Consider the following 256,683-nt stretch of genomic DNA (forward strand, 5'->3'; position numbering starts at 1 on the left):
ACAGGTTTCTTATGAGCCACCTGGTGGCTCTGTCTGAAATACCCTGTAAGCTGGATTCTGTGCACAGAATATCCATCTTTGAGCAGTCAGAAGTAAATGTGTCCCTCTAGAGAGGGTGCAGGCTGTGCTGCAAAACAGAGACCGGCAAGTGGTGACTCCGGGAGGGGCACAGTGGGTTTTGGTGGAAGAGTAATCCCTGCACAATCCTGCAGCAAAAAAGGGCTAATGTGTCCTTGACTTCTTGCTGCACATGAGGGAATAAATCAAGCATCAGAAGAAAGATATTTTTTACACTTTGTGTGCACGATTGGTATGATAAATAACCCTCATTCTGAAAAAGCTGATGAAAAACTGGGGAGGGTAGAGAACCGCAAAAATGACAAGGGAAAATTGCTTTTCAGTCACAGATGTAGAGTTCCAGCTGTTCAGCTTGTCAACAAGAAAAGTGAGAGGTGACTTGATTACAGCATTCAAGTGCTTTCCCAGGCAGAAAATGCTAGGCAGTCATCACTTCTCTCAGCTTGCGGAGAAAGACAACAACAGGATCCAGTGGCTGGAAGCTGGACACAGGCAAATTAAATCAGAAATTCAGTCCAGTTTTATAACCGTGCAGGCAACTGGTCATTACAACACATCACCAAGGAGAGATGGTTCTGTAGAGCAAGACAGGATGCTCTGCAGGAAGGTATGCTTCAGCCAGACCTGGGACGTTTCATACAGCCCTGAGAAAATAAAGCAAGTGAGTCATTTCCAGGGGCAGAGACTGAATGATCACTTTGTTTAAACAAAACAAAACAAAAAAGGCACACAGCCACTGGCAGAGTCTGATGTGGGAAGCAAAGGGTGGCACGAAAGCCCTTGGCTGTGGATAGGGGGAGTTGGCTGTGAGGCAGCACACAGACCCCCAGCCTGTGCAGCGAGGCAGCACAGCAGAGGAGCTGCCTTGAGCAGGAGGGCAGGTGGACGTCAGCATGCAGGAAACTGGAGGGAAGCTGGAAAGGTGCACGGAGCCACCTCAGAGCAATGGCACACCAGCTCGTCTACTGCTCTGAGGGAAGCAAAACAGCTGTAGCTTTCCCCTGCTTTCCTCTCAGAAGTGACTACAAGCACAAATGTGTGTGCTGCCAGCCCCCCGCGGCCTGCTACAGCCATCCTGCAGGAGCGGTGTGTCCTGCTGGGGGACAAGGTGCACCGAGAGGCTGCTCCTGGCGGCCACCAGCCATGGCTGCAGTGCTCTCAGCCACTCCTCCAGCAATCCAGCACAGCAACTGAGAAGCTTTTCAGTGCTCTTCACAGTTTCGCTGAAACATAGGCGCAAAACATTTATGTTCCCCCCAGGCTTCAGCTCTCTTGACCCACTGTGGCATGTTTTTTGGGGGGAAGTGGAGATGCAGGCAATGTTGGAGGTGAGACTGGGTCCCCTGTAGATGAAACGTATAGCTACCAAAAGACAATTACAGGCTCAAGCAGCTCAGGGGATAAGCACACGCATTCCATGTGTACATAAAGGCATGCGTGTTTATTGATCTCTGTTTAGGAGGTCGGTCTCTTCCAGGAGAGTTTGTGCATGTTTTTGTAATTGAGGCACAGGGGAAGGGCAGAAAGGGCACAGCAGAAAGGAGGGCAGGATGGTGGCACAAATTCACTCACAGCTCCCTGTTAGTACTGGCAAGCTGCCTGAGGAACAATATTGCCTAGATGCTTGTGAAGCATCATCCTCCCTGAAAGACCTATAGGAATTATAATGTGCAACTGCTAATGTGCAGCAGCTCTTACATGGCTGGCTCTAGGCAGCATATGGTGGGTGATAAAAGTTGTTTGTTTCCTTGATGTATTCCTGTATCAAGATGCTATTTTGATAATTGCAGCGCATGAAGGTAATTATACTGTATGATTACGTGTTGTGACATGAGGGCACGAGTAGCTGTGCATCATTTTGCTCAGTGTGGAGTTAGACAAGTGGGCAGAAGACCCGTCACAGCAATCAGGCCTGGGCTGGCACGCTGGCACCTACGACTTGTGTCTTCCTATTGCTCAGTACCAACAGCAATTACAATCCCCTTAATAGGAGCTACAAAAACAGGTAAGATCCCGCTTGGCTTTTAGAAGAAACAAAAGCTTACTCAATGTAATCTGACAACTGCTATAGTGCACATTAATTACTGCGCACCGCTCTGCTTTTGTAGGTACACAGTTGCGCTCACAGCTTGGATTTGGAGAATCCGGTCTGTGCTTGGCCACGAGGGAGACGTGGCTGTTTCCACGTTCATTTTCTGGAACCAGCTTGTGTTGGGTGATAGGGGCACCGCCAGCAGTCACGGCCCCACGCCCGGCACCGGCCAAAGCGAGCTTGTGATGTGTGGGACAGCACGGAGCTGAAAAGGGCAGGAATTCATCCAGTGCCAAATTATGTCTTGCTGCTACCAATTAGCAGAAATGACTGAAGAACTAAATTAATCATGGATTCTTTTTTCAGTGTTTGAAGTGGTTCTGACAGCATGCATTTGCCTCTGCTGCTGGTTTTCAAATGTAAACTGCAATGGCCAAACCGCGCTTTAAAACCCAAAGACCAACAGATGGTAAGACATTATTTTGAAGAAAAAATAATCAGAAAATATCCATCAGAAATCATTTGAAGTTCACCATTTGAAGTCCCTCAGAAATCATCTGAAGATCATAAAAGCCAAATTACCGTTCCCTGATAGCATTTACAGCAACAGCACAGCAGGCCGGAGAGCCCCAGACTGAAACTGCTCATTTACAGTGATGAAACCAGATCCTGCTGGAGGAGGATGCAAGCTAAACAAGAATTATAGGAAAGCCAAATAGTTCTCAATCTGATAGTTTGTTGTTAGTGTTGTGTTTTTTTTTTTTTTTTTAAATAGTATGAGCACCTTCAGGCTGAGCTCTTTCAGATAGGCTAAGATTGGGTCCTGTCCCGCAGCCCACGGCTTTTATCTCATCTCTGTGTCTGAGCTGGTATCACCTCCCTATGAATCTCCCAGGTCAGGGCTTTAACTCTCATGGCTGAGACTGTCAGCTCAGAAAGCTTTCTCTAAGGCAGCAGAAATAAAGCCAGATATTTCCCTTACTCTTCCTCTTTTAAATGTGTAAATGCTCTGAGTTTTTCACACCCCAATGTAAGAAATCTAAATCTTGCTTCACTTTTCGTGATTTAATTTCTTGCTATCTAAATACACAAACATCACTTTATCCCTCGATGTATATGCTCCCTCTGGGCAATCTGTAGCTCTGTAGCAGGCTTATTTTAGAGGATGTGGGTTTTTCTCCCTTTTAATAGCTATTCACAGCAAATAGAGAATTTTTGAATGGAGCAAATTGTTCTCTGACTGCCTGGCCAGGCTCCAGCTGGAGAGACTTCTGAAGCCACCACGGCTCCCAGATGCCGGGCAGAGCTCTTGGTGTCACCTCACGCTCATGACCTTGGAGATAGCACCACTCCCTTGTTGAATTTTCTATTTTCAGAATTGCTCTTCTGAATAGATTCACGTTGTTAATGGACTTTCTGGGCACAGACGTCCAGAAATTAAGTTCTGATATATGCAGAAGGCCAGGAGGGCTGTTGGCATCCAGCACCTTATTCAGACCCGCACTGATGAGGCTCACTTTGAGGTTTGGAGGTGACCTCCCCCAGCAGAGGCAGAGGGGGCTCTGTCTCAGGGTGGCTTTGTGCCAAGTGGCCAAAGCACCCCTCGGCTGGGGCCCAGAAAGACCTGGAGCTCAGGCTGGAGATGCTCAATGTCAAGTCAAGAGGTGCCACAGAAAAGAAACTTGCTGCTTGTGTCAACCACGGTTGCTTTGTGGACAAGTGACATGTACCTGAGACTCATCCTCTACCACCCTTGCACTTTACTTTCCACAGAAAAAAGCTAAGCAGCCCCATGAACTCCCAAATACCCATGGTAAACAAATGCTCTTTTCTTTTTTAACACAGCTGCCTCAAATTAAAACACATTAGTGTTTTCTTGCTTTCTCTGGACACTGTTTTGCTGCAAGGCATGGGGGAAGCGCCACACAGACAGATATTGCTGAATTTGGTTTTGCCTCATTGAATTTTTATGGATGGTTACCCTCAAAAAACAAACTATTAATAGGCCTGTGTCTGAATGCTCAACCGCATGAGACTTCATCTGTTAAATACAGGCTGTGTTTTGATGGATTGCTGTTCCATCAACTACAAATCCTTCGGGCTATGAAGGAAATAGAACAGCCCCGCAACCACTTTATCTAAAACTAATATTTAAAATATGTATCATAGGTAAAAATGAAGCAGTCCATTAGAGGAACAGAAAATATATATTACCCTGCAGACCAAGAGAAACAAATAGGTACAATATTCTAACAACATAAATCAATGTAAAACAGAAGTCTCTTGATTTACAATTTGCTTAAGTGGTGCTGACGGTACTACAGATCATTTCAATAGATTCTGTATCCATTGTTGTTATTACAGAGATTAGATTACACTAAGTACTTAATGCAGTTGTTTGTGGGTAATTTACATAAAGTAAAAGATAAGCTCCTAAAATTCTAATTTGCTGCATATATTTCTTAATCAGAACAAATTCTAAAACATTTTGGATTTTAGAAACAGTGTGTGAAGTTGCCCCTTAATCATTGCTCCTGATCTAAATACCCACTTAAAAAATTAGCAAGCGCTTCACATAACTCTTATTTTCACTCGTATGAACACAAAAGAAAATTTTCATTGCGGCATCAATGTCTTCTGCCTTACCAGGTTTGTAGTGCAAGATAAACTGATCTAAAACAAGATATATGAGGAGCAACTGGGGTTGTTTAGTCTGGAGAAAAGGAGGGTGAGGGGAGACCTCATCACTGTCTACATGTACCTGAAAGGAGGCAGCAGTGAGGGTGTTGGGCTTTTTTCACAGGTGGCAAGTGATAGGTTGCGAGGCAATGGCCTTAGGTTGCACCAAGGGAGGCTTAGAGATCAGGAGGAATTTCTTCACGGAGATGGTGGTCAAGCAATGAAACGGGCTGCCCAGGGGACTGGGGGAGTCAACATCCCTGAAGGTATTGAAGAGATGTGTGGACATGGCACTAAGGGACGCGGGTTAGCAGTGGACCTGTAGTGTTAGGTGGATGGTTGGACTCAATGATCTTAAAGGCCTTTTCCAACTTAGATGAGACTATAAATTTAAGTGATTCATGTTTTCAATTAACACATAAGAAGCTTTAATTTAAATATCAATTTTTAGCTTGTTTTACATAGACTCATAATTTCATGAAGTTTAGCTTCGTTAGAAACTTTGTAATACATATTTACAAATAAATATCTCCTTTATACTAAATCTGGTATTACTTTTTCATAGTAGAAATATATCTATGCACATTTATGTATACACACATTGCTTAGCACACCTGTAGCTGTGCTCTGATTTTTTTTTTTTTTAGTCTATTGAAATTTAATAGGAGAAAAATCCTGAACCAAAAGCTCTTAGTAAAACTTATATAGGAAAATATAAATGTAAGTCTTACAGGGCTCTTTAAATATATATATATATATATTTCATATATACATTTAAAAAAAAAACACTGCCTTTTTCTCAAAACATGCTTTGGTATTTGTCACATGTGAACAAAGCCAAGAAGTGTTCCTGAGCATTTACAAAACCCATTGTTCTGGGCCATGACATTAGGTGGGTTCAAGCAACTCAAAACCATAGGGGAAGGACATGGCCAGACCTGGCTCTGGTGCCAGCTGTGCAGCATCAGGAAGGCCCCCGGGGACCCCAGCCCCTGCACAGGTTGAGCAGGGCTGAGCAGCAGAGCCCTTCCCTTCCCCAGGCGCTCGCTGAGGCACGTCTGGACACCTGAGCTGCCATTAGCCTCCCTGCTAGTGAAGACATTTTGCCAAACAGGGCTACTGCAGATTCATTAGCTGCTTCCAGCATCAAAGCCCATATCAAGTTCCAAGAGAGCAGTGGGTAGTGTTGTACTCACCTACAGCACAGGACCTCTGTCTGCAAGGCAACCTCCACCTGCTCCAAACCTGCGCAGCCAGGGCGATTTTTGGTCCTTTAGATGAAAATCCAGAGGCCCAGTGAGCAGTGTGCTGCTGATGGATGCTGTTGATGGAGCAACTCTTTAATGGGAAGGCAGTGCTGGCCTGGCCTGGCCTGTTGCACTGCCAGAGCTGTGGGTAACTCCACAGGCAGAGTCACTGCGGTGGAGGGGCCAGGGGACATGGGAGGCTGGCCAGGACTGTAGGGACGCACAAAGGTACTCGTAAGGACACAGCTTCAAAATAAAAGCAAGTTTCGGCACTGCTGCTCCTGGAGGAAGTACTTGTCTTCTTAATGGGACACAGTTTGTGTGTCAGAAAGTTGCCTCTTTTAAAGCCACATTTAGTGTAAGGGGAATGTTCCTGTCATTGCCTCAGTTGCACTTGACTGCAGACACCATCTGCCGCAGCACTCAGCCAGCTTGGCATTTAAAACGTCATTTAAACCAGAAAGCGATTGAGCATCCTCCATCTACTGAGACAGATATCATCAGCAAAGGTGAACTTCCGCAAGTGAAGGAGGTTGCTGATAAAAGGGCTGAATCACAGGAGTGTTTACAGAGAGCCCTGTGAAAGACCGCTATTGTTCCTTCATACGTTCACTCTGTTTCCTGTACATATTTTCTGCAATCTCCCTTGAGGAAGCAATGTTACAGGCACTACCAGTGACATTCTGCTTCTGAAGTCCTGCACGTATGGTCCCTGTGGGTTAATGCAGGACCAGCAGGTTTCTGTGCTCTCCAGAAACGTGACTGATGGCATTTTCCAGACTGAACGGCCAAATCCTAGGTTTGGTTCAGCTCCACGGGGCAGGAGGAAAAGCTGTCTTCCTGCTGTTCCTTTCTGTTGGAGCATTGCTGCACACAAAGCCACATCAAACTATAAAAATTGCGCTCCCTCAACATCTCAGTCCCAGATGACAGCAAAGACCTGTACCACCTCTGAGCCTGTCTCTTCAGAAGAGAAGTTGTAGAAAGCTATTACATTACTGTCTGTTCCCTAAATGCAGGAAAATATTCCCAACTGCACATGCTGGTATGTGTTGAGGTTGCAATCTCAAAAAAGAAAAAACACACAAGAAGAGGAAGAGGCATGAAATAGGTAAAAACGCATTAAAAGAGTAGAGGCTAAAACTATTAAGAGTTAATTGCTCTACCCAGGCATGTGCCTGTAGGACAAATAGAGATGAATGTTGGTAATGAAGGTCTTAAACAACTCTGGGAGAAATTTGGTTCTCGAGGTCAACTAATTTCCCAAGTTGGAAGTATTGAACAAGTCCTTCCTATACATGCTGCTCAGTATGGCGCGATCTGCTTTTTGGTTGTGCTCTGTGCTTTTAACGTAAATTAAGCATTACCCTTTTCAGTTACGTTAGGAGCTCTCAAAGTGCTGTTTCCCGCTGTCAGAAATAGCAGTTTCTACAAAGACCAGGTAGGGCAATAAAAGAAGTTGTCAGGGGGCTGCGGGGCTCCCCTGTGAGGCAAGGCCAGGGTCGCGCTCTGCCGGGGCCACCACAGGGCAGGGCTGGGCCAGGAGCTAAGATGGCGGCACCTCAGTGACGGCGCCTCAGTGATAGCACAGGAAAGAAAGGGAAAACACACTACAGAGAGAGAGGAGAAACAGCAAGAAGCAGCAATGTGAGCAAGGTCAGAAAGCAGGCAAGGAGGTGCTCCAGACACTGGAGGAGATTCCTGCGCAGCCCATGGAGAGCCCACACAGCACGGGGCAAAGCATGAGGAGAAGGTATCATCAGAGGCAAACTTGCAAAATGACCGTAACCAGGCATTCCCAGATGTTCCTCGGGGCAGGAAATGGTGGAGGAATGAAGAAGTGAGGCTGAGCCTATGAAGCAGGGGCAAGAGGGAAGATGTTGTTTTGATATATACATGTATTTTTTGCCACAGTCCCATATCTCTTTAAATTGCAAATTACTTACTTTTTTGAGAATGGGTTCTGGTATACTTTGCTTCTCAATCTCCTGCAGTATGTACTCCGAAACTTCCACAGAACTTTAAGGTCCTGTCACAGCAGGACAAACATCCCATCCCACACCCTTCTAATGAAACCCAATGGCACAGAAGCAACCAATAAAATCTTTGTGACAGGGTCCAATCTCTGTACCTGCTCGAGTCAGCAAGATTGCTGGTTGGGGACCATACAGCAAGAAATTAAACACCCCTACAAGTCTACCTGACAGACAACGTTAACCAAGTTTTCTACTGACAATGCTCACGGGTGTGAGTCTAAAACCAGTACACTGAGTGGTCAGTGATGATGCACAGAAGCAGGGAACAGCTTTTGTGCCTGCTTATGGTTCTTTTCTTGGGGAACAGGATATAATTTGATTAATGTAGCCTTGCATGTTTTATACTACCTATCACACCATATTAAAGTACAGCAACACATACCCATGCGCAAGAAATTTATGAATAAAAACCATAATCCTTGATTGGCCTTAATCTAACTTGACTTGCAAATATTTAAACAGACTGCTTCCTGAAATAGTACAGGAAGTATACATCATATGCCATGCAAAGGATGTAATAGGATAAGGCTAAGATCATGTATTTCAAATTTATATTTGTAGTCTTTTGAGTGGTGAGAACAAACTGCCACAGGAATGATTAGCATGCTAAAAAAAGTTTGAGAACCACTTGTAAAGACAAGAGTCACTGATAATATGACAAAAAGCCCACTATCTTCTTGAAATGAAGACTTGCCATGTATTCTGTCCTCTACATCTTCCCAGTGTTTTCTCATTTGATTCCCGCCCCAGCTCAATAAACTAAACCATAGCAGTTATAGGAGGTTTTTATTTTAAACAAAACCAATGAGATACAATTTACACTGAAAGCCAAAGTTGAGGCAAATGATTTCCTTTTTTTGCTGTTATTTGCTGGCTGTAGTAGGTGGGATCCACTCGTGTATCTTCTTGCGTGTAGTAGAGTAAGGTACATACTGCCCAGGAGTACCACTCAGATTGAATTTATGGTTCTCCCAGATAAATTTACGAGCAACTGGTGGATGAGTAGTTGGAGGGTCATCCGTCATCGAGTGAAGCCAACGATGCCTTAGGAGGAAAAAAAAACATTGTTAAGACACATTAAGGAGCACTACATGATCTATAACAAGCCTTCCACCTGACTCCCAAGGGTCCTCTCCGCTGAAAGAAAGAATTTATTTTGAAGGGAGCCAGACAGAGCTGATTTTATTCTAGTATAACTTTGAATGAGACTACAGGATAATGATGTAAAATAATTTCAGCAATGTAACTGACAAATAAAAGTTCTGCTTCAAAGGAAGTGAAAGTACACCTGAATTTCAATTTCCTGTTCCCTTGTAGGCTTAGATCAAAAGGTCTCTGGGCAGGGAGCATTTTGTTGTTACCTTTGTATAGCCTTAACAATCCAGCTAGTTCAAGGCAAGCACTACAGAGGGCAAAACCAAGTGTTTGGGTTTTTTTTTGTTTGTTTTAAGCAGAAGACTATTCTGTACAACAGTTTCTATACCCATCTCCAAAGCCGTCACGACGCTGCCACTTGGGAAATACAGACTAATGATGCAAATTCACCTAGAACAATCATGTAAATGTTTACTGACTCCACAATGAATTTGTGTAATACCAGTCAGTAACGGGGTAATTACCAAGTCATTACAGCCATTATCCTTTACCTATGAACTAAAGGTCAACCCGCCCCTGTGCAAATAACATTAATGATCAAGCAAAGTACTTTCCATAATAATTTACTGAAACAAAACAGCAAGAATTGATTTCACCTCATTTCTATTTCAGTGACCAAAGCAACTTTCAAACCTGAATCACTTTTATTATATGCCAATTAACTATGCACGCAGCATGAAGTACATATAATGACAGAAGTGAGTTTTTTGCAAGCCTATCTATATTTTTACTGAAACAGACTTAAAAAGAAGCTTCTGCTAATCAGCTTTTGCCAAAGACTTCACCTAAAAATAAAAAAAACCCTCTAACTCCAGGTATCAGAAAGCATAAAAATTGTATCTTCAGCCTTTAGCAACCATTCCTGCAAACTTCATTGATACATCAATACAAAACCACAATAAAAGTAGTATGAAATAGATGCATGTGCTTGACTGACAAGTATATTTTTAATCCGAAGGGCTCTACAGAAGGCTGAATAATTTTCAGTCAAGTAGCTTCTAGACATTTATTTAGAAAAAAATCCCAACTTTGGATATAACTTTAGAACAAAATTTCATGTAAAAAATATGTCAGCCATATGTTCATTCTACAAGAAAAAAGAAAAATAAACAAAAGCCTCAAATGAAAGCCACACATTGTAGGACTAACAACTGCCAGGAAACTGACTTGAATACAAAACTGGATGGAAGCATAAGAACTTTTGAAAATAAGAAAAAGCTTGTTCAGCGGTAAAGAACCTCCTCTCATGAGAAAAAAATAATCCACTGATGAGTTTGAAGATTATACACAATTTCAGATTGACACAATGCAACATGGATAGGAGGAGGATCCCTCTCTTCCCCAACTCCCCTTTGTAAGTCTGCTATCACTTGAACTACACTTCTACTACTTTTATTAAAATAAAGATTGGGGGCAATGATTTCTGTCTGGAAGGAGGAGGCCCCACAGCACCTCCATCAGTCATGCTATGGCCCGAGGATATAGGATCAGGCCTTGCTTGATTTCAGATCTGGTATTACATGCCTCTGACGGTGCCCTGGCCACCTTACACAAAGCTCTGACCTTCTGTAAAGGCACCGTACCAGATCAAAGCCATTAAAAGGATTCTGCATGCTAGCAGGCTTCCCATTATGCAGGACATCACTTGTCCCATGAGGGCTTGCACCAAGGTCAGCAAAAGCACTGTAAAACAGCTGATTTGACAGAGGTGAGATCATAGACCCTATAAGCCAGCTCTCCAATGGTAATACAAAGAAACAGACCTGTGGCACAGGATGTAGGGACAAGATCCAAGTATCCATACGCATCCTGCCAGCACTGACTATTGACTGCATATCAAAATGCTTTGCATCACTCCACTCAGCTCTTCAAACTCGCTCACCGTAACATGCGGAGACAACTTAACCACGTACACCTTCACCTACTGACATTTCTGGTAATAGCAGATAGGAATCCTGCAAGCAAAATCCTATTTTTGCACCTGTCACCAAGCCTCACCATCCTCCCAAGCCTCCCACTCCCTTGAGAGCCATACAAATCACCAGGACAAAAAAGAAAATTGTTTTCTTGGCTAGAAATGCAGTTACAAAGGCCCTGAAAGACAGGCTGGGGCAGGTGGAGCACAAACATGTATGAAAGCTTAGTTTAAATTGACTACATTTCAAGCTTACTTGATGCCCAGCACTTCTTTCATTTCAAGGGTATATACAGCATACATGCACTCCTTGAAATGGGAAAGTAATTATGTTAACACTGAGTTTATTTGCCCATTTAAACCGGATGACAACACAGGATAGTATTATTCTGTAATTTAAACTTTGCAGTTTTTCTAAGACTAAATCGATGAGGTCTCTTAACACGCAGTATTTTGGAGTAGTCCAAGTATTACGTCATTAGTTTTCAGGATTTTCTGACACTAAAACATCAACATGAAATTGAGCTCAAGTTTAAAAGGATCTGCAGAAGAAGCCCCCTTAAAATTCCACTTTCTCACTGAGAAGTAGAAACAAAATTGCCTACCTGTGAGAAATGGCAGTACAGTCACAGGTACTGAAACACTCATCTCCAGAAGAGATTTTGTTGTAATCCACTCCCCATTTAAGCAAAACAAGAACTGAAAACTTTATTTTGGGAAGACTTTCCCCTTGACAACTTCCCTGAAAGAGTCCTTTGAAGCCCTGATGTCTCATAGGCTCTCCTCCCAGATGCTCAAGAAAAGCTTTTCATGCACTCGACAGAACAGCATGAATAAAGAGATCTGACATCTTGCAGATGGCCAGATTTCTATACAAACTTTACCCATAAATCCACGCATGGAAGAATAGGATTCAAAAGCAACTAATGACTTAAAACCTACAAAAGCAGCAGATGACTTACAGCAAAGAAAATAAGAAAGATAAAACTCTGGAGAGGCTGGAGCAGCTTCCTGAGCCTCAGAGCAAAGTAACTACCAAGCAGTCTGAGGAGAGTAAAGCCTCTCTCTGGTCTTTTGCTTGGGTGAACAGATGAGACACCCATCAACATACCTTCAAATGCTCTCTGCAGAACCTTCTCCCAAGTCTTAGACAAATATTTAAAAGCAAGGAGATTTCAAACTTAAGCTACAAGGGACCGGAGCCAATTGTATGATGTACAAGCTGTCAAACAAGCACCGATGCCATACAAACTGTGTAGCTACTACCATATGTGCATCTGCAAAGTTCGGGCACTGTCTACGTAAGTTCAGGAAGGCTGCCAGCTTGATAGCATCTCCTCCTTCTCCAGCAAGTTAACTCTGTTGTGTTAAGACAAAAGATAAGCAAAGATGTGTGTTATGGTCAAACGGCAGAACTATTTTGGTGCTTTCCCAAGTACTTCAAGTGAGCAAGAAACCAGGGGTTTAACATCAAGAGATCCTCTTAAGATGCTAGTCAAACTATTTTAAAGATGGTCCTCACTTATTTTTCCAGGTTAGTGTGTTGGAAGGGAAGTTAAAAAGGACAAGAAACATCTTTATTTGTATATATATGGGAGATACCCAATTTCTCAGGCAAGCTACCCTAAGATACCATTGTACAATGTGACTAACCCATTTACCTAAAAGCATTACACCAGCATTAAATCTAGTTAGAAAGCCCACAAGTTTATTGTAAATCTACTGAAGGGATGAAAATCTTATTTCCTCTCTCCCTCTCCTTCCTTTCCTGATCAATCTTTTTGTTCTCCTTGCAGGTACTCTTGAACAGCAGCGGTTTTACAGGAGAGTAGCACATTCTTTTACATTTCTTGGTGTGCTAGCACTGAGATGCCACATTCCTCCCTCCTTCAGCTGTCAGATCAGCTAACAAAGAGGATGTAGATTACTGAAATGAAGTTAAATTTGAAATTTTATTGTACGAAGTTAGCACTCCTATAGCTCCTTCCAAAGATGTCAGGTTTGCACTACGAGGAAACAAACACTGAAGTGCTGGACAAACACTGCACACACAGCGAACGATGCTGGCAAAACAAAGCGCTCCCAAGAAAGGAGAAAACTACTCTGCAATTACTGTGCTGCTTTCTCCACGGCACATAATGTATATTGAGCAAATCCAACACAATTCAAATTGCATTAACCAGGAAAATGGTTAAGAAAAGGTATGCAGCCAGTCACGAAAGGCTTTGAATGTGATACAAAGGAATCAAGCCTCCAGCATCCAGCAGGATATCAGGCCTCAGCTTGCATGGACCTTATGGACCTTACTCCTACGAAGCAGCCTTATTTGACAGCACAGCCCTGCTGAAACTGGAAAACTGGGTTCTAAGCTGCCCCTCCGCGGGCTCAGTCTGAGCCTCTCAGAATTCCCCAAATGCAAACTTGTGCTCTTCCAAATTCCAGCCAGAGCTTCAGGATGAGCTGATTGCCGAACAGTTAATTGCTATCCACGACAGGAACAGGCAGACGTGCAGGGAACTTCTGCATGAGAAATGAACACAGCCTGAAAATCAGGACTGATATAGAGAATTTGGGGAGCGGAAGAATAATGGTACTCTCTTTGATCCCAAACAGATTAAGGACAGTGAGATGCTTAGTCCTCTCCCCTCACCTCGTTTCTTTGGAAATAATGGAAAATGTCTTATCTGTGAGAAGCAAAGAACCAAGAAGTACAAGCCTGGAAGGGATTTAAACACTGTGCACAAGCTCTAGATCCAAGGAAGTATCAGCTGCATCCACATTGCTCCCAGCAGACACCTACTGAAGTTGTTACAAAACTGATGTGACGCTGGTTTAGTAATCTTCCCAAACCAAGTTACACCACTGAAGATGAGCAGAAGTTTTTAGTGGTAAGGATAGTTATGTCCAATCTGGACCTCCTTTTCTGCAACCTAAACCTACTACTTCCTACTCTACCCATCTATCTTTGGAAGACAGCCTGTGCCTTTCCCCTCTGCAAAAGATTAATTGCTTAAGGGTTATATCCATGGTCATTTCTCTACTTCTTAAGCAAACAATTCTTTTCAACCGTCCTTGGAGGTCTGATGGTCCTCGCTGCTCTTCCCTAAGCTTCTTCCACTGGTCCAGTTTGCTATGTAATCACATCCATGAAATAGCAGCACTGAGCTCTTTGACTCATTCACCTGTATTTTACAGCCCTGCTATTTCACCTCTCTGTGCAGCCCTTGATTAAGGGAGAAAGAGAAAAGCTAACGCTGCTTTAAGCACGCCTCCTTACTAACAGCTCTTCCCAGCACATTTCACCCAGGCCTCAGCTCGCCCCTGATCCAAACCAGCTTCTGCAGGGGGGTGGATAGAATTAGCAGAGATGATAACCCTTGCCTTAGAAAAGAGCAAGCTGGATTATTATCACAAAGAACACATTCAAGATAGCCTTTTTTTCCCCTCTCTTTTTACTACAAAAACTGTTTTGCCTGTGAAAATAGTTTTGGTACCCTGACTGGTGTTTACTACCTGTTCAGAGATTCATAAAGGGTCACATTAGGAAAGGTTCCTCTTGATCGTAACTATAGGATTTTCTTCCCTGAATACTTTCAAAAGCTTTTCTACAGAGGCAAAAGTACAAAATACTAAAACCTGAAAGTCATTTATCCTTACCAGCTTCTCGCTTTTCTTTTTTTTGAGCCAATAGAAGAAAGCTTTGCTTGTAATGAGTGAATCCATATGCCAAGTTAAGACAGCAAGTGAATGCCAGCACATGCCAGTTGTGCAAAAGAGCATCACCTGAAGGCTCCTGGAGACAATTTGCTAACCTTAATTCTTTTAGGTTGGGAGACAAATGAATGAAGAACCAAAAGGGATACAGACCTTCCTAAAGTAGCAATAAAATGGCAATGAGCTCAATACACAGGACAACAATTAGAGCAATTCTTAACGGCAACGTCTATGGAAGCACTAAATACAGAGCTCCTGTGCACTGGTATGAGCAGATACAACTTTATCACTGTATGTTCACACAATCAGCGTGTTAAAAAAATGGAGTTCCACCAAAATACACGCCCTGTATATTAGGAGATGAAACAAAGGTTTTGGCTTTCAAAGCTAACAGCATAAAAGACATCTTTATCCAGGGAAAAAAAGCCCCATATCCATATGCTGCACAGCACTACAAGAAGTTTCATACTAATCATTCCACAAGTATTGAAAGGATTTAAAAAAAAAAAAAAATCTAATTAACTTGTCTTGAACAAAGTAGATATAGTCATCTTGATTTTGATAAGAAAACCCAGAGTGAAAGAGGCTAAACAAGATAAATTAAATCAAAATAAACCGCAAGGCAACTTCAGAACAGCTGCATTCCCAATTCCCTGTATAGAAATCATGTCAAAACAACTCCTGATTTCCTTCACACTGTGATTTCAATGCATCCATTGTCAAAAATCTTACATCAATTATTTCAGAATACTGAACGCATTCAGTAGTTCACAAAAATGGTGCTACACTACATTACATATGAGATGTTTCTTCTTGCTGCTTTTTTCCTTTTCTCCAATACCTGATGGAATGTAAATGCTGGCTTAATTAACTCCTATTTTAATTTTTTTCCAAGACAGCTGTTCTCACAGTTTTCCAATATACCAATGTTTGTTTTTTTCTTTCCTTCCCAACTCATCATGCATTAAATGCAAGGTTCATCTGGCTGTATCTCAGCAGTTGTTCATATTCCACAATCCCGAAGGCACATCGCTGACCACAAAATCACCCTTCAGGATGGCACGGTGTCTTCAACAACCAGAAACATGGAGAAAACCTACCTGTAGTATGACTTACATTGAATAAAAGAAGAAAACGTTTTTCCTGCATATCTGCTGTGCTCTCTATTCTTCCCAATTAAAATAGTATGGCTATACATAGGCATACAGTAGGATTTTTATAAGAATTCTGCAAAATCATTATAAACTAGCTAGCATTATCACTAAAAAAAGGAAAATCTGAAATCTCTAAGTTAGTCTTGGTCTTAAACCAGGATTTTGTTAGAAGTGCCATCTTTAGTCATGACAATTGCAAAATATTTTCTGAAAGTAACACTGGCATAAACAACGCGATAAAACCTGCTTCCACCTGCAGAGGGTATGACAGCAAACCCATGCAACGCTCCACCAAGATGAATTAACTAAAACCCAGAGTCAAAAACCAGTGTTTAGAAGCAGCATTCAGATCACAGCCCAACTGTTATGATCGTACTTGATATACGTCTTCACTGACCCAAGGGTGACAAATGTTCAGTTTTCCATCTGTTGAAGGAAAGTGCTAATGCTTGAAGAAACATTTTTAAAAGTGGCAGGCCAGATATTAGTATACTATGGAACAACTGAAACTATTAAAAGAAGCAATTTTACACAGTTCAATCTCCAACAAAACTGGGGGTTCAAAAAAGTCAGTTTCTTGTGTGGTTGTACAACACCAGAGCTCCGTGCACAGCAACTCCTACAATGAATTAAGTCTCAAATTAGACATCTGTGCCATGTTAACAGTCTGTGATAGTATACTATCAGATGGAAAAAAAAATCACAATTTAAAAGATGTTTATTACGAGTCAAAATACTTCAATTTTGAAAAACTTATCTAAAAAGTGTAGAATTACAGCTCAATGATTTACATGCACCACAAAGCCAGGATTCCTACATAAGAATTAATAAATATCCAAGGTTGCCATGGGATATATGAATTTATCAGCAATTTTTTATGAAGTACTGCAGAACCTGACAAAAATATCTTGGAATGCAGGACTGCTTACCCTAGAAACCTGACTGATACTCAGGAAGAAATTATTTGTTGTGGTTTGTAAGGACACAACACATAAACACAAGAAAGAACAAAAACTAACAGCACGTCAAGATTAGGAGAAACTTGAGAACAGGCATAGTCTTACAGCTCGAAGGATAAAAAGTAGATCCTAAAAGCAGTTATTATGCAGTCAGTATGGACCAGCATGGACTGGAATGAATGTGCTAGTGGTGAAGATTTTAAATTTTAATATCATCTTTAAAAAAAAAAAAAAAAAAAAGGCCATCAAACTCTCATTGGAGATGAAAGAGAAAGTGTTAACTGCATTAACCTGCAAGAACAGGCACCTCACACCTGCACAGAGCACTCCTGGACACAGTAGCTAATAGCACCCTAGGTTTTAGATCAGCTTTGTCCTATTGCTCATTAACCAATAAACGGTTTAATCACAGAATGTCTTCACCAATATTTGTTTTAATTGAGGAAGAACCTCTTCATCTATGGAAGCACCCTATTGAACAGTACCTTCCTTCCACAACGTAAACCTCCAACAAAATCCCTTCTACATTAAAATTAACCAGTCTGCAGCCTTCTTGTCATACACAATGATAACGGCATCCACAAAAACTTATTACCAAATAATGGTATTTTCTTTTCTTCTGCTATGTAATACAAGAAAACGTACAGGCAATTACACAATTTGCCCACATTAAGTTAAAAGGCTTACCACTCAGGGGGCACCATGCTTCCATCAACTTCCCAAAACGTATTTTTGCCATTCATTTCAGTAGTATATATGACCCATCTGTGTCGACCTTAATTAAACAAAAAAATGCTGTATTAGCTTAAGAAAATAAATTATTTTCATATAAAGCAGAGAATTCATGAAAATGCAAAACAAAGTATTTTGCCTAAAAGAATCTACCATTATGGGCACTCATTTCAAGAGTACCACAGTTATGACCATGAAGCAGATCAGGTTTTTGTTTTTCTGAGTTCTCTGTATTTCTACTGTCACAGCATTTCTACATTTTTACATTTTACAGAACTTAATGCTCACACAACAAAGCAAATATAGCTATTATGTAAGTAAAACGAAATAGGAACTTCTAAGATTTTCAGACAGATTTTTTATTTTTTGTCCCATTAGAAGCCTTTTCCAAAAGGACATTGCCATTAGTACCCTAAGATTAAACTAAGTTTCAGCCATACAAGCATACTTTTATTGTTATTTTTAATCAACAAGTTTACCAGCAGCTCTGCTTTCCCCAGTGACCCCTGCAGCAGGTAGGGCTGTGCCTAACCAGTATCAATTGCTTACATGCCACCTTACTTGTTGCAGTTGCCAACTTTTGAAGAACCCTTCAGATATTATTTAAGAACCCCTTGCTTAAGGTAATAGGAAGATCAAGGTAACCTGTGCTTCTTTGCCCTGAAGTGATCATCCAAGTAGGCCCAGCTGTGAGGTGTTTTTTAAAGGCAGTTCTCTTTCTTCCCCCACCTGGTAAGCTTCCAGCTTTTGGGTCTGGGATCAAATCCAGCTCTCGGTCACGTTATCATAAAGACATACCTACATGTAAAGTACCTGACCAGCTTAGATGTATCCCACAGTTATCAAGTCAGAGTTTGCAAAGGAGTTGAGGGAAACAGCAGAGAAACAGAGGATGTCAAGGCATTTCTACAAGCTCCCTCTCTAAGGACTTACACAAGTGCAAGGAAGCTGGGCAGGCAATAAATCCTAATTCACTAGCCACCCATACAAAGGTGGGCAGCCAGTCAGGAGGTGTTCACATTACCACACATACCAAAGAAGTTTCTTTTGTCTTCATAGTATTTGTTTCCGTATTTGTCAACTCCTACCAGCGTACCAGTCTTCAAGTCATTGACCCTGTGAATTCCCAAAACAACAGTTTTAATTGACTTTGTCCTAGAATGAAATTGGATTTTTTTTTTTTATTATTATTTTTTACCAAGAGGTCCCAGACAGGATTATCCTCTGACACTGCTCTCCTCTGCCAAGGAAAAACTCAGTTACCTCTACATTATTCAAGCCCGAGCTCTTACCTTCATAAAAAGAATGGACATTTTGCTGCTGCTCTCCCTTCCTTCGTCCCTTCTCTAACTTGGAAGAGTTGTTATGCCCTTGTCCCAACTTCATGCCCTCAATACCGTTACCAAGCACTAAGCAGTATTTATGGCTTCCAGAGCAGGAGATGGCTTTCCCAGACAATTGCACTGAGCCCTGAGCAAGGAGAGTATTTCCAGGCATGCAAACCCTTAATAACTTGACTTCTACTGCATACAATTCGATCTACCTTCCTCAGTGGGACACCTATAAAGAAAAGCAAGGAAATTTGGCATAAAACCCTTGCAAAGAAAAATTCTTCTGACTTGGGTAAATCATTTTCCCAGTTACCAGTTGCTACTTCTTAAGTACAGTAATTGTTGCAAGAAAGATGTCTCTTGATCACTCCTCCAGTAAGCATCAACTCTATTCCTTGAGCTAGGATTGAGGATTAAATGGTTTGAAAGGAGATGGAGAGGCAGCAAGAACATTTGTAGCTGGTGCAGCCGTGAGGAACAGGTATGACTGTGCACCCTGCACACCTCTCTTCTGTCTTCATTCTTCCAAAAGAAAAAGGAAGAGCGCTGCCTCCAGCACTGCCTACCCCCTTTCTGCTTAGCGGATAGATCGCAGGCTGTGCTGGCACCTTTCATTCACAAACGCTCCCTGACAAGGCATTAAGATGTGTTTAGGAGAGGCACTCAGTTGAAACCTAATACTCCAACTTGCAAATATTTCTCTTTCTTTTGCCACCAGAAGGAAATTCAATGGCATGACGGTCACACGAGGTCATGGCACCTGGAGACTAATAAGACCGGCAGCACCGTGACTGTAAGGACAAGAAGAGCACCTGGGTGTCACAGAGCAGGAACGAGCTGCTAACTAAGTGACATGTGGAGGAAAATAAAACCCACACGCTGCTGCTAGGATTTATCAGGTGAGGCCCCTCCAGCGAGCAAAGCAAGCACGTACGAAAGCCGCTGCACCAAAACACTGCTGAGGCCTAACCAGAAATTGCAGAAACAGCTCAGAACAAACGGATTAAGCCACAAGAAACACCAGAGAAGGCGCTGTTACGATGACTGGGGGAGGCCCATAAAGCTCGGCTTATCCTAGCGCGAGTCCTTGAGGTGCAGCAGGGAACTCTGCAGCCCCTCGGCCCTGCACTGCCGTGCCCGCTGCTGGCAAGGAAGCAGCAGCAGCAGCAGCAGCAGCAGCACCAGCCCTCTGGCCGTGCAGTTTCACCTCTCGCACCTCTCCCACCCGCTCCGCTCCGTGCCCCGCTACAGAGCCGGCCCCGTCCCCCCCCACCCCGCGGGCACGGCGCCCCGGGGCCCGTCCCTCCCGTCAAGGTGACCCCGCAGGGGGCGGCGGGGCAGGAGCGGGGAGCGGGGAGCCGGGAGCCGCCCCCGCCGGGCGCCGCGGCCCCGCCGTTACCTCAGCAGCTGCCAAATGGCGCCGCGGACGCCACCGTGGCCGCTGAGGTGCTTCAGGGCCCGCTTCGCCACCTGCACGTACTCCGCCATCTTGGGGCGGTGCCGGCCCCGGGCCCGCCCCGGCAGGGCGGGGAAGGGAAGGGAATGGCGGCTCGGGGAGGCGCCGGGTGTGGGTGGGCCGGGGGTGAGGGCTTCAGGGCGTGATGTGGGTAGAAGGGGCGCAAATATCGCCTGGTCCCAGCCCCCTGCCGTGGGTGTGATAAATTAGTGGGGGGTTTGTTCATTGTCTTTGAGGAATTTGGAGAAACTGCTGAAGAGATAAGGTTGTACAAATTAACGGCCTTGGTAAAGGGGAGGATTAAAGCAAGCAGATAACAGGAGGGAGTATTGGATACACATCCTTGAGTGAAACCAGACATCCTGTCTGCCGCTTCATTACCCCCACCTGAATACGAGCACAACGTGTGAACACCAGCAGAGGAACAACGACCCCCCCTCTCAACAATAAACTGCGCAGCCTCAGCCAGTTCAATAGGTCTCGATAAGCTGGAACTCGACTGCTATAAAATAGCTACCCTGGAAAGGGAAGGTGCGTGCTGTTGCGGAGCGGAGACTCCCCAGCCGCCCAGCGCTGTTTTGCTTGTGTCTGCTTACTTGATTAATAAAATAATTACAATAGACCTGTAAATTGTGTGGTCTAACTTATAACAGTGGGCACGGACGCCTCCCAGCAGAGCGGGCTGGCTGTGTAACAAGTAAGACAAATAAGTAAGGCCAGACCATGTAGATTTTGCAAATCTGCCCCACAATCTGCCTGTAACTCTTTAAGATTGTTTTAAATGAAGTTTCAACTCAATCTGAATTTAGTAATATTTATGAAAGGAATATTTGTAAAAGGTATAAAAGGAAAGTAAACAGCGCTGGGTGCGCGGGGAGTCTACGCTCCACCAACATGCACACACCAACATCAAACATTCTAAATACACAGAACATTGCTTTACATACTAAACCCGAGTATGCCTATACAATCAGAAAAGGTAACAAACAATCCTTTAAGTTCTGTGACTTAACAGTCTCCATTTTCCATTCCTTTTCTTGACTACAAACAAGTCTCCGTTTTCTGTTCCTTTTGAACAATATGTCTTGCTTTAAGTTGTCAAGCAACTCGGCCTTCGGGCCTTATGTATCCCGTTCTTCCCAGATCGAAGAAAAGCATATCCATCTCCTTTTCAAGGCCAATAGGCCTGGGTCAAAAGGCAGGTCCAGGTCACCAGAGGGGCGTAACAGCAAAACCCTTCGATGGCAGTAGTGGTGGGGGGGCCGATGATGTAGCAGTCGGATCAGTAAAGGAGCCCGCAGCTCCCTCACTCTCTGGCAAACCACACGTGTCTGACTGTGGCCCCACACGGCTCTTTAAGGCCTCAGAGACTGCTCGCCAGGTGCTGAGCAATCCCACTGCAACCTTGTCGGTTTTAGTTACAGAGTCCCACACCTTGACCTCAATTTGATCCCATGTTTCAGGCTTATAAACTGTCAGATTGTTAATAAGGAGAATAAGCTGTAAGGTTACCAGGACAGTCTTTGTTCCTAAGGACGTACGATTCCCCATAATGCGCAGCTGCTTACCAACGAGGGGCAGCTGTGTGCGCGGCTCCACTTCTCTCAGCTTGAGCTTCTTCCCAGCTCTGGTGCGCCCATTTCCAGCAACTTTCTGTACGAGCTTCTCTGAGCAGTTTGCTGAGTCTGGCCAAACCCATCTTCATGAGGCGATCAGTGTGCCTGTTCCCGTCCTGGTCTCCGTCCTGCTAGCCTGTTCCTTTTAATTCCTTCTTTCTGCTTCTTTATTGATGACATAACTTCATCGTGTTGCCTTTTTTTATCTTGAGGGCAGGCTCCCCTCTTATACCCTTCTCCCTACTGCAGTCCTTTTCAAAAACAACTTTTCATTGGACAAACAACTTTGCATATAACAGCAATGGCAAACACCCAGAAACTTCCATGCCTTAACGGCTGGAGAGCAAGCAACCCGAGACTGCATGGAGTCTCCTGAATCACCCTTCTTAACCATGGGGCTTGCCAACCCCCATGGCCACACTCCCACATCTCCCCCTTCTTTGTTAATATCAACCATCTTCTGGACATAAATTACCACTCCATATAGAACAAGATGAAGCAGGTCATCTGTAGCTGCAGGTCAGCCTCCTGCCAACTAACTTCTGTGTTTAGCAACCTGGTGTTACCTGGAGGCTCAGCACGTGGCAGTTTGGTGCTCTGGGTGTGCAGTGAACGGTTCTGCTGAGTGAAGGGCGCCGTGTTAATGCAGGAGAGCCCGTGGGGGAGCAGGCCTGTCTGGTTTCTCTGTTATCATGGGCACTCCACCACACAAGTTTAGATAAGGGTGCCCTGAGCATTGTTCCTGTGCTGTACGCTTTTCCACCATCACTCCAACCAAGCCACAAAACACTCTTCTCTCCTTATTAGCACCTCATCCATCTTCCCCAGACCTCAGCCTAATTCATTTGAAAATGTTTTTGAGCAAGCATTGCTACAAGATCCGATTGCTATAAATAAATAAATAAATAGATCAGGAAATGCATCAACAGACACAAAAACCTTACGTGTCCAGAGGTAATGATATTGAACACGGTGGTGCTCTGGTGGTCCACATGACCTGCCTCCAACTCCACTGCAGTGACATGGGGACACACTCAGGTCCTACGCTCAAGCCAAAACACACAGCTCTGATTTCCCATGAAAGATGAATGTAATAGAAGATGGTATTACATGTTAGCAGTCACATATCAGAGTGAGGGTGGCACTTGAGAGCTCAGAGGGTAAAAGGGAGACTGAGGTGGCTGAACGGGGCTGTTCCATGTGTTAACATGACTTTGTATATTTACGAGAAAAACGGAGGAGCTCAGGAGAGAAGCATTCATATGATGAAGTACAAATGTTCTTTGGGATTATTTCGTACAGAAGAGAAGGAAAGGCAGGACTGGGATTTTTTTAGGGATGTTTGTTAAGCAGGGAGAAGAGAAGAAGGTACCCCAGAGTAACCAAGCTGGAGAGTTCCCAGTCTGTGTGTTATTTACCCAAAGAGCACTTGTCACTAGAGAGCTCTTCCTTTTTCCATCACAGGTGACCAAAAGGCTGTGGGAAGTTACTGGTATGAGGAGGAGGGAATACTTATTAGCAGCAGTCTGACTGGAGAACAGGGTACTGTAGGAGTGCTGAGAAAGGTAAGTTTTTGAACAGAAGCAAGAGAGATCCTGGAGTAAATGCTAATGCGGAAGACAGTCTAAATGTTTACTTCTTGTAAGTCATCTGTTCCCTGCATTATCCAAGCTTTATCTTTTATCTGTATCAGTGGGTAATTCATTTTCTCCATGATACTCCATTTACTGCATGATAAAGACATTTCAGAATTGAAACATGGAAAGAGTGGTAGCTCCTTTCTCATTTGGAATGCACTTATAGGTTGTCTGCATATTTATGTAAGTAGCACAATCATTTATAAAAGAAGACTGAAACAAATCACACTTTTTCAATTATCACTGAGAAATCAATTCTGGAATGAACCAAAACTTGTGATATTTTCACAAATTTGAACAAGAATAAATTCACTATTTATCCAGTAATATTTAAAACTGAGGTAATTCAACCTGAAGTCTGTATTTATATAAAAAGAAAAATGTATTCAGCCATATTTTAACTTTCAACCTAAAACCGATCCATAATGAACTGAGTAAACATTTGCAAATATAGATTATTGCGTTGTATGGCACAAAGACCTGTGATCAGAATTCATTATAGCAAATTTGTATGTAGTGTTTTAAAGGCAAAAAATGATGGTGAATTAAATTTTATAATAAATTATTACATTTCCAAATACTCAATTGCATTGAGCAGAAAATAGTAAGCACAGAAACAGAGTTAATAGCAACAAGGGCTAGAAAACGGCAAGATATTGCAGCTATCACAAATCCCAGAGACTGAAGGTAATTGACACTACTACATAGTAAAACAGAAGTGAAATATCCACAAAGTTTTTGTAATCATATACACTGCTTCAGGTCTATAGGACAGTCGGTATAAAACACTAACAAAGTGATAGGTTATTACAATTGTTTTCTATAATAGAAAGTTACAATTTATTTTAAAAAATACACCCAAAATAGAATTTTCAAAATTTAGTCAGTTTTCAATACATTTACAGTGATTTTGTTACACCACAGCAGACAATTACGTTCTAATGCTTACAATGAAACTGATGTGCTAGGAACCATAGAAGCTGAACAAAATAACAGACCAGTGGCTGACTTTTGATGACCCTGATGACCACAGAAGAGGCAAAATGTATGGACAGGTTAAGTTTGTAACTGCGGAAGGTATTGCAATTAAAGTACTTTTGGAGAAAAAAAATAAAAATAAAAAATAAAAAAAAAAAGTTAAAATATAACAATGATTTGTACCAGAAACGCCACCAGTATGGAATAAATAACCCAAGCCCATGTATACATGTACAACACACATTTTCAAGGAAAATGTTTCAAACTAGTCAATTCATTATGTGTAACGTTGCTCCCGTCTGAAGTGACAGGATTCTAAAATGTATAAAATAGTTTTTCAATTCATGTGATTTATATTAAAATGAATCTTCTTGCTCTTAACATTGAACATTTTAAAGCTATTGAAACTAAACTTGTTCTTTCATTGGCAAAGAAATTTTTTATTTTTTGGCTAGAAAACGCCACAGTTTGGTTGAATCCTGAATAGGTATGAAAATTGTCAGAATGCTGAAGATCAAAAGTTTAATAAAAATTTAAAGGAGAAAGGAGAATGTCACAAAAATAATGAGATATTTTAACATCCATGGTTAAGTGAGATTCACTGTGTACATTTTTGTTAGCAGAACAACAGTCTTACTAACAGCATGAAAAAACAGTAATATTTGTAATATTTGCCAGCTTTTCGTTCAGCAAAGAACATTTATTCACAGGACTAAAAATAATAAATCACACAGGTGGTAATGTGAGATCCTGTCACCATAAAAAATAGCTGTTCAAAACGTTCACAGCCTGAGCTGAAGGTAACTTAATATGCTCCATTTAACCGAGCAACAGTTATCTTCAGACAAACCAAACCAAACAAGAACTTCATTGTTTAGACCTTCCGTAAGATGCCACATTATTCTCAAAGAAAACTGCAATGGTCAAGAGCCAGAAATAAGAAAAATGCATCTTCATCCTTGTATTAATTTACCTGTTTTATAGCTCCTATTTCTGAGAAATCCCAGTTATGTAGCATTCCTTATCAAGAGCATGAACTCATCGTTTAAGAATCCAAAAGGATTAAAGAAAAAATCTTGATAAGAAAAGTGAATAAACTGAAGGAATAACCAGCACCATCTGGCTTCTTGATCATTGCAAAGAAAGGAGAGATTACTTGCTAAGCAGCACAGACCAGCCTGCACCTTATGTTTAAACCAGTACTGAACTTACAATGAAAAAATGTAATAAACTTTGGGGAAAAAAAGTTACTTACCAGTAGCCAGAGCTCTTTGCAATGCATTGCATATGTGCACATTATCTCTACAGAGGTCCAAATATCAGATCAGGTACCCAAGATCATAAAATGTTTTTTTGGGCCCTCACAATACTGCAGGTGTGCGCTCAAATCTCCCCTTTTGTTTCACTTGGCAGTGAGTGCAGTGCTTACGTATTTTGTTGGCTACACATAGAAAGGGAGAGGGTGTATGGTTATCGCACACGTGGACAACAAAAGCAACTGGAATCTCTTCAATATAAGAAGTTTTTCTTTATGTGCATATACATGGGGCCACACAACCCGTAATTAGCTGTCCCCACATGCTCAGAACAAGGTGGCTGGCAGACACGTCTTGGCAATTTGAAGATTTCTTGAACTCACTGTCCTTTTGGCAATGATGCGTACAGGTGTTATTCAGCAAAGCCCCTAATGTAGTTTGAGATATCCCGATTGCTGATGGTGACATGACCCTATTGTTCTCACACAGAAGTAATAATGTCTGTTACCGGGCTTGGAGATGGCTGTCCTGGTTGGTCTCTCACCTGGTCAAGATAACTAGATTCAAGATACCTGACAGTCTCTCGTCATGTGCAAGCAAGATGACTGACGATAATCCCTTGCTACCCAACATGTGAAGGAAGGGTAGACTCCGATCTGGAGACAGGATTTAAGAAGAAAAACATAAAGGGGTTGAATTCCTGATTTAAGTTACTTATAAAAAATCCCAGATGAAGCCCTGGAATTTGCCAGGAATACAGCAATAAGAGATGTGGGAGGGGAAAAAGTCAGCCACTGGGATCTGGATCTGCTGCTGCCAGCCAGAGGTGACAGGCATCAAAAAAGAGCAGCAAGGGCACGCGTAAAACACCTGAAAGTCTGATGTAAAACATGACTGGGGTTCTGGTGCTTTTGAGGTAAGACAGCCTAAGGAACCAGTAATCAGTGGTGCTGGCAGTCCACGTTTTGGTGAAGTTGGCTAACTTGTCTACGAGGCCACACTGGGCCACGAAGAGGAAGCAATAAAGGAAATCCAGAGAAAATAGGGTTCTGTGGCCATGTTCTCCAAAACACTGCTCTGTTAAAAATATACACGATGAGGAATTCAATCCCTTAAGATTTACACCTGTATGAACACTGGTGTTTTCTCAGCTGTTTCTGCAGCTAGACAGTATCATGGAAGAAGCCACATCAGCCAAATCTTTTGGGCAGCGGTAAACAAGAAACTGCTTATCATGCCTGAGGCTCAAGCTCTGGAGTAAAAAAAACCTGCAAAGATGTGAGAGATATTTGCACAGTCTGCTGCATTTAGAAGGAAAACAAGCTTTTATTTCCATCTTGCTGTTATCTGGGTTACACAAAGCTGGAGAAAACTGGCATAGAATGCTTCCAAGATTTGGGATGCCCAGGAAAACACCTCCAAAATGTTCAGGAGTAAACTCCTGTCAGCTTCCTTAAAAGGTTTAACAGAGGAAAATCTCCAGGAGTGGGTTAGGGATAACATGGGGCTGGAAAACAGGGTCCAAATTTCTACGAGCTGAACTGAAGAATGATGTATGTCCCATTTGCACCTTGGTCCTACAGATGGCAAGGTGAGCCCGTTACCACTGGGATGAGAACAAGCGCAGCACATTGGCAGCAATTGTTCACACAGACAGTGAGGCAGGTTTCCTGGGATACAGAGAAGACGTCTTCCTTCTTCATGAACTCCAGGGAACACGAATGAAGAGCCTAATCCTGCGCCTGCGACGGGTGAAATGTGGGAAGGGTGAGGCACCACAGCCAGCTCCAGCACTCAAGGCTGTCCCCCAGGAAGTCCTTCCGTGCCAAGTTAGAGCAGGGGAGATGGTTCCACCCCATCGGGGGTCCTCAGCACCAAGCGTTAGGGTCTGTGGTACTGTATATGGCTGATCCTGTAGAACAGCCTCTGGTTATAGAGCTTGGGCAGAGGAAGAGCCAAACAAACTGGTTAGTGGAATTAAAAAAAACACAATAATTCAGTGTCAGTGACTGTTCTCTGATGCTTTTTGGATGGTTGAGATCCTCAGGTGCTGAGAAAAAACACAGAACTCACCCAAGCCTCATCTAGTAGTCCTTCAATGGAGTGGCCTTGGAGCGGCTGGTACAGGCTGGGCAAAGGCCTCCCTTTAAGGGGATCTTTTGGCTAAGCAACTGGGTGAGGCTCTTCTTCACCCAGTGCTGCCAGAGAAAGAAAAGTCCTGGGTAAAGAGAACTGGGCCTTGATCCAAGCTTTAGATAATCCCGAGTGTCAGCAGTAGACCATCACTTTCACTAGGATCCTTCTCTAATTTTAAGCAACGGCTACTAAATGTGCTAGGGATGTACAGCTTCCTGCAGCAAAAGGAAGCAAGGAGCAACCATACGTTAGAGCATTACGTGGCAATGAGGCACATGCCTCGAGAGAGAAAAGCATTTGAATCCACCCTTAGATGGAGCCAGATTCACTCAACATACATGTATATAAAGCATCTAGACCCATTTCTACCAAGGAAAGGAAAAGCAGCAGAGGCCAGGCTCCTACGAGGAGGGAGCCTGTTATATTTGAATTTGTCTAATTCAAATTTAAAAAATAATCATATGAGACTGGTTGGAAAAAGATAGCTAGACAGCTAAAGGCTAACAACAAAAAATAATTTCCAAATCCTATGCAAGAATAATGACATGAACACATGCACAGAACTCTAAACACAATTCGTTTCTTAGAGTGATGGCTGAAATAAAATTAAGAGGCATCTTGAATGCCTCCATCCTCGTGTGCTGAGTATGGGCTAGTGTGAAAAAGCTTCAGCTTGTGAGACCAGTAAAAGCAGGAGGCTGCTTTTTGAATACCTGCAGTAAACACTTCATAGTTTTTCATACTATAAAACAGCTGATATCTACCAATACATAATACTACAGCACAGTATTCCTCGCATCTACACAGCAGTCAGTACTGACCCTTTGCAGCTTCACTTTCAATCAACTGCATCAAAATGTCAGCAGAGTATTTTTAAAATTTGAAATTCCTCTACCTTCCCTTCACTTGTAATAGTATACACTGTTTCATTCAACAAGAAATTGATTTTTCTTCAAAACAACAGCAAAACTCTAAGTTTGGTTATAAGGGTCTCATTTCCATGGAGATACTGGCCTTTTCGAGATGTTTGATCATGTATTTTCCATTTATTCATTGAGAAAGAACTAGCAGCAAAACACTGAAAACACAGCTCAGAGAGGAAAGTTAATTTATTTGTCTAAAACATCAAACTAAGTTGAGATACCTTAGTTCAGTCAAAGCTTCTTCAATTTCTTCACAAGCCTGGACTTCATAAACAAATATTCCAAGTTCATCTATCTACAAAAATAGGAGGGACAATTCTTGACTTTCTTCAGATATCAAGTTAATTTACAAGTCCTTGAAGATCAGATGAAAAATAGGAAGCGATCCTATATTCCTTAAGACACTCCACCACATTTCCCAAGTGTACTGGAAAGGAGGAATATTCGCCTTCTTTGGATAGGTGCATGTGAAGGCTTATTGCCATCTCTTGGAGACAGGGTATGCATTTACATCACCATGACTGCCATGGTGCAGAATCCTTGATTGCTACTTTTATACGGCGTGACCAATTATTTGAGAGTTATAGTCCGCTGTCTCCATGCGCAGGATATATGGGATGATGCTATCAATCTGAACGTTTCCGATTAGTCCTGCAAAGAACAGCTCCTCAGTGATGGCAGCACTCATCAGCCTAAGAGCAGGCAATCGGAGAAGGAGTCTAGACAGTCTGGAAAGTAAGTTTAGTAGAAAGTGTTACTTGGTCACACAGTTCGGTGTTGTTCAAGTATCAGTAACAGAAAAAAATAACAAGGAACAATACTGGTCAAAATTTGCTATATCTAGTTCATGAAAGGCTTAGATATGTAAGTCAGTGGAGTATATAGTTAGTCATGCCTTCAGTAGTACAAGAAATGCAAATATGTAAGTCTATGTGCATGGACTCTACAATGTTTGGACTTAGACTAAATGAGGAAATACTCTACACAGGTGCAATTCAAAATGAAAAAAAATACTTCATTAATTTTATTTCCAATATTTCATTTTGGAAATTAGTAATGATTAAGTAGATAAATTACATTCATAATATGTATGAATATATACATAGTATTTTAAGTGCTCTAAAGGTAATTTCTTATCTTTAAGAAGGTAAGAATAAAATGCACATATTTGTAACAAGAAATACTGTACGTATCAGTATCATTGGTGCTCTGAAAAGAGAATCAATCAAGTAAGCATGTGAGTTTACACACCTGTACGTATCATCTGGATATGCTTTTGTTACATAGTCTTGGAACTCCATGTAAGCCTTTTCTTGAAATTTCTCAATCTGTACCACATTTTCTAGACCTGGATGATCTGAAAGACACCCTATATTGTTATATCTGTTCTATATAAGGTGCATTAAAATCCCTGCAGATTATCTACTTGTAAGCATGCTGAAATGATTATTTGATAGCTGTAGCAACTTCAAGCTTTCCAACAGTTTTAATGAAGGATGCTGCTTTACCTCTTTTTTTTTTTTTTTTTTTCCTCTACATTGGTGTTTTCCTTCATTGTTTATAATACAACCAGACATTCCAAAGAGTTCAAATAAATGCAGTACTTTACATCATTCCTGTATCCTCCACATACCTCTGTTCTCTGTGTTGCATGGAACAGTATTGTTCCAATACACTGATATTTATTGGAATATTGTATGCATAAATAGCATTCGTGGAAAAAGAAAATAATAGCATCAGTCAAAAAAGCAAATTAAAAACTACGAACTATTTGTTTCCTAAACCTGTAGAATCATAGAATGGCCTGGGTTGGAAGGGACCTCAAAGATCATCCAGTTTCAACCCCCCTGACATAGCTTACCTAAAATATACCCTTGCGGAAAACACAGAAAATTCTTTTAAAGGTTGGATCAGATGATCTTAGAGGTCTTTTCCAACTGAAATGATTCTATGAATTTTTAAACTAACTTTTAACACCTTAAGTCTCTATAGTTGTAGAAAAAGAATAAATGTTTACATTAAGAATAATTACATACCAGGACTGAAGAGTACGATTGCTTTCAAATATGCATATTCATATCCATCCAGGCAAAGCTTAACCATGCTGTTACAGAACTCTTGCAATTTGAAGATATGTTCCATTACTAGTTTTCCTCTGTCTGTTGGCAGCTTATCTGAGTTGACACATACATAAAGTATAAAAACCCTAACGTCAACACACGTGCAAAAATGTAGTCACACTGGATTTTTAAAAACATTAATCATTTGTATTAGATCAAATAGTGGGGAATCTGTGCCATCTATAAACTCATGTACTAGATCTGAATAATCTTTACACCAACAGTTCCTGTCACTAAAGTTTCCAATAATCAGAGGTGGACTCAAGGTTGGAATATTCAAGGAAAGACTACTTATAACTAAAGACAACATTGCTATTGCAGATCTACACTGTATATCTAAGAGTCAGGTGCAGTATTTATATTTACTGATGGGTTACTTTAGTCAGTCAAAGACCATGCCACTGCATCTAGGGGAATGTGGTTGGTGCAGAGCTATTCCCCTTCGGTAACTGGAAGACATTGGATATAAATTTCTGATCTGTACACTCAAACTGAATTCCCAAATTAATAAGAATATACATTTGTAGTAATGATAAAACCATCATTAATTATTAAAGTTTTTGGTGAACACGCTTATAAATTATGTAGATTGATGTAAGTCCCCAGTCCGTTTCCCTCCTAAAGATATTCACAATTTGTTCATATTTATCTGATCCGTTATGTTTAGTGGTTTAATCAATTTGTTTTTATTACAAACTATTGTTTATTTTAATCAGGATCTCGCAGATATTTTTTTAAACCTGAAAACCCCTAAGAATGAACTCTTTAATCTCTTCATCATAAAAGGAGAAGAAAAACTTATAATTTAGAGAGCTATTTTTCTATGGCTTACCAATCTCTTTTTGCATTGCATTAAAGAGAGTAACAGCAAATAATCCTAACTCTAGTTAAACCTGAAAATGCTAACATTTTTGTATGTACATCTAACTTAAAAAATGTGCTAAACTATGAACAGATAAAGATTTTTTATGTTTATTTTAACTGAAAGACTCCCTTACTTCAGTTTGAGTATCACTCAGAAGAACATTTCCTTCACTGTAGAGTAAATGAAAGAGAAGGCCAACTTCATTTAATGTAAAACATGCAAAAGATGCAGGACATAGGATAAAAAGGAAGGAAGCATACTTATTGCAAATCTGCTTGGAAGACTTGTATGGAGTCTAAAACTAATATACAAGCCAAATTATGTACAGGAAGTACATCACGAAGGTGGCATTCGGCTGCTTTGTTTCACAGCTATGAACAGCAAGACCAGTTGGGTTCTTCTTTACACCCTTGATAGAGAGGAATCATATTCACAGTATACTTGTGTTCTTAAAGTTGAGGCTGCCTGAAATATTCCTATTTTGAGCTGAGGTACACCAACAGAACAGCAGAACACTATTAGAGTTCACACAGATATCAAACACGATTTAAAAACAAAACAAACAGTAAAAGCTAACCTGCATCAGAAAGATGGGCAAATTTTTATATTTATTTATTTATTTATTTATTTTTCTTTCTTTCTTTTCATTTTGGGGAAAGGAAGCATTAGCATAGCTGACAGCTGACTTCAGAAAAATTGCCCTAAATTTCCATCCTGTTAACTGTAGTTTCTAGTATTATTTTGTGTCAATACCAATTGTTAAATTCTATGAACAGTAATTTTTCATTAACAATTGTCAAAACTTTAAAACCATGATGTAATTCCCCAAGTCTGCAAACGTGCACAATATTCACCTTACCTTGCTGTAAACTGCTGTGAAGGTGATTAACGAACGCAGTTAACATAGTCGCCACATTCATAACTTGTGAACACTGTGCAAGACCAAGCGTAAAAAGTTCATTCCAGCAGGCTTTTACTAATGATATGCTGTTATCCTGTCTATTAAAGAAAAAAAACAACAACAACAACAACAACAAAACACATTAATTGCACTCAATAAAACCAGCCACTTGGCTTTACATTTTTTTAATTTGAAGAACACTTCATAAAACATCATCTAACTCAATCACTGCAGCCAGTACCAGAATAAATTAAAACACTAAAATAATTAAAACGCTAGGATTAAAACACATTTTAAAGTGACATTTGTGAAGAAATCATTTTTGATTTATTGATCAAAAAGGCAACAGATCTCTAACAGAAAAACAAGCTGAAGTTACAGTAAATGACAACTGTCTAGGTATATTCTATCATTTCCATCATGCTAGTTTTCCTAGGATTCACACTCATTTTTAGGTAAGATTTATATGCATGGGCAAAATCAAAGTTTGCATTGTTGCTGTATTCTGGTTGTAGAATAGACTCAAAAGTCTTTTTATTTATTTATTTATTTATTTATTTTTATTTTTAACTTGAAATCTGACAGCTTGGTGCAATTTCTAAGTTAAAAGTACATATGAAATGGAACATGTGAGACCAAGTTCCTGAGCTTCCTGACTTACATTTTTTGTATCCTTTTCATGTTTGGAATCAAGTTTAAAATACAGACTTCAAAGTATAAACAGAAGTCACGAGGATTTGTTTCTTGTAAGAATTAGTCCTCATATTAAGTTTAATTTTTAGTCATTTTAATATATTTTTAAATGCTGAAGCTTAAAATTAGGCCTATTAATATTCAGCCCTAATTAATAGGTTAATTAGTTAGGTTACTAATTAATATTAGTAACCTAACTTTCAGCGATGCCAAGCATCTCTAGCTTGTAGAACTCAACAGGAGCTCAGTACCTTATAAAAAGGAAATCCTACCACTGAGGAGTCAAATTCAGGTACCAGTTTTAGCCAGTAAATATAAATAATGCAAAGTTAAAAGAACCACATGACCACATGAAAGTTAACCATAGGATTTTCAAAGAAAACCATATTAAAGCTAATCCATTACTTTATGGATGATCAAACTTATACCAGAATTACCTGATCACACTTAAGTAGCCTCAAAAAACTAAGTGGCTGTAACCAGCCTGATTAGCATTTCAGTAGGAATCCTTGTGCACAAAAATGTACTAAGCAACATCTTGATTAAATTAGTATGTCTGAGCCAACTATCTTGCCGAGACTAAGGAGAACAGTGCTTGGGGAGGAAACCGCTTGGATACAATTATCTTACAAAACAATTAGCGCTTTGCTTTGGCTCATCAACTCCTCTCAACTGCTAATACCATGAATTTCTCTTTATTTTAAAATTGAAATATGAGTCACCCTTCTAAAAGTTAAAATTACACAGCACACAATGTTCTCAACTTTAAAAAGCTTCATTAATATATCAAATAAGCCTGATTAATATATCAAATAAGCCCGTGATCTTGACTGGGACTGCAAATGTTAGCACAGGTGAGTATTAACAACATTCAGAAAGCCTACTCCTCCATTTTCTTACTCAAACTGACAAATATATCGGGAAGTAACATATTTCCAAAAAAAATGCAGATTTTTTATACATATGTCTTGTTAAATCTTTTTAGATAGGCAGGTCTTTTGTAGATTTTATTTTAAGAAAACAATTCCCATTTGTTGTTATAACACTACTTTGCATTGTCTCTCTGTTGCAAAAACTTTTTAAATGTACAATGACACAGTTCACTGTTAATTCGCTAAGTATTTTGAAATCCTGCAGGACAACAATTTCTACTAAAATATCACATTTACCCACTTTCCCCTCCTTGCCATTTAACAGTGTTTATTCACAACATGAGCAAATAAGAGTAATTGAACACTTACCCTAAAGCTTGGAAACACGGAATGGAACGCGCCCAGTGCATGGACAAGAACAGCAGCCTGGAGGCAGACTCGCAGATATAGTGAACGTTAAGATATTCAGGCATAGGAGAAGGCATGGTGAGCTACCAGAAAATAAAATAAATAAAAAATAAATGCAAGTCAATTATTTTACTTTTTCCGTATAAAACATAATATGAAGAATAACTTTCAAGGCTTAAGAGAAGCAAGTAACATTATTTTTAAACTAAACTTGAGATAAGCCTGAAATAAAATTGAATGACTGTTTTTTGGCTTACTAGCCACACTGTGTATATCCCACAGTGACTACAAAGCAACAAAAACAATAAAAATTTTGAATCTAAGTTTAGATAAAGATTTATGTCTGGGAACCCTGGGGATGAAAAGTCCCAAATAAAACTCATCTTTGGAGGCATTATGTAAGGAATATAAGTTTTGGAAGAACCACTGTAATTAGAATGATGTTGCTTGCGCTTACATATAGATAAATACGTAACTTTCACCTGTGTATGTAAAGAAATTGGGAACTGACACGAAATTCCTAATTACAGCATATTACTTTTATCCTCAGAAATCAAAATTTTGTAATAAAATGGTTTGGCTAAGATAATTTAAAACAAAACTGACATTTACATTAGAAATATGTGCCATTGAGTGCGGCAACATTTAATGAAAACTAAAAGATAAGCAAGACATTCAATTTGTCCATGAATAATATATGATATTATATATGATATATAATAATATGATGAAAAAAAAAAAAAAGGTAATTCTTACATGCTCATAAAAGGAGAAATGAAGTGAGAAAATATTTGCCTCTCTAAAAAAGCAACCATATATTTCCCTTAGCTGTTAAAGTTTTCCATGTATATCCCTTTGCTCTGATTACCTACTACTTCTAAGGTAAAAAACAGTAAAATAAACAGTGTAAATAAACAACTGAGAGCTGTTAATTTTCCCAAGCAAACGGCTACCGGTGGATGGTGGACGAAAGCAGTGCATTCATCAGAAATGAATGCTGATACCTGAATAATTACTCTTCAAAGAGATTCAAAAGACAACGTAATCAGATCATTAATTATGTTGTACCACCAAATTAAAATGTTTATATAGCCAACAATAAAGAGTATTAAGTACCCTGAATGCTACATGGGCATCACTGAGCAGTGGCCCCTCTATTTCAACGAGATTCATGCTTGTTTCTCCCCCGATCAGCTGGACGCTGCCTTCAACACTGTCAGAGTTCTGGCACGCTGCGCTCTCTCCTGGATTTAATGCTTTTGCAAGGGTATCAAAGGCCCTGTGTGAAAAAATAATAAAAAAAATCATCTTAAGAGACTATTTCATTTTAGGAGGAATCTGCACATGTCTGAAACCTGTATTCTGATGTCTGTTTCAAATAACAAAAGAAAAAAAAAAAAAGAAAAAAAAAAAAAAGACTTGAAAAACAAAAGTCATTAACATGCTTTTTCTGCCACTCTACAAAATAAAATCCCTGACAACTGAAACTTACAGTGTCTCTGAAGCAAAAAATTAGCAGCAGATCCTGTTCGCACTAGTTGCCAACAGATTCACAGTTTTGACATACTGACTGTGCTGCTGAATCACAGTTTGCCTTTCAAGATCTCTTTAGTGATGTTTACTGAGAGTGCTGGCATAAGCATTTTGAGCACATGATCATCAGGCTGCTGTTAAAACAACTTACTGCACGTGTAAATTTTACAGATTTTTGCTGCTAAAAAGCACAAACAGAAGGAATAAGCTTCTGTAAGCCATAAAGTGTGGTTAGTTTATTCAACTTAATTTGAGAAGAGAGCTTCTAAATATGTAAGAGAAAGCACTCACATGCTTTCAATACCATCCTTAGTGTCCCTTGAGGTGGGGCAGCGACTCCTGTGAAGACCAAGGCATGCGCACTAACATTACTGGGGAGATGCCAGGAGGAGCACAGATGTATTACTCTTTATTTTCCTGCTTGATAACACATCCATTGTGTGCACGAACACACCTGAGAACCAAAACTGATACATCTACAGTCACAAATATACAGACTCGATTACTGCCTACAGACAGATGACATATCCTGAGAGCAGTATCATTTGTACAGTCACATGAAAAACTCACGCAGAGATCTGAAAATTTTACAGAAGCTGATTATGTGGACATGATTCTCTATTTGTTCAGATGTTTACTGCCATGATATCTAAAATTACTGATTTAATATCCAAGTCTGAAGTAGAACTCTGCCTACCTTTTCTTCCATACTCCTTTGCTACCTACATATATTAATATACTAAAAAAAAAAAAACACTACCCTAAGTGCATACTGTGTACAACATAAACATTTACAACCAAAAGAAACAACACAATAAACTAGCTGCTTACACTGCCTTAGGCTTCAGATGGTGAATTAGCTAGAACAGTTTTTGATCCTAGCCTAGGATCTAGCCTGCACACCTTTTTGTGCACACAGGAGGGTGACTGGGGAGTGCACAAGTGGACTACACAGATGTACCTGGCAAGTTTTCTGTCTCGCATGTATGGAAAGTGAGCAGAAACACAGTGCGCTCATGGGCAAGTTCTGAAGTTATCTTATCCTTCTCCTGCTAGGAAATCTGAGTTTCAGGCCCTATGTGGCTTCCTCTTAGTCATCTTAGGTATAATAAGGCAAAATCGGTAGCTCAATAGCAGCTGCTTAGGAAAATAGGATCTTTTCAGAGCTCTTGCATGTAGCAGGGACAGAAATGTAAGCCAGGAACAAGATCTCTCTCCAGCAGGTAAGGCTATATGCCTCTGCTATAACTCTGTTTTTATTCTAGCTTAGGTTGCAGCGTCCTTTTCACATAATGTTGGGCAGGTACCCTGCAAACCATGTCTGCCCATGGTACTTTGTTTCCAACTTATTCTTGGATGTATGCTTTCAAATAAATCTTCTGCCTCCTATATTATAAATTTGCAGAAGAAAGCTTGCAAAAGTAAGCAGAAGGTTTGCTTTTTAATGGCTCTACACTGTAGGTACTTTTCATGTATTGTGTCTCAACATGAGCAATGGTTGCAAGTTAAAACACTATGGAAAAGAGAATCCAGACCAGAGCTTGACTTGAAGTTACAAAAACCAGCTCACAAAGTAAGAAAAAATGTATTATCGACATTAAATACATCGTATTGATACCCTTTGTTAGAAACAACTTTGGTTCTCTTTTCGTCGAGCTCAGCCACTAACAGATATATAACAGGACTCCTGATTAGCTGTAAAATATGAACATAGATAATGAAGCCATTAGAGGACAAAGCATGTAACATTACAATATAAAAGCAGTGGAATACTAGCAACAAAGTTATACGCTAAGCCGGTGTCAGCAAAATTGAAAGCTTAACTACTGTAGCTGCAAGCAAGGGAATATAACAAAATACATGAAAAACACTGATAGATAAAACCTGCTCCTTGACACCTCTTAAGATCATTTTCTTCAGTGAACAACTGTGTCCATACGATCAAGCTGGCACAAGGTTTGGCACGGAAATCAAAGATTTCAACAGAAATGTTAGTTTTCTGTTTGAGTAACAACTTCCCTTTCACAGGAATATTTTCTGTGAAACTCCTTGCTGGGGATCTGTTAGGTGACCTACTAGACACGGGTACACGTTAACCTGAGCCAGAGCTCTTTCAAGCTCACTGGCTGAGAACTTGATGGATTTCTGTAGACAGATTTTAAAACTGAGCAGAAGCACTGAAGTTGGCAAAAGCAAGCATTTGAAAGTGCCAGGAAATAAACAAACAGGTAATCATGCAACCTTATTACTGCATCTTATTGAACAGCCGTATTACTGACTGATGTTTATCAGCACGTACAACAACACTCCTTACACTTCGGGTTCTTTACCTAGGAGAACACGGCAGAGGTCCAAATCAGCACCTATATTAAAGGTCACACTGACTTTCTAAGTAGCACATATGAAGAAACGCAGAACAAATGCATTCTGCTTGCAATTATACTGAGTAGTAGAGTGGAGTATTGGGGAAATCATGTATTTGAGTCAGTACAAACTACTTTACTATATACCAATCTTTTTTTCTTGATCAATTTACTCTACGTATGTATTTTCAAAACAGCGTGTATAATATAGATGGAGTGTAAAGAAATATTGTTGGGACAATTGTCAGAAGCCTGCATGGAATGACAATCAAGGAAGAATGTGATTCTGACTGAAGGAGTAACTAAGTACTACAGAGAATACCTCACATGTATGCTCACCAAAATGGCCCAGTTAAAACCAGTGCAGGACACAAGTTCATAAGATATATAACGAATGCATTTGTACTGACAGTGAGCATTCTTTGAGTTCTCCCATCTGGAAAGAAAATCCTTTTCAAGCTTTTAAGGCAATCAGCAGCTATGGGCATTAAACTACTTACACAGATGAAATCTTTAAGAAACAGTTTTCCAGGATGATACAAAGTACTATGAATATAGTAGAAGATCTAACACACATTGTTAAGGACAAACAAAAAGTATGAAAAACAGCTGATTTACACTGAAATTAATTCCAAGAACAGACAACTGTGAATATTTATTTCTCAAACCAAACTTATGATTTAATTTGGAATAATCTTACAAGATTGCTCTTCAACATGAGCTCATGCTCTTACTACTACTATTTTAGATGCAGATAAATTACTCACATTGTGATGACTTAATTAATGCTCTGAATGAACAGAGACATTCTTGAGAAGTACAATATTTTCAAGCATAATGTGCCTTACCTTGTAACATCACTACTAGCTTGTTCTTCTTGCTGGAGTTCAGATAATGACGCATCTCCATTACTTAAACTCTCAATCATAGATAGCTCTGTACTGCTTTGTGACATGTCTTTGGATTTACCGAGGTTTGCTAATGATGTCACCACGTTTGCCAGTGTACTTAAATCTCCCTGACAGGCTTCAACCTAAGGGAAAATTATAGCTTTTAATTCTTTCATATTGGCAGCAGATAACTTGTAATATAAGAATCTAACTTCTACAGTAATGAACTGAGCTTGTGAATAGACCTGTAAGAAAATTATTGTATTCATTAAATGCATAATCATAATGTAGTAATTAGACCCTGCACTGCTTCTAAAATATGAAATATTTGGACATTTACTTTTACAAGTAATAGCTATCTATTTCTTTCAGAAGGAATGCTACAGATGGCAAGCAAGTGCAGGCAGAAGTTTCAGCATATCCACTCACTAGTCACTAACTGGGACTGTAAGACTAAACTAGATAGCATTTTTATCATCTTTCTTTCTTCCTTCCTTCCTTCCTTCCTCATGTAAATGATAGCATAGTAATAGGAGAAAGTTTGAAGAGGAGGAACATACAAAAAGTCACCTTTAAGCAAGCAAGAAAATAACTCTGCTGCAGCCTTTTTGTTAGAACTTTATTTAATTGCAAGGGAACAAGCTGTTTCAGTAGTTACCAGTACTTCAAGAAGGCAGTTAAGTCATATTTCCCACCCTACTCCACAATAAATAAATAAATAAAAAGGAAAACGCACGTTCACAGGCAAGTAAGCTGCTACTAAAACCAACATGCTACATGTCACTTAACTCAGTCATACAGGTAGTGTCGGAAAAATGAAATGGAAGAAACATTTGATGAGGCCTTTTGCAGACAGAGTGAGGAAAAATGCACATAAACAGTGTGAGGCAATTTAATATCAGCTAGAAAAATACAGAAGCTTCCCACTGTGCATGTGTAGGGACATTATCACATCAATTTAGTGGATTAGTATGCGTAACAAAATGGAAACAAATGAAAACCAGCTCATAAACATATCAGAAACCAAAACTGTTTCTCAGACAGCGCTTATTAGATTTGAAAAAATATTAACAATAAAGGGGAAAAAAAATACAACTAAGTGTTTTTGAAATGCACTGTGATAACACCATAGCCATATAAGGTTTTACAAACACCTCACTGTACTGGAACAAAAGCAATCTCTAAGTGTCAGGATTACCACAGACAAAGTAAAATAAGGTGGCCTTCAAGGCTCTCCAAGAATGGGGGAGGAAGGCATTTACTTTGCAGTTTTTAGCATTTTTACTATGCAGGGCTAAAAGAATTCTCCTGAAGAGAAGGCATCTACAACACTGGGCAATATTGTAAATGAATGTTTTAAACATGAATTTATTAAAACAAAGGTACAACAAAACAGAACAACCTTTCATCCCTACATACACCATTATAGCAAACAAAAAGTATATGAATCAGCACTTTATATAGCAGTCATATCATTATATACCTTATCTGGAGTCATCAACACAGTAGGCTCACTTTTTATCCCAGACTGATGAATGTTAACAAACATTCCTGATTCCAGCAGACCTGTCGACCTGACACAAAACAGCACACATTTTAGTTTTGGGGTGATTTCCAGAAACAGAGACAGCTGCTTTTGGAGTAGAATATACGTACCTTGCTGTTTCATTGTCTGTTACAAAAGTTGGAGTTGCAGCTAATGGACTGCGAAGATCTTTCCGAATGTAGATCTTTTCTGTAGAAGCTGCACAGTTTGAAGACTTTTCTCTTGACACTTCAATAGGTTTCCTCTCACACTGCACAGCTAATAAAACAGTATGAAACTATTATGTCACATCACAAATCACCGTCTAAGAAACAATCCTTTTTTTCTTGACTTACTCTTCAATTTTAATAACGATTCTGAGTATGTACAGAGATTGTAACTTAGAATATATATATAACCAGTAAACTAATAGCTTGAGTAAAAAACAACAAACACACTTGTTTTGTTCTTAATGACATGATGTAGTAGTCGAAGTCTGAGATCAAATGTACACAATCTGAATAATTTTTCAAGTTACAGTTAAGACAGAAATCCCCTTATACCTTGTTTAGTTTGGGTCTTTAAGGGGAGGCTTACTGTTCCTCTCTCAATTTCACTAGCCACACTCTCAGTTCATTTTTAAAGGACAGCAGGTCATTGAACCACATGACTTCATACACTTAAGGAAGCTTCCCAAGTTAGGAGCTTAGAAAATAGAGGGGGAAAGGGACATTTGCCAAGCTCAGTTCAGACCATTCAAGATCTGGGTGAGATCTTTACCCAAAATCAATTATGTAATAAAACAAGCAGATTTTTAATTTGAATAGCTCAGTGAAATTAGGTGTAATGAATCTGTGTTTTATCCCATAGAAACATCACCTTGTCTTGGATGAATTAGAGAATATTAAAGTGGAATTTAAAGTATAATACCCCATGGTGATTTATCCAGCTCTCAGGAATAAAGCCAAAGAAAAACTTGTAAAATCAAACTGTAAACTCAATAAAAGGAAAACCAAATTTCTGGAAAAATAACAAACAGTAATGCAATGTTGTTACTGTAAAATTTAATTAATAAAAGGTATTTCCAAAGTAACTATTTAAAAAAAAAAAAAAGATTTTTTCTTCTACAATTTTAAAATTGTACAAGTCATTTTATAGAATGGATTATGATCCTGGAACAGTTATAAACCCAATCTGCACATAATTTAAAATGTGCATCAATTCACCAACTTCATAAGCACTGGCTACTGACTAGCAGAGCCTCTTTAACATTGTATTGCACACAGAAACAGTTTAAGCCTATGGAGAGAACCCTGAATGTTGATTATTTTTTAAAACAAAGGAAAAAAAAAAAACTTTCTTCTGTTACGCTGTTATGGAAAATGTATAATGAAGAAAAAAAAACCTTTTAAGATAGTAGTAGACTATGATACTATTTCAATTTTTGTAGTGATAATTATTACACAAACAACGATCACAGTATCATCAAGTATTGAAGTATTGTCAATGCCATTAAACCTACCCTGTAATACACAAATGGTGCTTTGAAAGGGTGGGCAAAAATCTTGCTCTTCCTTTGCTACCCCTGTACTCCCTACCTGGATCCAAGTTTGCTGAAAAGGGGCCAAGACTTCTTCAAGGGACAAAAAAACACTCTGAGGAAGCTCCAGCTCCAGACAGTACAGAGTTTTCTTTCCTAGAGTTTTCTTTCCTCTCCCTATTCCACTGAGAAATGAAACTTCTTGTCCCAGAACAATCCTTTCCTCCATGCAGTCTTCCCCCAGGACCCAGAGTTCCCTTTTGTGCCTTCTGACCCCTAGCCCCAGCTATTTTGTGCTGTGGAGGGACAAAGTCCTGCCAGCTGAACTCAAGTGTAACGGGAAGATCCACTTCATGCCCTCAGCTTTTCCTCCCTTTCTGAATTAATTTCCCCTGTGCTGGAAAAACATTACTGGCTTCTGCTGGCAGATGGGGGGCTGGAAGGACAACGTCCACAGAGGTTCAGAAGGGTCAGCAAAATACAGCCAGATAGCACAGAGCAGAGAACAGCACTAATACCATGAGTACAGCAGCAGTGTGGCAGTATTTGCACTGAAGTATTCTTGTATTGCTTCACTTCTGGTGTTTTTAGTATTCTGATACTACTGTGGTGTTAAGGTATCACTATGTCCAGTGTAAGGAAACCTAAAAAGTAACTTGAAATCTGTAGGAATTGGTAAGAACTGCACTCTGTATCACTATGGATCTCTGCCTTATGAGTAAGGGTCTCTGCAGAGCTTTGCCAGTAACCTAAGTTGTGGCAAAAGTGACAAGAAGGTAGAGGGATTTAAGAAGTTCAGTAGCTTAAAATACAGATAGAAAAGTTGAATTGCATGTGCAAAAAAAAGGTGGAGACATGCTTGACATTTGCAGCCTAGAAGCAATGAGTCATTCTCTTTTACCACATGCAACGGGTTTAAGTTTGTCAAGCAATAGACGTGCTTGAAGCATTTCAGGCTTCTGATCACACCAAACTTGCATAATTCTTTGAAGGAAAAATATATGATATAAAAATATAAAATTGAGATAACAATCTGTTGTAATATTATAAAGTATATATTTTGTAGCACAAACCTTAACACAGCTGCCAGCTAAAATGATTTACACTTATTCAGACTTACAATCTTGTTTCATTCCAAACGCTATGCATCTCTGCAGCCTACAGTACTGACATCGATTCCGGTGGTGTTTGTTGATAACACAGTCTTTTGTTCCTCGGCATGAATAAACCAAATTCTTGCGTATACTCCTTTTAAAAAATCCTTTGCACCCCTCACAAGTTACTGCTCCGTAGTGACGCCCTATTTACAAAACAACAGGAATCATGACATTAGTTTTACATTGTAATACCTCTTCTTTACATTTTTTCTTTACTCTTATTTTTCCCCATAGGTTACAGATCTTAAAATACAACTTGTGGCTATAGAAGAACACAAAAATGTAAGTGAAACACATTTTTGGTTTAGAGCACTTCAACAGGATACATTTTTCAAACAGGCAAATAACCAAGAGCTTATTAATTTCTTGCTGAATCTGTTGACGGCAGTGTTAAAAAAGCTAACAAAAGAGGTTATCAAGAATGCAGAAGAAACTCTTAAGTTATACATGCTTTAGCAACTTAAAAAAAAAATTACTTGACTTGTAATGAGGCAAGTCCTGTTATTACTGATTACAAATTCAGCTGTAGAAATTCTATGCGTTGTGTCTAATGGAAACACGGAAACTGCAAATATCACATTTGTCAGCAGTACGTATCGCTTCAAAGCCCTACTTTCACCTTTCATTTTCCTAAAAGAGTAATGCTACATCATTAGTTCTTTCAGTAAAAATCTTAAATGAGAGAACTAAAATAGAAAAGATTTTTAAAAATCTGTTCTGTGAAATTTCTAATACTAACACATAAAAATTGCTTGGATGTACTACAGAAAGAAGTTTAAGAAGTAAATTGTTTTGATTATTCTATAGCACAAATTAAAAATATTACTAAAAAGTACTCCTCTGATTAAGTTATACTTGGCAATTCCAACAGTTACAATTCTGTGATGAAAAAAAAATTAAAACCAAGATCACCGACAAACACTCAGCATACATACTGCAGAGACACCAAGGCTCCTCTTTGAACTTAGTAGGGCTTATTACAAAAATAAATCTCAAATATGAACTAATTGAAGGGAAAATATATTTTTAGATTCTTTCCTCATTCTTCTCAAACTTTTTTTTGGATACATCAATCTTGTCTGCCTGAAATTTCTGGAAATTCTGATCTCTAGGTTTTCTAGACTCCATTATCACAACCATGTTGCCACACTCCTGAATGTGAAATTTACACAGCATCGTACATATTAAGTATCACTAAGTATAACATTTTAATAGCAGCTGGGCTTATGAGTACTTCATCTGGCAAAGCACTCGGGCTGCTTCTTCACCTGCTCTTTGATGCAGCTTCTTGCACTTCAGTTTGGAGGTGTCAGAAAGCAGTTGGCACTCCACTTCTTGCCACATGGGAGGCTCCCCAGCACCTACAGCTGCACAGGGAAATATGGCACTGTCCCCACATTCACTGCCAGGGCTCAGTGTCCATGGGAAGGCCAGGATGAGCAGCACCTGGGATCACCAGCCTCTCAAGGTATGCTCCAGTCCTCCACTGGGGACCCAGAGCTGTCCTCCCAGCTGGAGCAGGCCAACCAGATCACCTTACATTTGTTTGGCATAAATTTCCCTTGATGTGGGTGAAATCTGACATACATTTAGAGTTCTAGGAACTATAATTCTTATGCTAAGTTTGGCTGCAGTAGAAATGTTAGGCGATTTCATTTTCTAGGCAGTTTGCTCTACATCCTACTACCTTTCATGATGAAATCCTACTGTTAACTACTTCCCTCCTCTGCCCTGCATTTTCATACACTCTATTTCTGTCACTTTCAAAAAAGAGTATTTAATTGCAGTTCCCATATGTTGATGTTATTGGAGGTCCATTACACAGATTTCAATCAGACTAACCACAAGAATCTTCTGAAGGAGCCATCATTTCCCTACTTAGTCTAATTTTAGCTAACTAACTACACTGTTCTTAAGCTGATTTTTAACTGGAACTATAGTGCATTTGTGCAGTTTTAATCATGGTTCTTCAAGTAACTAACTGTCCCACATAAACCTAAGGTCAGCAGGTTTGTTTTTTCAGATACCTACAGTGTCCTCCTTACCTACTGGTTTCATATTTTAAATAACAAACAGTTTTCTCATCTATTTTAAGAGAATCTGACAACAATAACATAGTCAGTTCACTGCATGACCTTCTTTTAAGAAAAAAAAATCTTACGAGCAAGTCACTTAAGTTATTCTGTCAGTCAATTTTTATAATCCAAATTAAAATGCATTAGCCTAAGAAAGAAGGGCAAAAATTATCTAGTAGGAAACATATTTAATTTTTGATGTAAAACAGCAATAAACAAGTCCCGCCCACAGACCCCAGAGTAAAATTTAGTGTAACTATCTGCTACAAAAAAAAGAGTGTATCTTTCCTGTTTGTGTATAATATACGCAAAGCATTACGTAGCTTGAGAAGAATTTTATACTGCTTTTATAAAATTGTACTACCTTAAAAAAAGTTAAATACCTGATGCCTTGTCTCCACATACAACACACAGATCAAACACTTTATTTAGGGCCTGTTCATTGGGAGAGTTGTCTGTTAAAATCTGGAAGAAAATAGGAAAGAATTTCATTTTTCTTTTTCTTACCATCAAGAAAGATTAAAATAAATCTCATGCTTGTGGATTTCTTCTAAGATAAAGGACTAAATCTACAAATTATGAACTTTTCTTGAGTATATTTTACAGTCCTCAGACAAAAAGGAGCTGAGCTACCTGCCATGTCACTGAGCTCCTAATCAGGACACAATGAAGTATTACTTGTAATACTTCCAGTAAGATTTCAAGATTTTGTTTTATCTAAGTATTACCTCTGCAGAATAGACTGATGTTTTGAAAAACATTTATCATCTGTATACTCATTTTGTTGAATACATACCTTTTGTTGAATTTTGGATTTACAGTGTAATGACTTGATCATAGTACAAAAGAGGTAAAAGCATTAAACAGAAAAAAAAAGCCTTGAAAGGGCTATTATTTCTACTTTCGTAATTGTTGATTCATTTTTACAATACACATTTTTAACAATAAATTGGTGGACCAATAGAAAACATACTCTGACCAGTATCATTAATTATCAAGTGGATAGTTTAGCTTTCAGTAACAGCTTGGCATTATCTCTGTATTTGTGTCTTGTCTTATTAATTTATTTCTGGAACCTGTAAAGTTTCATTAAGCACATGTTAGAACCACAGCACTACAGTGCAGGCACTACAGCCTTCTATTTGATCTTCTATAAAGATCTATTTGATCTTTAAGAACTGTAATCCACTGAGATAAATAACATACATTAAAATAAACAAAGAAATAATCCAAATGATCATGTAAGTAACAACCAAACACCATCTTGACAATAATGTAAAGAAGAAAAGAGAAAATTATTCTTTCCACTAAAAAGTGATATAATTTAGAAGTTTTACAAGTTTCTGACTTCCACAGTGTCTTAATAGGAATTCAGACACTCTCATTCTTGCTTTGCATATTCAAAAAAGGACCTCTGATAAGATGAAAGATTACTTAATGAAAGAAGAAAGTACCCTATCTTCTACAGAGAAAATTTAAAAATCACATTTTCAAAGTTTGGAAACTATTAGATTTACATATGGGAATGTGTAAGAAGTCTATTTCCTTCTAGTCAGTCTCTGTTAACAGCACTGTCTCAGAGACTTGCCTATTAAGTTTTCTTTTAATATAGCATCTTTTTAAGAAAAATAATCATGACAGGTTAAAAGAATGTTAACTTTTCGTTCCTTCCTGATTTCCATCATCACCATTATGCATATTCATGACATGATATAAAATATATACAAACAAATTTTAAGTCCTTCCATAGATGAAACCTTCACTGAAACTGGAAGTTCCAGATAAGGAAGGACGACAGAATTTGGCCCAGGAGGAGATTAAAATCCCAGACTCAGAGACCTCATCAACTGACCTTGAATATGTAGAATAAAAATCGATTATTAGAACAAAGAAGAGCCACTGAAGGTGAAGCACATGATCGGAGAAAGGATTTTGCAAAATGTGTCAACGTAAAAATGAGATGTAATAAAGGAGAGATTTTCTGTGTAGCAAATGAACAGGCATTTCAAGTGAAGGCTACAGAAGAACGACAAAAAAGACAAAACTGGAGATGAAAGATCATTTAGGAGAGAAAACATGAAAGGGGCCAAAGAATATGAAGTCAAACAACAAATGAATGGTACTCTATATTTCACTGACTCTCAGTGGAGAACAAAAACAATCTCTGCCACTACATACTAGCTGACAACAGAACAGCCTAACTCAACTAAGAGAATATTTTGTTGCCTCTCAAACTCAGCTACGTTGCCAAAATTGCCTAAGCACAACTAGAGCTTTTAATTGTCTGTCCACACTTCCCCTATACCCGAATCTTGTTCTTTAAACCAGTGTGGCACTCTTCTTACCTTTTAAACTTTCTTCTGAAAAAATCTTTCTATTAGGATTACTTCAAATCATATCCCACTGCTTTATATGTCTGTTGAGGACTACCTAAAATAGGGAATGTATGATACCACCACACATGCTGGAATTCCTCTCAGTTGGATTGACTTTTGATACTGCTTGCACATGTGGGTAGTGAATCGGAGCAGTGGCCTGGCTCCTAGAAAAGCAGAAACTAAAAAGATCAGGAGTGTTCACTTGGGAAAACAGATTACTTGAAGAAGGATATGATAGTGATTTGTTAAAAAAAAAAAAATCAATTGTTACTACTTTTACTGTATAGTTTTTACTGCCATAGGATATTATACTGACCAGAACAGAAATGGTCTATCATAAATAACAAGAAACGTTATTAACTTTAGTGGTAGCTATCAAGTAAGGTCTCACTGCATTCTCCAGATCAGGAGGTCCCTCTAAATCATGAAGTAATGGAAGTGAAAGGGTACACTCAGAAGAATCATTATTTATGTGTTCAGTTTTTAATACATTTACTCAAGCACCTGTTTCTGGCCATTTTTTAGGTGTGAGATACTGGACTAAATGGACTGTAGCTCTCCTAATGTTGCTTGGCCTGCCAGACTGGTGTAATATAATGGCAGAATAAATGTACATGGGTAAATCAACACTTGATAACTGTGCTTTAGCTGAAGTGCAGTAATCTTCTACTTCATGTAGAAGGATCTTGTATCTCCCAGGTCTTCTGGGCATGCTCTTCTCCCTCTTGGAATCAGTGCTATCACATGCTCGTCTGTTGAGGATATGGGGCAGAAGGCTTGAAAGTTGGAGCATAAGGACTAAGGAAGCAGCACATACAATGTATGGTGGAGTAAAGAGCACTGGGGACCAGTTTAGGGAGTTACAACCCTGACTAGTAACAATCTCACATCATTTTGGGTTTTGTAAATGCAGAATCTGTAGTGCTACTTTCCCACTGTCACTCCCTACTAATAGTCTCCCTGAGAAATTGCCTTGGAGTACAATTCACACAGCAGTGAACAGTAGTTACGACAGTGTATGAAAAGGAAAACAAGGAGAAGGAAATGTTAAGTGATGAGGACGAGAGAAAAGATTATTTTTTCAACAATATATGAAAACGGAGAATCAATGAAGTAGCAATAAAGAAGGACTGTTGGTACATCTAGAAATGACAAAAAAGTAACACTTCTTTCTAATCTCATGAGCCAGGATATAAATGGATATAAATCTTGAAAGCAGTAAGTTCACAAAAAAAATGTGTTCTTCATAATTTCTAAGTATCCACAATGCATCCTAATGCAAGAAAAAGTATAGCATTAAAAAAAAAAAATTGAAAAAGGAGAACCCAGACAGACATACTTGGAAATAAAAACATCTCTTCGTATCCCATTTGAACCAAAAGTATGAAATAAAGTGCATTATCTACCTGGATGTGTTGTGCAGATATATCAGGGGATGCAAAAAACAGTTGGTTGACACCTGCAGCATCTGGAGTTGCTAGGATTACTTTTCCTGGAGTGGAATCTTGTCTGGCAAGGATCACCTTGCTTGGGGTAGAGCCATCATGATTTGTTAAGATGAACTGCTTGCCTGCTGAGCTCTGATCAAGTGCTGTAACAATCTGAATCTTCTGGCCCGTCTGCTGATCTGTGACAATCTAATAATACATTTATCTCAAATTGTTATGGTAATGTAATCACCCTTGGGGCCCATCTGGGCTCTCGAAGAAAACGGGAATTTTGCCTTTGACAACTGTGAAGTAGGATTGTCCTCCCCTCTGTCACACAAGAGTTAAGTAAACTCAGGCAAAAACTTGGATTTTCACTTTCTTTTAAATGCACTTGAGTCACCTTTGTGTTTGAAGTCAAAACCTGAATTCTCTCTTTTTTTTTTTTTTTTTTTTTTTTTTTACAAAGGGCCCATGCTTTTACAAAACTACCAAAAACCCCTGACAATTCTAGCATCCAGAATTTGAGGTGTCTGTAACTCAGCCCTAGGGCCCATAAGCTTCTGTTAAATCTTTAACCTTTGAATTAGCTGCACACCATGCAAAGTGCTTAGCACCTCCTGTATTTGTATGCTTAAAAAGAAACATCCTAAAACAACAACCATAGACTTCAAAGTGAAAAAAGAAAGCATCAAACAGCAAGAAAAGCAATATTTTCACACCACTGTACAAACATTTTATGCTTCATTTTTTTGGGGTCTGTTTTTTACATGTATGTTCCTAAATAAAATAAGTTAAAATTCTGTTTTCTCTGCCATTTTTTCTTTCTTTTTTTTTTTTTTTTTAAGGAAAAAAAGATTTTCATGTTTCATTACTTACTCAAAATGAGACCTACAGGTTGTTTTTTCCATTTTTTTTTTCTTATTTTCAAGCACAAATACAGCAGACTTTTATTAAAAAGCCCCAGTAAATTCATTTTTTGCCAACTTTGTAAGAAGATTATAATTCTTTCAGAAAATAATCAAGATTCCATCTATCTTCCACTATAACACTTTTAGTCACTTCTTGCCTTTCTTTCCAAAAGCTTATACCAAGAACTGCCTGGTTTATTCTAGTGATTAAAGAGCACCATTATACAATGACTATTTCCTGCAAACTGTTTTTGAATTACAGATCAATCAAATTTGCTGTTAACATTTCAGGCATCTAACTTTTTTTTTTCTTTTTTCTTTTTTTTTTTCTCTGCAAAGCACAATTAAGACCTATTCAGGCCAGAAGGCCAGGTAATTATAGAATATCAGAGACTAAAAATACAAAGCAAACATCAACTACCATGAGAGCTGGGGGGCAGGATAGGAAGATAGGACAAAAACCCCACAGAAGTTACCAAGATGATAAATACAGTGTTTTCCGTTCAATTTTCTAAGATATACACATACCCAGGACCACAAATGACTACAGCAGTCCTTTATTTCTTCTTTCAGTACCTTTATAATTCCTTAAAAGGCAAAACTTCCTTGCCATTTTACATCCCTTCTTCCCTTAACTTTCTCTTTAGATTCCATTTGTCTTCATTTTACAATCTTTATTTTTCTTGTGTCCTTTCTGGCTATTTCCAAAGTAGCTGATGTTCCCTTCCCCTCTCCAAGCACCTCTACTTCACTGGGATTAGAAGAAATCCAATGCATGTGATCCTCAACTGCGTGCATAAAGACACAAAAGCCAAACACAGAATATTGTGCTGTTTCTTGAATACCCAGATGTATTCTTTAAAAGATACGCATCTAAAATCTGTGTCATTATCAAAACCTAAAAGTGCAACTGTATACATCAAAAGAAGGCATATACTTTATCTAGTTGGGTTTATATGAAGTATAATATAAAGCTAGCTCAAAACCTGAGATTTTCCAGACAGTGAAGATACAAATTTGAGCTAAGGCTGAAATTATTTTTTTGGATATGTATGCTAAACTATCTACTTAGTATTATAGTCCAGACCCTTATGTTTAAAAGGTAGGTATTTTCACTGAGTGATATAGTGCGTACAGTGTAATGTTCATGTCCATACAAAGCTATTCAATTTGCGCAAATGTTCTCTGCAGCTCTCAGGCGTTTGACAACACACAGGCGTAACAGAAAGCAGTTCAAACAATTAAGAGTAGTCTGTCTGCAATAAATCCTTATGGGCAGATAGCTGCAAAAACTCCACCTAAATCTCAAAGGGACTTTGGAAGTGGAGCGTTCCACCCAAGTACAACAACTTTGTAACAACTTCCAGTACCAAAATATTGAGATAAGAGAAAATAATCAGAGGGAAAGAGAAAACTACTTATCTTCTCAAGAAAATACATCAGGGCTCAAAGACAACAAATTGTGTTTCTCAATAATCTGAAATTCAGTGTTGCCAAAGAGATCATGCCATAAAGCAGGAATATATTACTTCAGGATTGTCTGCCTAAAAATATATTTCTCCCATGTACTTAAGTGTCCTGACGATAACAGAGGATAGCATTTTCTTTCATTTTGTTTATTGACTAGTCTGTTAACAAGTTTTGACTTTAATTTCAATATCATTTCAATAAATAATAATTCTCGGTTCCTCTTTTAGGAAAAAAAGGCATGTTTAAACATAAAAGGATGTGTCTACCTGCTGGTTTTGAACAGAAATGTCATTTAACAATGTGGCATTCAACTTTTATTCTATAGAAACTGTACTGGCTTTAGGTGGCAGGGTTTTGGTAGCGTGGAGGGTTTTGGAGGTGTGGGGCTGCAGGGGTTGCCTCTGTGAGCAGAGCCCAGCAGCTGCCCCATGTCACTTAAGAGCCAGCTCCAGATGGCTCCAAAATGGAACCACTAATGGCCAAAGCTGAGCCAGTGAGCCATGCTGGTTGCATCTCTGACAGTAGATTTAAGAAAAGGGAAAAATTGCTGTGCTACAGCAGTGGGGACAGAGAGGAGTGAGAACCAGCCCTGCAGACACCAAGGTCAGCACAGAAGGAGGGCAGGAGATGCTGCAGGCAGGCAGCAGCAGTTCCCCTGCGGCCTGTGCAGGGAGAGGCCCCTGGTGGAGCAGGCTGTCCCCCTGCAGCCCATGGGTCCCACACGGAGCAGATCTCCACGCTGCAGCCCCCCCATGTGTGGAGGAGCCCCCGGTGGAGCAGGTGGATGTGGCCTGGAGGAGGCTGCGGCCCATGGAGAGCCCCCACAGGAGCAGGCCCCGGGCCAGAGCTGCAGCCCGTGGAGAGGAGCCCACGCAGGAGCAGAGGTCTGGGGGGAGATGCCGCCCATGGGGGACCCGTGCTGGAGCAGTTTGCTCCTGGGGGGTGGACCCCGTGGTACGGAGCCATATTGAAGGATCCATATTGTCTTTGGGCAGCCCCTGCAGGATCAGTTTGTGAAGGACGGCATCCTGTGGGAGGGACCCCACGGGGAGCAGGGCAGAGAGTGACTGTGAAGGAGCGGCAGAGATGAAGTGCTAGGGACTGACCGCAGCCCCTACTCCCCTGCGCTGTTTGGGCGAAGGAGGCAGAAGATGGTGGATGGGTAGGAAGGTGTTTTTAGTTTGCTTTTAGCTTCCTTCTGCTCTAGTCTGCTCGTGATAGGCAATAAATTACATTAAACTCCCTTATGATGAGTCTGTTTTACCTGTGATGATAACTGTGGAGAGATCTCCCAGTCCTTATCACAACCCATGAGCTTTTTTTCATCTTATTTTCTCCCCCTGACCTTTTGAGGACAGGGGAGTGAAAGCACAGTGTGGTAGTCCTGAGCTGCCTACCAGCATGAAACCACCACTGAGACAAAATGTTAAATTTCCCTAAAAAGGGTGATTAATGAAACATGTTTTAAAGAACAGTTTAAATTTAACATTTACAATTTTTAATGAGGATTTTGTATTTCAAGATTTCAGATAATTCTCTATGTGAAAAAAAGCAAAAAATATTAACTGAAATGATAAGCTCAAAATGAACCAATCTACTATATTTTTTGAACACTTCACTGAAATGTATTTTATTTTTCCACCAAAATTCTTCTTTGTGGGAAGTTTTAATTACTAATTTTTATCCCATACCTAATTTCTTACTATTATTTACACTGCAGCCATGTTTGTAGATGCCTGTTGCAGGAAGGATGCTGTTCTACCGAGTGCTGTCTCAAACAAGAGACAACCACTATCTCAAAGCACTCACCATCCATTTTGAAGCAAGAATCAATGAGTGTGGTGACAAAAGACATGGGACAAAGTACCTGGGACAGAAACAAGTGGTACCCCAGCTACCCAAGATGATGAAAAACTAAAAGGACATTGAAACAAAACTATCCCTAGAAATACAGTTCTTCTATGTTCTTCAGATTTTCAGTAGCTACAGTCCTTATCTGAAAGCAGTTCTCTCTTCCCCCCTATACCCTCTCCAAAAGGGTTTAGATGTCTGCCACTGGCTCTGAATCAACACAACTGTCTTGCCTTTCAAAGGGTCACGGTTTTATATGTTGTCCTACATTCAGACCCTGATACTGAAATTATATTAAATGGCTTCCCACTACAGCATACAGATACTGATGAAGAAAACAGGATAAAGAGACATGAGTTAACTGGTTAATATAAATTAATTAAAGTTACAGCTGTACACAAAGCATAGAAAAGGAGTGGAGGTAGCTGAAAGAATAAAAATCTACTGGATAGATAAGGCTGACACCAGGACTAGAATACAGGCTGTGGTAAAACAAAACAAAAGATCATGTATGGGGGCACTAGTGAAGAATCTTGGAAGGTAGGACAAAGCTTGAATGCAATACACTGAAACGGGGGGAAAAAAAAAAAAAAAAAAAAAAAAAAAACAGGGAAAAATACTGAAGTCTGAAGCAGCAAAAGAAAAAGCAACCAAGATTATACTAACAGTTGGCTCACAAAATGGAGTGTTTTTGTGTGCAACAACATGTGTCTGAGAATATTTGTTAAATTTCTGCTATGGTTAGTATTTTTCTCCAAGAGGAAATTTTAAAATAGAGCATTCGCATGAGTTGGAGATTATTACCTCGCTAGGCTATAAATTAGCTTACTGAGATGTATAACACTGGTTGAAATGGCCCAAACCAGCATCCCTTAACACACTTCTCAGACTTGTATCAACAATATAATGCAGTATTTCCCCTCATCCCCGCTCCAAATTGTCTCCAACTACTTAGTTGAATTAATGAATCTCAAAAGTTTAAATCTAAAAGTTTTCAAAGAGCAGTATCACTACAGTGTTAGGGGAAAATCTTTATTCTATTCAGCAGTTATAATTTTTGTACATCTTAATTTTTTTTTGAGTAAAAAGGAAGAAAGAAAGCATTGGAATAATGTTTTATTTCTATTTATATAAAAACAACCCTTGGCACCCAGAACTGAATATTTACATTCTAGCAAATAACATGAGGCAAATGAAAAAGAACAATACATGAAAATTGGTGGAAATAAATAGCTCATCATTACTTTTAAAATATATTGGATGAAGCATACCTGTATACGTTGTGGTAAAGAGAGGCCTGAATCTGAAGGTACTATCTGTATTCGTTGTGCTGTCCCATCCATTAGTGTTTGTGTAACAGCTCCTTGGGAATGGGTGATCTAGAAAGAATATACAAATGTAATGGATTGACAATGGATATATTACGTTAAGGACTGATATACTAACTCAATGGATGAACTACTGTAAAGTTTTACCAACTTCTGACTTCCCTGCACAAGGCTATAGAAAGTCTGACACACTTCCTATATAAGGAATTCAAATGCTTGCAATCTAATTTAACTGCTTAATTTTGCTAGTTAGAAAATTCTGTTCATGACGAGCGTTTTAAAGCTATTTTAAAATACCTTCACTTAGAAATTTAGAAACACTAAGTAAAACAATCAACTGTTGGCAAATCCACTTCAGTCAATTAGACTGAGTATTTTCCAAATTATTACTGCTGATGTTCATGTTCTAAACTAAACACAATAGCTTTCATTATGGTTGTGTTGTGTTACACATAAACTAACGTTATTTTTACCTTAATGGCTTACATAAAGTGACTAAAGAAATTTTGGTGTGGAAACACAGCAATTGGCCTTTTTTGTTCTGCTGAGCCTCAAAGAAGTAAAACCAAAACCAAAGAACTCTACTGGGGAACTACCAAGAATCTTAGAGCAGATCAATGAAATGGACAAATTCAGCAAGCACTGTATCTGAAAACAAATGTAAGCCTCTGCTCTCAGGTAGTTTGTGGAGGTGCTTTAATAATTATCACTATTTTTAAAAAAATTCACATACTGTCGCCAACGTATATAGGTATTATTCATTAGATTATTTGTTCACAGAAAATGAGAAGTACAGCTGCTACATACAGAGGCTTGGTTCAAAATGCAGGACTTTTTGTAGTACAAAGGACGTTTGTCTTCACAGTGTTTAGATACCCTCAGACTAAATTTTTTGGCTTACATTCCCCGGGAACTTCCTAAATGTTTTGCAGCATAACTATTTATACAGATCAAAAAATGTTTCATCCTGCAATTCCTGTACTACTAATAATTCATAGCCTCTACACCATTTAAAAATGCTCCTATTCAACTGTGTATTTTTCCCAATAATTAATTTAAGTAATATATACTTATATGTGCCATAAAGATAATGTTTCATGACTGGTTGAGAGCTTTTTTCTTCCTCCTGACTTTGCAACCACACCACCATGTAAGTGGTAATGCCAGCACAAGAAAGGCAAGAAGACACAGCTGGAGGTGAGCAAGAGAAGGAGGAAGGAGTGCTAGGCAAGACTTTCCCTTACAGCAGAAATATAAATTCCAGTCAACCTAAACTGCTTTTGCAACTTCACCCCAAACTGCATTACTTTTGGCACCAGCCTCAGCTCTTATAACCTACTTGATTCTGTCCCTTCAGCTTGGTAGGTAAACCTGGTTGTTTAGTCATCCAGTGATCTGGAATAGGATATTGATGCAGGTCAAACCATAGTCCAGCAAAAGAGAAACATAGGCTGTTCTTAGCATAGGTCAAACCTTCAGTCCAGATTACCACAATGCTCAGAAGCAAATGCATCAGAATAAATGAGACAGCAGGATCAAGCCGCTGGAGGGATGGGGTGCTACTAAAGCTGCCTGCACCATCAAAAGAAATGGTTGTCAAATGAAGGCATTTGGAACACTGCTTTCTAAAAATACTGGATTTTTCAAGAATGTGAACAGTTTTAGTAGTTAAATAATTCATTCACTTTGCTTAAGTAAAGGAGAAAGAAGAGTCAACTGTAAATCAAGATTAAAAGTTTGAAGGAGGTACTTTCAAGCACAGAAATACTGCATTACTCTGTCAAATGACTTGCATGATGGGTGACTTACAGGCAATCAGATTTTTATGTGAACTTGTATTAACTACACAAAATAAGCTATGTGTTCCAGGACTGCTTTACACTTAAAGTGTCGCAATCTACATGTGATATAAAGCAAAACTGATCATCATCCCCACAAAATATTGTCAACTTGACAGTTTTGCTTCTATATAGAATAAAGGTTTTTATTGCAGTTTTGTTTAAAATTTGTTTAAAAATATCTTTTGTTTGTATATGATAGATTCTGTTTAGAAAAATGTGTAACTTTCCTCTGTTGCTGGTACTTGGCAGATTTGTGGAAAGAAACTGCCACATATCTAGTATACGGAACCACAGATAAAAGAAAGAAGATTGTTGTGGGTTCTTGACAAATTCCCTATGTGAATTAAGTAATATGACTCTCATGTAGAAATATGAATTATCTCACATTTAGCAAAATCTGATGAGAAGAATGAAAAGATAAACATTGCACAATGCTCCACTTAGGCAAGGCTATACATTCTTTTTTTAATGTTTTGGTTTTACGCAAAGAAAGTCCCAAACTGGCAAAAACACATTTTTGTGAAAACAATCATAAAATCATTTGTGATAATTTTGTATTTTGAAATGTTCCATATCAAGGATTAACATTACAAAGAAATCAAAACACACCATTAGAACTCTCCTGACTATTATATTGCAATAAAACATAGGAGCATTTTACATTTTCTTCAGAATGGGCACACCTGTTGTTTTTCCTTTCATGTTCTACTCATGTAAATTTTTCTTATAAATTCAATTTAAACTATTCATTCATTTCAGAGAATTACAAATGCTAGCTAAAAGACTGAAGTTCCGTAGAGCTTACCATATGGTTTTCAAAGCTCATATCCAGCATGCACATCACCAAGCCGATTACAGCTTGTATATCAATAGTGAGAAGGGATGTGAAATACTACATGAAGGCCCCTGTAAGACTGACTTTCCTTGCTGACCCCACCTTTCAGGCAGTGTGCTTCTTTGACAGTAATTTTCACTTATGCAATCCCACTTTGCGCAGCTCTAGGTTATTCTTTTCAGTTCTTTTAACCACATCTGCTTTGTGCCAGACTGGGCTGCACCTTGTACCAGATAAGCAGACTGACCACAGCCCAGAGGAAAAAGAGTCCTCCACTATGCCATATTTATTTATATTTTTTTTCCAGTTTTGTCTACCACACAATGACAAAGAGAACTCACGTGAACAAGACTATCATAGCACGAGATTAAGTGGCTAAGTGAGGACTGGGGAATGCTTAAGCCACACCGTTGCCAAATAAGAAATGACAATCGCAGGCAGAGTAAAACACTAAAACCACTAAAGGACAAATCCTAACCTACATGCTGACAGAAGGATCTCCATGAAAACTGCAAGGCTGCAGTTTCACAAAGAAAGAAACAAGCCAACAGCTCCATGCATACAGATGCATCAGTATCACACCTCCACTTCCTCAGCTTCTTCCTCTGCCTCTCTTCTTTTGGCTACCAGTCATCTCCTTTAGGCTTCAAGCTTCTCTGATCCTACTCAACTCATTAACTCAGCAGAAAAACTTCCATTTGTATTGGCTGGTGAAGAAACTGACTTATCTGATTACAAAGAAACAGAAAAAGGACCTTCCCTTTCCCATTGCAGTGAGACACCAGATAAGCTCACTGTCTCATGGAAATCACATTATGAAATTGAGAACAACTCTCACAGAGGCTAACACTGTCATTTGAACTCATCATCCTTTTTTCCGAGTGGCACACGCATCATCTAGCTTTGACTAACCCACAGTTTCCAAACAAAGAAACGGGAAATACAGCCCTACTTAGGCCTTTTTATTATATTAACAACATGAAACTATGCTAGATACACCATTCCCACCTGTGAACACAGAGAGAAAGAAAAACTGATACATCACATACACCACTCACGGCCTTGGAGATAGCCTTAGCAATTCTCAGATGCTACAATAACAAAACCCACAAGAATTTATACAGGATAGATTAACCATCCTGCCCCCCAACCTTTCTACTTCAATTCATGATGGAGAGGAACAAAAACTACTTGAAAAGTCATTCTATATTGACAAAATATAATGACAAAAAAAGATATTGACAAAAGTAATTCGATATTGACAAGAAGCTGAGTGTGAATATTTCAAGCTAAAAATATAATTGTTCTGCTCCTATCTTATTAGAGAAGTGCTACTGATGGAAATTCTAGATAAGCATGTATGTATACAGTTAGCCACACTTGCAAACTATCTGTGCATCTCTGGAAGCTGTATAGCTGCAGCACACAGATTCTGTACAGTGGTGTACAAAAAAAAAAAAACAAGAAAAACAAAGTCTGCAGAAACAAGAATTCGATCTTCCCCCTGACATACACCAAACACCAACAAATATTTTACAGTGATGAGCATGGCAAACCTTTACTTAAAAAAACAAATGACAAGTGAAGCAATTGCTTAGTTGGAAAGTAGAAGCTATGTAATGACAACTCCCTTGACTGTACGTTTTGTAAGTGAAAGTGAGCAAAGCAATTTGCTCAACCAGACAGCTCTCTGCAGACCACTATAGGCCCAAAAGGCACAGCTGAACAGCTAGTTACTTACTGGAAATACTGCTAGATTTTCTTTAGCTTCATTTCTGTGGGGTAAACTTTGGCCAAGAAAGATTTTGCTGTATAACTTTAAGGTGGACACAGTAAGATCTTCTAGTCTTCCATGGGAGGGTTTCCTGAAGCTTTGGGTATACTAAAACTTATTTTCTCTTGTAACTTTGGTTTTTACTTATTAGTCTGTACATTTTAATATTCAAACTTTCTTAAATATTTCTCAAAATGTATGTACCTCTCCCATTTGCTGCTCAATAATTTGATGGGCCAGTTCCTCTATGGTTGCCATGATCTTTAATCACCAGAATTTCCTGTCAAAAAAAAAAAAAAGAAAGAAGATGCTTAACATCTCTAATAGTAAAAGTATCTTGGGGAAAATATATTCCAGGTAAGTGAAGCACATTCCTAATTGTCTGAAGGCGACATCCCTGAAGAATTTAAAGCTCAATTATACTATACAATTAGTAATTTATTTTCTATTTGCAAACTTCTTTATCTTTATACTCAACTCACAGAGATGTGTTTTTCCCCTGCTGCTTTCACAAAGAGCAACAAAATAATAAACTCCCTGTGAGAATAAAAGTGTCTAATTGGCCCTGCCATCAGCAGGGACATAATTAACATCTTAAAAACTGGAATTTTGTTGATGTAAAGCAAGGGCAAAACCCATAACTTCTTCTGAATGCATACTAATCCTTTAGTGTAACAGGAGCACTTGAAGGTCAATTTTGTAATTAGTATGAGGCCCTACTTGGGAGGCAAAAAATATTTATTCCTAAAAACAGATGCTGGTTAGCCATCAATACTGTAGTAAGAAATCCAAATCCTCATGAGAAGAATTCTGTATGATTTTACAGACACTGCCTTAAAGCAGGATTAAATATTCAGATGTATGCCTTGTTTGTTTGTTTGGGTACCTAGACAGAAATATTTGCCAGGCAGTCTGTAAAAGGAACAGACACAAATTATGAAGCAATATACTTACTTTTCTGAAAAAAAGCTGTAATAAGAACACTATCTTATACAAACCTGTATACAAGTACTCTTAAAGGATTTCTCTATGTACACAATTTACTTTGCTTCAAATATGCAATATGCTTGGGTTATACAGCTTTCTCATTGCAGACAGAAGGATGAAGATGTTTAAAACCAACATATATACTGCTGTATTAACATATGAATAAATGGTGCCAGTATAAAGGATTTTTTTACACAACACAGATTTATTTATTTTATGTGCAGGAATAGTGTTGTTTAACCATATGAAAAGCGTTGATGAAAGTGGTTATATATGTAGAAAAACTGTATATATAGCAAATAAAATCAACTGACTTTCACTCTTTTACCCTCCTAGAACTTCTGGGAACTGTCTCCTACCCCAGTGATCTCTAACCTTTCTCAATCAATTTTACAAATAAAAATGTAAATCATTTTGGAGTCACAGAATCACAGAATTGAAGGGGTTGGAAGGGACCTCGAAAGGGTCCAACCCCCTGCCAAAGCAGGTTCCTTAGAGCAGGCTGTCCAGGTAGGCGTCCAGACGGGCTTTCCATTCTGCTCTTCTAATTGGAAAGAGAGGTATCTTTTGATTAAGGTAAGAACTGTAGTACTTGGAAGTATATGGTGTGGATGGGAAGAGTACAGAAACATTTGGTCCCTGTAGACAATTCTTACTCTCCCGCTAGCATTGTTAGTTAAATTAAAGCAAAAGATGACAGACGTACACAAAAAACATGAGAATGAAGCTTATATTGAAAAGCTTTATCTCCTCAGAAGATCTAATACCTAGCAACACCTTTGCAGTAGTACTCTGTTAACCTACTTCTGCATACTGTGAGCTGCAGCACAATCACTATTTAAAGATTTTCAAGTCAGGTAACACTATCAGATGTTTTCTTCCTTTACATAAAATACTAGCAACAAAATATTGCACTGCTTATGCACACTGCACCAGAAATTAGTACAATTTAATTAAAAAAAGAAAAAGTCTTAAAAGCAAATTAGAAAACCAATTAGTAATAAAGACACGCTTTTGGGTAGGACAGATGGACCGTTTGCAGAGTTATTTCAGAAGAAGAATGTGCTGTTTTGTGACGATTTGACATACCAGAACTGTTACACATATAACAATATTTTGCCAAAAATTTGGAGCAGAAAATTAAGAGCAAATAAAAATCTGAAATTCTGATTTCATAGCTGACCCTGGTTTGAGTGGGGGTTTGGAATAGACACCTCCTGAGGCCTGTTCCTGCCTGGAATATTCTACAATTCAAAAATGTACTAATTTCTTAGTTATGGGAACAATAAGAGTTGATTGCAATTAAGAAAAAAAAATCAAAATATTTTGAAAGCAGTTTGGTTTGAACATTAATTTTTCCCTCTTAACTAAGCGAAGAATCTTTTGACTACCTCGGTGGAGGTCCACTGTGCAGGTGTTTTCAAGGACACAATTCAAGATTACCTTCTTTTAAAGTTTTATTTCACCGAGTGTCTAGTTTAAATAGCTATGCACAAGAAAGCTTATCTTGAACAGTTTAAACCAATTTTATCCACCAATAGCAATTACAAAGGTTAAGTACAAGTGGAAAATACATTTGCTCCTACGTTAGCCTTTTGAGATTGCAGTAAGATTTTCCATTCTACAATCATTGTCTGTAGCATTCTCTGCATTGTTTTCCTGAAGGAAATTCGATTACATCAATACCATTTTCCCATCAGAAAAGCTAGGTCTATAATCCTTCCCGTAACAAAGCATGATTTATGACACTCAATTTTTGTCATATCTACCAACAGAGCCTAAGGTTACTTTAAGTTTTCTTAATGCTTTTCTGTAGCTCTTCATGTTCTGGCCTGCAGGATTTGCATGTTCCAACAAGAATACTGAATACTAATTACTGCTACAGCTGGTGCACCAGATCAGCAGCACATGGAAATCAACTACACTGCAGAGTGAAAGCTTAATTTATTGTTTGTAAAAAAAAATGTAATCATAATGAACTTGCACAGAAAGCAATATCTGGAAAAATAAATTTTACAGAAATTGACTAAGTAAGAAAAAAATCCTACCTATTGTATCTGTGGCACTTCAAAATTATAATTAAAGATTCTCCTTAATGTTTTCTGTCATACAATTACTTTAAGTTAACTTAGCAACACATTAATATTTTTCTCACTAACTCAGTAAATATAAAACGGAGAGATCTGTTATCTCCAAACCTCTGTGATTACTTTGTCCACTGTCTTGACAAGGTGGCAAGGTCTTTTCTTTTTAATGTCACAGACTCATTACTGGCCTCTGCAAATCCTTTCTGTCACCAAAAGGACTAGCCCTAACTACCTCTTGGCCTGAGCTTCCTGCCTCCCCCTGCTGCCAGCACTGGTGCATCTGTGACCTCACAGCCAGCAACAAAGTTTTATTTTATTCTGTGTTAGTTTGCAGCCCGATGAATGACTTGACTTGTCACATTACCATACAAATGCTACTCCAGCATCAGTGGTGAAGCGAAATTGTAGGGTCACCGTTTTCCACAGCAAGAGAATTTACATCCACTTAAGCCATCCGAAGTCTCCCATATCTTCTCGCAGCTCTATGAATTTTGAAAATTGTTGTGAGATGTGCCTTGGAGTTTTTATTTTTCGATCCTATGGATGAGCCTGGTGAAGAAACAAGAAACAGAGGATGAAAAGAAGCAACATACATCCCCAAGGACAAAAAAAGCAACACAGGATGGTGAAGTGGTCTAGTAGAGACTCCTAGTGCACAAGTTACATAAAGTACTGTAGGATCAGGAGACAGACAGAGATCTATCTTCTTGCCCCACTCTTTTTTCCTAGCAAGGGTAATGCTTCATAATCATGAGAACTGTAATAGTCGAAGTTATTTTTAAAAACAAAGCAAGTAAAGCACTGCATTTATAAAGTTTCAGAGGTAAGGTTATTTTCAGCTAACCCTCCTATTGAAATACTCTTTTGCACAGTCTTTTTTAGGTGTTATTATTTCATTTAATAGATACTGATCTTTTCAAGTCCCTACACAGAACTAAATGGTGGCTCATCTTTGCTCAGAACCTGAGTTTTGTTCCACATTTTTGCAGCTTCAGTATTACTTCTTAATGCAAATATTTGCTGGGTTTACTTTACAGTGTTACAGAGGTACCTGTCCTGGAGCTTGTATATGCAGAAAAATTCTATTTTATGAAATCTGAAATTAACAGATTAACAAATAATGAAGACTCTTATTTGATCATTCTCTGTGTTGCAAACTTCAGTTGACCATGCTCACCACCTTCATATGCATAGAAGAAATACTCTTAAGATTCTGGGAACCTGAAACAAGCATGATACAACACTGCTAAAAGTGGTGAGAAGTCTGTCGTCTTGGTTCAAAGGAGAATGTAACTATTAAAGCACTGTAATATCTTTATCAAACGATCATCAATTATTCAATATTGTAGGAGCTATTTTTCACTCTATACAATGCAAAGAGAACAAATTTTTATTCTCTTCAGTCACTGATATCCTTAAAATCAACTTTAATGTTGGACTTTACAGTCCAGCTGAATACAGACCAGAACCATAAGCTGATCCCTCGTGTGTCAGGACCATGACTGCCTCAAGAAGCTCTGCAATCTCCTCCCCTCACCTGAGGGGTCTGGCTGCCAGTGCCCACGGCCAGCCCTAAGATGGAGCCCCCCGAGGAGCCCCAGACCAGCTGCTGGGAACTGCTCTGGCATGAGCCAGACTGCTGAGCTTACCTCAGCTGAGCAGAGCCCAGCAGCTGCCCCATGTCACATAACAGCCAGCTCCAGATGGCTCCAAAGCTGAGCCAGTGAGCCATGCTGGATGCACCTCTGACAGTAGATTTAAGAAAAGGGAAAAATTGCTGTGCTACAGCAGTGGGGACAGAGAGGAGTGAGAAGCAGCCCTGCAGACACCAAGGTCAGCACAGAAGGAGGGCAGGAGGTGCTCCAGGCAGGCAGCAGCAGTTCCCCTGCGGCCTGTGCAGGGAGAGGCCCCTGGTGGAGCAGGCTGTCCCCCTGCAGCCCATGGGTCCCACATGGAGCAGATCTCCACGCTGCAGCCCCCCCATGGGTGGAGGAGCCCCCGGTGGAGCAGGTGGATGTGGCCTGGAGGAGGCTGCGGCCCATGGAGAGCCCCCGCAGGAGCAGGGGTTGGGGAGGAAGGTGTGTTCAGTTTGCTTTAGTTCTCAGTGCTCCACTACGTTTTGCTTGTGACAATAACCGGTGAGCGATCTCCCTGTCCTTATCTTCACCCATGAGCTTTCTTCATATTTTCTTCCCCTGTGTTTTTGAGGAGGGGGAGCTACAGGGTGGTGCTGTAGTCTTAGCTACCTACTGGTGTTAAACCACCACAGGTGCAGGCTCTGAACAAGCAGCTTAATTACTGAGCTATGTATATGCAAAATGCTATATACTTGTGAGGAGGAGAACTCCCACTAGCGTTAGAGGCTGCATTTAACATAAGAGGTGTTGACTGAATCCTGAAAAAGACACGTCTTCGGGGTAGCAAACTCTTTGGGAGTGTGGCAGGAGTTCCTATCAATTTCTCTTTGTTGACTGAGTTCCAAGAAGAGAGCATTTGAAGTACTTGATAAGCAAAGGTGATGATTTGGTGTGGATGTCTCTATTTAAAGGTATGTCACCTCAGGTAATGTGAAGCGTGGACTTTATGTTTTTGGCCATACTGTCAAATACCAAGAGCATGGCGAGAGTTTGCACCAGTTACAACACAATTCTGTACAGGTGCTAACACTTTACAGATCCTGTTACAGATCCTGTCTGTAACAGGATCCCTCTCTTGTGAGGAGGATGAAAGGCTGTAAGAGAGAGGTGTTTTTACATTATTAATTCAGTGTTGTCAAACAGAGCTAATAAAATATTGAAAATACTCAGCTCTCTCAAATCCAGAATTAGCCATAGGCTTCCTTTATTCCTGGCACTATAAGCAACAGAAGTATACATGTACTCTGTTTTAAGAGCAGGAGAAGAGGTTCTCTAAAAGAGATTCTGTCTTGACGGGTTATTTTGGCAGGAATTCTAATTTGCAGATGATAAAAAAGTAGGAAGTAATTTGGAATAGAATCGTGTGTTATGCAATCACAACCACCACGATGCACTCGACTGTAGCAGTACAGTCTAAACGCCCTAAAAATGAGCAAAATTGAAGAACAGCCAAGGGACAGCGGTAAGAAAATCCTTTGACAAATTGTTTAAAAACCAAACTGCTTTAAAGGTGATGGTTTTTAAACATAAAACTAATGAAATTACAATAAACACTAAGAGCCTGACTAGGTTACCGTTCCTTACACAACTGATGCTGCTATCTTTTCCCACTCAGAAGAATTTTAATGGTCCAAAAGATTTTACTTGTGATGTGATTCTTCAGAACGAAGAAAGAGAAATCTGTGCTTACAAGAGTTTTCAAACCCAGCTTTTTCTAGACTTCAAGAATGTCATGTGTCCATTCAAAACTTTAAAGAAGGTTTTTCTCAACAACTATAATCTTTAGAGAATAACTTGCAAACAGTACAGCTCTCAGAAAAAAAAAAAAAAAAGAAAAAAAAAGAAAAATCAAAAAAGCCTAACAAACACTTAAGTGTCCATAATTAAGGGTCTCAACCACCACACAAGGACAGCTTTTAAGAATGCTGGTTTTAACATTAATGCTTCCTCGTACATCTTATAGTGCATCTAAAAAAAAACACCACATCCATATATTCTTTTACCAACAAGTGATTTTATAAATATTGCAAAAATAAGGAGGAAACTCTTCTTGAAACTACATAAATTCTTGATCATACTCACAAATTCACCAGCTATGAGTTTGAAGTATAAATCCTACATGCACCTGTCACGGTTTCGGCTGGAATAGAGTTAATTTTCTTCAGAGGCTCACACAGTGCTGTGTTTGGGATTTTTGATGAGAATAGTGGTGATAACACAGGGATGGTTTCAGTCGTTGCAGAGCAGTGCTCGCGCAGAGCCAAGGCCGTTCCTGTTCCTCGCGCTGCCCTGCCAGTGAGGGGCTGGGAGGGGACACAGCCAGGACAGCTGGCCCAGGCTGACCACAGGGGTGTCCCACACCGTGTGGCGTCATGCTCAGCAATAGAGCTGGGGTAGAGAAGGAGGAAGGGGGGATGCTGGCAGTGATGGTGTTTGTCTTCCCAAGGAACCGCTCTGCGTGACGAGCCCTGCTTGCCTGGAAGTGGCTGAGCACCTGCCTGCCGATGGGAAGCAGCGAATGGGTTCCTTGGTTTGCTTTGCTTGTGCACGGCTTCTGCTTTACCCACTGAACTGTCCTGATCTCAACCCGTGAGTTCTCGCACTTTTACCTTCCCGATTCTCTCCCCCACCCCACCAAGGGACAGCGAGCGAGCAGCTGTGTGGGGCTGAGCTGCCTGCCGGGGCTAAACCACAACACAACAGTCCTTCTTGGCACCCAATGTGGGGCCCAAAGGGTTTGAGATGATTGACAGATATGATTTCAGTGTGGAGTGTGCTAGATCAAATTTATACATGTTATAGCAGTTAGGCTGCTAATTGGCAGACTCCTGTGCTTGCTATGGGGCCTGCTTGCCTTCCTGTATGCCAGAATCCAGTGCTTATTAGTGTCCGCTTTTCCTTCTGCCATTTGCTCTGCTCCTTATCGTTTTGGTTTGCTGTGCTAGGAACAGTTTGATAACAGGTACAGCCACGAGCCTGAGCTGGCCAACAGCCAGGACATCGCTGCTGTTCCTGCACTGCTGCAGTGGGCAGGCTGGAACTCCGAACTGAAGGCAAGTCAGAGGGGCTGTGACCTGTGAATGAATCCACATGGAAGTACGTACACCCTGAGGCATCTGTGGCCACAGCTGAGTCCACTCCAGAGCAAAGTACACCTTGAGGAATCTGTGGCCATGGAGAAGTCAGTGCTGCAGCAGGCACACCTTGTGGTCTCCATGTCCGTGAACAAGGCCATGCCACAACACCTCGAAGCGGCTGTGGCCGCGAATAAGAGCACAACACAGCAGGTGCCTGACGGGGCTGTGGGCAATGGAAAAGGCCACACCAGGGCAGGTACACCTGGAGGTGATTGTGGCTGTGGGTAAGTCCATACAGCAGCAGATACACCTCTGAAGAGGCTGTGGCCTGCTACTAAGTGCACAGCAAAACAGACAGACCTCAAAGAATCTGTGGCCATGGGTAAGTCCACAACACAGTAGCTAAACCTCCAAAGGTTTATAGCAGGAACCCCTTGCTGCTAGCCGAGCCAGGAGCAAGAGAAGGACTTCACTGCAACTATTCTGGCCTGAAGGAATGAGGGGTGGCTCTTGACAACTTAAAGCAGATGACAGCCCTGAAATGTATGTAGGTAATCAGTAAAAATATCAAGTAAACCACCTTTGACACTTAGTGGTTATAATCCATACACAGAGATCAGCTGCCTAGAAAACGTTACATGAAAATATGACAGCTACAGTTGCAACAGCAGGAGGTGAGCGCATACATGTCCATGTATATTTTTTGTATTCTGGGCGGTTAGGTGGGATTGCTGAGGCGACAGCACATATTCTTGGCATATCTTCACAATTATAAAAAATCCTCAACACACTAAGTGGGTTCATTTCTAGATACATTTCAAATTAGTACCAAGTGATAACTTACATCATGAAAGAGCTATGAAATAATTTTTTAAGTAGTATTTACAACTATAATTTATGCATTGGTATACTTTTTCTGCATTTTCATGCACTTGTAAGAACTCAACAATTTGAAGCCTCTTTTGATGCAACAATCATCCTCTTGAACTTGTTCTTTTAGAAAACCTGTCACTTGAGCAAGAAGAATGGTTTCTTAGCTGTTAACATTTTTATGTTGACATTTTGTCATTCAAAGCCATTGCTAAATAAGAAAAAAATATATAAATGAGTTTTCCAGCATGAAGCACCATCCTTCTAGTAAAGCCTTATTCACTTATTTCATTGCAAATTCAGTCTCTGAAAGTACTGAGCTTGTGATCGTGTGCTTCTGAGGGTATACTGCAAAATTGTCAAGTGCTTGATTTATAAATGCTACATCAGTTATGGAAAAGCTGTTAAACTAATTGCTTTGAGTTACAAGTTCTTTAACTGAATACAGTCCTATTACAGGAGTAAATGTACTGGTGCATTTATGCTGTTGTAACACTGTATTTTTAAACTTCTGTGCTAGAAACAAGCCTGTAAACAATCGAGGACTGCCTAAAATGGATAAATTCCCTAGCGAATTAATCCTCCATCTCACCTCCTCACTTCAAGTGTGCGCGTGGATGAGCTGCTTCTGAATTCACTGAATGACCGAAGAGTAATGCATCTTCCTGAAGTTTGTGTTAAAACACCATGCAGCAAACAGCAATGCTCAGCAACTGTTCAGCTGTACTTTGTCCGTCTGTGTCTTACAGGTGGGATGAGAGCTACAGTACTTTGTCAGGAGTTGCACTGATGTCCTTGATTACATATCACAGCTCTTCAGAACAGACTCTTAATTTTGGCCCGAGGAGCTGGACTTTAAGAAAAAAGCATGATTGCCAAGTGTCACCCTCAACTACGTGCTACAACATAAGCTAATGAAAATCAGGTTCCTCCCTCACTTACCTGATGTGACATAAGTCAAGCTATGGCTCACACTGGTGTACAAACTCCTGCACTGCAAACACCCTTTATAATCGATGTATCTTTAATTACATACAATGAAAAAGTGATACATTTTACACAATTATTCCTTTTTTTAAAATGTGAAATTAAGGAGTATTTTTGAGAACTGACAGAATAATCAATGCTTGTATTTTGATACTCACCATTTTAAGTTGCAGAATTATTTAGCAATGGGTGCTTTGGGGTTGGTTTCTGTTTCATCCTGTCAGCCCTCCTCCCCCCCAGCTTAGTGATCCTAACCACAAGGGACCTAACTGACCAACCAGTACTTCTAACAATTGTTTTCTGTGCTGAAACATCTTAAATCACCTCCAATGAACTACATGACTTTATTCTGAAGAGCATCTACACTAGCGAAAAGTCCACAAGCTTCAGTGCTTAAATTATGAGCTGTCAGGCCCCATTTGATGTCACAGCACGACTGTGAAAATTGCTAGCTGAAACCCATTCCTATCCCATTGCCCCATTTTTGCTTTATTTAATCTCTTGCTTGTGCTTACACACAGGTATACACCTAATGTTCTGAGCAGTCCATTTAAAGAACTGGACTGGCAGAAGCCTCTTTATTTGTGTAGTCCAGGTATAGTTTCAAAGGCAGTTTGAACAAAATTTCAGCTCTCCCAAGGGAAAGGTCTTGACCAAGGTCTGGCATTGCTGACTGTGGTAAGGCAATTCAACTCATTAAAAAGACAGAAAAACAGCAGAAAAAGCACCGAACATCTGTTATGCAAGCACACTGAGCTAATTTAGTTTGCATTCAGATTCGTCCCACAGCAGACAAGAGAACACATGGTTAGTAGTCAGGAGAGGGAGAAAAGGGGAAGATGAGAAAGGAGGAAGAACTCCCTTCCCACTTTCCGTGGCAGAGAGCTGTTAATTCAGTTCATCTGCACTGTGAAACTGTACCCTTTGCCTCTGGCCTGCTCAGCTGCCCCATGCAGCTCAGTGTGGAGTCAGACACACTCCATTCCCAGCCCTGCAGAGCTGCAAGACCACCTCTTTGATCAGTAACCACCTGGTAGGCTGTGCCTCCTGACACTCGAGACAGGGGAGTCGGGACAGGTCACGGAGAATCAGCTACCGACAAGTTCTAAACTGAAGTTGGGTCAGATGTAAAGTGCTTTGTACTTCATCTTTCGCTTACCTAAGGTACCTATGGTATACTTCACATCAGGTGTGCACAGTCACTCTTTAGAGATCCCTGCAAGCAACTGAACAGAAATAACACTTTAGCTGTTTTTCCTTATATTATATAAACTTACAAGATTAGGACAGTTTTCATCCTTTTAAAAGCTTTTCTGGAATTGCTCCAGCCAACAATCCAGGCTGAACTGATTCATGTAAAATAACAAATACTCTAAACTCAGAGCTATCCAAAACTGGGACATGTTCTTTAAGGACTTAAGGACTTAATACAAAATTTTAATTTTCCAGTACAGAAGATTCAAAAGAGATCTCTCAGTCTGAGATTCGATCTTCAGTAACTGGAAATAAAATCCAAGGTGTTTTCATCTAATATAAATCCTCCTGATTTCAAAGATACTTTCTTCCATTCTTGTCCAAGTTATGCCACACGCTTTCAAAGCACACATCAGGCAGCATATGAGAAATGTTTTTTATTATTCATATAGAAAAGTAAATTGATTCAAGTAATTGATGGGTTCTTGACTGAGTGTGTTTTGCAAAGGGAACAAGACAGATTAAGATAAACCAAACTTTATCCAGACACCAGTTAAAGCCAGCTTTAGGAAGGAAATATAAATGTGATGAGCAACCTAACTAGGAAAGGTGAGATCTGGAATTCTAAGAGATTAGAGAACACAACAAAAAAGAGCTGCAAATACTTCTGGAATCCTCTTTAAAATGTCCCTCAATTAAATATAACCAAAAGAGAACTGCAAACTAATAGCATTACTCGAAGAGGGGGAAGGAGTAGAGCCAAGACTCCTGCCAATACATCAAACACTAAAGCTGCTTGCAAGCACCAACCAATTACTTTTTACCTCATTGATATCTCCTTCTGAACATCCTTGCAAAAAAATATTTTTACTCACCGATTCAACTAGTGAGTCAACAGCTGAATATTGCAGTTACTGCCTCATTGCTCTACTGCTTTCCCTTTTTCACATCAGACTTAAGATTCTTGCCTTCATTTTTCAGAACCTTCAAGGTATAAAGAGAAATGGTAGGAAATGCTTTGCCCCACGACCATTTATTTAAACGATAACTTCTCCACTGAAGCTCCCAAATGACCTCTTGTAACTTCTTACAGATCTAGCATTAGGATTGGAAACAGTTTAAAGCTCCATGAAACGAATACATAACCTTCCTTCAGCTTTCCTTAAAGGAGATGTGTTGCTTAAGGAAAACTGACATTTGGACTGTCAACATGACTAGATCACTGCCTCTCTTCAATGCCCCCTTCTTTCTTTTTGTACCCTCAGCCTATGATGATCTGTCTGCATATTTGGCATTAGTGGTAAATTTCTGAGGCCAGGGACAAATCATTTGCTTAAGGGTAGATACCCAACACAGGAAGACTCTTCTCTTCACCTCAGTACAGAGTAACACAGGTATTAGCAGCTGTACTTTATAATGATTAAATCTACCTTACAAGTAAAACCCTTGTATTTGTTTTTGAAATTATTTCTCTAGTGCTTGTATTTTCCATATAATTAAAACCAAAGAGGGAAGCACTTCCAAAAGTGTAGGAAAGTAACCCAGAGAGAGATAATATAGCCAACTATTTACTTTTAAAAATCTCAGTCCACCAGCCCCATTTATTAAAGCCTCTAAAAGCAGGCGTTTTGACAGAAGACAGGCATCAGACCACTTTTCTATTAGTTACATGGCATTTATTGCATCTCTCTAATCTTCAGACTCACAAATGAAATGCAACTTTAATCTCTTTCTGTGTGTAAATCCTACAAAAATATTATTAGTTTACGCCCTAGTAAATAATCTGGCAAGCCTTCCTGGCAGGAAGAATCAAAATTATTTTTGAACACATCGCTGTCTTCAGTGTTAGCCCAAACTTGTCAGCACTGAAGCTGGCATCACAGCCCATGCTTTTCCATCGTTACTTTAGGCAAGCACTCCATGAGCCATGGCGCCAGTGGAAGATTTTCATTATCTTGCACTAAAACTCAACAACTCTCCTCCATTTCCTCAGCTCGTGCATGCCGTAGTTTTCTCAATGGTCTAGTCAAAATAACTCAGGAAAGAATCATTTAAACTGCTTGCTTTTGGCTTACTCCTACAAAAACGGGTAGGAAACACTCCCATGAGAACAGGCAGCAGATCTGACAGCCTCTAATCCCTCTGCTGGTACAGCTACACCCAGAAGACATCAAAGGGTAACTCTTATCCTTCTCCTGGGACAGAAGTTACACGACCTTAATTATCTTAGCAGGAAGTTTCTGTCTAATAGCATGCCAAAATATTATACCAGGGCAGATTAAGGACTTCAAAAGCAATTGCAGTAAGAGTATTTTTTGATGTTTGGACTCTCCAGTTAATACAAATGGTAACATCTCTTGTTCAGTTACATTACATTTTATTACTGGTATAGTTGCCCCACTATAAATTATCTCAATTCTGCTTTAACACCCTTCAGCTGAACGAGAACAGACCGCATTCAGTATGAAGATACAGCACGTGAAAAGTGCTTTCAGCCCAGAGATCTCCAGATTACTTCCCAAAAAAGGTCAGAAGCCTGACCCAGAGTTGTTTTAATGCTGCAAACACGGTGCTCATAAAATATGAGCAGTTTAACTGATTTTCCTGGCACCGTCAAACCAGTTTGACTCCATATATTAAAAATATATATTGAATGCATAATGATAGCAGTAATGACTCCGCAGACACATGGAAGGTGTTAAGACAGGGGTCTTTTCTGGATGAAATGCACCTGAGAAAGATACACCTGTAGAAGATAAGATGTGTGTTTGAACTAATAGTCACAGGAGAGCTTTGTGGATGCTTTAGAGGTACAGGCATGCTAACTAGCTATGACTGCAGAAGGTACTGTGAAATTTACTTCCTTAAAAAGAATTATAGGAAGACCAATGTGATTTTTTAGAAAAGCTCAAAATGTTAATAGAATGGAAAGCTAGTTAATAATCAATAATTCCCTCTTAGAAGAAACTGACTTAATCTCTTTCTGTAGTCATACTGCTTCAGTATGAAATGATTTCAACAAACCTCAGAAGACAAACTAAGGATATACTGGTCTAGCTCAGGTCATCACATGGGGCTCACAGCTGCACTGTACCTCAAAATGGAAACTAGGCCTCACTTCCCTTCCCATCGCATGCTAATTAAGAATTCAGCACAACCGATGCCAAACTTGTTTAATAAATACCTGCACATAAAACGGAAAGCACTTAATCCCTCTGTGATTAAATGTGCAGAGCCAGGAGGTTCTGTTACTTGTTCTAACAGGAGTTTGTGGAACTCTGGAGTAGTATCCTGCAATGCTCTGTGGATCATCAGCTATGCCAAGGAATCCAAACACATTTGTAAGACACAAGACGCTACTCTGCTCGATGCTTCAAACATGAAAAAGCTCAATGAACACATGAACCTAAATGATCTGTTCTTGGATTATCACTCTCTAAGCCATATTGCTCAAGATGGTACAACAGTTGGCAGGCTCAAAGGAGTAATATTCTCTTCATCGATGAGCCTGGGAATATTTATGTGGCTCTTGACACCCAGTCAGATAGCATTTATTGAATTTGTGAGACACCAAGTCTTAGTGAGCACGTATGTAAGAGACAGAACCACAGGAACTGCAGCAGCCAAACCTGCAGGCAAGGGAAGATGAGGTGCTTGTACACGCCCAAGGGAATAATTAGAAGGCACACAGCAATAGAGAAAAAGATGCACTGGCAGCCATGCCTGTGCAATTCATTTAGAATTATTGCTCGTGCAGCTTTAAAATTGCTGTGTTTAATTTTTCATGTAAGCAAGAGTTAGAGCAGGAGGGGGGGAGGAAAGAGCATTGCTAGGCTGAATTTTAAGGAGATTGCAGAGTCCCTCCTCCAGGTTAGGCCACCCGAAGGGGACAGCCTCACTTGCAGGCCTGTGCAGCACCTCCAGAAGCAGCCCAAGCACCCAAGAGCTCAGGCAGCTCACGGGACAGAGGCAGGGAGGCGAGGGGCTGTCTGCAAGCAGCAGAGCTAGGTGTAGGAAAGCCATCTCAGCAGGCCAAGCTGCCCGGCACACCTCCCGCCACAGACTGCACCTCCCCGAGGCTGGCAAAACCCTGCGCTGTCACAGGAAGAAAAACAAGCGCGCTGGCTCCACGGCTGGAGCTGTGCAACAAACCCCATCAGGAAGTGCATCTGGCTGAGTGCTTCCCCCTTCACCAGGCTAGTTTCAGCCCGGTCACTTCTCCTACCTGGCACACAAAGACTGCACCAACACCACACAGCAAGCACAAGTCCTTTTAAAAACCGGCCATCACTGTGCGATGGCAGCATGTCTGAAACGTGATGTGACATGCCTGCTCGGAGCAACCACACAACTGCAGACGGGTAGCTGATAAATGAAGGCATGCTGCAGAAAGGACTCGCAAACCTATTCAGCAGTACTACCACTTACTGCCCCCCTCACAACTCAACACACGTTCCTGTCTGCAGAAGTTTCCTTCGGGAAAAAAAAAAAAAAAATACTGAATTTATCTTTCCAGTAAATCAGTGTTAACAGCCTCAGAAAAAAAAACTTTATAAATATCGTAAATATAAATATCATCACTTTCTTCCTCTGCTGTTTCTTTTTCTTTATCAACTCTACAGAATCACAGGGTTAGATTTTGTTAACAGTTTTTTTGTTTTTAATTCCTATGAACACGTATGTCAAGCGCCCTGGGAAATACATTCAGACTAAGTAGTGAGGAGTGAAAGCATTAGTCACGCTGACACTTACACGGTCCTACTCATACTCCAGAATAATCATTACCAAAATAAATGGGGCAGTTTTCACACCACAAATTTACTCCCAAGCTATGATTAGCAACCTCAACTTATTCGGAATGAAATAACTGCTAATTATAGCTAATATGACAAAACAAGATGGTTTGGCTTTAGCTTTTGGTGCTTTGCATTTTTCAAGTTACTGGATTAACTTCCTACAACGGCAGTCAAATACTTCATTTGGCCCAGCCTGTCTTGATGTCAAGCTGAAGAAGTTTATTTCAAGTTAACACCTGAACAGCCTTCCACAGAAGGCCCAGCCAAACCAGGAAGATTAATTTAAGTATTGATACAGAAAGGCAATTTTTAGACCATGATTTTCAGAAAGGCTCATCCTTCCTTACAAAGTCTGCAGTACTTTATCACAAGATACACGGGACTCGCTCAAGTTCTTCTAATCTCCAAGAATTGAAAATGAAGAGTAATTCTTCAGAAGATAAATCCTTTGTTGCTTTGAGACTGTGGTTGGTAGAATTTAAAGCAGCATCGCTGGAATACAAGGCTGATGACTGAAAGGCATGAATATGGACAGCACAAGAATTTGATTAACTGCGCCTCCGCAATTTTATCCACCATTTTTCATGCTTATAAAGCGCTCTTTTGTGGCAGCTTACCTTACACCAATAATGAATTGGCACAAGTTTAAAATGCTGAAAGCTGGTTGAAACAGCACTGAAGAAAAGAGATAGTTCATTTAACTGTTTAAAAACAAACAAAAAAAAAACTTTAATGTGGATGTTTTGTATCACCAGAACACCCACATACTATTAGGTATCGTTCAACTTTCCCCATGGTCATTGGCGAGCTGCATGCTACGGCCTGTGTGTGCACCCAAAAAGCTGTGCCCATCACAGATGGCCACCCCCAAACGCATGCCCTGCTGCTCACTACTTCCTCGTGGTGGCTGTTAACCTTCCCTCTGCTCTGTGAAAGCAGATACTCACACGAGAGCTCCCCTACCCGTTTGAACCAAAGTAACTCCAGTTGACAAAGCTTACTACGAGGGTTGCTTAAGCCAGGATAGCTGCCGAAGGAGGAAGGGATGCACACCCTCTGCATCTGTAGTGCTGACAGAGGAAATCCATTACTTCTGCTAGCAGTACAAATGCATACAAGCTAACAACCTGACCCTGCTCTATCCCTTTACACATAGCTGAGCTCCCCATTCCTGGGCTACATCAGGAGATATTGGTTGTGCTCCTTACATTGCCAGACACGCAGTTGACCACCACCACATGAAAACACCTGGTCCTGTGACAAAAGAAGGCCTGCAATGTTTCTGGAGGAAGAATTACAGACAGAAGCAGGCAAGCATTTCAGATTTTAAGACTTCCCTCAACCAAGTATCCCTAGGGATATCTGCACAGCAAGGAGCAAGCTGCAGGCTAACTGCTCTGCGGGAGCAGGACATCTCATGGTGTAAGTATCCACCATGGACTAACAGGAAAAAAAATATATATGTTTATAGTTATTTTCATGCAGAAACTGCTGTTATAGAAAAAAAATAAATCTGAAGTTATAGAGAAGCAAGAGCCTGCAGGTGCACACCGCCTCCCCAGCACAGCACACACGGAGAAGCCCCCGCTCCTTTTCCCAAGCGCCGTGCCGTTCACACCGCCAACAAAACCCTCCCTGCAGGGCCGCAGCGCTCGCCCCCTGCCCCCTCCCCAGCTCCACCCCGAGGCCCCGGGCGGCGCCTCAGGGCCCCGCCGGGCCCGCGGCACGGAGCAGCGGCGGGGGCCGCCCCGCCAGGCCAGGCCCGGCCCGGCCGCGCACAAGATGGCTGCGCGGGGCCGCGGGGGGCAGCGCCCAGCACCCGGCACCCAGCGCCCGGCACCCGCCGCCCGGGGCCGCCTCTCCCCGCCGCGGGGCCGCGCTGCCCGGATGCGGGCGGCACAAGCGGTTCCTGTAGGTGAAAGGTCGGGGGGCGCGGGACGGGACGGGACGGGACGGGACGGGAGCAGCGGCGGAGCGGGGAAGGAGGGCGGCGGCCGTTACTGGCCGTTAACAGCCGTTGGCGGCCGTTACCGCGCGGCCGGGGGAGGCGCCTCACCTGCGGGGCCCGGCGGCGCTCCGGCGGCTTTATTTGGCGGCGGCGGCTGCCGAGCCGGGGGTCAGAGTTCGCGGCCCCGCCCCGCCCCCGCCCCGCCGCGGCTGCGCACGGAGGGAGCCCCCCCGCCACGGGGAGGGCCTCGCCCCGCCCCCCGCGGCCGTTAACGGCGCCTCAGGGCCGCGGGCGGCCGTTGGAGCGAGGCGCTGATGCCACAGCAGCGTCCTGCTCCTCTGCCGCTGTCTGCGTTTTTTCCCCCGTCCTTTTCCATCTGTTCAGTGAAGGCTGTAGCGCTGTGCTAACAGACCGGCAGGAACCTGAGGGTCACAGAGGCTGTACGCACGGCTTTGGTGTCTGAAGCCCGTTTATACGTTCAAACCGTTTTGCACAATTTGTACTGAATCAGATGATACAAGCATCAACCAAAGCAGATCTATGATCAGACACCATGTAACTTTACATTTAATAGGGTCACAGACTCATAAAGGTTGGAAAAGACCTCCAAGACCATCTGGTCCAACCATCCCCCCACCACCAATGTCACCCACCAAACCATGTCCCCAAGCACCATGTCCAACCTCTCCTTGGACACCCCCAGGGACGGTGACTCCCCCACCTCCCTGGGCCACCCGACCCAATACCTGACTGCTTTCTGAGCAGAAATGTCTCCTCATTTCCAACCTGAACCTCCCCTGGCACAACTTGAAGCCATTCCCTCTAGTCCTATCACTAGTTACCTGTGAGAAGAGGCCAACCCCTAGCTCCCCACACCCTCCTTTCAAGTACTTGTAGAGGGCAATGCTCTTATCTTGCCAGTTCCTTCACTGATTTTCCTTCCAGCATCCCACAGCTATAGTTGCGTCCAGCAACTCCACTTCAAGATCACTAGTTCAGTATTTGCAAGCATCATATTTTGCTTTTTGATCAAACACATCAAAAAAGCCAATTTTTTATGGAAAAATGTTAAATCGGAGTAATTAATTTGCTAAGCATTTCCTGCAAGCATAGAATAATATTACACCACTCTCAATTTATGGTACTGGTCAATTCCCATGCTAGCCTGACTCACACATCCACCTTCTAAATGAAGCTTACTGCAGTTTAATTTAATACCAAGGAGCTTGCACTAAAGCTCATTTCATACAGGCATTTTAATACCTGCAATAGAGCAGAAATGTCACTAACCAGTGAAAAATGTTTTGATTTTTTTTTAGCAAGTGACCCAATTCATACTTGGTCTGTATTAGAAAGGCATGCCCATGCAGCTGCGTCAGCCAGGATTACGAGACATCTCTATCAAAAATATATAGAAACAAAATCCTTTATGCTGTTACTGCAAGTTACCAAAAGAACTGCTTTCAAACATCCGTCAGAGATGTACAAGGAGGCAGCATAACTAACCTGACAGAAAAATCTCTCCCTTACAGGCCCTGCTGAAATCCTTGTGCCAACAGAAACTGCGTGATTCAGGCATACTTTAATAGATACAGCAGAATTGGATTTTGTGAAAGGATTTATTAATGCAACACCCTTCATCTATAGATGCAAATCTAGTTCTTTAGGATGCTTGTTTCTTAGGATCCTTTCTTTGCCAGCAGTATGTCTATTCCTAACAACGTGCTGAAGAATTAATTTCAACAAATTCAGAACAAAGCTTGAGTATCAGATGCAGTAACCAGTAAGAGGAGCAGGATGATGGGATTACTTTCTTTTGAAAAAAAAATTAACATTACCACAGCACCAGGAAAAAATCACATAGTTGTGACTAAAGAGGGGGAGACAAGTAAAAATCACGTCCTCACAAAAGTAAGAAACAACATGATTTCTGAGCAATTTTCAATGTAAGACAGGAGAATAGCCCTCGTATTCAGCATCTTGTGGTCCAGAACTGACTTACATGTATCTCCACCAATAAACATTCAGGACAATTGCATTAATGAAGTACTTTCTCTTTGGATTGAAGTATCCTCATCAGCTGTTGCTGCAGCTGCGGGTTCTGCTCACATCCCTGTAAATCACACTGCATTGTAGCACATGGGGCAGAGGGAGCCTCGCTCAGCCGTGGGCTGATGAAGCTCAGAACTGTCATTCCCCAGGGCTGGGGGTGGCTTCAGGAGATAAGGCCCCACTACTTGGTGTCCTACAAGGTGGGACTGTGCAGGAATGAATTTTTGTTGCAGTTTGCCTGCAAGCTGGGCTCGAGAGAAAACAAACATCACGAACTCAGAGGCTTTTAGTCTGAGGGGCTGGGGAAGAAGGAACAGTAAGCCAAGAACTACACAGCAAGAGGTAGCTAAGGAAAGATAGCAGGGCAGGAAGGTGGCAATAATTTTCATGGCAAACACATTGGCTTTTTAATAAGTGTGAGTAGTGTCTTGGCTGACGTGAGCAGGAGCGTTTAAAACCGCTGTGTCAGGTGGTCAGATCCAGCAGCAAGCTGTCTGTCTGTGTGCACAGCTTACACCTTTTTGTACTTTTTTTGTCTGTAAGGGCAAAGCATAGCACGGACTTCCAAGTAAGACAGATGTGCAGGATAATGGCAGCAAATTCTGCTGCCTGGAAAGCAGTGAATGAATGAATTACACAACACACGAAGCCCGAAAATATTTCAAAAACAAACACAGATTCAACTAACGTGAATTTATTTGTACAAAAATGATACATATCCACAGGAATATTTACAACAACTTTAAGTTGTTTTCATTTACAAAATAAAGATTCCATTCTTTCATTTAGACAGTACAGTTTGTGACTGCTCCAAATAAAAGCATATTTAGATGGTAAAATACAGGGGACAGCAGTTATGGCAAACATGCATTGAATGCGTCTTTCCAAACATCTCCTTACATTTGTCCTGGTTTCAGTTAAACCACAACAACATTATGATGGAATACACATAATTTGGCAATCAACTTTAAAAAAGAAAAAAATATTTATTAAGATGTATTCCAAAGCTGCTCAGCTATCCCTTTGTTTCAAGTCCGTTGGGGATAAAAGAAGGTTTTTAAGTCAAAGATTTCTTAAAGGCAATTCAGGATCCTAGACCTTTCAGTTACCCTAGAATAAAGATGCTAGAACTAATCTTCAATGCTAATGTTTGTCTCATACTCTATTAAGCAATCTTAAATTAAAAACGATAGATGCATATAAGAGGTAGCCAGGTGTTTAATAACTACTGGTCTTGTTTAGTGATTTTTCTGATGTAGGGGTCAAATCAAGAAGCGACTTTACTTCCAATGGTAAAGAATCAAAATGGAAGGCAAGGTGGAGAAATAAAGTAACACTTCAAAAAGCAACCATCTGAAAATGTTATGAAAGAAACTGTGTTTGGGGCTCTCCATATGATACAAAGCACTGGTGCTGGAGAAAGGGAAAAAGAAATATTCAAACATGCTCATAAAGACTAATTTGTTTCACACACAGACAGCAATATGTGCTCTATTGTTTTTTAAGGCTCTGTTAAAATCCATGCCTGTCATAGACGATCTGTGGATTGATCTCTGCTTCTGGAAGAAGTCCTCTGACTTCTACGCTATTTTCTTGCTCTGCACCTAATCATCAAGAGGTAGTTTGTCGCCACACAGGAGGCAGAACTTGGGCACCTTACTCAGCCTGTGCTTTGACTTTTATTGCTCTGTTTCAGTGTTGCAGCAGAGATCAATATCAGACCATAAATTAAAACTAAATGAAACTTGCTCCTACTCAAATTTCTTATTTATCTGCCAGTTCATGGCTTCCCATCTTAGCTGGTATGCAGTCCATATAAAAATATTAAGCTCTTCTCCTTGATAACATCAACTGGAACAGCTACAGCACATCTATGTTACACTAGTATCAGATTTATTTCGGATACAGTAAAAACCATGTCAGAAATCACCCTGAAGAGACAGATTAATAGCTTACTTGGCTTCAGTCAGCAGCTGGTTTTGAAAAACTAAGTAAAAGCCCTTTATATATAACAAAAGAATATTTATTTATCATGTTTGCATTAAAAAGAAAGAGCGAATAAAGGCTTTGATCCAACTCCTACTGAATTTCAAACACTGCTTGGTCAAATCTCTAGCATGCCTCAGAAGAGCCGGATCTACAGCCTGAAGTCCCTGATTCACAAAGGTTCTTTACTGAAATGCTCAAAGTCAATGAAATTATACTTGAATACTCAATGTTAAGCATTAGGCTCCAAAGCCCACTACTAACCTAACAGCAGCTCGGGAAAATCAAGTCTCTTCAGAGCTGTCTACGTTAGTATTTAGACCTTGAGGTATTTGAGGGCATACAGAAATTTTGGCTTGCATTTTCATTCATGGTCTTTACGTGATGGCTACTATTCTATCATCATTTCCTTTCCTTTGTGAGGCCTTAATATAGTTATTAGCATTTAAAATATTAATTTCAAAGTCAGTTGCTTTTAATCCCATTTCCACAACTAGTTTGATTAAGAGGACTACCAAAAAACGTTGCATACAGTAAAATCAACTGGCTACATGTGCATCGCTTTTGACATAAAAATGGCTTGCTTTCATGTGTTTTTCATAGTTCTAGTTCCATTTATGCTATTACAGTGATAACATTTTTCCAAAACTTAAATAGAATAAATGCACCAGAATCATCAGCAAGTATTTCCTAATGAGGTATACTGACAATTTTCTTAAAGAATAAAAAACAAAACACCTAAAACTGAACTGTGTTGTAAAGTGTCAAACAGAACAAAACATAGTGTAAACAAAAGGTATTTCAAAGAATGGTATACAATTTCATTGCCACCTGCACTAAAAAAAAAAAAAAAAAAAAAAAAAAAAAACAACTGTGTTTTCTGGGTACGGCAATTCCAGTTCAAGCATATTATTTAAATATACAATAGTTTCAGTTTTGGGGAGATGGGGTCCATATATATTTGTTTAGTGTTCTTAGAACAATAGTTTACACAGTCTTTCATATGGCATACAGAACTCATTCAACACAATTTTGAAACAAATAATGTATTTAATCTTTCTCCTGTACGCCAAAAATGTATTTTTACTCTGCTTTAAATTACGAATGGAAACATACAATAAAATATACCCTGAAATTGTTTGAAAGTAGCTCATTTAGTCTCTTTGGCATCTGTAGTACTGTAAAAGCTCTACTGCTTTCTCTCTGTAATTGCTAAGTCTGTTTTAAAATATTTGTCCATTTTCTCTTCTTTCATAATTGAGCTGTACTAGGTAATTGCTTCTGTGATACAGAATTTATTGTACTGTTTTAATTGGTATGCAAGATTTCAACTACCGTTCAAGAAAAGGAGCAGCATTTTATCATGCAACTTCTCATAAAGGAGTTTACATAGCCAACAAATATCCAAAATCTTTGAAATTCCTATTCTGATCTGTTTTTGTTAAACTGCAAGCTGAGTATCAGCAACTCAAGACCTATATACAAATCACGAGGAACTACACAATTGCAATAAATGAATTGTTGTTTAAAAAAAAAAAAAAAAAAGTACAAACTTTAGGAGTATGTTGACTCACAGACCTATCATTCTGAAAACAAGGGAAGTTTGGACCTCGATGCAGACCTCACAAACAATTTTGACCATTAAAGTAAACATTGAAATTTAATAAATAACACATTTTGTATCAACATAGAAATACACACAAGTCTTTTTAAAAATATTACCTTACACTAAAAATGCATCAAACCCTAATACTGACAAATATACATTTTTTTTGTAGATTGACATGGCAGGATTCATTTTCTTGCAACAGTTGCTGTACTCTGTTTTACCATCATCCCTGGACATTTTGGTTCAGACTTGCTGACGCTGCTACAATATTGTGCCTTCTTGAAAAGCTTCTATCCACCTGTTGGAAAATTAAACAGTGTTATGAAGATGCTGGTAAAACCACAAGTCACACTGCCCATCCCCTACAGATTCACACAGCAAGTAACATCCTGCTTCCATTACCAGTTGTTCTGTTAGTGCAAACGCCAGAAATCTATCCAACGAGTTCAAACCTACTACAGAGCTTGCTAAAAACATCAAGTATCAGTACAAGGCCAGGTGACTTTTTTTCCCATAATGAAGTTACATGCATAAAGAACAAATGAAGCTGGGGAATCAAGTGTTCAAAAAGCAGGAAAAGCCAAGGTTACATCAACTTTAATAACATGGTTTTCATAACATATACCTTTTTTTTAAAAATGGCAATATGCCCTTCTGTAGTATCACTGCAAACATGATCTAGGATGCATCAGGGCACTACAAGAGCTGAGGTAGCTGTCTGCATAGCCCAGGCCTGCTGCTTTTGCCCCTGGTACAAGGACAATCCTGAAGGCCTACTGGGGCTGAGGGAGGAAGTTGCAGGGAACATGGGCTGAGTGGAGGCGCGATGACAGAGTTTCTAAGAAACTTTCCCCACATTCACACACACAATATGTACTACTACTAAACCACATATTAACAGGTACCCTGCACATTGTATCTGTGAAAATACCAGTGTAAGGGAGGGAAGTCCCAGACTGCTGATGCCAGGCGCCTCAACCTGGAACTTCAGAGTTAACATTCAGACACTTCTACTTGTATCTATTTTAAGGATATGCTGGCAGCTCCTACTTGATTACAAGGGTGATAAACATCCTCACCTTCTGCAAAATCTGCAAACAATCAGTGTTTTGGATGCAAAAATGTTGCAAAAATCAATGATTCTGAAGCACTCTGATACTACACTGACAAATACAGTAAAAAACTTAATAATTTTAATTCTGTCTTTTGAGTGAGGGCTGAATTGTGCGCATGTGAAGTTAAGGGGCCCACATACTGATGATAGAGCAAATGCTGATAGCTCAAATCGCCATCCGTTACTTTTTAGGGCTCACTATGTTTTCCACTGTCATACATTCATTAAACATAACTAAAAGGCTCTATGGACTAAAAGTACAACAAATTCATAAACAGTTTCAGCACTGAACATAGTACAGGACTAAAAAATTTCAAAGCTCAGCAAAAATAAATATCCATTAAAATTTATTGCTGCACTTAAAAAAAGTGCATCAGATATTTCTTTGGCCCTAAAAGAAAAAAAAAAAAAACAGTATCCCCTAATGAAAACAGGCCAACAGAGTGTTGTTTTTTCTTTTAATGCTATCAAAACAGCATTTATTTTGCAAGTTTAGCATAAATCTACTAAGTCCATTAAATACTTGGAGAATGCTTGCAATCTAAGGTACCTAATGTAAAATCAGTAAAAAAGACCTCGTAAAACAGACCACGTTCAATTGCAATTTTCCCTTCTGATTGCAAAAGCCATTGTCTGATTTGGAAAACAAAGCTATTGGAGGCCTTAGGATTTTTTTTTTTTTAAATAAAAAAAAAAAATTAAAAATTTAATTAAAAAAAGGATTTTTTTTTTAATTAAAAAAATTTTTTAATTAAAAAAAAAAAAGAATAAGAAAAAACCACAAAGAATAGTTTTGTTTTGTATAGTACAAACGAGGATGCAGCGGAAAGAAGAAAATACTGCCTTAATGGAAAATGAACTATTTGCATGCATCTGCAAGACAAAACGCTCCCCCAACAATCTAATGAAGACCGTGTGTAGAGAAGTATCATTAAGTATGTTCTCCACTGTTCAAAATTTCCAGTTGTCATAGGTACTTTGGGGTTTGTTTTTTTTAGAACATCCCTATTTGCACAAAACTATACCTACAGCAATTTGAATGCATAAGTAGTAATAATGGACTAGTTGGCCAACGAAATCTATTTTATTAATGTAAAAGTCACTTGAGAAAATTGCATTGAAATCCATCAGATACACTAGGTATGTAGGCAAGACAAATGTATTGCTTGCATGCTCATTTTTTAGTTTACTCCATGATTCATATAGCAAATAGCGTGGGGTTTTTGGTTTGTTTTATTTTTACTAATTAATGAGCACATTTCAAGGTTACTTTATATAAAATAAACACAGTATATAAACTGATAAATATGAGTCCAAATTCAGACACAGCAGCAGAACTTAAAGCAGCTTGTATGAATGTTCTCCGAATGCAGACTTTTCATCCAAGCATATTAAGCACGCCTAGATGCTCACGCACATCTGCAAACACGGTTCACACTTCTGTACCTTAATTTTCAGGTTTCACTTATTTTAGTTCCATATATTCACTAAAAATAATCAAAATTTAGAGCTGGAAATAAAATAAAAACAGGGACAGACCAGTCAGCTTTTTGAACACATTTTGCAGATTTCTACAAAGGTAAAGCATTCACTTTTCACTTGAGCAGACCAGGTAAAGAGATCATGGAATAGGCTATGAAAAAGAAGGACTTTGTATTTTATCTTAGACTTTCCCGGGTCTAAGAAGCCTGCATCTTAATTTAAAGAAAAACAAAACCAAAACACAATGTTTTACCCAATTCCACTCCATTTTGATTGCCTTTTCAGAAGTGCTAATGAAAGCAGGACCTGTGTTTAAACACTTTATTTAAAAAAAAAAAAAAAAAAATCTGCTTATATAATATGCACCTACTGTACATATACTTAATCCATGAATATTAACATTTATGATTTCTAAAACATTTTTTCCTGGAAAAAGTAAGAGGAATTAATTCAAATAATTTCTTACTTTTGAGCTGAATGGGGATCATCTGCTTTGAATATGTAAAATAAAGTGTTTTTGTGCAATAAATGGAACACTCTAGACTCTGAGTTTTCATCTCTGACTTCACTGACTGTGAATCCCAGTAAAGGCTGGCTCTCTAGTGCTGCCACATCCTATTTTAGGGAGGAAAAAAATTGAACAAGACAAAATTAGAGCTGGTAAGATATATTAAACAATACATTTAGACAGCATTCATGCACCCTACCATTGCAACACATTATACAGCAAACAAGTTGTTACAAATACTCATGCACAAATTACTGGTTTTTTGTGTTGTTTTTTTTTTTTTTTTTTTTTTTTTTTTTTTTTTTTTTTTAAATAGTCCATGCAGGAAAATAACAAAACCACACAGACTTCAATACTGCTGTTGCTCTTTTTTTTTTTTTTTTTTTCCCTCCTTATAGCATCTACCTTGTCTGTCACTGTATAATCTCATCATTCTGCTCAGAAAGGACCTCATATATCATAAAATCAGGCACCATCTGGCCACAAACCAGAAGTCCATCTAGCCTAATACTCACTCCACCAACAACCTTAGTAAGTTTTCATGTCTTAAGAGGGACATGAGATGCTCTTAGCTGCATTAAGTATGCTAGAAGGAGGAGCAATGGATGTAGCTTATGGTCTCAAGTACTGTAGTCTCACTCCAGATGGTTTTGATGGCTAAACTCATTTTGCTTTATGATGCTGAAAGTTAAATGGATGGAAAAAAAGAAGTTGCTCAGTGTTCAAAAGTGATTGGCTAGGAAAAGAGTGAGAACAGAACTTATGCCTTTTAGCTTCTCTTCATTTAATTTAAAAACATGGCTAAAATGCAGCCTTTTGCCTTTCTCATTCATCTCAATTACTTCCTTCTTCAATGCGCTTATATTTTGATTAATAAAGACAGTGTGTAGCATTTTGGGGAAAAGAAATATTTTCATCCTGTGCAATTTCCAAAATATTCTTTTGCAATTAGGCAAGGTCTTGCAAGGTTTCTGCAGGACCTTACTCTATGTGTAATGTATACATAAAATAATCAAAGAATGTGCACAGACACTGATACATCATGTGAAGACTTTGGTAATGGCCTTAACACTAAAATGGTAGTATCCTATGAAAACAGCATTCCTTGAAGTTGGAAAACAGTCAAGTAAGGCAATCTATCTTCCTATCTATGTCCTTATGCCTCATAAAGTGCTCTTTTGAACGCTAATTGTTGTATCACTTGGCATCATTGCAAGTGGCTTAAGTGGGATTTCCTGGCTAAGACTATGTTGGACCAGCCACCACACCTGCCCCTGAGACTCTCCAAATAACCACCTTGCTGGAATGAATGAAAAAGAAGGACGGATATTTCTCAGTTTAAAGAAAATTGGAAAGAGCTGATTTTGTAATGGTTAGCTGCAAATTAAAGCTACTCTGGAAGGCTGGTGTCTCAGGGGAAGCCAAGCAAAAGACAATTTAAGGTGACTGCCATGGCCTAATATGCCTGTCTTCACAGTTGCTGCTGAGGTTTCCTTTGACTGTCAGAAGAGAGACAATGCTTTAAAATGTTTGTTGTTGTTGTTGTTGTTGTTGTTGTTTATTTGTTTTGTTTTGTTTTTTCAAATCTGTGCAAAAGGGATTACTTTGCACATAATTACGATATTCTTAGAACTACTTGGTTATTTACTATTGCCGATATCCTGGTGGGAGTAACATCACAGGCTCTGGACGTAGTTCAGAAGTGCTAAAATAAAGGTTGGCACTGGAGCACTGCAACCCAATAGCAACTCTGAACACAAATGCCCCCTCAAATCAGAAAAAAATACTGAGTAGGGCTGGAGTGGGGGTGAAGAGTAATTCCTTCTGTGGTCAGAATAAGTTGGGCCTTACCATTTAAGTGAGGGATGACAATACCTTTAAACACAGGGTTTGTATATTACAGCTTTCAAGAGTAACATCAAGCTATAACTTCTAATAAAAAATAAAAAATATATATATTTTAAAAGATTTTCCAGCCCTACTTGATAAAACTACAGCATACTCAGCACAAGCTGGGATGGACAGAGTTTATATATATTGGTTGAATTATTCCATTATTCCGTACTGCAGTAGAACTGAACATTCTAAATAAATAAGCAAATGCCATTAGGTAAGATGCGTTTCTTATTTTCTGCTGCAGCACTGTTTATTAAATAACTCCAGGCTGGAGGAGACAGTCTGAGGAGAAGTCAATAGATTTAGTTTGCTCATTTTCCATGCATTCAAAATACCTTACGGAACTACAAAACAAGGTATTTCTAGATGCTTTTATAATGTTGTTTTATAATGTTGGCTTTGCCATTCTTCCAGTGTGCTGCATCTGAACACATCCCCATGTATTCAACTGACTCAGAACATACCTATAACTGTGCAATGGTGTGCAGTGCAGAGGTACTCAAAGCTAAGTCTTGAATCAGAAACCACAGATTTATCAGTGTATTATGGCACCAAGCTCACTGGGCCTCTTCAAACTACTATACTGCAATCAGATTGATTACTAATAAGTGATCTAACTTTATAGCCTGTTTCTAGGTGATAAAAATAAGCGATTGTTACAAATACAGTATTATCACTGGATATTTGATTTCTAAGAGGTCAACTCTTACCTCACTAGCAGCGTATGTGTATAGCACCTTGTTTTTTATAACAAACCATAGGTGTTTCCATGGTTTCTTACTGCCCTTAGATCTGTGTAAGTAGCCACTCATTGTAGAGTCTTCTGTATTTGCTGAAACCTGAAATGAAAAGAAACCCCAAGAGGATGTATACATTTGTCCAGGTTTTTCCAGTACAGATTTTTTAAAAACAGACCTTCAGAACCCTGTCCTGTCGAAGACAAATTCTATCCTCATCTCAAGTTAATACTGGTAATTAATTCAGATGGCTGAAAGAAAAACAATTTCATTGGCCACCATCTCTCTGCCTGGAAGAGAACTTTCTGCAGTCACTAAGAATTGGAACTTAAATTGGATGCAACAGGATGAGAGGGCTGAAACACTGAGACCCATACACATCTGCAAAACACACGTTCCTATATAAGAAAGCAAATTACTTCCTCCCATTCCCAAGACCTCCAATGTAGGCTGGCAGTTTAGCTCTATATTTTCTAATTGTAAGCTGACAGATGAGTTGGTGTGGGAGTCTTCTAAATTACTCTTGGTGCAGAGATAAATCACACTTCTTTGAAACACGGGGAAGCAAGAAAGAAATTACAATTCCAGACTATCTAAATCACAGTCTTATGCAGTTTATACGCTCCATATGTGTATATGTAGTTTATTGCTCCATAGCTGAGGATCCTGTCGATGTAAAATTGAGGCCCAAATCACTGTTAAAAGTGACTTTTGACTTTGGATTCTAAAGACAGTTAATATATGGAATTATTTTCTGTTGTTAACATTGATAATGACTTTTGATCAATAAAGCACTTACTTCTTTGAGAGCTGCAGGAATTTTTTTCTGCTTTCTTCCAGAGGGAATACTTTGTAATACTGTAGACAAGGCACTTGATGGAGATTTATGGTTGACTGGAGATCCGCTTTTAGGAGTGCATTGGTTATCTGAAATGCATAGGATGAACATATTGCTTCCATATAACAGATGCATATACAGAAGCAATGATTCTTGGACTATTTGCTAAAAAATCAGCTGATATTGTATTCTGATTACAGGGTGTCAAATGTAACACCTAATCACATTAAATTCAGTGTTGAATTAACTTTTCAGTATTATCAACACCATGAGTTAGAATCCCCAAACCCACATCAGGAAGGAAAAATAAATAAATAAAACTAAACAGATTGGTCTTGCTTGTTTCCAAAGTCTGTTTTGTTGACGTTGATATGCCTTTGCCCCCATGCAGAGTAAAACTTCAAGTCTTAAAAAACACACCAAGTTTTTAAGGGAAGTCCTTTGCAGCTAAGTCTGTATTTTACCTCTGTTCCTCAACACTTTGTCTTCCAATTCTCTATATCTGGTATCTTCTGCCTTTTTTTAAATCTTTTTCTTTCCCCAGTATGGATGGCATGGATGCTGTAGAGCTTCTCTTCCAGCATTATGCTACCTCACAGGCACATGGTTCTAGCTCATTCCCATCTCCAGAACGTGTGCTATGCTTTTCTCCACTGCAGCTGGCAGTTCCTTCACTTCTCTTGGAAGACTTCTGCAACACTTCATTCTTTTAAAACCCCTCTTTCTATGGACACACACTACTATTTTCCAGTCCAACCTGGAAGGAGAAGGGCTGCCCTAAGCTTCATTAACCCCCTTCTTGAGTTGTCCCTGAACATGACGAGGCTCTTAACAAGCAGAACAGAAACGTGATTGGGTTGCCAGCTGTACCGCACCTGCTCAGCAGCAATTTTCCCAGAGAGAAGGACCTGTAATTGCCTGCAGCACAGCAGCCCCTAGTGCCCAATGCAAAGACCTGCATGCAGCCCAAGCAATCCACCTGCCCCATCCATCTTCACAGGCTCCCACACCCACTCCGAGGATTGGAGATGCTGCTTCCCACTTCCCCATAACAACGGACACTACCAGCATGCTGGAAGCCATGGCTTGTGCCTTTCACTAGGGCATCACTGATTTCCTCAGACACCATTGAAAGCTTGCGTTGACCTGGCGCTTCTGCCAGAGGGGTGGGCAGCGAACTGCTTCACTCCATGTTCATGCCTTATTTGTGTAACCTATACTCAAGTCTTTGAATACAACAATTTATCTCAAAAGAGAGATGGGACTGGGCACCCACCTCACTGGGAGGTGCTGTAACCTCTAACCTCAGATGGCTATAGCCTTTCAGGCCCTAGAAGAACTAGGCACTTAAATCCAGCAGTAGAGATGAGGCACACTCATATTATGTTAAAATGGGGCATAGAAATGAGACAGTTTGTGCAGATTTTCTTTACCTTGTTTTTGTAGCTCTCTGAAGCAATGATCACATACTCTTGCTGGCTGGTTTTTCATATAATCTAAACCATGTTTATTTGATGAGCAAGCTTGACAGACAATCTGGAAACAAATAAATGCATTACAGCCCATTACTGTACATGATATGCACCTGTAAATCACCTGTAAATGCTCGAAGATATTTGCTTCAGTAGTTAAGCCCATAACAGAACCTCTATTTTAGAACCACTGTTTTACGCTGAAAATGGTTTAATGCCTTGGCTTGTTCTTATGTTCAACATGCTGTTCTTTCCTCCTCTAAACTATAGAAATTTAGGAAAAAACACTCAATTACACAAGTCATAAATCATTGTTAATAATCCATGAAGAGTGGACTAAGCATACTGTGTTACTTAACTATTACATTCAGAAGCTTTTAAAGGAATAACTAAAAGTAGTCCTTACTGTTTTGAAAACTTTTCTGCAAAATAGCTGAACTACGTTGAATTATGTATTCCCATTTTGTTAACACAAGAAAACAAAAGATCATTAGATATGCCTGCATTTCATAAAAGATAAATTTAAAATGTTTGGTACAAACTTTAAAAAAAAAAAAAGTTAAGTATCTTAAAAAAAAATAGTGAGGAAGATATTTTTAACATTTCAACTAACATTCTTGGTTTGTACTACACAACTGCAGAAGCAGGAGACAAACACAAATAATATCCCCAAATGCAAAATAAGTAACACGTACCAGGTTAACTGGTATCTCGTAACTACTCTAAAAAGCATGCTGCTTTTGATCCATACAATTTTTTCATAGTACAGTGTTCCCTCAAACAGTAGCCATGGTGCAACCAGGCTGTATTTGTCATACAAAGAACTGGAATGACTAACAGAAAAGCTAATTACAAAATTGCCCAACCTTTCCACATGCCCTGCAGTGATGCCTTCTCCACGTCAACGTGAATTCACTTGTACAGATCATGCACATAGTGGCTCTAGTATCAGGAATCCAGATAGGAGCTTTTGATCCTAGTGGGCTATCTTCTTCCTGCTTCTCTGGATCTGCCTAAGAGAACACAGGCAGAATACCATTATATTCAGAGATGAAAAATAAGGTAAACACTTATCAGTGATTATATGTTAACTCTAATAACACTGGAAAGCCCTCTCTGATAAAATGTCATGGTCTTAAATGTCATCTACTATTTCACCAGTGACCACTATAATGCAAGCCTAATGACAGAGCTGTACTTAATTAGTTCAAAAAAACTGTGTGACTACCAAGCTTTACCAACCTATTTATATAGATAGCTGCTATCTTTAAAATGTTCTCATATCATCTTTCTGTTCTCAGGGTTACAGAAAGAATTGAGAAAACTGGTTTGGATTTTTTGGAAGTCATTTTAAATTTCTGAAGTAGATAATGTTATGAAACATCATTCTATTCTATCATCACCTGTTCTCTTATCAATTACTATTCTGTTTTGCTATTCATTATGAAATGCCTCTTGCATCTCTAGACATCTGCTGGGAAATTTTATATTTAAAAAGGAAACAAAACAATAATAACACTGTGATATACCTCTTCAAGACTTTTGCTAGGATTGAATGTGATTCTCTTTTTTGTATATTCTTCAATTGACCTGGAGATAGCTTCTAACCATTCATCTCTTTCTGTGGCAGAACTGTTGGGGTAAAAAAACATAATTAAAAAAAAATCAATACATTATTAGCATTTAAAGCTAAGAAGTGAGTGTTGATTCAGATTCTATCAGCTTTATTACACGTTGATTTAACTCTTGCAGTTTCTCAGTTTTATAGACTGTCTCTAGTTCCTGTTGAAACTCGTATTACCCTTTATAAATTATATACACTGCATGGTGTCAGTTACCTGTGTTAATATTAAAAAAGATATTTTTACAGATATTTTCTGTATCTGTTGTCATAACATGGATTCCTTCTTTCCTTTTCCTCCTCCCAAAATAGCATATGATTGTTTCAAGGTTTGATGTTGTTATTTCCACCTCCTCCTCCACCACAGACCCATGAACAGCTTGACTACCACTCGTGTAAATGGTACTCCCAAGAACACAGGCACGGGGCCTTCCTCATAAGAGGGAATCCGAAATTTCAGCAAGCATTCCTCCCTGGTGCAGTATGTTATACCTGGTCCTGTAAAACTCCAACATTCTTCCCTAAAAAATGCAGTTTATTACCCAGCTTCATACTCCTGACAGTTTGTTCCTATGAAGTCTAATAATTATGCTGTTTCCAAAAATATATATTATTTTCTTTTCAAAAATTTCCCATTGGATTAGCTAGCCCAAAGAGAGAAACGGTTCTCTGTCCGATCAGCTTCCTGTATCTCTTTACTCTGCAGTACTTCCTGAGGCTGTGGGCAGACCACTTGCATATAATACAAACCCATTTTGCTGCAGCAAAGCGCGGGTTACCTTTCAGCCCCTAGGTTTTATTTTCTGCCCTGTGCCAGAACACACATGTGGCCACAAAGTGGGCTCTGTGCAGTGAACTGGACCTGGAAACAAATTCGTACTGAAGCGAGGAATTGACCAGCCCTTCTCAGGATCAATTTGCCGACTGGGCTCATCTCACAGCTAAACAATTGCTTGTGCCAGCACAAAGGAGAGAGGGCCTGGAGGGAGGAAGGAGCAGTTTGTGGCTGAGGAATTGCTAGACTGCTTGTTTAAAATGGAGCACCAGCTTAGAAAGGGCTGCTGAAATCTAAACCAGAACTTGTTACCAATGATATTTTCTATTCCCCACTTCTTTAATAGTTTCACATAAATTACTATTCTTCTTTAAACCAAGAAGTTTAACATGATGCATATCTAAAAAAGACAGTTAGAAAAAAGAGGAAAGCAATGATTGAGGTGTGCAACACCCACTAGCTATTATTTAATGGCTACTGTAGGTGAAATTCGAAGCTTTGATCATTTCTGAACCATTAAGGAAAATATTCTGAGCTGAGGTTTTGAACTGGATGAAATTGGGTACTGAATAGAATCAGAGTGGACAAATCTGATGTGGCAAACACGGGAGAAGCCCATGAGGCACAAAGGAAAACACGATCTAGTACACACAGCAATAAAATCAGAACAAAAGGAAAGGAAATAAGATACAAGCAAGGGCAAAGCAATGTATTATTGTCTGTCCTAATATCTCACACTCTGAGTGGAACATTTTGTTCAGTTTATTTACCCTTGTTTCCTCATCCGGTAGGAAGGACTGGCCTGCATCAGCTACATAACATTCTTAATTCCAATCAACTCCTTTGGCTTTTTCAAAATCTGGTTGCATTTAATTAAGTTCTTAAAACTATTATTAAATAATTAGAGTTGGTTCGGTGTTGGAGATTAAGCATCCCCCAGTCATGTGGGGATTGTTACAGATGGGGCTGCTCACCCAGTGAGCTACATGGCTTAGGCCCTAACATTTTATTAGGGAGCTTGCACTTGGTAGGTCTGCTGGTGCGAGCCTTTAGGGTTGTTTATAACACTCCAGTGCTTGAGAGCAAAAGGTGTCTCCATCAGCAACCAAACTGATGTAAAGGTTTCCAGCAAAAAAAGGCAGCGTTTCCTCTGCTGTCCCTGCCAGCCCTCCCCCAGCTGCACAGCTCTGCCACTTCCCTTGCTGCAGATCCTGTGGCTGTTGCATCCTTCCAAAAGTGGCTTTGTTCACTAAAATCACAGAGTTCTCTTAGCTTTGCTTACCTAGTTATGTTTAAGATTTTAGCTAATAAACCAGCAGAAATCTCAATTGGACTGCAGAGAGCCCCAGCGATGTCTGTTTCTGGCAGCCGTGTGTGCGAGGAGCACAGTCGCAGCTGCTCAGTGCAGCCAAGCTGTTAGGTGGTCCCAGGAGGGCTCAGAGGAGGACAGGCCCTGTTGTTTGCAGGCTCGGAGCCCCAGGGCACTTCTCACAGCTGAGCTAGTCTTGCATGAGCTATCCTTATGTTAAGAGGGGAATACAGCTCTCTGCCTGGGGTGGCTGTTAGCTAGCCTTATTGCAGGAGACAGGCCAGCTGGCCTCAGACCACGTCAGGCTGGCATGACTGTTGTTTTCAGGACCCCAGCTTTACTTCTGCACAGTGCTTTATCATGCAGATGCACTAACTTGTTTTTATAATTAAGAGGTTTCCAGTACAATACCACATTGTACCATGCAAAACAATCCACATCCCTACGGACAACCCAAGAAAATTGAAGCCTCAACCCAGACTAGATAAAGCAGAATGCTAATGCAGCCAGCACAGCCAGCAAAACCAAACCTGAAGCAAGAAAGACTGTTGTTTAGGCATTAATCTATGTTTCTGATTTAACTGGCTTACATGTTATTACTAGCAATTTTTCACCAGCATAATTGCTCCTCTCCCCCAACTCTGCCCCCAGAAACATTTCAAAATCTTGTCTATGGTTTTGTAACAGATTTTTACTGCATAGGAGCCAAGAAGCTGTTAGGATGAGGTATCAAAGGGAAGATGCAGTCTGTATTAACAAGATACCGATTCTCTACATCTGCACTATTTATCCATAGGAACAGCGTCATAAACATATGCAAAAACCTACTGCTAGTATTTTTCACTTGTTTCCCTTCTGTACCACAGCAAACCCAGGTTTTGCTTTCAGATAAAAATCCTCATCTACACCCAGATCCCCCAACTTCTCTTTCACCCCAAGCAAATGCAACCTCTCTCTGTCACGGTTGTGTAACTTTGGGCTCTTGCACACACCGTTTCCAGTAAGTATAAAAATAACAGAGATGAATGTTCTCCAAAGATGCAAGGTTAAAAACACTAAAAAAGAAAGAGTAAGTCAGAGCAGCTTTAGTTGGTAACGTGAGGGTAATTCCAGTAATTTCAAGGACAAGACAAAAGCATGTCACAAATGACACTCACAGTGATAGGAACGTTATGGGTTTTGCCCCATTCACCAGCATGTATTTTGTAGGAGTTACTTTTAATCTAACAATTAATCAGCTCCTCAGAAAGAAGAGGTTATCCTGTTTTGTAGACAATATGTAGGTTGTATTTCAAGATGATAATCTTTTCACAAGTTCCAATTAATCTTTTTACATTACTTTTTTAATAACTCTGAAGTAGAAATGTTGTTTCAAGTCATGAGGAGATAAAAACACACAAGCTACTACAATTCCACAAATATCTTTATGTATTTTTGCAACACCCAGTCACAAAGGCACCTAAGCAGCAGAGACCAGCTCACAAGATAGCAGTATAGAACCATACCCTAAACTATGAAATGTATCTTATTCCCAATGTGCAAAAGAATCATAAGAAGCATTTTTGTTTTTGAAAATACATAAATACTCCTTTCCAGCCTGTTATAAATAACTACTGCTCAGACACAATTGAGCTGCTTCCTCTGGCTACTCTGACAAGGTTAACCTTGGTCTACCCCTTAGCTAATGATACTGCTATCTCTGAGCAGACATCCTAATGTCAGTATTTACAAGGTCACACAGAAAGCAGCAGTCTGCCCTTGCTCAGCTTTGCTGAATAAAAGAGAAAACATGTCTTTATTCATTGATATCAGCACTGTCACAAGTGACAGACCATATCAAACTCCAATTCAAATGCAGTAAAAACAACAATCCACAAAACTAGGTCTTTGTTAGAGGCAGCTTAGTGAAGGCAGACCAGAACAGCTCCATTTTAGTGCATGTTACATGGAGAATTTATTGTTCTGGTAAAGAGAAACACCATTTCTGTAACTCCTGACATTTCTATAGTTTCATGTTCCATTCTGCACTTCACTGAGATCCATTTCTTATCTCAATTGCACTGTTATTTTAGCTAGATGACTGACCACAATGACTCCTTCCAATTTATATCAGTTAAAAATAATGTCAAAATGTATTGTTATGCCTCATATCCTGTCCTGCTAATGCACTGACAGAGAATATCAGTAACTCCAGGGGAAAAAAAAATAGAGAAAAGTCTAAAATAAATTGAAGTGAAACTTAATTTTAATTCTTGTTCCTCTCAAAGAAAGGCAGTAAGAGGATAATATTTCAATTTACTTGAAGTTTTTAAAGGTGTAGCTAAGCTAAACAGGAAGAAAAATCAAAAGTTTTGTTCAATCTGATTAACAGTTAACTCTCCTGAGGACAGCAAAATCCCTATCAGCTGCAGCCTTAAGCCCAAATTGCTCAAATACCAGCCACATTTACTATAGATTTTGTGATTCTATCTCTCTCTTTACAACATGGAGTCTTCCTTACAGGTCAGAGTGAACTGTATTACGGACTACAAATCCACGTGATATCTGTGAAACTGATTATATACAAGCAGGCTTCCTTTCTGCCAGCCCATTAAAAAAAGACTAAATATTCCAAATCAAATTTTAAATATGAACAAAAGCAAATTGGAACAAATCCTACTTTATTTCCAGAAATCCACATGTCAGTGTCTCTACTCTTCTGTGGTAATTCTAGCCAGAAGTCACTTTTCATTATGTAAGTGCAAAACAAGCTATGAAGATCTTAAATAAAAAGCTTAGGAGATCTGTTTGAAATCACATACTTTTAAGATCATTAATTTGCGAGACTCACCTTGCTGAAAGAATGAAGGATCTCTCTACACTTTCTATGTTCAGTTCGTTCTGATAAGCTTCCTGGGTTGGCTTTTTAACCTTCATTTGAGAAAGAAAAATTTATATTCAAACTGACACAGTATGTTTATGCTGCTTTATTTTTATTTATTGCAAGGTCTCTTAGATTTTTACTGTAGAAGGGGTAAATTAGAGAGAAGATCTCACAGTGAGGAGAATATACACCAGTCTGTAGTGCTCAGCTGCAGTACAATTACACAGAGCCCACCATTTTACTTCACTTTAGCACCATAGGAACACTGGAGGTGTACAGGGGAACGAAGCTCAAGAGCTACCAGACACTTCCCACTGTGCTTCAGCATGCCTTGTAAGCTTCAACAACTGTGCAAAAAAGCGCACTGCAGCACAAAAATGTAGGCCACTGGTGTGCTCCACAATGGGCATCTGCTCCATATCTCCATGGGCTAGACTGCCCTGGTGATCCTTTTGAGCTACCACATTTCAAACACAGAGGATTTTGGAAGTTGAGTGGTTCTGAGCCACCCCAAGACATCTGCTGGCAGAAGAGAGGCTGCAGCCCCGCCCGTGAAAGCTCAGGCCTGGGTGCCAGATCTGTGCTCTAGCTGGATTTGGTGCTCTTCCCTGACAGGACCAGAGATGAAATACATGAGATGCTTGATTCCCGAGGCGATGCTTTGTTTCTCCCAGCAACTGTCATGTCAGGGACCATGTCAATACATGGCATGCATACTGCTTGTCACTACCCAGAGGGGTTCGGGGTTTAATTCTGGTGCTTTTCACAAAGGCTCAGAAACAAAAGCCGTATCTTCCCTTGCAGTTAACAGATCTCTATAACCCATGGAGATTTGATTGACCAGATGAAAATTATCAGACAGAGATACCTAATCTCTGGGCGTGGACAAGAAAAAGCATTTGCAAGGCAAAAGCTAAGCAGTTTAATACAAAACCAGAAGTAGGCAAGACTACTTCTGAGCAGGCCAGCTGAAAGGCATGTAAGATGACGCTGTGACAGAGTTGTTTAATAAAACACAGACAGTAATCCCACAGACAATATTATGCAAGAAACTTTACGCCTGCAGGACTGCTCTGTAACATAAGCATTTTTAGCACCACTTTCCAACAATAAACACAGCTACCTTTCGAAAACTTAAGACCTCAGTTTAAATACATTTAGAGAAATACTTATTTTAGCAAGCGACTTACCTTCATTCCAGCCAGTGACAGCATGTTGTTGAGTTTATACATCCCTGACTGAACTGGAGTAGTATACAACAGGGCATCATTGAACTGTAATGCAGAAGCAATACTTTTTAGTGACTAAAGACTGTTTAGAGACTGATAATTTCAGATGGCATTTTACAGAAAATATAAAATTCATACGGCACTAAGATCAACTGTCCAGAAGGACATCTTCTACATCCTATTATTCCACTTAGAACCCAAGAAACATTTTCATGTTATTAATTTAGATAACAATAGGTGTCTATTTATATCCTTCCTTGTGTAAATATACATTTGGCAATGAGTAAACAGTGCACGGATGTCAAAGAACAGCCTCTCAGAAAGGACAGAAATGTTTCTCGTGTACACAACTATATTGTATAACAAACTACTTTAAAAGTATATTAGAATTAACCCTTCCAACAAAGCAAAACATTCCAGAAACTAGGAGATGGCAGAATTAAAATTAGCAATTTATTATGATTATATGGACAAACTTATCCATATCAATGAAACCAGTTCAAATCTGTATCTACTGTTTATTTGCTGTTCTACCAGACTTGGCTTTATTTGATACACTTACTGAACAGCTATTAAGATGTTTTATTTCCTGTGTTGTTCAATGCGTGGATCCAGACTTCATTTATTGAACATAAACACAGACCTGAAGACTGAACTGTCTCGTGAGATTTTGCTAAGAGGTTCTTTGCAAAATAATCAACGGTTTCATGAGCCTTACTACATCTTCATAACATGATCTACGAAAATCACTACTTAATATATCAGTGCTCTGTGTGCTACAAAGTAATCTCCAGAGCATAAGAAAGACACTTCCAAGCTTAGAATACATACTTTGAGACTGCCTAGGAAAATATTTGTACTACAGTAACCAAAAGCCAGATTTCAGGCAAGACCGTGGGCCAATAATGCCACAAGTTACATACAGCAACAGTTGCTTTACTGTCTAAATAGAGGAAAGAAGCAAAAGGTTGAAGTGGCAAAAAGGTTTCAAAACAAAGCAGCAGCAGGAACAGGAAAAGAAGCTAGCACTTAATTTCCAGCTCAGTGCTATGCTCCACTTGGGATACAAGCAAAGGAGAAGAGGAAGGAGGGAAGGGTGCAGTATGAGCAGCTGAAACGTAGGTTTTACAATCTGGTGTAACTAACTGGGATGGAGTAGTTGCTGTAGTTTTCCCAATACCTCAGATAACGCCTTCTCACAACCTGCTCAAATTTTAAACAAGCATTGGTCAAAACAGTGCTTTTTATTAAGAAACTTGTTTTCTATTAAAACGTTATTGTATATGCAACAGATAATCTCCCTAAACTAGACTGACGAAGTGTAACAGCAACAAATGGTCATTTTTTCCCCTATCTGAAGTTACTAGTTAGTTATATTTGTGGTACTACCTTTCAACCACTTAAAATTACACCGTCACTAGGCACAGAGCAGTATGTACACCTTCTTACCAGAAAAAACATTCGTGGCTGCATGACCTTCCGAGACAGCTTCATCAGCGTTCCCTCTTTCAAAAATACCTAGCAAATTAAAACAAGCAATTCAAGACCTATGTTTTCAAGGCACAAGCTGTCCAAATCAGCTGATGCATTTTATTATTATTATTATTATTTTAAATTTTTACACCTGAACTGCTGCAGGACTTTTGGTTCCCTTCCTGAAAAAGGCTCTTCATCTTTACCTCTCTCTAAAAGCTAGAAAGACCAATTAGCTGCATTTGTTCTCCATACTGTGCTTGAAATCATAACAAATAAAACATTAAGCTTGAGGGAAAAAAATGCCTGCAAGATTTGGCAGAAAATCATATTCTAAAAATCACAAGTTTTCATCAGATAATTTTTCCCCCCAAAATAAACAAAATTATACATATGGGGAGGCAGTATTCATTTCACTGTCAACACCAAATAATTAAGTGATGGACCATTTTTCTCCTCAATATGTGTCAACTTCTGTACTTTGTTTGCATATCATCCACGTTGCACTTTTATACAATCATTTTAATGTCATCTGGAGGACTTACCCTTCCTGGCTGTACAATCTCATGGTGTCCATTTAAACTGTACTGAATCTGCATGAGTTTCTGAAAGTTATCCTGCAGGGAGAAAAGGAAGGCAAAGAGATAAGAAATTGCCCTTGAATCCATGTGGTGTTATTTCTCTCTCTCCCTCTCTCTTTTTAAATAATAGAAAAAGCTTTAATCAGACAGCTTCCCAAGTCAAAATACTTACTCCCTGCTTCATGATGTCATTGGCATGGTTTGCAACTTCTATGACAACAGCTAGAGCATCTGAAGGATGAAGAAATAATGTTTTTGTTATACAGATCAGTTAGAAGTGGTATTATGGAAAGGTACAATATTCCCTTTCCACACTGTGAGAAGATTCAAGGATCTGATTGAGCAGTCACTGAATTCAAGAACACTTCCCATACATCCCAGAGGCTTTCAATCATGGTTTAACAGGTGTGCCCTAGCAAGTTACCTCTCCAGCTAACAGTCACAGTGTCAAACATTTCCTATAGCTCATCCAAACAGTCTACAAGCAAAATCAAATTTTAAGTTTCTCACACAAAGGATCATTTTAATTTCAGTGTCTCTGCTTACAGCAGAAGCATAAACAACATTTTAACTGAGACTATACAGAAGTTAATTAAGCTTTTTCCGCTTTACACAGCTGCCTCCAGTGCCAGTCATAAGAAGCTACCCAGAAAAAATGTGATTTATTTCATCTGCCTTTAGTTTTGTTGCACTTCAAGGTAACAGGATAAAGTTCAAATTTCTAAACTTCAAACTTTTAATACCAGAAGCAAAAGAGAAATAAAAGAGTTATGAAAGACAAGAGGGATTTTTATTAAGTATTGATATTTAATAACTAGCAACTCAACTGAAATACATATTTAAGTGCAACTGCAAAAAGGGGTTATAAAAAAGGATTGAGTAAGCTACTGAACAGCAACTCTGTATATTGCATAAAACCCATCTAAGGATCTTATCCAAAACCTGTAATTTGTTTATGTAGGGGAAAAAAAGACTCAATTAATTGAAAGCAAGCACAATTGCTCTGATAAAATATAATTTCTACAGCATTTATCACCTTCTGAGTAATTCAAGTGCAGTCAAAAACCCCAAATAAAGGAAGCACATTTACTTTAAAGTACTCAGAGAAGCCTACCAAACCAGTTAAAACCAAAGCCTTGTGTGTTTTTTGTTTTTAATATCTCTACACTATTAGTACTTTAGACTATTCATACTTCCCTTACTGTTGAGTTCATATTCAGAAAGAAAGTAGTTTAAAAGATACAGATTTCTGAACTGAAGGGTTCAGGTCATGAAGCCATATAAAAAATAAACCAAAGTGTGAATAAAAATCTCCTCCTAAGTCAATCTAGTTAATTTTGTTCAAGATTTTTATGAAATAAGACAATGCAAGTACAGGAGTCAAATAGTTAAAAAGCCACAACACATTATCAAGCATTTGATCAAAAATTCAGTTTAGATATAGATGTCATGATGTTAACTGAGTCTGCTGAAAAATAGCTGGTGGTCTCCTATTAGGAAATGCTGGAGCTGCTCCAGCCAAAACAGTCTCCAGTTCCCATCAGCTTGAAAGAAAATAAAGTTAAGGGAAATTTAACTAAATTCACAAGATAGGAATGAGTACCTGATTTTGTTGTTGTTGTTATACTTTCCTTCATCTATCAGCTATTATATCTATTAAAACCTAAAATTGTACTCATCGACTTCAAAAAGACTGAAGAATGTTACAGGAAATTTGCTGGTTACTCAAGGGAAAGTTACAAGATCTCAGGGCTACTAATAGAGCCAAGATTCTAAACAAATCTAAACAACAAAACAAAATAATCTATACGGTCAAGAAGTCCATAAACAAAACTGCTTTTTGGAAGGGAAGAACATTCCACTTTTTATATCACTTAGCTGGAGCGATGTATTAAAATGAAGGTCATCAGGAAGAATTGTGTTGTTTTTTCCAAGAATGCTAATCATAACCAAACCTTTGTCTTTTTTTTTTTTTTTTTTTCCCAGAAAAAAAAAAGCCAGAAGGAACTTAATTATCACAAGAAAGATTTTGGTGAGTAAAGATTAGATTTTCTTACTCGGTTTCGAAGATTGACTACCAAACATGTCAAATGCATAAAATTAGCTTTGTCATTGTTACAACTAAGTTTCTGCTTTTACCTTCAATATATGCAGAGAGAGAAAAACTCTATGGAAAGTACCACTATAAAAAACAAAAGCTGGAGAATTCACAAGAAAATGTGATGTAAACATATTTCTTTTAAGTTGCTCACTTTTCAAGTGGTTAGTTGTTTATCGTGCAGTGCAAGCATTAGCTTGTTCACAGCCATGATGTGCAAAACAAACTTCTACATCTGTGAAAAAGTCATCTCTTAAAACACTTTCAGCTTATAGTTTCATTGCAACCTAATAAACACATATGTCTAAATGTCATAAGAAGGATCATTATTCGTTAGTTTTATGGCACTGTGTCAGGACATAGCTGTAAGAAAGTAAACCTGACTCAGTGCATCGAAGGCACTCATTTAGTGCTGTCCAACCAGCTAGATCTGTGTAACCCTCCTGAAGACAAAGGGTTTGCACAAATGTCACCAAAGAGAACTAAATAAATGATAGGGGCTCACATAAATGAAATGGAAACACCGAGTGGGAGCATTTTTAGTACTGTCAAGGAACACACAAGGAAGAAAGAAAACAGTATGAATGTGTACTGTATTGATACAATCAAATTAGAGCAGCTTAACCCCAAAGTAGCATGAAACATGTAGACCTATTCTTCTCCGTCTCCAACTATTCCTTCTCATTTCCTTCTATCATCTTTCCCTGCATACGGCAAGCAAAAGTGTTTGTGCAACTTGTCACAAGTCAAATTGGAGAAGCCCTCAAGTTAAACATAAGCCAGTGGAACTCCTTGATCTTTCTCACCAAGCACTTGTCCTGGCACAAAAGCAGAGCGGACAGAAAGGCTCAGAGGGCTGGGGAGAGCAGCTGGGGGACTGGACTGCCTGTCATAAAAGGCCGAGGGATACAAGGACTGTCTCCTCCAGCACTGCCCAAAATACCTGCTTAAGCTGCTTGGGGATCTTCACTCTTATCTCTTTCTTTGAGCTGATACCACTTATCACTGTAAGCTCCAAACATTTTTGAAACAAAAGTTTTAAATCTTTCAGTATCTCTGCCAAGACACTTAGAACTAAACAGAATGCATATCTACTTATCAGTTTAGCATTTCGCATGCATTTAAAACTTAGAAACTTTAAGATATTTACATGACCTGTTATTTCTTTAATCTAAAGAGACATTTACCTTGAGTATCCCTATAGTCTGCAGACTCTTCTAAAAGATTCTTTAAATAATCTGTAAAAAGAAAAAATAACAGATATTTTTGTTAAAGAAATAAACCGCACCAGAAACCAGTCAAAAACCACCATTTTCCTAGCAATCTGCTTTTCAGACACACCTATGCCACACAGGTCTTCTACTTCTCTGGTTTTATGATACCTAACTTTAATTTGTCCGAGTAATCGCATGAGGGAAAATAGCATTTCCACACTGAAAGTATATAATGATGTCTTGCTTAGGGAAGAGAAGCCTACAGGAGCACTGAGCTTCTTCCAAAGGCAAATCATATGTTGCACATATTGTTCTAGAACAAAACAGCCAGGTGAAAGACAAGTACGTACTTGCAATCATTTACCTTTAAGCTGACACAAGAAAGTTTGAAGATTACAGGTATTTTCCTGAGCCTTAACTCATCTACAGGAGCTGAGAAAAAAAGTAACCCAATACAGCAAATCTGATTATGATCAACATTTCTCAATAAAAAAGGTATTATAACCCACCTCAAATGTTCAAATAGGAATTGTTTGGTTTTAAATCTAAATTTAGTTAGTCAACCACGAGATGGCACCCTCGACCCACCCAACTCGTGGTAGTTTTTCATCTACTTCACTCATCTGAAATTAACTCCAAATGTCTGACTGCACGAGAAAACATTCCCTTTGAGATTCCATTCCATGGTCCAGTGTCCGCTTCACCAGAAAGTACCATATCCTGTCAAAGGCGACTACATGGCCGCAGTAAAAAGTCAATCTATACACTGCAATCCACAGCTCTGAACTACTTAAAATGGAAAGAAACACAACCAAACTTTCAAAGTAATTCAGATGCTAGGCTGATAATATCAACAAATACTGATTTACTTTTAAATGAGGTATTCAGATTCTGGCAGATCTAGAGAAAACTGATCATACTTGATCTAGGAAGTGTTCAATTCTAGCTTAGCAGTTGTCCAAGTTTCAAGTAAGAGGGAAATTATTCGACTCCCATCTGCTTGCCCTACCCAGATTCATCCTTTCACTCATGAAGGATCGGGAGCCAATTGTTCCTGCCTTCATAAGACATCTTGCTTAATGCATGCCCCTCAGAGACTGCTCAGTGTATTGTAATGGTTTCCTTATGCAAAAAAAGGGAATTATGAAATATGTTTCTGTCATAGAAACACTATGAAGAGCGAGAAAACTTGTCAGCTAATGAAAGCTTTGAGAAAAACAGAACTACAGGAAGAAAAGTATTTGGCTCTTACGTTTTATTTTTTGGCAAAGGCTTAAGGGAGGATCCAAGAGAAGCACGAAGAACAGGTTGGGGTGAAGGAACAGGGCCTTGCTGGGGTCTCCTGCAAGGAAGCAGGGGGTGGGAGTGCTGGGAGGTCTGCCTGGCTGGGCCATGGGAACACCCACAGCTTGCTGCTCCACTTCGAGCCTTGGCTGATCATTATCTGACACTGGCCAACGCCTGGTCTTTCATAAAAGCCTGACATGGCAACAAAACCTTTCTACACTCCCTAAGTATTGCATCTGTCACATGCCTCCAAATATTTTGCTGTGGGAGCTACCAGTCCTTTGTGCAATATTTAGGTGGACACATATTCCATTAAAAATGAATTCACCTTTTATCACTTTAGGTTATGTTTGTAACAAAGTGGCGTAAGAGAAGAATCAACAGGAGGTATTGTAAAATGCACTGAGAAGAGTTCACCTTGTTTTTAACTTGGCTTAACTTGGAGGAACCCACCTCACACACACAACAGCAGCTGCCCTCTCCTGCCCTGGCAGCCTATAGAGCCCTCAGGCAGGAGCTGTGCGTTACTACGGGGCAGGGCATCTTCAGGGCTCCTCCATAAAGCAGGCAAGTTAAAGCTTTACAATTGCAACTCAATCTTCATCACGTCCAGAGGAAAAGGACTCCAGCAGACACCTCACTATATAGAGGGATGAGTCCCTACAGCTTGTACACAAACAGCTTCTTAAAGCTGACAACCATGAGCTCACTTCTCTGCAAAGTGGGAACAGGAGGTCAGGCAGGCACAATTTACTAATCTGCAAATGTACCTCTGGTATCCCAAGAAACTGTCTCTAGTACATGGAGACATCCAATTTAATACCCAAAGTAACAGCACTGGAAACTTAAAATCAGAGACCCAACATGAGAACTAACTGTTTCTTGGCATATTCAGGCCTTATGACATTCTCCAACAGAACAACGCTTGACATCATTCAGTTTTTCTGTCCTTTTTTTTTTTTTTTGATGGGTATATACTAGCACTTCATGTCATATCATTAGTGCGTAATAGAGGGAAGATTAGGAAGATTTTAACATAACTGCATTCATTTAAAATCCTATATTCAGAAAGGAAGGCAGCTCTTGTACATAAGACTAAAAAAAAGGGAAAAAAACAATCTTGCAGCTGTAAAATCCTGAAAGTGATAAATACATAATTTTGATTTCTTTATTTATCTGGTAAGTAGACCTCAGTTCACAGTGAAAACTCATTTTCAGAGAAGCAACAGAATATATTATTTTAGTCTCCCCTGTGCATACACACTGGAAATTCTGTGTTTGCAACAACTTTCTGGAGGTACTGGCTTAAGCTACATGGACAAGAGGATTTCACAGACATGAATAGCATTACAGTAAAGTTTTAGCAAAAATATTCCTTAATAAAATAAATACAGAAGTCAAATATTAAGCTGGAATGGTATCTGCAGTCTTCGCCATTTTTTTCCTCCTCTGAAATGTACTTTAGTTGTTCAGACTTTTTACTCAAAGATAAAGTTATTCTACAGGAGACTCTGGTCAAAATAAAAAATAAAAAAGTGACCAGTAAAAGAAATTCCACTTAAGTAGCGTAAATGTATAACAGAGAACCTTTATTTTTCACCTGTTTCCTACTATTTCACTTGAGTCTAGCAAAAGGAATAAAAAACATAAATGTAATACAAAGCTGCTGCCAACAGCTTTCCACAACTGCAGAATAAAGCAAGGACTGTAATAATAATAATAATAGAGCTAAGGATACTGTCATACCCTTAGCACTGAGTTTTCCTTCTGTTGGTTTAAACATAAAGGAGGTAAACGGTATGCCTGGGGGACAAGTCTGACAGCAGGCTCCAAGAATGGATCTGCTTTAGTATAATACAGAACTAAGAGATGATCCATAAATAAAAACCAGCACAACCCTTATAATGCTAAAATTGAAGTTGAGACTGTGCAGGAGAATAAGTGGAAATATTTTTTAAGACTTAGAGAGCACTGAAAGAGAGTTACAACACTGTAAATGAGACAAAGGTCTAACACCTAAGCAAGGCACAGTCTCTGTTTAGCAACTGATAGCAACCTCCCAGCTGCAGGACAATCAAAGAAGTTTCTCATTGATCACAACACAACAAATAGGCCATCCCAGAGAACCCCAAACACAGAACTTATCAACTCATCTCCACAATAACAGAAAACCCATCCAAAACTGCTGGTTACCCAAATAATGCCTTTCATGCAACACAATGACTGGCTCCACGTAAACAAGCACGCTGCTGTGTACCAGGACTAATTCACACAAACCACTTCAAGAGGAACAGAAGAACCACATTACCAAAGGAAGGCTTTTTAATAGAAAACAGACCAATTTTTGTCTGACCCACTACTCCCTTTTTTTTTCAAGGCAGACCTTAAATATTCAGAAAGGCAGACTTTAAAATTAATTACTTCACTAGATACCCCAGACACAACAAAACTCAACACACAAGTACTGATTTATGACAAAATGTTCTTATGCCACACTTCCTCCTGACAGAGACCCATCAGTCTCTTTTCCTTCTTGCTGGGGGCCAGTGGCTATCACTTCTGGTCTTGACAAAAATTCTCTTCTGCCTCAGCAACTACTTCTTGTCTCAAATCATCAGAATTAATTAAGTTAAACTCAAAGCAATTGCTCTCAACATGTAATTGGCCTCAAGTCCAACAATTATATTTCTGAGCAGCTAAAGAGCAGTGTGCTCAAAAGCTAATTTTTCAGTCTCCCTCAGCTTCCCTTCACTAGACCTCAGCCGAGGACAATAAAAGACCTATCTCTCTCTGCAAATCTTATGTTGCAAAAAAGAGGAGGCTTATCATATGACAATGAAGAGACTGCTCATATTGTACAAGTCTCAAGTCTGCAACTCAAATCAGTGATTTTCAGGAGGGGAGAATCACTTCTTCATTTCTTTCTATTAAAAACCAGAGGCCTCTATTAACCTCCCCCAAAACCCATCTAATATTTGCTGTAGAAGAGCTCAGGCTTAGTATGTGGAAAAGTGGAAGTCTGCTTGCTGGATTGGAGAAGCTGGATAATTAAATGGAAATACAGCTGAGCTGTGCCTCTCCTTTCCTGATTTATAAGTCCACCTGCTCCTGCTTTTGTTAGCATAAAAGCAACTGCACTTCAAAGCACAGCAACCATCTTGTGATGTGACTGTGTAGCAGCAGGTTACTAGTACAAAGCTGTCCCACTGACACAGAGCATCTAAATAGGAAGAAATCCCTGCTGACTCAGGCCTTGCAGCTTCATTTCCTGGATTATTTTCACTCCTCTGCTCTTACCCACTGCCCCCTCCTCGACTGCCCACAGACGCCCATTGTCTTTGGCTGGGACTGCTGCTGCAAAACTGCAACTCTTGCCCGTTCTTGTTTTGCTTGCCTACTTGCTGTCTCGCCCACTCCAACAACAGATCCAAATATTTGTATATCCTCCAAAGGCTTTGCAGTACAAGTTTATATGGAGATTACTCAATATTACACAGAGCTGCTTGAAGGTAACAAAGTATACAGGCTGTCCACTGAGATATAGGAGAGTGAGAATCTCAAGAAATACAAAAGACAATGTGAAATAGCATGATCGATTGAACAGAGTGAAAATGAAGCAGATCCAAAATAATAGCCCCCTGGCCCAGTATAATTGAATTCTTAGTCTGATCTCTCTTATTTCTCCCACAGGACAAGACAAATTTATTTTTTCTAAATCAGCAGCCAGCATTGAAATCCAACTCATGTCAATAGCACTTGTATTTACGGATTTATGTAAAGCTGTGCAGCCACAGCCAGGGCTGCAGGACTGCGGACTTCCACAAACAGGGCTGCAGGACAGTGGTCTTCCACACAACCACCGTCAACACAGGATGAGATTTTTAGGTGTATTGTCACTGGTCTAAAACAGTTGGTTCCAGCCACAGTGACAGTTAGTTATGAAGAATTCCCCTTCTACTTCATAGTTTTGTTTCAGCACCATTCACCTCTGACGTCTCTTGCTTTGCTCTGTATATTGACAAAGGCATTTATTCCATCCTGCTCTGTTGTTCCGCCTTTTTACTTAAAGCCTTTGAACTTATCCAAAGCATCTGCACTGATTTAGGAATATATAACAAGCCTACACAATGCCCTGAGTCAGTATCCTTTGAAAATAAAGCAACTCCCCAATTGCCTTTTCATGGTTTTATTTTATCAATTAAAAGGCATTGAGATTTTCCCCTACAAAACAGTCTGTTTGGTAAAAGCTCTTCACCCTTTTTCCACCCCACCTGTCTTTCATGAGATGATTAAAAAGAAGACGGTCCAGGCTAATAACTTAGTAACTTCTGTATAACATTTCAGGCTGTATCTCCCACAACATCACTAGTCTAAGTACTTGCTGGGGAAATGCCAACAAGCTGCTAGAGCCAAACAAAGGGTCACAGAGCATTTTATTTTGCAGTTACTACATAAACAGAGGCTATTTTTAAATAGCTCATCAAGAAGCAATGGCTTTCAAAAACAATGCCTTAAGTATTTCCAAATCCTTACAGGAGCCATCCCCCTCTTATAACAAACACATCTCAAAATACTTCACAAAGGAGGCCTGTATCATTGCCTTACTATTACAGAAAAGAAAGTACTGCATTATGGAGATGACTTGCTCAAGGTCACCCAAACATGTCAGTGCCAAAGCAGGGTATGGAGACAGCCCAAATTTCCTAGTCCCAAACCAGTTCTTCAGCCTACAATGTTTCTGTAACAAGTCTTGAGCACTTACCCGTAAGGTATACTAAACCAACACTTTCTGCTTTTACAAGAGAATGGTTTTCAAAGACAAAACACCTGAGTGGTGGAAAAATGGAGAAGGTATTTTCAGGAGAAATTCACAGTTGTGTAGTTGTATCTTTCACTTCCTTCTCCTAGCTCTATATTTCCATACTATTTTTTCCTTCTTTAAAAAAATAAATAAAAAGAGAAGCTTTCCAACCAACCCTCTAAGGAAATTACTGGCTCTATTACTACAGAAACAAACAAAAAACCACCAACAATTTCATGTTTTCCAAGTAGCACCAAACGTACCATCAGAGAACACACACCAGTGTTGGGAATATTAGCATGTCACTTGCGTACCTTGTTGCAAACAATATTAACAAAGAAAGCCTTTAAATTCATGTCATATTAAAAAAAAAAAAAAAGTGTCACATATCTGAAGTCAGAAAAACATGCTTTACAGATGGATAAAACTGCCTGAGAACATGTTTCCTGGGACACATAAATACTGGCTGCTTAAGCTTATAAATGTGTTTGACTTTACCTGTCAAAAGGAGTCTGTACTGGGGAATCCTCTGAACTGGCTTGAGCAGATAGTGCTTGAGGGCCAGACTAGCACAGCGGGGGCTCATCTGAAAGAAATACACAAAATAAGCAACAAATCTGTGGTAGTCAAGGGTTCCAGTAAAAGAAAACATCACTACAAAGAGTTACTGATAACATCAGATAAGCTTTATCTTAAAGGTGTGACTACCATAGTGTTACACTGCACCAAACAACAAGCATTTCCCTGTGTGGAAGATGCATGCAAAATTAATCACGAGTTAGAAGACATCACTAAGCATTCATACTCTCGGTGGATTCAAAACAAGTTCTTTTGCTTATGAGGAAGAAGGGTGAATCTTCCCAGAAATAAGGGTAACACCATTTTTGCTCATTTGTAGTTGCTGCTGATGTCCATTAGACAGATAAGCGGAGAATAGAGCAGTGTTCACTCAAGAAGTTTTAATTAATTCAAACCTCTAAAGATAACATAGAATTAAAAGACCCATGCTTCAAAAAATTTAATTATCTTGAATTTGCATTCAAAATAATGCGTATCAGAAACACTGAGTCCTTAAAAGACCTCTTATCTTCTTCCTGTACTTGCTGACTCTAACTAAAGCTCTTCCTTTGCCTACTGTAAGTAGCCTTTTTAAGGACTTGTAAGCAGAGTAGGGATTACCCAAGGGGAAACTCACTTCATAGGAGATAAATTCACAGGTTGTGTGGATCATGTTCTGAGGAAGCTTGCACCTCCCCTCTGACTTAAGGGAATTATGTAAAAATCTGGCAATGCTTTTAATGACACGAATCAGATTTTATCTGATTGTTGCATGGACTGGACTTAAAAGCTTCAAGAAATATGCAGAGCAGAAGAATCATTTTTCTGTATTTCCAAATGAAATATGATTGCTGTGAGTAAGCTACTGCCCTATAATGTGGTGAAGAGATTGCCCTGCTTAAAATAAGACAGTTAATCACTGCACAGTATAATCAGAAGACAAAACCATAAAAAGCAGCTGGTGATTTTGTTAATATGCCTTTGATATAATTGTAGCAAGTGCTGATTTTTCTGAAAATCAAGGTCCTTTATCGTACTTCACAGTGGTAACCAACATCATTAGTTACTTTACAAAATCTGAATTTCTTTCTACTTTGAACCTGTCTCAAGCCAAGGCTCAGAGAAAACAGAGGATGGTGTCTAAAGCTTTATGGAAAATTACAACTGATGGAAAGTCACAAAATAGGAACATATCTTAAAAAAAAAAAAAAAAATTTACAGTACCTCGAAGTCTTTCACTACTGAAGCAAAACCTGTGTTCTTCTTACACTGTTCATCTAACAGTGCAACATTTTTATCAAATTCTTTGATGTAAGTTGAGTACATCTTTAAGTACGGACCCTTTTTTACAAATATGTCAGCGATTCTTTGATGTTCAAGCCTAGAAACAAGAACAGAGCAATAAGAGCACACAAGTGTGTACATCCTAAGCTTACAGTCCAGCAGATGGGCATTCAGCTCTTTAGCTACTCTGAAAAATCTTTCCAGCACACCTCCACACACTAGTTTAGGGTTAGATTACAATCACTTGACACACAGTCTGTTTAAAATGGTCTTGAACCATCTGAACACATTAACACGAGCTGGACTTCTGAGGAAATGGATCGCCAAACGCCAAACTTCAAAACGCGGTCTTTACCCCTTAATAGGAAGCATGGGATTACGGCATTTACCCATTTCAGTGCCTTTGTCTGTAGGCTCTCTTTAGCTGATTGAGACCCACCCACCAGTGTAATTGAGAATGGACTTCAATGGGACTGAGGCTGTCAGTCAGCGTTGTGGCTGGTTAATAGATCTCAGCTACCTTTAAAATGCAAACCAATCCTCAGAACAGCCTCCTGTTCCTCTAATGAAGGCAGCCCATTTATCGTGCCCGTGCACACGTAGGAACAAGAGCTTTCAATTAAAACTGAAGTTTTAGACAAAAAAAAAAAAAAAAAAAAAAAAAAAAAAAAAAGCGTGGTTGCTAAAAACATGTGCTGGCATAGCTTCTGGATGCACCTAAATGCCAAATAAAACAGCTAAAGAGAAAATTATCTCCCGTGCATGCAAAGTCAGCTCTGCCATTTAACAAGGCCCATGAAAAACAAACAAGAGTCAAACCACGGTCAGGCGGAGTCCCCCAAGCCCCACAGATAAGTTTTAACGACATCAAAGGAGTGGTGTTCCTTCACTGATAGTCACCAGTGAGACAGTCGCTCCTCCAGCTCCCTCAGGAGGTCCCGGTTGAGCTCGTACAGCTGAGGTAGGTAGTACAGGATCTGATTCAGGATTCTGTCCTCAATCACTGGCTTCCCAAGCTGCCTGGAGGCATGTGCCACCGCGTCCCGGAAATCCTGCCGGAGCACAAAGAGGACAGAAACCCCCACCATGAGCCAGCAGCCTTCAAAGCAGCAGCGCAGACCAGAGCGTGTTCTCTGCAGACATCCCAGGCCCTGCTCCCTCCTACTGAAGGCGAGGAGGGTGCAGCTGGGTTATGTTCCCCTGCAGCTTCAACTTACTCCTGCGGGACAGCCTTAATCCCCTTGGTTTGATGCTGGAGCTTTACTCTCTTGCTCCATATGCACGCTGTGGAAGTCATTCGTTATTTTTCTACCACACCCTTAAGAAATGCGCTGATCCTATAGGTGAGGAAACTATAGGGGGGGAAAAACCTCATATCTGCAAAGGTATTGGTAGCCTTGAGTATCTTCTTGCTAAGATTTGTTTCAAAAAGCAGAAGTGTTATATCAGCTAACGCAATCATAATATCGTATTTTAAAACCACACTGGTTTACAAATGCCTTCTAGGAAGACATGATGCCTAGATAAAAAATGTAGCATCACAAAAAGTTACTGTATGTAGCAGCTCTTACAGGAAAATGAGCATCTAACAAAAAGCTTTTGTAACAACACATTGGAAACACGAGATTTCAAATGTGAATGATCATCCAGACAACACTGGTACCTTTGAAACATTTACAGGGAGGAGGAAAACCGATCTTATCACCGAAGGATCTTGTGGCATTTTTATGTTATAAGCAGCTCTCAGTAGGACAAGGCTCAGGCTAATTGGTCCTCATTAAACTATTTAGAATTAAAATCTTGGCCCCATACAAATCAGTATGGCCAGGACTGCACCCATAAAGAACCTGTGTATGTGTTAGGCAAGGCATCTTCCCTGATCATATGCACGCAAAATTTTCAAAAAGGTTAGCAATTTATCATTTCCTTTGAAAAAATAATCAAGTACATAACACTACCTAAACTGAGAAAAATAAAATCCAAATTACCTGTATTGTCATCTCTCCCTTGAATTTGGGCATAAAGCAGGCACTATATAACAGCTCTTTTTAGTCTGCAGTCTGCTGAAACCTGATAATGAATGCACAATCTGTAGGTGGCCTGAAAAAGGTGACCAAACTGCATGTTCCTATGTGGGATGATGAGACATCTTAAATATGCATGCAGTGCACACCTGCCTTTGAGTTTGTAGGGCCCACAGGTTAAAAGTGGGGAAAAAAAAAATTAAGCTCACACACTCACAAGTCTTCTGCTACAGGTCTCGCTGGCTATCTCATCGGCCCAGCATCTGGCACTATTTAGGGTTTGTCAGACTCCAGTCTCAACTTTCTCCTGCCCTCTCCTCATTACATCAGTGAGCTGCAGACAGCTTCTTGCTCTGTGACCCTGGGTCGCAAAGGCTGCGCCGGGGCAGAGTTATGACAAGAAACTGAAAGGAGATACAGGGCGATGGCTGCGATGGGGGGAGGCTGAGAACTAAATGCAAGGGAGTTAAAAAACAGATGGCGTTATTCATATGGAAATGCTCTGTTTTACATCCTCTGTGCAGACTAGTGACACATAGGTTAACTACCAGCTGCATCTTATGGGTTTTCCTGACCCTAGGGCATTGCTTAACACTGAAATGATACATGGCGTTACAATGGCAAAAGCTCAAATGAGGCTTTCTGAAGAGCTTCATGCAAAATGCATCATCATATTATGATAATACCCCCCCCAGTCCCATGCACACACAATATACAGTATATGCTTTGCCATGGGATGAAACAAGAATTTTCTCCAAGGGTTATAAAGCTACTTGTACAATGAAAAGAAAAGCAGTGCTGTCTGTAACGTAATCAACAAACCCAGCTTTTCCCTGACCACACAATAAAAGGAGAGCAGGGAGTCAGGTTTAAGGACCAGGAGATAAGACAGGAATGTCACTTGTAGTTAAGAGCATTTATTTAACTTCTAGATATAGCATTCAAAGAGCCTGCAGGATGTTTTCCAAATGCAGGGGGGGGTTGGTTTCTCTATTGGCTTGATCCAAAGTCCATCAGCCTCACTGGGCTTTGGATCACGCCATGAAAGAGTGGTCACAAACGCAGCCAACCCAAACTTTATTTCATCGCCCCCTGCGTCCCCTGCCACAACCGAGCAAAGGGAGGAAGCCCTGCAGAGAGGAAACAGAGGGACTAAAGATAATGTGAAGCTTTCAAATGATACAAAACAGACTGCTGAACAACAAAGGCGATAAACTACAGCACTTTTTTTTCCCCTTTCTTTTTTGGAATTATCAAGTCTTCACTACAGTGAAAACTACTAGGTAGTGCAATGTATTTGTCACCGTAATCATATTAAGCTTTATTTATAACCCGGCAATGCATGTGAAGTAACTGTCATGCCAAGTTCATCTCGAGATAAAACTAGGAGGTGAAGCCAAAGGGCCCTTGCCTGAGGGCTGGGGGCAGGAAAGCCAAACAAATGGAGCAAGGTTACAGGTAACAGTACTCACACTTGAAGGTACTGGCCTTCTGAGAAAGGAATTCCTTATCTAAAAGGACTAGAACTTAGAATGGGTCTATTTGAACCACTAAACGTAAAGCGTGTTAACAAGTAAAACCTGAAATTTTACTCCAAAGAGCAGAAGTTACTCAGGCAAGGAACTTTTATATGTATGTATACATACACAATTAGGGCAGTGATTTAGAAATTAGAAATTAGAGTAATACCAATTCAATACACCAGCACCTAATTCCTTCTGAAACTAAATCTGTTCACTGCTGAATAAAACCAGAACCATTGTTGCAAATGATATATACATTGCTCTGATATCTATAAATACCGGCAAAAAGTGAGTCATATCACAAAGATGTTTAGCATACAGTACTATGTAACACTGCTGAAAAGCACTGCTTTCTTCAGTCTGTTCAGAAATGGTCACCCGAATTGTTCTACAAAATACTGTATTTGAAGCCACGTAGCAATCCATCACAGTGAATTTTAAAGAGAGGTTTTATAATTAGTCTTTCAAATACCCACAAAGAAATAAACAAACTTGCCATGCTTTGGAATTAATATGTTTATTTCACTGAAAACCACCATTTGCAACTCTAGACAAAGTGTTTCATATGCTGTGTGACACAAACCAAGAAATTATGCTCTACTGAATCATCTCAGTTTCTTACCAGTATAATTTTACCTTTCAGAAGAAGAGAGGCTATTGTATACTTTCTGAAAACTGCTTTCTGAAGTGCTGGGTTACAGTTTCAACATTATATTCTGGTCCAACAGTAATCTTCTGATACCACATTATAGTGCTTAGACAGACAATTGCCTTTACACAGCGACTTGAAGATGGCCTCATCACCACCTCTGGAAAGCACATTCTTTCCGTGCCAGAAAGAGTCTCAGTTTATTCTAGACTAAGACAGCATCTCACTGGATACTTGTCCATATCAAAATCTGGTTCAAGCAGTTTTAAAGGCTTCTCAGAGCACAAACAGTTGCTGAAGTAATGCCTGATTAAACATTCCCAACTTAAATACCTTAGGGAATTTTATTTATTCTATTAGTACACAGTCCCACCAGGGCTGTTCAGTTTTTAAACAGCACTTCAGGACGGCTACCACCATTGCTGCTCTCCCTTCCCAGCCCCCACCCTCCTTTAATGCAGTTTCCTTAAACAAGCAAATGGCCGTGATATCTGAAATAATTCTGACCCCGTCGTGAATCATCCGTGCTCAGCCCACACACTTCCCCTCTGCAAAGGCCCTGAGTCACAAATCCTCTCTTTCCACTGGAGGATTGCCGGTGCAGAGCCGAGCAACTTGCCCCCACCCCAGCTTAGGGAGCAAAGGAAGTTTAGGTGTGCACCACTGAAGGCACTGACTAGACCAAACACTCATTCAGCCACTGACTGGATTAACCCCACCTTCAGGTATCTAACAGCTGAATGAGGACAAGTTGGAATGGGTGAAGTTAAACCTCCTCACACATTTAACTGGAAGAGAAAGAATGACACGATCTAAATGTAGCCACATATTTCACTCCTAAGGTTTCAACCAATATTCATCTTGGATCCGTTCTCCTAGAGCATACCATCAGCAAAGCAAAAATAAGCCATAATCCCTTCCGCTGAGGTACAACTCCCAGCTAAATACACCTGCAGATAGCTCAAATATCAGTTTAATTTAAGGAGAAAAATATGTTTGCGCTTGGCCTCTTTTCAAGGAACACACACACACATCCTATGGGGGGAGGAGAGAGGAGAGCTGCACATTCTAGGAAACAGCCAGGCTGCCGTCCTGTGACAAACTGTAAACAAGGCTGCCAGGAATACACTTAGAGATTTCACAAATATGTTATTTAAAGCAAAAATCAAATAGGCAGTCTCAAGGATAACTTTATAGTTATTCAGAGACCGTGAATAAATGTGGATTGTGGCATTTTTCAAACCCATGAAATCGCTTCTGGAAAACTGACAGGGAATTCCACACCTTTTTCTCAGGCAGTAAAACCATTTACAAGTGTTTAATAACATAATATAGTTAATTTTTACAATAATTATTTGGCTGTGATATATTCTGGCAATGTTATTTCAAGCAATAGAGTGGGTCATAGACCAATGCTTGATTCTGAGCCAAAATTATTTCATTAGCCTTTTCACTAAGATAATGGCAACTGCAATTCATAGTCAAGTGCCTCAGGTCAGAAATTCTAAAGCACTTCACAGACTAAAAATTTATTTACATTTTTACCTTTGACTGGTCAAATTTTGACATTTACAATTGGAGAAAAAAGACTTGGGAGGTTGAGAGAATTATTTGCAGCCAAACACAGTTGGTAAGTAGTAAGCCAGAACCAGAGGTCAGCACTTCTTTTACTCCAAAACCCACAGCTATTTTATTTCTCTGTATGCACATTACTTTTTTTTTTTTTTTTCTCAAAACTGTTATGAATAATTCATTTGTCATAATATTTGGTTACAATTTAATATACAGAAGGCCTACTTTTTTTTTTTAATACGCAATTTTGCAAATGTCTTCTGAAAATAGAAACATTCAGCCAGAATTTCCCACTCTTATAAGTGCCTGTGGAAGGACACACAACAGAAAAAAAAAAGAAAAATGTTTGACCTCTGATCTGCCTTCTGCAATAAGAGAGTGATCTTGCGCCTGCAGAAAAGTTGCAGGTGCCTCCTGACAACATTGTACTGGCTCTCAGAGTCCTAATAAGGACAGAACTGGGGTGTAAGTCAGATGCAGAGACCTTGAGGCTCAGGCAAAAGCCTAAGATTTCCTTTTTTCATGCAGCACAAAGTCACACACTAAGCAGAAGGACCATCGTAAAAAGCACGTTCCTTTGCTGGACCAGAAACTTCATCATCCATACCACAGTAGAAGGGGAAAAAAAAATCAGAAAGGAATGGAGTAAAAACAGAATGGTGAGGAAAAAAAAAAAAAAAAAAAAAAAAAGGAACAAAAATGGGTAAAAGAACTGAGAGAAACTAAGCCAGGCAGCTTACCCAGCTCACTCTTACAGTGAGAGGGTGCTGCTGAGGAGGCCATCTCACTTGTGCAAAGCAAACCATGTCCAAAGACTCCACAAAGGGCACCAGTCCTGCCTTACTCCTGCCCAGGAACTTAGAGTATTCCCTCACATTTCACATCCAGTTCACAGGTCTCTTTTTTTTTTTCCCCCCTCCAAGTGCCCTTAGGGAAGGAATGTAATTTCTCACATCTCAACCCTCATTTACCCTGTAGAAACAGGGCCATGGGCCATCTCACAAAGATGCATACACAGAACTGGTTTGATGTAAGCCCCTTTGTTTTCAGGAGTTTCTAAGAGCATTTTACTGGAATCTTGTCCACTAAAACAGATTTACAATAGTTACAGAAATACAGAGAATTCAAGATTGCATCTCATGTTTGATTTGCCTCAAGCAAACCCATTTGAGAAAGCATCATTGTCCAAAGCCAGTTCAAGTTCATTATCTCTACTGTGACTGGCTTATTTCATGCTATAGAAATGTCCCTGAGTGTTTGGAATTTTCTAGACATCTTTTGTAATCTGTCTCAGCAGAAGCAGTCAGACGTACTTACAAAGTGTGACAGTGTCCAAAGAGGCAGGCACCCTGATACCTTTGAGGAGTTGCACCACCTAACTTGACTGTATTAATATAAAATTAAAAAACACTAAAAAAGTTCAGTGGTGCTTGTAACCAGCTTACAACCACATTTCCACCGTCTCAACTGCTTTAGGCTCCATTTCATTAGTAGCAACTTAAAATGTTTCTTACATCAACACTCTCATTGCATAACTGGCTTTGGTAATACAGTCTGGACAGAGTATTATTAATTTCTGATCTTCACTAATGGAATTAGGCACTACATTTCAGGTATTTACTCTGGAAAACCATCGACAGAGGGTTCAGAAGGTGTAATGGTGACTCATCTGATCAGCCAAGTCTTTGCTATGGGTAAAGTAGCCCAGTATGGGGAGAGTCTAGGTTTTAAATTCATAAATCTGCCAAAGGTTGCTTGTCTGGCAGTAATCCCATCACTGAAGCTGGTAAACCAGTGTGGTTCAGTGAGTATGAAATCTGATAGGTTGTTCTATCAACATTTACATCTTATCCACAAAGAATATATGATCAAAATAAACAGATTTATTAACATCTCTGATGAACAAACAACAACCCTCCTACCCACCACCCTGTAAAAAAGTTTCTGTAACCTTTCTCAGGTACAGCAATTTTGTTCCATGAAGATGGCACCCACACAGTGCCTGAAACTGGTGCCCACTCTGGCAAAGATGCTTACCAAGGTTCACCTTTGCAAAACAGTGGCAAAGCTGAGAACAGCCTAGCATCCCCTCTTAGACTACGCTGAAGATGTGCTGATTGTTACTGCTAGCCAGCAAAAACTTTTGTACCCTGTTTGCATCTGTCAGCTAGAAACTTGCTTTATACTGGCTTTATGTGAGTTATCCATTAAAACAAAGCAAAACGTATCTTATAACACTGCACATCTACAATGTGTGGACAACCATAAACTTATACCAGAAACTTCCTGAACTCTCTACTCTCTTCCCTTTCCCCCATTTTTCCCAATTTCCCTGCAACCCCTGCACTGACAGCTTCTAGTGGCATTATCCAGATGCCTTTTGTACACTGACAGGCATGAGGCATCAACCACCTTGCTAGGAAGCCAGATCCTATAAATACCATACATATTATCTCAAGATGTATTTTCAAGGACTGGCACACTGAAAAGTGAAAATACCTTTAAGACATAAGCTGATGCCAGAAATATGTGATAATTTAAGTCATATAGCTTAAAACTTGTTATTCTCATTAGGACGATTCTCATTCTTTAATGAGTAGTTACACTTGAGTTTTGTACTAGATACAATGTTGAATATAAATTATGCATTGGCCACAACTGCCTGATTTAGCAGTTAAAAATCAAGCCTGAACAAAGTTAAGAAAATCAACTACTAAGATGGAGGGCAAAAGAGGAATCTGCAAGTGGTGTGGGAATTTTTCTTCCCTTGAAGATCTCCATTTTACAGCTCTGTATACATCCATACATAAGAGTCTTTGTTCCTGGTTTCACAGAACATGCTTCTCAAGAGAGCAACATGGACAAATGCATCTGTTTGCAATGGAACTACTTCTACAGTCCAAAGAAAAATTACTGTGTTTGCACTTCACAGAGTGACAAAATGGTACAAACAGGTATCACTTAGAAGCTGACAGAAATCCCACTAAATCAAGCTAGAGAAAACAAAGCTAACTAATTTCCTGTTTTATCATCTTCTACACAGCATGTGTAACACATGATTGGTCTGCACAACCAAGGATTAAATACTTAACCCTTGCAGTGGACATCATGTTGTGTGTACTGCAGTCACAGCTGTTATCAGAAAGCAAGCATCTGTCAAAGAGCTGCAGTCTAAAAACCTATAATGCCATGTGATGGATGCAACGTAAGAGCTAATTATCTAGATTACCTAAGAAATGTGTATTTTTACTTACTATTTCTAATGATAAATTGATCCCTTCCTCTCGACTTTAAAAGTTATTCTAACCAAAGTTTTATTTTGGTTGCTATGGTACAAGCTGGTTTATAAATAGGATGCTGATTAACATAAATAGATATTATCCATTTTTAATATTCAAGCAGTACTCCCATCTCAGCTGGAAGATTGCGTACATTAATGAAGGAGCACCATACGGAACCACCAAAATATCCTTTATGAAAAATCTGGAATTTTTAATTTCTGCTTAATTAGATTAACTTTTATATATTGAATATGCAGACAATGCAGAAGAAAAAAAACACACATTCACTCCAATAAAACCTAAACATAGAACTTTAACAGAGATTAAACAAACAGAAGAGGTTTTTTTTTTTGTACTTACAATGTGCAAGAGCTTTAGCACATCCACAAACCTATCAGAAAAGCAAGAAAAAGCACAGTTATATTTCAATTGACCAATTAATATACACTGAGTAGCTTTTATGTTAAGTATTGACACTTACACTTTCTCTGAGCTCATGATCTCCTTGGCAATATGGTAAACTTTTGTCTTCTTTCCAGATGTCTTGCCCTACAAATAAAATTATATGTTATATTATGCACCTGATAAAACTCTTGTAAAGATCATTTCAGGCTAGTAGTTCCTCAAATCCAATGTAATTATTCACTAATTATTTCTAATAGAAGTGTTTTATATTGCTTTGAAATCTCCTGGCTTTCCAGGATCTGTGTAAAAAACAATTTAGTTTCTAGCTAGAAATAACACTAATAGCTAACAGTAGCTTTTTATATAACTATCAGCCTTTCTATTTAATTGTTACAGGAAGCACTTGTGCCCATAATGAATGAAGTACTAGGAAGTGATAATTATTGGTTAGCAAAAGTAGTGAAGTGTGGATAATACATGTGTATTATTCATTATCTCCTGTTTATTACAGCATCAGTAGTATTTGCAGTAAACTTTCATAAATACCTTAAAAGAAACAGAGACTTTATTGAAAAAGATGGAAGGAGAAAAAATATGACACAGAACAGAAAAGTCAGCTTCTGACAATCTACCAAAAGATTTCCTGGAATACATAGCAGCCATACTGTGAAACTACCCAAGTGTGAGCTTCATAATCTACCTGGGACACTGTTCAGATGATGTGTTTTTTGGTTTTTTGTTTGTTTGTTTTTTTTTAATTTATATACACACATATGGCTTCCAAAAGTCGAGGTTACTGTTCAACACCAGATAGAAGTGAACAGATATAGCAACGTAAAAGGGGGTAGGTGTCAAGATGCAAGTATTTTTTTTTCTGCTCAGTAACACCCATGTATAATTTCCTCAGTTAAAATGCACCTTTTTCCATTACAGCTCTCATGGTTTGCCATATGCCTCTCTGCTGCCAGCTGTCACTACATCTATTACATATTCAGGCTTCCATTTCAATGGGCTGCAAAGAAAATGCATGGAAGAGGAGGACTAAAACATCATAAAGAAGACAAATGCAACCGAAGCCCTGAGGACACTGCATTGAATATAGTAAGCATAGGCATTGAACAGCTTATTTTGAAAATCAGGTATCAGTGGCATTGCACATATGAATCTTGAGCACTAATGCTGCAAAATTCATCTACGGTTTTAGTTCTTCTCCCAACCTATCAACAATTCTCTAGTGCTGGGAATCAAACAGTGGAATTGATGATATTCATAGGTTGGTTTTAATTATATTATAACATTCAATAAATCCAGATTATTATTATTGCTTTTAATTTTAATTCAATTGACAGTCCCAAATTACTAAATTACTTTCTAAATTTAGTAATTTTGTGCTGCATTACACACATTCAAAATACATTATGCATTTTATATACAACTATGCACGGAGCTGGGATTTAACTTCTAAAATTATGCTCATGTCCAAAAAGTACTTAGATCCACCCAGTGAGGGTCAATCAGATGTAGGCAAGATTGTAACACCCATCCTCGGGCCTCAATCCCTTTTTAGACAGCACAGCTGATAACACTGACTGCAACTCACAAATGCTTCCATTATGCAAAGCAAGGTATCACGGTGGATCTGAGAGTTGCAAATTAGATGAAAATTAGTATTTTGAGAACAAGATGGTAATGGAAAACAATTACAAAATGAAACATCACAGTCCATTTTCAGCCCCCTTTGAAACACTTTTCACATACCAGATGGCAGTGAAAAGGCCATTTTGCATTTGTTCAGCCAGCAGATCCTCTGGGCCTAAAAGAGTCTAAATTGGAGACGTGAAGGATATGGACTGGGCTCCCTCTCAGATGTTCTCCTGGAAAGGAGCCTTGTGACTGCACTAATGGACAGAAAGCATCAAAACAGCCAGATGCTTGTGGTAGGGAAAAATAAAAACAAAAACAGCTGAGGACCCATGCATTGATTGCTTCATTCCCTTCCACAGCTGCAGGAGCTGTGAGGAAGCTCTAGGCGAGAGCAGGTCGCTGCTAATCCCCAGCTGCCGGCCGCACGTGCTGCAAGCTGGCTGGAGCAAGCTGACGAGCAGATGCTTCAAAACAAGCTCTGAATTACTTGGTGGTGAGCACACATCCCCTAAAACCTGTCTGAGAAGCCTCCTAACAGGGACTCTTTTTCCTGCAAAACTGCTGTCACAGAAGGTTGAGGGCATTTTTAGGGGCACACAGCTAGCTTCTGTACAGATGCAATTCTGCTAAGTAACACAGAAATAAGCTTTTCCCTCCCCACATTTATTCCTCTCAGATCTAGTACAGTCAAAATTCAGACCTGACACAACACTACCTAATCTTCCCTTCCAGCACTGAGAAGTCTCACTGCAGTATTTTTTTGTTGGTGTCATGGTGGTGTTTTTGTTTTGTTTTGTTTGGTTTTTTGTTTTTTGAAAGGAACCAAGTCTACCATCAAAGAAAACAAAGCTCCACTTGGAAGGGGATGAGTGCCACTAGAGCTGGTACTGAGGAGAGGCAATATTCTATAAGCATGCTGGTGTTAGGGCTGCCAGGACTAAAAAAAAAAAAACCACCCTTCTTCAAGATGCAAGAAAGTGTTTTCTTCTGTGAGAAGAGGGATGGGACTCCGATTTTAATTTCATTTTAAATAGTTAGCACTGTCTCCTTGTTCCTCATATAAAAAGGAAATAAGATTTAAAGAGGGGAAATCATTCTGATCTGGTGGTCGCAGATGCTAGCAGAAAGGCAGACCTTGACCTTCACACAGGTGACCATGACTCTCACTCCCTCCAAGGGCCATAGAGGTGGTCCTGCAGCCTTACAGTGAGAGGCCTCAGCACCAAAGGAGTCAATTAAGGAACCTATATACTGGAAAGCAGGTGGAGCCTCCCGTTTTTCAGTCCATTGAAAAGGAAGAATTAAAAATTGTTTTGGTCACGTATGTCCCGTGTGCCAAGCAGTGTTATGCAGTGATCACTTACATGTCAGTTAGCAGACCATGTGAACGCAAGAAAGCTGTTTGCACAGACAAAGTGGTTACTGGAACACAGCCTTCACTGCATGGCCAACCCCCTGAAACAGGACTATCCAGGCAAAACTACAGCTTCCAAGAGATTTTCCAGAAGGAACGCCTCAGACCTTGCAACCTTCATCTGATCCCTTTCCTTGGGTTTCACCAAGGCTGACAAACCAAATGATTTTAAACTCAGGGCATAAGAGACATTGCGCGCTCTAGGATCCATGAGGAGTAGGCAGCCTCATTAACAAGCTATTTACAAGCCTGACCATTTCAAAACTGAACATCTCTGAATACACATCTGTGCGTGTAACTTCTAGATGAGCACAACAGGGAAGTCTGCAGCTCAGCAACTCAGGGAAAGACTAAGAACAAATGTGCCAAGCAGCACTTTCTAATAGCATGTTTTCAAACTCACTCTATTAATATTAGGATACTGTTTACAAATCAAAGTTTTGGAAAAAATGCACTAAACAATAAGAATGAAGGTATGGAATATATAAAGTTACATTGACTCAATGCCTTTTATTTGAAAATATCCCAACAGGTTCTCATTAAATAGCGCATACAGGAGGGAGGAATAGCTCCAAAAGATAAGGATAAAAAAAATACCTGATCTTGAGAATCAGGCTCCCCTTTGCTGGAATCAGAATTCGTGTCATCATCTTCATCGGAACTGTTCACGATATCTTCTTCATCTGACTGAAGATCTCCCATCACCATGCCAGGATGATCATGGTGCTCCTCTAAGGACCTAAAATTAAAATATATACAGTTGCTAAGCATACCATACTTTAAAGCTTTCTGCTTTACCCCACAATAACTGGTGTGCTTGGTATCACAAGCATCAAGAACAGTAGTGTGTAATCTGAACACGATGACAGCAGTAGGATTTTCTACAGCGGACCCACAACTCTGCAATGCTTTATCTAAGCTGGTACTTGTACAACACTCACTGACAGCAGCCAAAAGCCTTGGGACGTTTGGAGTATTTATGTTATTCTTGTTCTTCAGAGTTTACCTGCCAGCAAATATGATAACTCTGTTCTCTTTTTGCTACATGCACGTATAGCATAACATTTGTACTGTGTGCCAGAAGGATAAAGAAACATCGTGTTGTTTTTTTTCTTCCCTCTCTCTTGTAACAACAGGACCTGCTCCAGATGCAGTGCTCGGACTGGAGCTTTCTGTCTGAAATTTTAGACGCAAGTACACATACAAGGCTATTTATCAATGCTATTTATCAATGCTATCAAAGCTAGCTAAACAACCGCATCAGGAATGGCAATATTATAACTGTTCTGCCCAATACTTCTTAAAAACAAGAAAGCTGAATCTTTTGATTTAAAAACCCTATCCCCAGAGACAGACACCTTGCAGGTAGCTGTCAAAGCCATAAAATATAACAGTGTTCTGCTGCTGTATGAAGATTACAGAGGTCTCTTTTCATTTGCTTCAGCTGTATTTGCAGCACAGAAATTGCATGAGACAGGCACACGGCCTTCATTCTCTAACTAGCCTTGACAACTTTAACAGATTTAAGAAATGCATTTCTAGAAGAAAATGAAATGGGGGTGGGGTGCGGTTTAGAGAAAGCTAAAGAAGAAAACAAAATGACTAGAGGAAACAGAGCCTGAAGTTTTGATAAAGTCACACAGAAACACAGCAAATCCCTGTGGTCCTAGTTTTAATCCTTAAGAATATCTAATCATTTTAAATTACACTTAAGCAGTGTCAAAAGTCACAAAATCCGTGTTCAAGGTCTACATAAAGATGCCAGGATGCCACAAGTTTATTGTGATATGAGACAAAAAGTGATTAGCTGTTCTACAAAACCAAAAGCAAATGCAGCAACCCCTTAACCCCATGGCTGTTGTAGCCAGCACAGACGTTATCGTGCTGACCAACACCTAATTTCATGCAGCTAACATCTCTCACAGCTACAGATTTCTTTCCACAGATGCCCAGTGCCTCCCTACACAAGGGATGGTTAAGACTTATCGAGTCACAAGCAAGCAGAGACGGAGGGCAATTCTTTACACCCACCACCTCCAAACGTGATAACTACCAGAAAGAAAGCATATCAGTGTGGATCCCATGGGAAGCAGCTGCCGGTCACCTTTCTTTGAATAGCTGAAATAAAGAACACCAACTGTGCAAGGATGCTCTGGCAGCTACGGCAAGGTGTTGATTATTCAGTGCTCAAGGCAGAGACTGAAAAAAACAAAACAGCAAACAAATGCTGATCCCAAATGGAAAGATATTTAGAGATGAAGACAAAATAAGCTGGCCTGTGGACAGACCTTGGTTAGCCATAAGACATAGAAAAGACCAAAATAGCTTCGTTCTGTTAAAGCAACACAGGAAGGACAAGGGAAACACCCACGCACTTATTGTCTCCCACAGCCGAATTGGGGAGGTGGGGAGAAGAGCTTGCAGGCTCATCACTGGGTCCAGACTAGAGACTGAGATGAGGCTGTGGTACCCTGGGAGCATGGAAACACCCAGGGATTTCGGTTTGGAGAAGATCAACCTCACACAGCACAGACAAACACGGAGAATGCCAGTGATGGCTCCTGCAGAAGCTCCACGAGTTTCAGGAAAGCAGAAAACGAGGCTTTCCCTCCTGCAGCTGCACTAGCCGGGCTCTAATATTTCCACAGTTATTTGTTAACTTCAGCAATTCAGAAAACTCCTCATCTAGTCCATTTAATTCACAGCCCAATGACTTGTTGGTCTGAAAATGTTTAATTTTAGCAGATGCCATCTCCTATCTTTTTATTTTATAGATGACAGACATCTTTATTTCATCTGTGACGTTACACAAGGTATATCTACCTCTCTGCTTGCAGGCTGAGAATCAAAAAAAAAAATTCCTGCTATTTCTTTCTTTTCTACATAATTATTTACAGTTTTACCATTTGCATCTAGCACTGAATCTATACTGATCTGGAATGACTTTTTCCATTGCAAAGTGCATTAAGAGCTTTATCTCTAACCACATCAGAATTCACTTTTTAGTCTCCTATTCATTAGTATTTACCTTTGTTAATGGACATTTTCTTCCCTTTTTCCTATCCTTAGTATTTGTTTTAACTGGTGCTTTAATTTCCTTTAAGTAGGATCTCTTCACACCACAAAAATGTTACTTTCACACTCGTTGAAATCATAGATCTTTCGCCTAAGCACATGACACAGGAATATTCTCAGATTTTGCTATCATTTTCCATCTAAATGCTTCCAGACAAGTGCCAACACATGAACTTGTTGAAAACCTGCTCTTTTTGAAGTCAGAAGCAAGCATATTTCTAGGTGAGGCTGTATTCTGCTTGCACAAACATAACCCAGTCGTCACTGAAGCATGAGGAACAAATCAGTTGGCCTGTGATAAGAATTTTCTAAATGCAAGAATAATCTGCTTATTTACCAGAAACATTTAGTTGAAAAAATTGAAGTTTTCAGTAACTAACTACTATTGATTTAGGATGTTTAGTAAGTCTGCAGATTAGAGCTGTTCAGTATTGTGTTTTTTTTTTTTTTTATTCCTGTGAATTACATTGATGTTTAAGGAATGAGCTCCTTTTCTTGACCTCATGGCACGTATGCACATTCCCATGCTATAAGTGCTGTTCCCATAAAGGAAACTGATCCACCAAATCTTTCCTGCAGCATCTGCCCCAAGAGCCAAAGCACCTCAGAGCAACTGCTGTTCATCTTCATACTGTGTTTCTTCAGCTCACAGCCTAACGCATCCCTCAGGTTGTTCCACCTGATGCTTTTATCTTTTGGCTGTTCTGTGTTTGTCTTTGGTTTTCTTTTCCTTCTTCTGAAAACAAATCCACAACGGATGAGTAGATGGATAATGATCAAAAGGCACATCACACCTGCACAATTTCCAGAATTGAACAAGCCGCATGCTCAGGGATGGGATGCAAACCTGTGGGTTTGTCCTCCTCTTCAGGGAAGGCTGTGACAGTGTCCCTAAGTTGACTGGCTTTTATCAGCCACATGTGGGAGAATACGTGACTCTCCTTGCACCTTTTGCCTCAACCTTTCATCACAAACACCATGGCTTTTCTGACAAAACAGAAAGTGGTTTTGTATATACGGATTATTCTCTCTGTACTTTTCTCTCTTAGTCCATCTGTATCACAAGTGTATATATAGTTCACTTAAAATTATCTCTAGACTAACTGAAATTCCTCATAGCCTTTAAATGAGTTTGGAAATAATAGTAAATCTTAAAATAAACAGAAGGTTTTTTCCCCAGATATCAATTCTCCTTTTTCAAAATACCACAGGCACGCAGTAGTGGTTATTTTTTAAGCACCTCTTCTGGCAGTGCACAATATCCCGCAAATACCTCCCTCTATCTTGTTCCCTCTTCATCACGATTCCTTGTCCTACCCACTGCGCTACTGAGAGAAACTTCTGCATTATCAGTCATGTGAAACACCATCACTGCCAGCTCACCCTACTGCCCACTGAGTAAGAATACCCTGTCATACCATGTGAGCAACCTACCTAAATATAGATGTGGGGCTTTTTCGACACGCAGAGCTAAAGGGGTGTCAATCTGCTTTGGAGTGAAGCAGTTTATGGGGTGAAGCGTTTGCATTGTGCCGGATGTTCCTAATGCAACAGCAGAACACTAATGAAACTAAACATGCCAGTCCTAGTCAGTCAAACAGGATGAAATTTTCATAACATAAAGAACTGCCACCAAGCTACTCCCAACAGAAAAATAAATCCTATCCTGAGCACCACAAAAATCCTTATTATATTCAAAACATGACCAAAACACCTTACCTCAAATACTGTAACTTGAAACTGCAAGTGTTTATTCCCACATGTATTTCTTTCATGTAAAAACTACATTTGGCAGCTCTACTGTTTGCAGCTTTATAAACTAAGGTATTCAGTGAGGCTTGTACAAGCAAAAAAACTTTCAAAAGCTAAACCACCAGCATAGTTTTTATTATTATTATTATTTTTTCTTTTTAGCAAATTGGTTAAACTGCCAGACTGGAACCATAGATTCACATTTTTTTCTGCTAATCAGAATAGGATTTATTTTTCCAGCTGGAAGAGCTTGATGGCTGTACTGTTTATGTGTATTAGTATAGAAGGTCCAAACACGCCTGAGGCTTTGCTTTCAGGCATTGTTGATTTAGATACTGCATAGGACACTATAGCCTGAAGTCACAATAAACATTTCAGTCTTGGTTCCCAAATCATTCAGAAAGCAATTGTTATTTTAAGCTTGACTGAGATGATTCAGAGATTCTCTGCCTTGCAATGTCCCCAGCATTAAGTATGTTAACAGCACCTTGGAATTAACTTCATATGCAGAATCACCATAACTATAAAAGCAAGTTTTCACAGCTTCAAATTATTTCTTCGTATAGATTCATCCACATTGCTCCTTTATACACATTTTCTTAAATTTTAAGCGGTATCTCTATTTCTACTAAATAATCAAAAATAAGTAGGAATGCTGAATGAACAAACTCAGCACACAATGTTCTGCTAAAAGCATAAAGTTATCTCTCATGCTTTTTGCAGGAGTGGCTCACATATTTATACTTCTGTCTCTTCCCTCAGTATTTCTTCTTTATGTCCTGTTTTTTTTGTTGTTGTTTCATCTTATTTTTAAGGAAGCCTTCAACATACAGGCAAAAATTACACAAACTTCGGTTTATACTAAACTAAAAAATACACAACAAAACATAAGAGAGCAAATAAGCTATCATGATATGATAGCTTAGTATCATAGCTCATAGGATCTCAACTCCTTTTTCTATTGATATACCATTTCACAAGCCTTTCACAGTTGCTTTCATCTCACCTACTGCTGTTCATCTACTTCTAGTTTAAATACCTCCAGCCCACACAATCAATTTAAACAAATAAGGAACATTCAGCTGTGTGGTTTGTTTGTTTGTTTGTTTTAATGACCTAAAAGCATATTGACTGTGGGTCTGTGGAGGAGAGAGCTGATAAGGCTGTTACATTTCTTCATAGCACTTCATACTTGTAATAGCTGTAGGTATGACAGCATGCCTCGCTGACTGACCCTACAGTGGATCCTAGGCGTACGCTTCTGACAATTTGAGAAGCAATTATATTTGAGAAGCAATTATATGATCTGGGCACTCAGGACAGCAGAAGATGCTCTTGGAATGCCAAAGCAGAAGGGAAATTATTGCCACAATTGTTTGATTTTGTTTAGTGAGCTTCCTTTTGTTTTAATTTGATACTTTTTATTTAATATACTTCAATGTTTTTCACATTTATTTGCTGCAGGTGTGTTTTGTTTTTTGTTTTGAAAAAAAGGAAATCAGCTGTCGAAAGCAAGTATACTTGGCAAAACACAAAGATAATAATGAATACTAGCCAAGATCACTAATGAGCTCCTGTGGAAGTCTTAAGGAAATCTATGAAGGCATTAGTGATCATCTCAAGATTAATAAAGGCATCAATTAATGTGCTTTTTGGACATATTACATTTTGTTTCAACATCTCAGCTCCACAACCATCTTGAAGATTAGCCTATATTTCCTTTTTGGGACCCTAATCCATCATAACCTCATTATTTAAACTTCAGATTCTCTGATGCCAGCAACTATTGACCATTTTAGCTCTTACTGAACTTCCCTCCCTCATCGTCATCTTCACATCTCCCTGCTTTCTGTGTCTCATTCAGACATACTGGACCAGCAAGCAACAAGTGAGGATGAAACGCAGCATGGACCAGTTGGCTTACTTATCTTAGTTACTCCTACAGCATTGGTCACATCTTGGCTTTAATGACAGTTGCATGGCTGGGAAGAGCTCAAGCTGAGACTATGACTTTCTTCTCCAGCGCAGAGGGCAGTGTCAGAAACACTCACGAGTATCGCTGCAGCTCTGGTGGTGCCAGCTTGGCTGCCAATGCTGGGCATTGGATGCCTTGTTGCAGACAAGCTAACAGGGCTTCACCTTCTCTGCCAAAAACGGTGCTTCTCTGCAATAAGAGCCACTTGGCAAGATGTCCTCTCAAACAGCATTTTACAAGGCAGCTTTAAAGTTATGCTTTTAAGGCTTTTAAGTTCTGCAATAAGGACAACTCAATGATTTCAATATGCTCTTGGTGTTATTTGGACTAATAGTAAGAAAAAAAAAAAAAAAAGGCAACAGACCGGGAGTTTTTATGGGTCTGATGCTAGGGAATGTGACAGACAGCTAATCTTGATCTCTCTTTTATTTATTTTATTGTTACAACCACTGAACAGACCATGCCTCTGAGATCCATTAGTTATTTTTGTGAGCTGTCCTTCCATAGTTGACATTGCTGAGGGAAAAAAAATCAGACATATATCATATTTAAATAAAAAAAAAAAAAAGGCATCACAAAACAAGTATCAAGCAAACTAGACCAATGAATTTATGATTATTTGCATCACTTATAGTTCCTCTGGTATATTCTCTCCAGGCTGGCTAGGGAACTTTAAGGATAGAATTACCAGCATAAACACTCCTCAGTTAGCACAGCCAGCAAACAGAAGCAACCTGCTTCCAGCTGAGCAACTCAAATGGAAAATGTTTTATGCAAGGCACCGCCCTCTTTGTCCTGGTCTTTACCTCTGGATTTGCCCCTGCTCACACCTGGATTTTCTGCGCAAGGGGCTCTCAGAGGCCCTGCTGCCAGCTGGCACTGCATTCAGCTGGTGACACCGGCAACTCTGCACTTGGTTGGGCACATGGCAAACTGCAGCACCTGACTTGCTGGAACCAGGCAATCCCAGCATTTGCAGCCTGAAGCGTTTATTTTTGTGTTTGTTATCCTCAGGTCAAGATAGTCATTATTGCTCTCCTCAACAAGAAGAAAAAATAGTTTGATTCTCATTTTAAGTAAAAATAAGCAAGGCATTTGCTATGTGTTTCACAGTTACAGTTTTGTCCTTTTTTTTTTTTTTTTTTTTTTTTTTTTTTAATTTAAACTAAACCAATCCATTCAACCCATTCTTCAGCCGCCCTACTTCAGGCACGCTATGCTCTGTACCGCTCGCTGTGCACGCACATTAGTGCACGACTTGAAAAGTGTGGCTCGGAGGCCACTGCCACATCCAGCACCGATGTCAGCAGCCGCCAGACCGGCTCCCACTGCAGGCAGCCTCCCGCAGGCACTGCATGCAGCCTTTCTCAGTTTCTGCTGGACCGTTTGTTGACAATTCCCCCGCTCCCTGGAAAGTTCAGCATAAACACACATGCATGCTTCAGATGCTTCCACGCTCACCACAGAAAAGCCTTATTTAAAAAAATAAATAATAATAATGAAAAAAAGAGCTCTCAGTTCTAAAAGTCTCTGAGAAAACTGTTCTCTGACCTGCGTTATTTATCACGTCAATGTGTTTACTGAAGCAACCTCTGCCACGCCACAGGTGGTGCACAGCACATCGATTCAGCTGCCCAGCACCACGGCATGGGTATGAAGAGCAGAGCACATGGCCCCATCACCCTGTCTCTGCCAGAGTTACTGCTGCACACCAGAGGACTTCATGTGGGTTTAACAAGCCAAAATCCATGCCGGTACCATGGGCTGGCCTTCTGCATTAGTACTAGAAAGTGAAACACAGCAGCAAATCACATGGATTTAAACCCTTGCCTTGAGACTTGCATAGGGGAAGGACTCTACCAGTTCTTCTCATCGCCACACAAAAATATGAGGGATTTCGCACCTTCAGAAGCAGGTAAAAGTATAAAGTCTTTGCAGAATTTACAGCTTTTTGCCTTCCCTTGCCATTAATGCTAGTTTCCAGCCCTATTTCATAGGGAGAGCTGCACATCCAGAATGCCCAGGGCCAAAACTTTTGGAAAAACTCCTGGCATGGAAGTGCTAACAAACAGTATAGAGAAGGCCCATGAACATATGGTGCTTATTTACAATCAGGACCTGCTACTCTAAATCTTCACTCCCCCCAGTGAGAAGTGTTTACTGGGAAAGGACAGCAGGACCAGAAGAGAATTCTAGAAAACTATATGACAAAATCTAAAACCATGCATTAGCAATTAGGAAAGGGGGAACAAAAGTTCCTATTAATACCCATTTCAAGCAAAATTGACTTTACCTTGTCAGGACTACCATGAAATTCCAGTGTGTAACTACTTTTCATCAACTAAAACCAAAGTCAATGGAAGGGCCTAAAACCTTATGTATTGACTGATCATTATCTTTATTACTTTTTTGGTGACTTAATCCCTGAAATCATGGCTGTAATGGTTTTCTTCAAAACGTTGCTTGTTCAATTTAAAAATAACGCACAGCCCATCGCACTGCAATTTTTACGTGGCAGATACTTAGAAGATGACGAAAGAAAACTAAATATCAGAGTACTCAAAAGCTAGTGACTTAGAGCTAAAGTAAACACAGAGTGACTTAACTCTTAAACACATGGCTGTCTGCATGCATGTTAGCTGGCAGAGCTTCTTGGCCAGCCTGCTGAAAAACAGTGGATGAAGTAGCTTGGTTGAAAGCAGCACATGCTCACTGCAAAGAGTAATCGAGCTGTTCTCAAGACCAGACTTGTGCTCTCTTCCTCTGGTATTTTGCATCAATTAGATGAAGAATGGGATTTAGATGCTTTTGCTGAACTTTTCAGCTCATCTCAAAATCAATATAGAACAACTGACTTTTTTTGTCCACTTCTGCTTGATTGGGTGAAACAGTTTCACATAAGCACAAAGACAATCATCTCAAGGAAAATTTAAACTTGTGTAAACTTTAAGTTTTTAAAAGAAATTTCTTGGATTCTAGTATCTAAAAACAAACCTGCATTCCTTAACCTAAACTCCTTAACAGAATCACAGAATCACAGAATTTCTAGGTTGGAAGAGACCTCAAGATCATCGAGTCCAACCTCTGACCTAACGCTAACAGTCCCCACTAAACCATATCCCTAAGCTCTACATCTAAACGTCTTACCTCAATGTCTAGGGCACTGAGACAACATAGCTGCATACGGGTCTGTAAGTCTACTCATTAAAACTACTTTCATTGGAACAAATGTGAATGTGGGGTAAATCATGCATAATAATATCACTGTTGGCATTTAAATAAAAACTGAAGTTAATATTTTGACTCTTTTCTCTCCCAACACTTATTTTATGCCAAAACCCCCTACTGTTTTACATGTACGGTTAAATTAGTCCTTGCTGCAGTTAAAATATCACCACACAAAACAGAGTACTAAGGAGCTTCACAAACACATTTCCTGAGCCAATGCTGGAAATAACCCACAGGAAAAGGCTGTTGTTGAGCACATAAATGGGTCTTTCATCAATTTCCATCTGAGATACTCTCTTATGTTATACATCAGGAACCTGCAGCGTGTAGCGTCAACGGCAAGGGGGGGACAGGGAGGCCCAAGCTGGAGGCTGGGAGCAAGGCCAGCATTAGGTGACAAACACACCGAGTTAGCTTCCCTCTCCTGGAGGAACAGGAAATATGCAGAAAGAATGCTGAAATCAGGAAAAAGCAAACATGGAACAAAAGAAGAAACCTTTAGAGATTGTGAAAATGAGGTGACACTGAGCTCCCGTACCCACAGGAGAGGGCGCAGGCCAAAGGAGGCGGCTGCGTGCCCTGCGGGGCCCCGGCCTCCTCCTGACACCTCGCTGCGCTGCCTCGCCTGGCACAACGTCATTGGGAGGAAGGATGAGGACATCCTTGTATTGTACCGGGGATCGATGGGAACAGCACAGCTATGACATTTTTGCCTTCTGCAGCTTGCACTTCTTTGGTGGGAAATGAACGATAACACACTTTATCATTTACTTCAGAACAGATAATGCATTTACACTCCAAATGGCTCTTTTAACGCATACGGATGGCACGTGCTCTGAGTATAACATGCCATAACTTGCTAGACCGTACAAAACAGTGACACAAGGAGCCACACAAAGCCTTTCTGGAAGCAGCAGAGGGATTCACCCAACAACCAGCGAGTGTCCCCCACCAGGCCAGTCTTGTCTCGGCTGCCACCGCCAGCGCTCTCCCCTCATACACACCAACACATCCAGCCCCAGCTGGACTTTGCAAAATGATAATGTCAGGAACTTCAATCACATCTATTTTTAAGTAGCACCTATAAACTTTGATACATTAAAAATCTTTTACTACTGCTTTTCTAATTCTAGAAAAAAAATTGCCATGCACCATACCTAGGACAATTTGCTTCACCATTTCTTTCTATCGACCAAGAGCCCTTCAAAAGAAGATGAAGGATAAATCAAAGCCACTCAGAAGACAGAAATTCTATTTCATGACAACTTTGGAGATCTTCACAATTGTTTTCATTTCATAAGGCTTTCCTAACATTTTCAAAACAGGATTGTATGCTAGAATGATGGACTTGGTTTTGGAAATATGCAGTTTTCCAATTCATTTCCCTCCCTTGGAGGTGACAAGAAAGCACTGGACCTCAGAATCTTTTCCAATGTCAAACCAAATGAAACCAGCACATTTCAAATATGTTTGCATGAGCATGTGTCAAAATAAATAAATAAATAAAATAAGTTCCTATTTTTTTCCGGTTAAAAAGAAAAAAGACAACAGCTTGGTATACTTCTCCCAGAGTGTTACAAGATTCAATTACTTTCCCAGAGTATGTATCTTCTTCTTGTAATACGTGAAATTATTTCAGATTGTATAGCAGACTAAATTATAAACCTGTGTGACTCAAAAGCACCCCAATACTAGGGAAAATTGCTCCTGCTATTGGAAAATCAGGCCACGGAGACAAAGACTTGCTTAAAGATTCCTGCAAGAAAAGAAAGAAAAAGACAACACACCCTACATGTTTTCTTAAGCAAAAAATTCACTGCAAATCTGTCATGCACTTTCATTGCACTACCCTAGCATTATAAAATAATTAACTCAACAATACAAAATAAAGTATTTCCAGGCCCATAGACAGTGATTTGAGCTGACCCTCTTGAAAGAGCAGATGGGCTCAGAGTGGTGTACAGCCACAGTGAGAAGGTCCCGGCATCCAGATACACCCAAATCCTTCCTGAAGTCTTCGGGTCTGAACACTGATATTTTTACCAATGTTACCATAGTTTTTCTTTAAACACAAAAATACAAACAAAATGCCTTCAATACCTAAAATGTATTTCAAGCATTCAAATCTTAGCATGCTCAAAAAATGTTTTTAGACGTTATTTAGACACTGCAGTATTTTGTCAATTTAATATTTCTCTTAAAAAGTTGCTGAACAGGAACCTTGAAGTTGTCTTCACAACCCACCACCACCCCCCCCAAAAAAAAAAAATCCCCCACCCCCCCCCCAAAAAAAAAATCACTAACATAGCCAATGACTAAACAGTACCACATTTATCTGGTGTAACACTACTCGTAAGAAGCATGCCTCAACCCTGATGAAGTTCAGTACATCAAAGAGGAATACCTATCAAAGCCAAGCGCTTAATCACACATATTTCAGTACTAAATTCACTATTCCAGGAAGGCTTTCATGGAGACACAATTGACCTCTTGAGGACTCAGTCGCTGAATCAGAATTTAGTCCTGGTAACTAAATTTACATTTTGCACTGGGGTGTTCATTTCTGGAAAATCAATGGACTAAACTAAATTTGCACAGATGGGGGGAAATAGGAAGTAGCCTATAATGAAAGCAACATGAAGATCTCAAAGCATCGTTGTCACACGGCACTCTCCCTCCTCCGACCCTTTCAAAAGGAAAATCCTAGCAGGAAATACAATGATGATGACACAGCTATAAATTTCATCCAAATCAATTAGTAATCATGTACACTTACAAAACCTTGAAGGAACAGCAACAAAAGTAGCCGGTAAATACAGTATGCTATTCCTGAAGGGTGGAGGAACCTGAAGAACAATTCTCCTGCCTCAAACAATACAAAAAAATGCAAAACGGAAGTCCATGAGATCCAGAGAAGTTCAAGTTACTGTTTTCTGTAGCATGACATATGTTCCAAATAATTTTTGCTTTTCCTCCAGACATATGTACACTCAAGTTTACTTTTGGTTATAATGAAGATCTTGTCATCTTCTTCAAAAAAAAAGTTATTAAGAATAGAAGGATAACATGTATAAATAATTCTCTTTTACTGGTAGGTTCTAAAAATCACATTACTTCAAAACAGCAATATTTTGATCTGCTGGTTTCTGATAATATTAAAAAGAATTGCTGTGTTGGTACCAGCAGCATGTACTTTTCTCCTCAGATTTCAGGCCTGGACTATTAGTTTCTCAAAAGTAACACCCTAAAAAAAAGCTGTTTTCCTTGTTGTTACCTGCAAGTAGCTAGTGATATTTAAAACTTACTTTACATTTATCTGTACATTTTTTTATTCCACAGCATCTACTCTTTGCTCCCTTTGTTTGCAGATTCCTCATAACAATGCATGCACTTTCATTATTCATTTTAATTTGGTGGTCAAACAGGTAGACTAGGGCAAAAATAAACAATCCTTAAAAACTGTTTAAGAGACTTTTTTCTACAGTGAAAACAAAACATGGATTATCTGCTATCAAGGTTCTGTCATTACTGTCTTTATTCAGTATATTCAGGTGACGTGCTGATAATCAACACGAGCCCCCAGGCTCCCACTGTCAGGCTCCATCCCCACTGTGTGGTTCACAGCCCACACCAGGACACTCACTCCCCTCCTTCTAAAGCCAAGCCCCACATCAGCAGAAGGGAAGCTGACATCAAATAACTCAAAACTCAAGTGGTTAGTGACAACTGGTACCCAAACCATTAATTATCCAGGCCTGCCATTCTAGATTTAAATTCCTGTGGGAAGGCCAAAGCAAATAAAAATTATCTGAATTTAATAAAACATACAAATTTAGGCTAAGCACATCAGAAGCTATTAACATTCTCCATTAAAGCCTACTGGTTTTACCAGATAGGATCAGGGAAAGCTTCTCAGTAGCCACTGGAGCACTGGATACATTATGGAGATTTTACACCTTCTTCCACAAAGAAATGTAACATTGGGGAGATGCTACTGAACTCTTCTAGTAATGCAAACCCTGTGTTCAGGATCAATATACTGCATATACGCTATTATTGTGACTAGACGTGTAGGCAATCAGTCTATGAACTTCTCAGAAGAAAAATCTCATTTATACCGGGTCTTTTATCATAAGATAACCTGCTTTGACACCCATTAGCAGTGCCTCACAGAAGTTTTATGTGCCATGATCTATGAAAAAGAGGTAAGCACATGTTCTGACAGGCTGGGGAAAATGCTAGCAGTAATTATTACAATAACATGGCATGTTTCTCTAACCAGTTTTATAATACCACTTGGCGCAGGGAATGCCAGAAGTTTCTTAAAGAGCTATGCAGAAAAGGGAAGATGGCATTGATAAAGAGGCTACAAAAGGAGCTAGGAAAACAACGGATGGGAAAACCAGAGAAACTGCCTGCTTGGCTCCAGCTGGGCTAGGATCCTGGCACCTTCCATGCAGAGCCAACACCAGCCCCTGCACCTGCTCCTCCAGACCCAGCTGGTCTGTCTCAGGAGACCACTGCCCCCCGTGTCTCCTTCTTCTCCTTGGGATTTCTTTGTTCCCTGAGACCTACTGAAGTAATTTCATATGTAAATAATTTCCTATGGTAGTTTCTGACTGGGACTCTATAGTAGTTTAACATAAACCCTGAGATGAAGTGTTCTGGTTATGTTTTTCTATGTGTGCTTTTTAAAGAAAAACACAACACAAACCCAGTTCTGCCAAGACCACCCAGCTTAGGGAGCACTACAGGTACAGATGTGCCAGGGTACAAGAGATCACTTAAACCCTTAAGTCACTGTTGGTACTGAGGAGGGATGCTGTGGAGAGGGAATAACCATAAATCTCATACACTCAGCCAGGTGAGAAAACTAAGCAGCCACTGCAGTCTCATGCCTACTGCGCTTTATTCAGCAAAATGTTCCTCTTCCTAAAACAAAGAGAAACACTCACCTGATTCATGACCACAACACAAACCTAAATAATCAAACATACATTAAATATATCCTTCTTTAGGTTTGGACTCACACTTCTTTGGTAAACCAAAGCAAGGAAATACCGAAAGAATGGAGTCAACAGCCCCAAAAGATAACCCAAAATTAGGTTTAAATAAAAAGCATACACCCGGTCTGGAATTCGTGGCACTTAAAGAATTCCATGATGAAAACAAGAAGCACCCTATTGTAAGCAAGAAAGATACTCAACAAGCATATAAGCAAATACATGTATACCAATACCAAGCCCGTAACTAGAAATCCTACTTCCCACAATAAAGTTTAATGCTTTCCATCAAACAGTCCAAAGTTAAGCATATCAACTCTGTAAACAATTACTAACAAAGGATGCCACTTAAAATGTAGCTCCACCTCTATAAGAGAACACGCTCCCCTAGAGAATAGAAAGACCCCTTGGAGCATGCATTTGCTGCTCACGCATCCAAAATGAAGCTTAGCTTATAATCACACATAACTCTTCTTTTTAATGGAAGATTTCTATCTCATTTGTTCTCATCAATATGCAAATACTCTCAAGAGTGTAAAGAAGCTTGCTGGGGACTATGAAATACACAAGTTGGGTATTTTGTTTAAATCCTTAACACTGGTCTGAGACAACGCTTAAGGTTCTGCAAGACCAACTGATTAGCTGAATTTAATTAGTTAAGTAATACCAAGTTGGGTCAAAACAATGTTTCACCCATTACAGTACTCTGACAGACACAGTAGGAAATGCTATTTCAGGAGAACGTGTTAGCCTGCCCCTCCCTGTGGCCCATTCCTCCTGCCAGCATCCACAATCACAGCACTACAGATGTTACGAGGTCTGCACCTGCCTATTCCATTTAGCATCTGTTTGGGACATCTCCGTGAATTGGTGCAATTCCTTTCTGAATCTGAGGACACTATCTATCGACCTCCACCACCTCCCTGGACAGTGTAACAGCCGTTTGCTCCTTGCCCTGCAGCGAGCGCTTCCTTTCTCCTACCGTGTCACAAACCCCTGTCTTTCCGAAATGTTTTATATGGGTCACGCAGGACTCATGCACTTCCACTAATCTTACTGCACCTGTTGGCACAGGAAGATACAGAATACCCAGTGTGTTCACGGAGAAGCAGTATCTTTTCTTATACCAGAAAAACTTTCAAGACCCGATGAAGAATTTGCATACCCAAAAGCTTGTCTGCTTTTTCCAGCTGTATCAGCTGATCTAAAAATATATTTATTTCTCCTACAAACCTAGCAACTGTGCACTCTATGGACATTTTTTCAAGTTGATCCTGAGACTGAGGTAAGGTTCATTCCTCCTTATTTAAGTATTCTTGAATACAAAAACATGACTGTATCTAATTGCTTTAATTTAAATTGGTAAAGCATACACGTGCATTTCCCAAATTTTGATCATGAATGAGGAATAAGTAGCTTATTTTTCCTCTTGACTCTCTTGACCAAGTGCAGTTTTCAGCACTTCAAAAGCAAATGCAGAGATATACAATAATGACCGTTCTGCTGACACTTAATGAAAGGGGTACAGCCTCTCAGCTCATCCCCCAAATGTGTTTACAACCACCAGAGCTGCAAGTGAGAGGTGTAGCCTCCCTTTCCGCTTTATGTTACCTGCCATGTCTCACACGCCTGCTTGCAGCTTGAAAAGTCTCCTCCACCTCATACAAGCTAGGGCTCTGGTCTTCCACACTGCTGGAATTCTGCCATTCCAAACAGAGATTTTTACCAGCACCCATAGCAAAAGGCAAGTTCTCATACTCCGGTATTTCCTCGTAGTGACGCACGTTCTCATATTCTGGAGCACAACTGCTGGTTACAGAATTCAAATGCATTTGGGACAAAATCTCTCCCGACACTGCGTGCCCATCTAAAGACTCCAGCCTCTGGGTATTTCGCATCTCAGGCTGGCTTCTGTTTCTCTGCCTCTTCTTCTGCACTGCTGGACTACTTATTTCCATAGAATGTGCCTTGGCAGATTTAGCTTTCCTTTCACTGCCTGCAGATGCCATATGCCGGCTGTTACCACTCCCATACCCTTCTCCAGTGGAAAGGTTAATGACAGAACTGTCCATTGACTGGCTGCCTTTGGACAGAAATTTTTGGAAGTCACTTTTCATTAAGCAAACCGACAGCTTCATGTTGAGAAACTTTTTCAAACTATTTTTCTTCTGCGGGTCTTTGCACGGTTTGTCTGTCCTGTCCATGTCCACAGAAGAGAGAGATTTGGCCCGAGGCTTTGTCACAACCGTCAAGTGGTTGAAGCTGGGAGCAACACTAGCAGTTTTTAATGACTCAGAATTTCCTGAAAACGGAAGAATAGGATGAGGTAACTTCCAGACAGGTTTCTCAGAGGATCGTTTAGGCATGTCACAGGATGACAATGCACCTTGCTCCTTGACTGGAGCGTGTGTGAAGTGAGATCCTTCCAGAAGGCTTTTCGATTTGTCTTCACTGGAGGCATAAGAACTTTTCTCCACAAGCTCTGCTGATGCAGCTTTCTTCAGCAGTCCTGCAGCTGGTAGGCTGTGCCGCTGTGGTTTCTTAGGAACGACTTTTGGAGAACTTTCATCCTTTATTTTCACTTCTTTATCTTCCACTTTTTGTAGGGAAACATGAAGACTATTAGAAGTAGGTGAGTGCTGACTGCCAGTTAGTTTGATTTGCTTTGGCAAACTCATGGACAAAGTATCACACCTGATAAAACTAGTCCTTTTGTCCACTGCATCTAGCATACTAGCATCATCTTTCATCTTACCCATGGAGTTACCTAAGTCATGGTCTGTATCTAAAGAACATTCAACATTTTCCACCAAATCACAAGTTTTGTGAGATAACTGAGGCAAAAGACTTTGCAGTGTTGACTCTTCAGTATCAGCAGGTTCCTTCACTGGATGCATTTTCTCTGCAATGCTTTGATTTATCTCAGATTTTTCAGGATGAAGCACTTCTGTATCATTGTTATAACAAACACTCTGACCAAGCACATTAATTTTTGCTGGCTTTTTAAGGCTTTGTTCAGCAGACCCAATGGGATCATTCTCTGAATTAGATGGTTCCTTTGTTCCTTCTCCTATCCCGTCTATGCCATCCTGCCGAACTAGACATGCAGCACGTGGCTTTCTTGGCTTAGGGATAGGGAGCGTTTTTGAGCACAGGATTGAACATGTTTCAGAGGAAGCTTTATCAGTGTCTATTTTCATACCCATTTCACCTGAAAACGTACTATTGCTACTTAAATGTTCATTTTCCAGGTTTTCCTGGTCCAATGGGCAGGAGCAACTGTGATGGTTTTCAGTCAAACTAGGACAAGTTTCAGACATCTGAAGCTCTTCAACAGTGTGCTTAATGTTAATATTTTGTTGCCTCCCATTAGCTACCTCAGAAGAAGGTGAAGACTGTACAAGTTCCATGAACTCTATTTTAACATCATCCCTGGAGCTGTTGCCATCCCTTTTGTCAAGTTTGTCTGCACACCTGTGCCTCACAGGACTGCTGTTGGGGAATACACCATGAGTTAGAACATCTTTAAGCTTCTCTTCCAAAATGCTGGCTTTCAGAACCACCTGATTTCTATTTGCCAATTTTTCATTGGGACTATCCCCCAGAGCTAGCACAGTTTTTTCACCTACTTTGATGTTCTCTAAGTTTTCAAAGTGCTCAAGAATGATCTGAGTTTTACAAGTGTTCTCCCCGTTTCCAAGCTTATGAAGGCATTCATATTTGCAAGATGATACAGGTAGAATGTATGCTGTGTTATCTGTATTCCCTTCCAAGGCTTCATTTTTAGAGTTCAAGTGGTCTAGTGTTTGAGAAGAATCTCCTCTGTGTTCCTCAAAGCTTTTGGTGCTTTTCCTTGTAGAGGATGGAGGCTTAACTTCTGGAACAGATGAGCTCTTGAGAACCTTCGGTTTTGGTGCAATCGCTGGCTTAGTTTTCTTTGCTGCTTGAATAACACCAGAAAGTACAACATCAGGCTTCGGTGCAACAGGTGGAGGTGTCGCCTTGTGTCCTACCACAAATTTTGGTTTGGGGGCCACAGGCGGCTTCTTAATTTCTAGGAAGGATGGAAAACAAAGAACGTTAGTCACCATCTGCCCACAGAACAACTTCACCTGCATCACAGCATTATTAGAAGTCTCATAACATTTAAATCATGTGCCCTACAGGACATTGGTGTGTATATGTACATATTTTTCTCTTAAAAGCATGCCTCCTTTCCCTATCTTTTTTTTTTTTTTTTTTTTTTTTTTTTAAACTAGTTGCTTTTCTTGCTTTTCTTAACGGGCACAATCAAGGGGATGAGAAATCTTCAAGGGTTTCTCAACTGTTCTCAACAAGGGTTTTCAACTGTTTGTTGACAAACAGTTTAACTTTATGAAAATGTATAACCCTCAGATACTGAAGTACGATTCTAATGAAAACAGAACAGATTAGCCTGTTTTTGAAGTTTGCACTATAGTAATACCTTTTAAAACTGTTTCAAATGTGTTAAGTGTTTAGTGTACAATAAGCCGTGAAGAGACAGGTGAACATCCAGGACAGTTCAGTCCCTTCCCCTACCACCTTTGGAAATGTGTAACCTAAAAATCCCCTTTATCTTCCTCTTCTTTTCAAACACTATTTAGATATTTAGATGGATTGCCGTTCCATCTGTAAAACTAGCATATGTCAACACCACCCGTTCAGCTAAATGAGCCTGTGGTGTAAAATTAGTGCAACAATTTGCAGCAAGTCAGTGTTTTCCTGACTTGCTCAATGAGTAAAACGTTATTTCTGTGCATCTTATAAAATTACTCTTCCCAGCATGCTACTGTGACCTAGAAACAGCCACCACTGCTATGACTTATGACCCACTTGACTGCAGTGGATGACGAAGCCCAGAGAGAGTAGAGGGCAGGAAAAGGAGCACAAGAGGAACTTGGAGACCATTGTGCTCTGATCCCACTCTTTTTTTTTTTTTTTTTTTTTTTTTTCAAGATATGCCTGAAGCATTTTCATGTTGCAGCAGATAATTTATGACCGGTGCATATCCTGGATAATAATTTCTACATGCTCAGAGGGATTTTGACATATGAAGGCTGACTTATATAATAAACAAGTTTCTCATTCTATTTTTTTAAATGTACTACCTCTGTATTTATTTGCTGTGTTTTGAACAATATTTTAAAATACTTTCAGGAAGTCGTAAATGTGTTATATAAAAATCTCAAGAAAACATGATAATTGATGTAACACATGCAAAGGGATTGGTTAAGCCATTGATAAAATGCTCCTTTCAACTTTGGGCATGGTGAATTATTATTATAGATGTGTGATTCTATCCAAATTCCTAGCCTAGAAACATAAGAATAATGTTTCAGTCTTGGGGATTTTTTTCTGTTTTCTGTTTGTCTTGTCTAGATAACTTAAAAAAAAAAAAAAAAAGGCAGATGCATTCAGATGCAAGCATTTCCCAAACACTAAGCCACTGCTCTAAGCAGGCAGCCAGAAACAATGTCTCCACTATAGAAACAGGAAAACGATGTTTTTCTAGGACATGAATCATTAAATGGTATCCAGACTGATTCTGCTTAGGCTTAGAACAGCTGCCCTTGCTGCACGTCTATTAGCAAAGAGGTAAACGTGATGGCAGAGACAATTTTTGAGCTGTTTTACAGGAGGGAGTGCAGGATTTCTTTTGAAAGGTATGGCTCTAGGTAGCCAAAGATGACGGCCAGCAGTGACTCAACTATCAGTTACTGCAAAGGATGTACCACCTTCGATTTCCTCTCCAAAAACAGGGATTTCCCATACAGTGAACTGCAAGTCAGTAGTTTGCCAGGGGAAAAAAATAACCCTTTGGATGGACAACCACTGATCCTGAAGACAGACAGACTTCTTGTACATTGCTTTCAGACACCGCAACTGCCCATTCGGGTGGGAATAAAATGATGGCAATAGAGGACCCTGCTTTCTGCAGTAAAAAGAGATGACCCGACAGGATGTCACAGAACACAGCGCTGTGGTAGTCCTGGGCCGTGCTCAGTAATATTTATTAAATTGTTAAAGCTCCCTGAAAACAGGAGAGAGGCAGTCTGCCTGGGAAGCCTTCCTGATCCCCAAATGAGAGAAGCAGATTGCAGAAGATCCAGGAGATTAAACACTGGCTAGGTAAGTGATATCCCATGGATTAGTTGTCCCACTCCATAAGCCAAAGTCTGCCACCCTCAGAAGATTCTTTCTCTGCTGTGGAACTGCCTAATATTTCAGAGAGCAATAGCCTGCAGGGCTTTCAAATAGTGTACATTAGGGAAGACACCGAGAAGGTACGGTGTACTACTATTATTTGACTGTGAGATTCAAAACTAAAACATTAACATGTAAACGGATGCGAAGAAAACAAACCCGTTGTTTATATGCCAATATTGGAAACCTGGTAACGAGTAGAGCCAGTAAAATTAACACCTGATAAGAAGTGTGATTTAGTAACATTTCTGAAGCCTACTAGAATTTTTCAAATGACTTCGATGTTAAAAGCCATTGGAGCAGGCAGAAGAGACAGACAAATTGCATGGTGTAACAAAGACCCCACTATCTGCTTTAACATGACTGCCAGTTGCATCTAAAATGGGTAGGGGTCAATGTATTAACAGGCATGTGACAGTCTCAATACCAAAACAGATCTGCAGGAGACAGCTGAATGAGAAGCCCTTTCAAAATACTTTTATGACGAGAAAGTAAAGAATCCAGGAAGAGAATGCACACCAATAATTTTCCTCAACAAAACATATTCAAGTTTCTGAAAAACACAAATGATGAACTTCTAAACAAACAAACAGAAAAATAACAGTAGCTAGGCGAGGGTAAAAGTGTATTAGATTAGAAATTGGTAAATGAAGTTCTGTTGATTATCAACTAATTTAATTCACAGTATAAGAATCCAAACCATTTTGACATAGTGCAGTGCTTTAAAAGGGACATTTTTTCCATCCTTGAAAGACAGAAAACTAAGTAGGAGGCAACTACTTATATATAAAGGTGTAAAGAATGACTGGAAGTCATGAGAGAATGACTTTTTGTTAAAGTGACAAGTGAAAGCAAGCCTTTTTGGTGAAAAACAATAATCAAACATAATCAAGGAAACACTATACAACAAAAGCACAGTGTGGTGACTTATTTGGATGACAGGGTTTTTCCTGGTACCAAATGGAACTGTTCACCTAAGAACAGAGGCTGTTGGTTGTAATCAACAGAGCTGAAACTGAAGAGAATTTGGAAATAAATCATTGTTGATACCTATTTTGTATGAGCTAGGTCTGCAGCTACAGTGGTAAATAATCCTCCAGATTACAAGAAGATAAACGTTAAAAAAAAATTACAGGCATTGAAAATATTTGTGTATGCAGCAACTGCCAGACTGCGAGTGGCATGCTGTGTCACTTCTGGCATTCTTACAGGAGAACTTGGGACGAATTCAAGAAATAACTATAAGGAGTATCTAAAGTATAAAAACCGTACCTCAAGACCCAGGAAAGCTCATCCTGCTTAATTTAGCCAAAAAAATTAAGAAGTGAGATGGTGATAGAATATATATTCATGCACATGTGAGAGTTTTATGATTATAGATGGCTCTTAATCAGGAAACAAAGACATGCAGAGACCCCACAGCCAAACTAGAAAGAAGAGTTGGAAGTTATCATTAAACCCCAAGGATAATTAACTACAGCAACACCTTGCCTAGGGTAGTCGTGGTGTCAGCAGTGCTTACAATCAAGCTAAACTCACTTTCTGAGAAGTGTAGTAATTTCAGAGGAAATTCTGGTCTGAACATTGGATTCGCCAGTTTGTGGTAGTTACTGAGGGAACAGAGAATCACTATCACTTCCCCTCCACCTCTCTCCAATCTTACCCCATTGCTTAGAGGATCTCTGCACCCAGACTAGCATGCAGGGCTACCAGTAAGAAAACCAAATGATTTCTTATAAAACATAAAGTTATATTTGAATAAATGGATTAAATGTTTAGGAGTCACGGAAGTGAGCAGAGATATCCTCTGGCTTGCTTGACTAGGAAAAGGAAGAAATCCATAAATAAAGTGAGTAACAAACCTGCCTCACCAACAGGAAATCTATTGCTTATCAGTAAACAGCCAACACTAGTGCTGGAGGGAAAAAAAACAAACAAGGATGATGCTTGAAAATACTAAAACACACAATGTTAAAAAAAAAAAAAAGGATTAAAAGGGGCATTATTTTTCTAACAATAACTAGCCAGTAGCGCTGTAGGCTGATGCACACACTCCCTCTTTGTCCATCTGCAGGTCACAGCACAGGCTGGACGTTTCTCCCTGGGGCGAATTATCTCCTGCAGTGTGCTGAGGAAGAAGTTACACCCATTCCCATCCTGCTGAGTCTCTCCGTGCCCCTCAGCCTTGCCTGGCTGAACACGTGTTCCCGTCCTACCTTCACTGTGCCTTGCAGGAGGATGGGAACACCCTGGAGCAGCTCGAGCTCTCAGAGCCTTGGCCTTTGCGCCTGTTTCTGTTCCTCAGATGATAGGGTTTGGCAACTGAGGGCCTCACGTAAAAATGCTTGTGTCTGTTCTACGCAACACCAGGAATGAACAGGAAAGCCAGCAAGACAATGCAGCCCTGAAGAACTGTTATGAAACAGCAATAAATCTTCTCCTCGGATTTTGACACCGTGCTATCATGCCCACCCAGCATTTATACGAAGGAAAAGGACTGGGGGAAAGAAGCTGTATGAAGTTGAACTGTGCCAAAAAACCTCAAATATCACTGCTGTAAACCTACAGCTAAGGGAACGTTTTCCCAAGTTGTGTTTATGCCCACATTTTTAAACAACTTCCACATTTGGGAACAGCAAAAGAACAAGAAAAAAATGATGTTCACCTGCACCTGGCCAAGAAAATGGGGACAAAAGGTTCCTGCTGCCAGAACACGAGTCTGGTCTACGATCGATCATCCCAGCCCTCCTTTACACCAACCTAACAGGCTACTGAATGAACACAGAAGCCTGTGGAGGAGTACAGGCCGTCGTGCAGCCACAGCTGGATATTGTGCTTTGTGAGCTCCCCACGCACAGAGGCCTTGCTCCTGGGCCCCCGAGTCCTCCACGGGACGGGCTCTGCTCACCCATGAGGCCACTCCTCTTGGGGCCCCGCAACCCGCCCTAAGGCAATTTTCTTTTTTGAACCACGAAACTGTAGGAAGGCAGTGAAATGATCAATCAGGGTCATGAAAGATTTTTACAGCAGCTAGGCCTAAATTTGGGGTACAGGTACCCAATCAAGTGACTATGGGGGTAAGCCAGGGCGTGAATTTAACGGCACTGTCACGCTGTAGTGGCTGACCATACACATACTCCTATCTTACCGTATGTATACAAGGGGTCAGGCTTTTAGAGACCTTCCAGGGAGAGATAATTATTGCTATGTGCTCAGGACACATTCAAAGATGACCGTGATGGCAGTGAGCACACTGCCAGAGAAACAGATACATTATTCTAAAACTCAGGTTCTCTAACAGCCTAAATTTCCACAACTGACAGCAAGACACTTCAGTTCAACTACTTTATTGTCAGTTACAGAAAGGTTTCATCAGATACACACCTCAAAAAAGTATTCCGAGTGCACTGATTTACTTCCCGTGAAAAATTGTTTGTTTTATTATGCAGACACTCTAATTTTTTCAGGTGCCACAATGTTAAAAAGCAAACAGAAAGAGGAGTGAGTCACGACATCCCGGAAGATCACACGTGTAGTTTTTAAAATACAAGGGAAGATGATGGTTTCCAGCCACTACATTTTTAGAAAACATCCTAAACAAACTGCAAAAGGAAAACATTAATTTCGAAATCGCAGGTTGTTCAGCAACTTGTTGAAATAAAACAGGAAAGTTGGGGATAACTTTAGAGTAAGTGAAGGGATAAATAAACAACCTTTGAAGATCGCATGTGGAGATAACGCCAAGCAACTCTAACAGGACTTGACATATCAGAGGGTTAAAGGGGCACTAAACCCTCGAGGCCTCATTTCTTCAGTGCTTGAAAGCAACAAAGTTTGATTGGAAAAGTCACATTGATTTTGTTTATTCTGTTCCTGCTCTAATTTTCCCCCCTTGATTTACATTTTTGACATTAAAATGCAGTACATAGTTCTCATTGCTGCTGTCAAATCAGATTTTGAATCTGAGCTATATGTTCTGCGCTCACCAAATAATCCGTACGGATTCGCATATAAGGGTTGTTCCTTTGGCAAGAAATAATAAATGTCAAAGTTGTAACTCTGAGCTTTTGTTTTTCCCTTTTAAAGGCAAAGCCTTTGCTTGAAGACAGCACAATAGTTCCAGGCAGAAAACAAGTAAATGTGCATTCATCAGCATCCTATATAAATAATACGCGGTACATGAGAAACCAATGCAATACTAGCTATAGCTGAAAGGTAAAGCCAACCCACAGGTTGCTCACTACAGTAAGATTGTAAATTATCTACAAGCATTTTAAGTAGGTGCTATCATTTCTGAGTTATGAAGAAGCACAGATTTACATACATGTTTTTGTATAGGAAAGCGTCAGCTATGAAAGAACAGTTTAGTCTGCCACAGAATTAACACCCCAATCTGAACTGAGATTTAACTGAAACAATTTTGTTAGAGGAAGTAGAAAAGAATTGCAGCAACAAACTGAAAAAGCACCCTATCATTTAGATAGGCAAAAGGCAAGCTAGAGTGGAGTTAAGGCTGGGCTGTTAATGTGGACCTTCTGCAACTTCTGGCAATGGACTGAAGCTGTATTCAGCATTTCTCTCCCTACCATAGTTCCCTCAAGTAGCACAGTCCCTCTTTCAAGGAGCCCTGGTTATCAATCTGAGGTCACTCATATCTGCAAATCGTAATCACAAATATTAAAGCGATACTGACGATGCTCTGCCAAACTGCATTGTCCTAAAGGTGCATTAACACAGGACAAGAGACGCTCGAGCCCTCCACGTTAACCTGAGTGCAGAGCAGAAGGCTAGCCAGGTGTTTCAAGCTCCACCTGAAGTCTTCACTCGTGCCAACATTTTTCATGAAAAGCTGCGTTTTCAAGCAGTTCTGAGAAAGCTGTTTCACACAGCACAACCCACTGCAGTACCTGAGTTAGCAACCCAAATAATTCCAGTACAAGAAAGAGCTCCTACAGCTCACTGGGCTGAAACTAAAACGCAGCAGTCGGACAGCCTTTATTTGAGCACCAGCCTTACAGAGCGTGTCTGTGTGTTTCAGGACCCAAATTCTGGGGCACTACGAGGAGGCAGACGCGAAGCCCAGGTCTCGGTCTCCTCGGTCGTACCCTGCCCGTGAGCTCCTCATCTGACCTGTCCGAAGCTGTCCGGGTTCTGCCAACAGGACCGTCAGATCCCCGATCCCGTTCCTCCTGTTCGCCCTTTACTTTCCTGTGCTCACAGAACCCACCTCACAGCACCGCTCGGCTCCCTGCCCCCCGGACAGGGCTCCCTGCGCCTTCCCGGCAAATCTCCTGCTAAAATTCACATTTTTCACGAATCCTTCACACTTTCTTCACACCGATTTTCCTCTGCACCCCTTTCCCTTTTCCTTTCCAAGGGGCTTTGCTGACCCCAGCCCCTTCCTGCCCACCTTCCCCACCACCACCCCAGCAGCAGCGGGGAGGCTCAGCCCCGTCCCGCCGGACCCCTGGAAGCCCTGCTGGGCACCGGGGATCTGCCCCGCTCCTGAGAACTTGGTGCCGTGCCGCACTCAGCTCCGGCAGCCCCGCTCCGCCCGCCCCGTCCCGTCCCGTCCCCGTGTCCCGCACTCACCGGCGGCGCTCATGGCGCGGTCCCGCCCCGCCGGGGGCACCAGGAGCCCGTGGGCCCCGCGCCCGCTCCCGCATAACGCCCGCGGCGGGCACCGCGCCGCCGGGACACGCCCCCCGCGAGGCCACGCCCCCTATAGACCACGCCCTTTTGCTGACCACGCCCCCACTGTCCACACCCCCTCTGTATGGCCACGCCCCTCCGTGCCCCCACACAACCCCGGCTGCGCCACCTGCCGGCCCGCCGCGCGGCCACGCCCACAAAGTGACCACACCCACTCATAGCCCCCCCCCCCCCCGCACCGCCTCCATGTATGGCCTCGCCCCCCCCCCCCGCCCCGCAGGCAGGAAGCGGGTGCTCGCGGCGCCTTCTGGGAGTTGTAGTCCCCGCCCCCCCGCACTCCGCCAGGCGGGGAAGGTGCCGCCGGCGGCGGGGCGGACTCCGTTTCCCGTCGTGCCCGCGGGGGGTGGCATGGCGCTGCAAGGATGACACCGGAGTTCGACGAAGAAGTGGTGTTTGAGGTGGGCGCCGGCGGCGGGCCGGGCCCGCGCTTCTCTCCGCCCCTCGCGGGGGCGGCGTGCGCGGGGCGGCGGCCGTTGGGCGCGGGGCGGCCGTTGGGCGGCCGGGCGGGGGCGGGGGCGGCCGTTGGGCGCGCGGCCCGGCCGTTGGGGCCGCCTCAGGGCAGCGCGCGGGGAGCGGCCCGGCCCGGCCCGGCCTTTGTGAGGCGGCGCCGGGCCCAGGGGGGGCCGGGGCCGGGCACTGCCCCCTCCCCCCCTCGGTCCCTAACGGGGTCAGCGGGTGGCGGGGGCCTCGTCTGGAGCGGCTGGGAATGGGCAATGGGGAATGGGGAATGTGTCTGCGCCTCACGATCGGATGGGTTCGCAGGAACTGACCCAGCGTGGGGGTTACGTGTTTCCTGGGGTACCCGAAAAAGGTATTTGTAGAGGGAACGGTCTGTAAAACGCTGCATTATAATCCAGTGTTATGGGTTATAACGACAAAGGATGTGGTTTAGCCAGGGTTTGAAAAGCTCCTCAATTAAGGAACGCAGAGTAGCATCAGTACCGCCTGTTCACGGCTCTGGCCTGTGCCACAAAGTTTTCATCCCCAATCAGCCTCGCACGCTATCAGCAAAGCCTGTCACTTGTGTTGCTGTCATCATAAAATCACTGAGCTTGGAAGACGCCTTCACGATCATCTGGTCCCATCGCTTCCTCAAGCGATGTAAATCCTTGGTGAGAATATTTCACAGGTGCAGTGCCTGCCCCCTGCGTGCACTTCTTCAGTAGCAGTGGTATTTGACCTGTAGCCCCACGGTTCTTTAGTTACTGCAGCAATTTCCATTTAGACTAAAAAAGAAACAGTTCCCCTATGTGGGGAGTAAGAGATCTCCCTGCATGCGTGTGTGCACTTGACTGTTTTCTTTGTGTTTTGGAAATGCGTTTCCTGCACTAGTAAAGGTGTTTTGACACCTTGCTGTATCGAGTATGTGTTACTACGTCACTTGCTGGGTGTCTCATGAAGGAAATTCCAACTATAACAAGATAAAGAATAGCGAATAACCCCACGCAGGTGAGCCAGAGAAGGAAATTTAGCCAGGAGAAGAAAGCATCACAGGTATTTAATGCTGCAATGTGTTTATTTTTAACTACTATTTCATTTTTGTTCTTGGGCCACAAACTCTCCTCAGTTATCTGTGGTTTATAGGAAGCAGCTACGTTTTCTTCTGCAGCACAGGAGGCTGCTTCTCAAGTTATACCATTTCTTATAACATTTCAAGTTATACCAGTTCTTACCATTTCTTCCTTGCTTTAAGTCTAATGATTCTGTTCTTATCGTGTATTTAGTGTCTTTGGCTAGGTTCCTTGGAAAGCACTAGCGCATTAGATGACAACATGGGAATTAGTACCGAGAAAGAAATGGACAAAGCAGGGAGGACATCTTGTTTTGGTCTTGAGAACCTGGAGTCCGAGGTCTCTTTTGGAAGAGTAGAGAAGCTCATGAGGGCCAGAGCACTGAGAAAAGCATATGAAGGATGCCAAGAAATTAGGCAGCTCCAGAGATAGAACATGCATACCATCTCTGCAAAGCTGCTATGAAGATAATAGTGTGTGTTCAGCAGCTAGTGCACCTCTGCTTCTCTCTCATACCTTTGGTAATTTCTTTCGCTTCCTCCTTTTATTTTCTTTCCACCAAGGTATGAGGAGAGCAGGACACAGCATCTCTTCTGCTCACTCACACTGGAAGCCAAGGTTTTTGTTTCAGTTTGACTTGTGCAGGAACAGCCAGCACCTTGCAGTAGCTTTTGTTGATACTGCTCTGTAAAGTCTTCCACTGCAAAAATAATTCATAAATCATAGAGTATCCCAAGCTGAAAGGAACCCACGAGGATCATCAAGCCTAACTCCTTGCCCCACTTAGGACTACCTAAATCTTAAACCATTTGTCTGAGAGCATTGCCCAAACCCTTCTTGAACTCCAGCAGGCTCAGTGCTGTAACCATTTCCCTGGGGAGCCTGTCCCAGTGCCCGACCACCCTCTGGGTGCAGAACCTTTCCCTAACCCCAGCCTGACCCTCCCCTGTCCCAGTTCCATGCCGTTCCTTTGGCTCCTGTCGCTGTCCCCAGAGAATGAGCACCCAGAGTTGGTTAGTTCTTTTACCTCACTAAAATTACCAGGAAAAGTTAGACAGTTTTCCTAGAAAACTATGAATGCGTTGTTACTTCAGTGTAGATCAGGCAGAGAGAGAAGCAAAAACAGCTTGTGATCAGTGGGTTTGTTGCTGTGTGCCGTGGGTAGGGGTGTCTTGTAGGCTCCCCAGTCTGTGCATGGGAGAAGTGCCTGTATTCAGCTATGAAAAATGGAATCGTTTTGCTGGACGCAGAGTTTCAGAAGCCTTTGATGCTTGTATGCAGCAGTGGACACAAAGAAGCAGACTGTCTGACTGTGCCACGCTGCTGGTGTGCTTCCCCATGCCTCCGTCAGCTGTACAGCATTTCAGTGGTCTCTTGCAATGCCCTTGGTATCTGCCTGTTGGAAGCTGTCACCTGTATGCTTTTCCCCTCCATTTGTGTTTACTATCTTCCTTTACAAGTACAGCGTGAAAACTATCATGCAACAACAGGAGAACCCAACTTGCTAGGATCCCTTATGTTCATGAGGTGTTTCCAGGATGGTCCTTTGTTTGGTCAAGAGCATGCCAAAAGCTGTTCTCTACCTGATCACCTGTTAAGTCTTCCTGGGCCTGTTTAGGTGCCTCATGTGTCAGTCTCCTGAGTCAGTAGCTAGGAGTAGTGGAGGTCCTTGAGAATTATGCTTGGGATTGCCACCATGTAATGCCATTGTACCAGTCTGGGGAAAAGAGTCTTTGCTGCAGCTTTCAAAAAACTCCTGCATTCCTGCAAGTGACTATAAATGCACTCTTCTCTATTCTTACATTAAAGAAATGTTGTCATTGTTGTGATAACAAATGCCTAATCAGGAAGGAAGCGATCCTTCGTGTTTTTCGTGTCCAAACAGAATGGGTAGGAGAGAGAAGAGAAGCAGAACAGGGTATGCTTCACCTGTTCCACATCACAGTTATGTCCAGTGTTATTTTCTGCATATTTTTCAGGTCATAGCTCTGTCCAGCAGGCCTGAAGGCATCAATTTCAACCATCTGCATTACAAATTGTGCTGTAGCAAACAAGTGATGTCCCGCTGATAGATATTTATGAGCTTCTAAAGACCATTCATCTTTTTCATTATCAAATATCTGTTACATTAATATCTCCCTGAAGGAGGACAAGCACAGGGATGGCATCACTGCCCTGGGGAAACAATATTACCCGTGCAGAAGTTCAAGAGCTGTTGCAGATCATCGTGATTGAGTAATAGTGAGTGACGGTCATTTTGCTGGTCCAGAATTGTTGCCATCCTCTATCCAGGTTATAAATGAATTCCTACAGCACCCAGAGATTTTCATTCACCGACTGCATAGTCTTGTTCAGTTCAAGTTCTTGTGGTTGTTCTACTTCACTTCAGTCCATACCTCTTAACTTCAGTTCTCACATTTGTTTTTGCAGTTGCTCTTTTAGTGAAAGCACTCCAAATATTAGGGGAGAGGGGGCAGAACCCGAGAGACAGAGGTGCCCTGATATGCTTGGCACGTGTTTGTCTGCCAGCAGTGTGTCAAATTAAAAATGGCTTTAGTGTAGGGCAGATTATGGAAGAAAATGAACGATACTTTTTATTAACGTCTGTCTATTTAAAAAGGTAGTAAGACAGAATAGAGGACGTTTGATGTTACGTTACTTGAGATGAGGTTTTTACAGCCCAAAATGGGCTACAAGACAGAGTGCTGTGGTTAAAGTACAGTGTGCAGTGTGCTGTGGTAGTTCCTGATGAGGTTAACGCTCCATGCACAACCCACTGTTATCTCTGCTATTCACCTATTTAGATCCTTTCCCTTCTTAACCGGTATGGCGTGGTATCAAAAGTCCATACCCGTATGGCACAGTGTCAGAAGCTCATTTAAACTTCCTCTAATTTCCATTATCTAGAAAAATGAGCTGTCTCGTCCAAGAAAGATGTCAAGTGAGTGTTGCAATCTACTTCTGGTGACCTCATGTGGTATCCTCATTGATGGCCCGTTTTCTTCTTCGTCGTTGAATTTTGCAATAACGAATAATTATTCTCAGCAGCACGCTGGCTTTTGATCAGATTCATAGGACTGACACATTGCTTTTTTCTCCTTGTAAGCACAGTCATTGTGATTGCTGTTTTCCACTTGTGAGTTTATAGATTTATCAAAAATCTTCTGAGCTGGAGCTTTGATCTCATGCACCCATTCTTTCAGAACACTGGGATGAAGGTGATCCAAACACTGTTCCAAAAGGGCATTTTCAGCTCCTGTGTCCTGCTTCCAGCTGAGTCATTTGTCCTATATTTTAGTGAACTTGTGCCACGTTTGTTCCATCTGGGTAGTTTTTAAAGCTGTGCTCACGTAGGTTGGAAGGGACCGGTAGAGATCATTGTGTGCCAGCCCCCTGTTCAAGCAGGGCCACCTAGAGCAGGTTGCCCAGGACCACGTCCAGGTAGTTTTTGAGTACCTACAAGGGTGGAGAGCCCACAGCTTCTCTGGGCAACCTGAGCCAGTGCTCCATCGCCCTCGCAGTGAAGAAGTGCTTCCTGATGTGCAGACAGAACCTCTTGCAAGACTGATGGGTCTTGTACGCTTCCTAGAAACACTTCTGCCCACGCTAGTTACTTAATGTTAAGCTGTTCACTAGCTATCTCGGCACTAATGGGAATTTATGTTACAGAATAGTCCTGCTAAAGGCTGGCTGGCTGGGTGGCGTAGTGATAGTGTCACTGTTGAATCTAAGCTTTAGATCAGCTTTATTCCTGATCTAAAGGATCTGATCCATAGTAAGACTCCACGCTTTTAAAGTGTGGGATTTACTGTTGTACTGGGTCTGGCTGGAATGTTAACTTTCCCGGCAGCAGCCCATTCAGTGCCGTACTCTGTACTTGTAGCTGGAACAGCAGTGTTATCACACCAGTGTTGTGTCTACTGCTGAGCAGCACTGGCACAGCATCGGGCCTTTCTCTAACCCTCCTAGGGGGTGGGCAAAAAGTGAGGAGAGAAACATCACTAGGGCAGCTGACCTAAACCAATCAAAAGGATATTCCATACCATGTGATGTCACACTCAGCAATAAAAGGTGGAAACAGGAAGAAGAGGGGAGGGGTGGGCTCTTGTTGGGAAAACATTGATCCTCCTCTCAAACACCAGCTGCGTGCGTTGAGGCCTTGCTTCAAGGACGTGGTCAATCATCGCTCATTTGTGGGAAGTAGAGAGTAATTTCTTTCCTCTGCACTTCCATATAGCTTTCATTTATTTTGTTTGTTTGTTTTCCTCCCTTTTTCCCCTTTCCCTTTTATTTTCCCCTTAGTTAAGTTGTTTAGTTCATGGTAGTCTTTATTTAATTGTTATTATTATTTCCCTTTAATTAAATTATCCTTATCTCAACCCGTGAGTTGTTCTTTGCTTTACTTCTCCCCCTCCTTATCTAAAGGAGGGGGAGTGAGAGAGCGGTTGTGGGGTTTAGCTGCCCAGCACGGTAAAACCACCACAACTGTGTCTACCTTCAATCCCAGACTGAAAAACACAATTTATGTTGTATATGTCGTCTTTCCCAACTTCAAGCTTTATTTTGTGGAAATGGGAAGATAATACCAAATAACCCAAGTAAGACTTTCTTTTGCTCCTCTATCTGCATCACATCTCAGAATCCATATAAAACTGTACATTAAGATAAGGTGGGGATGAATGCAGAGAGTCAAAATCTCATGTCTAAATCCAAGATTTTGTATCCATGCAATGTATTGAACACAGTTCTACTGAAACCAGTTTAAGTAACTAGAATTGGAACCCACAGACCAAGAACAAAGGTTTTGAAAGTAGATCATGTGCTTTCGTTTCACAGCCCACCCTTACTTAAGCATTTGTATCCCCATCTCTGGGAAAAATACTGCTGCACGGAAATGGAATTACCCTTTGTACAGTTAGGAGAAAAGTGATCTGTGTTCTGTCTTTTTGCTGAAGTGGACAAAGCTAATGTGAGAAATGAGTCCTGAAAACAATACAGAAGTGTTTTCCAAGCAGCATGCCATCCTGAGAGAGAAAGGGAAGGCACTGGGGCTAAGCAGAGGTGACAGCTGCATGGCACAGGGCCTGGCCTCTTGAGAGGAGGTAGGAATGAACAGTCCCTTTAGGAGGGACGGGACAAAAGCACTTGGGAAATGCTGGGCAACATCATAAAGTGTTCAGATGTCATAAGCTCAGAAAGACTATTCTCACAGCATATTTGAGCAACCATCCAAGATGCTGCTCAGAGCTGAGCGTTATGGGGGATGCATACAGATAATGCTTTGACATACAGAATTCTGTAAGATTTGAGAGATTCTAGCAAAAGGCACCACTGTTTCCCAGCATAAAACAGTCATGTTCAGAACATCCTTTAGCTCATATGCTCAACACACCTACAGTAGGCAAACGGATCCAAAATGTGGTATTTCTTTGCTTAGAATACTGGTGCATCACTAAATTGAGATGTTCAGGTCCTTCTCTGTACACTTTCAAATTATCTTTTATCAAAACACTCAGGAATGTTTATTTTCACAAATGGTTTCTCCATCCAAATTGAGCTCTTCTATTATTTTGCTTTAAAAACAAAGCAAAAACACCCATGAAACCTAACCTTAGAACTTTCTGTTGTGATGAAAATTTCAAGTTGCAGTCATTCAAACACCTGAAAACTTTAGGACTTCCAAAACGAAGTCATTCTTGTCAAGTAATGGGGTTAGAAATGTATTTTTTATTTTTTTTTTTTTTTTGTTAAATGTTTTAAGTTCTGAAAAAGGAGCTGAAAAAGAACATTCATGCAACCTCGGTAGTGGAGTCTCTATTGCTGCCTCAATGGGATTTTTCTCACTGATTATTGGGTGGCATAACGATGTAGTACTGTCGTTTTATGTGCGCATGAAACAAAGCCAGTTTTAAATATACACTTCTGTCAAAAACACTGTTTACATGTTTGAGACTGCTTTGTCTGCCTGAAGTGCGGGCTGTTGCCAGAAGAGGTATTTGGGCTTCTCTCGGGTTTTCCTTCTTACTCTCGTCCTCTTTACACCAGTACTAAGATTGGTGGGTGGAGCTGTAACCTGGATCATGAGACTGACTTGGGTATAACTTAGGTGGCTAAGAAAGGAAAACAAAGAAACAAAAAAGACTACTTTATGTTTTTCAGGCAGATCAGTTCTTGTTCCATCTCTCCACTTGTCTGCGTAAATGTTACCGTTAGTGTTGTAAAACGGTACTGCAGCTTTCATCTGCACCCGCTGTTAATGTCGGGTTAAATTGCCCGTGTAACTGCAGCCTGGGGACATCCCTCTGCTGCAAGATGCCCAACTAGTGGTAAATGGACTAAGCCAGGTATCTGCTCAGAAGTCTGCTCTGAGGAAGGGGAAGACTCTTTAAAGAAGCTTCTGGTTGTTGCGGGTGCCAAGTAAAGTCACGAGGCTTTTTTGGATAACATTAATGTCTTATCTAAGCAGACAGAGGAAGGTATTGTATGGGCCATATGGTGTGTGAACCCGTACTGACTTTATTAGGAAATCGAAGACAAAAATACATGATGATCCACAGTAAATTTTCAAGGTCTGATGGCCCAAAAATTTTGGCATCCTCCTCTGTGCTAATTGCTCTGGCATCATTTTCACAGGAGGGTTAATACTCTTCTCACAGCTTTGTCATGAACCAACTTCCCTGAGACACTTGAGTTTAAAATAAAAACAAAAATCACTCCCGTTCTTTTAGTCCTCATAACGTGACTGTTTCTCTTATTTGTAGGATGTTTTGTGCTCAGAAAAGATGCTTGCTTGCACTGTGTTTTCAGTAGGTGTCAAAATTAACATGACTTGTAATGGATACACTGTTCTTTGGAGCTGTTGTTTTAGAGAAGTTTCCAGAGTGTTTTAGAAATATTCCACTACTTTACCAGCATGCAAATGAAGGATAAAGTCTACAGATATTAGTAAACAGTATAAAACAAAGTGTTTCCTTGCCAGCTAAGTGCTGTGACTTGTGCAACCAGCAACTTCCCACCCAAAGCTCCCGATACAGTCTGTGGCTGGCCTGTTACCCTGTCCTGCAGGGAAGATACATTCACCACTTTTACCTTCAGTTTTCCAGTTCTTATTCATTGCTGCCCTTGTCAGAGAGGTCCTGCTCAGCTTTTCACCTGTATTCGGAGGTCCAAGTTTGAATGGGTAAATGATCCAGGGCTGCCATTGCTAATGAATTTCAGAGCTTTTTCTAGCATGTAAGATTTCTTCATGAGACTTCTCCATGCTGGCAATAATGTGCAACCTCCTGCTGAAAATGCAAAGGAAAGAGCTTTCCCTTTTCACAGATTCAGTGACGTGGAACTGGAGATGCTTGCGATAGTAGGTATATATTGTGTACCAGACAATGTTAGGGAACAATAAAAGGTTAATGGCTTCAAAGTAGTTCTCAGAAACTGCTTCTAGATCCTGTGATGGTGTAAAGAAAGGTCTCCGCTACTGTGGCGGGGAAAACAGAATAGAAATCTAAATGACTCTTCCCCTGTCGAAGTCATTGTCTAATATTAGCCCTGTCAGTGGCTGGCTGTGTGTCGGTCGGGTGAAAGGAGGAGGTGGTTACCGGCCAGGAGAATATGACCAAGGCTTTTAAATACTGTTGCTTGGGAAGCCTTATTAATGGCTTCATATAAGATCGATGCGCAGTAATTCTTTCTAGCAGTATCTTTTTAAAAGCCTTTAGCAATCTGTCATCCTCGTCTCCCTCCCCCCAGTTATAAAGCCACATTAGTCAGGAGAAATCGCACAGTCCTGGGAAGTTTCAAACTGCAGCCGCCGATGCTGTCAGGAAAATGCTACTGTGCAGGAGCACAGGTGCAATTACACTGACTGCTGCTTCTCAGCCTCAGCTCGGGTCATCCTGGAGGGACGAGTGGAAAGAAACGGGGAGGTGGGTGAGATTCTGTCAGATGCCTGGGAACAGTACAGAAGAGAAAAATGGAATGCCCTCTTCCAGGAGACAAAGCTCGCGCTGTCTGTAAGTTTTAGGTCAACTTTTTCAAATCTGTCTTTTGAGGGGGGGGAGGATTTCAATACTGTTTATTTTGGTTTGAGTTTTGCCACCTGTTAAGCTTATTTGCTAAGCTTTGCTGTCAGAAATGTTAAATATTTTCTTTTTCTTTTTTTTTTTTTTCTTTTTTTTAACTGAGAATTCATAGCTTGTACTCTTTTTGGAGGTTGTTTGTGCTCCCACAATGTTCCTGGCCCATTAGAGTCCTTGGCTTTGAAGAAAACATTTCTGTATTTTAAGAGGAGATCTTTAAACCCTTTGCTTTGTGCAAGCACATTACATATTATATTTTTTTTTATTATTTTCATTAAGGTTTTTCTGCTCCATTAGCTGTGGTTGGAAGCTAGAGCAGGGTACTTTTTACTATTTACTACTAGGTAGTAAATTTTACCATGGAGTGATAGAGTGTTGGGTGTGGGAAGCCCCCGTCTCTAATGGAGAAATCCTGAGTCATTTAGTTCATGATGCATCAGCAAAAATAATATGGGTGTGGCTTTGATATTCAGCTGCTATTGTAACAAGACTATGAAAGCTAACAGCGTTATAATATCCTTTGTGATTGCAAAGGCTTTTCTCAGAATATGCACAAAAGGACTTATATTAAAGTGCAATATTTGTGCTTTCAAGGCTGCAATAGATACAGATACCTGAGCAGATATCAGTCAAAAGTAAGCTCTTCCCTGTAGCTAGGGAATTCTCTACCAACCTTTTCATCACATAGCAGTGCATAATGCTGTGTGTTTGATTATTTTTTAATGTTTGGCTTGGTGTTGGGTTTTTTTGGTATTTGTTTTTACTGTAGGCTTAGTGTTGCAAACAAGATGTTTGATCTTTGGATCAGTTTAGGTGATTATTTTTTTTTTTCTAATAAAGTACTGTATGGTAAGTGGCGTTAAAATAGCCGTTGAAAAAATGTTAAAGACCAAAATAATTTCAGTGGACTGTTCTTTAATCCTGTGTAATACGTCTTGGGTTTAGAATGAGATTCAACCACTTTCAACAATGAAAAAATAGAGTTGTCATTACATACAAGTATTTGAGTGATACTGTCTTTAGTAGTATGAGTCAAAAATACATGCATGTATGCTCAGTGAGTTGGGCATGAGGAGGAAAGGCTTTTTTCTTGATTCTGGACATGGGAGCTTACATAAGACTGCAATACTATAAAGATCTACTTATATTTGGATGGCTTTGTGGGGCGTCTGACAGTAGTGAATTAGAAAATACAAGGATAAGTGTTTTTGTTGTTGTCAGTTTCTGCTGAGTTCCCAGAAAACCCTGTTTCTTAAAATCTTCAGAAAACTTATTCCTATTCAGTACTTTTTTTTCACTTATTAACCATATTCTCCTTGTCTAGCTTGTAAGAAGTGCATCAAAGAATAATGTCATCTTGTCATCTGGAACTGTTCTCCATTTCCAGCACGCATTTTTGACAAGTAGCATAATAAAAAATGCCCTTATGGTAAATGCAATGCCTTTCTCTTGTATCTAGGTGATCTCAGAAAGTGACTTAGAAGACTAAACTTTGAAGAAACTTCAGATATAAATACAGCATATTGCTGAAAACCCTTGTCGTGGTATCCTCACTTGCTTTAGATGGTGTTTGCCATCAGTAACTGGTACTGTGATGGTAATTTAACAATAAGCTGAATGATGACTTTTTTTCTTTTCTACTTTCTAAATCATTCATTACCATATTGCTCTACCAGAGACAACTGGAAATAAGTAAATGAACCTGACTGTCAAATGTGAGTAATGGTAACTATTCTAGTTAGTATTCAAGTTGAGTGGTTGAATGTAAAGATAAAGATTCAAAAATACAAGGAAATAGAGTCCTTTAGATAATATGAGGCTGTGGTAATGGGAAGGTGAAATTTCATCTTTAAATTTCCTATTCAGACTGTCCACTGAAATGGTGTTGCTGTCCCTTTACCTATAACCTTAAAGATTTCTTTCAAGGCTAAATTACAACCCACCGGCCTTCTCAAACTAAAACTGTAGTATCTATAATATATATGCAAAACTGTCAAAATCTTTTTAAATGTTGGACTGCTGAAAAAAGGAAAGCATTAATTTTATGGAAGGAAAATTAGGATGCAAAAAAGCAGATCCTATTTTACCTAACCAAGATGTATATTTCTTACTATTCTCATAGCATTTGCTTATGGAATCAGTTGAGCCTGTCAATACTGATGCATGACGGCATGAGCTGAAACCAAGAAACTTTTCTCTCAGCTACAAGTGTGTGCACAAAAATATGTGCATATCTGTGATTTTCGAATGGGAATGAGGGCAACTAAGAGTGAGAATTTTGGCTAAGGCTGTAATCTAGAAATGCAAAGCTATAATTCATGGGAGATCATGCATATTATGAGATTAAAGTATTGTTTTTAAAGCTTTTGTGAAGATGAAAGATGCTTTGTAAGTGCTAAGTATAATGCTTCCGTCTCTTGAATTGAAACATATGTAGTGTATTATATAGCATATTTTAATGTTATCATATTGCACCTGTGTGATTACATTATAATTTTATGATTCTTTGATAATATTGGAAGCTTTGTATGAATGTTCACATACATGAAGTCTACCCTTCAACATTTTAATATTCCTTTACTGATTTTCTAGCCATTGCTTACTTGTTACTCCCGTATGTCATGGGAAAATTTTGCTATGGATGGCTGGAGAAATCTTCAGTGAGTTATACAGACCACACAGCTTTGCAAATGACAGGCTTGTCAGTACATTTAAAATCAGGGGGTATCTAGGACATTAAGTATAATAAGTATATAAATAGTTTGTGTTTTTATGTTAGCATAGGTCAATACATGCCAGCAGTGGTATTTTTAATAAAAAAGTAGGTGTTATCCTCAAATCTTAGAGGTGAGCAAGCTGTAAAGCTGTATGTACTGCACAAGAGAACTCACTCTTAATGGAAGAATTTTATCATCAGTATCGTTAAGGTTCTTAGTCATCTAATTTCAAAAGGGCCTCAACCCAGTTCTTACTCAGTTCTTTCTGTACCCACGTTTAATACGGCTTTATGGATTCAGAAAGAGGAACAATGATATTTTATTTACAGCATAAGGTATTTTAGGTATGCCATAGTTCTCGGTCACTTAAGTTTAAAAGAAAAAAAAAAATGTTTTCCAATGGGGACTGTAAGTTCAGCTAGTAATCTCTTAGGAAGAATGGGGGAGAGGAAAAGTGGGGCCAGAGAAAGTGTGCTAGAGGAGGATTGTCATAGCCTGAGTGCTTCCTGAGAAATTCAAAGAGGACACCACTCATCTATGTGAAGGAATATATGACAAACATTTGAGTTAAATTTTAATCAATTATCATTTCCCAACTCAGTAATCAGAAAACTGTTTTCCAGTTCCCAGGAGTATTAAAAATTTGCAAATCTAACTGTACCAAACTATAATGGAGACATTTTAAAAGCCTTTGAAAAATTAATCAAGAGGATTTTATGTAAAACCTAGTAAGGTGTCTGTATTCTACCTTGATTACAAGAACAAATGAAATTATTCATCACAGCTGGGGGCTAAAGTTTCATTAACATTTGAAGAGAGAGCTATAATAACACTATTTCTGTATAGTAGAAATTATACTACTTAAAATTTACTGCAGGGTTTTGATAGTGCCAAAAAACAGTAAGAATTAGGCATCCTTACATCTGTGCAATGTTTTATTTGCTAAGTACAGCATTCAGGATTTTAGCTAATTCTGGGTTTGGTGGACAGAATCTCTCTGGCTACCTCTCCATCTCTTTGTCTGCCTTCCTTCATCCCTTCCTTTGGGAAATGGAACCAATCTAAACAGCATTAGACTGGTTTTCTTGATCAGCTTTTAAAAAAATGATCTCATCACAGATCATTCCTTTCTGTGCCCTGCACATTTGAAGTGACCTCACACAGTCAGAATAAATTTTCTTCTTCTTCTCCTCGAATGCCAGTGTGAGAAACAATCCTCAGCAGGCGACTGGCTCCTGGACAAGCCCCCAGTTTGGGAGAATCACTCTGTAGCCCATTACACAGGCTCAGGCGAGGATCTCGGTGAAGCAGCATTTTTATTCATGATTGCAATGGCAGTGGTCCTGCAGGCAGGAGCGGACAGCAATAGTATGTCATAACCTTATATTCCCTCTTACCTGACACTTGATTCCTCCCCTGTTTACTCATTGGCTGAGTACTACAGGTTCACAAACTACTCAACACTTACTACTATACTATGTAAGTACAATTTTATTTGACCAACCATTATTTTCTCCTTTTTTTTTTTTTCTTTCATGATTAGAGTGCCCTTGATTATTTTTGTTGTTGTTGTTGCTTTTTGTTTTTACTGATTGTTGCACTGCTTGTCTTGTTTTTCTTAGCCATCCCCCTTATTTTGGGACAGTGGGACCTTCCCCTGCCCCCTTATCTGCCTAACATACTCCCCAATGTTATGCCTGCACAAACGCTTTTGAATGTGCAAAGTTAGTGGAATTTTCCACTGCAAAAACACAACTTTAATTCTCACACCAACAGATTGCTCTGTGACAGATCATTAGCAAAGACCTAGTTTACATTTCCCTTGAGTTGATTGGTGCTTGCTTGAATCCCTTGTAATGACAAGCCATCAGCTGCCTGAGCGTTCAGCAGTGACCCAGAAGGAGAAATAATTTTACCTTATTTCTACAACAGACAGCTGTTACTATCACCTGTGTCTCTAACATTATTTGGGTACCTGGATGGTTTCTCTCTCGCCTTCTGTCTCTCTGTAGTGGAGAGAGTAGAACACAGCAGCCACCAAAACAAGAAGGTGTACCCTAAGGAGGTAGTGGAAAAACACCTTTGTATATTTCAGTTATTTTGACAGCTGTCTGTATTTAGGTGAGTAGCAATAAAGAAACGAATATTCAGATGTCTCGCTTGTGACAAGTATAATCAAGATGATTGGTTATGCTTGTAACAGGTATGAGTAACAAGATAATTGTCATAACTGGAGACAGAAAAAAGCAGGATTTCCAGGTTATTAAGGGGAAAGAGCCATTAAAACATTGTGTTTGTTTGTTTTCAGGTTAAAACAAATTGTTTTTGACCTTCCCATCTGTATTGTGTTTATGTGGCAAGGGTTTGGTAGCAGGGGAGGTGCAAGGGGGGCTTCTGTGAGAAGAGTCCAAAAGCTGCCTCATGTCAGATCAGAGAGCAGTTGTAAAGAGCTGCTGCCTGTGGGAAGCTCCCCAAGGATCAGTTAGGGAAGGATGGCTTCCCATGGGAGAGTCCCCACGTGGAGCAGGGGCAGAGAGTGACCATGAAGGGTTAGGGACTGACTGCAGCCCCCGTATCTCTGCACTGCTCAGGGGGAGGAGGTAGAAGAGGGTAGATGGGGAGAAAGTGTTTTCAGTTTGCTTTTAGTTTCTCACTGTTCTCATGTGCTAGTAATAGGCAGTAAATTATTTTAATCTTCCTATGCTGAGTCTGCCCATGACGTTAGTTGGTGAGTGATCTCCCTGTCCTTATCTCAACCCTTGAGCCCTTTCCCTCATATTTTCTTCCTCATTTGCTTTGAGGAGAGGGAGTGAGAGAATGGTTGAGGTGGAGTTCCCCCGCACAGCAGGGTTGAAGAGCAGCACTGCAGCATCACAGCACTGCACCATCACAGAGGAAGCTGCTTAGGCCACGCAGTGGTGAAGTTGGTGTTCTGGTCTCATCTCTACTAGCTGTAACAAGGAAATACGTAATGTCCGTGTGAGTGAGCTGGGGGAGGCAAAGGTCTCCAGCCCCTGGACAGATAAAAGGAGGTAGCTGTGTCCTGCAGTTAGGATCTGGAGATGTCCTACCCCTTGGACAAGTCTGCCAGGAGCCTGGATGCAATTTTCTTGGAGTCTTGACTGGAGTGAGCATCAAAACTTTGATTTTGAATAAAATATTCTGTGTTAATCCACTGTTTTCATAGAATTGTATAGGTTGGAAAAGACCTTTAAGATCATCAAATCCAACCATCAACCTGACCTACCAAGTCCTATCACTAAACCCTGTCCCTCAGTGCCATGTCCATGCGTCTCTTAAATACCTCCAGGGATGACAAGCCCAACACCTCCCTGGACAGCCCGTTCCAATGTTTGACCACCCTTTCTGTGAAGAAATTCTTCCTCATGTCCAATCTAAACCTCCTCTGGTGCAACTGGAGTCTGTTTCATTCTGTCAGTTGTCACATGAGAAAAGAGGCTGACACCCTCCTTACTGGTACCTCCTTTCAGGTAGTTGTAGGTGATGAGGTTTCCCTTCAGCCTCTTCTTCTCCAGACTAAATACTCCCAGTTCCCCCAGTTGCTCCTCATAACTCTAGGTTTCTAGTCCCTTACCAGCTTTTCTGCACTGCACACACTGAAGGAACTCGATATCCTTCTTGTAGTGAGGGGCCCAAAACCAAACATGATATTCGAGGTGCAGTCTCACCAGTGCCACGTACGAGAGGACAACCACTTCCCTAGTGCTGCTGGCCACACTGCTTCTGGTGCAGGCCAGGATGCCGTTGGCCTTCTGGGCCACCTGGGCACACTGCTCATGTTCAGCCGGCTGTTGACCCGCACCTCATGGTGCTTTTCTGCCCAGCAACTTCCCAGCTACTCTTCCCCAAGCCTGTATCGCTGCATGGGACTGTTACGACCCAGGCACAGCCCCTGACACTTGGCCTTGTTGAATGTTGTGGGATTGGCCTTGGCCCATTGATCCGGCCTATCCAGATCCCTCTGCAAAGCTTTCCTGCCCTCAGCCAGATCAACAGTGCCACCCAGCTTGGTATCGTCTGCAAGCTTACTGAGGGTGCACTCGATTCCCTCATACTGTTTGATAAAGATGTTAAACAGAACTGGCCCCAGGCCTGAGCCTGGGGGAAGCCTGGCGGAGTCCCACTGGTGACTGGTTGCTAATGGGGTTGAACTCCATCCACTGTGAGTCTGAGCCCAGCCATCCAGACAGTGAGCTGTACGCCTGTCTAAGTCACTAGCAGCAGTTTCTTTGGGAGAATAGTCTGGGAGGTGGTGTCAAACACTAACATCAAGGCAGACAACATCCATGGCCCTTCCTTCATCTACTCAGTGGGTCATCTTGTCATAGAAGGAGATTGGATTAATCAGACAGGACGAGACATTAATCAGATCAGACCTTAAAACTGTGCTGGCTGCTTCTGATCTCTCAGTTGTCCTGCATGTGCTGTGTAATGCTGTTACCAAGGTCAGGCTGACAGGCCTGTAATTCCCCAGAGTTTTGTCTACACATCTTTGACTAAACTGGGAAAATTTGGTCTGTTTCTGATAGAAATGTCCATGCTACTTCAAGAGCCATTTGTGTGTACGGGTGAGTAGTTCAGGTGTGCTGGCAGTATGCAGCCTGCTGCTGTGTGGAGACCATTTTAAGAAGACATGGTTATGCCTATCCATTCAATTTCAGGTCATTCAGAATAACTGTCCTGAAGTTACTGAGGTAATGTAACATTCATTGAATCATTAAGGTTCCAAGATCATCTGGTCAAACTGTCCCCCTAATACCCATATAATCCACTAAACCATGTCCCTAAGCACCACGTCCAACCTTTCCTTAAACACCCCCAGGGACGGTGACTCCACCACCTCCCTGGGCAACCCATCCCAGTGCCTGACTGCTTTCTGAGAAGAAATGTCTCCTCATTTCCAACCTAAACATCCTCTTGAGCAACTTGAGGCCATTTCCTCTAGTCCTATCACTAGTTACCTGTGAGAAGAGGCTGACCCCCAGTTCCCCACATCTTCCTTTCAGGTAGCTGTAGAGAGCAGCAAGGCCTCCCCTGAGCCTCCTCTTCCCCAGACTGAACAACCTCAGTTCATGTGGCTGCTCCCCACAGGGCTTGTGCTCCAGGCCCTTCAGCAGCTTCGTAGCCCTTCTCTGGACCCTTCTTGCTGTCCTTCTTGTAGTGAGGGGCCCAAAGCTGAACACAGTACTGAGGTGTGGCATCACCAGAGCAGAGTACAGGGGGACGATCACCTCCCTGCTCCTGCTGGCTGCACAGTTCCTGATACAAACCATTATGCCTCTGGTGTAAATAAAAGAAGTGTTCTAGCCTATGATGTTTCCTTTCTCATTTTTATTTAGTAATTCTGGTAAAGAGACATGTTCTACTTAGAGAGAAACACAGCGTCCCTACAGCCAGTCCAGAGCAGTGCATTGTTCAATTCGGGTGCGTTGTTTAGTTACGCATTTGAAAAAGTATTTGACCATTGAGGAAGGACACTTGGGAAAAAGATAGGATTGTGGTGTCACACTGGAAAATTCCCCCAAGGAAATGAGTCATTAATGTAGCGTAGTGCTTTGCACAATCACTGTCACTGTGGGTGAGGGGACTGTCTGGACCTGCAGCGCTGTGAGTTGGCATGAATGTTTGAGTTTCAGGTAATGAGTGGCCTCTGAATCTGTTCTGAGTTAGTTACCCATGGGGAGCATGCAAAAGTGCATTTGCACGCTTTAGATAGGCAAGAGCGATCCAAAGAACACATTGTTGATAGAATTTAAAAATAATAATAATAACCTTAACAGTAACAAATTCATTTGTTAAGCTCGAATCTACGATTGCTTCAAAGTCTTACTGTATGGCAAGCAGACACTTGAGACGTGGCCATGCTGGTACATGGTCATGGTAGATGCCTTTTTCACAACTCACATCAGCGAGTTAATGTTAGCTAAGGTAACGATTTGTAGTTGATATACTACTGGTCAGTGTTTCTGCAAACCTCCACAATTGTGTGCTCATTATTATAAAGCTTTTCCTTTTTTAACTTTCAATATTTTTGTTGTCTCGCTAATAGTAAATTATAATAATTAAAATATTTATGTTCTTCCTATGCAGTTCTCTGGTGTTGGCATACTAGTGTGGGAGTGCTGATAAAGTTTTTTCAGAATTAAAAAGTAATAGAAAAGAAAAGAAGTCCTTTTACATCTCCTGGGTAGAACTAGATTTAGCATAAATATCCTTTCTGCCAATTCTGTCACAGATATTGCTGTATATATGGATGTCAGCAAATAATGGCTTAGTAAATCTAGAAATCTGATAATGATGGAAAGAAAATTCAAAAGCCTAAAAATGTGAAAATTCATGTTATGGTAATGAGAATCTCCTACTTTCTCTAAGAAGTTTCATTAAGGACTCTTTCTGAATTAGTAGCTTTGCCAGCAACTTTAAAAAGTTGGTTTTAATTTAGTTCATATTTAGTTTAATTATTTATTTATTTATTTATTTATTTTGATAACTGTGAGAGTTGGCTATGAAAAGTGCTAATGTTGACTTCAAATAGAGCAGAAGCCATTCTCTGGTTTACTTTCTCATTTCTGTAAAGCACGCCATAGGTCCCTCATCAGGTTATACTGAGGCTTCATTTATTGAAGTTTTAAAAGAGCTCTAGTTGTAAAGTTTGTTTCTCTAGAAGCTGTACAAAGTATTAAGTTTTTATAAACTTCAGGAAACTAGTGTCATCAAGTGTTTTGGAGTCAAACAAAAATATTTTAAAATATATACTAAAAATATATACTAAAAATATTGCCAAATACTTCGTTTATTTATTGCTTACATGTAAGTTATAAGCTAAAAAAAAGTCAGGTAATGTGAAAAATAATTACTGTAGGAAAAGCTGGTTAGTTGCATACTTATTTCTCATCACAGTATCATACATTGACTCTTGCAACTCTTTTATTATGGTTAAGATAAAACTTGAAAGATATTTAAAGCAAAAATTTGTCTTCTTTGCTGTTACTGTGATACTATGTTGTTTTTTTTTCCTGTTGCATACCTCATTGCTGATCGCATGGTTTGACAGTGCTTCGGCATCCTGTAGTCATGTTCTTTGGTAAATAGGGAATGTTGTTTACCCTTGGTTTTTGTTTTTGAGTTTATGTTTGTTTGTTTCAATTTTTTCTTCTTTTGACTTTCTTTCAGAATTCACCACTCTACCAGTATCTGCAGGATTTGGGACACACAGATTTTGAAGTATGTTCCTCTGTGTCACAGAAGGCAAAGCAATGTGCAGTAGAGGAAGGCCAGAAAGAGCGGACTGTGCATGTTGTCCAGAAAGTGAGTGTTCTCCTGTAGTATTTGTCCTCTCAAAAGAGAGCTGCTTTGCTTTGTCAGTAGGCAAAATTGGATGGGGTAAAGGTGAAACTTTTACAATAATAATAATAACAATAATAATAATAACAATAATAACAACAATAATAATAATAATGGGATAAAGGTGAAACTGTTACTGTAATAATAATAACCATTATTATTGCTAATAATGATGATGATAATAATAATTTAACAATAACAGTGCTGTCATGTGTTGTCTACAAATACGTTTGGAAATTTATGGTCTTCCAGTATAGTTTGAAGTGTTTCTTTGCTTCTATGAGAGCTGAGGAAACAACATTTTGATAATGATTTTTTTAAGATTTGTAAATAATTGTATTTACTGGATACTGTTACTGTAAGCTTAGCATTACATTCTGTGAACAAAACCTGTAATCTTCTGGAACAAAATATTTATAGAGTTGTCAGCCCACCTCAGGCATTCACTTCCTAAATATCACTTATTATGTGACAAAAAATTAAGGAAGATGATTTCTGGGAAGTATAAATACAAAAACCAGTCTGAACAAGATAGTAGAATTGTAGTTATAGCAATTTTGTATCAGTAACAGCTGACAAGGCTCAGCTAATTCATTAGCTCAGACTTCTTATTTCTCTGTTATTTTAAGTAAAGGCTTGTCGATTCTTACAATATTTTTTTTATATTAAAAGTGTGCTTGAGATTTAAGAGCTACGTGGCTACTAAAATATTACTGTAGTCTATACACAGATAGGGTATAGGCTGTGTGACTCAGCTGAGGATCTGCGGTGTGGGAGAGGGAATTCCTCTTCTGAGGCACCTGATGTAGGAATCTCTTTGCTGGTTCTAAAATGGGAAGTTTTAGAAAATGCAGTAGTCAATGTGTCTTCCCCTTATCACCTAGATGGAGCATGCTAAGAGCAGTTATTTTCTGCCTACCTCTTTTTTTTTCCGCAGTGTAGAATTAATTTCTCAGTGGATGTGCTCTAGTTAGATGCTAAGCCGGGAGGAAAAAGAGGCTCTGTGCAGACTTCTCTGTCCTGGCCACTGGAGGCTGGGGCAGTGGGGGTGTGTTGAGCAGTATCTCTTGGGTAAGAGCCCAAAACAAGCATTTGTAGGCTGATTTGGTGATGTCTTTGAAGAATTAGCATTTCTTTCTCCCCTCACCCCACCATTTACTGTAGCTTTACTGCATCTACTGTACCATTTACTGCATTTACTGTGCCATTACTGCATCTTAGGCTATCTGATTCTCACCTGCTGTGGCTTTTAGCCTTCTTTAGAGCAGTTTTCTTGATGTTCCTTCCTGCTTTATACCTCTTTAGCCACCTTCAGATCAGAGGTTCACAACCTTTTCCCTCTCATTTATAACCTCTGTTGCTTCCCTGCTCCACAATGTTCCACCCTTCCCCTTAGCAGGCAGTGAATTGGGGAGCATCCTGTATTTCTCAAACACAGGCAGTGTGATAGGAGTGGCCCTGAGATCTCCAGAAGGTCTCCCTTTTCCTGAAGGTTGTGGTGCATGGGGGTTTGTGTGGCAAATGAGGTGAGCTGATACTTTTCTTAGGATCTTTTTTCAAATAGTTCTCAAGATGCTTCAAGGAATTAGCCAAGTAATATTCACAATTTGTTAGGATTTATTTTAACAACAACAAATCCATTTTGAACATATCCTCCTTGCTCCACCTTTGTTTTAGGTCAGATGCATTTTTATATCATGGGTTTTTTAATCTGTTCTGCTCTGTGTGGGGTGTTAGGTGGGGTAGGATTCAGAAGTGTGTGAGTTGATGTGGATAATGTTTTTTTTCCTTATCTGGGGAAAGAATGTGTAGTTATCAAACTGTTTATAAAGTATGGTATACTTGCAAGGACTGGCATATACAGTCTTAGAAGTGGAAATTTAGAAGCTGCAGTATGAAGCTTATTCATCTAGCAGTATTCTGAGAAGTGTTGGTGTATCCTATTTTCATATAATGATATCCATTTTACTACTGTCTGCATAGACTATATAACCTTCCTCACATACTCATTATTCTGAAAGGGCAGGGTAGTAAAACAGGAAACATTTTATTTTGGTCTTCACTCCTGTTGGAGTCTTTTTTCATGGATAGATTGATCATGGTTTGTGTTTAGCCGGTGGGCCAGGTGCACTACATACTTTGCTTCACATCCTTGAAACCCAATTTCTAAGACTAGTAGTCCCGAGGAAGTGTACCATGTCTCCCTTCTTTCGTGCCCCATCGTCTGATGAAGGATGGCCAAGTAGATGAGGTACGGGGTGCACAATCCGTTGAGCAGACCTGTGAGTACCACTAAGTGTCTGGCCCGTGAACTGGAGCTGGGAAGGGGATGCAGCGTCTCCCACTTCACTGAATGGTTTCACTAATGTAAGATTTTATTTTTTTTAATGTAATGGATAAATTGGCTTCTAATTGCTATTGATGTGGATATCTAGTACATTAGTAACAATGGTTGCTTCTATCAGTGTTCATGAAGCAAGGCTTAATCTAATTCAGGCTTAAACTCAAAATTTGATTTAAACTAGCTTGAAAAAAATTCCTGGAAATTATACGTCCACTACCTTTACTTTTCAGAATTGTCAGCTGGCAGTCACCACAAACATCAAGAAAACAACTGAAAGTATATTTTGCCTTTAGAGCTATTGGCAGTTTTTTGGGACATTTACAAGGAACATACCTATTCTGGCTTAGTCCAGGAAGGCTTTAATTAAACAGATGTTATTTGGAAATCAGGGTGACATATTTCATTGATGGATTATTTGTTTGTTACTATGATGTAATGCCTGGAGTACCATTTGTTAGCTGCATTACTTTATTTTGACTATTCACTTTTGTAGAAATCAGTAAAGCAGTATGATGCTGTGTTCATGTGTATAATTTCTTCTGAATTTAATACAAAAGTGCTGTGGGGATAAGAACCTTAAAAGCATGAAGATACACTGCTTTTAAAAGTCATAAGTGTTCTGTTTTTCCCCTTCCATTCCTCTCAAGCATCTTACTGTTAATTCTGTTGCTTTGGGAGGAAGCCCTCTGGTATTGCGTCACCAGAGGGTGTGTGAAAATGGGCTGCACGTCTTACAAACGCCAGCATGACATTCATACTGTCTCATCTCAGTCTAGACAAGGATATGGGGTGGGAAAAAGGAAGAAACCTGTGTGTAATTTGTAATGAGAAAATGCTATTGGTTCTTCCTGCTGTTGATCAAGTAGTAGTTTGGGAACAGTAACACTTTTCTTTTGTAACCTAATGTCAGAAAGTCTGGTTCTGTCCTTTGATTTCTGTTTGCGTGACATTTTGGTAAGGTATCTCAAAAGGAAAGAGAATGGGGGAGAGACAGCTGGCCACATGTTTAAAGAAGTAGACTGGATTAAGGAGGATCTGAGAATTTGTTAAAACTTCTGTAAGAGGTATAGGCAAATCTTTGAAATTCCCATGCAATCATTTCCTCATTTTCACATTGGACTATTATCACTTCCCTTCTCTCACCCTTTGCTGAAATTATAAAATGTCTGGGAAACAAATGGTTTCCAAGTTCTGAATATGTACCTACCCAAAGTCCTAATGTAAAACGATTTTAGCTGAGGCTTAGTGTAATGCAAATAACATAATCACAGGGAGTAGACAATGATCCATGTTGAGTGATTCCTGGTATGTATGTATCGTTTTCCTTCTGTTTTGAAAAGTAAGTTTACAAATGCCTCAAACACTTCATTAATTTAAAAGATATTTTAATGTTTACGCACCTGCTCTGGACTACATTTTACAAAGAGAATTTTGGCTTTCTTAGGTTATCATGGTCCATCTATCACTCTAAGTTTTCTACTGGATCCAAAACAACTTGGCTTCTAAAATGATACTCCTTTTTTTCAAAAAGGTGGTTGCTTAGCTCTTTAAGGGAACGTCCGATTCTGCTTTATTTTTCCAATTTCATCCCATTCTAGTAGATATAGGATATGTTCTGGCTAGAAAAGGAGACAAATATGTTTTTGAAGAGAAAAGTAAAATACTACTTTTTTCTAGGCTGTCAACTGGCTTATGGTGGAAGACTCACTTTAGGAAAGCTGCAGTATAGCTTTGTCTTTGAGTTTCAGTTGTTTACTCCTCGTATATTCAGTCAAGTAGGAACCCTGTGCAGATACAATCTTGTGACGTATTTTGGCAAGGCAAAGATCTCGTTTGGGATCTTCATGGACTGGAAAAACAAATCTGGAAGATAAAGAGGTTCCTCAGAACTGCTACAAACATTGCTGCTGTGTTTTGCTCTCCCGCCAAGCAGAGCGTGTTGTTCGGGCTTAATGGACGATAAAGTCATCAGCTGAACCTGAAGCACATCTTAATTAGTTTTTTGGTTGGTTGTTTGTTTTTGTTTTGTTTTGTTTTCTTAATGAGAGCATGGTCTTAATGAACATTGAGCAGAAAAGCTGAAAAGAGGTGCTCCAAGAGTGTGTGCTGAGGGCTGAGGGAGTGTAGAGATGTGATTTAGCATGGTAATTATAGGTTCAGTGCTCCTAGCTGTACTGATCTCTGGACAGAGTTACAGCTAACGTTCTCATCTCACGAGGACTTGATACTCAAGGGTACTGTTTGAAAGAGCTCCTAGACCTGTTTTCTGGAATTAAATCCAGAATTATTTGGGTAATTCTGCTTGATCTTCAAGGAGTGTATTTCTTTGCATTTATATTTTTCCTTTCTCACTCATTTTCCTAGGCTGCTGTGCATATCTGAGTGTCTAACTTGATTTTACTGTCACACCTCATCCCAGCTCAGATGTGATAATAATTCATCACTAGAACAAGACTGGTGCTGGAGGCAGATACTTAGGATTGTGCTGAGGCTATCCTCAGTAATACTTTGTACTGTCATCTTTCTGAAGTGCACAGAACTGAAAGGTGCCAACGTGACTGATGGTATTTCAGATACCTGGTAATTTGCCATTTCGAGTTCAACCTGTGCAGAAAAGAAACATTCTTAAGAATTTTATTTTAGGTTCAAATGAATGTACCTAAAATTTTTGTGTCCTGTGCTATGTTCTATTAATGTTAGGCATTATATATCTTTATTATTAAGCTCAATTCTGTTAATGAATAATTATTATAATTATAATTAAATATAATAATTATAGTTATTTACTAAGCTTATTAAGAGGATTCATTTGACTGACTTGTGTTCTAAAGCTGTAGAAGTGATCCTCCAGAAGCAGTGGCAACATGACTCGACTTGTGTGTTGATGAAAGTTGTTTTACTTGTCAGTAACACTCCCAATGGGAGTGCAGGCTGTGAGACACTACTCCAAGGATCTGAATAATTGAATGTGTTACTGCACTCTACTGGGTCACAGCCCAAGACAGTGGGATGTCTTGTTTTGTGTTTTCAAGCACTGACATGCCTGGTGAGCATTTATGCAAGCTCATACTTTTATTTTTAAACGAAAACATAACAAATAGACCAAACAATTACTTACATAGCACATTAGTCTGCCTTTTTTCAGTGCTTTCATAATCAGGTTTAGTCAGCTGGTAACATTTTAAAACTGTTTTTGATACAGATTTAAATTCTTATGATAAAAACTAAAGAACTTGAGAAGGCTAAGCAGCTGGAAATGATAGGCTCCAAGAGGCATCACTGTAAACAGTAAATGATCAACTTCTTTTACACTTCACTGTACTGAGACAAATACTTTGTCTGAAACTCAAATGTAGGGCAAGGACTTCTGTTGATTTCATCTCAATTTTCCACAAATTGTAGTCAGATAATTTTGTTTTGCACCACTTTACAAGAAACGCTTCCTTGGAAGATAATCTACTGCTGCAGTTTGTGACCCTTCTCCTCTTCAGACGTCAGTGCCCTTGAGCAACTTCAGAATCTTTGCCCATACAGCAGGGGTGAATCTTGCTTTTACCAGCATTACTGATAGTAATGATAGAAAATAGTGTAGAAACAGGCCCTCTTATTGTTTGATAGCTTGTCCAATATTGAACATGAAAGTATATTCTCTAACATACTTCACAACCTCATCTGTATTATCCTGTAGGCTGAAATGTGCAGATTGCTGGGACAGCCCCTCTTAACAAGCCACAGCGATACCTGTGTACTGGGCAGAAGTATCGTTATGGGGCCCATGTTATCAGTTTGGCATAGGTCTGTAACTCTGATTGTCTACAGGAAGATGAAGCACATGCAAAGAAAAACTTGAGTTGGGTTCCCTAATTCTGTGAAGCATAAAGGCTTTACAAGGACAATTTCTGGTGTTGTTCAAAGCCCTTCTGCCCTGACAGTGCATCAAGCTTCTGCTGTGCAGCCTCTCAAGGGGCTGTTACACTGATGGGTCTGGCTGCCCTGCCTCCACTCGCTGGTCCGACTAATCACAGGGCTAACCACACAGCTCAATAGGTGTGTTTGGTTTTACTCTTCCTTTCCCAACCATAGAGTTAGGAGCTTATTGGAGAAATTTGTGTTGCTCTTCTCAAGCAGCTTTGAGAAGCAAGGGAGCATTTCTGTAGCTTGTATTGGAACAGTTTGTACCTGGAATCCCAGAGGTCAGAAGCTCAGCACCAGTTCCTCAGGGGAAGAGCGACCTTTCAGCTGCATGTAGTAAATTTCAATTCTACACTTCTTTTTCTTAAAAAAGAGAGTGAGAGGAAAGGAAGAAGATGATTCAATGTTAACATCCTTTATAAATCAAGGTATACATTTCAGTTAATGGTAATGTGTCTCAGCAGTTTGAAGATTAAGAGGTAGGGCCCCAGAATTCATTAAATAGATTTAAGTAAATCCTTTGAAAAATACTTCCTGTCAATGCAGTCTGAGGAAAGTAGCTGTACAATGTCTGTCAAAAACTCTGCCTTTTCCATGAAATGACTGCCAAGTGAAGCAATATCATACATCTACTTAATTATGATCTTTCATGCATCGTCTTTTAGGAAGATATGTGAGTAAAACGTGTGATGACAGCAAGTCCCTCTAATTAGCGATGTTCAAAGTTAGGTTTGCAGCTCAGATCAAAGTGTGGGTTTAGGTTGCATGGGAAGCAGCGTGGAGAGAGAAGTATCTGATTGCAAGTGCTGCTGTGACAGTGCGCTTCTGACACGGTTCCTTTTCCTGCCATCACTCTTCCCTGCCTCTGTTCACTCGTCCTTCAGAGTCTTGTCCTCAAGCTGTGGTGGTCCTCCAAGGAGAGGTTGTTCCTCTCCCAGTCCTTTCCTTCTGTTCAGTCTCTGTCAGCCATTTAACTTCACTGTTTTTTTGTTATGCTTAAGAAGAGATAAAATCTTTCACGTTGATGCAGTAGCTGCCAACCTGAGATCAAACAAATTCTGGCTGTATTTATTTTTAACATTATAGCATAACAATCCATCACACTCTGAATAGGTGGGGTTAATGAAGCTTTATTTCACGGCCTTGTGTACAGGCAAACTGAGCGGAAGCAGATGTTCCCTTAGCATACTCTGAAGTTAGGCCAAATAGAATAAGCGAAACTTCCTTACAGGTACGTGTGTTTGAGTTAAGGAAAGCAGATGCACAAATAAAAGAATTGTCTGTCTGTTATTTATTTTTTTTCTTTCTTCTTTTTTTTTTTTTTAATGAAATAATTTCTGTTCCCTTCAGCAAGGCATCCTGTCAAAACTAGTTGAGTTCTTCAGAAGTTGGTTTCCTTTTCCACAATATAAGAAAGATGATGACATACTTCACAGACTGGTAAGTGATTACTTTTTTTTTATTTTTTAAATTTTCTTCCCTAATCCACAGCACTTTGTCTCCTTTGTACCTTCTCCTCCAAGCACCATCTTTGGTCTCTTTTTTTTTTTTTTTTTTTTTTTTTTTAATGTTCTAAGCGTTTTACTTACTCTTTTGGTAATATTGCTTCTAGTTTTCAGAGTCAGGGTGCCAGGCAACTTGGTCACAGCCCAAAAAGAAAAAATATCAGTAGTTAGCTTGAAGATATTCAGAATGTGGAAGAGATTATGAGAAATTAAAGAAATTCTTGAAAGCTAAAAGTTGTTAATCTACATTGTATCTACCCCATTCACTGGAAGGCACTGCAGAGACAGAAAGTCCCCAAGTGGCAGTCCAGTGACTTGCAGACACAGCTTTAGACAGAAGGCTCTAGAGCTTTGTCTGATTGTGGCTTCACCACCTTTTTCACCTTGTTAGCTCAGGCGTAGCACCTGCTTGTGCAGCTCTACCACCCCTGGGCGTATCCTGGGTTATGTATTATGTCTCTGCACTTTCCACAGTGCTTTTCCATTTGGGAAAAGCAAAGCAAGCTAAGGCAACACCATTATAATGCTTCAAAACAATGTCGTTCATTAGCAGATGACATCTTTGTAGCAGTCTGTCTGTAGAAGAGGCAAGAGCAGGCTCTGCATTACCTGTATGCCCACACTTCAGCAGTTCAGAATCAGATTGGGTGTCCATCTCCACCTGCCTCACCTGAAGTTTTATTGTCCTACTCCTAGAACATACAAGGAACTTTTAGAGCCCAAGGCAGCATGTGTGGGGTAGAACTGAAGGGTGATAGTTCTACCCCAGGTAGGTAAAAATAGTTTTATGCTGTGTTACACCTGTTCTCTGCAGCACCACGTTCTAGCCAATTCAGTCTCTAGCCTGGGGTTGGTCGAGATCTGCTTTAATTAGCATCCAGCTATTTCAGGTTCCTAGTCTTGCTTGAAAAAGGCATTTTAGACTGTTTCAGAAAGTTCTAAAAGTTAGAAGTTTAATTTTTTTCTACTCTGATATAAAGACGATGCCTTTATGTGTAGTTGGGGGGCTGGTAAGTTAGGGATTTCAATTTCTAAGAGAATTCCAGTGAGTCCAATTGCTATTGCTTCTCCCTTATTTCAAGAAGACAAAATTTCCTCTGAAACCTATCATTACTGATCTTGGGTTATCTTTTTTCTTTCTCTCTGTTTCTCTGTGAATCAAAGGTATTATCTTCAAAGCTTTCTTTAGCTTTAATTTCTTGAGAGGGAGACACAACTGAAGAATGTGAAAAGCATGTTTCTCCTGCTGCATTCTACAGCAGGGTACCGAAGTGACACAGGATGTGTTGGAGAAGGGCAGAGTTTCCTCTTGAACACAGCTCTGAAACAATGTTTTTTAGTAAATGTAGAACGCAAGTTATCTGGAGTAACATCAATGTATGGAATTAAACATTTGACTAGCTAGAGTAAAGTTTCATAAATAATCTCTGTACTGTGAAATTTCAAACTTCTGTTAAAACCTATTATTAGAGGGTTTTACAAAAATACTCTTCGTCCTTCAGTCTAGTTAGATGCAAAGATACACATGCTCATTTTGGGGTCTTGTTAGAACACTCTCAACGTGAAGTGTTCTTTAATTATAGCTTGGTGCAATATGCAGATTAATATTTCAGGGGGTCTTCTCTGATTTATTTATTTGTCTTCAAGATCTTCATATTGCCTTGAAGAGCTGTTATGGTAGGGGAAAAATTGCAGACTTTTATCATAATATCAGATCCATAACTAAGTAACTCCCTGAAGTTTGCCTGAAGTTCTGTAAGTGTGAAATCTCCAGAGGCCCACGCTGTTTCATGTTTGGATTGAGCTCTCTTGGGTCACAGAATCCTGCAGGAGAGGACTCACAGCTTTGGTTGGGTCAAAGCCACATTGAGTCCAGCACATTGACCCTATTAAATGTCCACAGGTGACTTTTTGTTGACTGAGCTGTAATCTCTCCCTTTATAATTTTTGTTTTGTTAATGACCTAAATTATGTCATGACAAAAAAAGGTTTTCTGTTTTATTGAAGATCTTCTAATAGATATGATACCTTTCCAATCCTTTTGCAAATGTATTGGCATAACTTGTGGCATTTTACCAAATATTGTTACTGTCTAGGATCAGTGCGATACACCCTGCAAGGCTGAATTGTTAGGTAGTAAATGAATTTTTAAATTTTAACAAGTTAAAAAAAAGTGAGGAGTCTACTGCTGATATATCTGAAATATTTTTGTAATCTTCAGGAAGAGAGAGCCATCAGTGAAGTGTGGAGTGTCTGGGTATTTTCCTTGTTCTAATAACTTAATTTTAAGAGTTTGCATGTTCTTTACTAATACCTGTTTTTTTCTCCTGCCCATTTGTGGTAAGGATGTCGGATTTCGATTTGACACACTCCGTACCATCCTGCAACAGGAAGTTCTGCTGCAGGAGGATGTGGAACTGATTGAGTTCCTTGACCCGAGTATCCTGTCTGCGGGGCAGTGTAAGCAACAGGAAAATGGACGGCTTCCAACACTACGCTCCCTAGCAACTCCTAATATTTGGTATTGTACAGAGTACCTACAACTGTATTCACTGTTAAACTGAAAAAAATAGGTTGTGTGGTCTTTACAGAAAATGTAGCAATATAGTAATTGGTTTTGTGTTTGTTTTTTTTCCTCAGGTCTTTGAGTCCACTAGTCCCCACATTCATAGATAAGCATATTTTTCCCTCAGGCATTTTATTGAAAGAGTGAGTTTTAATCTGAGATAGCTACATAAACATAAATGGATACTTGCAAACTTGCCATGAGGAAAAACTAACATGGATGAATTCATCAATTTCTAAAGCTATACAGTGATGATTTTGAGAAATGAGATGTGATTGTGTAGACTGAATTGGAAAGTGTGTCTTTCACTGCAGTCTTTATGAAGCACTTTAATTGTATGGGGGGCAATTAGAATTAGCTGTAGAATACTAGAAGAACAGACTAAAGAACATTTAGATACAGTGCATTCAGGTTTGAAGAGGCTGGTGAAATTCACCCTAGAATGCTGAAGGAGCTACCTGCAGCAATGTCTAAACACCTAGCACCTGTATTTGAAAAATAACAAGAATGATGGGTAGTCTGAAAGGGTCACTCAGAAATGGGTGGGAATCAGGAGATAACAATCTCTCATGACACAGGCAAGTGGTATGTTTTCATCCATATGTTAGGAAAATAGATGGAATTATTAGGATGTATTATGCCATTACTGATGTTCCCTGTCAAACAAGAACTTTTAAATCACCTTACTCCAGTGGTTTGTCTTGGTCCTAACACTATTCATTGTTTCTTTAACTGTTCAGATTATAAAGAACCCTTAAAAAATTTCTGATATTCAGAAAATTTCTGAAAAGCTTTCAAGGGGAAGAAAAACAATATTTTTTCTTTTAAGAAATCTGGAAAAAATTAAAGTCTCCATGCCCATATCCCATCCATCTCTGTGAAGACTATCATAATTTTACAAAACTGCAACTATAATACTACATATGAGACACTGTATATTCTAAGAGTCACTTTTTTGTAGAATTTTTCTAGGTGAAAATAACAGAGGATTTGAAAATGTCCTTGAGAAATAACTGAAATGAGATACTAGTGACTCTGGTTTTTAAGGATTTTCAAAAGCTGCCAAATCTTTTAAAATGATTATTCAAGTCATTTTATAAAAACATGTTAAAAACTAGTGGTCTGTTGGTGTCCAAGTTAAATAAGTCAGAAACTGGAAAAAATAAAGCTGGTATTACTTGAGGGTTTTGTTACTAAAAAAAAAAAAAAAAAAAAAAAAAAAAAAAAAAAAAAAAAAAAACATGCCCTTTCCTACTGCACTTTTGAACCTGGAAATACAAATATTCCTGTTCCTACCCACCCGGGCTCATAATGCTGAGTAGTCAGTTTTTTGGTTGTGTGGTTGTTTTTAAGTCATGTGTGTAAGATAAACTGACCTTTCAGAGTGGTAAATTACTCGTCTACTCGTACCACTAAAAAGCTGGCTTTTTTGGTGTTTACAGCTTGCTTAAGAAACCTACATGTACTTCCCACCTGTTTGGCCTCAGGAATCTATGGCTGATACTACTTTCTCTGTTTGCAGGGATGTCTCGCTGTTGCTTGCCTTTGTAAGTGCACTGCTTATGCTTCCTTCATGGTGGAAGGAATCGTCGTGGCTGCCGTGGGGACTAGTTCTGCTTGTGTATGCAATCTTTCGAGTGTGGGGCACATGGAGGACAGCCAAGCTACAAATGTCCCTGCGAAAATACTGTGTCCAGCTGGAAGAAACAGTGGCAAATAGTCGAGCTTTTACTAATCTTGTGAGAAAAGCTCTACGACTCATTCAAGAGACTGAAGTAATTTCCAGAGGATTTACCCTGTGAGTCCACATTTCACTTTAATAAATTGATCCATTCAAGCCATATGCTGTTTAAAAATAGTCTCATTGCACTGCCTCCTAGAACACTTTCACAAGTGAAATTGCTGGAAAGCATATTACTGAAAACTTTCCATTTGCATTAAATAGTATAATTACAGTTATGTTCACCAACATAAAAGTATGAATTCTAACTACCCATTGTTAAAACTATTTATTCTGAAGGAGAATGAAGTGTCACAAATCCGGACTGGGCATCTATGACTTTGAAAGTCTCTTGCAGTGCTGGCCATGAAATATATTAAGTACCTTGCACCAATTTAATTAGCCATTTGGGGGGATTATTTGAGAGGCTGTTTGCTTAAGGGTTTTTTGTACTTTAAATGATCAAGTCCATGTAAATATGCAAGTAATCATTCTTCTTTTAGAAAACAAGATTACATGAAAATTATCAAAGAACAGTCTGAAGTAATGAAAACCAGCAATCAGCAAAGACTATCCAGAGGTCATTTCCCACCTAAAAAAAAAAAAAAATTGCAATACCTTTCCATTCTTGCATACAATTGTTAAGGTGTTTAGAGTCTTAATTTCCTCTTGAATTTGCCTCCTGTCCACTTAAGTTATGAAGGTTTTCCTAGTTATTTAGCTCTGTAGGTAATTTAACTATTTGGGTTATTTTTTTATTTTTATTTTTTTCTGTGTGAAAGGACATAGCACGTGTTCAGTGTGTGCAATGACCCCAAAACCAACAGGCCTGTTCTCATTGCCAGCTATCCTTTTCTGTGGTAGCAACCTATTGCTAGAAATGTGCCTGTGTCAGTTAGACATAAGGTTAAAGGAGGTGGGAAGTGCCAGCAACTAAAATCCAGCTGACTTTTTCTAAAACCAATAAAAAGTTCCGTGCACCACAAAGTTGTTTGTTCCTGCTAGACCAGCTGCTCTGTTCTCAGGTACATGTTGGTACATGCAAGATTGAAACTGTAGACTTTGCATTTTGAATTAATTTTCGAGCTTGAGATGCTTTCAGTATGCTTTGTAGAAGCATACTTGTTTTATTCTCCCTTTGGAATGCATAAGCACATCTTCAGTCTGCCCAGCTATGTTTTTTTTTGTTTTATTTTCTGAAGAAACATATAGTTAAGCAATAGGCAGTCTTATCTTTGCAAATGGGTTCTTAAAAGAAATTATTGTTAGGGCTTGTCCAAATTACAGATGAGAAAACATTTGGATTTTTTCCTAAGTTTAAGCAAACGAACTTGTGGTCAGTGTCAAAATTGCTGGTGCCTTGTTCTTTTACTACATATCTTAGATAACAGATTAACAAAAACCAGACTGGTCTTTAAGCTGGTGCTTGATCTCAGCCCCTTTACTTAAAACTCTGGCAAGCTTTTCAAAAGATTGAGTATGGATGGAGTGGGAGAAGTCAGCCTGTGTCAGCAATCTCATTGGAATAATTGTCCAGTATGAAGAAGTCAGAGTCATAGAGGTTTGGGTTTGTTTTAGTTTGGATGAAGTTCGAACTCCAGAGTGTCCTTTTCTGCATCCATATATGTAAGAGATGCTGCTGCACAGAGCACCATGAAGTTCTTTGCTTGACAAAATGCTTCATGTATGATCCAAAAAACCCTAGCTCTCCTTTCTTCTTTTCCTGAATTTTGCTACAACAAATCTTAGAAGAACTCAGTTTGGTATGTTCACCAGTGGTAACCTTGTCAAAGTCTTGATGCTTGTTCAGGGAAAATCTTATGGCAGTAGAAATGGTTGCACCTGAAAAGTTAATGAGGATGTGTTTTACATCTTTGAAAGAATGGGTTTGTCAACCAGGTAGCACAGCACCCATTCCATGATGCGTACGCTGCTGTTTGAATATACTGCTAGCTTAGCAGAGTCTGGACTGTGCAGTAACTCTGTCATGAATGGAAAGATACTGAAGCTGACGGTTAAATAATATTGAGTCCAGATTTTGGCTAGCTGTACTTAGCTAAACTGTGCTATAGCAAACCCGGGTCTGCAGATTCAGCCTTACGTTGTTTTCCACAGCTATTTTTTGCTCTCTATTTCTCTCTCTGTTTGTTAAGATGGAAATAGGCTAGATAAAATAGTTATCAGTGCAGGAACACACTCGTCTTTCCAGGTACCCACTATGCTATTCCCTTTTATGTGACTGAAGATGTGAAATTACCTTGTTGCCTGAGCAATCTGAGCAAGGTGAGAGCAGAAGCAGCTCCAGTCCCCAAACAATTCGTCACTTACTGACCACACTATGTCCATTTTTAAGCTGGTTCTAGTAAAAACAATGCCAGCAGGTAGAGAGGGTGAACTGTCCACTATTTTCAGTGTTGCAGTCATAGGTTTGACATCAAGACTGTGCATGAACAGAAGTAACTAATATTTTTTTCCTTTATCTACAGCTTAGTGTTACATGAACATACTTAATGTTTATGCAATTCACAATTCAGTTTATTTCCAGATTAGGCAATTTCTTACAATTCTAGAGCTATTTTGAAGTATAGTCAAATAAGTAAGTGTCATAGTTTCTTTTAAATTGTGTATTCACCGGAATATATGAATACCAAATCGTATTTTCAAATTTGCTGATTTAATTACATATATTTCATGTGTTTACCTGTCTTGGCTTCCACAAAACACTGCTGTCATTCATTGCACAATTGGTAAAAGCTATTTCCCCACTTACATAATATTTCTGTTGACCTAGAGAAGAATTCTGCAGGGATGGCTTGAAAGAAAATAGTTTTTTACATGGAAAACAAAAAATAGTAGCACATTTTTTCTGCAAAAATAGTTTAAAGAGCAAATTTTTGTATAAAGAGGTGTATGTTAAATATCTGCATGTTAAAATTTCCAAAACTTATACTAGGCATGTAACAGTTTTGTATCAGAAATAATGTTGTGGCCTACTTACGTTTAGTATATTCATTTTGAACACTTTGGAGAAGACAAATGTCCTCAGGAGTTTTACCATGGCTCAGATGAGAATGGAATCAGGCTGCCTGTTGAGGAGTCCTATCTGCTTATCTAAGATTTTGATTAAATAAGTCATTGATATGATGGATTTTTTTTTATTTTTTTTTTTGCTGTCATAGCTACTGAGCAATTTGAAAAAGTTTCTAAGTAATGGAATAAGAAAACTGATGTACTGTCTTTAAAAATACTTTAGGACATCTGTACAGTTGTATCACATTTTACTTTTCAAGTTTGCTTGACAGGGTCAGTGCCGCTTGCCCATTTAATAAAGCTGGACAACATCCTAGTCAACATCTTATTGGTCTCCGGAAAGCTGTTTATCGATCTGTCAGAGCCAACTTTCGAGCTTCAAGACTGGCTACTCTGTACATGCTGAAAAAATATCCTTTTTGTAAAAAACAACAACAAAAAAGTTCAGTTATTCCATTAATGCTACCCACCTGTGGTTGTGCCAATGTTTAGAGTTGGCATGTCTAGAAACATACAATCTAATTACATATCTAAATGAAATAAAGGAAAGGTAGCATAGTAAATTTGGGCTTATGCTTGGTTTGGAACAGTCTTAATTTTTTCTTTTTTTTTTTTTTTTTTTTGCACTGTGCAATGTGAGATAAAATCCTATATACTGAAAACATTGTTCTAATTATTGGTGCCCATGCCTCTGGTGCAAGTACTGAAGTACTTCAGAGTCCTTTGGGATTTCGTTTTTTAATTATTTTTAGCTATCATTTTCCCTTGCACGAAAATAACCTTTCCTCTGACTGATGAGCCCATTCGCTCATTGTCCCCATGTTCAAAGATAAGTTGATTTTCTGTTTCAGACAAGCTGGGTGAAAACTCTCATTACAATAATTAGCCAAAGTGCACGTTTAAGAGTGAGGAGTTTCTACCCTGAACCAAACTAGAACACTTGGTTCAGATTTGACTTTGTGAAGCAGCATCTACATTTCCTCAGTGAGTTGTATACTTTCTTTAATGGTGTTAGCATTTCAAGACTGTTTTACTATGTTTATTGCACTACATAGGAAATAACAATGCCTTCACCCTCTATTTTAGCAAAAAATAAAACAGACATGTCTCTTATCTGAGAAACTTCATGTAGAGAAAAAAAAAAAGCTACTGTTAATGCAATTTGTGAAAATCTGTCATGACAAATAACTTGTTTTGCCTTCCTGAAACATCCTCGATTAATATTGAATAATAGCATGTGACACAGGCACACACGAAGCTGTGAGAGCATGCATTCACTCTGAAGGAAATAAGTGTTTATTTGCAAAGTAGTAACTCATGTAGGCATCCTCATTCTCAGCTCAAGGCTTAACTCTTAGCACTGAGGATTAAGGTGTACTGGTGACATAAAGGAAAAAAAAATTGACTAGTTCAAACACGTTGGTAGAGGCAACTGGTACCTAGCTTGGCATTAATCAAGAATTGTTTCTAAAAGCACAGGAAGGGATTTGAAAATGGGATCGGTGGACATGGCCTTCACAAATATCCTCCAGCATGAAGAAAGGAAATCTAGTAGTTGCTATGAAAAGGTGTGTTGCTTTGACTGTGGAGATTACAGGTGCAAGGAACATTGGTGTGAATTAGACAGTCCACTAGTTTTCTAACTGTTAAATTTCTTGGAATGGCTTTTAAATTAAGGAACATAAGAGAAGAAAGTCTCTTGTTTCCTTTGGATTATTTGACATTTGCATCTGTTTTTGAAAGATCTTTGAGATGGAAGTTACATTATACCAAATTATCATGTAGCTATTGTAGTAGGAAAACCAGAAAAAAATAAATAGTGAAAAATATATTTAAACTGTATGTGTATAGTTCTTTGACAAATGGAAAGATAAACATTCTTTAGAAGCATTATACATGCAGAACATAGTGGAAAAAAGAGTGTCAGAGTGGCAGAGTGGAAAAAAGAGTTAAGATGCAGACTTGGTCAAATCAGCAGTGCTTGTAAACTGAAAGCAGGGAATTTAAATGTGAGGAAGGTGGGTAAATGATTCCTCCTCCCCACCAAAATAATTAAGAGCAGCTTTAAGGTAGTTTCCAGTTGTCTTAATTTGTAGTTTTCCCTGCATATCATGAGTGCCTGAAAATGCTCCGTGTATTATACGGGCGTTGATGGCAAGGAGCATCTTTCACATAGATTCCACTGCCTTGTGCAATTAAATAGAACGCTTACACTGGAGGGGCCAAAGATGCCTTCACGTCAAAAGCATTCACACCTGCCAGTTGTGACAACTTTAATGCTCTTGTCCATCATCGTGTCGTTAGCACAAATGTGGCCTACAGCAAAGAGAATGAGGAACTGGAGAGATTAAATAAAGGCGTAAGGCAATAAACTGAGGGAAAGGAATGTTGATAAATTAAAGGAAAGCAACTTCCACCCAAAGTCTGGAAAAGAGATCCCACTTCTGACTTCTATGGTTCTTTTTAGTAAGTTCTGCTTTGTGCAAAATCAGAAGATTTTCCCAACTTAATCTCCTCTAGAGTTATCTGAATATGAACTAATGAATTTCTATTTGAAAGGTGCTTTTTCTGAGCACTATGAAAGACATGAATCCAGTAGCACTATTAATCAACAAAACAAAAAACAAAAATTTGAGGAAAAAAATAGAGAAAAAATCCGAATGTTCAATATTTGGAACAATATTATATATTTAAAATTAATAATAGAAAAAAACTTTTTCCTGATTAATCATAATACTGTTTAATACATTTTTAAGTGTTTTACTGGATATTAGTTTGTGTCTCTGTAGTGGAGCAGATGTATCTCTGTATTTATGCAAGTGAAAAACTGTGGTTGTTTTTTTGCTTGAAACATTTTTCACTAGAAATTCAATAAGTGAAATGCCTCCTAGTCCCAAGAACGGTAAAACTTGAGACTTCCCAGCTAATATACTAAGGATCAAAGGTTAGTTCCATTTTAATAGATGACATTATTCTTTAGGGTCATTTTGTTCTTTATAAAATAAGGAAGTAGTAATTTCTTGAGAGCATAAGCAAATAAACAGTACATGCAATGTGAGAGTTCGTTGTGGGGGAAGAGAGATAACACTGAAAATTTGTTGGCTGATTGGCCACAGCACTTTGATATGAGAATTAATGGATATTAAAGTAGAACTGGATCTTCACATGATATAAATGCTCACCATTCATCTTCTTCCACAGTGTTGTATTCATTGACATCATTTGAGGATGCGATCCATTATGTTTTCTTCTGCTGTACCAACCTTCTAATATTGCTGTCTGCTTTTCTTTCATGAGAGTCTGACACTGAAATAAGATGTTTCAAAAACAAAAAAGTCAGAAAAGAGCCAAGCTTTGAAGCCTGTGTCAATGGGAAATAATTTTCTATATTACAGTTTACTTTCCTTGGTTGCAGTATTCAGTTGATATCATTACATGGGGATGATGCTTGTCATTCAACAACAGTGGTGAATCTCTGACTCCAGAGGTCATTTTTATGTGATGTCTAGTTATCAAAATAAAGTCACAGTCACAGTCTAGGTCCTCTGTGTGGTTCAGTGGCTACAAAAGGATGATAATGTGCAGAATGCCCCATTTTCCTTCATCTTTGTCTTTCTTATAATGAACCTGGAAAACTGAGACTGAGAATTATCGTACATCTGGTGATAATCGTTGCCTTAAGACAATAGCTCTTGAACAAAGACATGTCTATTATGACATAAAATGGTTAAAGTAATACAGAAAATGATACTAAATTCACTAATGTAGTAAAAGGTATACTACAATTTAAAATAAGTTTTCATTTAAAGCATTCTTATGTGTTCAGAACTTACTAGAAATACTTGTAACTGAAGTAGGTTGTTACATACACTTTAATGTATTTCATTATTTCTGAAATAAGCCTCAAATTCATATTTTGAATCAGTAAGACTAATGCTATTGGAAGCCAAAGAGAAGCTGCTTTAAACCTTAGGCACTTGCTTTACGTCTGACTTAAAGAGAGCCAAGGACGGGTACATACCTGAGCGGCTGAGCTGGTGACTGTTGGGCTGAGTTTAAAACTTGCTGACCTAAATATTGATCTTAACTGTAGACATAAGTGACTGAAAGGTAAAAATAAATGATTAAATACACCTTAAATGATAAGGTATATGTTGATCTGTGCTAATCCATTCACTGTAGCTTTTATACCCATCAGTAGTATTTCTACTGTTTAAATATTTGTGTCAAATTACACTTTTATTGAGTAAGAGGGAGATCTGTCTGAGGAAGTTGTTACAGAGAATTAAAAATCTTAATTCACAGCTTTACTATGTAAATACAAATAGGCAATACAAATTGCACAAACCTGATACGTTATTGTTACTCACTTCAGTAGGACTAGAAGTTTGTTAGTATTTGCTTGTGGCCAGTATGCCACTTTTTAGCTCATTTCAGTGAATGGAATAAATTAATATCTTCCTAATTAACATTTGTTCCCATGTAAAATAGAAAAAAATATATGATTGTACTTTAGCTTATACCAGGTGTTTCTGTCAGACTCAGTGGACCAGTAATATTTCGTGAGACGGATTCTTTACATTTCGTGGGAAGCGACAGCTGTGAACTTGCAGAAACAATTCAGTGTTTTCTGCTGCCATCCTTACTCTGAGTTGTTCATATCAGGAAGAGTACATTGCTCAAAGTCACAGAAGATAAGAGCATTTCTCCTTTAATCTGGAAAATAAGGGTATAGCAGGATGCAGTGGTTCAAAGCTTAAACTAGAAATTAGATATTTTGGGTTGAGTATTTACAGGATGTTATGCAAACTAGTCAGTAGTAGCGCAGCAAATCTCTGCACTATACTCCATTGAACTGTGTAATAACTTGGAGGCAATACGTCAGTCAGTGTGCCAGTCGTTTAATATTTTTATGCTTAAGAGCATTGTGGGTTCTGCATCATAAGAATCTATGGTTTATGCACTGATTTAATTATACTCAAGCTGGATGGAGGAAATTGTGTAGCTTGTGTTACTGGATGATGTTAACAGTCTAATTCTCAGCTGATGGAAGATGGTGTGGTACTCCATTTCCATTCAACTCACTTGATGGATAGGACCTGGGAGTTTGACCATATAAACTCAAGCAACTTTAGTTTTGTTGTAAGTATAAGGCCTTCTTGGGTGGAGCTGTGTGGAGCCAGGAGTTGGACTTGGTGATCCTTGTGAGTCCCGTCCGACTCAGAATGTTCTATGATTCTGTGATTCTAGTATTTCTAAATTGAATGGTGTCTCATTACGGTGTAGTGAATATAAAATCCATTCTGTGTGTTTGAGATGCACTGAGCTTGGGAAAACTTTTAAATTTGCTCCTTGTGAATCTAGTAAAATTTGTTTCTTCTCCTCTGTAAAATGTTTAGTTATTGCTTCATGAAATGTTAGAAAAACACTTTTTCATTTGGGAGAGAGAGTTTGCACAGGAAAACCTCACACAAGCTAAATATATATAATTGTAGTGTCCTTGGATTGTAAAAGCCTAAATCAGAAATCCACTTCTGGAAGGTCTAAGCAAAGATGCATGAGAATTTTTCAGTTAGATGGTTTTCTGTTGACCAGCCAGTTCATCGCATGCTTTGCTCATCCCTTCCAGCGGGTGAGAATTTTATGAGAGAGCAGCTTGGGTTTCTTAGGAATACTTTGAGGCCATCATTAGATCTTTAGATGAGGATGTGCTTTTGAAGAGCAAAGTACTAATATGAAATTGTTGTGTACGTGGGTACATTAGTAGTGTTGCTTTTTATTACGATGAGCCTCCTGGCAGAGGTTACGTATTCATTGTACAGATATTTTATTTTGGATGTGACAGTTTCTTATTAAGTAGCTTTGTCTTCCCTTGCTCCAAGCTTATAAGGAATATAAGTTGAACAGATGAATAAAGTATTTCCTCAAAGACAGAAACATTTAAGTTATGTAAGTTTATTTGCTTGCATCTTTTTAGCTAATCTCTCAATGTGAATAAAAAGAGAGACATCTTACGGTTTAGATCAAAGTCCATTAAGGAAATACATGTATATTCTTAACAAAAATGATTGGAAGTAAGAGGACAAGGCAGGAGACATGGGAGTTTGGTGGGAATCCCTTGCTGAGATGTACTATGGATAAATGGCTCATTTGGTCAAACCACCCGTTTGAGAGGTTCCTTATGATTTTTAGCATGATTTCATGAAAATCAACATGTGTTCAAACTGCTTTTTGAGATGCTTGTGTTTTGGAAATGCCTTGTTGCAGGACAAAGATTATCACAGAATATTATCAGCCTCTAGGATAATTGGTCCTGAAGGGTTTTGACCTGATTTTGCAAACTCTTGTGGAGATAAAATCCTCATCCCCTGTGCTCCATCTGCTGGGCACGCAGTCAGGTTAATTTAGAATAGCTGACCCAGCCGACACCGTGTGACAACAGCAGCTGGTGACACCATGTTGTGTTCCTGAGTCATTTGCATTGCTTCAACCTGCATTTGCATTGCAGGTTTTCACCTGCATTGGTGCTTCTGGAGGACACTTAAGAGGCTTCTTTCTTCCTGGACTTTTGGGAGGAATTAAGGAGAAATGTATTTGTTTGTTCAGAGCCCAGAGACATAGTATTGCTGTTTCCTGAGGCACAAAAAATTCACTTCATGCACTGTTCTTCTACTCAAGGGATAAATATTTTCTTCAGCAAGTTGAATCCTATGAGAGCTTAGCAGGTGGAAAATTTGGGAGTGAAAGTGGGTGGAACTTGTAGCTTCCCCAGAAACCAGATTAGTTGGACAAGAGACAAGTACTTCTAGTGGGCTTTGTGTGACCCAAGAGATGAGAGTATTCAGTTTGTAAATCAAAACATAGAGGAAAATAACATAGTTTAAATTAGAAGTATTTTCGTGAATGCTTTGCAATTTCTTTTATTTTCCTTTGGAACGAAGGTGTACTTGTGGCAATAAGTCATAAATCATTTTTTAAAGCAAATCTTACTGTTTTTTGACTGGATATTTATTCTCACTTTACAGAAATCTTGAACTGTCCCATCTCCTCTTTCCCCAGCATAAGGTTTGCTTAAAATTAGCACCATTCTAACAGAAATGCTGCCTAGTCTATGGATTGTTTTTATCTGTTCCTCTAGCATTAGAGTTATATTATGCTTGTTTCCTATTTTTTAAGCATTTCACCACAGTTTGAGGGTTGCAAAGGTACGTTTTTTTAAATAGTAAAAAAATTACCACATGGGTCTTATGATTCTAGCATCAGCAGAAAAGTGCTATTGAAAGACTTGACTTTTTTTCTTGTACTTATATTTTTATGTGTGAATAGGTAGGTCTGTTAAAATGCATATTTACTGAGATTTCTCAGGCGAACAGCACTGTATATATCATTAAGAATTATCAAGATTGGGGCCTAAATTAACTAAGCTACTTTGTAAACTAGGTAACGAGGCATGGTGATCAAAGCCACGCTCCATCAACTTTCTTAGCTAATTATTCAATAAAACGTCAAAGTCACTGCTGACACACAGAGCGAAGTGATGGGAATATTAGTTCATGTATTCTCACAAAATATGTTAAAGATAATTGAGCTTTGGCTGTAGGAAACCTTACTGTGTCTGGGAATTTTGGTATTGAATTAACAGTATAACAACTGGGAGCTGCTCTTTTTCATGGTAATATCTGAAATACCAAGGAAGTGTTATTGCAAAGGTCTCCGAGCAGTCCCTCCACAAGCAGGACTTGCAGGGAATTCCTGCAGTTGTCCCGAGTTTGGCCTATAACATAGGCTACCTTTGAAACTCCAAATTGCACAAATGTTGTCTTCCTCTCTCATCTGTTATAATGATTTCTGTTGTGAGATTGACATGATCTAATTGTTGGGAATTTACTAATCGAAGCTAAAGCAATCTAACTTGAAAGGAATGTAGGGATTTTCATCAATATGTTTTAATTTGTCTCTTTTTAGGTAGTTGTATTTAGTATGTTATATTATTAATATTATCATATTATTGGATGTTTAGTCAAGGTCTTATCTCATCCTTCTCTTAGCCTTTAAAACCTGTGCTATGAAGAAAGTTTGGAAGAAGTTCAATTAGAAGTTCAATTTGGGTTCAACTAAACAGGGATTACGTGTTCTTTCATTTAAATTACCAGAAATAAGAATCCTTGTTAGCTGTTTTTATGCTTTTATTTTTAATGCAAAAGTTGCTTTGCTACCCACCTTAACTCTGGCTAAACCTACCCGCTGAACTCTGAGAGCGACAACGTGACCAGCTACATCTGTGTAGTCCCTTTCAAGGAGCTGGGTCTGGGACTGAGCGAAGAGCAGGTGTCTGAAGAGGAGGCACACAATCTCACAGATGGCTTCAGCTTGCCTGCCCTCAAGGTAATCTCTCCTAGAAGAACAGGCACATCCACGATGGCTCAGCATGATTTTTTTTTAATTGTCATGAGGCCATTTGGGTTGTGTATACTAGCCTGTGGTAACACAGTCAACTGAGGAAGGAAGTAAAAGTTGTCTCATATCATGTGTTTCTACATGTATTGGCATTACATGATTTCTTTTTGCATGTATTTGAAGAGAAGTTGCACAATACAACATGAGGATTTTGTGCTGTCAATCATACAAATTCAAGTCAGTGTTTTATAATCAGCTTGATCAACCTTCTCCTTAAACCTGAGCTTTTGTTCTTTGATTTCACATGATTCCAGATAAATAAAATAATTTCCAGGTTTGTACTTAAATCTTTTTAATTAATCGCTTGACTTTGATAAAAAGAGAGACATCCAAAGATGTAAATTAGTTGTAATTGTCAGAGGGAATAGATGCATTTGGCTACACAGAGAAGTATAAATCTGGGCCCCTGCTGCCATGATCCAGTGAAGTTCTTTGATCTTTGAAAAGATGTTTAACTGAGCAGAATGACAATCATTTAATGGCCTTTTTAATCTATTTTGTTTTGAGATGTTAAGTATGTTTAATGTGCTTGAGTAAATGTTCGCAATTAGATCTAATTTGAATGCAAACCTTCTATGCTCTAGTGGTTCTGTGCCTAGGCAGTTCCATTTTACTCTTTTTTAATGGAAAATTCCATTATTATGTGACTTCTTTGTTTTTATGAGGTTGGCTCTTGTTGCATTTTATTCACGTAATTTCTAGGCCTCGATTTCTTTTCTACTGACCGTAAATGGTACCAGCATTAGTAGTTGCAAAGCTTTGAGGTTTTGTCTAATTGGTTGTAAGCTATGTGCTACATCAGATGTAAGTTTGGGGGATTTTTTCTTGCCTTTTAATGAGCTGAACTTCTAATTACAGTCACGCAAGCCGACTTACCCAGTTCTTTTTAAGCTCAATAAGTCAATTAGAGTTGCCCAAGCTTGTAAACTAAGACTTTGTTTACTTGCCATTTGCAGTAATTTCACTGAAATCTGTTTTAATTAAACTGGATGGAGTACTTTCTGGGTAGAGTTAAAGTCACAACTAGAAATCGGAATTTGCCTGAACTGATGACATTGGTGAAGGCTGGGTGTGGTGTAGTTGAGTCGAGCTAAATTAACGTAAATCTAAGCAGATTTGTACTGTAGTAACAAAATAGTTAGATGACCTTGGGGCATATTTGTATTGTGAGCCCAGGATCTACGTGTAGTCCTCTTTATTTTTTTTGTATTTTTTTGCCTTTGAGAGCACTTTCCGTTATTTTAAAATGCAGGTAAAATACAGACATGTATCAGATTTGGTGAATATTTTTATTTTCATTCAAGCCCATGCCTAGGCCATATGACCAATGTAGCCTATGTGTTTTGGCTACCTTGTCCTTGCACTACACCAGTTTAAAGAGTAAAATTTTTCGGCTTGAAAATAAATACTGATCCAAGCTGTGAAGACCAGTTGGATGTTTTGTGTGAAGTCTGAATACAGATAAAAATAATCAAAATTTATGGCTAGAACAAACGATTTTCAACCCTACATACATCTGGAATTTCCTTTTCTCTCATCCTTTGTACCTTTTTTCAGGTGGAATTTGAGTTGTTGTTTTCATTTCCTGAAGTTCACTTCTTTTGTGTGCTACCTTTTTACTGCTTTTGCGTTCTGTCTGGAGGAAGGGTTTAGTTGTCTTTTGTGTGCGTTATAACCTGAGCTCTTGACTCTTTATCCAAGGTACCGCACCTTCAGAGACACTTAGGTAATTCCTGCCAATTTGTTTGCTTCCTCCACCCCCTGCTTTCCTAACCTCACTTGGCTTGTGGTGGTTTTTTTTGTTGCTGTTGTTTTTTAACACCCAGCCAAATCATTCTTGCATGTGTGCTCTCATTCTGTTCATCTCAAACTGTTATTTCTTCTCATAAACATCTTTTTTTAATTGATATTTTTTTCCTTCTGGAATATTTTGTCACTTCACATCCAGGTGTTTTGATACATCCTTGGGTATATCTGACCGCATTGATCTGAGGGCATTTAACTTTTTTTGAGTTATTGTTTTGAGTGTTTTGCTCTTGTTCTGCACTGAAAAAAAATGTTACTTGTCAATAGTAGTAAGAGTGCAAAGTTTTACGTATCTCATTGCAAGTCCTGTAGATTGAAAAAATAAAATCTGAACAAGCATTTGTTAGCCTTATTCTGTAGCAGAGAAAAGGACATGGTGAGTAATTGCTTTGTCTTCCTCAGTCTGGAGTGCTTTGGAATAGGTTTCAGACTACACCTTGTATTTAGATGAAGTTGATCCTTGTTAATAAGGACTGATATTGCAGAGTAAAGTGTCATAATCTATCCTTTTATTTTAGAGGTATAAGATGCTACTGTTTTGTCATGGTCTGCAAAGCCAATGGTCTTCCATAAATAAAGAACAGTTGTGTTCATTGCATTTGAAGTGGAAGTTTCTGAGAAACCATAGTTTGGGGTTTGCTTGTTCCAAGTTGCCTGACCTCTTTTGTACCATATATAATATTGTGATTTGAATAATCTCTTCACATAGTGTTGGGTCTTTCCCTCCCTTAATGGCATTGGTGATGTTTCTCACGTTGGCTGAAAAAAAAAAGTAAGCAGCTCAGCTTTCTCCAGAAGTAGAATGGCTTTTGTTGGAGTACAGTGCAATTAGACTCGTGTTTAAAGGTTGGGTGTGGGCCAAGGCAGTAGTTAGTAAGTAGATCATAAAACTGATAGTTTGATGTTACAAAGGAAAAAATGTCTTTGCTGCCACTGGAATTTTGGCTGCTATTTGTAAGCTGTAGGGTATTTGGAGATTATAGCAAATAATGAGACTACCTGGGGAGAATATGAAATTGTAGGTCTCTGACAACCTTTTGAACATAATTGCGTATAATGGACTTCATGAAAGAATTAACAGTCACCTAAGGTTCACAAGATCTGAACTCGCATGGTCCGGGATACCCTTCAAAAACGTGAAGCGGATTTTCTCAGTTTTTCAGAGCTGCTGCGGTGGGCCGAGGAATGTGTTTGCATTCTGTATCTGTACATTTATTTTGGCAGCTGGCTAACCTCACTCTGTTTTACAGGTTCTGTTTCAGCTCTGGGTAGGGCAGAGTTCAGAATTCTTCAGGAGGCTGGTACTGCTCCTCTCGCCAGCCAATGCGTCCCCCAAGCCCTTGATCTCCCCTGAACGGTTGCCTCATCATATCTTGTCTGATGTGACTCAAGGCCTACCTCATACACATGCTGCCTGCTTGGAGGAGCTAAAGCGAAGCTATGAGTTTTATCGGTACTTTGAAACTCAGCATCAGTCAGGTTTCGAGCGGCCAACCAGAACAAAGCAGAAGTCGAGGGAGTTGAACAGCCTTCAGACAGCAGTACGCAGCTTGCAGCTTCATCTCAAGGCACTGCTGAATGAGTAAGTTTACACATGAATTAGGAGAACGTGCCTGTGGGAAGAAGGCCTCTAACTCAAGTTCTCTGAGTTGTCAGTTTATATCCCGGATTAGAAAGAAAAAACGCAGATACCTGTAGTCATTGCAAGTAATTCATGCCTCTTCTGTTCATAATTGATTCTACTGAAGATGTTGGTTTCCAAGGCACTAGCTCCACTTTAAAAGACGTTATTTGACAGTAGAATTCTCTCAACAGTGCTTAAAAGAGTATTTCACCACTTACATTCTCATGCTCTGCCTGTTGCTGTGTCTGAGCTTTCAGCTACGTCACCTACTAGGTGTATCTTCACATAGAGTTGAGTTAAAGAGCCTTGGTTCAATGTGGAATCTGATATTGTATCCTGGTTATTATCCTGGTAGATATCTGGTGACAAAATTGAAGTGAATCAGTGCATTAATATGTCTTTGCTTTTGTCACTTCCCTGAAAAAAAATCAATAAACATCTTTCATTGATTTTGTAACATACCAAATGCTATAGAAGTTTGGTGCATAGTAACTACATAGCAAATATTTTTAAAGTGTCATCACTGTCTTGGTGAAATAGTTGAAACTGTTCTACACTTTTAACCTTACTTCTAAGAATTACTGTAATGAGTGTAGGTGAACAGTGTATCTTGATGTGGAGAAAGGGATCTTATTTTTAAAACTGTGGGGCATCTTTGAGGAGTTGGCTAAACTAGATCTTGAGAAGCTGAAGAAAATAGCATGATATTGATTAGATTAAATACTTGAAGAATGGTAAAGTCAAATATTTATTATTATTTATTTTTGCTCATTTTATTACTTAGGGTAATAATTCTGGAGGATGAACTTGAAAAACTTGTTAGCACTAAGGAGACGCCTGAATTGACAACAGAAGCCCATCAGGTTCTGGAACAAAAACTAAAGTTTATTCAGCCTCATATGCAGGCAAGCAACAGCTGCTGGGAAGAAGCCATTTCTCAGGTGGAAAAAATGAGTGGAAAAAATCCAAATAAAAAAGGTAAATATGAGAGTTTAATTTGGCAACTAATGGAATACACATTAAAGATGGAATGGTCAAACGGATCAAAAACTGCATTCAGGCTGCGTATCTGAATTTTAGCTAGAGGTTTTAAAAACATACAGTTTGAAAATTATGCAAACCTACATGCATGTTGAAAATTTGAAAAGCTATATACGTGTCAGACTTCTTCATTGTGATGACCTTGAAGCTTTTGTTTCAGCAAAAACTATAAACATGCTAACTGTCTGTGAGATGGGTGGATTCACATTGTACATTTCTAAGTGTAGACCAAGAGTGGCTTTTTGCCTACGAATGGTGAATGACATGTTGAATGGGTGGGACTTTGATTAATCATTCTTGAGATTTTCTTGTATTTGTTGCATTAAAATTAGGTAGTTGAAATTAACAATTGCCTCGTCATAAAATTTTATTGACACTGACATTTCCTGAAACATTTTGAAGTGCAGAGTACGTATTGAGCATATAATGCCTCTTTGCCTTCTCTCTCAGAGAGAGGGAGCTAATCTGTGTGCTTAGAAGTCATGTGAACAGCACGTCCCAAAGTTTTGCTTTATGTCCCTTATCTTAGTGCCCTGTACTGCTCATGCTGTTATCCTTGTGAATCACATCTAGCTTAAGTAATTGAAGTGAGCTTAGGCTCTCCTGACATAGAGTTGAAGGTATAATTTCTAATCTTTTTTTTTTTCCAGGAGCATCTTTATTGGCCTAGAAAGGTACAGCTCAGCATCTGAATAATGCTGGTAATTGAGAACACATTAGGAAAATTATGACTTGGGAAATATCAGCAAGTTACCTACAGAAATCCAAAACTATAGTGAGCTAAGCTCTTAATTATATATAGGTGGTGTATCCAGTAGGTGGATGAATATTTCTGTGGGCCAAAAGATGTCCAAGCTGACCTTGCTCATCAGAACTGGGAGCACTGGCGAGTCTACTGTACACAGACCAGGGCTCCATGCAGGTCCAGACATGGTGTAACAGAATTTGTGTGTACTTTGCCTAATTGTCCAGTCCTGTGATTTCCTCTCGCTGTTCTGTAAAACAGTCTGTGAAGATATTGGATGTAGTTTGATATATTTTGCATTTATTAGCCTGTTGTGTTTTGTTGATGCCCTTTACAACCAGCAGTTCCACTGATCTGTTCTTCTCCCCTTTTCTTAGATGTTCTTTCTAGACTACATGCCATGGTATTTTTAGTTATTTTAGTTATGTTTTTACCTTGTGTATGAATTTGCACAGCAGGGACTGTTCTTGTGACTTGATTCCTTTTAAAGTCTAGGAAAAAATGACTTAGTATATGACTTAGAGAAAAGGGATTTTGTGAGAAGTTTAAAAACAAAAGAAATCTTTCACTTTCTGTTTTTTTCCAGTGACTTTCCTGGAAATGTGTGGGGTTTGAATCTCTATTTTGCAACGAGTTTACTGAGTTACTCCATGTGAACTACTGTTAAATTAAGCTGGTTGGAGAAAATAGTTTTTATGTGGCTACATTTGACTTTTCTAGTGTATTTCTGTGCAGTTCAGTTTCTGTGAGTTGAACTTTTCAAGGTGTGCATGAAATCAAGTGTAATTCTTCTGATCTCTTTCTGCACATCTTAACAGCTGGTCTGTCAGTCATGATTATGTGAATTACTTCATTAAATTATGGCTGAGGCTTTCTTCAATGCTTCCTGAAAGCACTTTGAAAGAAGATGAAATAACATTAACAGCTAAGGACATCTTTTGTTTTTACATAGTGTTATGTAAAATCAAATGAATTATTTTTACAACAGCAGTAGCAAGAACCCTATCATAGTACAGCACTCTGTCAAGTGGATGCCCAATGCTTTTGGTGTAATAAATTTAATGGTGTTTAGTTCAGCTGACCATAGCAGAGGAGTAGCAATGCCATTTTCAACATCAGTTATGAGCTGTGATGAAGGTAGAGCTGTTCTTGATGGTTTAGATTGAGTTTTGAGAGGAAATATTGCATAACTTAAAAGCTATAAATAGCGAATATTTTTAGCAATAACTTATAATTGTGCTTAGTGTTAAAACAAAGCCATTCCTTTTTGCTTCTTCATCTGAAACTGCAAAGGGTATACAGTGTTTAAATTTACTATTTCCTTGGGTTTGGATCTTACCACAATTATGTACTGAGCAAAAATGTAGCTTTGCTTTTCCTTCTTGGTTCGTGCTGCTTTCAGCATGGGTAAGGAGTAGACAGCACACAGCCCACCAGCTGCAGCAGCCAAGGGCCCGTGTTGCGCCGTGGAGAGGAATAAATGGGGAACTCGCTGCTCTTTCCAGCATGAAAACACTTCTGCTGAATTATGCATTGAAAGTTTCCATTCACTGCTTGGAACTGTTATCTGTCCTAGTTGTGGCATCCTAGGTAGCTGCCTGTCGCTTATTTTCAGAGCAGTTTTGTATATTTTTGTTTTCTATGTAAACATATGGATCTCAGTCAAGAATCTCATATGTCTTGTTCTAGATCATTGTATGTTAAAGCAGGTTTCTTACAGATATATTAAATAATTCTTTTTGTTAAACTCTGTCAAAGACATTTAGGTCTAACTGATTGAACATTCAGATGCTCCCAGCAGCCTTTCATGAATGGTGAAACTGGCATGTATTGTAGTGTGTGGTGTAGTAGCCACTGCAGTAATGAATGTCCTTTGACTACTTTGTGTACAGGGCTCTGAGTACTTCTACCACCAGTCCTGTTAGTCACTGATCTGTCACATTCAGAACAGAGCCCGAGAGGAAGCAGTGTTTTAGCAGCCTTAGGGGAATTCATCTCTACTTGAAAGCATTGGGCAATGATAGACTTACAGAAACACGTCAGTCTCTACTCACTGTAAACATTATATGATTCTAGACTTTCAGACAGCTTCTCTGTATCCATTCAGCTCTTTTCTTCATACACAAAACTGATTTATCACTGGAGGCCTCAGTGATTCAAGCATACAATCATCTGCCGTTACTTTTTCAGAACACCTTTTATGGCTAGTTAGTGTTGTTTTAACAGTTTTTGAAATAATGGCCCTCAAAGTGTTTAGATTCCATCTTTTTTTCCTTTTAAACTGTCTCTATGTTTGCAAATTTATACAACTTTTTTATATTTGCCATAATACTCTGTTGCAAGCTCCTGGTTCTTGCAGTCCTTTGATCCGTTGGAGAGAAACTAAAACAGCATCTTTAGTTAAACACTGTGAATTCATGATCTTGAAACATATCCTTAGAAATGTTATCTTCCCATACAGACGGCAAATACAGTAGCCTGTACATACTAGAGCAGCTGTTTTACTCTTCTGATTTAAGAAGGCAAGTTTTTGTTGGTAACTTCCATATTACTCTTTAAAATTTGTCTTCATGCCTTCAGAAACATATTTTTATTGTTGCTATTATTGTTATTATTAAAATGTTTTTATTCCAAGGCATGGTTATGTAATGGGCAAATCATCTTGATATTTGTAAAACAATTATCTTTTGTCAGTTTTCCACTCTACATTTCACTATGTGCTTCCTCTTTCTTTTAAATGATCGCTGCATTTAGATACATCTGGGATGCCAAATCTTCAGCTCAACCAGAGCAACTAGGGAATCAAATATTTTCCTTGTGTGCAAAAGCAGGTAACTGAGCACCAGTAGAGTCACTGTTAATGTGACTGCCTACTTTCAGAATACCATCCCTGAGTGTTCAATACAGAGATAAGGAACTGAGAATAAGGACGGCTGGGATTTGGCAAGGTTACCTAGCCCATTTCTCTTCTCAGGGGTAAATTAGTACTTGTGCCATGTGTGAGTAAATGTTGTTTGCCTGCTCTTAAAAACCTCTCTTTAGGGACATTTTACAGTATTTCCAGGCATCAATTGCAGCACTTAAGTCTCCTTACAAGTAGAAGTTTTTTCTTGTATTGAATATAAATATCTCTTGTTGCAATTAAAAAAAAACAACAGTGCCTTTGATCCACCCACAATTGAAATCCATTTCCTCTTTATAGCCCCCTCTCACGTATTTGAAGACAACTGGTAACATTTCTGTCTTCTCTGCATAACCCTGTATCGTTCAAATCTATGATGGTCATACTTTATGTAGCCCTCTGATCATTTCAGCTGTTTTTCTCCAGCCACCCTTTAGCTTGTCTACAAGATTATTGAATGGAGGAGCCTCAGCCTGGGCACAATGTTCCATCCACATCCTGATCAGTGCCAAGCAGAGCAGAAACGTGATTTCCTGTGTCTAACAATCCGTGCTGCTCTTCATATGTACTATTATGTAGTCTGGCTTGTTGCTTGCAGCAGGGTATAACTGACTAGCTTCCTCAGATCTTTTTCTCAGTGCTGCTGCCCGGTCAGTCATATATTTCTGCAGCTGACTATTCAAAGGCACAAAATGTCACAGCCACTGTCACTGGAGTCTGTATCTGAAATCCAATTCTTCCTGGGGTGTCTCTAATTTTCCAGTATTATTTTTTTTATTCTGCCCATCAATATCCTTGCAGGTCATCCCTGTGGCAGCAATTTAATTAGATTAAACACTTTTGGTGTGTGGTGGTTTTTGTGTTTTTGTTTTTAATCCATTGGAAATGTTGAAGAGTATTGGACTTGGGGTAAATCCTCACTAAATGTATTGTTCCTGTCTGAAAATGGTAACTGCGTTGTTTATCCGAGAGATAAATAACACCTATTAGCAACTTCTTCTAGCCTATGTATTTTATTTAAAAGTATGTAATGACGGCATGTCAAAAGCCATACTGAAAACAAAATGCAGGATGTCTTTGGCTTCTTTGTATTTATAAGGCTTGTTACTATATTGGAAAAGGATATTGGAAGGTTTGACATCTTCTGTTCTCAATAAACCCACACTGGCTGTCATTTACCACCTTGCTGCCTTCCAAGTAGCTTTCTATAAGTTTTGCTCCTTTCTTCCAGTATTTTCCAATTATTTGAAGCTGATTTGTCTATAACTTGTGATCTCATGTTTTACTGCTGCCTTTAAACTTGGGCACCAAGTCTATTTTCTGGTTTTACAGATTTTTGCCTGCCTTTTGCAGGCTTTCAGAGTCCATTTAAAAAAAAAAAAAAAAAAGATACCTGTTAGTTGAAGTATTTCAAGGTGAGTTTCATGAAACCCAGCTTATATCAGAGAACAGTTAAGTCTTAGCTATTTTAACACAGTATTTCAATGTATTCTAACCAACCTTCTGACTATTTTTCCATATGTGCCAATCCTGTCTAGTGAAAAGACTCGGACCCTTCCTGAGCAAGTCAAAATTATCACTCAACACTCAAAATTTTTCCTTTTTTTTTTCTTCATTCCTTCCTTTCCCCTAAAGGCAAGCTTGAAGCTTTCTGTGACAACCTACAGCATACTACAGTACCTTTAATGCAGCCTACCATATACATAGAAGACAGAGATCCAATCCCTGAAGAACAGGTAAAAAAAAAATAAATAAAAGGTTATTTTCAGTGATGAGCTTCTTTTCTATATCCATCCCTTTTTCAGTTGCTTGTGCAGTGACCTTGTCTTCCCAAGGCAGGTCAAGTAGGTAGTCAGTGCAATTTCATAACTGCACTAAATGAAAAAATTGATGTCTTTTCCCCCTGATGTTCAGTGAGGATGTATTCCCCATACTGGGGGAAAAAAAAAATAAAAGAGCACCAGTATTTACTTGTTCTTATATATATATCATTAAAAATAACTGAGAAAAGGAGAGCAGCAACACAGAGTAACACAGAGAAAATGTGAATTGCTGAAAGGCAGTACATAAAATTAAGTCCTGCTTGCTTATTATTGAGCTGACACAGCAGCACGAGAGGAAGAAGCTCATGAACAAACCAGCCTGTCTTCAGTTTGTGTATTGTGTGCATTTTTGGGTACCTAAACCAGACCATGATGATGAACAGCTTTGTGTCATTTCCCCACTCCAGTGAAACTGCTGTGTAATGGTTGGGCTGTCCTGAAGAGGGGTTTGTCTTTATCCTAAAGCTGAGTGACCCATTCTGCAAGCAGATCAACACCCGTGTTCTGCTCTGTCCCTCCCTCACCCCCTCCCTCCCTTCCCTTCTATCAAGCCTACCTCACTTGTTTTCTCTCTAGGTTTTTTTATCCCTATCAAAGACCTGGAACTAATAACTTCACCAGCTGTCTATCATAACATAAATGGAGTTCATTTTTCTTCATGTTTGTGAACCATTGTAGTTAAATTTGGAGGCATGGTTGATATAACTTAAATTAGCATAATGCCTGTCTGAGAAAGAATTGCTTATGGTGTGAATTAAATAAAAACAAAACAAAACAAATCAGAATTGCTTATTTCCACCAGTCATTGCGGACTCCCTTTTTCAAGGTATATCACTCGGTCGTTCTTGTATAAGGAACTAAATCTTGGGTGACTGGAGTAAGGTTTTTAGTCCACTTTAAATGAGTGGACTTACTCCAAAATTATATAACTGAGAGTGGTGTCAGATACACTGGCTTTGCTCAAACAAGGCTCTTATCCTTCTACTGCAGTTGTCTTGTGTTGAGATCACTTGGTCATGCATCAGCTTGAAGTACAGTGTGAAGTACAAGTGAAGATTAAAAATATGTTTTTTCTTTTTTCAGGAATTGGAAGCATATGTTGATTATTCAGATATGGACAATGAATTTAATAGGGAAGCTTTTGACTGCTTTTCCCAGGAAGAGAGAGAGAGACAAAAACGAGAGAGAGAAGAATCTAAAAGGGTGTTACAAGAATTGAAATCTGTACTGGGTTTTAAAGCTTCAGAAGCAGAAAGACAGAAATGGAAACAGCTGCTATTCAGCGACCATGGTAAGCATTGCTTTTGAAAATTTATGCCTTTCTAAGACAGGGTCGGTGTCTGTTTACCATCAACTTCTGACTGTGTTAGAATTCAAATAGTGCTCAGCGATAGCAGTGTATCTGGTGTATCTATGTGGCCTTAGTTTTTTATTCCATCTCCTTATATTATTTGTAGCAATCATTTTACTATATATTGAAAGGAACTCAAAAGAATGTGAATTTGGCTCCAAACAAAAATATTGAGCTAGAGCTATTATGCACAGCATTAAAAGAACTGTCAGTTTATAACCCATACAAAACGAACTGACTTTCTCTCATCACTTTCCAGTAAATATGAATTTTAAATTGGATTCATAAATAAGTTATTTTTCAGGATTTAAAGAAACTATCAGATTATCATAGATTTAGCAAAATGGATAGATTAAAGCTAAGAGCTAGACTTTGAAATATTAAAGGCTCATAATAGACTAAGATGGGCTTCTGTTTCACGGAAGAGGGAGCATGCAGAATATGTTTTCAAAAAAATAAAAAAAAAAGTTAAATACTAACAGGAAGAGTTCTTCCAAACTACTCTTTCCAATTCTGAGGACTGCTGGGTAACTCCATCCACTTGAACTTAAAGATAAGAAAATGAAAATTTCTCTTGCCTGAGCAGGACAGCCTGTTTCAGTTCCAGCAACAAGACTGGATACAACTTGATTGCTTTTGCTGCTTGCGCTGCTTGATTTATTATCTTTAAAATTGGTAGTGTTTTTTTCATTTTTCTGTTATTTTCCCCATTTTCATTCCTTCCTCTTACAGACAGGTTAGGAAGAACCCTCTAAAAATTTTTCTTGTTCTATGTTAAGAAAAACAACCCTCAAGTTTGGCAGTGTATCCACTGCCTCTGCCAGTGCTTACCAGATAAAAAGACCATCGATTGCATCCTTTGGTAATTTAGTGGGAACACATGGTAACAGAAGAAACAAAGCCCAAAGTAACAAAGACTGTTTCTTTTGACATCAAGCCCACAAAAATAGATGTGCTTCACAACTTTTCTCTTTATGTCATTTGAAAGGAGAAGGGAGGAATCCTACCTCCAGCTATGTCTTGACAGATCTAGTGACTGTTGCAGAAGAGTTCTTTGTTAGGAGAGCTTGCACAGGATATTTCCTTATCTAGGTTTGCAGCTGATACCTGTCCACATCAGTTTATCTCCAGGCCATTTGTGGCCATAGCTTTCTAGAAATTAATAGACTGGCTTACCTGAACAGCTGCAACAGCTGAAAGAGGAATCAGCTGACTTCTATAATCTCGAGTAACCGTTCCCTTGAAAGCCTTTGTGGCTCATGTTGGTTCCTTTCCTTTTCACATATAAATATGACATTGTTATAGGATTAGAGATTCTGTGGTGGGGAGGGAGGAAAGTTCCTTCAGCTGCTTAGGACTAATCACAGATTTCTTCCACACTGTACAAAAGTTGAAAATACAAGGAAGGACAGTTTGTGAAAATAATTAATATTGTCGCCTTTTGTCTCAGGCTCTGTATATCTTAATCTGAAATATTGATATGGACAGCAGACATACATCTTCTGCTGTTTTTAAGGAATTTCCTTGTTATTTCTTCAAAAGAAACACAAGTCAGTTAATATGACATGATGGACCCCAACATGTCTCTCCTGCAGACATTAATTTATCTGTACACATGGGTCCTTCCTTTAAGAAACATTTTTGTGGGCTGTGCTTCCCATATTGATGGTTAGCTTTATCTTGAAGAATTAAACCAGAAAGGTTTGTATTCTTGTCTGCATTGGCCCAAGCCAGTGGATGGTTTTGATAGGACCCTTTTCCATCACCCTCTTCAATCTTTCTTTTACAGGACAGTCACATTCCAGAAATCATGCATTCTCCTAACTTGCAATTGTTGTGAAAAAAGATCCCCAAAGATGCTAAGGCTAAAGCCTTTGGCACCTAGCAAGACATTTTGATTTGTTAAGGTTTTTGGTTCATCCATGAAGGGGCTGGGCTGGTGAGGGTTTCTGCATAGAAGAGGTCAGCTCCCAAGAAGTTGATATGCCCAAAGAACGCAGCATGAAGTCAACTACAGATGATAAGCTGTATTCCAGAAGAAAAAATCTTAGTAAAATACCACACTAAAACAAATGTGCCCAAGCCTAGCACCATGGTAATAATGCTTACAGTCTGGGCAGTCAGTTACCTGTTGGAGTACCGACGCACTTCTGGTTTTGGTCCTTGGGCATCCCATTGAACCAGAAAAACAGAGGTACCTTTGAAGAGGTCCATAAAGTTACTAGGGGATTTGTTTTAATTTATCAGACAATATCAAACAGCATTATTCTGGTGCAAAATCACATCTAGTTTTTCTTCTCCCCTCGCCCCCCACCAAAATTTCATTCTGTGGCTGTGTTGCACCCAGCTGTTTACCCATCTCCTGTCTTTTCCATGCAACAGTTCTTATAAAACTCTTTCCCAGTTTTTCTCATCTCTGTATTTGGAAAGCTATACTCTGAAAATAGGTGAATTCCACCTTGTTATTAACTAATCAATTCAACCAATTGCCCAGCAGCCAACCTGAAGTATCTACGTTTCTAGAGTTTTGGCTTTGGAACTGTTCTTTGAAGGCAGTAGGCAACAGGATTGCTCCCAAATGATAATACTATTGTGTGTATTCCTGCCTCTTCAAGCAAACAGGCAGAAATGAGTGGCAGGATTTTGTTTTTATTTGCTTTTTGTTGGTTTGTTAGTTGTTTGTTTTTTTTAATGCAAAAGAGGGAGAAAGCTGTTCTGTTAATAATTGAGATGAGTCTGGTGGAGTGCTCCTTTGGTATATGAGTTTTTAAAACAAACAATACAATACAAATTCTAAGACATAGTCTTTCAGTGTGCTCGTGAAAATAATTATCAATGTGACAGTCGTAATGATGCACCTGCCTTCAGCTAGCTAAAATAAATATTGCTGCAATAGGATGCAATGGAAAAATCCTAATACCGTAAATTTTGTTTCCCGTGAAAAGTTTGCGTATTTCCCAGAGTTATTTTCATCTCTGCTTACAGGGGTAAAGTCAGAATGGAATTAGAAAGGGAAATGCCTCTTGGGAATCTGCTGTTGCTGCTCTCATTTATGTTCGTGCTGCTACTCTAATGGAGCTACTGCAGTTTAGGGAATCTGTTACTTGGAAATGGACAATATATCGTTTTCTTTAAAAGAAAGACGTCTGTTCTTCAAGAAGTGATTGTACCAAGTTATACTAACCCTTAACACTGGGAGGAGAGACTTCCTGGCAAGCATCCCGTTGCTGGCAATGGGACTCGCTGCTGCTACTAACTTCAAGAGAGGCTAAATTAAACCACACTTTATTTGTGAGGACACCTTACCTGGCTGTATGAATACGTGTTGTATTTGTATGTTGTGATGTGAGATCAGATATTGCACATAAGGACTGTCTCATGTACCAGCTGTCTTTATTGGATTAGGTAAACCGTTGTCTAAAACAAAGACAGTTCAAATCTGTATGCAGTGCAGTAGTTTTTTACTTTAACGTTGAATGCATCGTCTATGTTTGATGCCATTTTTGAACATCATCAATTTCGTGCCATCTTTTTATGTCACAAATTTTAAGGCTTAGTTCCAACAAGCAGCTATCACATTTCGTTTCAGCTCTGTGGTTAGAAAACACTGATTTATTTTAGGTTTTCTTTGATTTGTGTTTTTTTGTTACTGTTATGTTTTGTTTTGTTTTGTTTTGTTGGTTTTTCTATCCATTTTGACTCTTCCAATCTTGCACCTTTTCAAACACATATATTATTTATATATAGCAGCTTGGTTTTAGTTATCAATTCATTTTTTCCCCTTTTTAAGCTGCAGTGAAACCCTTGTCTCCTGTAGAATCGCTGAAGCTACTAAGTAATTTGGAATCACACATGAATTCAGATACAGAAAAGCAGAACTGCAGCCAAAGTTGTGATAAATCTGAAGAAATAGACTCTAATCCAAAAGTGAATGCTGCTGATAAAAGCAGGACAGAATATTTGTATGAAGATCCTGACATGGAGAAAAACAAAGACAGTACTACTGAAGACGGTATTTCTACAGGGGCTGAAGAAAGAATGTGTTATCAGTATGAAGGGGAAGTTGAAGATCTCAAGCCAAGCGATACGGATGTAATAGAGGTTTCACAGCCTCCTTCCAAGGATGCATTGCATTCAAAAATAAAGCATAGGCTGGCTCAGCTCCACATATCAACAGATTTTAACTTCACATCTGGTCTGGCTGCACAAGTTGCTGCCAGGTCTTTCACTTTTACTACAATGCAAGAACAGACTTTTGGAGATGATGATGAGGAGGAGGAGGAGGAAGAGGAGGAAAAGGAGGAAGAGAAGAGGCAAGAGCATGAAGGCCTTGTGGAAGATTGTGAGAATGAAGGTAGAGGCTCTGAAAGTGAAGGAAATGTATAAGTCTGAGCTGAACTTTGTTAAACCAACAGCAGGCAATTTGGTAGAAAAAAAATATAAGGTGGGGGTTTAAAGATGAAATTACTGGGTGGAAAAAACAATTGGAGACCTAAATGTGGTATGTTTTGTTCCCTAAGTCTGATACACTAAATGGGACTTCTAAGAATATTGAAAATTTGCAGGTAAGACAAATTTAGGCTGCATCCACCAAACAGTTGGCTGCTGCCTTTTTAAGATCTTAGTGGTGAGTTTTGGAATTTACCTTAGTGTTTTCTGTTTTATTTATTTGTATCATACTGTGCAGTTGTTGTTTTTCTAAAAAGAATGAAAAACAATGTATTGAATTACAACAGACTCCGTCTTTTGCTTTCTGGTATAGTTGTCATGGTAGCATATGGTAGTTCCATCAAAAAAGGAAGAACTGTTCCCTGTGATCATCTTCTACCAATTTTCATGTCTGCAGCGAGTTGGTTAAGCCACCACAGGCATTTGTGATTCTGTGGGTAGTAAAGCTCCCAACTGAAATCTAGAGTTTAAAGAAAAAACTTGGAAGAACTAGTATTTTATGTGTCCTGGGACATGGGGCTGAAATAGTATAAAGTTGGTCACGCTTCATATTAAGGTTTATAGAGAATTTTATGAAGGGTTAATAAATGACTCCTAAATGTTGTAATTCATGTTAGAAAGGTGTAGTACATGTTAGGGAGGGTTTTAAGCGTATCAGTAGAAAGTACTATAAAGAGGTAGAAGTTATCTGTTGGATTTATAATAGATGAGAATTAAATAGCTATTTATTAAAACAGCTATTAATTATTTGTTAACCTTTTATAAATTGAACCTTAATATAACGTTTGATTTTGATATAATGATTGCTTGCACATTTTTGTTTATGTCCTGAAGTAATTTTCTTAAAGCAAAGCTGACAACATCTATGGTATTTTAATAGTATATTTGCTCTTCCCTAATGTTCTTCCATTTTTCCTTAGATCACAAGGGTCACACAACCTGTGTGATTAAGATCCATGAGAGAACAAGACTTTTCTAAGGTATATCTTGTAACTTGGTGGACACCTAAGTTTGGATGTTTGATATGAGGTTATGCGAGTAGTTTTTTCTTTGAGGTGGTTTTACGAGGAGCAGCAAATGGATATGGCAGATGGTCACCTCACAGAGGGAATGGTTTTACTGCCTTCTCTTCCTTTTGCCCTCAGACACAAAGTGACACAAAGGTCTCATGCCTCTGTTGGTGAGAGAACAGCCTGTTTGTATGGACCTCTATGTACGTGGACCTGGATAAACTTCCAGTCACAAAATGCCTCATCATTTACTTAGGGTATTTATTGCCTCTTTGAGCTTGCTGATTTTATAGAATACAGGGTGTGGAGAAGCAAGTGGTTCAGAGCAATATCTTTACTCGGATGCTGTCTTGGGATGTGGGGAAGTTAATGAAGGTCAGCAGGGTAGGGTGGGACTCTTGACCATATGTCAGGAAACGTGTGCTTTCTTTCAACCTCTCTTCTCTCAATGATTTTGTGTGAATGCTCAGTATATTTTTTTCACAAACCCTAAATAGGCAAATATCAATTTATAGAGAAGGTTGTATGTGATTTATGCTGTTCTTTCACAATATAATGCCTGTCTTTCCCCTAACAGACAGGTTTGGGTAAGAGAATATTCTGGCACCCTTCATTAACCAGTAACACCGTATTTGTGCCCTTAATTACATGTAAGTGACTGGAAGCTAACTGGATAGTGTCTGGGGAGAGGGGGGCAGGGAATATGCTTCTCATAGTATTTTCAGAAGCTAAGACTCCTTTTAGTTGTAGGATATACTCTTCTCTAGATCCATAAAGGTTAGGATAAGATGATGAAACCCATTTTTTATTTTCTCTGTGGTAAGCAATTAAAACTCGAACAACTGCTTTGGTTAAGCAGTGTTTGAAGCACTGCCCGTGCTTCTGAAAAATAAGTCTTCCTCATCCTTGACTTGAGATCCTTGATTCTTCACTAAGTGCCCAGATATTTTTTGTTCCTAGGTAATTGTTCTGGCTGCCTGTTTGGTCCATTAGCATTTTTCCACAAGCTCAGGCACAGACATCCCATGATCTGATATTGTGTATCCCCAAACTGATACTTCTTTCACCTAAACTTTCCCAACAGGAACCAAATATTAGTTTACACTGTAGTTGGCTATGATACCAACTTGGGAACATCATCAGGTTTAGGATATGAGTTATCTTTCTTCACAGTTTTGGATAATATCAGCAGTTGCATGAATGTTTTGCATTGCTACTAAAATAGGTTATAGATTTAACTTCTGTAAGAGTCACTAGTTCTTTATTCATTTTCTTCAGTCCTTAGCAAAAGACCTGGAAAAAAAGACCTTGGCAGCTGACATGGGACCTATTTTTATAATATGCTGGTCTCAGTGATGAAACTGGTCTAAGAAGCCCCATCCACCATTTGTTGTTTGCCTTCATCCATCAGCTGGGTCAGCACAAGTTTTTGTGGCCATGTTATTAATCAGCCCACTGAGTCTGCTTGGTCAAAAAAAAAAAATCTTTTTAGGGCTTATTTTTCACCTTGTTTATTTTAATGATGCAATTTACAGCATTTACCTCCAAACAGCTGTATCAGCACATACTGTGTTGCTGACATGAGGCTCAGGATTGCTCACATTTACATTATTGGCAATGACAACGTACTGTGAAATTACAGCCTTGACATTAGAGATGGCTATGATCAAAGTATGACTTTTTGGAGCAAATTCTGATTCTACTTGAACGAAGAGATTTTGTACAAGCAATTTAACTGATTTGCATGGTCTTACTTAATGCAGTCTTAAAAGTTGTATATATGAACATCTGGGTTCACTTGCTTTCTGTCCCTCCATCACATCTATATATAACTGCTATTGGGTCATTTATTTTAATTTATTTAATATTCTCGCTGTGTAAAAATTTGGCTAACAGTCTACAACACATGAAGCATGTCTTCCTTTAATCACCAGGTTCTAACAAGAACTGCATATTCCGTTTCTGATGAGCAGCTCTGTGAAGTTGTAAAGAAAAAAGTAATTATTTAGGGTTAAATAATTTATTTTTCTCCTATGTACCTGGAAGGCACTCCAAAGACAGTATTTGCTTCTTCAGTTGGATTGCAATCCAGCACTACATTTTCTATGTTGCGTGGTTTTACAGCTACAGCTATAGCTAGGCTTAAACGAGGACAAAGATCTATGATGCAAAGCCATTAATTGTTCCTTTTCTTAGTGTATGTCTTCATGACGGAAATGTAGCACTGCTGCAATGGAAGCATATGTTGAATATTACAGGCAACACAGAATCTTTCAAATGGAGTCAAATGTGCCCATGTCAGTCGTAAGCAGGATCAGCAAACATGAGGGCTTCGGCTATTGGTTTCAGTCGTGAGGATGCTGACTCCTGACAGAAGATTACTAGAAATCACCAACTCTTGCAGTTTATTATAAAAATACAGGATGAAATTTGGTAGAGGAGACAGTTTTACTGAGGTTTCAGACTTTGCCCTGTGCACATTTGTGTGACCAGGCTGATTGTTTACAGCATTGGAAATTTTATGTGTATCTGGACAGCAGAATTTGCAATTGTCTTACTAATCTCTTTACAAGTTTAAAAAAATAAATAAATAAATGTTGGAGTATGTAGAATTGTTGGCCTATATTGAATTTTATAATCTGGTTGTCTGCCTTTTTTTTATTATTTTTTTAAAGAGAAACAAAGGCTCAAGCATACTAAACTGTCTTCTTTTAAATTGTTTGGTGAAGGGCTGCTGTTGCTCTGCAAGTGGCTTGTTCCCATGGTTAACTACTATTTAGAATTAACACTTCTCTGTGTAGCCTGTCATCTGAAAAAGAGGACAGTGTGAGAAAGGCACTTGGTCAGTAAAGGGCTGGGCTATTCTGGGATCTTGTCTGTGACAGGGGCTAATAGTTGCTGAGGGAAGAGCAGGAGAAAGGAGCTCATGTAATGATGAGCTAATTTGCAACAATTCGTGTCTCAGGGACTCCTTGAGCCAGCTGTCAGCTTAACGTGATGGAATCGTCTTCCACAGATTTGTTCGGTCTCATGTTTGGTTGACCGTTAGTAGTTCCAAAGCCAGTATGTGCTCACCTTTGTTACAGTCTTTTACAAACCAGATTTGTCAATATTGTTTCTTTCTTCCTTCCTTCCTTTCTTTCTTTTTTTTTTTTTTTCTTTCTTTTTTTTTTTTGTTAACTGAACAAGCTCACTTCTGTCAGCTCATCCACAGAGGTCATGTTTTCCATGTTTTAGTTGCTTTCCTTAGAAATACGTCCGGTGTTCTGAAGTATAACACCCAAAGTGTGCTGCAGTACTCCAGGTATAACGTCAGCAATAATCAACCCCCATAAATCAACAGTTAAACTATTTCTGAGTCCATCTAGGAACAAAACCTCTTCAAATCGTTTACCCCTAGCTACTACGATGACAAATGAAAATGTTTGGTCTGATGGAGGAGAAGTATTTATTCACTGTCACCAGAACTCAGTTCCACAATGTTTTCCTTTGCTTACAAAAGAAGTTGTTAAATCAAAATGATCTTCCAACAGCTTCCACCTGGTCTAACACAAACTAAAGATGCCAAACATCACTTCTTTAAATCTCAGCTTGACTTTTCGTAGCTGTTCTGACCTCTGATGCATAAGCATGTGTCACAAAATAGATTATCACAAAGGAAACATGGCAGCGGGTATATGGATATCAGAGGTCAAACTGAAGGCTTCTGTGACACATTTTGAAAGTGCTTTGAGGTGTGCTTTATTCGTATTCTCCTGATACTTAATTCATTCATCTGTATGCTTTTATTTCATCACCTTGATTTTTAAATGCCAAAAAATGCATTTCAATTCGTCTTGGAAATTTGTACGGTAATCAGATGGCCATAGATAGGGGTAAAAAAAAGTCTTAGTAAACAGTTAAAGCAGTACGGTTTGAGCTACAGATACTCAGTATGTAACTGTTTTAGGTAGCCTGCCTACCTGTCACACTGCCATCTCTTAAAGTTTTTGACAGGTTTGTCAGAATAAAATTAGATCCAACAGCCTGAATGCTCTCTTAGCCCATTTTACGCTTTCTGAAATTACCACAGGATTACAAAGAAGTGATTATTTAGTAGGAAAAAAAAAAAAAAAAAGTTTGTTTCTCAGTTACAAAGTGGCTTATTTTAAATGGGTTGAATAGGACCAAAACTTGAATACTTTCACACGATCAGCATATTTTGACTTTTATATGTGCTTAGACTTCTATCTTACAGGCCTCACAGACAGTCTGCTTTAGGGGATGTACAGTTCTGTAGCAGTTTAAACCAATCTAGGTGCAGGCTGCCATGGTCCTGCCATGCCTGTGACCTCTGTGCCTCCTTCAGGCTGGCTTTTACAACCACTCAGTGATTTAGGACCCCGATCTGGCTGAAAATGTGCCGCTGCTTTAACTTTCAGCTGGGCTGGCTCCCTCAGCTGATTGATTGTGTTGTTGAAAGATCACTGGTAGCATCTCAGGGCAGTAGGAGGGAATGCATGCCTTGGCGATGAGGAGGAATGCCATAGCTTGAACTTAAATCAGTTCGAATGTTCAATGTTTACACTCTCAGAATTACATCATTAGCGTCTATACCGAAGTGGGATAAAGTCAACTCCATATGTCGCTTCATCGTCGTGTTTTCTGTTGATTGAGAATGATGTCACTCATTAATTCCCTCACTCATTTTGACAACTCCTTTTTTACTTTGTTCTTGGATGTAATCTACCCAAGACCTGTTATGTCATACCCCATACAGCCTCTAAGAACTGTTTGTTATACTGCCAGTAAAATTAAAACTATCACCCATATCTTTTCCTTGATTTTTGCTTACTATTTTCACCTTTCTGGTGAAAAAGTCACCCACAGTCCTTTCCCTGTACCGCCATTCATAAAAGTTTCAGATTTTAAAATACACCAAGTTTCTGTGGTGTGTTTGTAACACAGCTTGATTCTTCTGCATCTTCAGCATCGGAATGACTAGAGCTAGAAATGCATACTGGCTTCCCAGCTGAGAACTAGGACAGAAGATGGACACCATAATGGGCAGTACTACAATCAAAACAGAAGTAATCATGTATGGCAACACACGTTTTCAGTGTGCATTGGCTTTTGTAAGTAATTCTGTCTTGCTGAAAAACACCAGGCTGTGTTGTAGAAAAAATTGCAATTTTAGTACAAAGTCCCAAAATAACTGTCGTTAGTTGGCTCGACCTGTGCACAAATCTTAATATTTAAAGACTGCTTCCTGACCTCCTTCAGCTGCGTGGATGAAAAATTAAAATAATCTTGAATTTCCAAGTGGAGAGTGACCAACACTTTCCATTAGTTTGTGCTATTGAAAAGAGGTCCATTCCTAGATAAATCAAAAAGTCAGCGCTTAGTATCATTCTTTAGTAGTCATTACTAGCAGTTATACGTTTTGACCCCAATAGAAGCACTATAAATTAGGGCTGTTTATGATGTTTGATGTGTGTTTCTAAAAAAAAATAATAATAAAAGGCTTTACATGTCATATGGGATAAAAGCCAGAAGTCTGTGAATTGTCCTCAGGATCTTTCATCCAAAGCCACAGGTGGCCAAATGCAAACAAGTTCGTGCTGTGCAGCTCAGTATGAAACTGTGCTCGAGGCTTTTAGTACCCGATGTGAGTGTTCACAGCCTGCCTATACCTGTGTGCTCAGGTCTGCAAGGGCTGTAGGCATCTGCAGACACCACAGAACAGCACTGAGTCAGTGAAACCTGTACAGGAGCAGGAAGGCTCAAAAACGTTTTGGCCTTCTTGTCTCTGTCTTGCTCTATTGCAGCACCCGTGTCATGCAATTCCAGTCATTTTTTTCCTTCTCAGCTTTCTTCATAGGCCACACAAACCAGTGGTGTTTTGGTTTGGTTTGTTTCTTCCAGTTTCTCACCCAGGTTGTGATCCTGTAATGCACCAGGTCACACATTCCTGACAGAAGCATGAGAATTAGTCACCGCACCACAAAATGGGGCCTGGGCCGCCAAGGGCCAGAGGAACTCCTCTGGTTTGACCGCCTCTGGCAAGAGTTGTTCTGAGACAGCTGCTCCGGGGGCCGAGCTGGGACCGATGACCCTGCGGACATCTCTCACAGCTCTGGTTTTAGCTAGGTCTTTGCTTTCCTCCAGCAGTCTCTCTTCCCTCTTAACAGTTTCAGCTCCCCTCCAGCATCCTGCTACCAGCTCTGCAGGAACTTGGCTGCTTTCTGCCTTTGTTTCTGAATCCACTGCCTAAGCCTGCTGAAATGGCAAGCTGGAAGGAACCCCACAGTGGCAGTGCTGTGCGTCCCTAGCCATAAGCTCATGAACAGCATTCTTGAGGCTGGTAACTTGTCTGTCCTGACTTTCCTTCCAGGGAGCTTCACCTGCATTTCAGCCTGGCTCTCCTATTCCTTTCTGGACTTCAGAGCATTCACTTTCAGGGAGCACTCCTCAGTGATCATAAGGTGGTAACAGCTACCAGCAAGCCTGATCCTTGAACATGTGTTCATCATTACTTGAGGTTCGCTTGTTCCTTCCAACAGGAAGGTGGCACAGTTAAGGCTGAGTCTGAGTTCCCCAAAATAAGCGTGCTTCTTACTGCAGGAGGGGCTGAAAACCTGCTTTGTAGCCACTGCACCAATGTGCCCAACTTGGATCCGCAGCTGCCTGGCCAGGAGCTCTGGAAGCTTGGGGATCTGGCAGTTGTGCTTGAGCCTTTCCCACTGTCAGAAAACATACGTTTTCAAAACACAATTGCTACTAAATCTCTGAATCAAACCTTTTACCATTTTGAATGTTCATTTAGCAGCGTTAATGGATTGTTTCTCAACTTCAGGGGTTTGTATGTTGTGTTTATAAATATATGCACATACTCCACACTGTACATGCATATTGCCAGCTATCACACTGAAAGCCTTGTCTAGCAAAGAAGTCCTATTTTTCTCAAATCAGACTTTCCAGTTAATCAGAAGATAGACAAAGATTTAATTCTTGCTATCTAATGGCAAAAGAAATTAATTCTGTTCTGCCAAACAGACTGCATGGAGTTACTTGAAATGCACACTGATTTTATACCCTTGGTTAGAAAAGCTGCTTAACTGTGTTTTCTCTTACCAAGGCTTTGTGCCTGAGCTGCTGTGAGTGCCTGCGTGCCCGTGTGCTCCTCTGCCCCGTCTTCAACATGTAAGCAAATACATGTTCCTCAATATTGCCTGCCTACTGAATCGTAACGTGTCCCAAAGTAGGACCTAAGGGCACCTTAGATTGCCAAGGAAACTACAGAGAAAAGAATCTTGATAAGCTGCTGTTTAATTGGGTAGTAAATGAAAGCTAAAATATAAGAGGAAACATTTAAAAGAACAAACTGCAGCGAGAGCCTTCTGGCAGGGCTACAGAGGGAAAGCACACGTGATAGGCTCTGAAGTTCAGACACTGGGAAGGATCTACAATTCCTCTGCAGTGTGGAGGCCAAAAACATTCAGCAGACGAGTAGTCTTCAGCAGCTGTAAAAAAGAGCTATATTTTATCTCCATGTCATTTCCACAGAAAGCCTCAGTCCTGCTGGGCTGGTGTTTCAAGCTGCATGTAAATCAATCTCCATATTTCTTATTTTAAGCTGTGTATGATGTCAGTCTCTTTCCTTAGACTGCGCTGAAAACCCATGTGGTTTGGCTCCACTGGAGCCTCCTCGCACCGAACCTGCCAGATGCTGACACTGCTTAAGCACAGCGTTGATTAAATTGGCCTCAAGCGGGTTTAGATCAGCAGGACTTTAAAGCAGGTATGAAGCCCAGGGCCTGTCCATCCGTGTCAAGGCTCCAAGAATTAAAGTTCTGGGTTGGAGGCGTGCGTGTAGAGCTGGAAGACGTGATCCACCTGTGTTCCTGGGCTCCTGCCCTTTCGTTGCCACAGGGTTTCTTGCCTGTGATATCTTCCCAAATTCTTTGGTTTCTCTTTCTTACTTTCCCATTTTACCTCCTTCCTTCTTCCCACAGATACAAAGCAGGACCTAAAGTCTTTTCTTAAACATTTGATGATATGCATCACTGTGATTATTTCTAAGCTTTTTTTTTTTTTTTGGCTGAATTTCCCCCATTTCAGGAGTCATTTTCTCAATTGTAATGCCAATAGTTTTGAAAGTATTTTTGGTTGCTATTATTTCTTCAGCATCTTTAACAAAAGTCTGCCTTCCTATTGCATGTACGACTTTTTCTCCTTACCTCTTATCCCTGACAGCTGTCTAGGTGGCATGAATGTAATTTATCCATCCTTCGATTAGTAATGATTGAATGGAAGAGGGAATGCTTTTACAGGGACGCATAAATGTTGTATCAGCGTTGCTGTTTGATCTTTTATGCAGAACTTTCCTTTATAACTCCACTTTCATCCTGAAGATGAAATTAATTTTAAGCCATCTTGGCAATAGTTAGTTTCTGCAGTATATTTTGCTGGCTCATTAGTACAAGCACTTTAATAATGAACACTGGTTACCCTCATCTATATAAGTGCTGATGGAAGAAAGAATTTGTGTCATATGCTTCCAGCTGCACCTTCCCATAATCTCTCAGAGACCTGTGTGCTGTGCAGCCATGTGGCAGCTATTACCAAAATCCCTTTCAGCATCATGCAAGTGGCTAGGTAGGTGGGGCTTTAGGAGGAGAGTAACAGGTAGATCTTTAACCTAGGAACTGGGCTTAGATGCTCTGCACAAGGTACATTTTCTCATCTATCTGAATGATTCTTAAGAAACAGACTTTCCCTGTGTGCTTCAGAAGTGCCAAAATAGTGGCAACAGATGGGCTCCTTTTAGCTGAAGCTTTGTGGCTCCCTCATACTGCTTAGGCTTTATTATCAGAACAAATGCTACCTTCTGCTGGTGGTAGGAGCCGTGGCTGATGCACATCCCTTCCTGCACACTTTTCCTGCATTGGCTCTTCTCACTTAGGTATGACTCCCACCTAATCCATGTCCCCAGGAAGGAATGCACAGAGATGACTGGGAAAGAAAGGAAATTATTTGATCTGGAAAGGCAAGGGGAAGCTTGGTGAGGCCGGGGTATTTATTCTTAAGTATTGAATCTTGCTGCCTAATTGGTGCGTCATTTTTTTTGTGTAGTACACAAGATCTTGCTTATTCTTTGCTGTTTCCTGGTTGGTTTGTTTGTTTTCTTATGGGATACTGAACAGATCCAGTTGCTGCTGTTAGAAGAAGCGTGTTGACCAAGAGGGGTCCATAATGTTTCTCTTTACCTGGAGACCTTTTGAATGCTAAATTGCCTGTGTATATTCTTCATAATGTACCATATGCAAATATTCTTCAGGAATTGATACAACCACTTCAGACAGTCAATATTTTCTATGTAAGAACTGTACGTTTCCTATACTGCCAAGAATGTATATATATCTATGAAGACTTAAGATTGTATCTTTTTGAGCAAGCCTCTTTCTTCAGCCATCTGAACCTTTCTTCCTGTTCTCAAGTTCTCTGCTGATTTATTAGACACTTGTGTTATATTGTGTACTTTTTTGTATCAGCTGTATCTCTGTATTTCTCCTTTCGCTCATTAAAACCTGTTCTTCTCATCCTTCTACTGTGCTGCTTCATATTGGCAATACTCGGACTGTATCAGGTGAGCTGGTCTCCTGTAGTGGGTCGGGCTGAGATGGAGCCAGACCGGTCTTAAAAAGCCAGTCTTTCAGATCTCTTTATATTGTCCCACTGATCCCAACACATAAGCGGTTATACTGCTATTGATAGCCTACTATGTTGGGCTTTCCTAGGGGAGTTTTGTAGCATAGTCCACACTTTTATAAGATAGTGAAGAAGAGGTCTGTAACGGGATATGCCTAGGATAAACAAATGAACAATACACAGAAAATGTGTAGATGTAGACACATTTAAAAAAAAAAAAAAAAAAGGAAAAGAAAAGAAAAGATGAAGTCTGTGAGTCCCATTGATGGTGGTTTCTGCTGGTACATGCTCAGAAACCCGTGGTCTTCTGGAGTGAAGCAAGCTTTGAGGAAAGATTGGAAGGGGAATCTAAAGGTACTTTTTCTCTGGGGTTGTGGCCTTCAACTGAAGTCAGTCAGTTCTCTGGCTGTCTCCATGCTTAACTCATTATCCAGGTGGGTGAGGAGGAAGAAATGAAGGCCAGGGCAGGACCTGTATGCTTGCTTCCACTAGGGAAAGAGCAATTTTGCAAGCAGGAAAATGCTGTTCCCCTAGAAATCACTCCATGAACAGAACAGAGAAATGACAGTGCTTTGTTTATCCCCCCGGTGGAAAGAGCTTTTTTGCTAATAATCCCCATTTAGCAGTGCAGGATCTTCCTTGGCCTGCAACCCTACTCACAATATTAATGCATTCATGGCATGGTATGGAGGAGGAAGGAGTTCAAACGTCCATTACAGTGGTCCCAAGGTACCAAAATAAAGTAAGTGAACGGAACATGCACATACACCTATCTGTTGGGGATCTGGCAATTTCTGAGGTTGGGAGATTGGCTGGCAAAAGAGAAAATACAGTGAGTATCCATTCTTGGAGAACCTACTGTTTGGTCTGTAATTAGGCACTGCTTTAAGGAAGAAATTAACCACATCTTAAACACCACCCATATAATTATGGTAGTGTATATGGAAATAGCGGTGTCACCTGGCCTTGGTTTTCTCTCCGGCTCTTCATCACCCTCTCCTTCACAAGGAGAGGTGTCTTTGTGCCCCCAGTTGCACCTGCCCATGTGTTCACAGCCTGTGCATAAAAGAACCTTGTGGTTCTCGGTGGTAGCATTGAAGGATTTCTTGTCACAGTGCTGTGGTAGCAAGGAGCAGGAACGTGCGTGCAGGATAACCATCCCAGCTCGCTGACTACCTGTGACACCAGTTATATTTAGTTGTAGGGTAGGCAAATGCCTATCAGTGTGACCACATACCTTCCCTTGTAAAGCTAAATTTAAGGATGATGCCACAGTGGGAAACGTTTAGAAATTTCTAGTGTAGACAAGATCATGCACTTGAAATTGCACATGCCAGTGCAGCATTTCCAGTCAGAGGAGCATTTGCAAAAACACCCAGCCTAAAGCTAATCTGTCCTGACTGCAATCAAGAAGGCTTATCACTGACTTGGAGGGAAACCACAGCATGCCAGTAATTACCGTGCTTGAAAATGCTGCTGTTAATTACCTTCCGTTTTTAAGCCCTGTTTTCTTTATGACACTAGTTATTATTTTGTGTACATGTTATGTGACAAGCTTTCTTTGGAGAAGAATGGACTGTATAGCATGTGCTGTTTTCTACTGCTCAGCAAAAATGAGATGCTTTGTTTTGTGAAGTTAAAAGAAAGGCACAGACTTCCCGTGACCTGTCAAAGCCAGCTAGGAGCAGCTCAGTAAAAGGAATGCACATTTCACTTTGGAGTATGTCATGTGTTCCTCTTTGCTATCACTGCTGTCAACTGCTTCTCAGTTATTAACAAGAGTTTAATAGTTCATCAGCATCACACCCTATAGGAGATATTGGTTAAGTCACACCAGGCACTCCGAAGTTCAGGTTTGATTACTGGTTTGCAGCACCACTAACATATAAATAATGGGGTGGCTCCTGCAAGCTCTGTAATACATATATTGCAGAAGTTGCACTGATTTCTCCTTTCTGTCCCTGTCTTTGTTTCTTCTTTGGGAACTTCTACAAGAAAACTAACTGCTACTGCACATGCTTTAGTTCCCGGGAATGCTCCCTCCCTGAGCTATGCTCAGGATGCAGATGTGAAGTATTTAACTCTCTGCTGCTATTTCTCCAGGTTATGTTTCGACAGCAGCTGTTAATTAAATGAAGAAGCTCATTGCCAGAAGAAAACCTGACTAAAGTAATTATTTTTAATTGCAATTTATTTTTTATGGATCACATCAAAAAGTGAATGTAACAGCCCCTAAAACAATAAACATACTACAAAAGGAATGGGGAACATGCGCAGGACCCTCACCTCTACTCTATTATTTGTTCTTGCCAGTAACTAGGGTTTGGCTTAAAATTATTCTGTAGCTCAACATCTGGGATTAAACCATCCTAACTGTGGTATGGGACAGTAGGGAGGGAGAGATGGAGAACTTGTAAATGCACCAAAAAGGTACAACTGCTTTGACATTGAAACTGCTGTGCTTGCTACTTCGGGTTACAGCACTCTATATTCAAGATACTGAACAAAGATGCCAAAGGTCTCAGAATAAAGTGATTAAAAGCCATGACGATGGAAAGTAAAATACCTGAACCTGAAATCAGCTGGCAGACCAACCCACACGATAATCACTTCTTGTCTTAGCTATTTGTTTTTGAAGGTCTTTAGTTGACTTGCTGTACCCATTGAAAATACAGTTGGCAAAGAGTAGCTTCCCTTGACTGTACATCTGCCAAGAGGAGAAGAAGAAATGCAGGAAAAAATTGGCGAGAGCAATCTCTTATTCTAAATGAAGATGATAGATTGAGGAACAAACAAAAAAGTTATTAGCAGTCCTGACTAACAGCTTTATGGCATACAGCTTTCATCTTTCATCAATTGCTTTGTTAAATAAAATCTTCAGTTTCATTTAAGAAATTAAAAACAAACAAACAAACAAACACTTTTATGTCCTTCAAAGTTTTCAAAACACCGATCCTAATAACCGGAGTGTATAACTTAACATTTTTCTTACTGGTCCATGGACTACCCAAACCTAGCACCATCCACTCTGTCCAACACGATGTCCAGCATGACGTATTTGAAGATGAAAACAGACAAATAATCTAGGCACAGGAAAAATGCACTTTTTTTTCCCCCACATATTAACTCCTTCCCCAACACTGTAAGGAGTAGAAACAGAGTGTTATACTTCTAAACTTTTACAAATAGCAATGAATTTTCTTACTATAAATACTAAATTTCATGTAGAAACAGGTTTTTAGAGAAGGAAGATGAGCAATATCACTGGATGAGTGATCTTAAACCTACAGGAACTAACTAGGCCTGATCTTCAAAGCCATAAGGGTTGAAAACATGGGCAAAATCTGAAAATTCAGCATTTTTCTCTCCCTGGAAAAGTAAAAGAGGAGACTAAAGCTAATTCAGAGCTTTTCAGAAAAATCCAAAACTATTTTTCAACTGTATTTCCAGTTTTTAACTTGGTTTTGAATATGAGGTGTATTTCATAACGTCTCATTCATTTGCATGTTTTATGCAGCTGGCATTTGCAGAAGACTACCTTACTAAGGTATCCTCAACAAAATAAAAGTCAAATTTTGTGCTGGAACTTACAATTCTTAAGCAACTCTGCTTAATACTGCTCCCTGCTCTGTTCTACCCGTTGTGTCCCCATCCCAATAACCTGAATTGGTTTCCTCTTGCTGCTGCAAGCCCTTACGCATTGTGTTGTCCTATCTCAGTGCTCCCAGCTGCCAGACTGATAAGGAAGCAACAAACAACACGCCTCTCCTCCTGGCTTTGTTTAACCACTGGCACTGTCCTGCTGCCCAAACGTGGTGGGTTTGTACCGGTTTTATTATTTGGTTCAGAGCTCTGACTCTTACAGTGTGGCCAATAATGAAAGCTGTAACAAGTAGGTAGGGAAGGAACCTTTTTCCACTGCAGGGTTGTCCATAGAGGCTTTGAAAGCCTGAAAATAATGTTGCTGTTTTCTACATTTGTTCTGCAATTGTACCAAACAAAGAGGCTGACAGGAGTGGTGGACAAATCTACTGCAAAGATGATCTGATGCATTAATTCAGAATGTACTGAAACCTTTCTAAGAGAATACAGATGAGAAGGCTGCCCCGGCAGTCACCATCCCTCTCAGAGGAATGTAGCCCCTCCACTGCAATTCACCTGGCTGATTCTGTGGGGCTAGGACACGGAGGAATTTCATTATTCCTGCCACCACAAGCAATCAGTTTGTGCCTCCAAGCATAAAATTCAAGTGTGCTTGCAACTTTGCTTTGCTTGAATAATGTGTAAATGTTACCACTCAAAGTTTTCCAGTGCTTTTCCAGTTCTTGGTGCTCTTCTTATGGCCTCTGTAGCACGTCACTTTCCAAGGTTGGCATTTTATGGCATTAGTAAGAATTTAATCTTCAATGGGGTATCTTTCTGGCTTGGCTCATGCCTAAAACAGACAGAGTTTGTGGAATCATAATGTTCATGAGCAGGCATCTCCAAAGGTCAGCGTCTCTCCATAAGTATAAACTGCTGTAGCAAGGGGCATTTAACCGTACAGGGGTAAATTTAATCCGGAGTATTATAAAACTCAAACCTTTGGTGAAGGCCAAGAGATAAATTTGGAGAGCTGCATTTTGGAGTGGGGGGAGGTTCTTTCTCCTCTCAGGGCTAAACATAGTTCTCGCAAATGGCCTCAGACTGAAATTCTTGAGGGAGTCATAATAAGCAAGCCAGGGCAAAGAGGAATGTTTTTTTTTCTCCCTGATTAATTCTTCCACATAAAAAGGTGAAAGGTCAAAGATGAACTTAAATACTAATGAAATTCTGAACTTCAGAGCAGCAATATGTCAGAACATTAAAAAAAAAAAAAAGTCAAAATAAAAAATGTTTTGTTACTGGCAACAGTAGGTTGGTTTTGTAAGCATAAATATATGTATATATATATATATCAGTTCTGATGTCTTTTAACCTTTTGGAGAAGGGGAACTTTTAAATGTTAAACACAGACATTAAGCAATCCACAGTAGAGGGTTTGGAGAGCTCAGCCCATACTTTTCCCCTTATGTGCCTTTCTCCATCTTTCCAGCTGACTGAAGGAGTGAAATGGGGCTGTCTTTCAAGTTACCACAAGGTCTCTTTGCCCTTCTTTTCTTGACTGAGACAATCACTCTCAAGGTTAATTTCCTTCTTCCTTTTGTCTAGGAATATTTCATGCAGATTAGCAATCTTCCCATATGTGTACTATGGAAAGAATTCTATTGATTCACACTGCTCCTTAGAGAAGCCATTGGACAAACTACTATGTATATGTGCATTTAGATGATCAAGAAAAAAATAAATAAAAAAGATTGATCACAGTAAAGTTCATTTAAATGTAATTGCCAGAGCTGAAATAAATTTAATGAAGGCTTTGTTATCTGTTTGGGCTTTGTAGTACCGCCCTTCTTGGTCTGGTAATGACAAACAAGATGGTTGAGCTGTCCTTTTCATGTTACAGATTATCTGTGCTGCTGATGACATATGGTTTTTACATCATTGTGGCATTTTAAATAGGTATCTAACCTGTAAAATACAAAGTATAACTTCTAAGCTCAGCAGGGCTGGAGTGGCCAAAGGTGTATCACCCAGCAAGAATCTGCAGGAAAGCCCAGAGAATGACCAGAGCTCCAGAAAACATGACCTATAAAGAAAAGTTGCATAAACCGAGCCTGTTTAGTATTCAGAAGTGAAGACTGTGGAAGCATAGTTATGGGAGACAGAAGGTACATATGATTTGCTACAGAAAGACAGCCAGCAGTCTGCTTTCCATGTCTGTGATAAACAGAGAGAGAGCTAATGGGCTTTAACTGCAGGAAGAAAAATGAAATGGAAAAACCTGACAAGCAATATGAGTACAAAGCATTTGGATATAATTTTGTCAGGATATCGTGGCTTCTCTATCACTAAGACTTTACAAACAGGTTGAACAGCAAGAGTTGGATTCACCTCACCTATGTCTGAATCCCACGGAGAGAAACTGGCATTTCCAGTGTGTGATTCGTTCGACCCACTTCCATTATGCCCTGGAAGAAGACGGTGCACAGTGTGGAAGTGCCTGTTTCTCTTCAGGGGCTATGAGAGACTCTAGAAAACTGATTCAGGTCTGGAGGTCTGTTTTGTAGATCTCTGAATTTCTATTCCAACAGCACCATCTCTCGTGTCAGTAATAGCACGGACACAGTTGATTGTGTACAGGTGAAAATGGCCAGGCTAGGTGGTGACCTCTTGAGGTTGTTTCTAGGCTATGAAGAAAATGAACAACTGTCATTGCAGGTCTGCCAAACTAAATCTAAACACACAAGTTGCTTGTTGAAAAAATACAAGTAAAAAATACATATATATATATATATATATATGTATATGTATATGTATATATTGTTTGATGGATTATTGTTTGATGGCTGCTTGGATGAATAATTTGGAATTAGATCTTGAATAGTTTAATTGTTAATAAGCAAGTAAATCATCACCAGTCAATGAGCAAATCAGCATTCTTAGTCAAAGAGGCCAAGAGTAGTAGGAGCATGGAGGCTGATTATCCTTTAACTTTCTGATTATGGCCTTTCCAAAATAGCTTTTGTGAAACAGAATACAGGACAAATAGTTGCTGAGCATAAAGTTTGGTCCTGTGTATAAATAGAGGATTCCACATCCTGAACTCATTTTGTAAGTGCTATTTTTACTAGAAAAAAAAAAAAATACTAAAAACATTGTCATCTTGATTATCTGCAGCAGAAAATGGCAGCAAGAATTTTGAATGGTATTCCCAGAAGATTCCCATTCAAGTCCTGAATCCAGAGAAGTCCAAATTCACTGAATGGCCTGATATAGTACAAATTCCTTTCATGCTGTTGATGAGCTGCAGAATCAACTCAAAACATTCAGCCTGTATCGTAACGAGTGCACTTAAGAAGCTGGCAAGGCTTCAGTCAGCTGCAAGGCAAATGCAATTATAGAACCCGGTTTTCCTTTAAAGGTTTTGAACTCGAGATCAGCTGGAATGAAATGGGTTGCTGTGACTTTCCCTCACCTTTTTCAGGACACTATTCCATTTTTCAAGGGACAGGAATTATAAAAACCTCTTCTGTGAAATTTCTCATACTGCTAGTTTAATTTGCCTTTTACAGCCACTAGAAATGTGCAGTGCCCCTTATCACTATGCTACCTCAGTATGTTCAACCTGTAGCAGTCTGGAAATGGCAACAGCAAAGTCACCAGTGAATTTCAGTAATTCTTTGTTTCATCTGAAACATGCATGCCACAATGCTGGCTGGGGATGGGGAAGTTCAGGAGTTGATGAGGTCAGACTGTGGTTTCACTTGACTTTTCTGGAGTCTTGTGCATATTTACATCTTCTGGGAAAGAAAAAAGAAAGAAAAAAAGAAAGAAAAAAAATCATGATTCTCCTGCACTTAATCCTGGGACTTGTACCTATGTTTGGGTGGCTGCTTTCTCTGTGGATGTCTGCTTTTAGGTGTACACGTGCTTTACCACTAATAGCAAATCCAACAGGTGTTACTGAGGGCAACCTTTGCCCCTCCCTGCTTTGTTTCCTTTTTATTTTCCCTCTTCTGGCTTCCTCGCATATTCAGAGGACTTCTGTCTGTGTTGCACACTTAGCAGACAGTTACCGATGGCACAAACTGGGTATACTGCTCCTTGCTGGATGGGCCAGTTATGTGTTGTTGCCCGGGATAAGCAGAGTCTGCGATCAAAAGTGTCTGTCCTCAATCTGTGGCTGCGTGGCCATGCTGCAAGTGAAAACTACAGCTGAGCATAAGCAATTTCCATAGCTCACGTGGCATTCTTCGAGTACAGGAAGACATTCCCCAGCCCCAGGGTCTGGACCTCAGGTTACCTTCTCCTCTCCATTGTATCACAGTGTCAGTCCCACCAGCTCTGGGAGGTGCGAAGTGTTACCTTTCGGGAGTTGTGCTGCTGGGGCTCAGCCCCATCCAGAGCTAATTATAAACCTGGAAAAGGGCTAGCACTAATCATTCAGTGCTAGTTTTCCTCAGCTAGCTCTCGTGATATTTAACCGCCGTTCCACACAAACAATGCTGTTGAAAAGCCATCTTTTGTAAAATAATAATAATAATAATAAATAAATAAATAACACACACACAAAAACAAAACAAAAGAAAACAAAACAAAAAGGCAACAAAACTTTGGTTCCCTTCTGTCTCCTGCCCATCAAACCTACAGCTTCCTAACATTTTGAAGGCACAGAAACTGCTCAGAGATCTTTAGATGGGGGCAGGGGGAGCGAGGGGGGCTGTCCATATGGCAGGAAGCCGATGCCATGATCAGAGAGAAGTAACTGCCCCTGGGAGCAAGTGCGTTATTGTAATGCTTCTGTAAAATGACTTCCTCGAGGCAGCTAAGACTATAAGAGCTGACTAGAAGCAAACGGTTGATGTCACACAACATTTCCTTCTTGCATAATATGTAGATTAAAACTTGAACTTAATTCTTTTTCTTTGAAGCCACGAATTCCTTCTCTCTAACTCCTATTTATTTAGTTGACCAATAGTTATTTTAGTAGGAAATTAAGGATGGACTCTGTCCTTCTGAGTGTACTAGGGGTAGCCTTTTGATTCATTAAACACAGGGACAATTTTGTTTCATTTTGAATCTTTTTTTTCCTGATCATTTGAGGAAATTCCCATGGGTGTTGTTATACCAAAGGAAATTATTTATGTGCCTCAAGAAGAAAACATGTAAAATTAAGTACATTTTTATCCTACTTTTACACAATTTGAAAGAGACCTTCCCCTCCTGGGGGCATTACTTTTGCTTTACTGAAGCTTTGCTACTAAAATAATACAAAATTAAAATGTTTGATATATGTAGCCGAATATGATTCCAAAGGCAAAGAACTTTCTTCTCATGAACTCTGTGCATTTTTGCCCCTGAATACTTTTCCTGAAGTTTTACTGAAACTAAAGGAACAACACTGCACATACTGGTATGAAAACAGCTGCGCAGGATTACATCAAAGGCTCATCTAGCTCATCCTGTATCCTGTCCCTACAAGTGGCTGGTAGCTGAGCAAGGAGTGGAAGAGCATTTATAAGAAAGTCTTACCCTGTGACTCACGCCAGCCATAAGTAGTTAACAATTCAGGGATTTCCTTCACCAAAAGCTGTGTCTGGGGCACCGTGTTGATAGCTGCCAATGGAGCTAACCTTCAGGAATGTATCTAATTCCATTTTGAACACACTTATACTTTTGGCCTCCACAACATCCTGTGGCAAATAGCTCCACAGTTTAATGATGTGCTGTGAGAAGAAGAATTTCCTTTTGGTTTAAATCTGCTGCTTATCTCTTCATTGGTGCTTGACCATTCCTGTGTTTTAAGAAACAATAAACAATTTCTTCTTATTCCTTTGTCACACCATTTTTTCTTCATAAAGCTTTCTTGTACCTCATCTCAGTTACTTTTGTAAGTTACCCTATTTAGTCCTTCCTTATATGAACAGCCATTCCATGTTAAATCCTTTTTTTGAGACGTGGTGAAGACAGTCACGTGCCGTGTATCACAATCTCAAGAATGTTTCCTTCACCCTTTCACTAAACATTCAGCTTGTACTGTGACCATTGCAGAGGACTGATCAGAAGTTTTCAGAGATAAGCCTACTGATGAATCTTAGATCTTTTACTTTAGTGTTAACAGCTACTATGTCCATCTTTGAATATGTAATTACAATTCTTTTCCCCCATGTAAATTTATTAAGAACTGCTTTCATACAACAACTGATTATCAATTACTGGGCCTTGCACGATCCCTCTGGAGCCTTCTGCAATCAGATTTGAACATTCCAGACAGGCAAGTATGACCTGCAATTTTGTTCTCTATGACACAACTGATTTTTCAGCACTACAATAAATAAATAAATAAAAATAAGAGAGAGAGAGTTGTATTCTATCCTGAATGCAGTGACTTCATTTGTAACAATTATTACTTCTAACCTGCAAGCAGGCTGGTCCTGGTTCTTCAGCAGAGGTAGAGCTGCTGTCCAGAAGAAAAGAGCAATGGCCCATTATAGGTTTCATAACTTCTTAGTATTTATCATTTTACTTCCGAAGTGCTCTGGAAGTAACTATGTAAAATGCTGTGTCCCTTTCCAATTTGTGACTTCTGGCAGAGTTGCAACTTAAAGCTTCTTGTCTTCCTCGTGGTCTTTGCAAGTCAAGAAGTATTCAGATAACAAGAGGAGAGGTGGAGCTGCTGTCTCTGGCAGCTCTCCTTAGCGTACTGTGCTCCATAGAGAATGCTTGTACTTGGACAGCGTGGCTTTCTTTAGCCAAGTCTTGCCCTTCACAGCCAGCCCCACGGAACTGTCAGGGATTGCTGCTGGTCTCGCTGGTGGGTAAATCTGTTCTGGCTGAGCATGGTAGCAGCTGGGGGGCTGACTGGGAACTGCTTCAGGGTGGGTTGACTCCTCCCTGGAAACAGCCAAGGCCTTACAGGATGCTCACTGTTTGCTATCATTTGAAATGTTGTAGGGGGTGTAACAAGGTGAAACAGGCTCACACCCTTGGGGTTCTTTGTCTGCTTGATCTGATTATTTGTCACCTGAGGGGCATTAGTCGTACTGAAGAAAAAACTATTAACATATTCCTTCTAAAAACAAATAAACAAATTCCATTCTTCCTTCAACAGTGGTTAGTGTCTTGTTGAAGCAAAAGAACTAGCCACCTTGCCTTTATCATTCAGTTTTTAAAAGCAGTAATTAAGACTATGATAACAGGCTAATTAGGTTCTAGGTTTTACTCCTCATATATCTTTTGTTTCTCTGTCTGTATCTGAGTACTGACAGAAATTGAGCTTATGCTGGTGTCTTATCTTTGTAGCAATGAATTAATGGTTAAAAAAAAATCAAAGCTGCATATATACCATATGATGTCTTTAAACTGGTTTTAAAACTAAAGAAGGGTAAGAGCTGTCCTAAAGATAATCAGTTCGTGAAACCTAAAATGTTACTTATTATTCTCATTTTTCTTTCAAACATAATAAATCATTTCCACATGGGAATGCAAAAAGGTAACAGAACAGAAGCAAAGTGTACCTCAGTAACAGGTTAAATGAGTTCCTCAGAGCTGCTAACAATCATTCTCATTCTCAGCTGTGGGTTATTCATACTAAAACATGGAATCTCTATCTGTTATATAATTTCTATCTTTTTCTGTAACAGATCCTCAGTTGATTGTGACTTTACAGGCTATTTTCCCACTTTGTACAAGCAGTGGGATTGTTGTTTTTTTGTTTGTCTGTTTGTTTTTTCTTCATTTGCTTTTTCTAATTATTTATATCACTTTGCCACCAGAGAGGAAGAAAACATTATTAGTATTATCAGGATAACAGAAGCTGAGTGGTTAAGAATTTAATCTTCTCCAGATACGTATTCTGTGGTTTTATACACAGCTAAGCAATGTCAGATGGACTGCTGGTGTCACCCAGTGGACAGAGAAGTTCATCACAGGTGGGTGTCTTGTAGAGAATTTTTTCTTGGTGCAGGAATAGCTCGTTCCTAACCAACAGAAATCGCTTTAATTTTAAAGTAGCTGAAATGAGAGCATATTTGAAAGATCTTCTAATGCCGTGGTTGCTGCTACAAAGGTATAAAGCAAACGCAGGAAGCAGTACTTGCTCCTTACCATTATGAAGAAGGTAGACAAAGAATAATCAAACATTAATGAGTGGGGACTCTCTCCTACCGGGAAAAAGTGATTAAAATAACCCAGCAAAACAGCACGTGTACTGTTGTTTATGAAAAGATGTGAAGATTATGAAAATCCAATTATAACGCAATTCTGTGAGATGCAAAACAAGATAGCCTAATAACAGCTTGCAACAGAGGTGAACAAGACCTGGAGAATCCTTTTCTCACAGTGTTACAACAATAATGTATTTCAAGACAAGCAATCTATGTTTTGCATGCAAAACTTTAATGGAACAAACCACCTATGAAAAATGAATTAAACACCTGCAAGGAATTTTAATGCTTTCGGAGCACATATGGAAAATATACAAGTATGTAAAACTAACTTTAGTCCATGCTTCGTCTTAGACATTTTCCTGATTTTCAAAAGGTACTTCTGAGAATGATGGAAAATCAAAGCTTGTTGTTGTTGTTGTTTTAAATACTGAAACGCACTGTTGTGTGATGTGCTTGAAGGCTTTTTGCCACAGATGAAGCAGAAATGGGGTTAAGTGCATAGATGGCTACATCTAATTACTGGAGTCAACAGGAAGAAATAATACTCGTTTTCTAATGCTGTGGCAAGTAGCATGTGCTTCCTGCCCTCTGCAAGTAGAAGGAGAATGACCTGATGCATCGTAAATCCTGAACTAACACACAGAGAAGGGTGAGGGCTGCTGGGGTGACAGCCTGTACTTCTGCAGGAGGCAGACTAGCAATCTGCTCTCCTGCTGGCACAAATATTCACGACATGTGGCAATCCCAGAGTCATTCATTTGTAACCAGATCACAGTAATAGCATTAGAAGTTAAATAATTGACTGCAATATTTTTAACATACCAAAAACACGCCAGGAGCTACATTATGTCGCTGTTCCAACAGGGAACATCTATGATCTGTAAATGCATCTGCAGAGGCAATGTCGTATTTGAGGAGGCGAAAGGAATCCAGACAACCCTAAAGCAAGAAGGGAAGCACAATTATATAGTTAAGTAGGTGGTCAATTTTGCCTGACCAGTGCATTCCTTCCAAACAAGTCCTTAAGAACTCAGTTGAATTACCTTTCTCTGTCAGACCAAGTAGCTGTGGTTCTTCACACTATGTATTTGGTGACAGGAGCTTCTAAATCTCTCAATTTCTATTTGTGAGTCTGTTTTTTCAAAAGAAACTGCTCCTCTGATTTGTAAAATCAGATCCATAGTTAAGATAACAGGGGTAGTAGCTAGTTGCTGTGCACCTTCTGTATGACTTTGTCATAATCCTCTGGAACCCTCACTTTCACAAGTGTTGTGCCCCTGCCATTAGTGAGCAGGGGCCACCTACAGGGCACCACACGGTGAGACAAGGAGACAATATACAACTGTTTTTTTTTTTCCACGTGTTTTTTTTCCACCCATTTCCCAAATGGGTTTTGAGGCCAGGCTTTCAGGAGGAAAGAACAATATGAAAATTTAGATCTGAAAACATCCATACTTTCTTCCTTTTTCTCTTTACATAAAATATAGATATTTAATTCAGATCTAGATTTTCTGCTTCTTGAATTAAAAATCCTGCTAGTGCTGAAATTCATAGCTTTTTCCCAAAGACTTCATGAAAGCCACAATATGACCTCTTGTATGCCAACTTTTCAAATACAAATCAGAAATGATAGCTGCTGTGTAAATAGTTTCTGAAGGAATCAATAAATAAGACACAGTGAAAAAAGTCATTTTGATGCCTTAATTGGAATTGAGGCTGCATCTACAACTCAAATCTTCTTAATATTTTAATTTCAGCGCAGGTCAACTAATGTCTAGTGACGAGGGGAAGATTTTGAATACAACAGTCACTGATGTTTACTGTTGTGGCCACGAAGTTGAGATGATGAGATGGTAAAAATGCCTATTGAGTCTATACTATCACTTCCTCTGTTACCTTTACTGGGAAATTTTAAAGGTAATTATAAACAATATCCTGAGGACTAAAACAAAAAAAAATATTCTCTACTATAAAAGAATTTATTGTATTACCTATAGGTTACTTCTTTGCCCTTCCCAACTTTATCTTAGTCTTATTTCCAGTCCTCCTAAATACAGATTTACACAAAGATATTTTTGCTGTATATTTCCTTGGTTTGTGAATGTGAAGACAAAGTCTTGCATTAAATCATCTCTCATTAAGTTTATACAGCAATCAAAATGAGCTGGTTTATAATTTTTAATCAGCATGTTTCCGTGTGGAATCTTTTTCATTCATTTTTGTTAGAGATTGCTGATTCCTGGTAGCCCAAATGTTTCAACAATAACACAACAAAACAAAAAAAGCTTTGTTATATTGCTACCAAATCACAGGTTTTTGGTCAATCAGTGCAATAGATTGTTGTGGTAAGTAATCCTTGGGGCCTGCAATGCCCCAGTAGCCCTAACACACACACTGCCTCAGGGTTCCCTGGTAGCCCCTCAAGACTCAGTTCTAGGCTTTATTAGTTAAGGTTTGAGGTCCCTGCTCTACATCAAGGGATTGTTCAGGGTTACTCCTTCAGTTCTCCTACAAAAACAAATGATGTGAGGAATTCCTTTAAGACAGGGATAGTGATTTTCTCCGTCCTCAAAGACATGGATCCAAATAATATTCCATTTTCAGAAACTATTTGTTTTGAAATGTCCTTTTTGTAGGAAAATCTATTTTTTTTGACTTTTTATCATTTTTGAAGTTTTTGTTTCATTTTTTATTATTATTTTTTCCTGTAAAATACATATTTGGAGTTGGTGCCAGTTTGATGTTTCTGTTGAGACCACTTTTCATATATTTTAGTAATCAGATAAATAGAAAATTATAACCAAAAGAATCTTTAAAGTTTTCAACCATGTGTTGGAAAAACTATCACTGTCTGATAAAACCCACCTGGGCACAAGACATACTTCTGTGACCACTGTAACCTGCTTCTTAAAGGACACTGGGTTGCTAATGAGGTGATGGTACTCCAGGTCTGACACGTAGGGAATCTGATGACTATGACACCTGCATGTCTCCCCTTCCACCATAGTTCTTTGAAGCACAGCAGGACAAGCAGCCTGCAGTGTGCCCCACAGCTTGTTCCTGTCACAAGAAAGAGAAAATTAGGGGAAAATGTTAGCAAGTTAGATTGGCAAATACATCAAGCACAGACTGAAGAATCATTTTAAATCACCTCAACAAATGACAGGCCTAGGCCCAGTCACCCTCTGTTATCTGAGGTGTGCAGTCATCTAAATGTTTCAGGTATTTAAGGTCTGATGCAACTGTGGGCTCTGCGGAGCTGCTGGCTTCTGCAAAAGCACAGCCTCTGAAACCATGCAGCCAGGAGGAAGAGGGGTGTGCTTTGACCAGATGGGCTGGACAGACAGGCTGTGGTAGCAGCCAAGAGCAGATTTCAAAGGATGATCCCTAACTATCTGAAGGTATCATAGGCACCTCCAACAGCTGACTGTAGTGTACTCATTTCATATTCAGGTATATGTGCTATGTGTGCTGCCTTTATTTGCCTTTCACAGGTGTGATGAAGGCTAATTTGTTTGAGAAGTCCTTCAACATCTGGGGGAGTTGGGTTCTGTAGGTCATTTGGTCCTGTAGACCAAAGCACACAGCAGAAGGGCCAAGATCCAGAGACCTTCGCACTTCCGGTGAAGATATAATTTCTTCAATAAAAACCTGCCACACTGCTCTGAGTGATGCTATCTCTGAACACAACTTCACAGTGAGAACTAACCCTGGGTTTGGACCAGCAAGAAAGGGGAGGGGAGGGGAAGGGAAGGGAAGATAAGGGAAGGGAAGGGCTCTAAAAACCACAAGTCTCTCCTGAAGCCTTTTGAAGCTAACAGAAAGACTGCAGAAAGATTGTTGCCATGTTTGGAGATATTGGATCAATCCCCAAATGGTTGTGCCAAGAGAAAAGCATTAAACCAGAGACCTGTGAGGAGCAGAGGCCCACAATATATGTGCTGAAGGAAACAGAAGGAAAATGGAAATAAAGCTAAAATAAATGGATCACGGAAAAGAGAACATAGATGATCTCATGAACTAGGGGAGAATATGCAAAATTCTGGTTTTCAGCTACATGTGTCTGTAAAACAAGATTAGAGTTTCAGCATATTATTAGCACTAATAAAATACTTGAGTTTTATGGTATTTCTACTTCATTAGTTGAAATACTGGTTGAGGTACTGGCAAGTCATATGAAATTAAAGCTACTTTTTTCCTTTAATTTTGCTCATTTTCAGACATTGCTGAGTTTGTAAAAAAGACTCTGAAGTACTGATAATACTGGAAAAAGAATGTAAATTCCTACTGTGTAGCATAAATAAGCAATCATGAAAGAACCATTTAGTGACTTGGGGGAAAAGCAGTTCTTTCATTTTCCCCTCTTCGTTACCTGAGAGGATAAGAGTGGTTCCTGCTGCATACCATATGGAGGAGTCAGCTTCATTTGATCTACGAGGAGAGGACTTTCTGACTTGTGAGCTTGGTTTTCTGAATGTGTGTGCAGTTAATTCCTGAAATACACCACCACTACAGAAATTGGTAACAAAGTAGGCCCTGATTTGGTAACTGATGGTGTTTGTGTGCTTATAATTGTAACTCAGCTGCTGCATGATACAAACTTGAGAAATAACAATAAAAGTCAATCACAGAATTACAGAATCACAGAAAGGCCAAAGTCTTAACTCAAATGTAGATCTTAAAACTGATCCTCAGCCTTTTACACTTCCCTCTTCGTGCCCTGTACAAGTTCCTGACTGTTGGATTAGGTATAACTAATTGGCAGGTTGGCAGGTTTATCTGGTGGGTAGATTACAAATCACAAGGAAAAATATTATGAGTGTTGATGTCAACAAGGTAAAAGAGGGAAAATCAATCCTGTATAAGGAATATGGTGATGCTCAATCTGTCTTCCCCATAAAAGAGCTCCAATATATGGAATGTATCTGTTGCTAAATTAATCAGAAAAGATACAGAATTCAGGCAGTGCCATTTTTACTGACCCACGTTCAGTAAACCCACATGTTTTTATAGCTTTTGTTTGTATTATTACAGAGGCTTTTATGTAACAAGTACTCACAGAATGGTTCTCATGGCATGTAATACACCAGCATGAGCTCTCTAAATCAATTTCATTCCATTCAAGGCTGAAAACAAGCTTATATTCACCTTCTGCCCAGGTCTGGCTTTCATGCTGTCAGGATTTAAAGGTACTTACAGTGGATTACATTACCAGACAGTTCATATAAATGTTAAATCTAATGAATACAGAGAACAACCTTTCAAAGAGGTTTATGGTTACTACACACTTTTTTTTTTAACTTTTTTTTTTCTCCTCTTTTCCGAGCCTTTATTCCTCTGTCTCTACAGTCTCAGTCTAACAGAAGCTGCAGTATCAGGGAAGTAGGGAATCAAACAGGGCATTCATTACCTGCCCCAGCGTCCACAGTGATTTCTTCAGCATCAGGCTGGAATCCACTGTCTGTGGTCAGCTTGAATAATATCAAGGTATGTGTACAGTGCATTGTACCTCACTTCAGAGATCCCTGAACAGGTTGTTCTGCTTGGCTCAGGGCAGTACTGTGCAGAGGTACTAGCCTGGCCCTGCAAATTTCGGTGCATCAGCATGCTGCTGGGCCTTCATTAAGCTGCCCGGTCCCTGCAGGACTAACCAGTTCAAATGCAGTGGTACACCAATGCAGCTTGAACTCTGCCAGTTATCTAGGAGGCTTCTTTAGCACTTGACTGGTAATTTTGGTGCCGTGCTGTATGGAAACACTCAGCACAGAAATATCTGCTGACCTCATAGGAACCACATATGCAAATGCCTGCTCACCAATTTGAGAAACAAGCTGCCTGTAGGCCTCCTGTCTACTTTGGTGTTCAAGCCAGCAGTCTCTAGATTCTCTGATGGTCAGTCTGGGGCTGACTTTCAGATAAATATTCGGTCTAATGTGGTACCTGCTGAGACAGAACCAAACTCATAAAACTGTACTTGAGCTGTTTTCTGGCCATGCCTGACTTAGGGCTCTTTGGTAATAATTCACCCAGTCATCCACAATAATAATTTTCAATATTGTGCCCCTTATTGTGATTTTCCTTTTCAGACAGGAGCTGTCAGACTGTTGTGGTTTTATTTTTGTTTCCCTAGTTCTTTAAATTGGTGTAGACACCAGATAACCCACTTTTCTCCACAGCTGTAGGATTCCCTCCAGTAAAGAGTAAAATATATTTTTCATTCTATGCTAGATTTTGGTCTCATTCATTTCTTAGTTTTGACCATGTTTGGTGTTGTCAGTTAATCTACAATGAAATAACAAGTACAAGTATTTAAAATGGCACTAACTACAGCTGATACTCTGATGTAAGCAAATGTCACCTTCTCATATCCATTTTCAAAAAAGTCTGACCTTTCAAAATAATCAGTTCTTTTGGACCACTAGTGTTTAAAGAGAAATGAATGTGCTTGGAGGAGGGAAATTGCAGAACACCATATACATGTACATCTGGTGTATGTAACAGAGGTGTCTCTAAACGAGTCAGTGCAGAGCCTTAGAGAGTGACCCATAACAGATTAAATTGACTCAGTAAAAGCTCCGGGACACACCTTCTTCACAGGTTTTTACTGACACTCCCTTGTGCCAGCAGGGTAACTGAAGACATAGGCTGTCTCTGACTCAGACCTTGGCCATCTGCTGTACCTTTTTTATAAAATTTATCCAGGTGGAATTTGCTATGTCAGCCATTTCAAGTCAAATCCTCCTAAAGTCAAATTCTCCACCTCCGCATTGTGTTGAGGAATGCTCTGGGTATAAAGAAGTCAGAACTGAGAATTGTATACATTCTAAACACCTACACAAGGCTGTGAATGAGCCAAAACTGTGACTCCCGCTACACCAATTATCCCTGTTTCCTTGTAATCCCACAGAGCAGCAACCCTTCCAACTCCATGGGAGAAAGATACCCAGTGAGTTATTAATCTCAAGAAGACCTGTTCTGGTGGCATTTCAGATAGCAGTCTTGCAAGGACTCAAGGGTAGTTCTATCTCTGTTACAGCCCAGGCACTCCTCGAATTAGAAGAAATAAAATATAGCTTCTCACCCCAGTGTTAGAGTACAGTATTATAGGATGTATTAAGAGTTTCTATTTTCTTTTAACAAAGAACTGACAAACTGTTAAAAAAGCTAAGATCCAGCTCATGAAACATAGCTTGAATCATTTTTGTTTCCTAACAAATCAGAAATAGGTTAGATTTCAAATATGCTCATTTACTACCTTTATGTTCCCTCATTTAGAATGTTTCCTTTCCCACATAAGCAGAAATATGTGTGAGTTTTTTGTTGTTTTTTTTTTTTTTTTTCTTAAGATGGTGATGCTAGTTGTAATTGTTCCATTGGTTGCATTCTAACATCTGAGTTACACACAATGAAATGATTTTACAAAATGTCACTGAAAAACAACAAATTTAATTTCTCAGAAGTTTAGGACTTAATATTTCTCTTAAAACCAACAACATGTGTATACACGCCTCTTATAGACCTGCAATGTATGTTTTTACATTTTCTAGACTAAATACTTTCATATATAGCAGGAAGAAGGAAATAAACTCTGAACAAGCATAGACTGTTTTGTTTTTGTTTTACTTGGATGATAGATTTATTCTGCTTTTCCAACAACTATTTCATAACTATCTTTTTCCTGACCTCCAAACCACAAAAAAAAAGTCTGTTCTACCAACAGTATATTTCAATCCAACTTTGAACTACAATAGAGTATTTGCCACAAAGATGTAGGGCATTGGCCAGATGATTAACCTAGCTCAATAACCAGCTCACTGCACAGAAGTGAAGACAAGGAAGATTTGGATCAGGATTTCTTAGGGCTTCGTTCAATACCCCCATCGGCAGCACAATATAACTACTTCAAAATGGGCTGGGTCAATGCACTTAATATTTTATCTGGTGGGCCACAGAATTCTAGAAAATTATAGATATGACTTAGCCATTCTTTCTGAGCAAAAATGAACATTTGAAAGTGTTAAAGCTGCACCTATAGATTAAACACGGGATGTAGGGTGACAAGGACTTAATCACCAAAAGGTATTAGCAGGAAATACATTAAAAAATTAAGCCAGAAAAAAAAAAAAAAAAAAAAAAAAAAAAAAAAAAAAGCAGAAATAGTAACCTAAGCACATGGAAAGATGCCTCACTTTGGGCCAGTAGGTGGACTTCAGCATAAATGCACTGGAAATTAATACCCAAGTCTCTGGAAGCTCTTACTTGATCACTCTGTAGCACTGCACTTAGCACTTATGTTGGGAAGTGCACTTTATAGGAAAGCTCACTTATTCCAGAGTTTGCAGAGCAAATAATAATTTCAAGGTCCTTAGTAAAATGCAATACTGTAGCAGTTACAACATACTGATTCCTCTAATTGTGGAAGAGCCACACCCTGCAGCGGTGACAAAGGCAAGCACGCACTTTCATGTTGCCACTTGTAGACCAAGCTAACTGCAAAGCACCCTGTAATCCTCACTGCGATGTATTCATTAATCTGAAAGAGAAAAAAGGTTTGCTAACTCCACCACGTTTTCTCATTTATGGTAGATGGAAGAGGCCGACTGAAGAGGCCTCAATGAGTTGATTATCCAAGACAGTTGGTCATCGGTGAGGAAATGATCAGAGTTACTCTTCCAAACAAGTTTAGTTTGGTCAGTCTCATCTGAATCCTGTAAAGTTACCTTCTAACATATGAACTGTGGACAGACAGCACTTTGTCTGGATGACTCCTGACCAAAGAAAGCATCCTGAGATTGTGCATGTTTTGGAAGGTGATGCTGTATGGCAGGAAGGTACAAGAAACATTTGAAACAGGAAAGAAACAGGAAAGTGGATCTGCTTCTGAGGCAGAGAAGCTGTGGAGTCAGGCATGGACAGATCCATGAAGAGCTAGTCTGTGCTTGCCCTTTAACTACTGCTGTTGGTGAGAGTAGGCAAGGTTTGGACTGTTTAGCCACCAGTAAAGAATCAGCGTTTTGACACATACAATTTAATTTATGAAAATCATGGTCACTAAAGCCTTTAGCATTGTCTGTGCACACAGACCATGAAAAATGCCCTAGTGACACCAAGCAGAAGACTTGGAACCATTTTTCCTATCTTCTATTTAAACAAAAAGCCAGTTTGCACTGTCTCTGATGCTCCTACCCATTCAAAGAAAGTCAGAATTATGTTGCACAGTTTTACTGAACTCATATCCATTTTCATGTGACTCCTGAAGAACATCAGTTTACTACAGCACATAGTTTGCAGTAACACTCTATAATCTGTACTTGATAATTCAAAGTGGTTCGATAATTATCTGATATAACCTTTACAGACTTTGTAAAAGCCAAACCACAGATACAGCATGATATTTCAGAAGTCTCCAACTCTTGCAGACCTTATAGAATAAACAAAGGTCAGTTTACAGAAAATATCCAACCCTGAATATTTATCTATACTAAACAGTAATGTCAGCTGTAAGAACTTCATTGCCATTTGTTTGTTTGAAGTTACTCCTTCATATCAGCTGACAGCCTGGGTAGCATGAGCCAAAAAAATAAAACCTGTTATATACTTGGCTACCTGTCATTCTGTCTGGGTCTTAATGCATGCCCTGCATACAATACCAAGCCTCCCGCCAGTAGCTCTGTATTAGTAGCAAGAAAGAGCAAATCACCTGACCCAACCACAGTAAATAATGGTGTGTTTATAAACTCTGTGCCTGAAGGCATGCTTACTGACTTGGGTTGCAAATCTTTTACTTTAATTTCTGGTATTTCTGTGGCATGCTAGGCCCAGATTTGGTAACTACAAAGCAGTGGAAGTCTTTTCATGAACTTCAGGGGTAATTGGATTGGGACTAAAGGCAGGCAAACAATAGCCTGTTACAGACCATACCCAAAAGAAAAGCGAGAAATAGCTCGTTCATATTTCCAACTCAGAAAAGTTTATTCCAAAATGCATCTAGCAGGGATGATGGAATTCTTGTTTATTGAAATCTTGAGTTAGAACAGTCCTAGGCAATCTCCTTGTCTTTCTTCCCAAAGGAGCAATATGAGTAAAAAAGAGGTAACTCATGTAGAGGTTGTTGGGAAAGCCAATCTTTGTAAAATGTGTTAAGAAGAAATGTAAGCTTCATGTTCCTTGCAATTCAGACACCTCAGAGATACTAAAAGTGGGGGGCAGAGGGGAGAGGTAAGAACAATATTAATAAAGGTAAAGCAATAAATATTACGTGTGCGATAACTGGCTGGGCAAGCTTGCCATCCCGAGGCCCTTTCCATTCTCTGACCATTTCTTCATCTTTATTAGTCACCAGACCTCCTTCCTGATTAAACATCACTGTTACGGTGGTGCTGTAAACAGACCAAAATGCAAAACCTGTTTTTCCTGGTGTATCTCAGTAAAACCTAAACAATCCAAGAGTCTCTCTTTGATCTAGGAGTCTTTAATTAAAAAGCCACTTTGCATATCCACTCCTTCATCCAGCATTTCTCATGCTATAGGCTTGTGAGGCAGGTATAAATTATTATCCCTGTGCTACAGACAAAAGAGTAGAGTTAAATTCTTGTTTTAATAATTCAAATGGAAAAGAAGCTGGTGTCAAATGGTGTGATTTTAATGCCATTTCCACTTGCTACTATAGTCCTAGGAGTTCTAAAACACTTCAGATTATACTGTAAATTCAAAAGAAGGAAGAAACAAATAATATAAAGGTCATGTAGATGGTATTCATGTATTAGCCTTCAGCTGACAAATTTCAGGAACATTTCTGTGTCTCTATCCTTAATATTTATTATGGATAATACATATTCTGATGCTATTATCTTTTATCTACCCACAAGTAAATAACACGTGGCATGCTGCAGGGAAGATACAAATTTTGTAATGCACAGAAAAGGTTTTCATGTCATCAAAACAGTTTAAGTGGAATCTGTGTGTTGGTGGCCAGATCTTCCCTCCACACATAGGATTAGAGAATTTGGGGGCTTAACGTACCACAGGTGGTTCAGGGTTTGCTGGGTTCTCTCACATCTTAACTGAAGAACACTAAATTTGAGTCTTTAATAAAAGATATGTTCAGATTTCACTGGGTTTTGGAAAATGAATGCATAGATATTTAAAAGGACAAAGCAAGAATCACAACATCCTGAGATTTAAGGCCTGCACTTTACATTTTCTGTGTATTTTTTCTTGTTTTCTGTAATGTAAGATTGGCCAGAATTGGTAAATTTGGTGGGTTTGATTTTAAATTTTAATTGAAAATTGTTTAAAATGCAAAACCGTGCTGTGTCTGCTTTCTTGACCACTGGGTTTTGCTGTTTGTCATATGGCGGCTCTGGTGTGACAGTCACGCCAGCCTGAACCTTCCATGTCCTGGGGAAAGTTTCTTCTCTGTAATCACCATAACGCCATAGAACGGTTGGTTTGTCAAACCCAACTTCTTTCATCTTGGATGCTTGCTCTTTTCTGTTTACACAAGGAAGGAAAAAATATACCTCTGATTAGTTCTTGCTAAGCAGAATCCTTGGGCAAGATTTCTGCTAATTTAGAATAAAGTTTGACCTAAGCAGAAAGCATACTTTAACACACTACTTTTTCAGCTGTGATAGAAACGATCAAGGCTACTAATTTAGCTAGGAATTCAAGCAGCCTCCAAAACATCAGTTAACAGCCCATCCATTGGCTGTTGATTTTTTTAACAGATATTTCAGTGCTTTGTCAATGGATTTAGCTCATGAGATGCAGTAAAGTGTGGAGGTTCAGACTTCTTACCTGACCAGCATGGCCAGTGTGAATGATAGGTGAAAATTTCTGTTTTAAAGTCTCGGCTATCATACACTTACAATTACCTTAGCAAGTCATTAGGTTTGTATTTTCAGCCACAACATGGATAAAATGTGCCCAAATATTTGTTCTCCTCTAGATCTTCTCCTTTCTAGTTAATGCAAAAGAACTTGCTTATCTCCCGATTCCTTCCCCAGTCAGTCAGACTGAAGTGGCAGATTTCTGTTTTCTTTCTTCAATGGGAACCTCTTTACAGCTAACAATATGATTTTGAAGTCTTCTAAATTGTCTTTCACATGAAAATCCAGAGGAGTTTTGTAATGTCAATGGATCAATCTTTTCATGATAAATATTATGCATTACTCTCACATAGAAGGGAGTCAAACAGTTGCCCAAGATCACACAAGTTACCCATGATTAAGTTGGCACTAGAACTGACTACACCAACCCTCCACACATACATAGCAGAGATACACCGACTGTGAGAGCCAGTACCTCACAGAGAGTTTGAGGCTGGCTGAATTGACTCAAACCTAGGAGAAAGTTAATTATGCCTGACAGTCTTTGGCTGACATTCTTTTCAATTAGACTTTTTCTGTGTACTCCTCTACACGTACATATGAGTAAATGCATACATACTTCTACTCTTTAAGCAGTGATAAAAATATGCAGGTCAACACAGTAGTACTAGACAAATGAAACCACTAAAGGAAAAAAATGAGCAAAAGAGACGGTCAATTTTGAGAAAGCTAATTATGTAAAACATTAGCTGATAGAAATCAAAAGAACATTTTTGTCTTCAAGCCAATATTTTTTGCTGTTTCAAATTTGCCATTAAATATTGCTTGGTATAAACTTTTTGCTGACCAGGCTAGGCACAAATATTCAAGAACACTAAGCCAACTCCCATGGCACTGACACAGGAATCTAGTGATAGCATCAGGGTACTGCAAGATGAGGAGCATCACTTTACTTCCAAACAGATGGGCCAACGGGGTCTGCAAATGCTGCAAAGAAAACAGGCTCAGATCCTTTGAAAGGGAATACTTTGCTTGTTGGGAGACCCTATGACCCTATTTGTGGCATAAATGTTGTCTTTAATTAGATGACTAAGTCTGCTGACTGCAGAGCTTTTGAGAACAGTAATATGGTAGACCCCAGGACAGTTGTGCCACAGATACACAAAGGTATTCTCAGTGTTTGGATGAGTTCTGTCTAGTTCCTAACAATTACAGGCTGGGGTATATCAAAGTCCTGAGTTTGGAAGAATAAGTAACATACATTTTAGAGTGTTCTCTAAAACAGGTAATTATAGGACATGGTATGTCTCACAGGTAGGAAGACAACAGTGTTCATTTAAATGATCAGAAAATATGTTTCCAGTTTAAGCTTCAAATATTAAGCTTGTTTGTTGCTTTTCTTTTGCTTTGCTTTGCAAGAACATTATATAGCTATTGGAGTCAAGAGGTTGGTCAATTAAACTCAATTCCAGTTTTTGCTCCAGTATCAATTCTCTTGGACTTTGGGGTACTGGTTCCCCAAGGACTAAATCAGTGACAATAACCCATACCATGATGAAAAATGTGCTAGTGTACTCTGTTTTACGATGTACTCTGCATTGTATCATATACTTTCTTACACACTCGTAACTGTTAGATTTTGCACAGCCACTAGCTGCTAAACCTATTCTCATCAATTTTCTCCTAAGATACAATGCTGATTTCATTCAATTTGAATATGTTTTTAATTTTTGTCAGTGTACAGGAACTATCAGTTAAACAGCAGGACACGTAATAGCTGAAATTCAGAAACTGTGCCATAGATACAAAATTATACAGGTTAACTTTAATAACTGTCCTTGTAAGTAATTAATGTTTATAATTAGTTATCAGTGAAGACTTTTGCATTTAAACTTACCCTGGTTTATAAATTCCAGCACTTCTTCTGAGAATTGATCCAGACAGGGTAGATCCTAGCTATTTCAGATGTCTCCATCTTGTCACTTGATATTATGTTAGCACTAGAGATGGCACTCAGAGAATGATTGATGAATTTGGAGGCTACTACACCTTTAAACATATGGCAAGTTCTCTGTGGGGAGCCTCCAGGATGGTAAGGCCATCTTGTGCTGAACAAAAATAGAAGGTTTAATGTAAGCAGAATGAAGAAGGCCCAAGGCCTGATTCTGGCCTCCGTATCTTATGGCAGTCTTCTCTCAGGCCCTGACAAGACAACAGGTTACAGATCACAGCATATTATCAAAATGCAAAATGGTTTTAATGGGCCATGGTTTCTGTTGCAAAAGATATTCAAATAGGTTTTCACAACTACCAGGAAGTTTATCTGCAGGTTAATCATAATCAGAAAATATTGTCTCACCACTAATCCCTGAAAATGTCTCTGTTGAGATAACTCTTATCTTCCGTTACCAGTAACAAAGATAACAATATGTTTCCCTTTCATGAATAGTGAAATGTTAAGATGAACTCTGAGAGTTTTCAGAGCAATAACACCCTCCAGACTAGCTTGTTGTTTTGGTTAAATGGTTTCCCATAATTTATGCCCTACTTCAAAAAAGCATTGCCATATATTCTAACTCTGTTTATGGAAGTAAAAGTATCACTTACGTTTGGTTTTGAATTTGCTGTAGCCTCTCCTGTGTCCACACATAAGGCAGCTTCTGATGAGTATCTTCAGATTTGAGTCAGAAAGCTGGACAATCAAACCTAGACAAACAGAATAAGAGATTAGTAATAAATGAACACAACTGATGGTAATGTCAGCCCTGTTCTATGGTATGTGTCTTGGGAAAGTAAGGTTCATTCATGTGAACATATATGGAACTTTGGGAATTGTCTTCTAAACAGATTCTTTGCCTTGAAGAAAACAATGGGAGAAAGAAGGAATGTGTATTCTGGGTGCCTTTAATTGAAAAATGTAGATCGATGCCTATGAGGAGGGTGGGTATCCAGAAAACTGCATTATTCTGATATATTCCAAGTGAGACATAGACATTAGCTATGTCCAACTTCCCATCTGAGTTCCAGCCAGTTTTTAGTTGGTTAGCCAGTTAAGTGCAAGATTGCTGCTGAAAAAGGATGTAGTGTAATGCTCCCATGATAGCAAAGGGTAGAGACGGGTTAGTGGAAGCTGATTATCTCCACCCCTTAGGTATTCATTTGTGATTAAGAAATCTCCAACTGCTGCCTAACTGTACAGCGCACTGACAGATCCTCTGGTGGAGTGCTGAAGGGAAGTGTGCACGATCAAGATGAACAGTGATCTCGAGATCATTGAGCAGAATAAAGCTGCCTGTGAACCCAAGAGCTAAAGGTGGAATCAATAATATTGCAGACTTAAGAGCACAGTGACACCAAGGGCATGCAACTCTACAACAAAACATTTCCTGATGGTCCGGGAGTGCTGTTGCTTTGTTACAAGAAGAAATTGGATGTCACATTTTCACATTTTCAGGAAACAACTGAAAAGGGAATCAATCCCTTATCTCCCTGTATATTGGTTTATAAAGCTATTGTTCTATGCTAAGATGCTGGATGTCTCTGCAGCACTTTCAACAATATACCTTTCTTTTTTTTTTTTTTTTTTTTTTTTTTTTCTTTTCACATGCCAATATTCTCAAATAAATCCAACAAAAGTTGCAAAGTAAGCAGCCCTTCCCTTCAGATCTTTAATTTTGTCCACATTTTAGCCAAAACTTACATAATGCCCTGTGATGAACATTTCAGTTGATGCATTAGTGTTACCATTCAGACCAAAAGTTATTAACTCAAATACATGTGGCCAGTTAGTTTCCAGCAGGGAAAGATTATTTTTGTCTTAAAATAAGCCAAAGCAGTGACTGATCATGTATTCTGCTAGCACAGTAGTGGACCTGCAGTGGCTACATACAACAAACAGATACTGAACCTTAGTGGCAGATGATCACAGATAATCAGAGAAGGACTGAGTATTTAAAATCAGATTGTACTGAAAAAGCAGCGTGTTACTACTTGATAATTACTCCATTCTCATACTAATCTATGCTTTAATTAATTCAAGCATCCAGAATAGCATGACCAAGTACTGCATAATTCTAACCACCTCTGCTAAGCACCAGGCTTTCCGAGGAGCTGCCTGCTACTCTTACTTCTTTCCTCACAAACGTTGGGTGAGAGTGAGAAGCTGATTGCAATGGGCAACTGGACAGCATCATTTTGTACAACAAGAACTAGACAGGAGGAAAGCGGAGTGAGCTTATAAGCACACATGCAAAAGTAAATCAGCTTTTAAAGACAAAAATTCTTTTATTTTTAAAGAGGAAGACTGCAGTACCACCTGGAGAGATGGAACAGGCTTGTCCCTGACCTAAGATTCTGCACTGAGAATCACTGACACTTGCTGAATGAAATACTCTGGATGCAAATGTTCTTTGCTGGTGCAATACGTTATGACTCTATCACTCACCTTGAAAGAGGAGACTAAAAATGCTTTGATAAATGATTTGAAACGTTGCCCAGTTTCACCAGCTTTGTTCTTCTAAGTGTTTGTACCTCTTGCTTCAGCTGCAAAGCTATTTCATCATGTCCTAAAACAATGCTTTGCAGAGAACTGCAGTATATCAACCTATAAACTGAAGCACATTGGTCTACCCAGCCAATAGAGAGTGTAGTCTTAACAGAAAGCACTTTTCTCCTTTTGTGGCCAAACATTACAACATAGCACATTTACGCAGCACTGTATTACCTTCACTTCCTAAAGGCATGTTTAGTGCTGTCTCAGGATTTCTTTTTGCCTTTGTAGTGCAGGCTGGCAGAGCAAAACTTTTCTTCTTTCATTCTTTTCTTATGGCAGTGATTTCACACTCCTTACATTTGGACACCAGAGCACCACTCTTACCCTCCTCTGAGGCTTGGCTTCTCCTGGATCTCACAGTTTGGCACGCTAGTGACTTCTGGTGCCATTCACAGTGATCAGCCCGCTCAGTGAGTTCTCTCCAGCTGTAGGATAGCACTTTCACAAGTCCCTTTGGGAAACCAATCTCATACCTAGCAAGGAGCTGCAACTTCTACCAAGTTCCTATAACATGTTGGCAGCTACAGACTTATTTAACATGTTCTTATCGCTCTTTTTAGGTACCTCAAGGGAGGCTGTAGCGAGGTGGGGGTTGGCCTGTTCTCCCACGTGCCTGGTGACAGGACGAGGGGGAATGGGCTTAAGATGAGCCAGGGGAGTTTTAGGTTAGATGTTAGGAAGAACTTCTTCACTGAAAGGGTTGTGAGGCACTGGAACAGGCTGCCCAGGGAAGTGGTGGAGTCACCATCCCTGGAAGTCTTCAAAAGCCGTTTAGATGTAGAGCTTAGGGATATGGTTTAGTGGAGGGCTGTTAGCGTTAGGTTGGAGGTTGGACTCGATGACCTTGAGGTCTCTTCCAACCTAGAAAATTCTGTGATTCTGTGATTCTGTGGTGAGTCCTTATCTGTCCGTGGGATCTGAGATGCTTGGGAGATCTTTGGCTTGGAGTCCTCTTTACAAGTTTTACAGAGAGAATGACAAGATATTTGACACAAGACTGGATATTTTTCTTTTCGTGTATCATCATTTAAGAAGCCATCTTCTTGCCTTTCTGTATGTCCTTGTACAGATAGGATTCCTGCTTTTAGTCAGGCTGAGGAGAAAACACAGCTGTATCATCCAGTGAGAGCAGTAACAGCTAAAGAACACAGAAAACACAGACCTGATAGTTTTGCTGCCTCAAACATATGTGGACAGGCTGCCAGTGTCCCTTTGGCAGTTGACACCGAGCTACATTTCCTCCCAAGGAAGGCACTCCTTAATCAAGCTCAGAAATACCTGCACAGCAGCACGAGGTAATTTAGTGCAGCCATCACCAGGGAGCATCTGCACTGACAGTGTACGCTTAGGACTGTGCCTGCTGAAATGCAGTGTAATGTAACACGGTGATTGATTTCCTCTCTCCTACATAAAATGTTTTTTTCTTACCCTAGTAAGATGAAAATCAAATAAATACAAGACTTCACTTGCTTAGATGTGACACAGAGTAGACATTTAGCTTTTAGATGTAATGAAACATTGAATGTCTAAAGGAGTCTTTTTCAGTAACTGCTGATTCTATGTACCCTATTTTATTTTGTTGTCCAATTTAGGAACTCAGATCTTCCATGGTTATGTGAGGACCACCTTTATTTGAAACTGTAGCAGCTAATTAAAGGATTGCCAATGTGGAAAATCTATTAACAAGCTTTAGCAGTTTTAAAATGTGAAACACAAAGGAAGTTTACAAAATGTCTTAGTCCTCAGGCCTCTAAACACACACAGGCTTAGCTATAGCCACATGGTCACCCCCTCCAGTTTCAATAGTAGCTTCTTTCACTATTGTGGTGGACTGCATACAAATGTGTTCATGGAATAAAACAGCCTGAAGTACATTTTTGAAATCTGAATTTCAAAAGCAAGCTAGGCAAAGCAAGGTATGAAGACAGAGGCTGTGTTTTTTCTCAGTTCAGTTTTCATAACTGGAAAACAAACAAACAAACAAACAAACAAAACAAAAACAAAAACAAAAACAAACAAACAAACAAAAAAAACACTTTTTGGAAGATAGCTAATCAAAGATATTGCTTCTTACAAAACCGGTGTTGTCTACAGTCTTAGATGCTCATGGCTTTAGCAAAGGGCTGTCAAAAAAGTGACATGGCCATTCAAGGGCACAGAGCTCAATGAAAACAAAGTCCAATATCTTTGTTCTTTTGCTATTTCTGGGAATATCACTCTCCAAGTAAAATTTTCTTGCTAGCTGCTCAACTTCTACTCTCTTCTCTTAAATACCAGGGTTTCATTGGATCTTTAAAATTTCTAAGCTCACACAGTACAGGAAAAAGAAGAGAATTTTTAATACATTTTTTTCCATGCCTTTTTTTTTTTTTTCATTATTTTCTCCTTACAGACTTTTAGAAGCCTGTGTATGAAATAGGTTATAAACACCATCAGTTCCTTCTAATCCTTCTCTAACTCTCGTCACCTTGCTGTGCTTTAGCCAGCAATTGCACACAGACAGACATAAAGCTAATGTTCTGAAGTGGTTTCTGAGAAGTCATGAAGCATCAATAATAAAAAGGCTAAAAAGCTGGTAAGACATAATACAACTTGAAAATGTAGGTAGTAATGTACTTGCTAGCAAACCAGCAGTGGTGATTACCTAACAGTATTTTTTATGTCAACTTAAGAGGATTCCACCTCTGTCATCCCTGTTTCTTTACATCCTTGTTGGAACAAAAAGAGCATTTTAGAGTAAGTGTAATGAAACACGAATTTAAAACCCAGTTATCCAAGGGAGTCACAGCCCTGAGGAATGCTGTGGACAAGGGCTCACAGTACTTTAGTCAGGACATATGAACTTAATGAAATCTGCAGAACTCTGCACCCAGCAATGTGTTGTCCAGTCCATTGCAAAACAATAGAACAAGGCCATTATGTGGTATTCTTAGCTAATTGTTCCATATGTGTATGTTAAATATATTAAACTCATGAATTGTTGGCAGCAGAAATGAACATTAGGTATCAAATCTCAGGGAATTAGGGGTACTTATAGGACACTGTCACCTTCCTACTTATCCCCCTTTGCTCTCACTGCATAGCAGTTACCTCTAGTAACACACCTTCCTCATTCATCCCAGTCTGCCCTGACCACATCTACCTCAGGACTCCTGTCTGTGTCTTCCCCGAAAAACTAGTGGGCAGAAACTTCCCACCACTACTGGCACAACACCTGGGAGTAAAGCTTACAGGGTGAGGATGTATAGCGAGCACACTGAAATATGAGGACAGTTCTGGTATCTGCTTGCCCCTCTCTTTCGTTCTATCTTTCATCCACAATAAAATGAGTGTTTCCATTTTAACTTTGGAGGATGTATGAAGGGGAGGAGGGAAGTAGAAGAATATCCTAGAAATGATAGAAAATGCCTAGTCAAAGAAATATACAGGTCCTGCCTCCAGTGCTGCTGCTCTAAGTATTGGTTCCATTACTTCCTAGGTGAAGTAGGGGTGGAGCACCCCACAGGAAGATAGTTATGTCAGCAGGCTGTGAGAAATAAAGTACTTATGCTTTTTTACAGTAACAGTGAAGCTAAGCCATTATTTCCTATGTGAGGCCTTGAAAATCTGCTTCAAATATTATTGGAAAAACCACTGTATGAATGGGAATACAGTCAGGTCAGGGGATTAAATCATAAGAACTTGATTACAAAACTGAAGAACCAAGTATCAGTTTTTGGTTATTTAGATTCACACCACTCCAAACTGGTGTCTTCACAAGCTACGGCCTACTGTTACTTCATATGTCTCAGTTAATTTGTTATCTGTAAAAGAAGACTGCTTTTGTCTGGAGGTATGACCCAGTGACTGTCATCAAATATGCTTTTATTCAAAAAAGTTTTTTTATGACTCTATCATAAATATAAAAATGGATTTCAAAGATGCCACTGTAGTGACCTCTTGCTCTGTGCAACTTTCCATCCTCTACCAAAATTGTACAAAGGCACAGAGATCTGCTGACAGGGCACACCTCACTGTAGCACAACCTAGCACACATATCTGTCTACATACCTAAGGCAATAGCTCCTTATTACAGAAATTTAATAAATCTTTTGGAAGCACAGGTCCAGGCAACAGATTGTTCTGTTCATGTGAAACCTGTCATTTATAAGCATTTTTTTAAAAAATGAGCTTCAGAGGAGACAATAAACTGACTTATTTTTGTATTTCACAGCATACTTCCATCTGTTCATGCAAACTGAAGAGCATGTGCTAAGTCACGGTCTGAGCCTGAGTGCACAAACAAGTCTGGGATTCTCAAGGTAGCTTTAAGGAGTAAGGCAGATGAAATTTGCTTCTCTTCAGAAGCACTCATTGCATCCTTTGAAAAGCTGTCCTCTGAAGGACATTGATGTTGTGACACTATCTGATGCATGCCAGGATGTTTGGATTATGGCTGACAGACTGTAATCAAACTGATGGAAAAAAAGGCGGTAATCAAACTGATGGAAAACATTGAAATCGCCATGGGATGTAAAAGAACTCCACAATGAGCAGTGTTAAATGGGAATTATTCATCTGCTTTTGCCACATTTAACTGTGACTGAGATACTTCATCTAGGTTTTGAGAGGAGTGGTTTCAGAATTAAGGAGTTTCTTTATCCTGCTCATGCTAAGGAAAACACTGGTGACAGCTGTCATTCCCACAGTAAATGCTAGGAATGATGGCAGAGGAAGTACAACTGCCTTCAGCAACTGGTGAGGAGGCAGTAGTTTGCCTTCTAGAGTTTACAAGTTTTTTTGCTCTCATTCAAGAAACATTTTTCTTTCCTTCCATCCAGCCTTTAGGCCTGATATTAAACCCTGAGTCAGAAAGATTGTCCCATTGACTTCAGTGCATTTTTAGAGTTGAGTAAGGACTATGAGTTTTTGCCCTAAGCTAGGAAGAAGAGTATTAAAGTGTTGTAAACACATAAATAATGGCTTTGGCCCCAGAAATATGAACAGAAAAACAATCATCACACACGTTTCAACTCTTCTTGGGACTGATGCAGGCCACTTAGTGCCTAAATCCTCCTGCCTCCCCCTCCTTCCAGGATTAACCTGCAGCCGTCAGAGACAACCAACTCCCCCACTCTATTCCATGCCATTTCTTGACATACACATACTACAGCTTGGAAAACAACAACAACAAATAAACAACAAAGGAAAATATAACGTACTCCAAAAGAAGCCTTTTCCTGAAGATTGTAACTTCTTTTGCTAGGAAAATGATGCAATGGGTGCTTCTCTGGGAGAAAAGGAATAGGAGTTGAGCCTCTGTGTTACCTTTCAGGACCACGTTTCAACTCCTGCTGCTTAGTTACCACAGGTTTTGGACTGCACTCAGCCCTTCCCTTGATTCCCCACCCACTGCCTGCCTGCCTGGCTAAAAAATAAAAATGAATAGCTACTGTGAGAAAACAAAACAAACAAACGAAAAAATCAGTATATTTCTCCAGCTAAAACTACTTTTCATGCACCTCCTCTGGCCTACAACCTGTCTGATATTGTCTTCCTATCATGCTGGCTGGTATAGAATGAAACTGGAAAATGTAGCATTCATTGATATAAAGCATATTAAATGTTAGGATCAGCTGACTGGCAGTAATGGAAGGGGAAAAATTTCTGAACTGGTAAGGGCACGACAAGATACAGTGCTCTCTCCTGGCTTCTAAGAGACCAGGTTCTCTCAGAAGCAGCCAGGTGGGGAACGTGTTGTCCAGCTGTCAATCTGTTCTTGCTAATGCACACTTTGTTGATGCAGCCAGTCCAACTGGAAGTTGCCATTTTTTTCATATAGCATTCCTGGTTTTGCACATTGGCTGCCATGCAACTATCCCGCTGGCTATCTGTACTCTCTGGTACAGAGAGCACAGCGCTAACTCTGGGACTGGACACTGCATAGCCTGGAAGGTGTTTTACTCTGTCCAACACACCCTCTTCTCTCCAGGCCTAATGCACACAGTGGAGTGCTTCTGGGTCCAGCCACAGCACCCGGTGTATGCAGTCAAGCTGGAGAGACACCTTGAATCCTGCCGCTCAGACAAACTCTGGCAGCAGCCAGCAGCCCACAGCACCTGCACAGCTACAGCACAAGCCACCCCTCGCTCCACTGGGGTATCACAGTGGTTATGAATGGTGCTGGAGTCATTCTGGGAAGGAGTGAAACAACCCCCCGGAAACCTGGCTCCATTAATTCAGCTGATCGCACTAAAAAAAAAAAAATGTTGTGCTTGTTGCCCCAAGGCTTTAATGAACATTTTTCCTCTGATGTCCTTACTTCTGGATGTCACGTCTGTAGTCTCTGCATGAGATGTGCTCTCACCTGCTCTATTTTACCTTTATCTATCTCTGGTCAGCTTGTCTAATGAATTCCCTGGGATTCTGTAGACTTCGTGACCACCTTTATCTGTGACTTTGGTTCTATAATCAACAAAATCCATGTCCTGATGACTCTTCTATTTTGGCAAGTACCAAAGCAAACAGACCATGAACACAGACTAGTATTCTCTCTTTCCAGCTGACAGAAGCACCAAAGGGGATATAGCAAGGGGTAAGAGGAACAGCCCGGTACGTATCAGACTGGTTCAGTGCTGTGACCACTTCCCTGGGGAGCCTGTTCCAGTTTCAACCACCCTCTCGGTGAAGAGCCTTTTCCTAACACCCAATCCAAACCTCAATGGCTCTCTTCATCAGCCTCAGACCACATTAAATCTGACTGAAGTGGGGACAACAGAACAGCAAAGCAGCAGCAAAATGTTAAATAACTTTTAAATAACTCCTTGTGCCCAGCTGCAGGCGTCCACGTTTGAGTGCTCTCACAAGCAAAAGCAGCAGAGAACATGCTGCTGTGACCCCTGCACAGCCCAGGATGGCGTTCATCTGGTCAGCACTAGAGCTTTAGCTTCGTCTTTGGAAGCAGTGAGGGAAAAGTGGAGGCAAACAGCTGGTCACAGTGAGGCTGAGGGGGGAGAATTTGTGCCTCAGCAAGGGGCTTCTGCTATTCCCAAGCACAGATCTGGATGCAAAAGCCTTTTAAACCACATCTGTGCAGGATATGGCCCATTTATGACCTTTATGTGTTATAAATTATCGTGACACTATGTTATACTACCCACTATAAATACAGCTAAAGCAATAGTTGTTAAAATATACTAGTAAGGAAGAAAGAAAAAATAAATAAATGTATTTTTGGCGAGCTTGGTTCTATCAGTTGAAAACCTGTCAGGAGAATTATGCTGAT

General features: G+C 39.7%; 4 protein-coding genes across 17 annotated transcripts; 1 reads left to right on the forward strand and 3 right to left on the reverse strand.

Moving 5' to 3' along the window:
* Positions 1–8,841: 8,841 nt before the first annotated feature.
* On the reverse strand, positions 8,842–20,546 carry NDUFA12 (NADH:ubiquinone oxidoreductase subunit A12). The gene is made up of 4 exons (XM_082751555.1): positions 20,432–20,546; positions 18,735–18,817; positions 17,657–17,744; positions 8,842–9,116 (listed from the first exon to the last, which is right to left on the reverse strand). Exons 1-4 carry the CDS (start codon positions 20,518–20,520, stop codon positions 8,936–8,938), a joined length of 441 nt encoding a protein of 146 aa, XP_082607681.1. The 5' UTR covers positions 20,521–20,546; the 3' UTR covers positions 8,842–8,935.
* Positions 20,547–24,148: 3,602 nt separating this feature from the next.
* NR2C1 (nuclear receptor subfamily 2 group C member 1) lies at positions 24,149–77,563 on the reverse strand. 12 transcript variants are annotated; one of them, XR_014319375.1, is made up of 18 exons: positions 77,483–77,563; positions 63,230–63,414; positions 59,996–60,071; positions 55,285–55,392; positions 49,761–49,991; positions 46,360–46,441; positions 43,865–44,044; positions 41,336–41,483; positions 41,163–41,253; positions 39,638–39,822; positions 36,718–36,765; positions 36,010–36,172; positions 34,855–34,976; positions 32,879–33,018; positions 31,071–31,208; positions 30,286–30,391; positions 29,256–29,762; positions 24,149–28,326 (listed from the first exon to the last, which is right to left on the reverse strand). XR_014319375.1 is itself a non-coding variant. In XM_082783611.1 (17 exons), the coding sequence occupies exons 3-17, from the start codon at positions 60,047–60,049 to the stop codon at positions 29,588–29,590; spliced, it is 1,971 nt and encodes a 656-aa protein (XP_082639737.1). In that variant the 5' UTR covers positions 60,050–60,071; positions 63,230–63,414; positions 77,483–77,563; the 3' UTR covers positions 28,766–29,587. The 12 variants fall into 12 exon arrangements, 11 of the variants coding, with proteins under 11 accessions (XP_082639737.1, XP_082639741.1, XP_082639742.1 ...); XM_082783611.1 differs by lacking the exon at positions 24,149–28,326 and having other exon boundaries at positions 28,766–29,762; XM_082783615.1 differs by lacking the exons at positions 24,149–28,326; positions 77,483–77,563 and adding an exon at positions 76,044–77,011 and having other exon boundaries at positions 28,766–29,762.
* Positions 77,564–80,110: 2,547 nt separating this feature from the next.
* Positions 80,111–151,616, reverse strand: FGD6 (FYVE, RhoGEF and PH domain containing 6). Its single transcript, XM_082784886.1, has 21 exons — positions 151,524–151,616; positions 141,318–143,760; positions 125,271–125,412; positions 121,692–121,759; positions 121,571–121,601; positions 113,062–113,213; positions 112,102–112,258; positions 110,818–110,905; positions 104,205–104,255; positions 101,092–101,150; positions 100,884–100,955; positions 100,315–100,383; positions 98,827–98,910; positions 97,604–97,683; positions 92,598–92,700; positions 91,935–92,081; positions 91,030–91,132; positions 89,558–89,685; positions 88,732–88,860; positions 86,084–86,232; positions 80,111–83,319 (listed from the first exon to the last, which is right to left on the reverse strand). The coding sequence occupies exons 1-21, from the start codon at positions 151,534–151,536 to the stop codon at positions 83,283–83,285; spliced, it is 4,305 nt and encodes a 1,434-aa protein (XP_082641012.1). The 5' UTR covers positions 151,537–151,616; the 3' UTR covers positions 80,111–83,282.
* Positions 151,617–151,920: 304 nt separating this feature from the next.
* VEZT (vezatin, adherens junctions transmembrane protein) lies at positions 151,921–214,144 on the forward strand. Of its 3 annotated transcripts, XR_014319577.1 has the most exons (13): positions 151,921–152,041; positions 171,141–171,275; positions 178,918–179,007; positions 181,418–181,593; positions 183,161–183,436; positions 186,649–186,798; positions 194,626–194,773; positions 197,902–198,233; positions 199,060–199,253; positions 204,599–204,699; positions 205,870–206,077; positions 209,928–212,246; positions 213,855–214,144. XR_014319577.1 is itself a non-coding variant. In XM_082784922.1 (12 exons), exons 1-12 carry the CDS (start codon positions 152,006–152,008, stop codon positions 210,521–210,523), a joined length of 2,442 nt encoding a protein of 813 aa, XP_082641048.1. In that variant the 5' UTR covers positions 151,921–152,005; the 3' UTR covers positions 210,524–214,144. The 3 variants fall into 3 exon arrangements, 2 of the variants coding, with proteins under 2 accessions (XP_082641048.1, XP_082641049.1); XM_082784922.1 differs by having other exon boundaries at positions 209,928–214,144; XM_082784923.1 differs by having other exon boundaries at positions 186,661–186,798; positions 209,928–214,144.
* Positions 214,145–256,683: the final 42,539 nt, after the last annotated feature.

Source organism: Aythya marila (assembly GCF_965140915.1).
Source record: "Aythya marila genome assembly, chromosome: 1".
NCBI lineage: Eukaryota > Metazoa > Chordata > Aves > Anseriformes > Anatidae > Aythya > Aythya marila.

Excerpts from the sequence above, each read along its gene's own strand:
- NDUFA12 (XM_082751555.1), bottom strand. The coding sequence starts at position 20,520 with ATGGCGGAGTACGTGCAGGTGGCGAAGCGGGCCCTGAAGCACCTCAGC. Across the intron at positions 17,745-18,734 it reads AGACAAAAGAAACTTCTTTG|GTCGACACAGATGGGTCATA; the intron begins GTATGTGTGGTA and ends TGTTTAATTAAG. Across the intron at positions 9,117-17,656 it reads AGCATGGTGCCCCCTGAGTG|GCATCGTTGGCTTCACTCGA; the intron begins GTAAGCCTTTTA and ends TTTCCTCCTAAG.
- FGD6 (XM_082784886.1), bottom strand. Across the intron at positions 121,760-125,270 it reads AGCCTGATTCTCAAGATCAG|GGCAAGACATCTGGAAAGAA; the intron begins GTATTTTTTTTA and ends TTTTATTTGTAG. Across the intron at positions 101,151-104,204 it reads AGACTATAGGGATACTCAAG|ATGCTCTAGCTGTTGTCATA; the intron begins GTAAATGTCTCT and ends TTCATCCTTCAG.
- VEZT (XM_082784922.1), top strand. The coding sequence starts at position 152,006 with ATGACACCGGAGTTCGACGAAGAAGTGGTGTTTGAG. Across the intron at positions 179,008-181,417 it reads ATGACATACTTCACAGACTG|GATGTCGGATTTCGATTTGA; the intron begins GTAAGTGATTAC and ends ATTTGTGGTAAG. Across the intron at positions 204,700-205,869 it reads ATCCAATCCCTGAAGAACAG|GAATTGGAAGCATATGTTGA; the intron begins GTAAAAAAAAAA and ends TTCTTTTTTCAG.
- NR2C1 (XM_082783611.1), bottom strand. The coding sequence starts at position 60,049 with ATGGCAACCATAGAGGAACTGGCCCATCAAATTATTGAGCAGCAAATG. Across the intron at positions 36,766-39,637 it reads GCTAGTAGTGATGTTACAAG|GAGTCGCTGCCCCACCTCAA; the intron begins GTAAGGCACATT and ends TGGTCTTCACAG. Across the intron at positions 34,977-36,009 it reads ATGCCCATGTAGCATTCAGG|CTCACCATGCCTTCTCCTAT; the intron begins GTACTTAATACT and ends ATTTTCTGGTAG.